Source organism: Siphateles boraxobius, unplaced genomic scaffold (genome assembly GCF_051911475.1).
Source record: "Siphateles boraxobius isolate OS27281-9 unplaced genomic scaffold, OSU_SipBor_1 24, whole genome shotgun sequence".
NCBI classification, from domain to species: Eukaryota; Metazoa; Chordata; class Actinopteri; order Cypriniformes; family Leuciscidae; genus Siphateles; species Siphateles boraxobius.
In genome coordinates this window covers 9,646,064-9,868,458 of record NW_027508855.1, presented here as the reverse complement: position 1 = coordinate 9,868,458, position 222,395 = coordinate 9,646,064, and the positions used below count along the sequence as shown (strand labels likewise).

Genomic DNA, 222,395 nt, shown 5'->3' with positions numbered 1-222,395 from the left:
CAAACATTGAATAATTGAACATCGTCATAGTTTAATACTGTATGTTTGTTTTGTACTGTATGACTTAACAATATTTTGTTTGCCTTGTACTTATGTACCATTGCCTGAAATAAATGAATAAATGAAACGTTGTTCATTCAGTAGCACTAATCATGTTGTGTCCAAAGATTCATGAAAATCAAACTGCTGTGATTCAAATAAATGGCTAAACCAGCGTTACTTATTCGTACAATACTGCTGCTCCATGCAAGTAAACAAAAAGTGAAATTTTGGTTTGAATGGCTAGGCGGCAGATAATGACTGGAAGAAGTCTCTCTGTTGAGTCCTGTGAAAAGACTTCCATATATTTCATTTGTATATACAGACATCTCACATTAAACAATTGTATTATAAAATATATTGAATTGATAAGAAAACAGAAATTATTAGCTCTTGTTTTTTTAATGGCTAGTCAAGTGAAAAAATGAACATATCCTAAAACAATTTTCTAAGTACTAAAATGTTTTTTTTTTCTTCTAAAATTATTATAAAATGGATGTTTTCTTAAATAATAAAACAAAGGCTTAACACAAACATAATTATTTTTTTTTAATGGCCCCTCCAAGAAATCCATCTGAATTTCCTCTAGACTCTAAAATAATCAATAAGTTATGTATAATACAATAAAAGCATTCATAGAAGAGTGTGAATCTCTTAAGCGTTTGCAGTAAAATCAGACCATCTGTTCCCCTGATGGTTACTGGGATACCCAGCTGCGCCCTAACACTGTCCTGTGACACGCAGGCGTGTTGCACAGCAACTAAGTACATATTCCAGACATGAATCATCAACTAGCCCTATGCTGAGGGCAGAAAATGGACACTTCACCTGGGAGACGAGCCTCTAATGTGGCATAAAGCAGGCACTATTCCCCAGCTAATATGGTGGGGCAACTCTGTTGCCACAAAAGCCATTACATCACTGTTTGATGCATTTACCCCTGCAGTGGAAACCTGAGTAGAAGTGGCTTACTCAAAGAGAAGATGAGGATGAGAAAGGAGGTACAGAGTGAGAAAGAAAGAAAGAAAGATGTAAAACAAAACAAAAACAGTGGGATAAATCTATAAAATATGTATTGGACAGAAAAGAAAGGATTACCGCAGGAGAAAAGTGAATAGTGCAGCTAAGTCTAAGTTCACACTGTCAGACCAAATCTAATTATTTGTGCATCCGATTGGAATCTGATCTAAATGATTGACTCTCCAGATCAGATTTTTGTCTCCCGTGGCACGCTTTTGTTTTTCAGAATATCTGCATTGGTTTCTATGGCAATGACGTTGTGTTGAAAGGTATACGCCAAAAAACAACAGCAGTTACATGGAGGGGTTTGAAAAACATATGTTGTCTTATTTGACTGGACTACTATGTCTTCTGAGACAGCAGCAGAAATGTAGCAGGCTGGTATGGGCATTTATTCCATGCTGTTGTTTCCAGTCTTCAAATTTCCATTATATTGTAATTTTCTGCTCGACCAGCACTTTGAACAACACAGCCTTGTTTCTGCAAAGACTTTCATATTACCGTGGCGTGGGAAAGTGACAAACCATGCGAAATATGATTAGAGCGGTCAGACAGAAACCGATTTACTGAAATGCGATTTGAATAGGATTTCAAACCACATATGAATGTAGCTCAAAACAAATAATTGAAATTTTTTTTTTTAAATCGCATTATTTCATGGGATTTTTTGCCATTCGCACTTGCTAAATATGATCGGATATGCACATAAGATATGGACTGACAGTCTATGTTCAGACTGTCAGAGCAAATCTGATTTTTGTGCATATTCGATTAAAATCCGATCAGATTTAACAAGTGTGAACGGCAACAACAAAATAAAATCACATGAAATACAGATCCGTTTTGAGCTACATTCACATGTGGTTTGAAATCTTATTTCGAGAAATCTGTTTCAGTCTGACTGCTCTGATTGGATTTAGCGTGGTTTATGTGACTTCCTCACACCATGTTAAATATAAACATGACAAACGTTGCTATAGGAAATATGCTAAAAGTCGCTGCAAAAACAAGGTTGTGTTGTTGCAAAGTGCCGTTCGAGCAGAAAATGACCCTGGACCACAAAACCAGTCACATGTCGTACGGGTATATTTGTGGCAATAGCCAAAAATACATTCATTGTATGGGTCAAAAATTATAATTTTTTCTTTTATTCCAAAAATCATTAGGATATTAAGTAAAGATCATGTTCAATGAAGATATTTTGTAAATTTCCTAGATTCCAATCGGATATGGCCTACAAATAATCGGATTTGGACTGACATTGTGAAAATTAGCCTAAAAAAAGTAGCCTTAAGGGCTGCTGTTTGTATGTCAGAAGAGGCTCTTAGGTTATATGAGCCATCTTAAACCATTTTGGGCTTTTGTGAAGTGTTATCACAGCTAACCATGCACCACCACTCCAAAGCGAATTGGTAGGCATAGGCAAGACTGGAAGGTTAGCAAAAAACAAAACGCTGTGATACGCAGGTAAAGAGACCAGAGGCTGTTTTTTTTTTTTTTTTAAATGGATGTCAATGGAGGAGAGACTTCACCACGCTGCTAATAAACTACTTTTGTGGGACAAAAATAAAAACAGTTTATTTAATGAATCGACAGCCGCCCATTTGCTAATCTTCAACATTCGTTTTGGATTTATCTATTTTAGAGTTACAATGAAAAAAATGGCTGTTTTATAAGAGAAGTCACTGACAATTGCGGTATGGTTGTTGCGGAACTGAGTTTACGGCACTTCTCATTCATTTCTATGATATTCGCAAACAGTGACTGACTGTTGCACAACTCTGAACGAAATTCAATGACGTCAATGCTGTAATGTGTTTGGTTATCAAAGCACACGTGATCCAAGTTAGCAGTTACGCTTTCTCCAATAGAAGAGCCACAGACCCTCGTATCTCCCAATAATAAGACCAACTCTGACTGTACTGCACATAAAACCAAGTCTCTGAGTTCACAGATATTGGCTATCAAAACATCAATCAGCAAAAAAAAAAAAAAAAAAAAAAAAAACAGCACTCGATTTTCTAAGGAGGACAGAGTATCAAATGTATGTTATTGTGGTCACAGAAAAATGTTATACAGGGTTCTAAATGACACCATTTTCTTTTAGAGCTGCTGTGCAATACAAGCGAAATGAACTCTGTTTGGATAATTGAATCATTTTCTGTTATCACTGTAAAGCTGCTTTGAAACAATCCATTTTGTATAAAACGCTATAGAAATAAAAGTGACTTAACTAAAAAACAATTCAATCTTTATTTATTAAATATATAAAGCACATCACTATACAAGCATAAATCACAGTTGATCAGGAATGGTTCAAAAGAGAGATTTGCCTAAATATACTGTCTATATATACCATCCTCAGGGTGTTATTTGGTTGCAGTGAACATGCACATGAACATGCATCCACAGAGACAAACACATGCTGGCTGATTCTTTGTGGCGCTGCTGTCTGTCCCCACTAACAGTGTGCTCGATTTCAGAAATCACCAGCCATCCAGAAACAATGGCGTCTTTCAGCCGTTTCAGATTTAGATGTGCTACACTTACAGAGCTACTGTCATCGAGAATTATCTGGAGTTGGTGTTTCATTTTGGCTGGTAAAGTAGACAAGCAAAGGTTTTCTTTATTGTCTCTCTTGTATTGCACAACAAAGGACTGTTATTCTTTTGAATTTGTTGGCACTCAACATGGCGATGAAGAGCCAGCTTTTCCGGATCAATAATGATTACTCAGTTTTTTTTGTGCTTAATTAAGCCTTTCACTGCAATAATGCAACCCTGATCTGTGAAGGCACTAGATTATTCTGTCCTTAGTGCATCAATGAAGACCTGAGGAAGAAAGACTCCATTTAAGACAAACCGTCTCTGAATATCCTGCAGGTCGGTAGATAAACTCAAAGGGTCAAGTAGGGGACGTATGGAATCACACTTCTTGAGCAGCTGGAGTAGTACAATCGCCCTACTGAACAGGCCATAAAGAGCTCCATGGAAACGGGGATCTATTAGCAAACTCAGCCAATCAGGATTCAGGACATTCCCTAGACAGCAAATGAGAGACATAATTAATGTGCATAAAAGCACAACGACTACATACAAACCCATAAATAAATATAACAGATCAAATCAATTGTAATTACAAGGTTTTGGATTCAATTATGAAAGAGCATCAGGAAGTTAAATATTGATAATTAATGGAAGAACAAGGAAAATAAACAATTATTATGGAGATCTGGTGAATCTTACATACCTAATTGAAGTCGCATACAAATTGTGAGATTCTCGTTGACTATGTCTGCAGTGTTTAGAGCCCAGTGCTCAAAGTTCTTGGTGAGAGTGGGGGATTCTGGGTAATGTTTAACTAGATGCAATAGGTACGGCAACAGGCACTCTGAGATCACAGATGGCTCTGCATACACATTTGCTTCATCGCGCTCATATAGACTGCGGCATCTGACCAACAGAAAACACAAAAAGAATGAGGAAAAAAGAATGACAGAGGAAAACAGGAAGTTTCTATGCGTTTCCTTTGTGAAAGCTATAGAAGATGTTAAAAGTTAAAAAGTATTTTTGTAAAAAAACGTAAAAACCGTAATGTTCTGATTTTTTTCTTCTATTTTAATATATTTTAAAATGTTGTTTATTCTTGTGATGGCAAAGATGAATTTTCAGTAGTCATTACATGACCTATCAGAAATCAATCTAATATGATGGATAGGTGCTCAAGAAACATGTCTTATTATTATTATTATTATTATTATCAATATTAAAAAGTTGTGCTACTTAATATTTTTGTGGAAGCCGTGATACTTTGATGATATTAGTTTATTGATGGAACATTCAAAATAATTTATTAGGAATAGAAATGTTATCTTGTAGTAATGAAAAACTCTTTACTTTACTTATCAATTAGATGCATCCTTGCTGAATAAAAGTATTAATTTCTGTCAAAAGGTGGTAGTGTATATTTAATAAAAACTCTCAAACTGAATGCTGTCTGAAAACAAGAAATAAAACAATGACGACAGTAAAAAAACATACAATAATATACACAAATAGTAATAATGATAATTTCTGTACGTGGGTTGACATACTGGGTCTCTTTGGTCTCCTTCAGCAAAACATTCAGATCACAGTCAGGTAAGTGGCACACTAAGGCCTCCAAAGCACCACTTGAATCCCAGAATTCCTCCAAGAGCAGGTCCAGCAGTGAGCGCAGAGCCTGGTTCACCTGCATGTAGAAGCATCTCCAGGGAGCTTCAGGCCGTCGAGAACAGCAGAGCAGAGAGGCGAAGACGGCTGCCTTTGCTCTTACCTGTGGACTCTCATCCTGAAGCAGGTAGATACCTGTGCTGATCAAGCTTTAAATACAGAGGGATGACAATTTCAGATATTAAACGGTAAACATATCTAAAACCAAAGCCTAATCTGTTTTGACTGTTAAATAAGCTTAGCAGCAACCAGATGCACAAAACTGAGTTGCAATAAATCTGCTAATCAATATCAATCTTACTTGCTCCCCAAACTTGATGAGTCATCAAAGCACACATCTTTGTTATACCTGGTACTGAGCTCTTTGAGCATGAGGCTGTCCATCAGGCTCCTGGTCACCACCGAGACGCCACACAGACACAGGGCCTGAGCACAGGATATTCTGAGGGCCTCAGGAGTTTGAGGACATCTGTGCTTCTCTAATAACTTACACCAGCGTAGGAGCAAAGACAAGTCCACACTGAGAGAGAGAGAGAGAGAGAGAGAGAGAGAGAGAGAGAGAGAGAGAGAGAGAGAGAGAGAGAGAGAGAGAGAGAGAGAGAGAGAGAGAGAGAGAGAGAGAGAGAGAGAGAGAGAGAGAGAGAGAGAGAGGCAGGCAAATAGAGTAAAGAGTGTGAGCTCCAGGAAATCCATGAGCCATCTGTACAGTCCCTTATGGCTTTCTCAGAAACATCAGTTAGTCGACATAAAATGCTGTTCCTCTGAACTTTCTATTCGTCAAAAAATCCTAAAAAAAAATTTTTAATCAAGAAATGTTTCTTGAGCACCAAATCAGCACATTACAATGATTTCTGATGGATCATGTGACATCATGGATCATTTACAGGCACAGAAATAAATTATGTTTTAAAATATATTAAAATAGAACAACATTTTAAATTGTAATAATATTTGATAGTATTAATGTTTGTAGTGTATTTGTAATTAAATAAATGCAGTCTTGGTGGAAATAAGCAACTCAAAAACACTGAAAAATATTACTGACCTAAACTTTTGAAGGGTAGTGTATACAAATGGTAAGGCTTCTTTTTCTATCTATTAAATATTGTTATTTGCTATTATTGCTTTAACGTTAATTAACACCCTTAATTACGGTGTTAACTTCAGACAGGACTTAAGAAAGATTACATTATTTTAGGCGACTCTTAGGTAATGTTTAAATAGCAATTTTTGTATTAGTCAACATTTTTTCCCCTGTCAAACAAGAAAGTAGTTTCAGAGGCTAAGCAAGTTATTACATTTTGATTAAAGATTACAAAGATAAACATTTATTTCTTTAGAATAACATGATGAATCATGCACAGTAAGTAAGTAAATTGGATCAATTTCGATGTAATGTTGATTTTGACAAGAAAAACTGAAAGGAAAACACATCAAGAATATCTAATAGCATCAAGCTAAACATATTAATGGATGACATGTGTGTACCTCTGATAGAGGAGCAAGCTGACTGCACACAGAGCTGTGGAGATCAGCACAGGTCCTCCTCTATCTGACTCCAGATCAGTAAACAGAATCTCCACACACTCCTGCAGCCATATCTCCTCAAGCTTTGGAGGACTGGGACAGAGCACGGCACAACTTTCTTCATCTGGGGCCATAACCTCAACAAACGCAGTCAAGAATGCTCCCCTGTACTCCACATTCTGGTCCAACAGCGCCTTCTTCAGGTTGGCCTGCAGGTGATGGACACTGTTATACAAGAGCACCCTTTCCTGACATTATAAAAAAAAAAAAACACACCTATCTACTACTCTTGCAATCATGATATTTTCTTTTCTTCATTTAAAAGGCGTTAAAAGATCATGGTATATTTCATCTCATGACATGTAGAGCAGCTCCATTGACCTCATATGAGGGCTGGGCGGAAATCCTGGCCAAGTCCAAACCCAGTCTGTTTTTAAAGATTACTGAATACAATGACTAATACACCCTCTTCACCCAAGGAAATGAACAGTCTAATAAGATCTACAACCTGATTTAAGGGCAGCGTTTTAAACAGCTCTTGATTGTTATAATTTCCTTCAGTTGTATCTAACTGACATTTTGTACTACTGGATACCAGCCAATGATAGAAAGTAACACTTTAGCAGTTGGTTCAGGAAAAAATCCTCTTTAAATAATATCAATAAATAAATACCAATGACCTGTATGGTACTACAAGCAATGCAACAAAACAACCCAAACTTACCAAAAGCAGGCAACATAGAATAAATCAAATGACTTTCATAAACTGTCAGAGCACAAATCAATTGAACTGATTGCAGGGGTTTTGATGTGTCTCTGAAAGGTTTTTAATTTGACATTTTAAATAGCGCTGTCATGAAAAGATCAGATACAGGTCGCACAGGGGTAAAAAATCGGAATTGGGTCGTTTCAGCCTGCAGTGTCACCAGGCTGCATTTATTTGATCAAAAATACAGTAAAAACAGCAATATTGCAAAATATTATTACAATTTAAAAAAACTGTCTCAATGACAATATATTTTAAAATTTAATTATTTTCCTGTGATGGCAAAGTTTAATTTTCAGCAGCCATTGTCTTTGGTGTGACATTATCCATCAGAAATCATTCTAATATGGTGATTTGGTGCTCAAGAAACATTTCTAATTATCAATGTTGAAAACTGTTGTGCTGCTTATTATTTTCGTGGAAACTGTCACGTGACAGATTTTTTCAGGAACTTTCATGAATAGAAAGTTCAAATTAACAGAATTTCTTTGAAATTGGAATCTTTTGTATGTCTTTGCGGTCACTTTTATCAATTTAATGGGTCCTTGCTGAGTTAATTTCCTTAATAAAAAATCTTACAGACCTCAAACTTCTGAACGGTAGTGTAAATGCAATTAATTCTCACAAGATAAAAAGGCTATATTGTATCTTTGCATTAGTGTCATTCTACAATAATAACATCAAAATCAACTGACCATATAGGCAGTGCAGTAGTAAAAGTGAAGTGCTAGTACTAACCTGCAGTGCTCTCTCAATAACCTGCTGCAGGTCTGTTCCTCTCCAGCCACGCCCCTCTATAGCAGACTTGACCAATGAGAGCCTTACTACTGCGTTGCCATTGGCCAGACTCTGCCACACCTGACATGCCCACTCAGGATCTCCACACAGGAAATTCACTGCATTTTGGTGGAATGTAGCAGAGCCAACCTAAAAACAACACGTTACATACACAATCAACACTACATTTCACTTGCTGTGTCGAACAGGACATGAAGGAGCACCTCTAGTATGTTTGGAGTCCTGTGGATCTCCTGCAGTAGTTGAGAGGACAGCTGAGTGAGGAAAGCACCGGAGCAGTGGCCTCTCATCAGCCTCACTATATCCACATATGCCAGCCGCACCAGCGGGCACCGTTGCCTCGAAGATGCCAACCACAGTCTGGACTCAATCCTGGTCACTACCTCACTGAGAGATGACTGACTGCTAAACAAAGAGACTCCGTTACAATTTAATAATCACTGATTATGACTACTGCTTTTAATATTTATGTTAAGATTTTTGTGCATTCAGTGAGACAAACTAATCACAAACAAATGACAAAAAGTGTCAAAATATTCAGCTTATGGTGGTGTTTCCTTCGTCAGATACACTCCTTTGCTCTTACGTGTTAGTTTTCAGTGCCCTGGTCAGTACGGCTTCTATCTGTAGGAGTTGACCATGCACTCTGTTGTGACAGCACACAACGTCTTGTGATTCTGGCAGCTTTTCGACCAACTGCAGGACAGTTGCCAGATATTCACTTAGCGGAACCATAGCAACTAGGGCTCTTGATGACATCGCTCGTACACCATAGACTGGGCTAGTTGCTAAGAGGAACAGCGGAGGCAGAAATTCTGACAGAGCCCTGAGGAAAACACAAAGACACTAGGCATATTAGAAAAACAAGGAGTGGATATGAATGATTACTTAAAGGAAAAGGCATTTGCCAGATTTGAATATCCAAACTTTTGGGAAATATAATACATCATACAAATCTCTAATAAAATATAATGTATTTGGGTGTACGGATTTTTTGCATGACTGTACACCATCGTACCGTGTCTGTTCTTCAGCACCAGGCTGTAGTTTGGCAAGCAGAGTGAGCACAGGGTAGAGGGAAGGATGTAGGAGAAGGGTAGAATCATGCAGGTCTTTAGCTGCACTTTCCAGCGCCCCCTGGAGGAAGGGCTGTAGGGCTGGGTAGAGGTTAAAGAAGGAAGGAGAAGACATGCCGGAATGAGTGGAGCCCTCTCCACCAGCTGGCTGTTGACCTAACATTCTGGTGCAGAGAGAACCTATGACGAGTCAAAAGGGAAGATGCGGTCAAAAATCGACATGTGACAACTTCACAATGGTTGAAATAAGAACAATAGTGAGTGTGATTGGCTCGTACTGTAGAGCTGCAGGGCTGCGTTCCTCATGGCCCAGCATGGTGAGCTGAGGAGTGTGAGCGACAGAATGGCCACCACAGGGGTGTACTGTAGAACAGCTACACCCAGACTGGAGCCCTTCACCAGCGCTTGAAGGGTGTGAACGGCACACACCTGTGAGAGACGCATATTTTAAGGACACTTTTTTCTTTAACATGTTTGATCCAGAATCATTTTAGATATACACTACCGTTTAAAAGTTTGGTATCATGTTTTTTTTTTTTTTTTACATTTTACTTTTATAAAGAAAAGATATATTAAATTGATCAAAAAGTGACAGTAAATATTTTTACATTTTTATGGCTCGACAATAATTACAAAAGGGCTCGACAATAAGGACTGCCTGGGGCCAGCGTGAACGATGCTTGGGACAGTTGACAGACATTTTGGGCCAGTGCTGCATCATCACGAAAGTTTATCATTCGCACATGTTTCTAAACCTTGCCAGTTTAAATATTCGAGCGTATGAAGAACTTAATTCGGTACTCGTGTGCTTTTTGAGAAGTTTTGTGTGCGCCCACACAAAGCACACGCCCAGAAAGCCACATCTCAGACAATGCACGAATACTGATTGGAGTTCTCTTTCATGTTTTCTTGCACTTGAATGGACAAATTCATACAACATTATGACAAAATACCCGTCTTGCAGTTATGTCTTAAGTGAACATAAACAGTTGAGAAATAAATGCATATGTAACACTGTATCCGATCCAGGCATTGTGTCTTAAAGGGTTAGTTCGCCCATTTAAGACATGAAGTTGTATGCAATCCTTACCAGCACTATAGTGTATACACACTGACCCACTCTGTTGTCACCCCCCTGGTCCGAGTTCTGACCGCTGGAAGTTTTTGAATGAAGTAATCCCGGCTACTTTACGGGGCCACAAAAACGTGTGCGTTTTTACGTGAAAAAAAGATTTGCGTTTCAAAGCTTGATTAATTTAACACAAAAAAAACACGCCGGGCAAAATTCATACCTCAGTTTTAATGCGGCACTATTTTCCTTCCGTTTCTATCAATCCGCGCTGCTGTCAATGTCAACAGTGCGCACGTGACGATTAGCTGTTGATAGCGCGAATCGACGACAACATGTCCGACCAGGAAACTTCAGATGATGAAACTAATTTTAGCACAGTGTCAGACGGATCAGATGAAGGCAGTAATTTTAACTCAACGACAAAGGGATATCTTTATGAACCGGAGTATACCGATGCCGAACTTGAGCAGATGGACAAAGAACGGGAAGAGAGAGAGCGAGAGCACAGAGAAGTTGTCCAATCTGATGCTGGGCCCACCACAGCTGTAGCAAGAGGCAGGATGAATGACAAATGGTGGTGCACTTGTTCCAATTGTGAAGTTATGCCAACAGAGGTTGAAAGCTATTACTGCCACGAATGGGAACTCATCATGCCACAGATGCAAAACCTTTCAATTGACGAGGACGCCAACGCACCGTCTGTCTGCATTACATCCAATGACGTGTTCCCTGCGATGCTAAATGCAGGTGTCCTGGAGACGTTCTTCTACATCCCTAAAATAAATTGGAAAAAGCGACCCAAACCAGCTGGACTTGACGGTCAGATGTCGGCAGAGTAAGTGTGATCGCTCATCTTGCTTTGTAGTTTTTTATTTATTAATTTAACGTTGTCTTGACTAGTGTTGGCTATATAATAGTCTATCTGACTGCATTATTATTATACTGAGTGGATAATACACGATAACACACGAAAATCCTTTATTCGAGATAATTTAGCTCCCGCTGAGTAGCCGATGGCAACCAGCCAAAGCTGTCTCATATTCATATTTGATACAGGAAAACGATGAAATTTGAACTTTGATCCCGGCACATCCTTGTTGTCACAGCCTGGGAATTTACAAGTTCGCACCATTGTTAATTTAATATTTTTTACCTTGTTGTCGATCGATTGTGTAAACACTATGGAAGAGCTGATCGTCACGTGCGCACTGTTGACATTGACAGCAGCGCGGATTGATAGAAACGGAAGGAAAATAGTGCCGCATTAAAACTGAGGTATGAATTTTGCCCGGCGTGTTTTTTTTGTGTTAAATTAATCAAGCTTTGAAACGCAAATCTTTTTTTCACGTAAAAACGCACAGTTTTGTGGCCCCGGAAAGTAGCCGGGATTACTTCATTCAAAAACTTCCAGCGGTCAGAACTCGGACCAGGGGGGTGACAACAGAGTGGGTCAGTGTGTATACACTATAGTGCTGGTAAGGATTGCATACAACTTCATGTCTTAAATGGGCGAACTAACCCTTTAAAGTGGCAGCAGCCTAATAAACCTGCTTCTGCGTTTTTAACGTTAATCAAACAACAAAGGACAAAGGGGAAAAAAAATAAAAATCACTCACTGCTCTTGACTGAATAACTTTTGTAACTTCAAAAACAATTAATCTATATTTAATTTGCATACAATAATTATTATTCAATAAGTATTTTAATTTATTCATTTATTATTTGTGGTGAGGCCAGTGAAAATTGTCATTGCAAGAAAATTTTGGTCCCATAGAAAAAAATCTTAAGTGTTGAGCCCTGGTAATGGCAGCTGAAAATTCATCTTTGACATCACAGGAATAGATTACATTTTAAATATATTAAAATAGAAGAAAGTTCCTTTAAATTGTAATTTTACATATATTTTTGATCAAATAAATGCAGCCTTGGTGAGCATAAGAGACTTTTGAAAACATTCAAAAATCTTACCATCGCCAAGCTTTTGAACTGTAGTGTAATGGGTAGATCACTAACTGTACCTGTGGTAAGTCGAGGGTTTGGTCCCAGTCCTTGGGCAGAGGTGCTTTGGCTGTGTTCAGAAGGGTGTTAATGGTGTAGGCCAAAAGAGGGCGAGATTTGCTAGAGTCCTCAGCAGCTAAGACACCCAAAATCAGCATGGGTAAACCGGCAGCACGGCGTGTCACTGACGTACTACGGGGCGACTGGAGAACAGAAAGGCCCTAGAGGGAGAGAGAAAGATACGTTTGTTTCTTTGACTTTTGTGTCCTTTTGGTCTACCTCTGATAAAGTAAAATCAAGTCAAATAAAATATTTCATGGTTACTTTAATAAATACAAGTATGCAATACTTTGACATTTGAGTTCTTTGGTCGACCTCTAATAAAATGAAAATAAAGAAATAAAAATAAATATTTCATGGCTACTTAACAAATAAACAAGTATGCAATATTATAGTCTTATAATGATTAATATAATTAACAATACAATATATACCACTGAATAATTAATGAATTACTAATTTTCACATGTAAAAATTACAACAAGTGTTGTAGTTTGATATTTATTATGGTATTAACATTTCAGAATCTCATGAATCCCTATTTGAGAATGAAGCCCTCACTCTATTCTACCTGTTGTAATATGAGGGGAGGGATCTCCTTGATCTCTGGATCAGAGCTGCATAGGAGAGCCCTGCAGAATTTAGTGAAGCCAATACAGCAGCCCTCTACTGCCCCCTAATGGAAGATGAGAGAAAAAGACAGAACAAGATCACAAACAGACATGACAATACTGTGAACCAAAGTGTAGAAAAAGGTGTTTTGGACATCAGCGTGAAAAGAGCAAATCTGACTTACTTATGCACGAACTGTGCTTACCCAGTGTCTACATTTCAGAATGATGTCTTTAAACACTTTGGAAGCCATTCTGAGTTCCGCCTCAGTCAATGCCAGTTCCTTACAGTGGAGTGACAGGATTCTCTCCACCAGAGAGCCCAGAAAAATACCAATTTCCTACCACGAAAGTAGAGGATCACACATTATATCTTAGTAACACATAATAATAATAATCTCTGTAAGCCACAGCTCAAAAAAAAAAAAAAAATTGAATGGTTACTTAAATAAATACACACAGTACAAACAGGACATGCAACCGTGTAATTTTAGTATAATTGAGAAACTATTAAATTATATAGTTTTATTAATTTTATTTTATTTTTTCTAGTAGATGACGTTAAATGTAAAGGGGAAATTTCTTGGCAACTATCTGAAATAAAATGTATTTAAACGTTTTTTTTATTTTATTTCAGTTAACATTCATTTTATTTCAAGTAAATTGCAAGTAATTTTTTTGTGTTTTTAATTTTAGTTATTATAATAACCCTGACACGCGATACTTTAACCTAACTTTTAGGTCTATCTCTAATAAAATAACGTAAATATATATATATATATATATATATATATATATATATATATATATATAACATATATATTTCATGGCTACTTTTGCTTCTTGTCTACCTACAACAAAATTAAATAATCTAAAATAAAATATTTAATGTTTACTTAAATTAATAAAAAGGGACACAATACTTTTCTTCCTTTTGCAGGGCTCGACATTAAGCCTTTTCATGTGCTTGTCCTTCGGACAAGTAAATCTGTCATTCACTTGTCCGAGTAAAAAAGTTGCTTGTCCGGATTTTTTTTATATATTTTTTTTTTTTTCTTCTGAAGCAATATTCTCATCAGTGTTCAATCAGCTTTGATATTTAAATCGGCATATTGTAATATCTGCACCTTTAAAGGGCATCTCCTCCCCCAATCTTATTAAATGTATGCTTCATCTTTCATTTTAAATTCCTAAATTTGATCAATAAATTAAATTATTTAGAATAATAAGACACTATAGAGCTGTTACCCTAGCTAGGGCTGATCAAATTAAATCATTTACACTGAAAAATTACAATTGCATAAATTAATGTTATGAAATTGATTTAAATATACAAATAAGAAACGTTGAACACTAAACTGCCAGTAGATGGTGGCAGGCGACCGTCATAATGAGTGAGTCATTGATTCATTCAATCAAACAATTCGTTCAAACGGCTGATTCATTCAAGTATGAGACAGATGTTTATGAATGGGTCATTGAATCTTTGACTCCACCGATTCGTTCAAAATGCTGAATCATTCAGTAATGAAAACAGGTTGAGTGTTCCTGTGAGATGCGCCGTGGTTCTGCTGTGAGTTTTGTTTGGAACTATTTTCGCTGCTGTAACAGAACAAAAACAGGCAATATTGCATCTAAAATGTAAATGACTTAATTTTAACTGTTTATTGAACTGTTGTAGGAAGTCAATGTCACATTTTCAATCGTGATGGTATTCAGGAAAAATAATTGAGGTTGCTTAACATATGTTAAAATTATAAAAACTCCACATTTAGATTTTTTTAAAGACAGTATGTTGTTAAGTGAGTGTGTGTGTGTGCTGCGCTCATTTGTGTTGATATCTCCTCGAGAGGCCTGTGCGAGCGTCAACAGCGCAACCTTACCGTCAGTAATACATAATCCACAATCGATCGCAACTTACAATAAATATAATAAAATCAGAATCATTCTCTCGGTTTAGTGATTCCCTAGTTATTTGTTTATTTTTGTTATTGATGTTCTAATCAGGCTACTTGTCCGGTCGGGCAAGTAAAATTCTCTTTTACTTGTCCCTTCAAAAAATCCGCTTGTCCCGGACAAGCGTTAATCTCGAGCCCTGCTTTTGGTCTATCTTTAATAAAATAATATGAAATAAAATAAAGGCTGATGTTTTTTTTATTCTTGTAGATCATAGTTGCCCAATCCTGCTCCTGCGATCGACTGTCCTGCACAGTTCATCTCCAACCCAAATCAAACACACAAGCAACCAATTAAGGTATTCAGGATCACTTGAAATTAAAGGCATGTGTGTTTGATTAGGGTTGGAGATGAACTGTCCAGGACAGTCGATCCGCAGGAGCAGGATTGGGCACCCCTGTTGTAGATGATCGAGCAGCTTTACCTTCAAGGAGACCCAGCAGCAGGTCAGCACCAGACTATGTTCCTCAGAGAGCAACACATTCTCCTCTCCATCCTCATCAAGTCCTGCCCCCTCAACCCCACCCTGACCAATTAGAGAACTGATTGCATTCCCCATGTCACAGAACGATGGAAGAACATCTGTGACAAAAAAAAAGTGTTGTCTGATGATAAAATCTCTTCAGGGATCTTGTTTCATAACTTGATAGATCACATCTGCAGTTTCAACATACCTTTCTCCTCAGTGTCCTGGTCTCCATACAGCACACCTAGCAGCAGTAGAGTGAGCTTTTCTAGTAAAGAAACAATGTCTCCTGCAATGCTGTGGGTTATTGACTCCACTAGGACCCCTGGCACCTCCAGCAAGCCCCTCTGCAGAGCACTTACAATGCCTGAAGAGATAAAATACACTGTATTATTCTTATTTGACCATTTATTTTAGATATATTGGTAATGAAACTTCTGCTTAGTGGTGATCAGAACTCTAAGTTCAACTGGGTTTATTTGCTTCTACCGTGAATAGGTGTTGTGCGAGCTGCAAGCAACATGTCATTCCTGGCAGTGAGGTAATGGTGCTGCAGTTTGGTCAGAAGGAACGTGATCAGTTTAACTGACTGTTTCTCCCCCTGTTCAAATGCTCCATCCACCCTATGATACAGAAATGCGCGCGCGCGCACGCACACACACACACACACACACACACACACACACACACACACACACACACACACACACACACACACACACACACACACACACACACACACACACACACACACACACACACACACACACACACACACACGCACACACACGCACACACACACACACACGCACACACACACACACACGCACACACACACACACACACACACACACACACACACACACACACACACACACACACACACACACACACACGCACACACACAAGAAATATTAAAAGTAAAGAAAATGTTTTCCTGGGAAAACAAGATTGACCCAATAAAATATAATATAGAGCAATAAAGAAAAATATAAAGCACAACTGCTTTCAGCTGTGATAATAATAAGAAATGTTTCTTGAGCAACAAATCAATTTCTGAAGGATCATGTGACACTGAAGCATGGAGTAATGATGCTGGAAAGTCAGCTTTGCCATCACAGGAATAAATCACATTTTAAAATGTATTAAAATAGAAAATAGTTATTTGAAAAAGTAATAATATTTCATTATATTAGTGTTTTTACCTTATTTTTGATCAAATAAATGCAGATTGGTGAGCATAAGAGAAAAAACATTGAAGGCACCAAACTTTTGAATAGCAGTATCTGTGTATGCTCTCATAATCAGATACAGAGATAAGAGATGTCTGCTCACTTGTGCAGTAGCAGTTTGATCATCAGTGCCCCCATCTGGGCCTCCTGGACCCGTGGGCTCTGGAGCAGCCGTTCTGCCCGGCTAAACAGCACAGCTGTGACATCATCAGGGAGAGATGGGGGGAAAAATCGGAGAAGTAGCTCCGCAGACAGCTCTCGGATCTACAGTACAGGGACAACATGTCAGGCAACTACATCATATTACAGAACAACTGGGGAAAGGGTTTCAACTCTGCATGGAGTACCATTCAAAAAGTTTGGGGTTATTAAGTTTTGGGGAATTTTCTGTCTCTCTTCAGTCAGGACCACTATCATCAAATACAATTAGCAAAGACAATTAGCCTACAGTTTGTATTGGCGGTATGGTTCTGTTCTGGGCGAGAACTAGCATGGATAAGAGCAGGGAGTGCAGCAATAACCCCCTTAGGGTAAACAGAACAGAACCAACTTGAATTTATTGCAGATATCATTAATTCAAGATTTTAAAGTACAACATTATTCGAGAATTTATTCTGATTCAAGGGGAATCAGAATGCCAAATCCTGACTGGATGAGAGGAGGAGCTGGGGATGGAGGAGGGCAATCAGCTCCTGAGAAACGCAATAGCTGCAGATAATACTGAAGGAGCTTATATATGTATACAGTGATAGGCGTCGTATTCTTATAGGTAGACGTTGATCAGCTGAAAGTATTTATGTGAAATAGAAAGTTTTTGTAACATTTCAAGTGTCTTTATTGTCACATTTGATCAGTTTCATGCACCCTACTGAATAAAAGTATTAATTTCTTTCAAATAAAATCTTACTGACCCCAAACTTTTGAACGGTAGTGTATATTTCATTTAGTTTTACCTCATTGGTTGAATCCTCCAAACATCCAATCAGGACCAGCAGGTTTGACTTTGAGAAGAAATCCCAGTTTCCCCTTACTTTAGCCCAGTTTATAAGAGTAGACATATTGGCTGAAAAAAAAGTCAATCCCTCATATCATATCATTGTATTTAGCAATGAACATGAAATATCAATTTGAAGTTAGTGATCAATAATATGTAAAATATCAAGAATTCCATACATTGTATACAAAGGCACTTGAATACAACCTGAAACATATTATTACAAAAAACACGATATTACCACGGCAAGTTTTTGTAAGTGTTGTTTTATTACCAGGTGGTTGTCCTTTCTTTCTGTCTGGACTCCAGGTGTCTGTGCATGTTTCCAGCACGGCAGACATCAGGAGCAAAACAGTCTTCTTCCTCTGGTAGCTGCTGTCAGGAGTCAAATAAACCAATGACAGCTGGGAGAGCCAGTCAACAAACTCTTAAGAGAAAACACAAACAATCCACACAATTTCACTTCTGTTCTATTGATTAAAAGGGCACCACATGTTAATTGCTAAAAACCTTTTGCTATACCTAAACAAAAGGAATGGTACTTCTGACAAATGTTTAAAATTTGTTTATTCTATGATGGTGGCCATTTTGAGATCAAGTGAATACAACTGACTTAAAGGGGTTGTGACATGAGAAATACAAATTTTCTTGATCTTTTGACATATAGTTATTTTTACCATTAAAACATCCTTAGAGTTTTAAAGCTTAAAACATCCTCCTCATTATAAACAGCATTTATTTAACCAAACTCCAAAAATAGTTTGTTTGGATATTGTAGGATCTGTGACATCACATGGGCAAAAACATTTTCATAAGAATACCTCTAGAGCAAGAGATTGATGAATAGTTTAATCTCACTAAAAGCCCCGGCACTTAACAGCTGACACCACTAAAACGGATCATTTCAGGAGAGGGTCAGAATGAGGGTTGAAAATAATAATTTTCTGCATATATATTTGCTTTTTTGTGCAAAAAGCTTTATTAGCATGACTCCTTTAAATATCAGTAACCCCCTTATTGTCTGACACTTTGGTTTATCATTAATCATTATGGGTGAAGAATACACAAACTTCTACAACGGCACCGGAAATGTTCATCCACACCAATAGGTGACAGTATGAAGTCAAAGACCATCATCATCTTGGGTATTTAGGAAGAAACGTTTGGCAGCAAAACATAAATAAAAAATGTACCTATAAAATATTGTTGAAATCAAATATAAAAATACATAACATTAACATTAAACAACAACATTTCTTACCAACTCCTTCTTTAAGCTTCGCATCCTCTGCCTCTGTGAGCCCTTTTTTACTTGTATGACCCTTAACGCTTGCCATGCAACTGTCTCTTATTCTCACCAAGAATTTCCTCAGTGCTGCCTGAAGATGCTGACGGAACGGTGACGATTCGCTGTTGAGATTGAGCGGGATGAAGTCTCTCAGAGAGGAATACTCCACTTGTGATGGGGCTTCTTTAGTCTTTGGACTGCAGCAGAGGAGGTTCAGAGCTGCAAGCCGAACACTGTCATCCAGAGAGGAGAGGGCAAGATGAAGAGTCTTGAGAGCATGGGGGCTGTCTGCACCCCAGAGGGAATGTCCACTTGTGACCCGCTGGGCGCCCATGACACAGGCCCATGCATGAAGGTGACCAGGAGCTGTGGGATCCAGAGCTGACAGTAGACTGTAAAAAGCACCTGGAAACACACGTAGTGTTGATGGCAGAAGATGGCAAGAGGCATTATTTTGAAGTAGAGATAATTCTGAAGTCAAAGCCTCCAGGATGACTGGTTGCCATCGCAGAGCCCATTGGTTGGCTAAGTCTTGGTCGGTGGGCGGGGGTTCTTGGGATGCATTTATGAAAAGCGCACGTTTCTGTTCCTGAAGGAGGATTTTGTAGACTTCTGAGGCACATGGTGAAAGGTGATTGTTGGAGAGGCATTTTAGGATGTGAGAGGGAAGGGCTGGATACAGCTCCAGAACCTTTTAAATAGAGAAATTGCATTTCAGTAACATTTATTTACATTTTATACTGAACTGAGGTTAATAAGACTCTCAGGCTTTTTAAAAAAAGCTTATTTTCCAAATCAAGTAGTATTTACCTAAAAAATACATTTCTTATATATATATATATATTTATAAAATATTTGAATATAATAATTTATAATGTATAATTTATATAATTTATTTTTTAAATGCATTTAGGCCTAAACATTTTTATTAAATATATAATGTGGCAGATAATTGCTGAAGTGAAAAAAAGTGAAACTAAAACAGTTGTAAAAGTTATAGAAGTTTATTATTATGAAAAGTGCATTAAAAAAACTATAATTTCCAAAACATGTTTTACTCTAAAACTGTGAGAAAATCAAAGCCATAACTCTAAACATGTTGTGTTCCATATTTTAGGTTGATATCTTATGAGTCAGTCTTATAAATGAGCTTTCAGTAAGATTGCGTCTGCTGCGCAGTACCAAACGTTTCCACAAGATGAAAATTGGCTTCCTATATATCCCATTGGCTGCCGTTTAAAAGTTTGCGGTCAGTCAATTTTGACTGTGAACAGTACAAGTATGACTATTTTTTCAGGAGCATTTAACCTTTTCGAATCATGTCTGTGTGTTCACATAGCAAGTGCCAAATCCTTGCATACCATTTCGATAAAGTAAATAATTCTAAAAAAACAAAATGTAAAAATTTTTGGTCAAAAGTGATCGAACAGCACCAGAGGTGGCAAGTTCTTCTTACCTTATCTGTTCCTGCGTATGGTATAACTGCTGTAAGTAGTAAATACTTTGCTTTGGATTCCCAAGGGAGTTCTGATATCCTGTTCAGTAACTCCACATAAAGTCTTTTCTCTGTGTTCCCAAAGTGCGAACAATCCTTCTCGTATATCTCCATAAGGAGACAGAAAGCACTGCGTGCCACCTCTGCAACACCATCCAACTACAATAAAAATAATAAATAAAATACCAGCTGTATGGATGTTTTTCTGTTATGGCTGATTGTATAATTTGTTTTGAAGAAAATATGAGTGTTTCTTGCCCGTGCTAAACTGCTAGGGTGTTCTGAGAGGTTTTAACACACGGCCCTAGTAAAAAAAAAAGCCCAACTAACCCAATACTTAGTGTTAGTGGTTTGTTCAAACCTATGTACCTTAAAACAAAGAATGTTCTGTTTCATAGTACACAAAAGGCTTACCGGGCTCTCTGCATTGCTCCAGATGATTTGTGTAAGATGCTGTTGAAGGTCTGAATCTAAAGGAGCACCAGTAACTTCCCAAACCTCACTGAGACACTCTTTAAGCCTCTTCAGCCAGATTGTAAACACTACAAGACACATATTCATACAACCAATGACCAATGTCACTGCAGCAATCTGCAGAATGACGCATGATGACAAAGAGCTTGTACCTTGAAATACATAGTAATGACAGTCAAGCTTTTCTTCACAAAGTGCTGAGATGAAGGGGAACAACCCATTCAAGAGAAGACAAGTCTGATAAAACAAAAGAAAAAGTAATTATGTGCTCCACTTTAGATCATTGTTGGAGAAAGCATTGTGTGAGAGATTTCATACCCCCTGGTTGCCATGGCGACTGACGAGAATGTCATTTCTGCAGCAAGTTAACAACCCCCTGCATACAGCCAGTCTGTCCACTCCGTCTTGACGTCTGGGACGGCAGTCCACCTGTAGCTCACCTACTGTCAATCTCCACGGTTCTGAGATGCACAAGATTCACATATTATGAGAAAAATATATATATAAGCTTTTATGTTAGATGTGATTAATCGATTTGACAGCTCTAATATACATACACAGTACCAATCAAAAGTTCGGAAACATTACTATTTTTAAAGTTTTTGAAAAGTCTCTTATCAAGCCTGCATTTTTTTGATCAAAAATACAAAAAACTGTAATATTGTGAAATATTATTACAGTTTAAATGAGTGGTTTTCTATTTTAATATGCTTTAAAATTATTTCTGTGAAGCAAAGCTGAATTTTTATCAGTCATAACTCCAGTCTTCAGTGTCACATGATCCTTAAGAAATCATTCTAATATGCTGATTTATTATCAATGTTGGAAACAGTTGTGCTGCTTGGTATTTTTATAACCTGTGATACTTTTTTCAAGATTCTTTGATGAATACAATTTTTTTTTTTTATCTTCTGTAACAATATACACTGCAGTTCATAGGTTTGGGGTCAGTAATTTTTTTCTTTGCTTTTTTTTGTTGAAATAAATGTATACTTTTATTCAGCAAGGATGTCTTAAATTGATAAAAAGTGATAGTAAAGACTTAAATTGTTAGAAAAGATTTCTGTTTTGAATAAAAGCTGTTCTTTTTACCTTTTTATTCATCAATAAGTCCTGAAAAAAGTATCACAGGTTCCAGAAAATATTAAGCAGCACACCTGTTTCCAACATTGATTTCTGAAGGATCATGTGACACTGAAGACTGGAGTAATGAATTAATTAAGCTTTGCATCACAGAAATACATTATATTTTAAAGTATATTAAAACAGAAAACCATTTTTTAAAATTGAAATATTTCACATTTGTTCTAGTATATTTTTCATCAAATTCAGGCCAGGACAAGCAGTCAGTCCGTGAACAAGACAAGAGCGCGCAAGTCGTTTTTCTGAATATACAGTTCTCCTGTTGTTTCAGTGTAGTATCTACCACAAGGTAAGTTTGTTTTCAATTCTCTGGATATTTTCTGTTTTTGCCTTCTCATAAATTTGTATTTTAATTAGACGCGTTCCCACTTTATATAACAGCCGCTCTGAATAGTATTGCAGTTTAAATTTTATAGCACTTAAGTGAGCGCTGTCCAACAGCTAGTTTCGGGTAATTTGCGTTTGCTGTGTTAATTGCTGGGCAGAAACAGCTGTCCTCACTCAGGCGTTAGTACACATTATATCTATGTAGTGTGCGCGCTGTCGCGGAAGCGCCAGCGGAATTGTCAGCCTCCCCGTGTGAAGACCGACTCGGGTAAAGACCATCGACTCTACCTGTGTCGGGGAGCAAGGACTCCGGCAAGAACCTGAGCAAGGACTCCGGCAAGGCACTTAAGTATCGTCTTCTCTCCTTTTCCTTTCCCACTTCTATCGTATTTCCCTTTCACAACATGTGCTTTCAATACATTACTGTTGTCTCTCGACAACGTGCACTTATCACGCACAGAACATCCCATTCTCTTATCCACACACACACACCTCTCTCTCTTTCTATGGGTCTATGGAATTGTCAGTCAGCAGTCAATAAGGCTGACTTCATTCCAGCCTTTGCATCTCATTCTACTCTTAATATATTGGGCTTGACTGAAACCTGGATCCGTCCAGAAGACTCAGCAACCCCTGCTGCTCTCTCTAACAACTTCTCTTTCTCCCACACCCCTCGCTAGTCTGGGAGGGGTGGGGGTACTGGTCTTCTCATTTCTAACAACTGGGTATACTCAACTCTCTCTTCTCTATGCAATAACAACTCGTTTGAATATCATGCAATTACACTTACAACTCCCATTAGGATCCATATTGTAGTTATTTATCGCCCCCCAGGTCAACTGGGAAGCTTTGTTGAGGAGCTGGATGTGCTGCTGTCCTCCTTCCCTGAGGATTGCACCCCACTCGTAGTCTTTGGTGATTTCAACATTAATCTAGAAAAGGCGTATGCAACAGACTTCATCTCTCTTCTAGCCTCATTTGATCTCAAACGGCTCATCACCACAGGTACTCACAAGTCAGGCAACCAACTGGACCTGGTTTACACACGCAACTGCATCACAGACAACATTTTGGTGAAACCTCTCCATGTTTCAGATCATTTCCTCATTACTTTCAATCTACAACTCACTACCCATGCTCCAACAACTCTCCTACCAGTTACTTTCAGACGTAAACTGCGCTCACTTTCTCCTTCCCATCTTTCCTCTGCTGTGTCATCTTCACTTCCCTCACCCTCACAATTCTCATCTCTAGATGTGAATACCGCAACAGATACCTTATGCAACACTTTATTTTCTTCTTTAGACAATATCTGCCCTCTCTCCTCCAGGCCAGCACGCGCTACTCCCTCTAACCCCTGGTTATCTGAGGTTCTTCGTGAACACCGGACCAAACTCAGAGCAATGGAGAGGAAATGGCGCAAATCAAAAGACACGTCTGACCTGAGTATGTATCAATCTCTGCTCTCTTCCTTTTCTGCTGATGTTCACGCTGCAAAATCTTCATATTTCCACAGCAAGATCAACAGCGCCTCTAACACACGAACACTTTTCAAGACATTTAACTCTCTCCTCTGTCCACCTCCACCATCACCCACCTTCTCTTTAACTGCTGACTTTGCTAACTTCTTCACCAACAAAACAACCTCTATCAGCAGTCAGTTCTCAACTCCACACACACAGGAACCCAAACCATCCTCTCCCACTACCAGAAACCTTCTCTTTACCTTCTCTCCGCTAACCGAGGAAGAAGTATCTAAACTTCTCCTCTCCAGTCATCCTACCACTTGCCCTCTAGACCCAATCCCCTCACACCTTCTACAAGCCATCTCTCCCACACTTCTACCAGCACTCACACACATCATCAACTCATCCCTCCACACTGGCATTTTCCCAACAGCATTCAAGCAGGCTCGGGTAATTCCACTGCTTAAAAAAACAACATTAGACACATCGCTTTTAGAGAATTACAGACCTGTCTCTCTCCTACCATTCATTGCGAAAACACTTGAACAAGTTGCTTTCAACCAAGTGTCATCTTTCCTGTCTCTGACCAACCAGCTAGATGTCAACCAATCTGGCTTCAAGAAAGGCCATTCAACCGAGACTGCACTACTGTTGGTCACAGAAGCCCTGCGGATCGCAAAAGCTGCTTCCAAATCTTCAGTTCTCATTCTGCTGGATCGACACTGTGAATCATCAGATCCTTCTGTCCACCCTCTCATCACTGGGCATCAAAGGAACTTCCCTCCACTGGTTTGAGTCCTATCTCACAGGTAGGTCCTTCAGGGTTACATGGAGAGGCGAAGTATCCAAAGCACATCAACTGAACACAGGGGTTCCTCAGGGTTCAGTTCTTGGACCGCTCCTCTTCTCCATCTACACCACATCATTGGGACCAATCATACAGGCACATGGTTTCTCTTACCATTGCTATGCTGATGACACCCAGCTCTACCTCTCATTTCAACCCAGATGATCCCACAATAGCTACACGTATCTCAAGCTGTCTGGCGGACATCTCGGCATGGATGAAGGAACATCACCTGCAGCTCAACCTGGCAAAGACCGAGCTTCTCGTCCTCCCTGCCAATCCCTCTCTACAGCACAACTTCATTATCTAGCTAGAGTCATCCTCAATCACCCCATCAAGGTCGGTCAGAAATCTTGGAGTAATATTTGATGACCAGCTGACCTTCACAGACCACATTGCAAATTCAGCTCGATCATGCAGGTTTTGTAATGTATAACATCCGGAAGATCAGGCCTTTCCTAACTGAGCATGCAACACAACTTCTCGTCCAGGCCCTGGTTATTTATAGGCTTGATTACTGCAATGCTCTTCTAGCTGGACTTCCATCATGTGTTACTAAACCTCTACAAATGATCCAGAATTCTGCAGCCCGCCTTGTCTTCAACGAGCCCAAAAGGGCTCACGTCACTCCTCTGTTCATCTCACTGCATTGGCTACCACTCGCTGCTCGTATCAAATTCAAAGCTTTGACGCTTACTTACAGATCTACCACAGACTCAGCTCCGTCCTACTTTCACTCCCTACTACAAGTCTACGTCCCTACCAGAAGCCTACGATAGGCCAAGGAGCGACGGCTCGTGGTGCCATCACAGCGACGCACTAAATCACTCTCCAGAACATTCTCATTCACGGTTCCATGCTGGTGGAATGATCTCCCCACCCTCGTCCGTAATGCAGAATCCCTGACAGCATTCAAAAGACAACTGAAAAGTCATCTCTTCCGTGAGTACTTAACATAAAAAAAAATAAAAAATCTTCTCTTTTAAATCTTTCCTTCCCTTTTAAATCTTCCCTTGTCTGGCTTTTGCTACTCTGAGCAATGCCTGAACTTTGTATTTTGAGCACTTCTTGCGTCGTTCTTCCCTCTTCACGATGACTCGCTTGCTTTAGTCCTCAGATGTAAGTCGCTTTGGATAAAAGCGTCTGCTAAATGACTAAATGTAAATTATATGATTTTTGTATTTCCATTTGCTCCAATAACAAATGTAAAAACCCATTAGCGTTTCCACGACTTTCCAAAAGAGGGAAGTCTTTGAAAAGGGTCCATTGCCTACATTTTTATTAACCGCTTTAATTAGCAAAGACTGGAAATAGGTCATCACAAATTCCAAAAGAAGATGGAGGTTGGCCATATAAATGCAAACAAATTAAAAGCCTGAAAGCACACAAATCTAGCAGAACCCCTAATGTTACATTAATGCATTAATTCAGGTCTGATGAGCATAAGAGATTTCTTTCAAAATTACTATTTTAACTATTTATTGATAAAATAACACTTCTTTCAAAAACCTTACCAAGCCCTTTTTTTTACAGTATTTTTGCAGAAAGTTATATGGCTTTAACTGCAAATAAAAACTATATTTTACCTGTGTTGTTGATTTGCATCAGACTCCAGCCAGCTGATCCTGCACACTGACTGTCTGACAGCGTGCCGAGCAGCATTGCAACCGCAGTGCCAGCCAACAGCCGCGAATCTCTGCTGGAAACCTGAGAGACACCATTAGATGACACAAAATTAGACGGCTAGACACAATAACTTTAGTATTTCCAAAAATGTAGTTGCGACCACAAACCTCTCCTAAGATAATGCTCATCAAGAACTCCAAAATCTCTCTCACACTCATTTTTACACTGTCCTTACTGTAGACCAACAGGGCCACCTGCCTTGGCAGCAGCTGAAACACCTGCAAACAAACCTGAGAACAACACAACGGGTCCTAGATCAACTGTTGTTTCATTAATGCAGTAAACCTTCAAAAAGGTGGGTGTTACATTCCACCTTGACAGTCTGGTAGCACAACGGTCCATTTTTGGCTTCTTCTTCTGACATAACAACAGGAATCAGCTCAGCGAATTTACTAAGCAGGGTGGTGCATTCTGTCTTCAGAACCGCTCTTCCCAAAGTGCTATCTTCCAAGAACATGCAGGCTGTAATGGTACACACACAACTATTACAACACAGCAGATATGACTAGATATAAAAAGCTCTGTAAAATTGAAGTGAACTAAAGTGTCACGCTACCTATCTGAAGATCTTTTAACGAAAACACCTGCAAAAAAGTATGTGTGTGTGTTTATATTTCAAAATGAATTCCTTTAATATTTGTTACATGTATATATTATTTCATACCTGTTTTTGATGCAAAAAGTTCTGCAGGTATTGTTTGACTTCTTTAAAGACAATGGAGTAGTTTATTTCAGCCAAGACCTGCAGAATCTGTAAAACAGAGTTATAAAGGTGTTGTTTTAAGGTAAAACAAACAAACAGGAATAAAAAAAATGATGTCCTATTAAAGTGAAGGTGGAAATTACTTGGTCTAATTTGCGGCAGGCAGATGAAATGGTCACTGCCTCTAACTGTAAGGCCAAAAGTAGCTGAGCAAATTGGTGAAGAGCAGCAGACTGTAAGGAATGAAGTGCTTCTTTTGGGATCTTCTGTAGGATCTGTAAAGCCTCCTCCAGTGAGCGCTCTCTGCTTCGTTTGCCTGTACTCCTGCTAATAAAAATACCATCTCTCATCATACACTGTGCAGTGCATTACAATAAATATATGGGCTCTTTTATTTGCATTGTGATTAATGGCATCTAGAACATTCTTGTCCTGCTAATGCTGATTTCATAATAGTGTTGCTTATAATTATATTGGTTGTAATATCAAATCAATCAAAGCACACACGCACACGCACACACACACACACACACACACACACACACACACACACACACACCCGGTCAAACGTTTGGAAACATTACTATTTTGTTTTATGTTTTTGAAAGAAGTCTTTTATGCTCATCAAGCCTGTATTTATTTGATCAAAAATACAGAAAAAAACAGTTACATTGTGAAATATTATTATAATTTAAAATAATGGTTTTCTATTTTAAAAAACATTAATATACTTAATTTCTCTGATGCAAAACTGAAATTTCTTTAGCCATTTCTCTAGTCTTCGGTGTCACATGATCCTTCAGAAATCATTCTAATACGGTGATTTGATGCTCAGTAATATCAATGTTGGAAATAGTTGTGCTGTTTAATATATTTTTTTGGAGCCTGTGATACATTGATATTCATTGATGAGTACAAAGTAAAAATAAGAACAGCATTTATTCAAAATAGAAATATTTTCTAATGATATAAATCTTTACTATCCCTTTTTTATCAATTTAATACATCCTTGCTGAATAAAAGTATTAATTTCTTTAAAAAAAAACCACAATACTGACCCCAAACTTTTGAACGGTAGTAGTGTATATTGTTCAGTAACGTAATATTTTACAACATTGCTATTTTTTCTGTATGTTTGATCAAATAAATGCAGACTTGATACGCGTAGAGACTTTAAAAATAATTATGTTTCCAAACATTTGACTGATACTGTAAGTTTTAAGTTTCCACATAATATGACAAAATTACAGCTTGGAATGAACTTAGTAGTCAATTGATATTCAAAGCAGATTTAAAGAGCCACTCATTCCAAATTAAATTAAATGTACTTTATCAAATCAAATAACAACAAAACAGCACGAAACAGTACTTATTAATTATTAAAACGTAATTAAATGTATCATCACTCTAACAATAGCTCCTTACCTGGCATTTTCTGTGAGCTTTTGCAAGAAAACCCTTAGCGTGTCTTTGACATCAGATGATATTTGATCCTCTAAAACGATGGATTTCATAACCGCATCAGCTTGCCCCAAAGAAAGGTTTATAATCGTCATAGTTGCGAGTGTCAGACTTGTCAACTCAAAACGGTTTTCACAGCTCCATGTGTGTAAACTCAATCTCATTCTACAGTGAGTGAGATACAGGGTCATCTACGTGATTAGCGCACGCTTGCGCCCCCTACCCTCACGACTGTATGGTAAATATAACGTGCGTAGCTAATGGCTACAGTATCAGACTGTGAACAACACAATTTCTGATGCCACCACAATACGTTTAAATAGGACAGTTTGTCTTATGCTGGTTTGGCTAACAGAGCATGTATCTGTTATATACTATAATATGCGCACTTTTGTGCTTTTTGATATTGAAATGGATGAAACGGAGGAGGTATTACATGGATGTGAAGAGGTTAGATGGAAAAACGGTTCTTATAACAGGTAACGTTAAGTGAGTACTTTTGGCTTCATATCTCTGGCAATGTAGCATCTCTGAGAGTTACGTGATTGACAGCAAGTTGAATAAATGTTGATATATGTCATACAAGTAATATTTAGTGTATGCCTTTGCTTTGCATATTCAAAGCCAAACCTTCATGTAAAGCTATATCACATTGGTTATGATATGAATCATGTGTCACTGCGTTATTCTGGAATCAGGATTGTCCTGTATGGGAAGGCCATTCATTCCTATTATGTATGTGAGGTTCGAGACTTGTATGTTTCAGGTGGAAACTGCGGTATTGGGAAGGAGACTGCCGTGGCACTGGCTTTACGAGGTGCTCGTGTGATCATCGCCTGCAGGGATGAGGAGAAAGCGAAAAAGGCCGTGCGAGAAATCAAAGGCAGGAGCCACAATATGAATGTGCTATATATGGAGGTCGACCTGGCCAACATGAGGTCCATACGAGAGTTCTGCAAAACCTTCCTACAAAAGGAGAAGCGGCTGGATATTTTGATCAATAATGCAGGTGATGATTGATGATTTTTATATTGGCCTATGATACAGTACTGTGCAAAAGTCTTAGACACATTAGTATTTTAACCCCAAATAAATGGTTTTAACTTTAAAACACAGTTATTTATATATTTTGTTGTAGTGTGTCAGTAGGAAATATCAGTTTACATTTCCAAACATTCCTTTTGCCATAAATTTTTCCAATCCAGTCAGATTTTTGTATGCCCAAGGAGTCTGACAACAGTCGGTGTTCCACACAGAGGTCCGAGTCCATCTCGTATTAGGCCTACATGTAGAAACAGAAAAAAACTGAGACTAAATCCAGAAGAACTGTCTTAACATCTCCAAAACACCTGAAGAAACATGTGCATACAAAAATCTCACTGGATTATTACAATTAATGGCAAAAGGAATGTTTGTAAATGAAAACTGATATTTTGTACTGAAATACTAAAGCAAAATATATAATAACTGGCTTAAAACCATTTTTTGTGGGGTGAAAATACTAATGTGCCTAAGACTTTTGCACAGAACTGTATATACATGTTCACAGTATAAATTAAGTATTTCTTTATGCATAAAAATATATATATAATTGTCCCTCGCACAAAGATGATCATATTTCGGGGATCTGTGGCATCTAAGAGTGTGTTCACACTTGGAGTTAGGTTCACTTGGTTTGTTTGGTCCGGACCAAAATAAAAAACCCTTTTAGTCCTAGGCTGTTTAGCGTTCACATTGGAATTCTTAACACCGGACCTAAAGGCACAGGGATATATTCACAGCCTGATTGGTCAGCTTTTATGACTATTATTTTGCGAGTGATTTAGTATTTTGCGTTTTTGGTTCGTTTACATGTATTTGGTCTGAATGACTGAAAATTGTTATTTCCCCTCAGGTATGCCCAGCGTTCTCGACTGGACCGATGACAACTTCTCCATGTGCTTTGGTGTGAACCACCTGGGCCACTTCTTACTGACGAACCTTCTTCTCCTGCGGCTGAAAGAGAGCTCCCCGAGCAGAGTGATCAATCTCACCTGCTCCAGCTACAAGTACCAGAGGCTGAACTTCCAAGATCTCAACTACAACCTGTTCCCGTTCTTCACTTACTGCCGCAGCAAGCTGGCCAACATTTACTTCACACAGGAGCTGGCTCGCATGACGGAGGGGAAAGGAGTGACTGTGTTTGCCGTTCACCCTGGTACGATATAAAATATTGCCTGACTTTCTCATTTTACAAACGGAAAAAGTTGCTTGAGTGTTCCTGGTGTCCCTGAGTATGAGCAGTGATAATAGTGATCTTTACCTTAGCAAGGACCTCTAATTATCTGAACTGATAATTGTGAAGGTCATTGTGTCTTTTGTCTCTTTCAGGTTATGTTCAGAGTAGCTGGACCTCTCATTACTCGATTCTGTACCGGATCCTTGTGCAGGTGGTGATGTTCATGTTTTTTGTCTCGTGTGAGGCTGGGGCGCAGACGGTGGTCTATTGCGCTGTATCCGACGAGGTGCTTTCGCACAGCGGAGGATATTTCACTGACTGTCAGCCGGCTCCTCTGCGAGCCTTCGCTAGAGATTCTGGAGTAGCAAAAAAACTCTGGGAGGCCAGTGAGAGACTAGTTAAACTGGCCTGATTACGATTTATAGATAAGATATAGAATGTCTTTTTTTGTTGTTGTTTTCTTGTTTTATAAGACAGATTCTTATGTTATTAATGGAACACAATGTTGTCAGAATGTGATTTTTATGACAGACTGGTTTGAGTTTTGACTTTGTGTTTTCTTTTTTTTTTTTTCAGCATAATTTATTTGGTTGTGACTGATGTGCTTATGAAACATGCAGTATTGAAAGGACCCTTTTCACATTTCCGGGTTCTCAGAAGCGGAAGTCGTCATAGTTGGGTAAACTTCAATAGCGGTGAATGGGAGAAAACAGCAGATATGATTTTTATATTTCCATTTGCTCCAATAGCAAATGTAAAAACCCATTAGCATTTCCACGACTTTCCAAAAGAGGGAAGTCTTTGAAAAGGGTCCATTGCCTACATTTTTATTAACCGCTTTAATTAGCGAAGAGACTGGAAATAGGTCATCACAAATTCCACTTAAGAAGATGGAGGTTGGCCATATAAATGCAAACAAATTAAAAGCCTGAAAGCACACAAATCTAGCAGAACCCCTAATGTTACATTAATGCATTTGGTGGACACTTTTTTACATTTTATCACTTTATTTCAGAGGTGAAATTTTGAAAAAAACAAACAAACAAACAATGTTCATTTTTCCCCAGGGTAGACCTTTTAATTAAAATGTGTAGTTACACAGATTGAAAATAAAGGTAAAAAAAAGTGATTGAAAATGCAGATTTTCATTTGCAATACAGTTTACTTAGTAGCTTACAAATGTCTTCCAAAATCTTCAATGGACAGACTGACGCTAACATGCTTGCTGGTATGTTGACTTCTACTCAAGCACAACTAAAATTTCTATGATTTCAAAGATTTTACTTTATCCAGGCCTGGAAATGAAACTCTATTATATAGAGTGCAACAGTCGGGGTCCGGAAATAATCATTTTTAAAAGTGGAATTCATTGTGAAAAACTACATTTCCCATGATTCTGCAAAGTAATCTAAAAGAACTGTATAATGCCCATACTCTCCCATGAAGCACTGCAAATATTGTCAGAGTCAGTCCCACTACGCTCTCAAACTATTTTAAATATTTGTATACGAGTCATTTTATAATTTAGGGTACATTTCACATCAGTGTAAAAACAATATGGTTTCAGTGTACATATCTAATCAGTGTAATTTATCTGCTTGTTGCAAAGCTTAATCATTAAACACCATTTTGATATTATAAAAAACTTTTTTTTCCCTTGTTTGTCAACTGTTACGGACAAACTATATCCCACTCATACACTCATTAAGTGCTACACTTTACGTGACTCAAATATTCACACACAAATTTTTATCATAAATCTACTTTAAAGATCATTATGATAGTTTTTGAGAATGTCATGCAAAACTCTGTGTGGATGTAAACTACACCCTAAAATAATATCAAAACCAGCAGTCTAGATATTTAAAATGTAAAAAAAAAAAAAAATTTCATTCAAAACATAGCTGACAATGACAGTTACTCAGTTGACGGATAACATAGTTGACAATTTCACCATTTTGCCTCATCATTTCAGTTACAGGTCTTGCCAGGGCAACCAAATGTAATTTTCTTCATCAGGTTAACATTTTAATATATATTTGAAATTGAAACATAAAAATATTGCAAACCATAAAAATGGACCCAACATAGTTGGCAATTAATACACCTTGACAATAGGTACTTGGAGATAAAATATAGAAAAAAACGAAGAGGATATTTGCCATAATGCATTTAAATATCTGCTGCAGAAGAAAATCACATGAGTCGCATGGTTTTGTGATAAAACATTTTTTAGTTTTTGTGTGTTTGTTTAGAAACTTAGTTGACAGAATTTTTGCTAAAAATTAATAAAATTTAATATTTTCTTATTTTAATGAAAATTAAATTTAAACTCAATTTATTAATTTAGGTTGTGGAAATAAATTTAATATAGATAATCCTGACTTTAACATTTATTATCCATTATTTTGAACTCAAGACCCATTTACTTCAAAATGCAGACATTGCAAAAACGTAATATTAGGGACACAAAGGCAATTTCAAGCAAACTGAAAAAATAGGGTGAATGAAATATTGGTGTGAGATTATTGTATGTGTCCTTTTAAATTGTTAAAATGTGGTTTTTCTGAAGAAAATCGTTTAAAAAATGTACCCTAAATTATAGAATGACAATATTGTTTCTATATTTATAAAATCTTTCTAAGAGTCGATAGATTTATATTTCCCCATCATCTGATTGTCATTCACAATGCTTCATGGGATAGTAGTTATTTCTCTCATAAAAGCCACACTCTCTTCTGTCTTTTTTTCAATACTTTTTTTGTTGCTTTATTTTAAAGTTGGTAATGTTGTGATTCCCCTTTGGTGTAACTCTTTAACAAAGACCTTTTTAAATCCCTATGGAAAAAAAGGTTTCCAAAACCAAGGTCGCTAAAAAAGTGGATCGGCGGCACAGTTGAATTTTTTTTCCCCCTGTTTTTCTTATGACGGGGAACACTTTAAGATATATATTACTTCATCAATATTCAAGAAACATGCACACGATTCTTCAGTATTTAAATCATCTCATTTATTTATATCCTTTGAACACATTTGCTTAAGTCAGGGAATACACAGAGCATGTTTGAGAACAGAGCAATAACAAGAGTAAGAATCATCAGAAATCAAAGAGAACATTATCTTATACAGAAAAACAAAACTAACAGAGGGTTACTGTGAGAAAACTCAACTTCAGAGAAACTATCCGGTACTGTTTCCAATCAGAGAAATGACGTGACGGGTGGAATGGAAGCAGTCCAGTGCTTAAAGACGGACAGTGTTGTTGGTGCAGGTGGAAATACTCTGAATAGCTCTGTATCTGAGCTTTAATTGTTAAGTTAGTCGTAAAAGACTGATAAAAGTCAGTAACAATTGGACATTCAGGTTTGGTAAGCATCCGCAAAGCACAAACAGCAGAACTATGTCACTGCCAATACAAATTTAGCTTAAAGTGATTTTGAAAAACCCATGCATATTTAGCTAATATTGCAAGTGCTTCTCTGAAGTCAAGCAGTCTCATACTAATGAGTAATCTTATAGTCGTTAATATAAATATCAGTCACCCTGCATTGACAACAATGAGCTTAATACAAAAGCATGCCGTAGAAATATCACCATTTCCATAATCTTAATATCATCGACATTTCGTAGCTATAGTATTCGTCATTTACACTGCCATTGTCAGTATCATTTTGGGACAAAAATATTAAATATATATATATATATATATATATATATATATATATATATATATATGCACTTAACAAAGCTGGTAAAACAGATAAGAGAAAGGTTTAGGTAAACCAGCATTCAATAGAAAAATGAAATTAAAAAGAGAAATAACACCAAACCTAGTGTTCAAGTGACTATCATGCAAAGAAATTCCAGCTGAAATGCAAGTAAATGCAGTTTCAATACTGTGTGTCCTGTTTTAATAGTGATGTGAACTTTCACTCGTTAACATCTTTATTTTCATTGCTTAACACACAGAGAACAGTACACTTTTTACATGCTGTTTTATTTATTTTTTTCGTCATTTTGTCACTTTTTTTTAAGGGAGTGGACAGGCGTGAAACTTATATAAACACATGTGAAGTCTTGCATGAGATAAAGCATCCAAGAATGAGACGCAACTGTAACAGAAGCAGAACACCGGAGCACAAACACACGTACACATGCCTCACGGGGGCCGCTTTGTTTGGGAGAAGCCTTTTGATTGGATTTTAAAAATTCCCTATTTCTATCCTTGTGAAAGGCGTTTCAGACAATTTCTTTCAAATAATAACAACAAAAAAAGATCAGTAGTCATCAACGATATGACATGTGGCTCAAACATAGTGAGTTTGAACATGAAACAATCTGCGACGCACAAACTTAAGAATCACGTAGAAAGTTGCCGTAATACAATCAAATAAATAAATACAACCTGAGGACACAATTAGTATACGATTCTATATAAGGTCAATAAAATAGTCACATGACCAGGTGATGATGTCACACTGACACGTCCGTTCACCATGATTACAAGCCTTAAAAAATAGACTGAAACCAGCGTAAAGTTGCACGAGGTGTGATGTACACTTCATAAACTATTTCTTACCATCTTCTGAAATATAAAACTATTGCTGCCGATTTTGACTACGAACCTTCGCATCATTTTTCAAAAGGTCTTCACACACCTTGTACTTTGCCCATCCAAAGGGTAAACAATCTTTAATAAGGTAACAAATTTCACTCTCCTTAAAAGTCTTGCACACTGACGACAAAATATATATAAACTCTCAAAAATAGAATGAGTAATATTGATAATAGTTAACACCATATGTTGCAAAAAATATAAATGATGAAACAAGAGCAAAAAAAACAACAACCTCAAAATAGCAAAAGTATGCAACTCTGTACGATTAAACCTTCCAACTTCTTCAGCTTTTACCAAATTTCATGAATTTATTGAACCGGCTGCTTTTTAATGGCCTCTAATAACTCTAAACCTACACTAAAACAAGCGTACTGATACAATAGCCACTTTGCGAACAAATTGAATGATGTCATTGGACGACCATATCTTTCCATGATCCTAGAAAACACATGAGTAAAGGGGTCATCTGGTTTCCCTATGATATTGGCATGTTCAGCTGAGGTATGGTTTTTATTCAGGTTTGATTCAGTCGGTCCAACTGTACAGGAGCTTTTCTAATACTGCTGGTTCAGCTGAAAAAAAATTATTATTAAAAAAAAATCGCAACACTAACATCTAATACTTATTTAACAGGTTACATATAAAGCATGATTGTGGCTTTCCAAAAACCAGGAATTGCTCTTTCAATATAAAGTAGGCCAACTGAAATCCGATGAATTATTTCAAATCTGTGCTAATGATGCGAGAAATAAAGCTGGAAGACCCCGAACGTCACGCCGTTCTCGATTAGGCTCTGGTGGGATCTGCCCCAAAACAGACACACGTACCAACATATGTCCACTTACGTTTCAACACACATGGACAGACGCATCAGTTGGATGTGAATCACATTGAGAAGCCTGTACTTAAACGCCGACCATTATTTCTGAAATGGCCGCTGTGGATATACTGAAAAAAATTCATGCTCTCTAAAAATGTTCAGAGAAAGAAAAGTCTTACATGAATTAAAAATCATTGGCATTCAGAACATGAATGTATAAGTGACAATTGTTTTTGTATTTAATACTAATAACAACAGTAAGAACAATAGTACTAATAATAATAACAATTATATCAAAAATCTACAGCGATTCAGTGTAACATTATTCACACTGGGAAGGTGCGACGGAAAGCGTGGTGTTTCACAGACGACTCGCTGAGGCCTTATTATCCGTACTAGTCAAAGACTGTCCAACTCCACACAGCACATGTGCACAACAGGGGGAGTCTCTGCACGGGTGTAAAGATACAGGGAGGGAGGGGGAAAAGTTGAAGGTAAGACAGAAGACGACGCACAAAAGTGATTGGCAGGTGAGGTGATTGACAGGTGAGGCGGCCGGACCCAGTGTGCAGACTCACAGACACCCAGCACTGGGCTCGCTTTCCCTCCTCCCTCTCTTCAACTTCCCCCCTCCCTCACTCTTGCACTCTCCATTTCTGGCTGGACACTCTTGTTAGATGTGGCTACAATGAGCTCAACCTGAGGAAAAAACTGTGTGTCTTTAGTTTGTACAACAACAAAATTGTATCCGATATATGCATACAAAAAAACAGAGGAGCTAGTTGTCATAAGGGCTATATCTCTCTCAGTAATGGAGAAAACCCAAACTGTGGTGAATAATAATGTTCAAGGGACAAGACAACTATATAATGAAGATTTTAAGTTTTGTTTCCCCTAATGGGGCAAGTTGTCACATGTGCTTAAAAATTAATTTTATGTTTGCAATCAATTTGAATTTATTATTTTAACTTTTTCATTTGTGCTGTTTCATGAATTCATTTGTTTCATAACTGTTATTATTGTTAAATGCAGAAAAGGCATTAAATAAAAATTAACACATTTTTACGATAGTTATGTATACTTTACATTTAAAATAAATGTGGCTAAAAATGGCTTATTTCATATGTAAAATAGCATTTCATACTTCAAAACTGTATATTTTTCTCAAATTAGTGTCAAAAACAGATGGTACCCACTATGACAACATGCCCTGCTAAAGGTCAATGTGTGTTAAATGTAGCAAATACTTTGAGATATGTGCCTTTATAGAAAATGACTTTCAAAAAAGAACCTGCCCAATGAAAATTTCACTGGAATAAAAAGTGAGACAACTAGCACCGGTCAGTCTATATACACTACTCTTTTTTAATGTTTTTGAAAGCAGACTTATGCTCACCAAGGCTGCACTTATTTGATCAAAAACAATTCAATTTCTTTTTGTTTTCTATTTATTATTCGTTTTCTATTTGAATACATTTTAAAAGAACATTTATTCCTGTGATGCAAAGCTGGATTTCCAGCAACATTACTCCAGTCTTCAGTGTCACATGATACTTCAGGAATTATTCTAATATGCTGATTTGGTGCTCAAGAAACATTTCTAATTATTAGCACAGCGGCTTTCAACTGTGTTAATTAATATTTTTGATGAATATTTTGTTTTCAAGATTCTTTGATGAACAGATTTTTTTTTGTAACAATGTTTGCTGTCGCTTCTTACTGACTCCAATTTGTTTAACAGTAGTGTAGGTTATTTTAAGGCACAAGGAGCATTTATTAAAGACTCACACTCTCCCATTAAACAACATAACATAAGTCTACACGTATATGTAGTCATTTTTGGATTTACATATATGCATATAAGATATTTATTTAGTAAAAATAATGTTTTGGTATTTGTTATATGAAGATCACATTAAACCTTATAAACCTTTTCCATGCAATGTATTTTTGCTTCTTTTAACATACACTATGTTACATACCCCAATAAGTGACGAACCCAGAATTCAAAAAAAAAATAAAAAATAAAAAGTAGAATTTGAGCTATAAGCACGTCCCAGCAGGGTTTGTCACTTCTTGTGGTCCCCTGGAAACATTTCCGTTGTGGTCTGTGCTATTTGCAGCGCGTTTCTGTATTTAGTTGTGTTGTGAGTATTTGGAGCATACGTGTTGTGAAACTGATGAAGATGTTTTATTAATTTGCGGGTGTTTTCCTCAGTTGCAGTGCGTTGAGCTCTCTCTTCCACCGTACATAAGACACTTCTTTCAAAAACATTGAAAAAATCTTACCAACCCCAAACTTCTGAACAGTAGGGTTTACGTATATACTATTTTCTATTAATCTGTAATTTTAATAAAATCAACCGCTCACCCCGATTGAGAAACTTTTTTTTTTGTCTTAGTTTGTGCTTTATCAACATGCAGTAACACTAGTGAGAGACTCTCCACTTCATAATACAAAAGTGCTCACTGCTGACGCATTTGAGACCCATGTTATTGCCCAGGTGTACCTTCACTGGAGAGGGGCGGCCGGTGCTCCCGAACAGTGGAAATGGACATTTTGCCATTTGGAGTCCCGGCGATGCCACACCCTCGTCTCTTCTGATTGGCTGCTGCGCGGCCGGCCCTGCCCGTCCACATATTGTGTGAGGCGGATATAGGCAATGCAGGCGGCCTCCTCTCCAATCAGGTGCACGTGAGGGTTCAGGATGGTGGTGTGTATGGGCTTACTGTTCTTAGACAGCACTGAGAGAGCAAAAACAGCCACACTTTAGAACATACTGTACATCATGACCAACAGGGTAAAAGTGAACAGCAATACGACTCAACTTACAGTTCTCGAAGTAAAATCTGTGGAAGTCCATCCCCTCCACCAGGTTTCCCAAGGCCTCAGGTTCAAAGCAGGTGAGTCCTGGGTCGCAGATTTTACTGAAAGGAATTAAAATAGTTTCAGTGCTATAACATTTTGTATTTATGGTCAATTGTGGCTAAATAAAATTAAAAATACACCTCACACACAAGCAACTTACGCATAGGCTTCAAAGTCGCCATTGTTGATGGCCTCAATAAGCTGTTCTGTGATTTTGATGATCTCCTGTTTGCGTGCTGTAGGAGGAAGTCAAGTGTCAGGAGCCAACTTCTCAAAGTTCTCTAGTACGAGCATTATTTGTAAGCATCTTTTAAAACACACAAACATATATTCCACACAGGTTTACTCTAATTCATTCAGCAGACTCGTTTCTAATCTGTCTTGTTGCATCAGTACACACAAGCTGCTGTGTTAAACAAGGCAGAAGCACACAAATAAAAAACAGGTTGTCTGAAAATCCACACGAACAGATTTCAGCCACCTACACTACATGATTTCACACACACCATTTCCTTTCCAGCTCTGTTAGTCACAGAACTAAAACAACTAAATACCACAGCTCAAATAACTGAAGGTTAAAATAACACTCAATCACTACAGGCACATTTAAAAGACTCTCTGTATAACTGTGTTTAGATCTGATATTAAGATCAGTCTCTGATGGTCCGATCACAATTTGTCAAGGGGTTTGTTTAAATTATTTAAATATGTAGTCATTTTTGTAAACAAATATTTGTTAAAACTGTCATTATGTCCTGAAAGTAGAATATGAGACAGATAATCTGTGAAAAAAATCAAGCTCCTCTGACTCCTCCCTGTGTTCCTACTGCCATTTGCAGAAATACACCGCTCCCGGTCAGAAACAACCAATCAGAGCCAGGAGGGATGTCTTAGCAGTGTCAATCACGCTCGTGTACAACCTGATCACCCCTCCCTTGCACAGCGCGGGCGCGTACCGTCGTTCGTGACTCTCCTGTTCGAACTCGTTCATCCAAATGAACGAATCTTTTTTCGAGTCATTTCGTTCATTCAACGAACGAAATAACTCGAAAAAAGATTCGCTCATTTGGATGAACGAGTTCGAACAGGATCACGAACGTGCATCACAGAACAGAGCAAGGCGAGCATTTGTGCTTATAAAACTTAAAGTTTTTTATTTATTTTTTAAATGACCCATCGTTTTGCTAGATAAGACCCTTATTCATCGTCTGGTATCGTTTAAAGCCCTTTGAAGCTGCACTGAAACTGTCATATGGTCCTTGAAACGTTTGTGTCCTATTGAAGTCCATTATATGGAGAAAAAGGCTGGAATGTTTTCATCAAAAACCGTAATTTCTTTTCGACTGAAGAAAGAAAGACATGGACATCTTGGATGACATGGGGGTGAGTAAATTATCAGCAAAAGTTTTTTTTTAAAGTGAACTAGTCCTTTAATGTTATCTTAGTAGCTTATAGAAAGAGTGCAACCTTATAAAGTTACATGTATTGCAAAATACATAATGATTTGAGGACCAAGTTTGTAGTCAAAGTATGGGCAGGCCATAGTCAATGCAAAGCATATTGTTGATGTTTCGTCCCTATTAGTGAATGTTCCATAACTGTTTATAATCCGCCGTCATCGGTGGTCCTGCTTACTAGCCAGCGCGTTCACGGCAGGCTGGGCTGTGGGGGAGGAGCTGTGGAGGGAGGGCTGTAGCGCAGCAGAGAGCAAGGGGGTGGGACCTGTAAGTTGTGCTTCTTCAAATTTTCAGGCTAAGTCAACACTTTCTCAAAACTCCCTACTGCAGCTTTAAATATGCACTACCGTTCACATTTTTTTAAATTAATAATTTTATTCAAAAAGGATGTGATAGGAAAGACAATTCAAATGTCACAGAAAATTATATTTCAAATAAATGTTGTTCTTTTGAAATTTCTATTGATCAAAGATTCCTGAAAAAAGTACCACAGTTTCCACGAAAATGTGAAGCAACACAATTGTTTTCAAAATTGATAACAACAAGAAATGTTTCTTGAGCAGAAAACCAAAATATTAAAATGATTTCTTGAGGATCATGTGACACTGAAGACTGGAGTAATGATGCTGAAAATTCAGCGTTGCCATCACAAGAACAAATTATATTTTAAAATATTTTAAAATGTAACTTTTTTTTACACTTTTACTGTATCAAATAAATACAGCTTTGGAAGTCATAAGAGACTTCTTTCAAATACATTTAAACAATCTTACCTTCTATTAATCAGTTAATTTAATAAAGCAACCCCAATTGAGAAACTTTTTTTCTTTTTTTTGTGCTTTATCATGCAGTAACATTAGTGAGAGACTCAAAAGTGCTCACTGATGACGCATTTAAGACACATGTTCTTTCCAAGGTGTGAGCGATGTGATCGAATGACCAGAGACATCCACACTGTGTGCATGTTAGTCCACTAGCATCATTGCTGCCTTTTTACACTCCCAGAAAAAAAAGAAAAGAAAAAAAACTCATGCTGCTGTGCCAGTAATGCCAGCACAGACACTGACACCACATACTCACAATGTGCTGACGGCAGGGGGCTCGAGCATGGCTGGGCAGGGCAAGGGGAGGGGTGTGATGGGACAGATACTGGGACAGTAAGGGCTCTGCTGGCTGCTGATGGCTCACTGTCTGTCTGGGGGGCTGTAGGTCTGCGCACACTGCTCACTAGATCAGTCAAACGTGACACTGGAGTTTGCCGATGCATTATTGCAAAAGGCAGATGACAGAAAAAAACAACATGCATAAAAAGCTAGTTGCTAAAAAACATGATGAATTAAATATACATTGAGTGACAAGTTTGCAATGAAGACAGACTCGGCAACTTTCTTTGTACAACCTATCTGCATACTGGCCCATCAGGGAGGGACTTACTCTGTGTGGGAATGTTGGGGGTCTGGGGAGTGGAGGGGGCAGAAACTACAGCTGGAGTGATAGTGTTTCCCCCCTCAACATCAGATGTGGGCACCGAGCCCCGACGTACCACACCCAGCAGATCAGTGAACTTAGTGGCAGCTGTGGGCCCAGACAGGCAGGACAGAAATAACAGTGGAGATGAGCTTAGAAGAGGAGCGGAACAAGAATAGGAGTCCTTTGTGCAGTGGCATAAAAAGCCCAAAATTTAAATATATTTCATCATTTACATACCTTTATGTCATTTCAAACATTCAATACTTTTTGGGTAAGATTTTCAGTGAATAATGATTTAAATATTAGTCTTTCCCTCACAAAAATCTACCACATAGCTTCATAAAACTTAAAACATACATTATTATATGGATTGCTTTTATGATACTTTTATCGTGCTTTTTAAAATCTTTTTTGGAGCAAGGATGACATAATTTTCTGTTTCTTTCTTTCTTTTTTTACGTTGAACTATCCCTTTGAATCAATCCAGAGAAACCATTTGAAATTGGTTAAACGATCAGAACACCGAAAACGGCAAGATTAGGTTTGATTAAAAACAATGAAGTATCACGTTTACCAATGAGAACAGAAAATAATAATCCTCACTGGTACTAATAGGTGAATATGACCATAATAGTCATTTAATGGCACTGATTTACTTTTTAGTGCTGATCTGTATCACACACATGCACAAGGAGATGATGGGAAAGTGATGTCACTGCAGTCAGAGGGCACTTACTGAAGACAGCGGGGGAGGGGCCTGGAGGTGTGTGGGCGGAGTCAGGCTGTGTGCTGGGGTTTGACTGAACTGAACTGTTATCTACAGCCTTTCCTGTGACACGCCCCCCCAACAATGCACAGGGATACATGAGACACAGAAAGCATGGGTCAAATTGATATCGATAAGGTTTTTGCAGCCATTCCCAAATCCATTGACAGAGGAGCCAGATACCTTCATGTCACGTGTGGCGATTTCAGCTAAGTGTTACTTCAATGTAGATGACAGACAAATGAAATGCAATACAAAGATCCTTTGATGCAAAAATGTATTTTTTTTCTGGCAAAAATCAAAAGATCCTTAAAGAAATAAGTCACCCAAAAATGAAAATTCTATGAAGTTCGGTTACGAGACACCTTGAGTATTCCAATTTACCTGATTATTATACCTGAGAAGCTAAACTGGACATAATATTAAGACCTGGTTTCAAATAATATATCTTGAATATGACTGTATTTTGTCTTGTTCCACTGGCAGAATTTTTCATTTGTTTTAAACAAATCTCTCTAAATGTATTATTATATTTCTTAAGTTCTAACATCTATTTTCTGTGCATGAAAACTGCTTGTATAACTATGAGTGGAAATAAAGCGAAAGAAAGACTGAGCAAAAGATGACAACCCAAAATGAATCAAGCAGTACAGTGAATTATATTGAAGCATACTAAATTAAAACACAACAAAATAGACCAAAGCTTTACAAAATCAAATCAATATACTGTATGATTAAAAGTAAACAGCATGAGGACCATAAAGAGCATGCTAGTAGGTAGCATGTGTAGCAGATGTTGCTTCAAAACGCTTATTCAGAGTTTGAACATTCTTATTTACAGTCATAATAAATCCACTTCTTTTCAAACAACTGTTATTCAAACAGATATTCCTTACAGTCAAGCTAGCATACATGTTATAAAGCAAACCTCTCACAGCTGCGCAATAATTCATCACTCAACTATTGCAGCCAGATATTTCCCAACACTACCAAGAAGTAACACACACACACACACACACACACACACACACACACACACACACACACACACACACACACACACACCCTTCTCACCGTTTCTTTTGTGTGATCTCGAAAACAAGACATCACGCTCCTGTCATGCACCGTCTGCCCAGAAATTTGGCGGCAAGTTTTCTCCTCATACGCACACTCACACACATGCTCTGAAATAGCCAGGGTCTCTGTTTCCCACTGAGGTTAATTATAACACAAGGTGCCCTTGTCTTGTTCTGGGGCAGAGAGAGCTGACACAGACACTAAAAGTAGGACCGACACCAAGCCAGAAGTGAGCATTGAGAGCTCAGCCTAAAACTGTTCACTAAATTTGTCAGTCGAACATTAATGAGCAATCAAGTGAATCTAAAATGTTTAGACTTTTGTTCATCCTCTACATACACTACCATTTAAAAGTTTGCGGTCAGTAAGATTTTTATTTTTTTGAGAAAAGTCTCTAATGCTCACCACGGCTGCATTTATTTGATCAAAAATACAGTAAAAGCAGTAATATTGTGAAATATTATTACAATTTAAAATAAATTTTTTTAATTTTTTTTACAAGATATACAAATTCTAAAAATGTGCATAAAAAACCTATGCACTCAATTGAGGCAGATACATTTTTTATCTGACAAACTACGATGGAAACACATTTACTGTATAAATCTCTCAATAAGCAACTAAAAACTCACGTGACTTGTGACTTTGATGTGATTGGATGGACTAGCCAGCGGACCAATGTCATTGCACAGCAACCAAATGCTGGTTTGGTTATTCTGAAATGTCATCTGATTTGGTTTAATTCCCTCCCAGAAGTGACTCATATGACTGCGCTCCCAAACACCGGGCATCCGATCACAAGATAACATGGCAGCGCATTTTCGTTTCATCTGACAGTTCAATCGAATGGAAAACGCTGCTTTATTCGCAAATGTTTTATGTGATATTCCAATTCTGCACATAAGTTAATTTCGTAACTTTGGATTCAAACATAGCTAGTGTCACATGATACTTCAGAAATCATTCTAATATGCTGATTTGCTTCTCAAGAAACATTTCCTATTATTATCATCAATGTGGTAATATTTGTTTCCAGAAATTAATATTTTTTCAGAGGTTTTTAAAGAATTGAAAGTTTTGAACCAGATTTGAAATATAATTCTAAATGCCTTTACTGTCACTTTAGGTTAATTTAATGAATCCTTATAGAATAAAAGTATTAATTTCTTTAAAAAAATCTTTCTGACCCAAAACATTTGTATGTTAGAGTAAATCTGATTTGTTACTCAAATCTGATCTTTAGGAATGACTGTTTGCACTGTAATTATGCCAAATCTGATTTTGAATTTGTCCAACCGTGTAGATAATATCCCTATCTACATTGGTTGCCAAAGCAACTATTTAAACAACAAAAAAAATTTAATTCAGAAATGATTTACTTACCCTCATATATTTTCAAACTATGACTTTGTTTCCTTTGCGTACCACAACAGAAGATATTCTAAAAAATGTTGAAGTGTTTTTTTGTCTATAATGTCAATGGGATCCAATGTTGTTTTGGTCCCCACTGACTTTCAAATGTATGGACAGAAACAGTTGGAACATTCTTCAAAATCTCTTCTTCGTGTGTGTGTTCTGCACAAGTAAGCAAGCCATACAGTTTTGGAACAGCATGAGGGTGAATAAATGATTACAGAATTTACATTTTTAAGTGAACTATCCCTTTCACATCAGCACAATGTTAGAAGACATAAGAAAGCAGATGTACTGAATGTACTGAACAAAAATCATATAATTTCTGCAGTTCAAATTACAAATAACTAATCAGAATTGTGCTGTCTGTCTGAATACAACCATAGAACTCTTTGCTGAAGAGTTGCGGTGTGTTGCTCCATACAAATGTTGATTGTTGTGTCTTACCTTTCATTTCCTCGTCCTCCACTGTGGCATTACTGCTGTCCGACGACTCCTGTGACATTCAGACACAGAGCACAAATCAGTTTGGCAATATATTAACATTTTTCAGAAAGAATACCAACTAGTGCCAAAGTCCTCACTCTCGTTGCCATACACACACCATAAATTAACATAAACTGCATAACTCTGGGGAATCACACGATTAACCAATCAATGATGCATGACAATGTCAGTACGACTGTTAGAAAAAGCTTGTTATTATAATTGTTATAATCCTTCTCACATACAGGGATATTAAACACAAGCCACACCTCCACTGGGAATAACATTACTCTTATACTCTTTCCTAATTTCATAACATCCTGTGCTGAAATCTGAAAGATGGGCTGCGCTAATGAGAAGAATACTGCAAACCTTTCCACGGTCAGCATGGGTATGAGGAAGAGACAGTAATACAAAACAACACATTCTTGTCCTCCAGCAGTCTTCTTTACTGCATACTGAATACACATTTATTCTGCATCATGTGAATTCATCTTCATTTGGGTAAATATGATTTGAAGGGTCTTACTAAGTAGCCTCAGAAGTGTGGATATGAAAAGGAAAGTTATGTCCAATCGAAGTATAAGCTACTTAGGAGTAAATGCATTATTACTAGAGGCAATTACCGAAAGGTTGCATGATGTTATAATGTTCTAAAAAATGTATAACTACAAAAGTAAAAGAAAATACGACTGAGACATTACATAATGCTTCACTTGCAGTGAGTATAAATCAGTGTTATTATTGTTCACTAAAACTATTAAAAATAATTTTTGGCAATTGAAATAAAATAAAATCTAAACCTTAAAAATTAGAAATGTTACCATGGGAACTAACTGAAGTACTAAAACTTCTTAAACTAAAATACCGTAAAACTTCAAATAATAGCCCGGGCTTTTATTTTCCCAAAACGTCGAAGTGCCCCGGCATGTATTTGAGGCAGGCGTCTATATGAGACAGGCCTTTATAATTTAGTGCTGAGATGTTGTTCATTGACATGTTGTTCCTAGAGTCGCTAATATCTAAAAATCTCCAAATGCTCCACGTGAAACTGCGGTCTTCCGACCTTTTACTATCGTGTCAATTGATTTTGATCAATATGCGCGAGGGAGAGAGAGCAAGACAGCGCGAGTGTTGTTTGAAGACGTGAGAGTGCGCGCGCGCGGCCAGGGCGCTCTCTCTCTCTGTTCGTTTGCAGAGTCATTCTATTACATCACTCACCGATCAAAAAAGGCTTTGGCGGGACACAAATTGGCTTTGGCGGCCGCCAAAAAGCTGACGATCTGACGGATTTTAGAAGAGTTAATACAACCCAAAACTAAAAAACATACCCGGTGTTGTGCCGAATTTCGACCCCCGCCAAATTACTACCCCCCCTAGCATTGCTAGGTTTAGGATTAGTTGTGGGGGAGGGGTTAGGATTAGGTGTGGGGTTAGGATTAGGCAATCAGGTACTTACTTCAACGAGGGGGGTAATAATTTAGCAAGGGGTCGAACATAGTTGGAAACATTTGTAATAATGTAATTACAAAAGCCAACAAAATGTATAACATTGTTATAGTGGTTCTTGGATATTTTAATCCTATAATCTTACATGTGCCTTTAAAACAACATAAAAATATTTAAAAAAACAAAAATTTCTAGATTTAGTCTGTCATGTAAATAATAATAATGCATACTGTTGGACTATGCAGTTTATTGTAAATATAAATAAATGACTGTTCACTAGATGACTGTATGATAAAAGTATGATTATGCTTTAGTGCTGTATTTGGTCCCACTTGAAGTCCTAATTCAAGGACTCTGTTCAAGTGGAAGGATCATAATAAAATTCTTATTAATTTTTTCTCCCCAAGTCCCCCTGTGGTGAAAAGCTTTTAATGTTAATGTAACCATATGTAAATCACAAGTCAACACCATTGCTGAGTATTTTTCTCCTTAAAATTGCAGTGAACCAAAGACAGTCTAAAAAACACAGTTTGAAATCGCTGGTGTTTCTGACGTCACAAACTAGCTTGTAACCAATACAATACGGGGCCTCCCACATATTCATAGAACTGCGTATACTAAATGAGGAAAGGGTGCAGAGTTACATTCAAGAATGAAAAAATGTCACGGAAAAAATCGTTTAAATATGAAAATCGTTTAAAATATGTCATTTTGTTGATCAAATATGAGTTTTATGGGATAAAATAAAAAAATTTGGTGTTAATTTTAATTAGCTTTACCAAAGAAAGAAGGCACTCAAGGTCATGAAGTCCCAGCTGAAAGCTGCAACAACACCTTCAAGCAGCAAGTGTTTACACACTACTGCACATTATCTCGTACCTTATTGCTCAATTGAATGCATCGACAGAATGATGTCTCAATAGGAAACAAGGAGGAAGGCATGGTCACCTGAGAAACGGGACCATGCACCTGTCACAGCGCAACCGTGGCGATCACCAAGGACACTAACTCCTGCTGTAAATAGGCCATCAGTATGTGGGGCGATATATTTAGGTGCTCCTGAAAAGACTTTTGTTCTCGCATTCCATCATCTAAACTGCACTACAGACCTTGTGAAACCTGTACAAAGAAAGTGGCAAAGGTAGAGAAGTGGACAGCTTCCCACGCACAGCTCAGATTAAGCCCAATTCAGAAAACACACAGAACACCAAGCAAGCACTGACAGAACAATCAGAGCAGCCCTGATCTAGACTTTACTAATGCCACCTGGGAAACTCAAAGTCCTGATATGGGCTATGGGGATATGTGACATCAAAGTTTTTAGCCCTATTTGATTCTACATCCACTTGCCTCTGAAAAATCTGTAAATTTGAATCTTTCTAAAAGTTTTTCACCAAATAACAGTGTAAATGGAATATTACCTCAGCATAATATTTTCTTTGCCTTCGAAATACAGGCACAAATCAACATTTACACTGTATTGATGGATAGTTAAACTGATTTATTATTATAAGGGATAGTTCACCAAAAATTCTGTTATCAATTACTCACCCTCAAGTTGTTACAAACCTGAATGAATTTCTCTTTTCTATTGAACACAAAAGAAGATATTTTGGAGAACATGGGTAACCAAACAGTCGATGGTCCTTGTCTTCCATCGACTGTTTGGTTACCCATATTCTTTAAAATATCTTCTTTTGTGTTTAACAGAAAGAGAAATTCATACAGGTTTGTAACAACTTGAGGGTGAGTAAATGATGACAGAATTTATATTTTTGGGTGATGCTTGCAAATAAAATTAATAATGTACAGTAATCAGAAGGCACAATTCCTAGTGAATTCACGAACCACTCACTAATATCCTATACAAAAGTATAACAATATTACAAAAATATATTTTATATATATATACATATATATATTTCCACGGATACATTAAACATGTTCCATTTGATATATTTTTTAAAATTAATTGTATAATTTCTCTACCACTTACAGTACAAAATGCATTTAAAAAATAATGACTTTTTGTCAAATATATATATTTTTTTAATGTTAAGGGGGTTTGTTTCACAACTTGCACTTTCAATGTCTACCACAAGAGGTCTCTACGTCACACAGTCCGAAGCACAGAGACCTGAGACAGCAGGTTTAATATTCTTATCATGACACAGATTTCCAACTGTTGCTCTTCAGATTCATACTGCAAACATCTGATATGTCAAGATTCATTTCCCATCATCACGATCATTAATAAAAAACATAATTAAACAGACCGTTCATTTATCTCAAAACTGGCACATACAGAAAGGAGCATCACACAAACAAATCTACAGTTCAACATGTCATGCGTATCATTAGAGGAACACGCATACTCATGTGCATATGTTTCGTTAAAACTTGTTAATAGTAATGTTATTGAAACGATTTCATAGAGTATAAGCGCAAGTACACATTAAACTTCAAAAGGGTCACGCATGCAGCCAACGGGCAAACACACGCTCGGATGATGTCATAGTCTGTAGACACATTAGCAGAAATGCATTGTGGGGATGCAGATCAAACAGAGGGCGGATGGTGGGAAGGAAAGATGGTGGCGGTGGGGTACCTTAATCCCATCCACTGCATTATGGATGACAGTGGTCTGTGCCTCCTACAGAGAGACAGGGGAGGTGGGGGTGGAAAAACATGAAGAGAAAAAAAGAACAAGAAGGAGAGAGAGAGAGAGAGAGAGAGAGAGAGAGAGAGAGAGAGAGAGAGAGAGAGAGAGAGAGAGAGAGAGAGAGAGAGAGAGAGAGAGAGAGAGAGAGAGAGAGAGAGAGAGAGAGAGTGTAGGTGGATGGGTGTTTGTGATTGCCAACCCAGTAAAAATTAACAAACAAAATATGCATGAAAACCACCAGAGGCTCAAAAACAGAGAGCTTCTGTCTTCATAAAACTAATGACTGCACATGTTAGGCTATGCTATTTCAAAAACACCAACTACGAACTCAAATTAGCAACGTAACCTATAGCTTTCTCACTGAAAGTGAAACAGCGTGATTTTGACAGAACTACTGCGGATGCTTTCACAGCTACTAAAAACATGTTTATTTCATGCCGTCTCTTTTTGCAACCCCTGGAAACTTGCTAGCTAGACACACATCAGACCGCATAAATCTGTAATGCACAACTCCCTCTTGTAGGAAGTAACATTCCCTCACTGTCCAATCAGCAGCCTGTGTTCCCCATCATTATGAGGTATTCATTGCCATGACAACCATTGCCCAGTGCCACAGGCAAAAGTTACATGCTAAGGTTATGAAGACAGAATTTATAAGAAGCTGCAAATGCTAACAAACAACTACTATAAAATTGTGCTCGTAAATATAATTCAAAATTCATATCCAGGTATATATAGCCTTATGACAAATGGTGTTTTAATGGTGTATATGATTCAAACAGTAATAGCAAAAACGGTGTTAGCGTTAGTACAGTCCTGTTCAAACTCTGATATTTTATCTTCAAACTCAATAGTTTATCTGTCGTCATTAAATATACATTTTTCAAAATATTAAAACATTTTAGTAAAATATAAAAAATATATAAAAAATCTTACTATACTTTTTATATTGAAACGTAAATAAAAATATTATAAATAATTCATCCTTCATTCAGTGAAATCTTTCATCTAAATTTTAAAAATTTTAGAATAAAATAATTATTATGATTATTATGATTAATAATCAATAATAATAATAATAATTATTATTATTATTATTCATTATAATAATAATTAATAATAACAATAACTATTATAATTATTATTAATGATGATCTCTTTTGATGATCTCACATTTAACATTGTCAATGTCCTTGGCTGTTTAGTTAAAATAATGGCTAAAAAATACAAATATCACCTAGCCCTGCATAACTGTACAGGTGATAGTAAAGCTAGAGGGGAAGCCATGAAACAAAGTACTAAGGCTAAAGTCTTTACAGACCATAAACACCTCCTCGCTTCACTTCAAGGTTGAGTAACTATATCTGCATCATAAAACACGACACACACACACAAACTCCACACTGGCAGTATTAAAGGGCAAGTATGAGGGATCCTAAAATATTTTGATGTATTAGGCCACGTGTTGCAATAGCTGTATATGTTGGAACGCATGCAATGTTTCCATTAGGAGCTTCCTTCTTCAATGCTCAGGGTTCACTCTGAAACCTATTTACTGAGCTTTTACAAACCACAAACATCTACTAAAGTCTCCTCAGAACATAGACTATCTATCTATTTCACTTAAGCATGTCATTAAACATTAAATAATCACATCACCCATTTACCCACAACCCTTGCATAATGACATACTGTTTTATTAAGTTTCCTGCCAGCTCCATGTAATAAACAACCTTCATCATCCACAGATCAAAGCAGACACTGAAAGGCAAAGTGGCATTATGCAATCAAATAAACAACCCCATAAATGCGTGCTTGGAGAGTATAGTAATATATCAGAGTGACAGAGCACAACTGGATAAACAGAGCTTAACCCTTAAACAGGCAAGAGTGGAAAATGCTAAGCAAAAAATAATTTCATGTCATTTTTTATATCATCTGAACTTAAATTAAACATATCAAAATTTTTTTTTGTAAATTTGATATATTTTGGATTTTATGAGTTGTGTCTCCTGAGACACGTTGCCTGATTAGGGTATAAAAAAAGGACCAATGTTAACTGTTACTGCTACTGCATGTTTAAAACAACTATATCCCATACTTTTACCTGATCTAATGTTGAGAAATGATATATCATACTTTACCTGATTTACCTGAGAAATGATATATCATTCAAAAGCTTACGAACTCAAGATTCAGCCTGTGGAACCTGTTTTGAAATTGGACGTTGCGTTACCATAGAAACGGTACTCTAAATTCTTTTATCGGGCTCCTCCCCTTTTGTGCATCGTCATGTCTCATAATTTGAGATCAAAACCTTTTCTAATCTTGACAAAACATATTGTCAGAAAGGTCTGAGTCTAAAGGTTCCATATTTTGTGACAGAAGTGATATTTGGACAGAAATGTATTAATTTGTTATGGCAGAATGCATACAATTAAATTCAATGGAATTGTCAGTCACCCGGTGGCTATTTTTAGTTTTATGCCTAAATAAAATCTCATGGGATCATCAACTTCAAATTTTTAACACAACTTGGTTAGATATATGCCTTTGATTTTATAGTAATTTTATAATTTTATAGTAAAACATATTTAGTAAAATACATATTTTATAAAAAAGAAAAAATATTAAGTACAGTATATTTGATTTAATATAAGTTTAAACTTCCATAACTTTTTCATACTTTCATTTATCTGAAGTGCTTTCACTTCAACAATAATCTGCTGACTGTTTTCTTTAAAACAAGACCAAACTTAGGTCTATATTCCAAAGCATTCTTGAATAACCATCATTTAAGTTTGAATAGTGCATTTTAAATAGAGCTAGTTTAATCCCTTTTTTATACCCTAAACAGGCAACGTGTCTCAGGAGTTACATACATTTCAAAACGTGCTAAATAACAACATGAACAACATATTACTTAATTTTCTCCTTCAGCACCTTAAGACAATGTTCATAATTAATGTTAGCAGTATTCTTTTTTTTTTCAGAAGAAAAGTAAGTTTAATATATATTTACTTATCTCAAAATCGGAATGTTCTGCACCACTGGCAGCCATGTTGGATTTAAGTCAGGCTGACTAATTGATCACAAAATATTTGAAGCAACTTATGTGACCAGCATATTAAAGACAGATCAGGCTGTCATAAGTGATAAAAGGATTTGATGAAAAAATCGTTCTTATGCCCAAAAAAAGACAATAAAAACGTTGTATCTCGTGAGTCACGTTGCCTGTTTTAGGGCTGGGTCCATGGACAGATCCATTAAACATACTATATAGGGCTGAATCTGGAATAGTGTGGCGCCTTTAAGTATTTAAAGGGGTCAGGAACTACATTTTGTTAAATTTTATAATGTTCTTTGAGGTCCACTTATGTTATCAAGACTTTTACATCAAAAAGCATCCTAATTTAGAAGAAACAAGCTATTTTCTATCCTGTTTTTGACCGTCTTCCAAACTCTTCATTTTGAGACGTACCACATTCAAGACTTGGAAGTAAACGGCCACTGCTATGATTAGGTAACAGATTTGCATATTCAAATATTTTCAATGTCCTCGCCATTACATGTGTGGAATTGTTTTGAAAAATTCAGATGAAAAATATCTCGTTACATAGTCCATATCAAATTGTAACAGACAAAGCAATAGTGACATTATACAATAGTTAAAAACACTGTTATTCACACTTGTGTTGCGACATTACTGTCGGATCCAATGTAGTTGGCACGGCACTGTCTTTTATTTCATGCTCTCTGAAAAAGCCTGCGTCGAACTGTCTTGATTGAAAACCAATCTGCATTCAAATTAAGCGAACAAACGAACAGTGTCTTGCTGACACTTTCTGAATGGAACTTGGAAGTTCATCCACGCTTAATGTTAAGATCACAAGGATGGCAATGCAAAGACACAACTTTTTCACAACTTGCCACTTCAAAACATCTTGTAATCCTCAGAAGCATCTCTATCGTTTTATTGCTGGAGTTATTCTGTGTTTGCATCAGTCTCGTATTTATTACATGACATGGGCAAATCAGTGGGCAGGGCTAAAGAGACAATGATGTAGAAGGCGGCGTTGGTCTTCTTTTGTCGCAATATAACAAAATCTGAAACAAGTAATTCTCTGAGCTTGGTTTCAATAAAAACTGGACTAACGAGGAAGATCTGAAATTTAAAGGATATTTGTATAGTATGACCTATTATATGTCAAAAGATAAAAGAAAATGCGATCCCTCAATTCATGACCCCTTTAAATAAAGTCGCTGTTATTCTTTTCAGTGTTAACACGCCTCCTTTCACTTGATTCAATTAGCATTGCGTACAAAAGAGTAGAGCCCGACCGATATGGATTTTTGGGGGCCGATGCCGATACCGATATTAGGGAGTAAAAAAAGCCCGATACCGATATATCGGCCGATATTATTTATGTGTATATTATAATACAGTAGCAATATTATTTATGTGTATTATAGTACAGTATACCAGTCAAAAGTTTGGACACTTTCCTATTGGTGTGTACAAACTTTTGATGGGTACTTTACACAGTAGCTATAAACAGAATAAATATATTTTATAAACACGTTTTGCAATGATCACTCAAATGTGGTAATCAAACACTTGTGTGACACAGATCTGTAATGGAGACAGGGGGAATGATAGAATGAGAATTATACAGCTGAGCTGTAACCAAACTAGTTTGCATTGCATGTTATATTATATTATATTCTAAATACTGTTGCATAATCTTCACTAACGACGACTTTGTCTTTTAATTTAGTCATAACTTGTATCAATAAATATATAAAAAGTGTCACTGACAAAACCTTATTATCTTCTATTTTTACTCTTAATTCCTCTAATCTCTACCAGTGGAGGAAGAACTCAGATCTTTTTACTAAAGTAAAATGAATAATATCATAATGAAAACGTTTTTAATTACATATGTACAGTACTTTTATACTATTTTAAATAATTAGTAAGCAAAATGTACTAAACGTGAAACTAGGCTACTCTTAATGCAAAATGGCCCTATATAAAGTGTTATAATTATATACATTTTTGGAATATTGCTTGATGTTGTAACGTAGCGTTATCAGGCAGAATGAGCTTTAACACTGTGTCTACACCGGACGCGGCCGTTACTGCTCGCGTCGCAACAGCTGTTTACCCTAGACAAAGCAGAATCAGTTTACTGTCGGAGATCGCCTCACCACGCATTTTAATCAATGTTTCATCAACCAATTGCCTTAATAAATAAGAAGAAGGCCTAAATATAGCAGACAATATAATCAGGACTTCTCAGCTGCGCGCTTGCAATAGTCACAAGCTCACACAATACGTGACAGAGGCTTGTAGCAGAGAAATCAATTCTGTGAATTACACTGCGCAAATCACAAGTAGGCTACTACCCACCGGATGAAGAAGGGTTGGCTCTCAGTCTCCACAGGCTACATAAAATATTCATTTTATTTTATTTTATTTTATTTTTCGTGTTTGCATTTATGAGGAAAAAACAATGTTACAGACGCGACAGTTCAGCACTACGGACGTGAGCGCTCTGAAAGCGGCACTAATGCTTTGAAACTTTCACATAGACATCAAACAGAAAGCACAAAACCTTTCGTTTCAAAGTGAATTTCGTTTTGTATTAATTGTATCTTAATTTTAATCAATGTTTCATCAGCCATTTGCCTGGATTTAATTTATAAGAAGTAAATTTAGCAGACGATAGATAATCTCGACACGGAAGCGCCTGCGGGTGAACTGGAGCTCGTCTCATGAACCGAAACTCAGCGTATAGACCTGAGAATTGAAATATATCTATATTGAAATGTCTACTTTTAAACAGAACAATTCAAAACGAAAGACAGACAGACTCATGTAATCGTATGAAATGTGCATTTCTCTCTGGCGCGCGCTCACTGAAGATCGCGAGTCAGCATCGTCAACTTCATCTTTGGCTGACACTGACTGAAAACACTTGTTTATTAATAAACAATTAAAATGTCTCCTTGCTATATTTGTTGTATTCATAATCATTATTTTTGCCAGTTCTTGTGACAGCTTTTAGGTGCTTTATTGGCAGCGCCACCCTTACATGAATCACCGTACCGCATTTTTTAAAATATTCATTTATCGGCCATTATAAATGCCGATACCGATAGTGAGGAAAATGCCTAAAATCGGCCGATAATATCGGCCCGCCGATATATCGGTCGGGCTCTACAAAAGAGTTTTATAAGAGATACTTGCCAATAAAATGAATGATGTAGTGTAATCAGGAGGCATTAGACATTTAGAATGTTACATTTAGAATTAAAACTTCTATTTCAAATAAATGCTGTTCTTCGAACTTTCTGAGATGCACATGTACACATGGGAACTGTACTGCTCAGGACTGTTAACATTCAACTCAACTGACATCAACACTAGGCCCAGTGGGTTTAAGCGAGGAACACGATTAAGGATCTCAGTGAACCAAACAAAATTCACTTCTCAGCACTGCGGCCAGGAAACTGTGAGAGCAGTTTAAAGGCTGATTCTAAGAGCCCCAGGAGGAGCTTCTATCCCCAAACCAATCCAGATCCTGATGATAATGCTGCAAAGGAGGTAGACATTTCGAAAAATCACAAAAAATAATATCACACTGTGATTTTTATCAGTGTTGTAGTGACTGACCCCATAAGTACAATTGATATGGAAGAATGTCATTGCATTAGATAACTAATCATCAAGCCATGAAGTGCCATGAAATTTCAGAAAAAAGGCATTGTTTTTCACAAATACTTTTGTTAGGTTTCAAATTGATATTCTGTTAAAAATGAATGCATATGGACATAACGTTCATCATTAATGTGAATGACATTCATTATTCTAATATATATAGACCAAGACAAAGTCCTATAAAGACCAAGTCCTATCGTATATATATAACACCAAATCATAACACTCCAATATAAACATATATATCATCATTTCCATATTAGATTATTCTAATCATATTCTTAATTAGTGTTTATATTATCATTTCTATCCATTCCATGTTATTAATAGCTTTAAATTTCACAAATTTTTTGTTGTTTTTTACATAAAGGCTTGCAAAGGCGAGTAGCAAAAAAAAATTAAAAAAACCTGACAAAACAACGTAAGAAAACTAAAATATATTCACAATGTACTAAAGAATGCAGGTACAGTCACAGACAGAGGGGGAAAAGGATGGAGTGGAAGAAAAGAAAAGGATTAGAGAGGTAAATACCAGAGCAGGAGAGGGGAGGTTTCCTTTGGGACTGGTGACTATGCTGTTTTTGGTGCTGTTTGTCTGGGGCTGTGCAGGAAAACACAACATACGTTCAGTTAAGAAAGGGTCAGGTTAAAAAGGAACGAGGGAGAGATCAGCATGCACATGTTCACAAATCACACTCACACAAACACAAGAGGTAGGGCATGGTCATTATCTATTTTCTAAGGCAACTGATTGATGTAGAGCCAACTACCTATTTACATGAAAACAGCATTATTCACTGAGACCCAATGTTCTCTAGCAGCGAGAGGGAAGGGAGGGTCATTATTAAAGTCCATGAAAAAGCTTTTCGCCAATTAGGCTTCCTAAACTAATCTATTATACCAATTAGCCACATTACATGCAGAGGCGGATTAAATATGGGGTCTCATGTCTATGGGCCTTCAGTGGTTTTAAGGTAGTTAACGGTCCTCTTTCCCTCACACAACTCAGGCACTCATGTGAGAAGTGTCATTAGTACAGTATGTGCCTATGTGCGGGAGGTATGTCAAGGGAGATGAATGAGCAGCAGCTCACAACTACTGGATCCTCACAAACACCAAATAAACCCACATAAACAAGCACAAACACGTCATCAAGTGACTTTGGCACTATGGGCACACATACACATTCAAATACATACTGTTCCTGATAAGTGGACCACTTGATGGCTAGCAAAATTCCTTAACAATTCCCAAAAACTTATTGCAGTAGGTCATGGATTTCCATGGAAGTCCAACTTTATCCAAGTAAACGGGATATCGCCAGGAGGGACAACAAGGAATGTTATCCTCTTATGGGACCCACTCATAAGACAAAAAACAATACTGAGCGACCAAAAAGATAAGCATCAATCCTGCAAATAAATATTAGGTGGGGAATCAAGCAGATACTGAATGAGGGTTTGGTGCAGTCAAACCCCTGGGATGTGCACAAATAGGATCTTCAGACATTTGTAAGCAGGAACTAGGAAAACAGAGGGTGTTATTCTGCATGTTTATTCCACTGCCTACCTGTGTATGAACAGAAAGGCCTGTCCTGCTTTGGAAAGCTTTCAGAGTGGTCAGTATTAATCAAAATATATCCGATTACCAACATGCAGAATGAGACCTAGGAGGAAAGTGGTGTCCATGGGAGTTGGCTAAAATCATTCAAAGTAAAGAACAGCAGAAAGAAAGAACAAAGTGTTGATCAGAAAATACTAAACAAGAAAGTGGGACACATTTACAGGGTCCAAGTGGTCTCACAAAGCCTAGCCTTTGACTAAACTGCAACAAGTCTTGTCCACAGTTTGTTCAGGCCAAGAACCGCCCACTTAGAAATTCGGAGACTGCCTGATTGAAATGTAAAGCAATCTCTGTTCATTTAGTTTTTATGTGCCAATCATGACTAGATGTGTGCCCATAACGCCCATTCACACCAAAGATGATAACTGTAACAATAACGATAAAGGCCTGGTATATGTTATTTCAGGCCAAAACAAAGTTTGTTTGCAGTTTGAAACAGATTGCCAAAGTAAACTTTCCAAAAAAAGTTATTTTCATATCTACTGCTGTAAAACTGCTTGCTTTAAAGAAATCTACTGTATGAAGTGCTATAAAAATAAACGTGACACCACTTAACCAAGTGCCAAATTGTAGAGCTAGAGCAAACATATCCACATCAAATGTTTTTTCTACTGCTGTTTGCATACTTCTTTTTAGCCCTAAGTGAAGAAAAAATGTTGCAGTGAGCATATCAGAGCCTTAACTATATAGCTTTGATAATCTTTCTAAATGTATGAAAATAGCAAAGTCCATATTACAGCTATTATGATAACAAAACAGAGGAACATTTTTGGAATCACTTTCAGAACAATTTTTTCCAGCAAAACATTGACAGCCAATCAGAATACACCCATCTTTAAAGATCTCTAGCATTTAAAGACATAACTGCATTGCACACTTATAATAAACAACATTATCGTCCGTTGGTGTGCACACTAATATAGTTATTGTTATAGTTATGGTCATTCTTGGTGTGAACTGACCTCTTCCCTTGAAAGTTGCTTAAAGGATTAGTTCACCTCAAAATGAAAATTTCCTAATAATTTACTCACTCCGATGCCATCCAAGATATCCATGTCTTTCTTTCCTCAGTGGAAGAGAAATTAAGTTTTTTGAGGAAAACATTTCTGGATTTTTCTTCAAATAATGGACTTCAATGACAACCAGCGTTTTGAAGTCCAAATCAATGCAGTTTCAAAGGTCTTTGAAGTGCTTTAACGGACTGTGCACGATCGCAGCTGAGGAGGGGGGTCTTATCAGAAAAACAAACAAAAAAACACTTTTTAACTACAATTGATCGGATTGAGCTGATCTGCAACACGCCGGGAACTACGTCATCACGTTGAAAGGTCTGGCTCGATATCGCCGGCGTCGGCAGAAGTACCGCCCCATTGTTTACAAATCGGTACTTCCGCTGACGTCGGCGATATCGAACCTGACTTTTCAACGTCATGACGTAGTTCCCGGCGAGTTGCAGATCAGCTCAATCCGAACAATTGTAGTTAAAAAGTATATATATATATATATATATATTTTTTTTTAAAGACCTATCGTTTCGTGAGATAAGACCCTATTCCTCAGCTGTGATCGTGCACAGTCCGTTAAAGCACTTCAAAGACCTTTGAAACTGCATTGATTTGGACTTCGAAACGCTGGCTGTCATTTAAGTCCATTATTCAAAGAAAAATCCAGAAATGTTTTCCTCAAAAAATGTATTTCTCTTCCACTAATGAAAGAAAGAAATGGATATCTTGGATGGCATTGGGATGAGTAAATTATTAGGACATTTTCATTTTGAGGTGAACTAATCCTTTAAGTCAGCTGATCAGATCATATGAATCAGGTGCTCAGCGGATGAAGTGTGGGCAGTCTGTAAGGCTAAGACTAAGATCCAAGATTTGTTGATCAGCAATAAACAAGCTAAAAATAAGCATTTGTTTAAAATAGAACCATAAAGTATCTGAAAACTGAGTATATTTTATACTGACCATCACTGTATTATGTCCCACAGAAATGCAGGATCTGAAGTACGAATTTAGAGGGAAGTGTTGCACATTATCAGGTAGGTGGAGGTACAAGTGGAGAGAAAGATGAAAGAAAAATAGGCAGGTGTAAATGAAACAAGATTCTCACCATGTACTGAATGGTAGAGCTCGACTTCCGCTTCTAGAGAGAGAATGAGAGGGAAAGAGGTGTGAAAAATGGAGAGAACTGTGAGACGATATATAAAAAAGTAGCCTGCTTGATAACTGTTTTCTGGGGTCCAGATAAAAGCATCAGATGCAGCCAGAGCCGAGTTTACCAGGCAAAGAAAACAATCTGAAGAATAATTTTGGGGTGTAGGTGAAGGTTTGGGTTTAGAGCAAGACAATATGTAGACTTCTGTACAACAGGACATTTGTAGAAAGAGGAATAAGGAAGGGGTGGGTTCAAGTGAAGGAAAAAGGAGAGAGAAACATGCAACTACCAGAAGAATAGTTGAAGTGCACTTGAGGAATGATCAGTGTAAGCAAAGTTAACTGATCCAGGGTCACTTGTTCGAGACATATTCGAGATAGTTTCAATTCTGAGATAATCTGGTCCTAAACCTGGAGCACACAAAGTAGGAATTGATGTTCAAGGACAGGCAGGGATGCTGAGAGAGGAAGCAAGCACAGTCTGTGCGGTTCAGTGATATTTGTTGTCCTAAAAAAAAAAAGGGCAGCCAAGAACGAGTTATATTAAGCACAGAATGTTCTCAGAAGCGCTTTGGTTGAAAATGCAGCAGTGCAACTTCCAATCGCTGCAACTGCCGTATATAAAAAAAAAAATGCCTCCAATTCTAAAGCAGAATTACATAACCAGCATTACTGCAAAGATTTAGACACAAAGTAAGGAAGTCAGCTTCAGTTAATTTGAAAAAATAGTGACAGAAACTAAATAAAGAGCAGCTCAACATGATCTTTGGAGACGGAGCATAAAGGTGAAGGAAGGTGAGATTAAAGTAATCATGAAAAGGAGAGAAGAAATATTTTAAAATGGCTGGAGACGTGGGGGAGCCTGTTGCTAGGCGATGAGAGGAGCAATGTGCTGCTATTTTCGTTTCAGAATCATGGCTATTCCTGGAACCAGTGTCACATTCCCTGCTGAACTATTTCTCCACTCACTCACTCACTCACTCACTCACTCACACACACACACAAACACACACACACACGCACACACATGGAGATAGCAGGTGTGAGTCACAGGGGTGACGATGAAGTAGAAACAGTAGAAAATGTGTGTGAGTGTGTGTCTACAATCACTCTCATAAGTGTTAAGTGCAGTTCATCTCTTAAAATCCTGTTTCATGAATCAAATTATTCTGGCTCTTGTGGAAGATTCCATAGATTCCTCAATGACATCACAGCTGTCTTCGTTATATCATTCCCGTAAACGTCTCCCACACATCCACAGGCGCTGACGGAAATAAAACATTCATTTCGTCTCATCTTTCAGTGGTATCACTGGCTCCATGACCGGATAGAGCTTGTTACGGTGTTTGGTAACAATCTTCTGACTACTAGAGAGCCCATCAAATTCACTACAATACTCATCATGAGGTTCATAATTTTTAAATTTTTGCACAAATTTGTAGAACCCTGTGGGATGAATTTAAATATGGGGAAATGTGTTAAAGGTAACTCTTATTGGTAGCTAAATAAATGTTTATTTTCATGTTCTAATGACTGCAAAAGGGTCCAGCGAATTAAGTGAAATACTCAATGCAAAAGCTCATTGCGTAATCCACATGCTATTTGCACACTTTCGCACTAATAAGCGGAACCCTGAGGGATGGATTGAAATATGGGGAAATGTGTTAAAGTTGGCTAATATATTCACACATTACCTTTAAATCAGGGATATTTACCTATTTACTCATCCTCATGTCAATCCAAACTTGTGTTTTGTTTTACTTTTTTTTTTTGGTGATGAGCTGCTCTTTTGCTCACAATGAATGTGGATGGTGACTATTGGCTGTCAAAGCTGAAAAGGACACAAAATTATCTGGAGTCCATAAATGAGCTAAATTACAAGTCTTCTGAAGAACTGGCAGACAGGCTCTGGAAGAGTAGTAATATAGTTTACAAGTCATATGCTTGACAGTCATTGGTCACCATCCGCTTTCATTATATAGAAAAGTGCAGTTTCAAGATAAGATATTTTAAATTCTTTTCGGCCTGGTTTCACAGACAGGGCTTAGATTAAGCCAGGATTAAGTCTTAGTTCAATTAGAACATTTAAGTAGATTATTACATTTTTCTTTAGAAAAAACATTACTGATGTGCATCTTGAGATAAAAGTAAAAATGGCACCTACATATTTTCTAAGATATGTTCGTGCAGGTTTCTTTCAGTTAAAACGGCTCAATAATGCATTTTAGTCTGGAACTAGGCTTACGCCTCGTCTGTGAAACCAGGGGTTAGTGTTTAATGGAAAAATAAAATAGAACATATGAAGTCCAACCCTAAATCCTACCCTTTAAGAACAGAAATCTCTGAATATTTGTGATATTTTGGAATCTCAGTAAGGTGAAATCAGTTTTGAGGAGAGGTTGACTAGATTTAATTTGAACAATATTTAAATACAGTTTATTGAGGTGATTTTAGGTGTCAGTGGTCATGTTTTCAGACATTCTTGTTCTAACACACACACACACTTCAAACACAATATATGAACTAACAACACTTATGTATGAAAACAACACAATCATGCAACAAAGAAGACACTCTAAACACACACAGAAAGCACTGATAGATTAAGCCAGCAAAATAGCAGAGCGGAGAGACTGAGTATAGTGAAAAGAGTGAAGGTACTAAGAAACCATATGGTCATGCCTGGGTCTTCTTACCTTAACGTCTGCTTTTTTGTTCAACAAGCTCTTGGCTGCTACAATGGGAGGAAATAAGAGAGAGAAGTTAAATCAGCAACACCATATTACATATTACAAAATGTCAATTAACCCGCCGGACAGGCAATTTACCCAGGGCTGTATTTCCTAAAACCAAACATAACACTGCAGATATTAATCATACTAATAATCTTGAACAGCATAACTAGGCCCAGACAGAATCTGCGTTTTTTTTCTCCTTTTATTTGGTTCTGCACTTATTTTTGAGGGGAAGAATTGTATGGAATGGCTTTAAACATGGTAAGCCATTATTAATAACTAAATAGCGAAATTAGCCCAAACTTTTAATAAACAAGCTCAAAAGAGCCTGGAGATTTTCAAAACTTTGTGAATAACAGGCATTCAAATTCTGCCGAAACACCAAGAACTTTCTGCAAGGCTAGATTCTGTGTTGGCCTACTCAGAACTCTGACTGATACAGCCAGATTTCTACCAATGACACTTTATAATAAACGTCATTAGTGAGTCTTTAACAACACATTATATAATTCTTACTAGATCAGCATATTTCATGTTCAATGTCTCATGATACCTAATTGATTGCCCAAAACTGATTTAGTAAGTATTATATAAAATTAATAAAGAGTTTTAAAGATTAAGATTTATTATAAAGCGTTACCCATGGCTGGTTTGAGTGAACTGTTCCTCATTGTCTAATTCATAATTTTTTTTATCACGTTTATGCTCTTTGTAAGTCTTTCAGAAAAGAATGTGGCGGAGAAATTCACTAAGCTATATTACATCCGCTTCCTTATCACAGAAGCAACTAACATTTTAAAATGAGCTTTTGTAGGTTCAGCCAAACCGTTTCCAAACAGAATAGTTGACCGAGGAACTTTTCAATCAAATTAATTATGAAAATTACAAAACAAATAATCTGTTTTTACAGCATCATGGTGAACAACACTTCAAATCAACATAAAAACACTGTAAAAGGAAGCATCTGACACAATCACTGTCATTATTGGTTCTTGTACCATTTTATATTAAAAATTAATTTGCATACAAATACACAGACCCTCTCGAGCAACTGCGCATGGTCCTTTAAAGCAGTTAATTCAAATAACTTCTGCTTTTTTAATAATAAACCACAGTAACACCATTACATTCGCATCAAACTCATTCGGCATGTCTGGTTCCTCAAAGACCCACAAAGCCAGAGTTGGTTAGACTATTAATAAAGTAGCACTGAAAAGATTCTAAGCTTTATTTCTCAAGTTAAACATGGGGATGGGCCTTTTTGATAATTTTCTATACTTGAGTACTCATACTGCAAAAATGATGCTAAAAAAACATGATGCCTTTGGTACATTTGTGTATAGCGGTCACTGGATTTCAATCACAGTGAAACGTCTTCAAATCGAAGTTCAATCAAATCGAGTAATGAGAAAAAAAATGTGTTTGATTTCTGAGTACTCGTGTACTTGCACCCATCCCTACAACACATTTTGAAGGGTGTCTTAGCACTTCTGAGGATAAGACTACTGATCTAGATAGTGTTCATCAGATCAGTTCAGCAAAAAGACTCTAATTCAGAATAATTCTGTATTTCTGTAAAAAAAGATCGAACAGATACAGCTTCGTCACCAATAAGACTGTTCAGTGGATGACATTATGGATTAAAAATTAAATAGGTATAACCAGAGTATTTATGACCAGAGTATTTCTGGTCATAAATCGAAGAACAGGGTCATTCGAGGTTGGAATTTGACACAGATCCTCCTAGGACTGTATCTGGGCCACCGATCCATCCATCTGGTGGCCCAAAGAGAGCAGTGAGAAGAAATGAGCATGCGTCCCTGTAGAAAGAGCAGGAGTGGTGAAGTTACATTTAATACTATAGAGTGAGCGGAACTCCTTACCTTGCCATTAACACAGAGAGCAAGAGAAAGATAGGAAGAGAGAATGGAGAGAAAAAGAGAGAGCAGTGGAGAAGAGGTCAAAAAACCAAAGTCTCGTGTTTCTATGAATGGTGAAGCTAAAAAAGTGGAGCTGTATATGGGGCTCAAGAAAAAAAAAAGAAGTATGCCAACTTATTTTCAGTACATTCATCATTTTTCTCAGAGTTTATCTACTTTGCAGGGTCAGAGTCAGCACAAACAAGGTAAAAAACAAAACAAAACAAAAACAAAAAAAGGCAGGCAAATACGTTTGTGCCAGGATGTTTTTGTATAAGCAGTTTCACTACTCTACTCTCTTTGAAAAATGTAACATTAAATAATCAAAATATTTTGATTAATATTTACATTAAACACATATTAATCATTACAGCAATAATATAATATTTATATTAAATAAAGAATATTATCTCAATACAACATACTTTAAATGCATCTTGTGTCATGTATAATGGATGCACAAAAAAATTGAGCATTACATAGTTTTTCACTATAAAACATTAAAAAAAAAAATTTTAAAAAGTATTGAAACATTAATATGCAGTTGACCCCCCCCCCCCCTTTGCTGTTAGAACAGCTTCCACTGACACAGTCAAGCAAGTTAATTAGAAGCGGGAGTTCACATACTTATATATAATACAAAATGCATTCTCTTATATGGACTGTTTTAAAGTCGAATCAGAGGATTCGGAATGATCCAAATATCTGTATATGTAGTGTAACTGCCTATAGCCCAGTAGTCTGTTTGCTCAGGCTGAGGGTAGTAGAAGGACAACAGAGAGAGGCAGCACTACATAAATATTTGATTGTAGGCATGTGGAGGGAGCATCAAATATGAATCACAGCCTTCACATTGAGCCACAGCACACGCTCAATGTACCAGCTCAACCCTTCTACCTCACTCATGATGCATTAAAAAAAACAGGAAAAGGAAAAGCTGAAAAACATTTAAACCTGAATCATTTACTGCACTCCCATGAAGGTAAATGGTAAAACAATGGCACTGGCTTCTCCTCCAGAACAGCTGTTTGGATAAATCAAGAAATTCTTTTTTTCCTCTAAGCTTAAATGTCAATGGCTGTTTGGTTGAAAAGATTATTCCACTGACACAAAAGCATTATTTGAAACCATTTCAGAGCAAATAAAAAATATCAAGATATATACTGAACATCAACAAAAAGCTAAAAAAAATATCTACAATTTTTTATTTTAGCTATGATATACAGGCCAGTTCTACTCATAACACATCCAGTAAAATGTCTGGACAAAATTCACACCAAAATAATGACTTAAAAAAAAAAAAAAACTATAACAATAACTTACATTAGCGTCCACACCAATTGAGTTTTCTGATTATTATAAGCAGTTTATTATTTTCTGTTTATTATATTTAAAGTAAAAATAAGACCTTAAAATGACTAAATTTGGCTGTTTGAGCAGATTGCTCAGAAACTGATTTTGTTTGGTTTTGTGATAGATTCTATCACAAATTGGTTTTGTGATAGATTAGCAATGACTGATATCCTAGCTATCAGTTCTGGAGGAGATGAAATGAACAAAGAACAGTTGAAATAAGGAGCAAGAAAAAGATTCAAAATTAAATGTTCTTGATCAAACTACAACTATAATGTTTAATTACAGGCATAGTAGTGTAGTGCCCTAGGTGCAGTGTAGTGTAGTGCCCTAGGCTAAACTCTAGGCTAAACCCTATAAAATAATCTACTGCAACTGTATACTCACTACAGCACCAATATGGATCAAAATGATATTGTTTTCATGTGTTTTCCCTCATATTGTGTATATATCCATATTCAGTATTTCTAATTAATGTTAATAGAAATTCGACATAATTCTACATCCCTTCGATACAAGTATATATGAAATGCTGGTTAAAAAAGGCTAAAGAGTGAAAATAAAAATATATAAAACATTTGATATAGTGAGTACAGTTGTCAAGAAGCTTTGACCATGCACAAGTGCACAAGATCCATTCAGCCCATCACACCCCCAAGTTAGTGAACATGCACTAGTCCAAACTCCCATGCAGCATTCAGCACAACAGCAGGCAGACTATCCCACCCCCGGAAACAGGGGTGAACTTCAACTTCACAGACCATATTAAAAGACAGAGTAAACGAAGGAAGGAGGAATACAGAGGATGGAAGTGAAGATGGCTTATGGGTGTCAGATAAAAATGGCAAAGAAAAGTGATGAGGAGGAGGAAGAGGATAAGAATAAACCAGAAAAAAGTAAAAGGCAGTGATTTATGGCACATATGAAAGGAAGAAATGATGGAGAGAACAGGACTCAAAAAGGAGAGTGGGAAGGAAAAATGCAGGGATCTTGGTGTAGCTCCTCTGTGAAATAAATAAAAGATGAATGGAATGATGATGACAGTGATGATGACAGACATCTTAGAAGACTAATAAGTGGCATCATGATATCAGACATGAACTGCAAGAAAAATGAAGTGAATAATGACACGGGAGTGTGGAGGACAAGAAAGAAAAATAAACAGCAGGAAAGACAGGTAGAGGGTGAGTCATCGTGCACACTTTAGCCCCATGCAGAGACAATCGTGGACTAGTGAGTGACAGAGGAAATAAGAGGATGATGGGGGGGAACAAAATATAATGATGTTTCGTTCATAAAAAATTGTGATAGAAATGGAAAAAAGGAAAAATTAAACAGGAAATTAATTCATCAAACTGAAAAAGAAAATGGAAAGGGAAACGCAATGACTAGAGTTACTACTAGAGGTAAGGAAATCATTAACTTAAAGGAAGCGGAAAGAAAGGAAAAGGAAAGGAAACTGAAAGGAGGCGGAAAGAAAGGAAAAAAGGAATGGAAAAAGGAAACAAAATTAAATTAGATGTGAAGTTAAAAAAAAAACAGGAAATAAAAAAGGAAAACAAAGTAAAAGTGAAAGAAAAAGGAAAATGGACCAGGAACGGGTAAGGGAAAAGAAAAGGGAAATTTAATTGAAAGGAAAGGGGAAATGGAAAGAAAGGTAATAAAAAGAAAAGAAAAATTGAAACAGAAAGGGAAATTATATGGGAAGAGAAAAGGAAATGGGAAATGAAAAAGGAAAAAGAAATAAAAAAGGAAACGTAAAAGAAAGAGAACAGGAAATTAAAAGGAAAATAAAGGAAAAGTGAAAGAAAAAGGAAAATGGAACTTGAAAGTGAAAGGAATTGGGAAAGAAAAATGGAAAGAAATGTGAAAGGAAACAAAAAAAAAGATATGGGAAATTAAAAGAGAAAAAAGAAAGAAATATGAAAAGATAAAAGACAAATAACAGGAAATGAAAAGGAAACTAAAAAGTATATGTTAAAGGAAAAGGAAAATGAAAGAAAAGGAAAAAAAGTGGTGTGCACTGCGTATAGAGAGAAAGGGGATGGGAGGAGCGTCTCAGACAGAGCGTGTCAGAGGAGTTAAGCCCAGTAGTGTGGCGCTACCTTGTTCCACCAGCCCTGCTGTGGTGCCTGCAGCCGCGGCTACAGCAGCCGCAGCCGCAGTGACCGAGGCGGGAGCCGTGGTCTGCCTGCTACCCACTAACACACACACACACATACCCACACACAATCACAAACAAATTCAGAGGGAGGAACAAAGAGAGAGAAGGGAAGAGGAAAGGGGGCAGAGTGAAAGAGAACCATTTATTAGTCTATGGGAGAAGAAACTGTCAAATATAAGAACACATCAAACCATTTTTTTTTGAGAGACAGGTGGCTCGTAACAAAATGATACCCACTTAAACAAGAGCCATATTGACATCTGACTCTGACTCAGAGGGAATCGTCCCTCCTAACATTCAAAATCACACATATTTATCAACGTCATCTGTTGGACCATCATCTGAAGTGGTTAAAAGCAGAGCACTGGCATCACAGATGAGATCAGAAGGCAGAATTTGCTACTATAACTACTTGAATTTCCATTAAGGAGATCAAATAAAAGAGAACTGACAGAGAGAGACAGAGAGATTATACGTTCAGTGAGGAACCTAGAAATGCATGCTATTTTTATTATGCATGATATCTGCGAGGTCAGAGCTACATGAAAACCGCAAGCTGCGAGATGAAGAGGAAAGGATAGTAAGTAGGTGGTGGGTCACTTAAAGTATGTGGACACTTAAACCACACTTAAAAATGTATGAATTTCTATACACTAGTTAATGGACTAAGTGGCACTTATTAATAATAAGTTGTAATTTGTAATATTTAAAATGATACCAGATAAACTAGTCAAAATTTGTTTCATTTGTATTATTTTTCTATCGTATTTGACCTATTGTAATTGTAATTTGTTTTTATTGTAACACTGTTTTTGAGGACTTATTTTTTTTACTTGTATTATTTAGCATCACAAACTCTGGTAGCAAAATTGGTAAATAGAATATGAAATTTCACTGGTATCTAAAATGTAGACGTCATAGCAACCTTATTTCCAGCAAATATATACTTGATATATATATATATATATATATATATATATATATATATATCAATATTGTTAAATGAATTACTCATATAAGGTTTTGGTCATATGGCTCACTCATAATCGTATTAAATAATCATGATTACAATACTGGCAAAATAATCGTGAATATTTTGGTAAACGTAATTTATCAAAAAATGTAAGTTAGTTCTGAGAAACACTCTAGCCATTCTTACAAGGATTTTACAACCAAAAAAAAAAATGTGTGATCAAAAATACTGATTTTGTGGTGGTAATTTCCAGAATCTTATGGAAACTAGCATGTATGCATGATAAATAATAGTCATACATGACAGATAAAAATGCAGAAGGCTTGTTTATTTTTGTTGTAAAAAATTCAGCCACACAATTTTTACACAAATTTGTGTGTATTTGGCCATTTAAGCATGTGTGACATATTTCTTTATCACACTAATATGGCAATAGCTTTAAGCAGTTCTACGCTTGTGATCGTTTTGTTGTTAAATGGCAAATAATGCAAGAATGCAAAAAAAATAGTTTAGTTGATTTTGAATTGTGTTCAACAATCACAATCAATCTGGAGGGACTGTCTATATCATTTGTTTTCAGGTGCCATTTAGTTTGATGTCTAATACAATGACATTCAAATATTTTAATTGAAATCTAAGTGTCAGAATAATTTTAAGGACCTTGTATAGCATATTGGCAGTCTTGCCCACAAGTCACTTTTATTGAGACCAAGAGACTTAGAACATTTCTTTGGCAGACAGCAGTCAACAAAGCACATCAAGACATGTGATCATACACAGAACAGACTAATCAGAAAACATGCAGATCCGTCAACTCGGCTATCCATCAAAACCGTTCAAATAGTTAATATCCAGCTTCATCATACCCGAGTAACTTACCAGAGAAGTTCCGTGACACAAGCATGGTGGTGAGGATGGCCCCCTGTGAGGAGAGGGAGGAAATTGAACCTCTTGTGTAAAAATAAAATTGAGTGAGTTTCTGTGTCACTATGAAACACACCTTGAGTTTCCTCCTGGCATTGAACTTCTTCAGGCATTCCACAGTCTCTTGTCTGTGCATCATGGAAGCCACAGTAGAGCGTTGCTATGGAAACAAATAGGGAAAAGATTTTGACTGTATCTAGACCTGCATTTTGCTGTACAGTATTTGTATAAGTGTTTTATATGTCTGCATGTGCATATTGGAGAATACATACGCAGACCCATGGGTGTTTGAGAGCTTCCTGTGCAGTGATTCTTTTGGCAGGGTTTATGGTCAGCATTTGATTGATGAGGTTTTTGGCTTCAGGAGTAACTGTGTCCCATTCTGGAGATGGAAACTACCAGAGAAATAAAAAGATATACTGTATATTATTCTATTATTCAGATGCATTCATAAGCTACAGCTGCAAATCTTTGTTGATCAAATAAACCACCTGTTGGAATATGCAGTTTCTATAACTTGTGCATCTCTAAGAAAATTTTACTTTACAGAAGTAAACCACCTGTTGAAGTCCCATTTTCTGATTTTAATGGATTGGTAATATGCAGATAGTATATGAGTCAATTTTGGCTCAGAAAAAATTGCCCTTTGAAAAACCCATATCGGCAAAAACAAGTATGAATCAATACTTCCAAATAAAAACGAATTAACATTCTTAATATGATATTCTGACTATGTGATGGTGATAAAGTGTTTTTGTAATGTGAAAATCAATACGCATTTCACACTTTTTCTTAAAGGTGCAGTAAGAGATTTCTGAGAAACGCTGTTGAAAGTGGAATGGACCGAGCACCAAAACACACTGCCAATCAGCAGTAAGGGGCATTTATACTCATTAGGGGGGAGGTGCCTGTATTGCAATTGTTCGTGAATTTGGGAGCGGAGTGGTGTGATCCTTTTGGGTAGGGGCGTGTTTGTTTGGGTGATTCCAAATACCAACATGGTTTCTCAGAAATCGCTTACTGCACCTTTAAATACAGTATTCTAAATAGAATTTCTGCATTCACATTTAAAAATGCTTTCATTGAATGATTAAATCAGAACAAATATCAATCTAGACAAACGAGTACAAGCAGCAGAGAGGTTGGGCTAAACTCCAGACACATGATTATAACACTTCTTTAACACCTAACATTGCTATAACTTCTTTTAAAGAAAACATCTCTTATGAACCCTCCTGTCTACATGAAACATTTATCAGACAAATATGTTGCACAAGCTAGATGGAGTGGGAACATCAAAATGTCACGATTACATCAGATGGGACACGTGTCAGAGAAGCTAAAACTGCACTGAGGACTGTATATTCATGAAGTGCATCCTTCAGTACATACTTGAAAAACAATGAGGGCAAATGGTCTTTATGATTCTCAATGATCTTCAATCAGAAGAATGTGAGGTTTTGATAAAGAAGGGAAAGAGAGGGGGGAGCAAGACACAGAACTGAAAAGATGTAAAACTTACATCATAAGCTCCAGCTTTGATCTGTTGGTAAAGTTTGTGCTGATCCTCGTCCCAGAAAGGTGGATATCCAACCAGCAGAATGTACAGAATCACACCTGAATAGAGAACAATTAAAAACTAAATAATGATTCAGTTTCAAGTGCATACATTACATAAGCAACATTTCAGGTAACATGTACAGTATATGTCAGGTAATATCATTTGTACTATACTCAAAAGTATTAAAAATTACAGGGGTTGGACAATGAAACTGGAACAACCTCTTTTTCGAACACAATTTATTAATATGATGTAGGGCCTCTTTTTGCAGCCAATAAAGCATTAGTTCGTCTAGGGAATGACAGATAAAAGTTGACACAGTTGGCACCAATGAAACTGACATTTGGCATTGGCACGAGTGAACAAAGGTTTGGGTATAGCAGCCTGACCATGAATATTAACTCTGTGGAGCTCCCGACGAACTGTTTTGGTAGAAAAAGGAGAGTTGAGGTACGCATTCAATTCTGCAGTGATTTGGGCAGCTGGGGTTTTTTTGGTTAGTACCTGGACATCCCTTTCAGACAGCTTCCTCTTGCGCTGACAATTACTTCTGTTGGATGTGGTTAGTCCTACGTAGTGGTATGTCGACATCACCCTGGATACCATAGCACTTGATACACCACAAAGACTTTCTGTCCTGGTCACAGATGAGCCAGAGGGATGGGCACCAACAATTTGTCATCTTTGGAACTCTGATATGTCTCCCATTATGTTTTGTGGAATTGCAATATTTGATGTACACCTGCGCTATTGCTCTGCTAATTCAACCTTCACACTCTGCTCTTACTGCTCTGATTGAATGTAAAAATCAGTGGAGATTGGCCACAAGGCTGCGTATATATAGGCGTGAAACCTCCAACACTATATTGGCCAGTGTTTCAGTTTCATTGTCCAACCGCTGTAGATGAGGATGCAGAGTCTCGGTGCTGTTGTTTGGTAGTAGGTTTTATTAGTGTTGTGTAGGTCGACTAGAAATCCCCAACTCCCGTTAAAAATGAATGACTTCCTGTCTCCGTCATTGAAAATCTCTGTATTTGTGAATATCCCTTTGGGACCCTGCTGAAAAATAAATAAATAAATAAGCAAACCAGCCTAGAACCGTTTTCCTAGTTTGCTTGATCACATATCCTGGCCAAGCTGGTTAAGCTGGCAGGCCAAAAACAGGATTGGATACCAGCTAAGAACAGAAAACTCTCTTGGGCTGGTTTAGGTTTTTCAGCAGGGAAGGTAGACAGCAAGGCAGCTCACTTAGTTTTGAAGCACAGCACAGAAAACCTCTTTGTCTCTTCATAATTAGCATGTGCTTGTCACTATATTTGAGTTTATTTACCACAGGCCCAGATGTCCACCGGTTTGCCATATGCCTCCTTCCTCAACACCTCAGGTGACAGGTAACCTGGTGTCCCTGCAAATCCTGTAAAACATAGTTAAGCACACACTCTTTCAGATACTCCTGCTGCACCAGTAAAATGTGACCGTAAAAGTAGTAACCACACGCAAGATAAAGTGTCCAAAAAGTGAGTCGTGTGGGCGTGTCTCAAAATCAAACTACATGTTTGCATTGCTATGGCAACGATTACATACCAAACCATGCCTGCTGGTCTCCCTGCACCTCGATGGCCAGTCCAAAGTCAGCCAGCTTCACAGCAGCGTTCTTGCACTTGCTGGCCAAGAGCAGATTCTCTGGCTGTGGGGAGAATAAAGACAACATTTCTCCTGCCTTAACGCACAACTTAAACACACACCATCACAATAAAAAACACTGTGCATGCGAACACACACTACACAATAATAGTCAGATATCCATAACATGTTCAAATTTAACATTGCAGATAAACAACCCTCAAAATCTGATTCTTTGAAATATTAGTTGAATGTTGAGTTTGGTTGACGAACTTTCTAATGAAGGATGCGGAAAATACGTTTGTCTTCACTGGCAATAAGAGTGTGTGCACGTATGTGTGTGTGTTTTTCTCCCGACTGACCCAGATTATCTAGCCTCATTATTCTTTGTCACTGATGGATGCTAATAATGTGATATCCCCTCTAGTGTCTCCTGATGCTTCTGCTAGCGCGCACACACACACACACACACACACACACACACACACACACACACACACACACACACACACACACACACACACACACACACACACACACACACACACACACACACACACACACACAAACACACACACACACACACACACACACACACACACAACTCTGAACAGTAAGGGCAGGCTAACAAACCAAATACACAGTCACACACACTTTCACAAGCACTGCACCAGATAGTCAAATTTCAAGCAGCTTTTCCTGCATTGCAGTATCTGGTGGATCTAGCATCCACTTCCCTCACTCTCTGATTCACAATAAAGACTGCAACTAAACTGCTCTAAACTGTGATAAATAAAAATATCCACCACCATTTAAAAGTTTGGGGTCAGAAAGATGATTTAAAAATAATAACAATACATTTACAGAAAAATACATTTATAATATGTTACAAAAGATTTTCATTCCAAATAACCGCTGCTGGAGCAATTAAAAAATGTAGCGTTGCCATCACAGGAATAAATTACATTTTAAAATAGATTAAAATAGAAAACAGTGATATTAAATTGTAGCAATATTTCACAATGTTAGCGTTTTTACTATATTTTACATCAGATAAAACATGCAGCTTTGGTAAACAGACTTCTTTCAATAATATAAATTTTTTTTAGCGAGACCCCCTTCTTTTAAGTAGAGATATATAACAGACTGATTCAAGCCAATAGCATATGCAGAATGATCTAACATTAATGGTAAACAAAATCCTATGAAAATCATCTGCTGAAGTCTATATAGATCTAGATATCAGCTATGGTGGCAGACGCGATCAACTTGTTCTCAAGTGCTCACAGACATTTTCCTGTTAAAGCTGCTTTGAAACAATCTGTATTGTGTAAAGCGCTATATAAATAAAGGTGACTTGACTTGACTATATATATCTATGGACGTTAAAGCTATTGAGCAAATGTGGCTCATAAATGTTTCATTTAGAGCCAGTGGATATCTACTTTTTTACACTGTTATCCTTGTTCCATAACGCTCATTATCACATCATTACCACCATCACCTTCATTAAAATTTCCTAGATTTTTTCTCCATCCTCAGAAGAACTCATATAGCATAGCTAATGCAGACTACTCCCCCCTAAAAAGAGGTTAAACATGCACACTGCTGAGAGCTGGAACACCAGGAAATAATCCCAGCCTTAAATCTCAGTAGTGGGAGGAATTTTGATGAACAGCACCCTCTGAGAACAAATCCAGCAAAGAAGATCTGCCAAAAATCGCTCTTCAACGCTCTTTCACGAACGTATAACCTCTGCAGAGAAATCCATGACTTGACTTCCTAGCAAAAATCTAATCAGCATGGGCACAGCTAAGAAAAAAAGTACATATATATATGCACACAAACACACAGCTGGGTGCAGTGGTTAAATTGGCTAGAGTTGGTTAAGTTTTCTTGTGTAGCCAAGTAAAATAAAATAAAAAAAGCATTGGTCTCGATATACTTGTCTTGTGCAAGATCGTTGCTCTTTTCTGCAGTGGCATTCCTGTCATGTTCACTCAGAGTCCCGCTGTGGAGGAGCGCGTGCCCCGGGATTCCATTCAAAAGGGCACTCCAGTGTGGGTAGACACAGATAGCGTAAAACCAGAGTGCTGGTACTGTAAGAGTAGAGTATGGAGCTGGCCGTTTTTAGCTTGTGCCTTGTTTCTTTTTCTGGATACTGCTATATTGAAACTGAAGCATGAATCTAAACCTACACAGATAAAATCAAGTGATGCACTGAAAATTTTGGCAACCCAAAATATTCAGCTGAAACAAACAAAAAAATAATTTTCAGTTTCAAATCATTGACACACGCAATACAGTAGCTGGGTTTCCATCCAAACGTGAAGCAAATCTTTTTAAAGTTCGCAAAAAAACAAAAAACAAATGAGAATTACACAATGAGTCCAAAATTTTCGCTGTTGTTTGACCGGATGACGTGGTATTGGTAACCTAGTAACCAACAGCAAATAAAACAAGGCATCCATAGAAAATGGAGATAGGACTGCAATTAGTTACAATTGGGCAAATTATAAATTTAGGTCTACTAGCAGTGCAGCTTGCAATTGCCAAATTGAATGCTACGCACAAAAGAAGAAATGTAGAATTTTTTGATGAAGACACTAGCAGCAAGAGCATTAAAACAACGTCGAGCCCCATACATATGGGAAAGACAACGTCAGCAGGATTTTTGGGAGGCATTTTACTCAGAGGCCCCATTTGAAAAGTTATGCAACATTATTGACACCATCCGTGGAAACAGGCGATTAGACACGTGGGTTTAATGTTTGCTACGTCAGTAGTTATTCGGCAAATGCGTTTACTTTGCATCTCCCATTATTCGCATTAACTCTTTTTCACACAAGTCAAAAACCACCTCAAGCAAGCGTAAAAACTTTTTTGAGAATTAAGGGATTCATTTATTTTTAATTTTGCTGTTTCCATCACACATTTCTGATGCGATACTTCAAAATGCGCATGACAACAGGGTGATGGAAACATAGCTAGTGATGTTTCCCGATGATGCGTTTTGACTGCTTCAGTATCTTAGATAAGATACAAAAGGGAAACATGTCAGCAGTGTGGGAGCACTTCATCATGACCAAATATGATGGCTGAGTAGCAATATGTAAAATTTGTTCATCTGTAATATTGTGAGGTGGCTTGTTGCGCACACAACACCCTGAAAAGCATACCGAGTTCAATTATCCAATTACCCAAATTTAATAACCAAAGCGTTATTTTCGGTTTTGGTTTTCAGCTAAATTAAAACATGAATTTATTGATATACATCGGTCAAAGCACAAAGTGCACCGTTTTGGTCTTTGTATTAAACTAAGTTTTATTTTTTTTAAGGATTTGTGCATTTTGAAGAAAACCTGCAGATAAATGGGCATTTATAAAATGACATCACAAATATACAGTAGTAACAAGTCACAATCAAACCACTTATACATGCATACGAGACATCCAAACAAGACAAACCACTGTAAGAACTATTTACGAGATTATAAACGACAGAAAACATGCAGCATGCATTCCGAAACAGTTTCTAAGCATCACCCTCTCCACAGACAAACCACAAAGCGTTAATTATGTGTTTACAGAAAGCATGGGAGCAATGTAATCCAACTGCAAAACATGCTAGATAGTGTGACACTAGTGGAATTATTTCTAAGAACAACGTCGTGAAGCACACTATGTTTTAGAGAAGGTCAAGGGTCACAAGGGAGCAGTCAAATGGCACTGCAGTGAACTCAAACCTGTACATGACGACCGGCCTGGGACCCTGATGTCTACACTGACTCTATGGGCAATAAGAGTAATCTAGAAGGTTCGAGTTACATTGTCGTGGTTCATTAAATTTGCTCTATTATTATTAGTACTACAGACGTATTAGTGGAAGCACTTTTGAAGTGCTTGATCGATACATAAAAATCAATGTCGCTCTTTAAGTCAGGCCAATTAGCGCAGTCTTACCTGAACATTCATGAAAATGAATTTATCACCAGCAACACACACACACACACACACACAAACACGTAGCGCGCTATCACTGTGTGAGATCAGACTGAGTTCTATTGCATTTCTGAGTCTTTTTAATCATTTTCACAGAGAGACCAAAAGCTGCTATTAGCAATTACGTCAGTCATCTTCAAATCAACACAGCGATAGGCACAGATTTCTACAGTACATACCATCTTTTATGAGCACATGCACAGTCACGTACTTGAAGGACAGCAATGACATCACAATCGGCACTTACCTTCAGGTCTCGGTGCACCACGCCCATTTGATGGCAGTGAAGCACCGCCTCCAGGATCTGCTGGATGCAGTGACTGCATGCAAACAGCAGGGGGCGGAGGTTAGTCTGAGCAGCGCTACAGTCCCGTGCACAGGCCAGGGGCGAGGGGGATTTGGGGCAGGTAAAAATGTAAATGGAAGGGGGCAGGGCATCTCCCTAGACTCAAGCCTTGCCTCCAGGTAGCTAAATACAAGCCAGAGGTGAAAACTTAAGTTATCTATGTTATATATATATAATACAATTGCGATATAACTACAATTAAGACATGGAAGCAATGCTTTGTGCCTTTTGAGAGTTCAAGAATATTTCTTTTGTCAACATATGTAGGACCTGTTCTATTAAATCACTGCAAAAAGTTCATGAAAGAAGTTTCCTATTGCTTTTCCAGCCAGCCAACTATATACCTTGAACATCTTTCATTTTTAGTTTAAAAAAGGGAAAAAATATATTCTCAAGAACGTTCATTCAAAAAAGCCAAAAATACAACAAAACGGCATTTTCATACACTATCATTCAAACGTTCGGAAACTTCTTTTAAAGAAATGAATAATTTTATTCAGCAAGGATGCATTTTTTTCAATTACAAGTCCATTTAATTACAACATTGCAGCAGATTTCTATACCCACTGGATTCTGCTAATTGGTGCGTGCAGCTCTACTCTTCTCTTTCTCCCTATAGGGCCGTAAAAGAGGCTCTTAGAAATTAAACCTTTGTAAGGTAAATCATACAGAGTAGCACAGCTGTATATCTATGCAGTCTTTGATAAAAAATATAGTGACATGAGAGTGTAATGTGTGTGTGTTAAGAAGTGTAGGATATCAGCAACACACACACACACACACACACACACACACACACACACACACACACACACACACACGTGTGCTGGTTGCCAAGAGACCCCTACATGTTTCTATGCACAGGTACAGCCTACGCCTGCCTGGGCGACACCTCAGGAATGATGGTTTTGGTATTTAACAGCCCAAACCCAGATCCGACAGGGTCACTGAGGTCGGGTGGTAGAGGAAAAGGCTAAATCAATTATGTATATTTTAAATGGCTCTCTAGGTCAAAGCTATTCCAATAAACAGCACATGCCTTGAGTCCAATCTTTCAATGCTGGAAGAAAAATCCCTAAGATGGGAGTGTTATAGCTGTTCTGGAATCACACAGCACATGGAGGGTGAACAGTAAGAGGGTTTGCAAGCTAAAGTGAGAGAAAGCAGTGCGTGTTTGAAGGTCATATGATATGGGGCAACTGTGAATGACATTAACTAAAGCTACAAATTTACTTACACTAGCATTTAAAAGATTAGAGTCAGTTATTTTTTAAAATAAATTAAAATACATAAATGTTTCAACAAGGACACATTAAATTGTTCGAAATTGACAGTAAAGTAATTTATAAGGTTACAAAATATTTGTATTTCAAATCATTTGTTTATACATCAAATAACCCTGACAAAAGTCATGGCTGCTGAAAATTCAGCTTTGTCATCACAGGAATAAATTACATTTAGAAATATAATAGGATTTAAAAACTTATTTTAAATGGCAATAATATTTCACAGTATTCATGTTTTCTGTATTTTTGATCAACTAAATGCAGCCTAGGTGAGCATAAAAGACTTCTTTCAAAAAAAAATCAAGAATCTGATCCCAAACTTTTGAAAGATTGTGTATTACCAAGCATCAATACACATCAATACAATTATTTCAATAGAATTTTTATTATTATTATTTTCTGAAAAATGTAATGCCTTTCAGCTAATTAATGTCAACGTTCGCATGAGAAGCAAATTTATATAGAGATTTTTCTTTTATCTTAAGAAATCTAAAGAAAAGGTCAAATCGCTATATTAAGATGTCAAATATTTTGCAGTCTGGCTTCAGAGTTTGTTCCACTTAAAAGTCATCAAAGCTCTAAGACTATTAGAAATATTTTTTTCTCTTGGATTCAAGCTTTCCAATGAGTATTAACTAGACCCTTTTATCTAAAATGATTAGCAAATTTACCATCAAACTTAAAAAGACTGCAATACATTAAAATTAAAAACACACTCGAAGATGATTTTGTCATTCTGTTCTGCCCTACAAAGGCAAAACAGTATAAATGATTAGAATTACATAAAACTATTTAAAGCAATCTATTCTTAATGACCACATTTAATCTTTAATACAGCACTTTGAGATGCATTTCTGATAGGGTCAGTGCTGCATAAATAAAGTTATAGCTGTGATTATTATTATCCATGCACTGCGTGAGTTTTCTGGCATGGCAGTAAAGTTCAGGGCTGTAAATTAAAGTGCTGCATTTGCTTTCTAAATGTCTCCCATTAAAAGACCACGGAGCATGACATATGGTCACGGCAAGTGTAAGACAGAATGTCTCTGAAAAATCATTTCTGAGAGTGAATCTGTCTGTTTACTCTGCCTTTAAACGTATGAGCGCATATATGGATATGTTAAATATCCATATATGTGTGCATTCATCATAGTGTGTATGTGTGTGTGTGTGTGTGTGTGTGTGTGTGTGTGTGTGTGTGTGTGTGTGTGTGTGTGTGTGTGTGTGTGTGTGTGTGTGTGTGTGTGTGTGTGTGTGTGTGTGTGTCTTAACACCACCCCCAGTGTCAGCTGCTGATCATAGCTGGTCTGCAAGAGAAGATGTGTGTGTGAGTGTGTGTGTGAAGGGGTGAGATAGGAAGTGTCACTGTATTTCAGCAAAAAATCTCCACTCGAAAGAACTGCTGTGGACATTAAAACGCCTAAAAATGTACTGAAACTCATTGTGCTGCCCTTTCTAATATTAGCTTTATTTCCTGTACTAACATCAACATTACAGTATTTGAGTCTCTTCTCCCACGCTTCATAAGCTAGAGAAGCAATTTAAACGGCTAACTTTTTTTTGCAAGAATCTACACTGAGAAGCAAAATAACAAATCTAAAAAAAAACGATATTTGCAAAAATTCATTAAAACCTAGCATTGTTTCAAGTAAGAGAATGACTGGTAGTTCATGATGCTGTTCATCATTCATGTACTAAAAAGACTACTGAAACTGAACTCTGGGATACTACTGTGACAATAAAACAAGATCAGCTGCTATAATATGACTAGGACCCTATGATTTCTGCGATGTGGAAAACGAGGATGGAATCACAAAATATGTCCAGTCATAAAAATGTAATTTAATGTATCACATGGAATGTCATGGAATTTGAAAAAAAAAAAAGAATAAATCAGAAGTAGGGCTGTACACTTAATCAAATCACAATGTTGACTAGTGTCTGTGAATATTAAATAGCAAAAAGCCATCCGAAATCTGCATGTTCTGCGTGTCTCTGTGAATAAACGGTATGGTGCAGTTTCGTCTAGTTCTTGTACACAGTTTTAAGGAATATCACACCATTTTCAATGTTTTAATTTAAACACTAAACCTCTGTTGTGCAGCGCTTATTTTGCCAAAAAATATGGAAGGAATTGTTCATTACATTCATTTGATTATAACCTTTTTTAATAAATTGGTATTAAATCATAAAACACAGAATCCAGAAAATTACAACAGACAAAAACATTTCATAGGACATTATCATTCTTAAAAATGTAATAAATTAATAAATTGTTAATTGTTTTATGAATTACGTTGATTACACTTATTTTTTTGTTTGTATAAAATGAAATCAAACCATTATAATGGAATACAGAAAAATGAAAACAAAAACACAGAAAAAATAAAATGAAATTTAGAAAAAAAATAAAACTGATTTCAAGACCTCAATCTTGACACAGAAAGCATGGTACATAACAAATATTATAACATACAGTGATTTAAGGATGTTTATACAAAGAACCACTATGAAACTTTAAATACACCATTTCAGAATTGAAACATAATTTAAGGGATAGTTCTGTTATCATTTACTCACCCTTATGTCCTTCCAAATTTGTTTGACTTACTTTCTTCTGTGGACATGCAAAGAAATGCATACAGGTTTGGACCAACATAAGGGCGAGTAAATGATGACAGAATTTGTATTTTTGGGCTATCCATTTAATAGTTGAGGAGCAAAGAAACAAAAACAAATAACTAAAAACTTCATAGGTAAAAAAAAAAAAAAACCATGACACCTTAAGAGTTCTGATCATCTAAACAACAGCATCAAGCTAAAGATCAAGCGCAAGAAGTAAGGACTGGGAGGTTTCGGAAGGCAGTCAATGGATTAGGGGAAGCCCATGATGCCATACACAGACAAACAGATAGACAGACAGACAGACAGACAGACAAGAGACAGGCTACAACTACAGACACACAGACAGGAGCAAGCAGGAACAAACACACGGGCCATATACAGGCAGTGTGTGAGCTACATACTGACCTTCAGGTCCCTGTGCACTATGTCATGTTGGTGAATATGATGGACACTGTCTAGAATCTGATGGATACAGTGACTGTGAAGACAAAACGGAAGAAAAGAAAAAGGAGAGTGGGGAGAGGGAGGGAATGAGAGGTGGGGGGGGGGGGGGGGGGTGTGAGGATGGATAGAGTGAAATCAAACGATTGATGAAGCGATGGCAGTGCATAGAACAAAAGGAGCAGAGATGATAGAAGAAAACAAGGTGACGGGTTGAATGATCGATATACAAGAGATGGGACGAGTGACGTAAACAGGAGTGGGAAGAGAGGGATTAAAAGGAGAGAGGGAAGTGAATGATGGAAGTGAAGAGACAAAACCATTTAGACATGAGACACATAACTGTCAACAACAAGAACAAGATCAGAGAGAGAAAGAAAGAGAGAGTAGGAGAAGGGAGGTGAGGAGAAACAGGTGTAGTGTGTGTGTGTGTGTGTGTGTGTGTGTGTGTGTGTGTGTGTGTGTGTGTGTGTGTGTGTGTGTGTGTGTGTGTGTGTGTGTGTGTGTGTGTGTGTGTGTTAAATCTGAAGGATGTGAGAATAAATGCTGGTGTGGGGATTTACAACAATATAGCGTCTTTGAAGAGCAATTACACAAACAAACACCATACACACAAATATATACATAGGTTTGTGATCAGTCAGATTTAAAAAATTCTTCTTTTTTAAAGAAGTCTCTTATGCTCACCATGGCTGCATTTATTTGATCAAAAATACAGTAAATATTTAAACAATTTTACTGTTTCAAAATATTATTTACTCCTGTGATGGCGAAACCATTCCTCTAGTCTTCAGTGTCACATGATCCTTCAGAAATCATTCTAATGATTTGGTGCTCAAGAAATATTTGCATTCAATCATTTAGCAGACGCTTTTATCCAAAGCAAAGTACAAATGAGAAGAATAGAAGCCAGCAAACCAACAACAGGGAAACTATATGCACGTGCAACGACAAGACCCAGTTAGTAAAAAAATAAATAGATAGAATAGAAATATAATAGAATAGTAAGTGGTAATATTAACAGGTCAAGTGTTGATGAAATATGTGTCTTTAGCCGTTTCATGAAAGTAGCTAAAGACTCTAAAAGCTGCTCGGGTTGAGATAGGCAGGTCATTCCACCAGCTGGGATCAGTCCAGGTGAAGGTTTGTTAGAGTGATGTTGTGAATCTTTGGGATGATGGCACCACGAGGCGTCATTCACTTGCAGAACTCAAGCTTCTGGAGGGCACATTAGTCTGAAGTATTAGCGCATTAGTCTGACTTTTGGTAAAGGGGTACAGAGCCAGTGGTCGTTCTGTAGGCATTATCATCAACAGTTCATATTTTTCCAGGATTCTTTGATAAATAGAAAGTTTTATTTGAAATACATTTATTTGAAAATGCAAATGCATTTATTTGAAATACAAATATTTTGTAACGTTCTAAATGTCTTTACTGTCATTTATGATCAATGTAATGGATTCTTGTTTAATAAATGTTTTAATTTTTTTAAAGAAAGAAATGTGCACTGCCCCCCAAACTGTAGTGTGTATGTATATGTGTATGTACAATTTAATAATTCATGTATGTGTTTATGTCCACCTGCTCAGGGGAGTAACTGAAGTACACGGATAGATTTAAAAAAAAAAAATCTGAAAAATTGTGTGTGGGCAAAATTCAACCAACAATGTATCCTTACTAGGCACAATGTGAAAAGTTTCCAGTGATTTTTTTTCTTTTCTGTCCACACTGAATGTGAAACTGCAACATGATTTAACACAATTACAGCCAATCAGAAAACATTTTATGTTTAATATACAGTTATGTATATAGGACTTTAGACTATTGAGATTTCACAGTGGGCTGAAAAAAACAGTGTGTGTGTGTGTGTGTGTGTGTGTGTGTGTGTGTGTGTGTGTGTGTGTGTGTGTGTGTGTGTGTGTGTGTGTGTGTGTGTGTGTGTGTGTGGTGTTTGTATATGAGACAGTTTGTATAAATTACCCCAAATTTCCAATTAATTCGCTTTAATTCCCATAACTCTAATTAAGTTTATAACATGGAATATTTCAAAAATTCTCCAGCTTAACTTCCCAAGGAAAGTTTCTGGAAAGTTTCCAAAAAAATTACCGGAAATTTTCCGCTCCTTTGCAACCCTAGTTATGACAAAAACATAGGATTTAAATGAAGAGCATCTTGTTACACAACTTAATCTCTGTATTCAGTTTTGCAAGGATATAATTCTTAAATCTAAATTCCAAAGACTGTGCGTGTGTGTATACTGTATATGCATATACTGTATATATGTAAGCAAAACTACAAATGTTTGAAAAGACTAGCTTGACCAATAATATGAATACTGAGATAAAAATGAGATAAGTAAAGTCCTTTTGCTGATTTAAATCACTAAAGCTTGGGCCCGTTTCCATTCACATTAGCATCATACTCACTTTCTGTCACACATCCAACAACAAGAGCCAAAACACAGTGGAGAAGGTGTCAGTGACACCATCACACACACAGAATGAAAGAGCTAGAATATCTGAATAAAAGAGAGAGAGAGAGAGAGAGAGAGAGAGAGAGAGAGAGAGAGAGAGAGAGGTGGAGAATGGGAGGAGGGGAGAAAAATGAGGCCCTAATTACGTGTGTTAATTGGAGCCCTAATTTTCTCCCTCTCTCTGAGGAGGCAGGGGGTAGCGCACGACTGCAGGGCTTCACCAGAAGAGGGGCGTTTAGAGTGAAAGAGAGAATAACAGAGATGGAAAGGATGGAAAGAATGGAAAGAGAGAAAGATAGCAAGAGGAGGGGCAGACAGAAGGTGTCTGGAAGCAGGTCAGCAGGAGATGAGCACTAGAGAAGAAGCTGAGATGTTTCCCTGCATACACTCCTACAAACATTTACTTCCTCTGTCAACTTTACAACTTTCAAATGTGGTCACTATAATGTGGTAAATGATAATTCACTTCTAACTGATATATCTAATAATCATTTTTGTAAAAAAATATTTGTATTATAATTTCCCAGACCAAATAATATTTAAATAAGAAACAGATAATAATGAATATTTATAAATAGATAGTGTAAATGTAATAATTATTTCATATAAAAACAATGCTGTTTATTTTATATAATAATAATAAAATAATAGCCTAATAATAATTATTGTTTATTATTATTATTATTATTGATGTATGTTGTCTAAAATGTAAGTTGTATAAAAGCAATATCACCCTCAAAACTGTGCTATGATAACCTGCACTTTGCTTGACAAGGATATCTAGGGAATGGAAGCTAGCACTTGATTCATACAGACAGTTATCGGCCTATAATTTCATCTCAAGAGGCCTCTCTGTGCATTATATAAACCTATTATAAGAGCCCCTGTGCAATATAGTACATGTAATTGCAGTAATTACAGTGTAAACACATCATACAAGTACACTTTAAAAGCGTAAACTGCCCTTTAGCTCAGCTAAAATGTAATGTGGTAACTAACAGCTGGGTCATGGGCTCAAATACACATTGCTCAACTTTAATAGTGGCGACAGATCATTTACAAAAAAAATTATTCGCTTTTACTTACACAGTCATTTAAGTATTAATGTTGTGCATTTTATATTTTTTATATTTTTATTATATACACAACTGTTCAAAATTTTGGGTTCATACTTTTAATACTTTTATTCAGCAAGGACACATTCAACTTATCAAAAATGACAGACTTTCACATTACAAAAACTATTTCATATGAATGCTGTTGTTGTTTTAACTTTCTATTCATCAAAAAAAAAGTTTTGAATGTATCACATTATCCACAAAATATTAAGCAGCACATCTATTTTCAACATTGATAATAATGAGAAAAGTTTCTTAAGCACCAAATCATCATATTAGAATGATTTCTGAAGGATCATGTGACACTGACGACTGGAGTAATGATGCTGAAAATGTAGCTTTGCCATCACAGGAATAAATTACACTTTAAAATATATATTTAAAAAAAGTTATTTTAAATTGTAATAACATTTCACAATATTACAGGTTTTACTGTATTTGAATCAAATAAAAGCAGACTTAAAACATGTCTTACATTTAGATGACTTTTTTTAATATATACTATGTTTACACACTCATCTATCTATCTATCTATCTATCTATCTATCTATCTATCTATCTATCTATCTTATGTAAGTTATGCTTTTGAAATGTTTATATATATATATATATATATATATACACACTCAACTATACATTTAGACAAATGTCACACATCTAAAAGAAACCTGAGGTTTGGTGTCAAGGGGAAAATAGTGGCAGTTTATGTATCCTCTCTTGCAGGGTTTAAACTTTTACCACTTTTACCAGTTACCAGTCTAGGCTTTAACTGCTATGCCACATCCACCACGCTAACAATACCATGGCACAAGCACTGGGTAAAAAAACAAACGAAAAAAAAACAAGAGACTGCCCAAATGAATGTGTTACACACACCTACAGGATGTACACAAGGAAGTCAGCATGAATTGGATACGGGCTCCACCACAGAGGTGATAATGCTCAGGACTAACACCTTTAACTACATACAGCAAACCCTGGTAAATAGCACACAACCACACACTCACACACTGTGGAAAGGGATCTGTAGAGGATAGCCAAAAAATGGCCAGCAGAAAGGCTGTGTCTGTGTTTGTTTGTGCAGGTGCGTGTGTATGAGAAGGAGAGAGACATAATGCATGATTAAAGGACAGAGATAGATCAGTGGAAAAAGACATATCTAGACAAAACACACAACAACAACACTCTTTCTAGAGTTCAACAACAACGGTTCTAGAGTGTTGAACAAAGGCACTTTATATAGTTCACATGTATGGAGAACCAAACCTGCAGAAATTAAAAATGAATAAATGAATAAATAAATAAACAAATAAATATATGCAAATAAATGTAAAAAATTTCCTATTTAAACTTTTGTTTCCTTATTTATGTATAATTATATTTTTTCCCACATTTATTTATTTTTTCATTTATTTATTTATGCATTTATTTATTTCCACTTTTATTTACTGTCACATTTATTTATGTATATATGTATTTATGTCTCCATCTATTTATATGCCATGCAATATATGCCATGCATTGTAGATCCGTACACAGATGCTAACTGCAAATTGAAATTGCGAATTGAAAATACGGGCAATGGAAACTTCACAAATTTCACAAAAATTCCCATTTATCGCAAAAAAGTTTTACGCTCGCATGAGGAGGTTAATTGGGCAATTCGAAAAATAAATATTTCGCAAAACTGCAATGGAAAGAGTTTGTGCACATTTACAGTAACCTGACGTAGCTGACGCGGTGTGTTTGGACAGAAGACGAGAGAGAGTTCTTTATTAAATTCATAAAAGGCAAAAGAATTACAGGAATACTGGATTCAAACCTCAAAGAAATCACAAGCTTGAAGCAGAAATGAGGGAGAAACACCAGAAACTCCTCATATGAGCCGCTCACAGTATCAGGGTCTTTCCTTATTAATGCAATGCTTGATAACACACATGTCTCCTTCCAGTGCAGTGGCTGATATATACGTAAACCTACCAACATCCGTCGCCATGATTTTTGTAATGAAGAAAATATTACGTTTTAGTCGCATAACATCGGTTAGGAAACGCCGTCATTTCGCAATAGTTTTTTATCGACATTTAGAAAAAATAGCAAAAGTTTTCCGCAAATCTGTAATGGAAACGCGGCTACTGTTGACGGCAACAAACTTTTCCATAAAGAGGTGATATTTCCACTATAAATTGATTTCCTGGGGCATTTTTTAAAACCTTATTAAATAGTAGGCTATATGCATCATCATGTAGCAGCCTATAAGTTCTTAAGTTTAACTGATCAATTCAGTTAATAAGGCACTACTATAGGGCTGTTACCAGTAAAATAAAATCAGTTTCAACAAAATCCATCTTCGCATGAGGAAGATGTGGGACGTGCAGACGCAGACTCTGAATGGCATTAGATATTATTTACACAGAATGTTAATGCAGAGGAGCCATGGATGCATTTAAACTGCAATTACAATTGCATAAATAATGTTATGAGATTAATTTAATATAACATTTTGAATATTGAAATATGAAATGATAGAATCGATGAAATTATCCGTTTCAATATGAAGCTAATACAGCCAGTAGGTGGTGCCAAGCCACCATCTTAACGAGTGAGTTCAATCATTAATTCAGACGATTCATTCAAATAGACTTAAAATGCAGTTAGCTTCTGTGTACGGATCTACAATGCATGGAATAAAATGTGGTTAATAGTGGATAATTTGACGCGCTTCCATGTCAAAGTGTCTGTTATCATCGGATTCTGTTCATGTGTGCCCAGATATTTTAGACATCCCGACCTGCTGATGTTTTACGGCCATGTCCGGAATAAAGAGTAGGCCTATGTATGGTAAACCTACATAGCTACATAGAGTTAGGGTGATATTAAAGGACATAAACCGTGATATAAGATTTTGGCCATATTGCCCATCTCTAAGTCATTTATTTCCTGTGTGACCTGTAAAGTCACGTATTGTTTGGTCACACCACAAGGTGTCCCTGTGGCCTCAATGCTTCAGCACTGCCACTCTGAGCTCGACTGCTATGTCTGAAGTAAAACACGCCCCCCTCATTAGCATACAGAGCAATAAATGTATAAATACATAAATGTAGACATAAATACACATATACATAAATAAATGTGAAAATAAATAAAAGTGGAAATAAATAAATGTGACCCGTCACAGAAACCAGGGACACAAGTCGGCAGCACAACTTTCGAGCAAAATGAGAAAGAAGAGTTTTTTTTCAAAATTGGTGATTTTCAATTTTTTGGAGAATCTGTTAATTGAAATCACGAAGAAGCCTCTCCATGTTTGAGATAGCAGTATTGGTATATTTAAAAGCTTACATTTTGAGGTTGAAATCGGCTTGTCTTCGGAGATTCTAGCATGCAGTAGGGGCGTGGCGTGTCATTGTCTGTGTGTATTTCCATACTGAATAACCCGGCGCTTTTGCCCCCGCCCTCCAAGTCAACCACATGGCTACTTATTATGCTGTGCTCTGGCCAGCTCTCTCTGATATCAAAATTCAATGAAGATGGATGCCGCAAAGATTGTCGCAGACGAGATGAACCGTCTGGCAGTTACACCGAAAATGTTTTCGCCGCACTTCGTGGGCTCGGGAAACTGAACCGGAGGTATGGGCGCAGCGCGCTCGCCCTCAGTGCTTCAATACGGCGGCTCGGCTCGCTGACAGCGGTGGCTGGCTGTTTCATATGTGACGGAGAATCGAAATAGAGGATGCAGTTAAGACCTTTGCTGCTGCGATGAAGGCCTGCCGTGCGTGTTTCTGAAATGTAAGTTAAGCTTCATTTGCTCTTTAGTCGTTATTTAAGATGCTGAACCTGCTGATGATATAATGTGCTTGCGGACATTTCATTTGTGTGTGTATACGCACATAAGAAAGTGGTGTAAAGAGATTTGCAACAGTAATTTGAGGAGGTGAAATGTGATTATTTGGAAAATTGCAGAAATGACTGCTTAAAGAAAAATGCCAGCAGGCATTTGCCTCCTACATAAACTTTAATATTGTTGACATTTTGGGCACACGAGCGTTGCGTACTATTTGCGCTATAGATATGTAGGCCTATGGCTTATTGGTCTTTGTTTGTTGTTGTTGGTTTTGCGTTATATGTATATGGCATATTGGTCTTTGTGTGTTGTTGCTGGTTTTGCGTTATACTGTATGTATATGGCATATTGGCCTTTGTGTGTTGTTGCTGGTTTTGCGTTATATGCAGGCTATATGGCATATTGGTCTTTGTGTGTTGTTGCTGGTTTTGCGTTATATGTATATGGCATATTGGTCTTTATGTGTTGTTGCTGGTTTCGCGTTATATGCAGGCTATATGGCATTATTGGTCTTTGTGTGTTGTTGCTGGTACGTTGCAAATAGAGGGGCAGCACAATTGTTTTTCGCCTAGTGCGGCAGAAGTGCACTCATTCGAAGTGTAAAAAAAGCTGTAAAGCACATGGAGGAGCTTTACAGGGGGTATGGCTTATCTAAATGAGATGTAAATGAGCCCTATTGTCACCCCCAGCAGCAGAGACAGGTGAGAACTGCACAATCTTTAGCTCGTTTTCTCCTCTTTGAGCTTTTTTAAGTGCCTACTTTAAAATGGCCACAACTTCTCCAAATATTATCAGATTTCCACATGTTACACATCGTTGGAAAGCTTGGATATTACACTCTCAGAATCTATGAATAACTCAAAATGCCCCAGAACCGACTTGTGTCCCTAGTTTCCGTGACTGGTCACAAATGCATAAATAAATAAATGAAAAAATTAAATAAATGTGGAAAAAAATATAATTATTCATTAATAAGGAAATAAAAGTATAAATAGTCATTTATTTTAGTTTTTTTTTTTTAATTTATTTGGTTATTTATTCATTTTTGGTCCTCTGCAGGTTTGGTCCTTGGTTCCATACACATGAAGCACCTACACACAACAGCATACCGTTAGGGTGCTTTCACACCTGCCTCATTTAGTTCGGTTGAATTGCACTAGAGTTTGTTGTCCCCCTTGATGCGGTTCGTTTGGGCAGGTGTGAATGCAGCAATAGCACTTGGGTGCGCACCAAAAGCGGACCACACAAGCGTACGGTGTGCTTTCAAATTAACTCTGGAGCGGTTCGTTTATGGTGAGAACGTGATCTGACCTCGAACAGACCCAACTGCTAAAGAACTGTGCATTTTTGGACTAAACCAGCTGCGCTGTGGATTATGGGATGAGGACTAATGTTTCTTGACAGTTTGCACTTTTAGCATGGCAGCTCGCGGACAAACTTGGAGTTGTGAGGAGGTGCGGAGCCTCATAGAAATTTGGTCAGATGACCATAGTAGGTCCCAACTTTCAAAAACTCACAAGAACAGCGAAATCTTCGCTTTGTTTAGTAAACAACTCTCCATAGTAAAAAGCAGCGTGTTGTCTGTCCACTTTGTTTACTTCCGGGAGTTCTGTTGGAATATTCCTGCACGTTAATTTTGACCATTCGAAGGGCAGTTATGGAAATACGTTAAAGACACATCTAGCCAAGGAGTGATGTGGATGTTGTCACGTGACTGCATTTCGGGCCAGAACAATCAGTTTGTTGTGGAAAGGAACCAAACCGCCTGAAAAATGCTACAATGCCCTTTGTCCGGACCAAATGAACTGAACTACAGATGTGAAAGCACCCTTAATTCCCTCAATGTTAGTGTGCAGTTCTGTCTTGCCACCTTTTTAGGCTAAAGGCCACATTTCACCCTAGATTGTGTGTGCTGTAAAAAGAGCAAGATCTGTGTGTTGCACTGTGGAAGATGGCATTTCAAATAGCATCTCCAAATGCAAAGCAAATTAACAGTGAACGTGTATGTGGTGGTGCCGGGTGCAACAAGCTAGGGCCAATGAGAGAGAAGAAATGGAAGAAGAGAGGAAAACATTAAGAAAAGCATTCTTACCTGGCATCTGCTTCACTGTAGTACTCTCTGGCTACAATGTCCTCAAACAGTTCACCTCCAGTCACCCTAAAACACAGGTAACAAGTTCACCCTGGCTATTTGCTAATTCAAACAGAATTCCTGTTCTAGTGCAAGTCTCCACCTCAAGCTCAGTTTCCATGGAGACGAGAATCCAATGCGAAAATTCTCAGGAAAGACGGCATGATTTTGGGGAGTTATGGAATGTTTTTGATTATAGCCCATCTGATATCACTACACGGTTAATATAAAGATTAAAGATTTAAAACTTTATAATGCATAATAATTAAAAATGCACCGATGTATTGGCCGAAACCGATTTTCACTATCGTCATTGGCCGACTGTATAACAACAGCCGAAGATCGTGGCCGATTATTGCATATTTATCAAAACTGTGCAACTGACTGCAACTCATAGTGTCAAAGTTAACAGGACAATAACTGTTAAAAAATATGTCAAAGTAGAATCTATTTGACCCTATAAATCCCCTATATAATTCAAGCCAAGATGCCAGGTCCGTGGTTTATCCCTACACCTAACATTTTTTGTAGCGCATCTCCTATCCAGTAATCAAAAGAGCTTTGTTACTTTGATAAGAAACAAAGCCTCAGCTTTCAAATTCTGTCCATTTTATCACAAAATTCAAACATTTCTTCATTCAAACAAAGTGTCTTTTTTCAACTTTAATACAATAATAGCATGAAAAAACATGCATGAACATCAAAAGGTATGTTGAAAGATAAATCACAACTTACCGAAATGAATCATGTCTCATAATCACTCAATCAGTGTTTCAACAGCGGAAAGACGTCGATTAAACGGTTTGTGAACAATATGTCACTTAACGTTGCATTTACCTCAGGAAAGCTAGCCAATTTTCACAGTTCTTCAGTTAGCTATAAAAACCCTAGAGAGGAGCTTATTTACACCAAGTATGCCAAAAGGCAAATGTTTATGAGTTTGTTGTATACAAACATTGCAGTTTTATTTGAGTGTAATTATATCTGAAAATAAATAGCTGTTGAATATAATAGCTCTGTTAATTTTAACCTGTAATATTATAGTAATGTACCTAATTAGAGGGTTCCCTTAAGAAAACCGAACTATCACTATAACGGTAGCGGCAGATATAATTCTGAATAATCGCCTATTGGTATCGGCAGAGAAATTTAGTATCGGTGCATCTCATAATAATATACAGTATTCTCCTTATTACGTGTATTATCAACATGTTTCAGTTTACTTGTTGCAAATTACAGCTCATGAAGCCCATGTACCGGTATTCTTAAATGGATAGTTCATGAAAAAATATGGCTTTTGAAGACTTGAGATACAGAACACAAGTGTTGCTATTGTTAACTAAAACAACTCAAAATATAAAAAGTTTTTGGTACCTGAAATAAAGCTGGAATAGTTTTTTTTAAAAAATATCAGAAAAGAAGCCTTGGTAACTAACTGAAACAAATAAAGGCACGTTTCCACCGCAGGAACTACTAGAGACTACTAGAGGGGTGGTACCCGATTTGTTTCGACCGCAGGGACCAGGGTCTACATTATCGAGGTAGTACTTTTTCAAAGTTCAGGAACTTTTGGGGGTTGGACTTGGGCGCTTAACATGCTGATTGGTTGAGTTCATGAAGCATTTTATTTCAAGCACCATTTTTAAAAGTCTGTTGCTGTGCGTGCAGTAAGAGTTGTTTGCTATTCAAATCAACAATGGAGTTGAAAAAATACGACCACTGGACCGACGATGAGGTTCAGGCTTAATTAAGCGGAGGACGAGATCCAGCAGGAACTGGAAAGTCGCGCACAGTCCTATGTCACTGGACTAATTTGCCTATTCTTCACGGTACTTTAGACCGTGATGGAAACGCAGACAGCAACAGGTCTGGGGTAAACAATTTCCAGGGACAAATTGCTCCGGGTAATTTGGGTGGAAACGCGGCTTAAATTTAAGATGAAAAGCTAAAATGAAATTAAATCAAACCTAAAGTAAAACTAACGCTGAAAATTAAAAGTAAACATATAAAAATGCAAAAGCTAATTCAAAATATTAGTAAATACTATACTACAGTATATACTGTAAATAATACTGAAATGAAACTGCAGAACATGTCATACTGAAGGTACAACTTTATGTTCCTTTTAGGAGTTTGACAGACACTAGTTACTATCCACTTTCATCAGAACAGCAGAAACTCCTCTTTGGAAGCTCCTACTTACGATTTTGAAAAATCATAATTACAACGTGATGTACATTCAAGCAATTCTGGTCATAAAATGAATGCGTTTGTCAATTTTAACAACTTACTATGATCAATAACAATTTGTGGGGTGCATGTGTGCTCATCTCATAAATATGATCCAATGTTCCAACGTGACGAAGGCAGAAGTACTCCTTTTGCATTCATAAAGTGTCGTGAGCGTGAGCAGATGATGACAGCATTTTTTTATTTTTGCGTGAATTATCCTTTTAACAGTGCAGAAAAACAGAATAAAAGGCTTCAGAGGCACATAGCATTTGAGGGATGACTCATTTTAAGATGCGCTGTTCCTCACGTCAAAGCTCATTTGATGACGGGAAACGGAGGAATATTCTGAAAGGAAGTATACTGACACTTACAAATCAAACAGTAGGTAGTGGAAGCCCTCCTCTGATATACTGTCATGCAGACGAACTAAAACAGAAAAAGAGAAGGGAAATTAGGTTTATGTGGCTTTAGGGAAATAAATCACACAACATCCACCTATATAATATACATTTTTTTGGTTATAATTGGAGAGGGTAAAAAGCTCACCGATATTGGAGTGTTTCAGCAGACGACAGATTCGAGCTTCTCGTTCGAGCTTCTGATGGTCTGAGGGTCAAAGACAGAAGCACACAGGAAGTGTTGAGCAGAAATGATAAAACACTGAACAGTGTGATATTAGCTGTAAAGAAACAGCCCAGTAAGGATGCACTAATAGTGAAATGCTGGCAGATACTGATAAGCCTTATTTTATACTTATTTATATGTCATAGCTGCATATACTAAAATATAAAAAAAGACAACAAATTTTTTTGTGTAAAAAAAAATATATATATACACAAATATTTTTTAATTCCTAAATTCACTTTTACATTTTTTATTTTGTTTTAAACAGATATTTATTTTGAGATCTGTAAAATCTAACCTAAATCTAAAAATAAGCAAAAATGAACACCCATTAATCCAATTTACAATATCTGTCGATAGATATCCGATAAAAACTACTACATTGTCCATAACTGACATGGTACCAATATACAGTGCATCCTTACCCAAGAACAATTCACATACTGTGAAATATTGGGAATTTGAATAAAACCATATTCAAAATAAACAAAACTTCAAAACCCTCACAGTGGTTATAGCTCCATAGATAAAGAATATAGTTCCAGGCCATGTTTCCATTGGAAATTACATCATCACATACATGATATGCCATCATGTTTTTTTTAATTACATCATTATTATTTCCTTTGTCGGGTGTTGAGCATTTGGTGCAAAAACATGAGACCTGGAAGCAATCACAAACAATAAGCTTGTCACGGTTGGGCTAAATCAATGTCCCAGATCTCATTCAGTCTTGATAAAAAGATAAGTGCGGCCCAGAAATGAGAATGGCTAGTTAGAGACTCAACACAATGTTTTACTTCAGAATGTCCAGATTAGATTTAAGGTTCAGACAGTGAAAGTGAAAGCCCTGAACTAATATCTAATCTATATTTCTCCTGATCAGTCACCTAAGCCTGAGGAGCTCTTGTACTTACTTGTGACATACTGCACACTTCATTCAACAGCATACATGGGTGCATTCTTCAGTTACCTTGTGGGTAACTCTAGCTTTCAGCAAGGAGCAGATGTCGTCAGGTGTTACTCAACCATCTATGCGTCTATATCTATGTAACTATATATATATATATATATATATATATATATATATACAAACCTCTCGATATAAGCCCTGGTTATTGAAGAGCGCCCAACTGGCCCATCTGGACACAGAACACGCTGCCTAGGATAATGGTTACAATAATGAGGACACTAATGATGATGATGTGCTACTGAAAAAGGGGGATAAATGCTCCATGCTTGAGAAATCAACAGAATCAACAGAAACAGGACTAAAACCCCATCAAGCCACAGATGGATAAGGGCAATGCAAAATCGTATGTCTTAAGTGTATGATTCATGATTTAATGTCTCACTAAACTGATAGCAGCATAAAATGCCTCAAGACTCAGTGAAATTAAACCCAACAGCAACACATGCAATTCAAAGTCAGCTTTCCTTACGGCTGAAGGTGACATCAACAATTTAAATCGTTAAATGTTAAATGTTTTTAACAGCAGTTTCTAGTACCTGTATATTGTGCAACACTAACTGGTGGATAATTTGGAACCTTGCAAAATTGCAACGCTGGGCATTAAGGTTTGCAAAATTTCAAAACTCATTTTTGACATAGTAAGTGAAAGTTATGAATTCACAACATAATGCAACCAGTAAGGATATAGTCATGAAAACTTGAAAAATTCCATTATTTTACCATTCAAACCTTCAAATACTATAATAAACATTCATATTAACGTATAGATTTTTAATATATGTTTAATTTTAATACCACTTAATTTAAAAATATACATTTAATATAACATTTACAGATTCACCGTAGTTCAGAAAATCTAGGTTGCATAAACGGTGATCCCAAACATTATCTGGACAATTATGAATTCCGTCTTATGAATGTCATTGCATGATTGCACAAAATATCAAACCAAGTGGCAAATAAATGATGGCAGACTTTTCTCAGAACTTATTTCAATTTATTGAAACATTTTTCTGGTGATTTCTCCACTGTTTGACAACCAATTGTCAAAATATATTTTTGCGGAGGCCACTGTATGATGTATAAACATATAATCTAACCTTTATCTGACATTCATTCCAACTGACACAGTTGAGTTCCATATGAAGAGCCAATTAGCCTGTAAGTTTTATTTTCCATTTGATCACGTTCCACCTTTATAAACTGTTCAATATTTTATTGTCCCTATTCTCAGCCTTGCCATATTTTAGGATTTAATGGCTTGGCACTACCTCGTCTTAACTCATACTAACCCCTATCACAGAGATGGGCTACGTATATTGGCTGGAATCCCACCCCCTTTGTCTGTCGCTGATGTGCGTTGACCTTAAGCTCAGCTGCTGGGCATTCTCGGAGTTATACACATACTCATGAAGCTGTCGCAACACTAGAACGCCAGCACCAAACACGGTCAACCCAGTTACGGAGATCCGCTCTAGCTAATGAGTTCCCTCCAACCAAAATGGTCTTCCTGTATCAAATTTAAATAAAAATTTCACATCACTACACACTTCATTTCCGAGACCAAGTATCTATACTTCAAGGTGAAAGTAATGTCTTGCTAGTTAAACATTTTGGTGGTTTGGCGGTTTAAGTATGTGGAAAACTAGATATTTTCAAAATGTAGTCACAGAAATTTGTCTTAAAGTTGGCATGAAATGGAAATTCATCTATTTTCTAAATTCATGTTATTGATCTTACTGTGAACAATTGATCTGCCTCAATCCAATCAACAACTGACGGATTGAACCAAATCACCGCCCAAGTCACCGCCCTAACCCATGCTAAAAATACAAAAACTACTCGTGGAAAAATCTAGATAAACTAATAGGCTAGGTCATCGCTGGACGACTAGACCATTATTATAACGCAAAGGGTCTTACTTCAAATCACATCTCATGAACATATTTGTGCATTACCTAAGGGTCATGACCATCTCTCTGGATCAGATGATTTTCTCGTGCTCCAGGCATGAATGCTTGTTCTCTCTCTCTCTTATGCATACACACACACACACACACACACACACACAGCTGCCAAGTGCCAAAGGTGCCTTCACTGTCAGCCCTCTCTTTATGTGTCTTTCTCTTCAAGTCATTCATGATGATTCCTTCACTCTCTCTCCCACTCATTCTCTTTCTGTATATCTAGGTCACTTTCCTCTCTCATGCCCATCCTCCTTCTAACCCCTTGACAGATCATATTGTTTCTCTCCTCAAAGTAACTCTCAGCCTAAATACAGTCACTCCTAATCTACTTGACCAACCGCAGCGCCATCTTTTGTCAAATACATGTCAAATCGAACACTGTGATTTATCATCCTTTACTTGCTTTTTGTGACAATATGCTACAATAAAACATTTCTACAATAAAAGAAAAGGGCTAGGTTGACCTGTCAAGAATGTCAACATTGAAAATAAGAAGAAATAAGAAGAAAAGCACATCAATCAGTATATTGGAATAGAATTAAAACAGTGATTTTAAATTATAATAATTTCAACCCAAATTTCAAATGTAAAAATCTTACCAACCCGAAAGTTTTTAAAGTTAGTGTATATAAAAAGACACACACACACACAAACACAAACACACAAACACACACACACACACACACACACACACACACACACACACACACACACACACACACACACACACACACACACACACACACACACACACACACACACACACACACACACACACACACACACACACACACACACAAATAATTAGGTTTGTTGTTTATTATTTTTATGATTTTGTGGTAAAATATGACCTGGTTTTATGATGTTTTTTAAGCGTTAACATCAAGAAAGATCACACTTAAAATACCAATCCTAAACCATATTAACCAAGATATTTTTTTTTTCTTTATAAAATAAAGAAATAAATTCTACATTCCCAACCTTGATTTAATTTCCTCTAACCACACAATGTGTTTCTTCACCCGAGTTGTATTTAGAAGGTTGTTGGGCCTATTTTTAAATTGTTTTCAGCGTCTGTGGAATCAAATACATGTCAAGTGCTTGTTCTCCACATTACACATTCTCACCACAATGACCACACAGCCAATGGAGGACCCGATGAGGATGACACTTTGGCAAAGCAACTGCTGGCTTCAAGTTTCAGAAGGGAGGACAGAAGGGCGTAAAAAGATTTACACCCCTCAGTCAACAGCGGGATGTCGTAAAAAATGAAAATCTCTTTCTGTCATTTCACTGGTGTAGTTTCTCTCTCATTGACATGGTGTTTGAATTTACCTTTGGCAATGACAGTAACCATGGAAGGAGATTTAAATATAGTTATCAGCCTGCTGTAGAATTTTAAATGTCCATTGAATGTACTAGGATTGTATTTCTGAGCGTTTACAATTTGGTACTGTCAAGGTTTTTTGGACATGGTACCTTGATATCTTTTGAAATATGTGCATGTCAATACTGCAGTACATTTTTAATTATTATTTAATTATTTAATTATTCAGTACAATAGTGTATATCATATCAAAGTACCATAATATTACCAAAAAATGTCATTACTGCATATGATCAAAGTCCCTTTAAGATGTTTAAGTGTTATTCTATAGTCTTTGATATGGTGCTGCCACAAGTTGGCATCAAAATTGGAAATACATCATCTATTTTCTAAATGTATCTCAATAATCATATTGTGCACAATTCATTCATGCACATTTTAATATTCCAAATTTTTTGTTGACCCCGTACTTTTTAATCAAAATGTCATGGATAGAAACTGATGGATAGAACCAAGACCCTGCCCTCATTTTTTTCCTTTTTCGATAATCTGTTTCTCTTGGATGTTTGCCACAATGACATTTTGCTACTTCCATTAAATTGTGACTTTAAATTACTATGTTTTACATGTTCACACTTAGGATTGCAAAAAACTTTCCATTGGAATTAACGTGAATATATGGAAATGAAAGGGAATTAATGGGAATCAATTGGAAATTTGCAAAATTGCAGGTTAGCCTATAACAGGAAACTTAAATGTAGTTGAAAAAAATATCTTGGACCATAATCTTGTTTAGAAAAAACGGATTTTATGCAAATTCAGTTGAATTTCAACCCTGCGCATTCCTCAATCACAAGCACACTGCATATTACTTACTCCATTGAGGCCACAGCCCTGAATCGGCTGTCATTTACATGTTGAATGGGACTTTTGGGGGGATATGTTTATCTTATTCAACATTCATACTTTTTTGTTTGTCAATGACAGAATCGAACTCACAAACCAATCAAAGTCAAAAAAAATTATTCATTTGCATGCATGTCTAATTACGACCAAACAAAATGTTTATATATATGTTTGTATCTGATACAGTTTGTATAAATTATCCCAAATTTCCAATTAATTCCTGTAAATTCCCATAATTCCCTTTAAGTTTCCAACTTGGAATATTTCCAAAATTCCCCCGCTTATCTTCCATGGAAGTTTCTGGAAAATTACAGGATATATTCTGTCACTTTGCAACCCTATTCACACTATATATTAGTTGTAAAATTGTTCCTAGAATTAAAACCCATCTGTTGCATTCACCCATCATACCCATCTATTAAAAAAACATTCAATATGTTTCGGAACATTTGTAGGAATTGACTCACCTCTCGCGGACAGTTTTTTGGTGTTGATGATTTTGGCGGCATATTCTTGGCCTGTGCTCAACTTCACACATCGTCTCACCACTGAAAAAGCTCCCCTGGGGGGGAAAAAATAATTGAAAATTTAAGTGTAAGGTTCTGACAGTACAATAGCAGAACTACCATAATAATGCTACGTGTTGCCAGTGAAGTTTCAGCTGTATAAAAATTCAAAAAGACTGCCTCAAATCCTGGCAGCTTGTTTGGTGTTTGTTTTTACCCTTTCAGGAGGGAATAAACAGAAGCAAATAGAGTAAAATAATGGTCCTCCATGTTAAACACAGCAGATTATTTATTCATAGCAAATGTCCTTGCATCACGCTGTCGAACTCTTTTGCAGTAGAGGCTGTTCGACTGTGAAAGCTGACGTCACTAAAACGAGAGCTAAGGAAGCCTGTATTAATAAAATATACTCGACTGGGTTTGTGTTATATGAATAAAATATAGTACAGTAGGTTTGTCTTGATAAGTTCTGACGACTTATGCAGAGTCAGAAAATCATAATGGTGAGGAAAAAAGTCTGGGCCTTGAAAAATCATCTACATTTACGCAATAACGCAAACACTGTGATGTAGCTGAGGTTTGAATGTCATCACACTCAACTTATGTTTATACATGGGTTGTGATGAAATACAAATAGTAGGTCTGAATTATTTGGGGAACAAAATCTAATTGCAATTCTTCTAAAAAAAATTGTGATTGCAATTTTAAATAACAATAATGACAACAATAATAATACCAATACTACTTATAATAATAAATAATACATTTTCAATATTTATATTACAATAGTAATATTTCTTATTTTGTTTAATATTTTCAGTCAGTAATAATAATAATATTATTATTAAAAATTAAAAATGTCTTAAATTAATATTAATGAAAAATATTAATGAAACTTATATTTCACTGTAAACAAAAACTCCAGCTCCTCCTCCACCTCAAGCGATTCTGAACTACAATGCGCAGTCAGAGTTCACGTTCAACGATCTGCATATTTCCGCTGGTTTGAGCAGAAAATTGCAATTTGTTTTCTGCTAAACCTCAGGCCTGAGGGGTGACAAGATCCTCATCAAATGCTCCTCGCCCTTCAGATCTGTGAAAGCATCACTACGTCTCATCATCCTTGCTGTTTATTTTCTCTTCCAGTCTCACCATTCACTCATTGTTCATGCAGTACCTCTCTAAATTCAATCCCATATCTGAAACTGTGAAATTCAAAAAGTCGACAAACGAGTAGTTTAAACTAAAGGGATGGTCAAAACTGGGGCTGCTATGCTCTTACACACACAACATTTAAGCACTCTCTGTACAAACTCAGATTAAAGCAACTATTTCTGCAAATAAACAATATGCGTCTCTTGCTAAACCAGCCTATTTTGACGACTCTTACGAAGAATGATTTTCTGAATACATTTTATATGCAGTAATAAATATGTGGATATGAAAGAGACCATCATAGAAGTGATGGAAAGTCTTTTTCCTTTTATTAGGCCTGAATCGTTATTTTAAACCGGTTCTTTGAAATTCCAGAGTGGATTAATTTATTACATGTGCAAAAACATTTCAACAAAGCCATATCTTACCACATATTGGTCTTTATTATGTTCTTCTATTTAAATGTTGTATTAATAACTGTATTACATTAATCAATTTAGTTGTTAGTTTGATGCAGCCCATTGACCTCATAAAATAGTGTATTTTAGCTCATTAAAGTTATTTTAAAAATCTCAAGCGATTTAGGCTTTTATTCACATATAAACATTGATCAGATTCAGAACATAAACAGAAGCTCAACCAAACCTGCGCGAAAATAAACTTCATTGGTTCTTGTGGAAGCTCTAACACGCGAGAATGAACCTCATTGGCTCTCACATGTCAAGCGAACAGCTTCCGTTTACCATAACTGATATGTATGATTGTAAATGTTTGTATGTAAATAAAAGCCTAAATTCAGTCTGTTAATCATATAAAGCGATCGTGTCTCTTTAGAATTTTCTTTTGACTTGCAGGTGACTTGACATCACTTGCAGGTGAGCTATCCATTTAATTACACATCTTGGCTAAAAATGCTTGAATAAAATGTCATTTTCGAATCTGTTTCTGCACGTATTGGTACACATGACATACAGCCAAGTCGTATTTCCAAGAACGTTTTATTTGGTGATATTTTTGCTATCCGGATACTGATGTAAATTCGTCCCAAAAACAAAAAAAATCTTCGATCGGTTCACTCGAATTGCCGATATTCGAGTTACTTTGAGAGCCTCTTGGATTCAATCAGATTACTAAACAAATAGGTGACTGGTTTTCTGAACCGACTCAACCGATTCCTTGAGAAGCAACGATTAGTTCACGGCATATAGTACAGAAAAAGCATCGTGTTAATTAAGTAACGTTAACTTAGACATGTCGAATACAACCCAGCGCAAACAGACATGTAAAGTTAGGCTACGTGCATTTTTACGTTTACATTTGAGCATAGAAAAATCTGATGTGAGCCACTGCACTAACTTAATCAACATTTCTTGCATCTGCGGTACGAGGGTTGTTTTGAACTCATATTAAAGGGTCTGAGTGGTGGTCAGGTCAGTGGATCTTGGCAGGACTTGCTTGTATCTATCTCCTCCCTCTGTGACAGCACGTTTATCGGGGCACCACCACGCCTCAAGTCTGCTGTCGGTTTGCTCTAACTTACAAGCCCCAAAAAATATCACCATGCAATATTCGTGCAGGACATTTCCACACATGCACAATCGTAAACCGCGGGATACTCACTTGCCCAGCTCCTCGTACAGCTGATATTCATCCGTGAAGCGCGTACATGTAGTCGTGGCCATGTCTTCCCGTCACGGACTCGGACACGCTTTAAGAATTAAAGATGTCCTAAATTCGGCGAGCTAGAGCGTCCGGGATATTCACCTCGATATTGCGCTCAAAAAAGCCTGATATGTCTTAAAATGACAGGTTAATGGTGTGTAGGGCAGCGTGTATGCTGACAGCGGGCGTCCTCACCCCCGCGCTGTGCTCCAATCACCTGCCTTCAAAATAGACTGCGAGAGCGCGCTGACAGCTGACTCACTCTCGCCACCTGTCGGCGGAGGGCAGAACTGGCGTGCGTGGGTGCGCTGCTGGTTTACTGTTATTGTATCTCCAAATAGGGACAAACCATGAGGGGGGCTATTTGTATTTCGATGAGCTCTTGCGTAATCGTGATAGTGTCCTGTAAATAAATAAAAAAAACACTGACTTAAATAATGCACCAAAGATAGACGAAAATAAAATTTTAAATACATACAAACAAATGTAGGCCTATTTAGCGTTTCGAAATAAATACGTAGACTATATATATATATATATATATATATATATATATATATATATATATATATATATATACTGTGTATTATTGTTTTATTTGTATTTTATTTATTCTGTAGTAATTTGTGAAGCTCTTTGAGCTTCATTATGTAAGGCACTATACAAATAAAATGTAATATTATTCATTTTATGTAAATGCTGTCTTTTGCATGCACACGGATAAATGTAAATGCTTTTTCCACAGGGTATTATTTTGAATGGGTGTTGGCTGACATGCTTTTTGTTGGCTTTCTCTGACCTTTCACATGTAAATGCAATACACACAGTCATCATCTTGTGCCTTCAACACTACTTGTTCTATCAAGATTTTTTTTCCAATTATTATTATTAAAATGGTCAGGTGCATTAAAAAGATTTTTTGGCTAATGTTCCATCATACCCATCACGTGTGTGTGTGTGTGTGTGTGTGTGTGTGTGTGTGTGTGTGTGTGTGTGTGTGTGTGTGTGTGTGTGTGTGTGTGTGTGTGTGTGTGTGTGTGTGTGTGTGTGTGTGTGTTTAACCATTAGATAACGAACATGGACGCCCACTCGATATTTTATATTCAGCTCAATGTCAACATCATTAACCCCAATTATACTAATTAGATTTGGTATCTGACTCATTATGAGTGTTTCTAGCTCTTTTTCAGCTCTCGGTGGAGGAGGAGCAGAAAATCGCAAGAACATACACTGGAAAGAAGATCAATTCTAAAGAGATTCAGCCGAGAATGATTCCGAGCCAAGCACAAATTTACACTTATTTATTCATTTTTGGAGAGAAAAGTATTTTCTTCATACAAAACAAATAAATGATTAAAACTGTAAAGGTAGGATGACATGCTGATGACCAATTGAAAAATATCAGTGACATTATCAAAAATTAAATATTGAGCTCAGCTGCAACGAAACCAAAAATTCAATGAATATATTATTGCTTAAAATATTAATATGTACACTCTAACTCACCACCAATTGGGCAAATTCATGAATTCAATTCAGAGTGCAAAATTCATGACTCAAGAGCAAATATTAAATTTATAAATAATAAATATAAATAATAAACCACATTTGAAATACAGAATAATGAATCACTGAGTCTTTGATAGGAGTTGAAACAGTATTCAGTCATTCTGAGCCCTTGAAAATTAACGGCCTAGTCTTAGTATTCTGCGTTTCTCCTGGTCACATTGAATGTGTTTAACTAAAGTTTACTAAACTCAAAAAAATGTAAGTATTTCAAATTCTTTGAAATCTTTGAAATTATTTAAATCTGAAATAATTTCAGAGGTAAATGTTTGAAGAAAGAATTCATGTTTCTCATTCATTTAAGAATGGGAGCAATGTCTACAAAGGTAGCAGTGGAGCTGAACTATCACAAAATGCTTTACAAATATTCCAAGACAGCCTTGGCTAAGTTGGCTATAAGAAGAGACGGTCAAACAATAAGACGCAATACATTGACATGAAGATGAAAAAGGAAATCGGCGTATGAAGCTCCACCATTAGGACTCTTGTCCTCCACCAGGAGGCGCTGCAGAGACTCCTCCTCACAGCTCTCGCGCACCAATTTCAGCTGAACAGAAAGAACACACACTTTATATAAATCAAACTATATAAAATATATATACACAACTATATACAACTATATAAAAACTATATACAAACTATATAAATTAACTATGAACACAATTAAAAATATTTCAATGCCACAGTTGAAAGTTGAAGGAAAAACTGTTTGACCTAATAGGCCTATGTGGTTTTAGCGGTGCCGATTTTTTGTCTAAATAAGTTAATTCTGTGTCCACATCCTGTCAGTTCCTGAACGAAACATTCTGCAAATGAGGGGTGCGAGTCATTCACCTGGAGAGTAACAGCTGCTGAGGACTGCAGAGAGCATATGAGAGCTCTGGTGCTGATGGAGAGGGAGTTCTCAAGCACTGGAAGATTGATCTACAGAGAACATACGACACACACATGTACAACACTAAAGTGAAGTAAGTCAGAGCACTCAAAATCACAAGTGTGTCCTGTGGCGAGACATGCTGTACTCCACATAAAACCACTTCAAACTTTTCACTAATAATTGTTAATTTATTACACAGATTGTTTGTAACACTTTATAATAAGGTCCATTAGTTAACATTAGTTAATGTATTAACTATAAAAATGAGCAATACATTTCTTACAGTATTTATTATCTTTATAAATGTTAGTTAATAAAAAATCCAGCTGATCATTGTTTGTTCATTTTAGTTGACCGTGCATTAATTAATGTTAACAAATAAAAACCTTTGATTTTAATATATTAGTAAATGTTAATATTAACTAAGATTAATAAATGCTGAAGAAGTATTGATCATTCTTAGGTCATGTTAACTAAGGTAGTTAACTAATGTTAACTAATTAACATTATTGTAAAGTGTTACTGATTTTTTTCTAATAACACAAATTAATAGAGATGATATATATTTTGACTTTAAAATCTGTCACACAAAGTGAACTATTTAAGTGAACTGATTTTCTCTTAAAATCAACATTACACACAACCGTGCAAAAGTTTAGGGTCAGTAAGATATATAATTTGTAAAAGTTAATTAACTCTTTTATTCAGCAAGGATGCATTTAATTGATCAAAATTGAAAATAAATACATTTATAATGCTTCAAAAGATTTATTTTTCAAATAAATGGTGTTCTTTTGAACTTTCTATTCATCAAAGAATTCTGAACAAAATGTATACCGTTTTCAAAACTGATAATAATAATAATAAGAAATGTTTCTTGAGCAGCAAATCAGCATATTAGAATGATTTCTGAAGGTTCCTGTCATACTGAAGACTGGAGTCATGATGCTGAAAATTCAGCTTTGCCATCACAGGAATAAATATAAATTTAAAATATAATAAAAACGATTATTTTACATTGAAATAATATTTCACAATATTACTGTTTTTAGATCAGACAAATGCACCCTTGGTGAGCAAGAAAGACTTGAATTGCAGATGCATTGCTTCATTTTTATCCATCAGTCAATTTGGACAAAGTCTGCTAAATGAATAAATGCAAATGTAAACGCCAACTCAACGTGTCCTTATCTCACCTCTCCAGATGTGAGGTAGGAGAAGGAGTTGGTGTTGAAAAGCTGTAGAAGAATATGAGGCGGCACACAGCTGCCCACCCAAATGAGCAGTGCCAGTGGGCAGTAGATCAGATACAGACCCCCTGGATCCAGACTAGAGACAGTGCAGCGCACAGCTTCTCCTAATGATGGCATGTTGGCATTATCAGCAGAGACAGACTGCAGGGGTAAGAAGAGAAAACACAGAGACTTTTGCGTCATCATCCTTCAGGAGTGAAAGCATCAATATTTTAGGTGGAAGTTTGTTTTGGATTTAAATGTGACATGGCTTTTCCTTGCTTTTTTAAAGTTTGGTGTACTTCAGTAGACCTTTGTAAATTGTAATGTTTCAAAACTTTTGACAGGTACTGTATGCAGACAAACTTTCATGGCAAGACGCTCCCATTCCAGCCCAACAAGACCATTTATTATAGAAGTGTTTAACAAAAAGTGCTCTTATAGGTACATTTTTCGTCATGTTAGATACTGAATATCAATCCTCTCTACTCTCTACGGACTCGCATATCTGCAGTGTTTGTAGTTTTTAAACACTTTGTAGTGCTAATCGAATTCTCGTCCAACGCACAATGGGTTGTGGGCAATATTAGCAGTTTGAGTGTGTCGGATCTCTTTCTCTTTTGTAATGTCTCTCAGCCATCTCTCTTTCTACAGTCTCTCTTCAAACCTCCCTCTTGCTCACTCTCTCTCCTCCCCCATCATAAGTGGACACACCCTCTACTGCTAATTGGCTACGAGTGTGTTGAGGTGTTCGGTCCGATCTACTTTCAAAAGCGTTTATCAGAAATTGCTTACTGCACCTTTAAGGTGATGATTAGATGACAGCAAAGGAAATCTAAAAGTAAAAATAGCAGAAATAAGCATGTACAATTAAATATTCAATATTGGCTGATATAAATCCAACGTTGATCATATATTGATAAGTTATACCGATAAATTACAAAAGAAATCTATAATATCAGTTAACATTACAAAAGGTACTAATATATTGTGCATAACCAATTAAAACTGTCTTTGGTGCCAGAAATCTTGACATAATAAGCATAAAACGCTATAAATAGAGAGAGAGGGAGAGTACAGTAGATGCATTATTGCTAGTGCCGTGAAGAATGTGACATCTCTAAATCCCACCATGTGCATAACAATCCAACTGAGAATCACAAATTCTTACAGACAAGGAAACAGTCTCATTCCACTGACTAATTGCGATGAACAGAATGTTCTAGATGTCTGTCTCTCACCAAAGGCAGAATAAGTGGGTAGAACTGAGAAGCAGTGCTCCGCGTGTCCATGGAGACAATGAGGCTACGCAGTTGTAGACGCTGATGTACAGAGCTACGCAGTCCAGGCAGCAGCACTTCACTCTTGCGCAGACTGTTAATGTAGGCAGGTACGGCTTTCAGAAACTGAGGAAGCACCAGCTGACAGAAAAAAGACACACAGAGAGATGAGAAGGACATTTAAGACTCCATTATCCAAATTAAAAAGGATTCACTTCGAATGGCTTCTCAGTGATATTATCTGTGCCTGCACCAGTAATAAGGCTAACGAATGGTAAAGTTAATTGAGATCAGAATATAACAGTATAGAAGACTGTCTGTCATCTCTTAAAACTGTATTAAACTTTTCCCCCCAAAAAAAACTCGAGAGAAGACTTCACAGGTCTAAAATATCTGATTAAGCTGTAATTACACAAATCACTAATAATTGTCTAGGGCTTTTTGCACAAACAAGACAATGTGACAAAAAGGTTACCATTCATTTAAGCAATTCAAAATTGGTATGAATTGGAATGAAAACAGCTGGAGCTAGTTTTGTTTTTTTAATTGGTATCACGTATCATGGTTTAATATTTGACAAAAATGATTGCTCAATCTGAAAGTGTATGATAAATCTCTAGAGTATATCAGAACGAAAGCGTGTGCTGGTCCAGAAACTTATGAAAGAGATAATATGTGAAATATGTGAATAGCTAACCTGTCCTGGGGACACAGAGGAAGTGCAGCTGTGTTTCCTAAAGCAAGCCAACATCTCAGTAACCTCCGTCTGTAACTCCTCCCGCAGGGACTGCAGTGGAATCTCCAGTGCTAACGAATACACTGACTCACACACACATTGACAAAATAAAATTGACAAAATTCAATTATAATCAAGAAGACTGGGCTCTGTGAAAAAAAAACCTGATTACACATGGCTAATTATTTATAAAGTAAATTTATATACAATATTCATGTATTATGTATTATTCATACACTACTGTTCAAGAGTTTTGGGTTGGTAAGATTTTTCAATGTTTCATTTGATTAAAAAAATACAGTAAAAATTATAATATTATGAAATATTATTACAATTTAAAATAACTATTGGATTTTAATATATTTTAAAATGTAATTTATTCCTGTGACGTCAAACCTGAATTTTAAGCATCATTACTCCAGTCTTCAGTGTCACATGATCCTTCGGAAATCATTCTAATATGCTGATTTGCTGCTCATTATTATCAATGTTGAAAACAGTTGTGCTGCTTAACATCTTTTGTGGAAACTGGGATATATGTTTTTCAGGATTTCTTTGATGAACAGAAAATGTAATGCTGTCAATTTAATGCATCCTTGCTGAATAAAAGTATTATTTCTTTAAAAAAACAAAATAATTTGACCCCCTGTTGTGAAAATCATGTTTTTAATGTTGTTTATATGTCTATGTGGTGTTTTTAATATGCTTTAAGACGAACCATGTGCAAATTCATAAGTCAGCACCATTGATGAGTATTTTCTCAATAAAATCTCTCAAGAACGAGGTTTGAAATTTTTAAATTTTCTGAAATGAAAAATCGAGTACTTTTAGCAATGTAGTTGGGAAATTATGTATACGATGTATATTACAGTGTAATGATGAACTATAGGCCTTTCTGGGTTTCTTGGTTTGTTTCTCTGTCACATGGTTTGTGAAACATTAGCAACAAATTATTAGCTAAAGGCTAATCATAATATTTACTGTCCAACATTGTGAAGAGCGATACCGTTGTGCAGCATTTACTACAGTAACTTGACTAAAGTTGACCAAGTGGATCTCTGAGCTGGTGTGAGTGAGTGGAGGCGGGGCTAATTTGCATATTCATTGATCCACGTATATTAAATGAACCAAGGGTGTAGAGTTACACTCAAGCTATTTTAAGGCATGAATAAAACATTTTCGCAGGAAAAAAACATTTAAATATATAATTTTGGTGATCAAAGATGAGTTTTAAGGGATAAAATTATCGACTACAGGGGAACTAAGAATTTTGTAGGCAGATTAGTCACAGCAAACACTGTTTTTATACTTTTCTTGCAGTAGAATGTGAGGAGCGTCTCAGCTTGGCTGCTTCTAAAGGTATCCAGCAGTTGATGGGAAGCGGATAGAATTACGGTGTGTATCCGAGTCCTGTTCTCTCCAGAGGAATTAATGTATGACAGCACAAACTACAACAGCAAAATGAGAAGGGAATCAAACAAATGAATAACAATAAATATAACAGTTGAACAACACTCGAAATTATTTATCATGTCCATTACTCTCAGATAAGCATAATATATTAAGGTGTAATATATTGTGAGATTTGTTTAAAGGGGGGGGGGATTTGTTGCCGGGGGAGGGGGGACGGGTAATGTATCACGTGCCATTTGAACTGATGCGCTACAGCGATCTGTCACATTTAAAAGCGCCAAAACGTTGGAAATATTGACAGAATCTGACAGCTGAGAATTTGTTCCATATCAAAGGTGTCAGTGTCCTCTTTGTCCGCGATTTTTCTCTGCATGAGAAAATGCAGTGGTCCAATCAGTAGTTAAGAGCCTGAACTTGCTTATTGTAATTCGGAAATTAGTGCACATGAGTGAAAAAAAAAAATACAGGACTAAACTGCACTAAAAATACAGCACTAAAAATACAGTCTAATCTAGCGTGAGATTTCTTTGCTGAGCGTGAGACCGTGAGATTGAGGCTGAAAGTGTGAGTGTCACGCCAGATGTGTGAGAGTTGGCAACCCTGAATTTGTAGGGAGGCATCTGATGATCATACTAGAAGCTACATTGGAATTCGCGAATTGAAAAATCAAGTGAGCCCAGACTGATTTGTTCACAATGGACATTTTTAGCAAACCATACCGTTATCTGAAAGCGAACTGTACTCAGACCACCTCCTGAGATGGTCTCGGTTTGGTTTGCTTTTAAGGGGTCTGAGATCGTTTGGAGTGTTTACATATGGGCCAAAAATCACACAAACTGCACTCAGACTAAAAATGGCCAAGTGTGAAAACAAAACACCATATGATTTATCCAATGACATTCCATCAATCCAACCTGTATTGCTACACCCCTTGTTTCATCCAAAGATTTGTTGTGAGTGAACTCAAATGCCAGAGCTGTTCGGTAATCAAACGCTGCTATGGAAACACAGCAGGAGTCGGGGCCGGCGATGATGGAGCCATAGCAACCAGATATGCGCATCTCTGTAGAGAAATATCGATTGAGATGTTAATAGACCCACCAGCTATTTATGAATAACATCTGGAATTCATGCAATGAATTCATGTTACAATCAAAGTGACTGTCAAGTATTCCAATGATTGGATACTATGTAACGTTTTATATAGACTACGACCCATATATATACAGTATGCTCTATGTCTAATATTATATTGATTACATTAAAAAGAAAAGATATACATAAAATTTATTTTGGAGTAAAACTACAGTCTAAATTACATTTAGTTGGTTAAAAGTTTAGTCCAATTAAGTCACAGTTCCTCTCTGTTTTGGAATCTGGGTATCTAGATTCTATTATATGCCCCTTTGATTACCTTTACTGACAAAAACTCTGAGTTGAACTTTGAAGGCCATCTGCATGTTCACACATCTGCTCAGATCAGTTCGGAAGCGTTCCTGTTCGATCTCTGACTGCAAAAGAAAAGTACACGGAAAGATTTATGAAATGACACCGTTTGGGCATGTTCACACTGCATTAAATACGGTTGTCACTACTCTTCTGATTGATTAATTGTGTTCTCTTCACACAGTTTAGTTATTTACAGGAGTGCCAACTGCATTTTGACCATGAAAACTTCACTCTAGAAAAATTCAGGTGGTGATAACTGTAAATACAATAAATCTGCATAGTGTACAGAACCAAACTGAATGACTAGTTGCTAGCACAGTGATACCACACTCTTTAAGTCACTGAAATAGAGGTACACTTACACAACCGTTAATAAGTTTAGGGTCTGTAAGATTCATTTTAAAAAGAAACTAATACTTATATTCAGCCAGGATACATTACATTGATCAGTGAAGAGATTTACGAACCTTCTAAGTGAAGAGATTTACGAACTTTCTACTCATCATAAAATCTTTAAAAAAAAATCATGGTATCATGATTTCCACAAAAAATATTAAGCAGCACAGCTGTTTCAACACTGATAATAAGAAGAAACGTTTCTTTCTAAAACAGAAAACAAATTTTTTTTAAATTCTGATAACATTTCAGTTTTTACTGTATTTTTTACTGTATAATACAGCATTTGGTTTGACCCCTTTATTCCATATACGCATAGAATTATAATTTGAAGGATTCATTCTCACATTTAAATGTGAAAGTAAAAAGTCGAAAGCACAAAATGTTTTAGAAAACCTAAACATGAATACTGAATTTGTTTATGAGAAAAAAAAAGTATAGAAACAAAGAGAGAAGAGAATATATAACAATGTAAAAATGTCACATTACACAAAAGATATCTGTAGGTCACTAATAGAATAGTCAAATAGGAACGATAATAAAACATTAGAGTATAATGTTGTATACTATACACTATACAGTATAAAAAAATACTATAATGAAAAATAACTAGGATTTCTGTAGCAAAGAGCTTGATGATTCTACACATTTCCAGTGAATCTTAAATCTGTATTATCTGGTTACTTTGCATTTGGCTGAGATTTTTCATTCAATACTACAGTACACTAATTGCACTAATTGTCCTCTTGGAGCAGTATACTATGGAGCCCAGAAACCCTAGCGGCACACCTTCTTCCAGTTAATTGGATGCCTCTACATAAACTTTGTATTAGCAGCAGAGGTTTTTAAAAAGAACCAACCATTATGACATTCCAGGCTAATTCTCGAGGCAGCCATTGGGTTGTTTCGAATTTTCAAATCTGTGCAGCAGTTTTAGAGTAATTGGGCTCTAAGGTTTCTTCTTCTGACATAATAGGTCACGAGGGTGTAGTTGGTGTCAACAAAGTGCACATGGCATTTATTACCTGTAGACTGTCATAGCAGATGAGCCCACCCCCTGTGAGAAAGGGGATGTGCCCTGGCCAAGCTCCGCCTACTTCTTGATGGGAGAACACAAACATGTGCACGCTGCAGCCTTGATTGACACACTCTTTAGCCAACGAATTTGAATAATCTGGTCCTTGGAAAATGGACTAATATGAAACCAAGAACAGGCAGAAAAAAAAACACAATTTGATAAACCTCAAAACTAATGATATGGACCAAAAAAAATTGCATGTTCTTTAATTCACCTTCACTTTACTAGAGCTGAAGAATCCAGAGGAGCTTTTCTGATTTGTGCCTTCAGAAAAAGGTGAGGAATGAAATATCAATAATTTGCCAGGAGACCCCGCAGCCTATTGAAATGAGACATCAGAGATTAATAAAATAACATTTGCTGCACAAACATTGAATTTTCCAGCAAGAGCATGTATTTAAGACTCATGTTCAGGCTCTTACCTGAAGAATCTTCAGTCCTGCAGAAACAGGAAGCTCTTGTGAGCTGGATCTGTTTTCCGATTCAGATTTGAAAAGCACAATTTCCTGTAGAACTCTGTCCAAGAAGAAGGTATTATTTTTAAACTTTTGTATTAACGTTACATTTTATTAGTAGAGCAACTGCTATGTGAAAACCTCTCGGCTGTGTGTATGCAGTCTTTCAGTGGCACCAGAAGACCCTCCACCACAGGAAGTTCCAGCTCCTCACAGTCAGTGATGACCATCATGTGGGGGCGGGACAGAGCTGGGCTCAGGTTATACAGATGGATGCGGCTGTCATAGGTCATCAACCCCACTCGAAGATCTGATTGGTCAGTTTCATCAGGCCTAAAACAATGAGAAAGCATTCACACGCCATTTTACTTGCATAATGAGTGAAATAGAATATTCAATTAGAAAAAAAAAATGTAGAGAGGGACTTGATTTTAAACTACTAGACTAGATGGTGAAAATTTTAAATGTTAATGTCCCTTACCCATTTAAAGCGTGCAATTGAGAACTAATCTGCTGACAAATGTGGTCTAGCTGCCCCGTTCTCATTGTACTGGCAGAAATATCTATCGCCACCAGCAACACAGCAGCTTTACCCTGTTTAGAAGTGAAAATAATAAACTAAGAACAAAATCTGTCAGGATCTGTCAGATAAAACTGGTAATTTTATGTACATTAGTGTTCAAAAGTCTGAGGTAAGATTTAAAAAAAAAAATTGCGTCTCTTATGCTCACGCAGGCTGTCTTCGTTTATTAAAAATTACAATAAAAACAGTAATATTGTGAAATATTATCACAATTTAAAATAACTGCTTTGATATATTTTTTAACTCCTGTTGCAAAACATCCTTTCCTTCACCACACAAGATTACGATATGAGATCACGGCAACATAGAAATACTGATGTGTAACAGAGCAAAAGCAGTAACATAATACAATAAATTACAATCAAAGTAGAACGTAACAGAGAAGAAATAACAAATCCATTCCTGACCGTCTGTTTCTCCAGGATCTCATATGAGCCAAGACTGAGCTCAGGTTTTTTTTCCCAGTCAACACGGCGGCCCTGATTAGTGGGCTGATAGGACCGCCATGACACTATGAGAAAAACACATGTTTGAGCCAAGATGGGAAGACATATGCCCACAGCTTTAACGGAAAACCGAAAACTATACCTTCGGTGAGTTTGTCACAGAAAGGACAATAGAATCTTTGCCCGCAGTCCTGCCAGCTCATAGCAGGGCTCATGAAGGCCCCGCAGTGCACACAGCCCTTAACACAATCTCCTGTCTCACACACTGGCACATCACACTGCAGAAAACATTCACAAAACACATGTAAAGGAGTAGTTCATATTTAAATGACTTAGGCAACACTGAGGACCATGTGAATGTGACAACATGAATCAAACCAACCCAACTCAACATTCTGCCAAATAAGACAAATAAAAGTGACATTTTCTTTAGAATGATCTTATTTATTTTGAACACCCCTAAATAAATGTTTTCGGCTTTTTTTTTTTTTCCATACATACTTCTCCTCTCTCAGGCCTGGCAAGCGGACACACGATTGCACCCAGCGGGAGATGACTCTTCAGAGCTGACTGAGCCTCCACAGGGAAGCTGTAGGACGTACAGCGGATATAACGAGATGTTGCATTACCTGTGAAGCAAAACAAAAAAGATGAGTATACATTGTGTTGTACAATATTAAAATCTTGTTTTCACTTATAAAAACCAAAGGTTTGGTTAATAAGTAGGTTTTAAAAAGTAACCATGTACAGTATTCTAACAATTTCTGCCTATTTTGCCATTTATGCCGTATAAAGGTGAAACTTTTTTCTTTAAATTGGTGCTTCATGACTAGAGAAAACAGTGAAAAAAAGGCTGTGGTGTTCCACTTAGACACCCATAATACATTGGGCTAAATCCGGCCGTCCATGAGTAAATGCTGTTTGCCCCATATAAATTCTAATACTATTTTCTAATACTACTTTCTCAACAAAAAAAAAGAAGATCTTTTTTTAACTATAAATGGACAGTGATGCTTTTTGGTGCAAGATGTTGTAGTTGGTCGAACATTGTCAAACAACACTAAATGTTTGGAATTTAAATGATTAATATTGGTATTAGTAATAGTAGTATTTAATAATAATTATTATTGTAATTATTACTATGCTTCAGTAACATAATAATGATTATACTAAACAGCTAATTAATACTTTTAGGATTTAATAATAGGAATAATTATTTCGCTCTTTCAAAAACGTTCAGAAAATAGCCTAATTAAAAAAAGAAAAGTAGAGCTGTGATGGAAATGGAAAGCATATTGTGTGTTTGTCCTAGTGTCATCAAGCAGCATTAATGTGCTGCTGTATTTATGAGATCGAAAAACAGCATCTGTGTTTGAGATTATAATGTCTGTTTATAGGAGCAACAGCTGTCAATATTTTTTTTACCTTTGTGTGTCTGGCTCCATCATTGTCTGAAAGTGAGTTAAAGTCAATATAATTTCGACAAAGGTACAACAAAAGCTGTTGTGATAAAAAGGGAAACCAGGTGCATCACATTTATTTTTTATGCGAATTTGGGAATGGAGTCAAAAGATGTGGATAAATTTGGCAGGAGTGACGGTACCTCTGTCCTCCAAGTTGCATTGTGTAGAGGAGAGAGGAGGAACTGAAGACTTGGACTCTGAAACAAACACTTTCCCTTCCCATTGGACCTTGTCCTCTTTAATCACCTGGACCTGTACATTTAGGAGACATAGGATACATACAGAGACAAAAAAACAGTGGTGTAATCAAACCTGAGCTGTCTTGATGAAAGCATCACAGAATAAGAAGGACAGTTCATTTACCACACTGGGTAGAAGCTGAGGATCCAGACCGTACCGAGACTCTGGCTTAGAATTTGACACTGGACTCGTCTGATAAAAGAAAGGAAAAGAAAGTGATCCTTCAGGAATTTCAGTAAAGATGCTTTATTTTGGTTTAAATGCATATTATTCTAAAAATATATATCTTGAAATGAATCCTGAAAAAGTATCACAGATTCCAAAAAAAATATTAAGCGGCTCAACTAACATTGATAATAACTAAGTATCAAATCAGCATATTAGAAATTTTTCTGAAGGATCACGTGACCCTGAATGGTTGATAAACTCATCTTTGCATCACAGAAATAAATAATATTTTAAAGCATATTAAAATAGAAAACCATTATTCTAAATTGTAAAAATATTTCACATTATTACATTTTTTTCTCTATTTTTAAGAGACTTCTTTCAAGAACATTAAAAATAGTTATGTTTCAAAACTTTTGACCGGTACTGTATAGTATAAAGTATGATGATGAGTATAATATTTGAATTACTTTGCGAGTAATGAATAAATTATAATAAAATAAATAAAGTGGTAGCCTACAATCTCCCCCAATCTCCCCTACATTGTCATGCTCTCACTGGTAATGACTCTGAGTAGCTTCTCTGTGGCATCCCTTGAGTCATCATATTTGTGATCTCAGGAACAGGCTTTAACGCATCTGTGACAAGAGAAGATCAAACATTGTTGAAATTTAAAAATATATATATATAAAAATATATATATATAAAAATTATGCTTACCCTGGTGGCTTTGCTGTGAGGGGTCCCAGTACAGAGACTGAGGCCGATGATGACCTGTGGTAACTGTTGTATTGGCCATCGGGGTCACACTCACTACACTCCTGTGATCTGGGTTAAGGTTTGGGTAGTGATATGGAGGAGGTGGACAGCTGGCTGGAGGCATGGTTGGGGTCCTGTGGCTCTGCCCAGCCCATGGCTGCGGTGGTGGATGGGTTAAGCTCTGGTTTACTGCAGGAACCTCCATTCCTTGACCAATTCAGTCAACCTTTATAATCAAAACCTACATTTAAGTCATTCGGAAAATCACAGATTAAGCCCTAAACTACAGTATGTAGCATTTCTGGCATGACGCAATTGCAGCCTGACAAAAAAAGCTTTATATACATATTCGGTCTATTTACATACTGTATAAGCCATGTCAGACAGTGATCAGCTGATCGTCCGCATCACACCAGTATGAATGTGTTCCTCCCCCGTCGCTCATATTCATGCATTTGCCTATAATTTGATTGCAGGGTACTGAGAAAATGAAAATTTACCGTGTTATGCGTCAGGTTACGATATTTCACCACGAGTCGCCCTGTAATTGAGGGACATAGCCAAAAACAATACGGAAATACGGGTATTGATGCAGAAGTCGGTCGCCTGGGTTACCTTCAGCTCACATCAATGTTTCAGTCTCAGTTCCGTCACTGCTTAGATGGTAGAAATCTCAAAACGCAAAGAAACACATTGCATTTCAGTAGTTTAAAAGGCCCTATGCTGTCATCCGTATTAAAAGCATACCATATTCAGTATGTCCTACGCGCAGTGAATACTACTGTACGTCTCTCATCCAAATTGTCGTTGCAATATCATCATTATCTCCTCAAGGTGGCAGCACTACGCCACCAATCATCAAAGTGGACTTCCCATTGATTTGTATATCCGCCCTATATGGGCCAGTGACATAAGGACTGAAAATACTTATGAAAACACAATTGAATTGACTGTACACTGTGTAAAATGTATTCGGAATTTTTACTAAAATGAATATGATCAACATCAATAGAATTTTTCAATGAATCTTCAAATCTACAAACGGTCTAACAGATGTATGCACTCTTAAAATTGGATCAAAACCAACCCATATTGTTTTTAATTCAGCTGCTGTTTAAATATATTACAGAAACCCAGCACAATGGCTTAATTATATCAGATCATTTTTTCAAATGACTATTTTTCAAATTACGATTAGGTAATTTACAAATTAGGCTACAAATTACTATTTTTCAAATTACAAAATGCTATTAGGTTTATCCTCCAGATTAACCTAAATTCTTCCAGATAAACTTAAATTTAAGTTTGTAAATACATAACACAACCACTGTATTTACATAATACTGGTGTTATATAGGATGAATAGGCCTACAGCTCCTTATACAGCGTATTTTATGCACACATACAGCATTAACCCTTTAATGACCCAGGAACTAATTCCACCCTATACTCTTTTTTTCTTTCTTTTTCTTTTTTGGCCATTCAATATTCCTTAACTTTTCTTTTATGAATTGTGTGAAAACAAGAAAAACTGAAAAAAATAAATAAAAGGTAACACTTTATTTTACAGTGTTCTTGTTACATATGTTACATGTAATTACCATAGTAATAAGAGTAAATGATGCATAATTACATGCAAATAACCCTCAACCAAATCCTAATCCTACCCTAACCCTATAGTATGTACATGTAGTTGCTTAATGTTACTCAGTACTTAATTATATAATTGCACTGTAACAATGACACCTTAAAATAAAGTGTAACCAAAATAAATTAATAAAACTTTTTGTTTACCTTTGGTTTATTATGCTGTATACTTAGTGTGCAAGCAATGGCTGTTGTTAGATAAGTACAATGTACAGTTTCCTATGAACAGTGTTCCTCTGAAAAACGCAGTATGTTTGACAGCCAGTTGTGTTTAAATATATATATTCAGTGCAGAGGTTATGAATCCTGTTCTTTAATTGGCAAGATCCATACGATAAGTAATGAAAAAAATACCAAAATATAACAAAATATATTCAATTGCATTATTTTATAATCGATCCTAATCAACATATTTTGGAAATCCAAGGTATGTATTAATAATTTGCTAAATGTACATGGATTTGAGGGTTAATTTGCACATACAGGCCAGCTATAGTGGTTCATCATTTGGAACAACACTTGTCTAAAACAAGAATGGAGGTGGAGGTGGAGGTGGGAGTAAATATTTCATCTGATCTTCTGCATGCCCTCAGTCCACTGATGTAATATTCATGAGGTCAAGAGGGCTGAAGGCTAAACTCCAGAATTCACCTGCTTTACATGTTCAATGCACGCATGCAAACACGCACACACACGCGCGCACACACACACACACACACACACACACACACACACACACACACACACACACACACACACACACACACACACACACACACACACACACACACACACACACACACACACACTTCCATGTTTTATGGGGACTTTGATGAATACTGTTCAAACTGTAGGCTATATTATATCCCCTAACCTTATCCCTAAACTTCCATGACAGAAACAATTCAGCATTTTTACATTTTCAGATAATAAAACTTAATTTTGTATGACCTAGAAGCTGTTTTTCTCATGGGGACCAAAATATTATTACTACATCCTTGTGGGGGCATTTGGTCCCCATAATGTAGGGAATACCATAATAGGGAATATCAGGTACACACACAGACACACACACACACAAATCACAACACCAAGCATAAATATACATTTTTAACAGTGAGCCTTATACTTATTTTAAACCTTTTGCTAATAAGAGTCTTGGCGGCACACACACACACGCACACGCACACACTATAGGTCCCAAGAAGAGTGACCGCCATGGTCCTTGTAGTTATATTACAGCACTTAACCTCCCACCTGCAATTAGAGGACGCATCTCTCAGAACGAAGCTATTGACTCTGTGCCGTCATCTTCACACACACACACACTTCAGAGAGAAGAGGAGGACTTAGACATAAATGCCGCATGATTTACTGCCATTATAAAAAATAAATGGTATACAGTACTGTGATTCTTTCAACAACAGTAAATCTATGTAGTGTATTACAGTAGGTCATTTTCTTAAAAGAAGCAAGAGTAATCGACTTGCATACTTCTAACTCTGTCGCTTCATAACCTAAATAATTTTATGTTGCCACTAAAATAACTGTCATTCTTGCAACCAAAAAGTCAGTTTCATATTCTACAAACCCCAGAGCTGTTTTATAACCTAGTGCTTGGTTACTAATAGACATCGACCTCTACTGATTTCAAATGCTCATGTGAAGTGAATGAAAGCACAACTAAAACACCGCTCTTCCGCAAAATGTATGCAGTTTTGTTTTTTTAACCACAAGAGGTACATAGTGTACCTTTAAAAAAATTACGAACACATAAAGTACACTTTTATTAATAATGCCTGATATTAATATGTAAGGATTATTCAATTTGATGGAATTTTACTAAAATTTGTAAATCTTTAAAAGGGCTTGCACATTTTTTTTTTGAGTGTATAACATAAATGTATTTTTACAATTACAAGAATTCTTACAAAAAAAAAAGGAAAAAGATGGATCGAGAACAATGGAAATCAGACCATTATGGTAAATCTCCTAAATGTAACTGAATAATTCAGTAGTGTGCGTTTAGGTACACTGGGAGTTCTAAACAAAGGCCACCACATATTTCCTTCAGTAACACAGGCAATAATGCTGCTTTTGGAATGATGCATGTTCTCAAAGCACTTTTGCAACATTTACTGTGATTTAAACTGATTAGGCTTTTATAAATTTTTTAAAGTGCTCTAGTCTACAAAACTTAAAGTGCACACTATGTGTCTAAGAACCCACTTCACAATTAGTGTCAAGGGTCTCTTCTTGTTTTAAAAGGTGGTTGTTAACAGTTGTGAGGGAGATGCATGGGTGGGTTATGAACTATACCGTTCAAAAGTTTGGGGTCGGTAGAATGTTTTTGAAAGAAGTCCCTTATGCTTACTAAGCCTGCATTTATTTGTCACAATTACTAGTGTCAAACTCAAGATTTTCATTAATTCAGACTATTTTCAGTGTTGGAGGCGCATCTATTAAAGAATGAGGCTGAAGGATATTCAAATATTAACTGGACATTGAGGGCCTATTTACACTTGTCACTTCATGCATTTTCTCTGATCAGACAATGTATTATACATCCCTACCACAAGTATTAAGGCAAGGACCATGTAAAGTTACGATGTCGGATGAAATAAAGATCTTTAACCGTATACAGGAGAAAGTCAAGTCAAGTCAAGTCATCCTCATTTATATAGCGCTTTTAACAATGTAGATTGTTTCAAAGCAGCTTTACAGAGATAAACATATAATTTAAGGTAACAGAGATTGGTTTAGTTTTATAGTGGTTCTTGAAAAAAAAAAAATTCCAGCTAAAGTTAGTTTTGATTGATTCACATCCGTCTAAATGATAGTTTGTTATTAAATTAGGGGCCGCTAAGACGACACCGTTCTCTCCAAACAGACTTTAAACGTGAACCTGTGATAGACGCTGATGGCGTTCACATGCGCATTAAGAATTGATTCTATAGTTATGTGCGTTTGAATACATGTGCGCAGGTTTGTAATTCCTTACAAACCATGCCTAAACAAACTACTTGTCTTGTCTATAAATTTTGATGCAGAATATTATTTTATCTTATCACTTCGGGTAGGTACGCAAACCAAACAAATCCACAACGCTTTATCTGTAGAGTGGTATAGCGATCCTCCATAGGGAGAGGCTAGTTGGCACTTCAGGACTGCATTGTCATCAGGTCCAGGCAAAAGTCCTTCGTCAGATCTGGAAACGGCCTGGATCCGGCCGGCTGCGGGAAAACCTCGGGATAAAAAAAAGACACTAAAATTAGCGTAGATGCCATTCTTCTTATGATGTAACGAATACATCAGGATTCAAGGGAAGTGTTCCCAGTTCCGGCTGACCTAATCTAAGCAGCCTAATATTGAATTATAGAAGTCTATTGAGCGTTATGTGAATGCTAGGTCAAAGAGATGTGTTTTTAGTCTAGCTTTGAACTGACAGACTGTGTCTGCTTCCCGGACAATGTTAGGAAGATTGTTCCAAAGTTTTGGTGCTAAATAGGAAAAGGATCTACCGCCAGCAGTCGATTTAGATATTCTAGGTATTATCAACTGGCCAGAACTTTGAGATCGCAATAGACGTGAAGGACTATAATGCGTTAAGAGCTCGCTCAAGTACTGGGGAGCTAAACCATTTAGTGCTTTGTAAGTAATCAGCAATATTTTAAAATGTATACGATGTTTAATAGGGAGCCAATGCAGTGTTGACAGAACCGGGCTAATATGGTCGTACTTCCTGGATGGAAAAATGTGGTTTTACAGACACCAGACACGTGACTTTAAAATGAAAGATTGGTATCAAAGAGCACACCCAGGTTCCTAACTGACGATGAAGACTTAACAGAGCAGCCATCAAGTGTTAAACAGTATTCTAGGTTATTACGTGTGGAAGTTTTATGTCCAATAATTAGAATCTCTGTTTTTTCAGAATTTAGTAGTAGGAAATTAATAGTCATCCAATTTTTTATATCAACTATGCATTCCGATAATTTTGTGAATTGGTAAGTTTCGTTAGGTTTGGAAGAAATATAGAGCTGAGTATCATCAGCATAACAGTGAAAGCTAATTCCATGTTTCCTAATGATATCTCCTAACGGTAGCATGTACAGAGTGAACAGCAGTGGTCCTAGTACTGAGCCTTGTGGTACGCCATACTGAACTTGTGATCGATAAGACATCTCTTCATTTACTGATACAAACTGATAGCAGTCAGATAAATATGATTTAAACCATGCTAATGCAATTCCACTAATGCCAACATAGTTTTTTAGTCTATTTAAGAGAATGTTGTGGTCAGTGGTGTCAAATGCAGCACTAAAATCAAGTAACACTAATTGAGAGATACAACCACGATCGGATGATAAGAGCAAATCATTTGTGACTCTAATGAGAGCTGTCTCAGTGCTATGGTACGGTCTAAATCCTGACTGGAAATCCTTGCAGATATCATTACCTTCAAGAAAGGAACACAGTTGTGAGGATACTGCTTTTTCTAATATCTTTGATAGAAAAGGTAGATTTGAGATCGGCCTGTAATTGACTAATTCTGTAGGATCAAGTTGCGTTTTTTTAACAAGTGGTTTAATCATAGCCAGCTTAAAGGTTTTTGGTACGTATCAAAGACGAATTAATGATGTTTAGAAGAGGATCTATGACTTCTGGAAGCATCTCTTTCAATAGTTTAGTCGGTATAGGGTCTAACATACATGTTGTCGATTTAGATGAATTAACGAGTTTGCAAAATTCTTCCTCTCCTATGGCAATGAATGAATCAAATTTTACCTCAAGGAGACTATAATGCACTCCCTGATGCAATGCTGTAGTAGACGGTTGCATAGTTATAATTTTGTCCCTAATATTATCAATCAATCAATTATCAAGTGAAGAAGTTCATAAAGTCATTACTGCTGTGTTTCTTGGAAACTTCTGGGCTTGAAGCTTTCTTTTTCGTTAGTGTAGCCACTTTTTCAAATAAATACCTAGGATTATGTTTATTTTCTTCTAATAGGGTTGAAAAATAAGCAGATCTAGCAGCTTTTAAAGCCTCTCTGTAAGCAATCGAGCTCTCCTTCCATGAAATCCGAAATACCTCTAGTTTCGTTTTCTTCCAGTTGCGCTCCATTTTTCTGGCTGCTCTCTTAAGGGCCCGGGTATGCTCGTTGTACCACGGCGTTGGACGGCGTTCTTTAATCTTCTTTAAGCGCAACGGAGCAAATGTGTCTAAAGTGCTGGAAAGGAGAGAGTTAAAAGTTTCTGTTGCAATATCAAGTTCTTCTAAGCTATCTGGGATGCCGAGATGATGAAACTGATTAGGAAGATTATTGATAAAGCAATCTTTAGTGGCAGAAGTGATAGGTCTAACATAATTGTAACACGGAGTTGGCTTTGCAGCCTTGGCTAAATGTAATTTACATGAGACTAGATAATGATCTGAGATGTCGTCGCTCTGCTGCAGAATTTCAACAGCATCAAGATTGATTCCATGTGATAATATTAGATCTAGAGTATGATTACGACAATGAGTAGGTCCTGACACGTGTTGTCTAACTCCAATAGAGTTAAGAATGTCTTTAAATGCCAATTTAAAGAAAGAAAGTGTGTTACTCTAAAGCTGTGCTGTTTGTGTGAAGCCGAGGTGAAAGTAACAGAGAGGTATCATGTTGTGAGAGTTGTCTGGAGTGATATACAGAACGACAGATGCACCAAGCAAACAACAGCTTTTACCACGAGGGACCACCGTCCAGGACCTGACAATTATGAAACGGAAAACAGACACAAACACACACTGAAAGCACAAAGACAAACACAATATGACATGCACTTTCAGTAAACTCACAATAAAGTTTTTTATAAGAAGCATCAGTCAAGAAGCAAATGCAAATGGAAACTTGAAACGCTCAGAGGTGCACACAAGTATAATCAAACACACACATGCAAATGCATTATCAAAAGGCTCATGCTTCACACATGCACATGTGATGACAGCGAACAGACTCCCTGCTGACTGTGGTGCCTGACAACGGCTCCAAGCTCAGTCCCAAAAGACTTCGGTCTGCATGCAACCTGGTGCTCTCTGAACCTACTCTGTACTCTACAGGAGCAGGGGACCCCACTGGTCTGATAGTTCAACCGAGAGCTTCTAATTAAACCCTAAAAAGAGTTTTAGGACAGTAAGCTGCTACATATGTTGGTTAGTTTTAGTCAACAAACCACGTCAGATTAGTTACATTGCAAGTATTTTAGTAATGTGCTAGTTCATTTGCCAAATATGATGACAGATTGTAATCAGAGAACTCATCAACACCTTTAATTTAATTAGAAAATGATCACTCTAATTATTCATTGCGTCAATACTGTATATAACAGTATAGGTGGGGTAAGCCCCTTAATTTAGTCTTTTGTTATGTGACTGAATATTTAGAAAAGGCACGTCATATACAGTACCAATGCCTGTGACAGAGATGTGCTTGAGAAATTACTTTTACTTAGCACTTTTATGCAAAAAATGTTACATTAATTATGTCAAGCCAATTTTTCAGGTCTAAAAATACATTTCACACATGTTGAATTTCTAAATTAACCATAAATTATTTGGCAGAAATAGTCTTAAATGTATTTTTTTTTATTAATAATTGTATTAATAAAAGGATGGAAAAATGTGTACTTGACTCTGGAGGATGCCATTGTAAAAAATATAAGTCGTAATACTACAGTATTCAAGTTAAGAACATTGTTGTACCCTAATGTAGTTTAATTGTTTTGATCATATTAAATAAAGTCAATTTTAAGCATCAGATCAGGCAGAAATATAGCTCCTTAAAATAAAAACGGCAAAGTTTCACTTTTTAGCTTTAAAATACACAAACCACAAAGATATTTTTCTATGTTTACATGCAGCCAATAACCGGTTCAAAACCGGAATATTTGCAATAACTCGGTCACGCACGGCCATGTAAACACCGGCAAAAACCCGAATATGCTCATATCCCGGATTTTAAAAACCCGGATATGATACCTGGGGTGCCCCTATTCTAACCCAAATATTTGGTCATTTAAACGCGTATCGGCATATCGGCATAGTGATTTGTGTTCTGCGCATGTTCTATCCGCAAGGAATCTTGGTCTTTTGTGTAGAGGAACTTCTCGGCGCATACACAAACCCGTGTGCAGTATACTGGAAGTAAACATGGCGAGACGCAGCACAGCATACTTTTGGAGCGAGGTCAGTACCAGCACCAAAGCGCAAACAAAGCGCAAACGATCGCACTATTCATTATCCACGTGCTGCTGCTGCTGTTGTTGTTGTCTTTGGATACAGGAAGAAGAATCAGAAATGACGCATATTGTGTCTTAAGGTTGTCCGTATGTCCAGACGCTAACCGTGCGTCGTCGTTTACATCGGGATATTGCAATTCCATGTATACAGGAGAAACTCTCTCTTTGCTCACGCATGTAAACGGGTTATTCCTATTGTTTCAGAAACCCGAATAGTGACCTTAACCCGACCATAACCCAAATATTGGCTGCATGTAAATGTAGAAAGTGCAATGCACAATAAGTTATACATTCTAAATAAAAAAGCCAGCTTTCGATATTTCCCCATTAAAGTAGAAAAGGGTTTGTCTTTCATGCCCCAAAATATGGCCGCCAAGTGAACTAACTTTCCTTGAAAGGGACTTTGGCGACCCAATAAACACTTTGATTTGTCTAAATCACTAGACTGTGACATGTGAGCGTTTTTCATTTAAAGGATGTATAGTTTTACCTGTAGGGAGATTTGAGCAATGACACACCTGGGCCAAGGACAAATCTATTGTTCTAAAAGTGAGCACTTACATTTGTTCCCTCTCTCACTTCCAGAGGACTTAGGCAACACTATACAGAGTGTTCTACAGTACACAATGCAATTCTTGGTTAGTTAATGCAAGACTCCATATGAGCCATGAAGGACAAGAAAGCAACATTTACTCAACAATCCTAGAGTGTTTGCTGAAGATTGCTATATGGCTGCTAGCATTCTAAGAGACTGTTAGCACATTGCTTTGTGTTTGTTAGCGTATACAATATCAGTGCTTTTCCAATCCCTTACCACTAGACATTTTGGATCTCTCTCTTAACAGACACACCCATTTTAGGATTTACAGTTAATGAGCTGATGAGTTTAACCAGGTCTAAAATGTGCAGTGGTGGGGGTCCAAAGGACAGGTTTGAGAAGCACTGTTCTAGATGGTTACTACGGCATTGCGAAGTTCTTTCATATTAGAGCCCATCTCAAAGTAACTGTTACTCTGGGGGTTATTTACAGAAACATATATCTTTAAAGGGATAGTTCACCCAAAAATGAAAATTCTGTCAGTATTTACTCACCCTCATGTTGTTCCTACCCCGTAAGACCTTCGTTCATCTTCGGAACACGAATTAAGATATTTTTGATGAAATCCGAGAGCTGGATCACTCCTCCATACTAGTCCATAGGCTTCTTCAGGGTCTGAAACTTGCCAGCCCCGAAAAGTCATTAAAGACATCGTTAAAATAGTCCAAGTGTCTACAGTGGCTCAATCTTAAGTTTATCAAACGACGAGAATACTTTTTGTGCGCAAAAACCCCCCAAAAATAACGACTTTATTTCAACTATTAATTTCCTTCTCTATGGGCCTCGAGTCAGTTCACTGGTGTAATGGCTATCTAGTGGACTTTATTTTCAAGCACTCAAGTCACTCACACATGCGCATACACAAACCTAGAAAAAGGGACGGTGCGCATACAAATGTGCATGTGAGAGTGACATGAGAGTGGCATAATTAGGATCGTGTCATTAATGAAGGGATTCTTAGGTCAGTAAAAATGTCTGTCTCATTCTGAATCTGGGACTCTCTCTTTCTCTCTCTTTCCATCCCTGTAAAGTCTCATGTTGGAAAATGATTGCATGGCATACTCCCACCCCCCTTCCCAAAAAAATTAATCTTCAAGGGAAGGATGGCACATGAGACACATGCTTATGTTCCCTTATCGAAACCAGACTCTCTCTCTCTCTCTCTTTCTCTCTTCATCTGTCTGTCTGTCTGGCTGGCTTTATTATACATATGCACAACCACACACATCCATACAAGCTGTGGGTTGTTTATGTGGTTGCCAGGGATTTCTGAAAACCTTTGATGGTTGGGAGAGAGAATTTATGATTCGGTGACTTGGGGATTGCATTAGCATTTTTTGCTACAACAACAGTTGTTTTAAACAGTTGTGTAGCTTCTTCTCAGAAAAAAAAACATCCAATACTACATAGAAAATGGACATTCAATGTGCTAAATGTGTAATATTTAAATGCCACATAAAATGCCACATAAAATATACTTGCACTGAAAACCTGCACCCTCTAACAGGATTGTAGCATGATGGATCTAATCCCGCCTTTTCCCTCTCACTCTCTCACTCACACACACACACACACGCCACACAGACCCACACACACACACACTCACCTTTCCCCAGTAGATTTGTTCCAGCGTGGGGCTGTGTCCTTGTAGGGGCTCCAAAATGACGTCCATGAGAGGTCTAGGGGCTTCAGTGTGAAGCTCTAAAGTAACCAGAGAAACAGAGGAAGACTGAGATGACTGATTTGAACACAAACACTCACAGTCTTCTAATCAAATCTCCTAAAAATGAAGCAATGAGTGAGATGATTGATGAAACCTCATTAGAAATTAGCTGTAAGGGGAATGAAGCCCATTAGCATTACACAATGATGCTCTTGACAATTCCCTCTCTTTCATTCTCGTGTGATCTTTCTTTTTCTTATTCATGCACAGACTCTTTTTTTTCTCCTAACAAAAGTACTGTAACAAAACTGTGATTATTATGATACAATTAAAACTATTTTGTTAATAAATCTGAAATAAATTGTTTGGATAATAAGTATAAATGTTCCATGAGCAGAAAATCAGCTTATTAGGTCGATTTCTGAAGGATCATATAACAATGAAGACTGGTGTAATAATGCTGATAGTTCAGCTTTGACATAACATGAATATATATATATATATATATATATATATATATATATATTTTTTTTTTTATATATTTATATATTTATATTTATATATTTATATTTAATATATTCAAATAGAAAACAGCTTTTTAAATTTTAAATTGTAATAATAGTTCACACTATTACTGTTTGCGTATTTTTGATCAAATAAATGTAGCCTTGGTGAGCATAAGAGACTTTTAAAAAACATTTAAAAAATCTGACCGATCCCAACCTTTTGAACAGCAGTGTATGTGAAATGTATTAAATATATTATTTAATATTATAATTAAAAAACTTCAAACCATTGCTTTGGCCAATAATGAACTGCAAAGAATTATAACATTTTAAAAAAATATGACAATCTCAAATTTATAAACAATTCCATTTAAAACTTAAAAAAAAAACACAGACATAATCCTTGTGACAACTTCCCCGTGTGACAACAAGCCTAGCTGTTTTATAAATTTATATTATAATTTAAAATATGACAAACTTCACTTCATTTGCGATGTTGATAACTCTGGAAATGCATCATCACAGTCTGTGAAAAGGGTCCATACCATGCTAAACGGGTATTTTACAATTGTAGGCAGTGGCTAAAGGCTGCAAAGAACCATAAATATGGAGAGAACACTGCAACGGAAAATCTAAAAACCTCTGTGTCTGTAGTCAACATTTCAATCTGGATGACCACGAACACAGTGTTTTAGACCAAACAAAGAGGAAAACGGAAAAAAATGCTGTTCTGTCAGTTCCGCCCAATTCCCTGAAGCAAAATGTTAGCGCATACAGGTAAGAAAGCTGTTGCCATAGTTTTCCGTATTTCCCTTGTTTAAAGAGTAGACAAAGTAGGGTACGATTTTTAGTTATAAAGATACTGTAACTGTTTTGTTAATAACCCTCTGACGATCTGACTGTCGGAAGTTTTCAGGAAAGCCCTGGTGCATTTTGCGTCATCCGGCGGACTTTTGCTGACAAATACAAATTAATTTCTTGGTAACACGGTGAATGATTAAACATTGTTCATTTACATATACTGCTGACATTGAAACAATACAAAGTGGGTTGAAATCTGCGAGTTACACTTTAAAACATACACATTCAATTGCATTTAAATTTAGCTACTTTATCATTGTACTACCGTGATAAGTCCAAATGACTTTGGCATGACCACGTAACCAAAAAACATGTCTAAAAACATAGTACTACCATGGTGCTTTTTAGAATTTTTTTGTTTATGCTTTTGCTTTCGGCAAATGTATCTGGCAGAAATTGTCATTGACAGGACATTGTATGTATCACCTTTTACTGCACCAACCCAGAAATAGAGCCACAGGAAAGCGCGCCGCTCCAGGCCACTTCTGATTGAAGTGATGCCGTGTGAGTTGCGGTAATTGTCCAGCGCCCCTGCAGTGCCCATGCTCTGGCCCCAGTGACAGACCAGCGGAACACACACTCCTCTCCGTCCAAATGACTTCTTTATCTTGAGAAATAAACCACACAGTCTCTCACATACATGGTAATTAGTCACATCTGCACACAGGTGTCCAAGTCTACCCCTTTCCCGGCTTAGCACAACCTGTTCATTTCTTTACTACTGTAGAGGTCTAGCACATGATAGCAGCATGTGTCTAGTGCAGAGGCGAGAAGCTACACTACAACAAAACATTCAGCTCAAGAAGTGAATATATTATGGTAGCTAAACCCTTGTTATCTGAAGTCTTCTGGAAGAAACTATTAGCCTAGCGCTATAAGCTTCCTATTAGCTTATTGTCCATTGATTGCCCTGGGCCCTGTTGATCTGAGGACCAGCCCTGGGTACCTGGCTGCAACTTGATGCAATAACAACCTCAGCATGACGTTCTCCAGAGAATAGATCACTTTAGGTTTACAAACACTTCCGCAGTATTCCTCACCATATATATATACACTGTTCATTTAAAACTCACTCAAATGGCATGAAACAGTTATAGGCTACTTGAATGTTAAAATGTAAAATGGAATGGAACAATAAATAAAATGTCAAGGTAGCTATAGATATAAACATCAAGATATCATTTATTGTTCCCACAGAGGAAATTATGCAACCAAACTACAGTATGTATATGCAAGAGAGAACATGGAGAATTCACAAAGAATTACATTTCACCAGTTGAAAAATTGGTGTTAAACACAATTTTTCATGGTTAAGATCCCGATCTTGTGGGTCGTGACTGTGGGGTTGTAAAGAATGCAACAGACTATCCTGATCTGGCATTGCTTGAATGGACTGCACAGCATCACTGAACCTCTGCAGCCCAGACACCTGAATCAGGGCTTTGATGTGCCAAACGTCCTCTTGTCTACACAGAGTGTCTGGATGTGTGCCCATGTTATGATGCTCTTCTCTCACTTTTGATGGATTACTGCTGCTATGATCAATAGAAAACATACACAGACACCTCTTTTAAATAAAATTAGGTTTACAGCATTTGGCTGGTTAATTGCATTAGGCAAATATGAAACATGAAAAATTACATTGACAATTATAAGATTACTTCAATGATAAATAAACTGAAAACAATTCTTGAAAAAGTCTGTTGGCTTTTTAGAGGCAACATAAATAAATAAATAAAATACTTAAAACAAAATGTGGGGTCCCATTTTTATTTTAACTACTATGTACTAACCTCACCTAAATTAATCGTGAAAAGTGGTCTGTTGACTTAACTTTTAAAAAAAATGAGGAAACCTGTTGCCTTAAAATTATTAAGTAATACAATTCATGTGTAATTGAAAAAAACTTAAGTTATGTGAACTTGAAAATTCCACATAACTTATTTTTTTCAATTATGCATGTAGTTTTTTTACTTAAAAATAACATGTTTCCTCACTTTAAGTTAAGTCAACTTTTTACAACAATTTGTGTGTGCATACATGATTTTAACATGGACTGTTGTGTTTTAAAAATACCTATGTAATTCAAGCTGTAATTAATTTCTGTAATTATATAGTAGTTAAAGATAGCAAATATAAATCGTGAACAAATGGGGTAAAACATTAATTCACTCAATATTTATTATAAAAAAACTAATTAATTGGATTCACTATAAAGAACCCACTCAGAGCAATTCGTTCGAGAATCGGATTACACTTATTGCACTGTGTTTCTGATTCATTAAAAAAAAAAAATATAGAGTCATTAGTTCAGGATTGGACGCGCTGACTGCTTTGCGCTGTATATTCAGTAGAGGTGTCAGAGTGAATAAAACTTATATCACAATAACTATAAATAACTGCTATTGTTAATGTTTGCAGTTTAAACCCTCTGAATGAATTGAAAATGAATGTAGTGTCCATTGACTTTTTCATTTTAAAACATTTTTAGCAAATTCTTTTAGAAATACTTTTTTTGTTAGTATGCGTCTATGTTAAGCTAATATACTGACATCCATTAGACCCTTCAGACCAATCAGAAGTCATCAGTGTAATGGGCAGAAAGGGTCCTTTCTGAGTCAGCGATCCAGACATCATTGTCCCATTTCTGATAGTGCCTTTGAAAAAGAAACTTTAGCACGTTTGCAAGTTTGTTCAGTCATATTTACGAGGCCCAATGTCTCGTAGGAAGTAAACTGTACCGCATTGAGTATTTTCTTATTGTTGCCCGGCACATTTGGCCAGCAGTGCAATGTAAGCAGAGATTTTACGACTAGCCAGCTAATGCACATACAGCAGGCAGTAAAAGAGCAGCACATCCTCTTTAAACCAAGCATATACTAGAAATCTCAAAGTGATTTGCTATGTATAATGTATGTATGGTGATCACTACAATGCCTGAGCAAAGAGATACCTTTTTTTACTGTTCCCTTTTGCAGTTCTCCTGCTTTTATTTTCATATGCCATAAATTGCTGTTGACACTGAAAACAACCATGCATCTCAAAGTGCTACTAGCACTACACCGCTCAACAACACATGAACCATTAATCATACAATCACAGAATTTCTTGCATGCCATCTCTTTAATAGATTTGAAAGATTATTCTCTCTTGAACATGTGCTTTTTTATCTTTACCCGCTCCTGAAAGCTTCAAAGCTACCAGCTGGATGTAAACATATTTCCATTTCAATTCCATTATGCATCTAAAGGGTGTTCATGACCGATGTATTCTTATACAAAAAAAGAGCAAATAAATGTAATGCTTTTAATAATCGAATTACTAGTGCAGATTTTAGGTCATTTTACGAGAATATGTGTTTGTGAGGTTTTATTTCTGTCTGGAACCTGGATGTCTGTACTTTTAGTACCTTTCTTGGTTATGTGGGCGTTGAAGAGGACATGTTTTCTCGAGGAGGTTGTTTCTTGACTTGCTTTTTTAATTCCATATTTTCAGTAAACCCGATGTTGACACTCCCACACGGTCTGGGACCCTGAAATTACATTCACGCATCTTTGATGACACGTCACATTTGACGTCATTTTTATAAAAAATGGGATTCTCATGTGCTTATAATGTGCCACAACACAGCGAAATTCAAATATGCACGTTTTAAAGTTGCAAAAAATTAAGATTTTATATATTGAACAACTTAAATCTTCAGTCCGTTCCTCACACAAAGACTTGAAATAACGAGTGCTCTTTTGTCATTTTTGAAGTCTTTGGTCACCATTCAGTTTCACTGAACACAAAAGAGTTAGGTAACATCTTTCTTACCTAACATCTCCTTTTGTGTTCGATGGAAGCAAGAAAATCATACACTTTTGCAAGGTCCTGAGGGTGAGTAAATGATTTTCATTCCGGGTTGAACAATCCCTCATTTTTAATGGAAAGCAAACTTGCAAAATAAAAACTCATTTATCTCAGAATTTTCTGCAAGCAACTTGACCTCAATGGCATCAAATCCTTGCACTCCACTGCTTTACTGGCGAAATAAAACATATTCTGATTTGAAAAATTAATATACTGTATGAATGTAAATGGATGATCAAGAGAACTGAATGAAAAGAATAAAACAGGGAGAATAGATTGAAAATTGAACTGACAGCCATGTAATGCTATTTTGAGATCTCAGGCCTGCCTTCTAATCTTCAGAGACCCAGGCCAAGATGGACGTGCAAAAGATTCATAAGTGGAACATTGTGGAGCGCCACAAACAATCGCTCTATTTGAAGGCTAAACCTGAAGAACGGCCACCCTCTGTGAGTATGTGGTCTGACCACCCTCAGCCTGCAGAGAAGAAACAAAAAGAAACTTTAATGAAGGAAGAGGAATGGAACTCAGAATCCATGGGAGATAAGCATCTCACTTAAAGGGAGAAACGGCAAGGATGAAGATTATGATGCCGGAGAGGTAGTACAGAATTCAGTGCAGTGTTCTCTATGTAGAACGACAGATAAAAAAGGTAGAAGGAATTGTGAAAAAATATGAGGGTCGACTATGATCACAGCTGACGGTAGGTTCTATGGAAAAAAAAAGAAAAAAAAAAAGTGTGAGACACACAGAGAAAGGGCCAAATCAGACATGCTCACTAACAAGGCTGGGGGTTAGAGACGCTTCTGGATGTCTCAAAGGAGGAAGAAGAGAACAGGAGGCAAACTCGCCCCCCTCGTGGTGCGACATCACAGGGTACCGCTTTTTTTCCCTAACTACCTCCCCTCCTCCAGGTCTGGAAGCAGAGATGCAGGAACACAAATGTGGAGAGTGAGGGAGGAGGGGGTGTGCGTTCTGAGATCTTAACCAGCGGGAGGTCTTCATTTAAACTCTCAACCCCTTCCCTTCACACTACATTACTGCTCATATGGGTGAGGGAGATAATAAGACTCCGTAGTAATCCATAATCCGACTGAGACCTCAGCGTAAGTGAAGGAAGGTGTAGCCAGAACCGGGCAGAGAGGTATTGCAGTAATTTCGGAGAAATTATTTTAAATTTAGCATTACTTAGTAAGTCACTTAATTCCTAACTGTCACTAACTAAGAAATTCTTAAAGGAAAAATTATATATACTACAAAAATATCAAGTGAGTGAAAAAACAGATTTGAATTTTGACGTATAGCCTAGTAAAAATAGTTGAAAAAGGTTGGAAATGTAAATGCATAAATGAAACTGTAAATGTAATATTACAGTTTCTGCTCACACTTTGATGTGATAAAGTTCAAAAGACCCAAACCAACAAGATAGTTTCCTGCTAGGGAAGCTTAAAATGATATTCCATCATACGTTATTGGATTGAAATGTATAATATTCATATTTTTCATTCATATTAAATTAATAATCAATAACACCTCATTTAAGTTTGGTAAATGATATGAATTTATGAATAATGTATTTAATAATTAATATGTTACAATTATTTGAAAGCAAAATATACTGTGTGTATATATATAAACACAACATAATATATAATTAGGCTACATAATGTTTAAATTATACTATTAAAATTCATTAAAAATGTTCTGAACAGAGTAGACTGTATATATGTGATGCGATCTGGGAAAACCTGTCAGATGTTGCGTTAGTACATTTTCAGTAAGGTCTGGTTCGGTTCGATTACGATTATCATGTCATCGATTCAGTTCGATTCGATATCTCGATGCATCGCGGTGCACTGCATCCAATTTTCAATTTTACTTCAAAAGTGATGTGTGAGTGCGCACGCGTGTGTGTGTGTGTGTGTGTTCGCCTGTTCGGGAAGTCGCAGTGACAGAAACAGTGACATTTCAGTTAAAGTTTCATGGGACTAAAGTCTGTTTATGCCATTAAGAAAATGAAATTCTGTCAAATCAATTTTGTTTTAAAGAAATGTTCATTTAAAAGCAGCGCTCATTCATCATTGTATAATGTTACCCTGAGACGCGCGCATCCGTCAACGAGTCCGTTGTTGAAGACGATCATCCATTTATAACCACGCGTAACAAAAACAGAATACTTGTAATTTGACCATCGGGTGCGGATACCTAAATCAGATAACATTAGGGCGGGTGGATGATTTGTTTTTGGCTGCGGATCCGGGTGATATTGGAGCTCATGCTTACTCTAAAGCAGTCAGACTCTGCAGGCGTTATAACAGCTCGAGTGAACACGGCTAATGTGGTATTTCAAGTTAGTGGTATTACCTCCTGCATATTCTATTTGTGCGTGATTTGTCTCTTCTCCATGTCGTGCTAACCAGGTTGTTCATAAAAGCCGAAATGTGCCCGGATGTAGGCTTTTAAAGTAGTTGGAGCATTTTTAATTACTCACACTCGCGTCAAATTAATTGCATGCTGTGTGGCCAAATGTTTCTGCATATTGGAAGTAGTTCCCTTTGATGAAATTGAAATTTTACAAGTGTTGCAAATGACCGTATTGTCGTCTTTTCGAGTGAAATATAACCAAAACAACGTAGCGCGTGTGTGACGTCATGACACATTTGCAACGAGCGGAACCGATAAGAGGAATCGTTAAGCAAGCATGCTAACGGTTCCAAGGAATCGGTTCACTGGGCACCGGTTCTGAAGAAGAACCGGTTCCCGATTCCCATCCCTACCCCAAAAATGAAAATTCTGTCAGTATCACCCTCATGTTTTTCAACCCCGTAAGACCTTCGTTCATCTTCGGAACACGAATTAAGATATTTTTGATTAAATCTGAGAGCTGGATCACTCCTCCATAGACTTCTAAGGCAGTGGTTCCCAACCTTTTTTTGTCTGAGACCCCCTTTTTCCCAATAAAATATTTTAGGGCCCCCCTTCACATTTAATGATATTATCGCTCTTGTAAGCTTGCCGCAAGGATGACAAAATATGTTGTTTTCAAACAAATTGTATGTTTACTATAACCAGATAGGTTTATGCACAAATAATAGCCTATAATATTGAAAATACAATAACAAAAACATCAGTAGGCCCTTTGTAATTTAAAAACGTAAGCCTAGGAGAAGCCTATATATTGGCCCTATTTGAAATGCAAAACCAAAAATATTCCCACTGGTGTGTAGGTAAAAAAAGAAAGAATATAGGCTATTACTAAATGACTGCTGTCTGGGGCCTCAATACTTGCACGTTATTTGTGAGGCTTTATCACTGTGAGGCTTTATTTTTTACGTTTTTGGCGCTTAAGCGAGCGATAGTAAACTTGCGTTTATTAACAGAATAATGCGTCTTTCGAAAGAACGTTGTAGCCGGAACTACCTCTCTGTGTACGTCTATGACGAGTCACGCCGGTTCTGGGCTACTCCGCAGCGGCAGCGATCCGAACCAGTGTAAAATAGTCCCAATGTAAACACTTATTATAGGTGTACCATAGTGGTTCAGGATAAGACAAAAACACGGATTGATGGATTCATGATGAACTCGCTCATTATATAAATTTTGAACAGGAAAAAGTTAAGGACTTTTGTTTAATGCTCATTGCTCCAAACTTTTCAAAATATGATGCGACCCCCCACAGAGCTTGCTGAGGCCCCCTTGTGGGCCGCGACCCCCCTGTTGGGAACCAATGTTCTAAGGGATTGAAACTTGCCAGCCCCGAAAAGTTATTAAAGACATCGTTAAAATAGTCCCAGTGACTACAGTGGCTCAATCTTAAATTTATCAAGCGACGAGAATACTTTTTGTGCGAAAAAAAAATAAAAAAATAACGACTTTATTTCAACTATTCATTTCCTTCTTTGTGGGCCTTGAGTCAGTTCACGTAGTATAATAGCGTAGTGCTTCTTGTACGTCACACGCATCACCCACATGACCAGCGTTGGCCAATAGTGAGCCTACGTGTGACATACAACACAGACTGGTGATTGCCAGTCTCAGAACCTAATATAAACAGTTTTCTTTATACATTCACATAACTTTAAACCTAAAATGTTGATGTTAAATAGTATCCATGCACTAACAAAATATTTTCTGTGGCTGAGGCTTATAGGAGAACAGTCAAAAAGTTATTTCATGATTTATTTACAACACATGAAGTACAGAGAAACATAAAAAATAAAATAAAAATATTCCAAACGTATTTCTGCATCACACACAATAATTATTCCTGAGTGGGTAATACCGTAATACAGTAAATGTGTGCAGCGCATTTGGAGATTTACAGACACACTGGAGCTACGTGCTACCCATTTATTTGTGCCCTGTGTGTTTGTGAGCCAGCACCCTGTAAGTTATTCATGATTTTGGGGAATTTCCGGGGCAAATACAATCCAAAGCTCTTGAACAGAAAAACAGACAGGCTGTTTAGCTGGTAAAACAACAGGCTGTTCTGGAAGTGGGATATGACGGGGTGGTGGGGGTACATTACATTTGGAGACAAAGTGAAGAAGAATGAGTTTATGTATTTGGATGAGAAAAGGCGATGAAACGCAAATCAAACGATATGAGGAAGAGAGAGAGAGAGAGATGCTGGGAGAAGAGGCAGAGCGATAGTACAGATGATAGGAAGGGGCTAGAAACAGAGAGAGAGAGAGAGAGAGAGAGAGAGAGAGAGAGAGAGAGAGAGAGAGAGAGAGAGAGAGAGAGAGAGAGAGAGAGAGATGGAGAGAGGAAGGGAGGGAGGAATTTCCCTCAGGGGCGACGTGTTTGTGCTCTCTCTCTCTCTCTCTCTCTCTCTCTCTCTGTTGTTCATTCACTCATACACACACTCCATCCACACATTGACAGACACACGCAGCATGTAGACACACTTTCTAATTCATTCACATTCCTCACTCCCGCACACAGTTTCTTCTTACAACCTTGAGTTTTATTTCACCTTTAGTCTGGAGAAGAAGCTACGCCACCGCAACTTCAAAACTGCCGTTAGAGAGAACAAGAGACAGAGAGAAGGAAAGAGACAGGGAGAACAGAACAAAACAAAAAAGAGGCTGGAGATGCACTGAAGGTCTCAGAAGGATGGAATAGAGAAGAATGAAAGTCTCCGAAACACACTTCAAGAGAGAAGCTGACTGAAGACGACAAAGTTCAGGTAAGCTCTCATCTGGTTTTCTTTCTCAGTTTCATTACCCCCCGGTTGACAGGCGTGTTGGGTCAGATAAACTCTGAAACATTTGTTTTTCTCAGCAATGCCTGAATTTACACCAGAACTTTGAACTGCACTTAAGATAAAATGAAAGAAATCCCATGTGTATGGTTGCCTACAGAATGTCGGAATTAAAATGTGCTTTAAAAAGGTGAATTTATCTTTAGTTAATACTAGGACTGTAGAAACGGTCTTCCTACAGACCTGATGTTTTCTATTGTACTTATGACTAAGAACAATATCTCAAATCTCCTGAAAAACACACTTTTATTCTTTTGGATTTTTCAACAATATAAATATTTGCAAATCATAAATTATAGTCATTTCTCAAATTTCTGATGATTTTATTCACTTTCCAGATGATTGAAGCACATGTTTCATATATAATATACACACATTTATGTTGTCTTTCATTAAAGTAGCAATTAAAGGCTTGTGAAATTACCAAATTTCAGGTGAATGCAAATCACCTGGTAAAGTGAAAACAAATGTTATACACAATAACTACTGTAGATATGACTACAAAAGCGGTTTGTGCACTTAAAAGGCAAAATATTCATTCAATACACACACTGTTTAATTAAGTAATACATATTTGGATTTGAAGTTTTGCTTAATGAGAAAGCTCATTTTCAGATGAGAGATTTAAATTCTCTTGTGGATGAGTATGCGAGTCAGTGGTTTCTAGAAGGTTGTGGGGTCGAGTAGGTTAACAGGGCTAATATGTTGTGTGCTTCACACATGACACAAAATTACTGTATCAAATCACACTAAATGCAGCATGTGACTTAACACTCGAGCTGACGTAAAATGAAAAGGGAAAATCTGATGGGCACTCAAAATGCAATAATATAAAACCCTCTGGAATGTATTCACCTCACTGACACTGACATGATACCGAATATTCAGATTGATCCAAAAATTCATAGTCTAAATCCCATCCCTAAAATCAGATAGATAATATGGATGTTGTTCAAGCCTTAGGTCTAACCCAAAAACTAAAATTGATTGGTTGAAAATAATGTTGTGCTAGGACCAACATGGATGTTGATCCAGAAACATGTCCTACTTGGCGAAATCACAGTAAGCTGCTTTCCTTTACATAAACATATTTGATTAAGATGTTCAGTGCAAGATGTTGACAATAGAATGAGAATAAAACAGATGGATCTGGATATAGTGTGCGCTATTCTCTTGACGCTGACTCTGAGATTTACGAATATTTGTCACCTCTGAGCTAGCAGGACTTCATGGGGGCATAAAATGTTGGAGCATTAGTGATAGAGGAAGATGTGAATAATAGATATCATATTTTATGAGTGCAGAACTGCTCTACTAAGTGCAATGAACCATACATAAAGAAAGAGAGAGATGAGAGGAAAAGATTTGCCTATATATCTCCGTTTAAAAGTTTTCAGAACAAGATCAAACAGGTTCACTACACGGCAAATACACCAGTACAATTACCTCAAACCAAATATGTGGGTTTACAGGCTGCTTTTATCATAACACGTACATCTAGAATATGGAATACAGATCCACATCATTTAAAAAAATATATATATATATATATGGCTGAATGAGATGTAGTTCATAGTGTTTGATAGTCAGTTTAACATCAAAATGCTTACACTATTTCAAATTCAGCCCCATTTATGCATTAAAAATAGAGATTATTAAACTATGTGCATATTACACAAGCAATAGAGGACAACATAACCTGAACATCTGACAGAAGCAGAAAATAAATATTAAGCAGTATAAAGCAGAAACTAAATCAAGTATTAAATGGGCCTACTGTAGTTGATGCAATATTTACTGAAATTTGACGTGAATGAAAAAGAACCTGTGAGATTAAAAAACTTGTACTGTCTAAACATCCTGTATTTGTCTAATTTGTAGTCAGAAGCACAGAATACAACAACGCCTATTCTAATATTGTGACCTATATTGTACATTTAGAGTATCAGAGATACTCTACTGTAGATTACAGACATAGCTTACACATAGTGGTCATCTGACTTAGTTTATGGATAACTAAATGACGTAGTGGGTCATTTATCTTTCAGTTGTGACTCACTTACATTATGCTATCGTATCTCACACAGAAACCATGTAGAACACCAAAACAAACACACTCACACACCAGGAATATATAGCTGAAAGGGCCAAGTCCAAACTGGACAGCTTGGAAACCCCATTGATTGACAGATGGTCAAATATGGTGTGGGGTTCCCTATTCAAACAGAAAGATGGACACCGTGTACATGTTAAATTAGTATGGAATCAGCATGGAACACGAACAGCAAGTGACATGTCTTTATTCTGTCACCTGTTGTAGGCCTGCCTAGCATTTTTTTGGTTTGTCTATCCTTTTTTATCTGACTTTAAGCACTAGTTTGTAGTTGAGACCCCGTGATATGCATTTAATGTCCTAACCCATCTTGTGATAAAGTGAGCAACCTCGGGCCATAAACGGATAAGAGTGAAGGTTACGCTGTGGTACAGAGGTCATTATGTACGTCAGAGGGACTTTACTACAGACAAAACTGCTCTGTTCTCGGGGAAAAAAATCCCTATAAAGTCACTGAAAACAAACCAGTTGATCCTTTTAATATTAGATTGGCGTATCCTTGGATAAGCAGACAGGGATTTATGTGTGCGTGTATGTTTATATGCATGTGAGTGTGTGAGCTGTCTTCTTGGTTTGTTTCTTGGGTCATTAGTGCTGACAGTTTTAGTCCATTAGGATGACAGGCTACTGCTCTTCTTCTGACCACCCTTCACGCAATGCTCTCCCCTGCAGTTTCACGGACCCGAACCACAACACAAGAAATAGAGCTAGGAAAAATGAAACCACACAACACAGCAACACGGATCCACAAAACAACACACAGTGCATTACCACAGGCCCGAGAACATACCTGAGAAAAATGTTATTGCTTAGAAGTTGCAATTTCATAGCTCAGGAGACATACAGCTAGGCTTCATTTAGTTATGAGTTCTCAGTAATGCTTCATTTGAGTATCAGCTTGGATACTTTGAATTGTGTTAAACTATAATGCAAATAACTTAAGACAATTCTTTACTTCGAGCCAAGACAACGCACAGCAGAAAAAGATAATGTTTCCCAGATGAGCCGTCAGTTATAAAGTACAGCATTGCTATAGTAACTAGCTATTATTCAGAAATGTTTTGCCTCTGAATGCTGACATGTCAAATAAATCAAATAAATCTCAGGTTAACTAGAAACAGCTAACATGTGTTAGCATTCTAAATGTACCTAACTGTTTTTGCCATGTATGAGATGAGAAAGAAACAAGACACTGGTCAGAGAACTTGCTTTTTTGCAGCAATCGCTCATGAAAATAACGTACATCTCAGCCTTTATGAACACATCCTTAAAGGGGATATATCTATACATTTCATGCATTAATCACTTTTTTATTGCCAATGTCTGAACAGCTTGTAACGAAACTTAAAAAACAAGACCTTCCCCGATTACCTAGGTTGTGAAAGCCTGTAGACTGATTTGAAAGTGAAGGACTCGGGACGTTTTTGCTGGTCAAAAATCAAAAGGATGCGACATTTAAAGGTGCAGTATGTGATTTTTAGCGACATCTAGCGGTTCGGCTGCGTGTTGCACTGAGGGCTCAGCCCACTGCTCACCCCTCCCTTTCGAAGAAGCTACGGTGCCTGAAACTGGACAAACATATCGTCGTCTGAGACAGCAGAGAATAGCCAGAGTAAGCCAAGAGTGTGTAACATTGTCACTGTTTCTGTACCACAGTCCATTATAAACCACATCATGGATAAAGTTTACAAAGCCATAGTCAGGTGAGGATCAAAGGTTTTAATATATAATATAATAATAGTAATCAGCTGATTGTCTCACAAACGTAACCAGCACATTTCCCCCCACATAGCAAACCCATAATACAGCGAGGGAGAAGAACCACATGAAACTATGCAACTATATATTGTTTCTAACAGGAAAGTAAAAGTTTAGCTGGCTCAATATGAGCTGTTACTGTGGCTGAGCTGGTTAAAGCGTAAAGCCTTGTTTAAACTCGACGTGTCCGCATGAGCCCAAAGGTTTGTAAGTAAGTGGTGGTAGTAAGTGGTGTCTAGGGGATGCGGAGGCGCGCGCGCTATACAATCATGCCATTTTTGCCGCGCGCGCCTCCGCATCCCCTAGACACCATTTACTACACACAATAGGCTTTTTTTCTCTGATTTGGAAAACTCTTCGCAATCGACTTAAAATGCTTCCAAGATCGACGGGTTGGTGATTCCTGTAACGTTACTGTTTTACGGTCGATGACAAGAGTACTAATCAGCTGTCTCACGAACGTGCAGCACATTTATCCCCACACAGCAAAGCCATAACACAGCGAGGGAGAAGAACTAAGTTACATGAAACAATCCAACTACATATTTTACACCACTGACAAAGGAAAAGTCACTACTCATGGTGTTTATGGCTAGCTTCTAGCTTTCTGCTGCTTCTCTTTCAAGGTAGTGACGAAACGCGCTCTGTAGCGCTGTTTGTTCGCTGTCGGCTACGGTAGAAACATGACGTCACAATATGTCGACCTTCATAGAAGGGGATTCCCGCGGTTATGTAGATATAAATGTCTCATTCTAAGGTAATAAAAACATTACGGTTTATTAAGTAAGTTCTTTATACACCACTGAAAACAGAATAGATACTCACATCTGTTAATCGATATTCGATACTCACATTTTTTACACATTGCACCTTTAAGAGCGCTCTCGAAAACCTCTCTTCCGTTCAATGACACATGAAACAAATGTCTATGCAATTTTCCAATAGAACCAATAGAACTGCTGTAATGCTAAGAAAATAGATTAATTCACACTATAGTCTCCCATAGCCAGAGATCTATAATCTATAGCCTGAAATATACTTTATAATCAAACTTTCAGTGTAATTTTAATTACCATGATGCCAGTGAATTGTAGAGTTTGTACAAACATATCCACATCGCTATGATCAGATGCTTTCTAAACTGCTGTTCTCACCGCTGTCATTTTGGTGTGTGTACAGTTTTCGTTATTGAGAAGAAATCACGCAATACATACATGTTCATCGAAACGTGGCCCTCAGCAGCGTGGACGGGGTTGGGATGTTCGTTAACAGTATATAGCTGCAAAGGTATTTCCAAATTCTTTTTAAGTGAAGAACAAAAAATAACTGAGTATGTCAGGGCATTGAATCAGCTAACCTACATTCTACATTGAATTCCCCTTTAACCTAAGCATCGATCCAGGACGTCTGTGGAAATTCCCAGCCCTAATTTACTCTCCTGATCCAGTTCCATTGCAAAGCATGCTGGGAACTACAAATCCTCTGCCCAGTTTCTGTTAAAATTATTTGCATTCTCTCTTTAAATAAAGGTCCTTTATTGGCATTGATGGTTCCATGAAAAACATTTGACATCCAACCTTTCCACTCCACAAATTGTTCTTTCAATTTTCAAAATGTTCTTCACACTAAGAACTTAAGAACTGTTTACACAAAGTTTCTGTGGGGGAAAAAAAAGGTTATTCTATGGCATCACTTCAAAAACCCTCTTTTGTAACCTTTTTAACAATCCCACCAAAAATGGAATGATATGGAATGGCTCAGATAATAGTCAGACGATAAAAAAATGAGAGAATCAGCAGACTTAAGAAGAAGACTTCATTCACATTCCATTTAATCTCATCACAGTCTAAGAAATAACTGAGGCATCAAATATATCTAATTTCTTTACTATGGTACAAAAGCATTGCTAAGCATATAAAAAAAAGCATTTCAAATTCGACTGCATCTTTGAGCACACCTGTATCCTGATACAGAATTATGCATTAGATGATCCCCTCACACCACAATATATGTGGACGTCTGTACTCCCCGTACATTTGAAAGCCAACACACTGCAAAACAAGAAAAATATCATCTTATACATTTCACTCCCAAATGTCCCACAAAGTGCAGAACTGCCTGGATAACACAGCAGGGCCCGACGGGACCCCCTTCTTGTACACAGAGACACACACAAATCATATCACTGCTCACAATATAGAAGAAAAACAAGCGCCAGTGATGCAGAAATCTCCCTTCACAACACATCCATTCACTACAAGCATATCCACAAGCAAAAGATATAGCTGGCGCTCAAGGCCCTTTCAATGTGTAAGCGGTTAAAGAATTACTAAGATGTTTTTCACTGTTCTTTGAATGTGAGGGGATTTAATGACGAATAAAAAGCAACAACCTGGCGTGTAAATGCGAGCACAAGAAAAGACAAAGAGCAGAACCAAAGACGTTACTTCTGAGATCTCAGAGCGGCTGAAAGACGGCAAGACGCACAACCACCTGCTCTGAGACTGACAGTTTCATTCAGCTGGCCTCTAAACAACTTTTTCCTTTCCAGGGATTAATTGCCAATTGCGAAGACAAATCTCGAAAAACACTTTTTTGGCACAAGTTCATTCTCACCCTCTTGCTGTTTGTTTATACTCTCTTATCTGTCTGCCCATTTTGGGATTCACTAGACAAATGTAATAAAACTAATGAGACTGAGAACCACCCCTAGTTACGGCATACTTTTAAACCTCACAGCCAACAGGACATAGCTGGTTAATACATTTTATACTTACTGTAAAAAGGTATACTCCCATAAAGTAATCACCATGAAATCAAAATGGACAAATCTTCTTTTTTTATGGAATATTCCAGTATATATTATTAATGATTTATCCGTACACATCATTATTTTTTTTCCTCATAATATTTATTCAGAATATCTTCCCCTCCCTATAGAGAGCCTAAGTCCCTCCCCTTCCGGTGGACCACCATGGGACCTTAATTCGGAAAAATATTGTATGGTAGTCAATGGCGAGAGACAACAAATATTTGGATACCGTTTGAATTGTGCCCTGAATTACACATATGATGTTTGCCAATTTAAAAGATCCATTTTAAAGTCAAGAAAGTCGCAGTTTGATGTAAAACTGTTGAGGTATAAGACTGTGAAAATACGTAATTACAAAGACTACAAACCCAAAAGGCGCGCATGTCACGTCTTACCTTTTCTCTCGATGGATGAAGCTAACTTTACTGAAGCTAACGTCCGTCATTTTTTCTATAGTCTAACGTTATAATCGTAACGTTACGCCGTCATGCCTGTGTGTTTTGTACCAGACTGCACGCACACGATCTTGGTGACGTACATAGTGCGAGACGAGAAATGTAGTTCATTGAGTGATTTGATTTTCACATAAAACTAAATGTTACTCTTCTGTTTTATGACAAACTGTGACTTTCTTGACTTTCATAATTATCTTTTAAATTGACAAACATCATATGTGTAATTCAGGGCACAGTTCAGACGGAATAAAAAGATAAGTTGTCTCTCGCCATTGACTACCATACAATTTTTTTCCGAAATAAGGTCCCATGAGCCGGAAGCAGAGGGGAGGGACTAAGGCTCTCTATTGCAATGACATCTCTGGTCTTCTCTGATGGAATATTTACTGCATTGAGGGAGACAACCTGTCACTCACATGACATCACAGCAATAGGAAACACAACTATTGCATTTTTGAATGAATTCCTATTGGACAAAATGTAGTCCTTCCATACATGTTTTCTTGTTCAAGAAGCTGTTTCACTCGGATGTATGTCACAATAAGGAAGAAAAGACTATTGTAACTTCCTTTTCATGCAGACTTTAAAGAATTAACAATTTCTGAAATGATTCGTTTACCCCGAAATTGTGTCATTTACTCAACATAACAGAAAAGGAGAAGTTTAGCACAATGTCCCAGGTGCTCTGTTCTATACAAAGAAATGGTGATTGGTGCTGTCAAACTAAACAAAAAGCACCAAATAGTACAATAAAAGTAGTCCATTCAACTTATGCGCTATATTTTTAAGTCTTCCGAAGACATGCAATAGTTTTACATAAGGAACAGGTGGATTACTTAGGATGATCTGCTAAACTTCTTTTAAGTTTCATAAGAGGAAAGCAAGTCATCATGTTTTGAATGGCAAGAGGCTGAGTAAATGATGACAGAATTACAATTTTTGGGTGAACTGTCCCTTTAAGAATCATAAGTTTTTTTTCTTTTTTAATAATAATTATCATATTGCATTATCTGCAGTCCGAAGTTCCATATCTCTCTCTTTCAGCTCTAGTTTAAACCCTATATTAATTCAGACATTTATCAAAAACTTGCAATAATGAAGTAAACTGGTGTAGATGCATTTTAACGGAGACGTTTAAACTCTTGAAATGATAAGACAATTTTGAATTATTGCATATTTTTTAGTCTGTACAGAAAACTCCCTTTTTTAGACTCCCTTTAGAAGTCACGTCAGCAAGATTTTTAGAAAAGAAATTATCATCAAGGATGCATTACATTTTTACATTGTTAAAATATATATATATACTTAAATAAATGCGGTTCTTTAGAACTTTCTGAAACAAAATCATGTAAAAATGCATCATGGTTTCCAAAAAAGAAACAAAAATTAAGCAACACAATTATTCTACTTAACTTAATGTTTCTTGAGCACCAAATCAGCATATTAGAATGATTTCTGAAGGATCATGTGACACTGAAGACTGCAGTTATTATGATGAAATTCAGCTTTCCCATCACCGGAAATGACATTTTAAAATATAATAACAAAAATATTATATCACAAAGTTCAATGTCACACAACATTACTGTTTTTACTGTATTTCTGATCAAATAAAAGCAGCCTTTGAGTATAAGAGACTCAAAAACATTTAAACAAATTTGAACAGCTTTTGCACTTGCCCTACAACACAGAACATGTTATGTAGCTGATTTCATCTGACCCTTTTCATTAGAATTTTTTCACTCTTCAACATGAAATCATTAAATGTGTCATTTCAGCCCTCATGCCTGGCGTGACGCTGCAGTAGCTGTCAGGTCCACATGCTCAGTTCAGTTGTGGTGGTTAGTTGTATTGAGCAGAACAGTCCAACCTCCATCTGTCCACCCACCCCTGCAGAGAGACAGATTACCCCTGACGTGACCACTGACTCTCAATGTTTACCCCTTCCTTCCAAATCTACAATATTGATATTGCCACACACACATGCACACACAGGAAATAGATAGATTATTTCCCCTGTTGTGAAAGGCAAACACAAATCACTTGACATGTACTACTAACCCGATCTCTGCCCCCTGTGGCTCAGTCCAGATTGCTAATCATTGAATTATTTGCTTGTCATACAGATTTGATAGTTGAAAGCAAACAATAATTTTAGTTAATGTATTTTAAATACATAATGATAATATATAATTCAGTCAAGAGCCTTTGAGCTATCAAAATGATAGGGCAGAAAGAAACATTTACTGGCTATAAATTGTCATAAGGGCATAGTATTGCTTACCCAAAAAGCTAATTTTCCACTAGAATTTCTAATGGGTTTTTAGAATAGTTTTGTAGAGTGTGCTTTTTGAATTCAAGTTACCACAAGTTGAAAGTTGTTACTTAAGATAAGTACTGTACTAGTGGTAATAACAATCCTCATGTAGAATTATGTTATCAACTTACATTTTAAACCACATAACTGTTTCAAAACTCACATTTGTGGTACGACCTTGTGCAATTTGATTTCTCAAATTCACCTCAGAAAATACTGTTCTGAAACACATTAGAAACTAGAACCTAAGCTAAAGAATTCTCAGGGCTTTATAAGAATATAGAAGAGCACACAATCTATGATTTCTTGACAAAAGCAAAGCCAAACATGACTATAGATGACTAAACCAAACTTCTCATCTCCATCATCCTTTTTTCAACTTTTGCTCTCTTAACTTTCATCAACATACTGTATCACACACGAAAAGATTACTAGTCACGAGGATCTGTAAAACCTGACCAGACTCAGACACATTTCCATGCCAATAATGTTGCCATGTTCTCCATGCCAACAACCTCTTTAATTAGAGTGAAGCCCCCCTCATACTTCCCCCTCCGCTTTGCTGGTGACAGACAGCACCCACCATCGCCTTTCCCCCTGTACACTTCACGAACACTGCATGACAAACAATGCACGACAAAGCTGAAAATCGTCCCGACCCAAAAAGAGTCGCACAAGTCAGAATTTGGCTCAAAATCGCAGGGTTTGCCCGCCTCACACTCCTCATTATCAATGCGAGGAACATGCAGACCAGAGGGGGCTGTAGAGTGTGTGATTCGATTGACCCAGATCTTTAAGTGCAAATGAGAGTGAGAACGAGGGAGAAGAGGGAGGGATGGAGAGATTGAAGAGTGAGAGGCTGGTGGGGTGCGGGGAGGTTTATGAAGAGACTAATTTGAGGCTTAGTGGGGTGTCCATGTGCTAAAAACTGAGCAGATTTGCTTAAGGACAGTGTCTATTGGACAGATTGAATGAGATCTTTCAGAACCATCCAAAGGGACAGTTTCTGCACATTTTTCCCTGTTTCTTTCAGTCCGAGGACAGAAACAATCGGATCCTTTCAGACGCCATTTAATCCTCTCGTTCATTCTCCATTTGCATTCACTTACGAGGAAGACTAGGAAATATAGGCGAAATCTTAAAAGTCATTCGGCTTTTTCCCATAGTAGGGTTGATTAATCTTTTTGCACGTACGTGTGTGAGATACAAATCAGCTGTCGTTTCACCTTTAACAGATGAATCTATTAATTTTAACAATACACATCCACATGTTTCACTCACATCTTCTAAAACTTTTTTTTTCTAAATGTCTAAAAAGAATGACACATCTGCCAAACACAACAAAAATGAAACCATTTGCACAAGCTAACATGCTCTGCTTCTGTAAACACAAAGCTGTGTAGATCTGTAAATGAAATATTTAACATTGCATTACATGTAATTTTACTGTAAAATCCTGTCATATTTTTGTTTTGTTTTTACGAGTAAAAAAATATCAATTACCATATAATTTACAATGGGAGAACATTCCCATAAGTCCCTGTATGTGTGACATTAAATATGAATATATTTTATATAAATAATTTAGTATCTCAATATTTTTGTAATCAGTAATGTTACATTTCCTGTTATTTATTTACTTAATTGTATTGCATTATTTTAGTGCCATGTGTGTTCCCTGTTAATTTTGTCTTTGTGTGTGTGACCCTGTGAACTCTTTTATATGCGACTATTTGCCTTCTATTGTACCACTTGTATTTTTACGGTGGTTGTCAGTACATTTTATGGTAAAAAACAGATTTTGGCCATTCAAGTAGAATGGTATGCTGTATACACAGAAATGATACAGTTGTACAATCATTGTAAAATATACAGGCATCAATATGTCATCCATAATACCTGAAACATTGTGACCGTTTTTTGCATTACGGTAAATTTCTGGCAACCCTATAGCTGCTGTTTTTATTAAACATACATTTTATAGTAAGAAAAAAAATTGAGGCAAGACCCTATTTGAATAGCTGAACATACACTAATTGTTTAGACTGTTGAACTTCCAACCTAATAATTTTCGTTTTTTTATTGTAAGATATATATAAGTAAGGTAAGATGATGTTAAAAAAGTGTGGTCCAAGTTAATTTCCCTCTACACGCTTCAACCCTTCAAAGCTCTCACAGTAATGGATAAAGCCTTTGGAGAGCAGATATGATCACTTCTGAAAACAACACAGCTTTAGTTTTGTTCACAAAAAAATATATATTTTCTAAGGCATCAAGAACAGGTGACTAATGTGCATTGGTCATGCATGAAGCCACTGAGCTCTAAACATTCAAGTCAGATCAGAAACTGAGATAAAATGGTAATATATGACAGAAAGTTCTTTGATCCTATTCCCCGAGGGTCCTCTTTTTGTCTTTTACGAGAGACCAACACTGTTGTAGTGCATGCATGTGTATGCGTGAGTGTGTGCGGTTGTCTTGTGTTCACGAGCGAGTCTGCTGGGTGCATATACGGCTGTGTGCAGGATTACTGGGCGCTGGAAACAGAAGAGAGACTAAGTTTGCACTAAGCTGAGGAGCCTAAATGCAAAAATGTGTAAGAAAATCAACAGAGGTTTGTGTGTGCGCGCGCGCATCACTGGGTTTTCTTTTAGTGTGCAATGGCATTCAGGAAAGAGGATTATATCGCACAGTATGAGGTGACAGTGGAGGGTGTTTATATTAGGGATGCATTTTTTTTGTTCTCAGCTACAGAGTTTGTCTGTGAGAGAGAAAGGGAGAGACAAGCTTTGCCTGCTTGAGAGTGAATGAACTGAAAGTCTTGCTCAATCGGTAGGTCTGCGAGTCCCTGATAAAGATGAAACACACACACACACACACGATTTGGGTGTCCATCAGGAGTGTTTTTTCCAACACAGTCTCATGACAGTTTTATTTCGATATAAATATTTTTTTTTTGATTTGATGAATTGTTTGCACATTGTGGACCATCATGGTGAAGCTTCACCAACAAACCATAATTTTTTGTACGACTCAGATTGTACGAATAACATCGAGTTGTTTTCTCCTATAGGGCAAGAGGCGCAGCAATCATGAAAAACCAAGTGTACGCCCTGCAAAAAATACTTGAGACAGTTGCAGTGCCTCCAAGTCACTGTGGTTATCCTGTCAATCTGATAAAGCCAGCATAACAATGTCACAAACAGTCCAAAAATCAACCTGAATAGGTAAAATAGTGAAAACAGAATAAACAACTCACTCATCACTTTTACATCATCATTACTAATCACCTTTGGTTACGTCTAAAATCAAAATGAACACGAAATAATACATGTGGTGCTGGTTGAGATGCGATTTGAGTCCAATCCATGACATCTAAATCCATTCATTCTTTCTCTCTCCAATAACTTAATGTCACTTCCATGCACCACATATTCAACAAAAGTGGAAACAGGCCAATTTAAAATAATTTACATCTGAGGAATCACAAGTTAATTGACCCTTTAGAGTTCACAACATAGTTCCGTCTTTATTTAACATTTGTAAAACATTTTCTCTCTCAATGTACTTGGCTTAATGTATATTTACACTATCATTACATTTTTACATTTTAGTACAAGATGGAAATATCCTTCGTTATTATTACTGACCCCAAACTTTTATTTTTTGACAGAAATCAATACTTTTATTTAGCAATAAAGCATTGAGTTGATCAAAAGTGACAGTAAATGCATTTATAACGTTACAAAAGAAATAATGTTCTTTTAAAAATTGTATCTCGTATCAGAAGCAGCACAACTTTTTTTAACCTCGATAATAATAACATTTTATTTTAAGGTGTCCGTGTTACAGTGTAATTATACATTTAAGTGCTGAGTGATAATTAACTACATGTACTTATAGGGTTAGGATTAGGTTTAGAGGTAGTTCCATGTAATTAAGCACAATTTAACTACTATAGTAACTATATATGCAATGTGTAACAATCACTGTAAAATAAAGTGTAAATGAAATCTTTCTTGAGCACCATATCATCATATTAGAATGATTTCTGAAGGATCATGTGACACTCATCTATACCATCACAAAAATAAATTACATTTAAAATATATTATATAATTATAATATATTAATATTCCTATATTAAAATAGAAAACATGATTTTAAATTTGAGTAATATTTCAAAATATTACTGTTTTTACGGTAACACTTTACAATAAGGTTCATTACTTAAAATGAGTTAACATGAACTAAGAATAAACAGCATCTGTTAATCTTAGTTAATATTAATTTCAACATTTACAAATAAATTATTAAAATCAAAGGTTGTATTTGTTAGCATTAGTTAATATACTGTGAACATGAACAGCTGTTTTTTTATTAAGTAACATTAACAATGATTAACTAATACAGTAACAAATGCATTGATCATTATTAATTAATGTTATTTAATACATTAACTAATGAACCTTATTGTAGAGTGTTACCGTTTTCACTATATTCATCAAATGAATGCAGCCTTGGTGACTTCTTTAAAAAAACATTTTCTTAGTCACTTAACACAATAATATCATAATATACACACTCAAAACAGACACACAGCTTTCCACTTAGTTTCTGAAAAACAAACACCCCATGGCTAAATGGCTTATTGTCAATACGTACAACACAATCCAGAATATAACACATATGCCAATATTGAAAATCTCCTGGTAAATGTATTATTTTCTCATGTTATTTGGCTAAATGTATCACCACCAACAGATAACATAACCTGAGGAACAGGAGCAGCACATTCTGAGGATTAAAGCTGCGAGATGAGGGAATAAAGTGCGATATTAGACAGACACTCAGGCCCGTAATGGTAGAGTTGATGAGGCTTAGCAGCAATGATGACGCTGATGCTGGAGCAGGAGAGGCAAGACCACAGGGCTCAACACTTACTCCCAACTGTGTAATTATACAGCGTACAGAGCAACACCACAGCTCGTTTACAAAGGCTGACTGCTCAAAACTAGATGAGAAGCAGATTAATAACCCGTGACTCCGGCAGCAGCAGGGTACAATAACATCACAACTGTGAGGTGTCTAAACATGGCAGGCAAGTCATTTTAAAGGAGTATAGAGGTCAGAAATAATGTCCTAATCAGCTTGTTATTGTACCATTTTAGATTTAGCAATTTTCACTTGCTTTCAAAAAAAGAAAATCCTGTCATTTTTTGTCACTTTCTTTCTTCCTTGGAACACAAAGAGTTTAACAGAATGTATGAGCTCAAATCTGCCATTTAGTGAAAGTGGATGGGGACCAGGGGCGTCGAACTCGAAAAGGACAAAGAAAAAAAAGCATCATAAAAGGATCATAAAAATAGTCTATAGAATTTGAACACTATATTCCGAGTCGTTTGAAGCCATGTGATAGCTTTGTGTGAGTAAAAGTGAAGTATTTCTTGATAGCCGTGGTCACCATTCACTTTCATTGTATGGAAAAGAGCAGATCGGAAGTTCTGCCAAAAATTACCACTTTTTAATTATGGTTAGATATGAAGGTCAGTATATTATGACAGAACTGTAACTGTATTTGTTATTCTTCATTTTGATAATTTTAAGAGATATTTAATAATTTTAAAGATTTTTCCTTATAAATTGCTTAAGTGCACAATGTACTAAAAAAGCAAAAAACATAACCATAGTATCAGTTTTTAATGCATGGCTATACAACAAAAAAACTGAATAGCTTTGTTCCATCAGAAGAAAACATTATCCCTGTTTCAGGCAAGGCTTAAACCTAGTTGCCGACTAAAATGCATGTTCGAGCTGTTTAACTGAAAGCAACTTAGTCAGTGCCATTGTTTTGTCTCAAGATGCACACCAGCAATGTTTTTTGTCTAAGGCAAGCTACTTAAATGTCCTATTTGAACTATAAGGCCTAATCCTGGCTTAATCTAAGCCCTGTATGTGAAACCAGGCTTATATCTTATACGAGATGTGAGATTTGCGCTACATAAATACATGTGAAATACATAAACAGTGCTCTTTGCATTTATACTTCTAAACTTTGGAACTCAACCGTAGTAGATTATCAGGATCATTCTCAAGGACATTAACCTTTCTATCTTTTACATTTTTGCTTACTGCAGCTTTATTAATCAGCTCTTTTAAAAAAATGAATGTATTTTTGTTATAAATAACTGGGCTATTAACTCCTGTGCATCTCATATAGCATAACTGGAATGACAGGAGAGATTTTTGAGGATTGTTCTGATAGTGACCACTAGAGAACAGCAGTGGGAATGCTAGGAGTAAATGTCTCCAGAGAGATTTCTGAGGCACTATTGTTCATGAATGTTTAATGCGTTCCTTCTCTCTGTGTTTTAATAATTCTGTTAATTAAATCACACTGAGGAAGTACATTCCTGCCCTGCTGTTGTTGTCTTTTAACATATGTTTTACATTTGTCGTCTTACTAACTCGAATTTGCCTGACAATGAATCGCTTGATGTCTTTTAGGATTTTCGACGTGCGATTATTGTTATGAATAATTAATACTTTCCTGTGGGTCTTACTACTTATTTTCTCGGAAAGATAATTAATTGCTGTGCATGTTCGTTTTCAGAAGTCGACTTCACCCAAATCAACAGCTGCTGTGCGTGTTTGTTTGTGTGCCGCCCTTGACCTGACTGGACTGACACCATGCTGTGGACGCTCCTCCTGGCTTTGATTCTACTCCTGTTGCTCCAGGCACAGCTGCTTGTTTGTCTACATGAACTCCGAGCCTCTTTGACCTCAGTGACATCTGAGACCCCTTCTGGAGCTTCCAACGCCTCGACTTTGCAACGTCTGCCAGGGGCCATCATCATCGGGGTGCGCAAGGGAGGCACCAGGGCCCTGCTGGAGATGCTCAACCTCCATCCAGATGTGGAAGTAGCCAAGACCGAGATCCACTACTTCAACCTGGACGAAAACTTTCGGAAGGGTCTGGACTGGTACCGTGCCCAGATGCCCATCACCCTTCCTGGGCAGCTGACGGTGGAAAAGACCCCTGGCTACTTCACAGCACCACCGGCCCCAAGGAGGATATGGGCCACGAATCCAGCGGTGAAACTGCTGCTGATTGTTCGTGACCCTGCAGAGAGACTCGTGTCAGACTATACACAAGTTCTCCACAACCGAATTCAGCAGAACAAGCCATACCAGCCACTGGAGGAGATGCTACTATCAAACGGACACATCAACACCAAATACAAGGCCCTTCAGAGGAGTTTTTACTACCAGCACCTGACCAGATGGTTGGAGCTTTTTCCCAGGAAGCAGATACACATTGTGGATGGAGAAGCACTGATTCAAAATCCGTTCCCTGAGCTGCAGAAGGCGGAGAAGTTCTTGGAACTTCCACCTCGGATAAAGACGGACAATTTCTATTTTAACGTCACTAAGGGCTTTTACTGTATGATGTCTGCGGGACACGACAAATGCCTGGATGAATCTAAAGGAAGACCACACGCACCACTTAGCAACGAGGCTTTCCAGAAGCTTTGCCGCTACCTGCGAGTACCCAATCAAATCTTTTTCAAAATGATGGGACAGAGGTTTGACTGGTGCTAAAGACAGCTCTCACAGAGACCGAGAAGTGCATTCAAAATACTATTGGCAACCCACTTTTGTGAAAATGTTGTAACGTTGTCAAAGAAATATGGTTAAAAATTCCTTGCTAACCAGTTTGCAAGAGGGCTAAGCATGGAAGCCAGCGCCAAAAACTGTTCTGAACACTAATACACCTACAGTTTGTCTTCTGTGGAAAATAGAATCTACAGGACTTCATGTGCTCTAAACATCTCTTTGGACCAGTCTTAACTTCAAAGTCTCAGTTTAAAAAAGACTGTTGATACGGAAATGAGGTTGAAAACATTGGCAATGCCCAGTTAGTGAAGAGACTGAACTTGAAAACTCGATTTTCTCTAATAATAAACAAAGACAGAATGTGAATAGGCATCAAGACATGCATATAATAAGAAAAATAAAACATAAAATGTTACTGCAGTGGTACTTAAAGCATTTATCAAAAATACTGATTTGTCATCTGTATAATTGTAGTCTAATCATTTAATTCTCATGTTTAATATACTAATTTGTACTTGAATATTTTATTTACTTTTTTAATAGAAAAAAATTGTCTATTTTTTAAAAACAATTGGTTCTTTAAATTGAGATATTTCATAATGTCATAAGTTAATGCACTGCAAAATTCTGTTTTCTTTTCAATAAATACATGTACACAAAACAACTCACGTCTATTCATCTAAAACGCTGAAAATATTTTACACATCTCAGTCAACAACAAATTGTCACATTGTCAAATGTCTGTATTAACTTAACCTGTTTTCTTTAAAAATGTCTAAACCTTAATTTCAGAGGGCCTTTTGACAATAAGACATCATAAGTGAAATGAAAAGAAGGTGCGCTCAGCTATTTTTGTTTATGTTTTGTTTGTTAGTCACATCATAATTGTATACAAGTGTATATGAAGGCCTGCCCTATCGGCCCAACAACAGTTTCCAATAATCAGGTGAAGGTTTCTGCGCATTACTGTCTTTTCAGCTTGGCAAAGTAATTTAATTACCTCTTTGTTTCATCTGACTCCAAAAATGAAAAAGGTTTAATTGATGTTTGTTAATCATTAAATTTAGGTGAATGTTTGATTATTCTATTTAACTCTTTATTGAAATTACACTGGTTCATCTGGATTCCAAAAACTTTGAGTCTTGCACCGGCCAGGTACACAATCTCATAACCACAAGCTTGTCAGTCTCGGTCATTAGACAAAGGCAATTGAATAATATCTTAGATGGCCGTAGTCCACTTTGCTCATTCCATAGTATTATTCCCCATAGATCTGAACACACTTAATTAAGGTAAGATTATATCTAACCAGAGCCCACCACCATTACCATAGAACCATGCTGACCAACTTAACTACTTCTCAAGGTAACTTTGTATTAGCAGGCTGTAGTTTCCCACGTACACTTAGAATAATGTTATACAATAATTAGAGGTTGAGGCTCACCCCCCTTTAGATTGGTCTAATAACACTCTGTTGTTCTAAACGGAGAACCCATTATTAGCCTACAGTTCTAAGTATACATTGACTATGCCGATGTGTTTTGGATCTCTGAAATTTCAGTCAGTGTGCTCTGCTCCACCTAAGCTGCGTTTACTAACCTGATCGTAGAATTGTGGCGTTATGGACTTAACGTAATCTACGAGTTAATAATTTCAGAGTAAATCAGAATAAATCCAAATGTAACAATTTATTATTAGTCAGGTAAATGTGTCATGCCAATTACATAATCAATTCAAAAATAATCAATACAATAACATCAAATGCTCAGACTCAGAGATAAAGAGAAAACCTGATATTAAAAAAAAATACATGATGCTGCTGAGTGTCTTGAGGACACTCAGCATCACGGGCAGGTTTGGACTACAAATTGCCCCGAGCCTCTGGAGGCATTTCTTTATATACTCAGACCAATGAATGAACTTACAATAGGAATTTGCATTGACTAGAGTTATAGACACAGGGAGTTCACACCTTGTCGAGGAACAGGAGGTAGTTTGGATGAAGGACCCTAGGAAAAAGTGCACACCCAATAAGCAAAGTATCTCTCAGGTTATTACCATTTGGTTTACTTCTGTGGAGATGATACCATTCTACTAGTCACACTGAGACCTTTTTGAATGATACCAAACATGACTGTTAATTCACTTATATTGACATAGAACATTCTAATCTTTATATAATCTTTCTAAGTGAAGAGAAGAATGTGTAAAGGGAAGGAAGTGGGAGGAGAAGGAACAAATGTTATGGAAGGACTGGAGGGAAAGAAGCCTTCCTGCAACTTCACTCTGGGGTGTGGAGACAAATGGCGGTATGTGTTTGTGGTGTCCATATCTCAGGAGATCAAAGTATGTGAGGTTCTGTTTGTCTTACAATATTTTTAAGCACTCGCTTCTTCAGGTGTAAAACAATCCAAAGAAAAAAAACAATTGAGTGCAGCTTTAAATGGGTAATTCACCCAAAATGAAAATTCTGTCATTACTTACTCACCCTCAAGTTGTTTCAAACCTGTAGACAATAACCTTCTTTTTTTCTGTTGAACACAAAAGAAGATATTTTAAACAATGTTGGTAACCAGACTGTTGACGACGGTAGCCAAAACAATACTAAGGATGTCAATGCGTGCCGTCAACGGTTTGATTAACGTTACCAACATTCTTTAAAATGTCTTCTTTTGTGCTCAACAGAAGATTGAAACTTACTGAGAACTATCATGTTAGAAATAGAAGATGCTCGTGGCATGATACTTACATCAGTAGTAGCCTACAGTACATCATAAAAGAAGTGTGACTTGAATCCCTCGCCACATGAACAAGCAGGTAAGGATCCTGTAGATCCGTCGTTTACACACCGGTCCTGTAGATGGCAGTGTATCTGTTAATGCAGAACTCAGGAGGGCAGTGAAAACAGCAGAGGAATACTTGCGTATTTGTCGAAACTTTAATGAAAACTAAAGGTAAATTAAGTAGTTTACTTCTCTTTGAATAGCTTCACATCTACAGCAATTAATAGTTTGAATGTTTAAAACTATTAGAAGCCTAGATAAATAAATTTGACTAGATAAGGTGGGACCCTTAGGCTACTGTGGTCATTATTTTGAGATCACATGTCCAAACGAAAATAATACTACGAAAGAATAAAAAGGCCATGCATCAAAGTTCTTCCCTTAGGAACAGTGAGCATTTAATGATACAATGTTTGTAACTTAAATTGCAAGATGTGCGTTTAGCTGGTTGATTATATGTTGTATATAATTTACATGTACATGTACAACATTAGATAAATAAATGGAAACAATGTTTTTGTAATAAATAAATAAATAATGAAAAGGAGACATCTTGCCCCACTACTTGGGTGAAAAAAAGAGATACTGTATACACAATACATCAGATCTCATTTTTTAAAATAAATTATTTCTTTTTTTCAAAAGCTTTGATTAATGTAAAATTCTAAATCAAACAGTATATGGAAATCAGTCTATGATGGAAATTAATGCATTTGGACAGTTTAGTTGAATAACTGAATAATGACAGACAAATGAGTTAACATAAAAAGAGATTGATCTGAAAGGCCAGCTTATTTAGGCTATATAAAAATCGGTCTATATTTATAATTGAAGTGAGGTCAATAGTAGACTATTGACTCCTAATTAGCATATTAACTTTTCACTTCGAAATAAAAACAAATAATTTACTCTACAAATCTAAATAAATTCATTACAATCCACAAATATGCCATTAATAAATAGATAAAAAGAATATCCATAAATGTGCATGATCCATATTCATTTATCTGCATGTTTTCCCAACTTTGCCGCTAGAGGGCGCTCCTCCAGGCTCTCCCTTTGGGCTCACGCATGCGCAGTCGCGCCCTCTCCAGTCCCAATAACAATCATTGAAAACGAACAGCAACCAGCAACCCCCGAAGATTGCTACTTCATCGGGCCTTTATTTTCAACAAACCGAGCCCACCATGACAGACTTACGACACCGAGGAGCGACGGAAAAAGAGCTGCAGCATCAACACTCGGAGGATAAGGTAACGTTACCAAATAAAAAGACAGATGTGGAGAGATGTATGTTGTTATGGCTATCATATGAGCTAAGTTACATGCTGTCATACATGGAGAGAAAAAAAACCGGTTACTCGTTATGTTTATGGATCCCCAGTGCAAGTGTCATGTCACAGCACGAAAACAACCTTTAACGCGCTGGTTTGATATATATATATATATATATATATATGTTTTCTTTTTTTTTTTTATAGCGTTCACGAGTCTGTGTAATATTGCAGATTAGAGCTCGTGTAGATAATCTAAGCATCTTCAGGGGTCTCGAGGTTTCCTGCTTGTGTCCCCAAACAAAACACATCACCTATCAGGCCCCAGTGTGTTTCTTGCAGTGCTATGTTGCTGAAATGAAGTTAAGTGGCATGAACAATCCCTGCACTGTTCAATTTAGGACAGGGAGGTTAAACTGTTCTGGATAAGCTTTTCTTTCAGCAGAGATAGAGGATATCTGGAGTGCATGCACTGATCTGTATACTGTGTGGACATTTTAAGGTAGAAAAGATGGAAAATGAGAGAGACGTGGGCATATGGGTGAGTCAACATTCATGTGTCAAAAGTTCTTGACCTGTAGCAGGCATGGGCTCAACCCTTACAGCAAGATCACAGTTTATAAAGAAGACTCATTTGAGTGACTATTACTAAGTTAATAGTAAATATTTGATACTTTGCTAATTTGTGCTCCTGTGTATTTGTATTTATTTTTTGTTTTGAAGGGCAGGTTTTGTCTGTAGAACTACAACTACAATCTAAGGAATTCTAGGGTAAACTAAACTGTCTTGTACTGGCTTTATCTGTATCCTTGGTCAATAGTTTCTTTGTCATTGGGTTTGTGTGGTTCACCATATAACTTCCTCCTGTTGTATTTCTCTAATACTTTTCTTTCAAAAGACGAAATGATCACAACAGTCCATTCTATCTTTAGGGCTGCCACACGGTGATGTTGGAGTTGAAAGAAAAACCTAAGCGTGTGTAATTATAACTTTGCTTGCTAGGTTAGTGACCGGGTCTCTATCATGCTAAAATTAAAATATTAATTTTTCATCTGGAGCACTGAGACTAAGATACTGGATCATGCAAATTTAACATGCTACCTGCATTCGTATATCAGCAGTCAGGCAAATCTATAACCATATATATTTTTTCTGTCTAGCCTATGTCTATTTGTTTTTTGAAGACAGCATGAAAGTTTGCAATCTATTTTGCTTCCATAATCTAGCATTACATAGAGTATTTTTGATAATTTTCCTGCTGCTCACATTTTGATTTCATTTCAGAAGGATATCTTCCCTAGAAATGAAAATGATTTTATCATTTACTCACCCACATTGTTCCAAACCTCTATGACTTACTTTCTTCTGTGGAACACAAATGAAAATATTTTAAAGAATGTTGGTCATGACCAAACAGTTGTATGGATAAAAACAACTATCCCTTTCTTGTATTATGACTAATCAATCATAATTGACCATATCATGATTTGATATTGGTCATATCAAAAATAATTATGATATGGCCAGTCACACACACCTGTGCATCCAATCAAAATGTTTCTTTTTTTGTTGTTGGATTGATTTTTTTAACACATTTCCCAGGATATTACACAGATATGTATTTGTGTTGCTGTGAGAGTTCAAGAATTTTAAGAATTCATTTGAGAGATGAGAGAGGCCTGCTGAGTTTATTACATTAGACTAAACTATGCCATTGTAATGAAATAGATAGAGAAAGCCACTGTTGAGTTCAGGATGAAGTATACTATACTACATGGTCAAAATGGGAGATATATCCAGCTGCAGACCCGCAGCACCACCAGTTTCAGAACCCCAGTGCCAGAACCCCAGCGCCAGAACCGGAAGTGAGGGAGGGGCGGAATTATTTACAATGACACAAGCATGGTTATTTTTGCAAGTATTTAAAAATATTAAAAATTGTTGCACCTTTTAAATAATATTTAGGGTATGTTTTTATTACACAGTGAGTCACTGCTCGTTGTATGAACTAAAACTGGTATTTGACAAATAAAGAGCAAGACAGTGCTCCTGTTGTTTGAAGACGTGAGAGTGCGCGCGCGCGGCCGGGGCTCTCTCTCTCTCTGCTCGTTAAGCGCCCTGTCATGCGCAGAAGTCATTCTATTCCGCCAAAAAGCGGACGATCTGACGGGTTTTAGAAGATTTAATACAACCTGAAACTAAAAAACAGACCCGACCTCTATTTGAGACCGGACTTATATTTACCCAGACCTGCAGCCACACCAGGCGTGTAAAGAGACAATCGTCTATTTGGGACTCGGCTATTATTTGAAGTACGGTACATTTTTATGGTTTCTTTTAAAACAATGCCGGATTTTCTCTCTCTTTTTAGATTTTTGACATTATTTTACATAAAGAAAAATGCATGCTGCACATGTTCTTGTGAAATAAAGTATATTTTATATAAAATGACCATAAGTTTCAAGCATTATTTTCACGATCAGGAAGTAACTCTCATAATACAATAAAACGGATAACTATATAGAATTATATTACACAAAATCAATGTTTTAAATGCTTATTGTACTATACCTTAATGTATCATTATAATAAGTATAAAGTATGACATTTCGTGTGTAATAATGACGTTTCGTGTCTAAGCAAATTACGCTCCAAAACGTTAGGTGGCGTTACTCGGTTTAGAACGTAAGCTCCGCCCCTCACTTCCGGTCCTGGCGCTGGTGTTAGAACCTAAGCTCCGCCCCTTACTTCCGGTTCTGGCGCTGGGGTTCTGAAACTGGTGGTGCTGCGGGTCTGCAGCTGGATACTATTGCAAAATGGGGACACCTCAACCATATATGCATGTCTTGATTAATATTTCATTTCAAAACCATGGTTGTTAATAGTTAATTTACTGCTGCAACAGCTTCTCTTTTGTCAGTTGCCATTCCAATTCATCTGTTGGGTTTAGATTTGTGCACAGTAGTCAAATTCTTCCACAGCAGACCGAATCATTTTACTAGTGGTTTACTATGAGAGTGTCACGTTAAAAATCACTGAGCTCTTTGGTACGGCCCATTCTAATGTAAATTGTTTGCTTAGGGAATGTGCTGTGGCTGTGCACCTGTTAAACAAGAATGTTCCTGAAATTAGAAGACGGATGTCCTTGTGTTAATATTGTACAAGGAAGTTAAGCTGCCTTTTTAAGCCCCGTTGACACCGCCAGCGACTTTGTCACTGTATGTCGCTAGGCTCTGTACTGTGAAGTCGCTTGTGGGCGTTCGTAGTGCTGTCGCTCTAATGTTATTGGTAGGCTGCACGTCTGGTCATACCTACAGTATACAAAATACCATCACATGTGAAATATAATTTTAATTTGACTAGGAATTAGGCTCAAAAGAAAAGTTCAGTGGATTAAATTAATTTACTAAATTAACGATCGATCAATCAACAAATTAAACTCACTCATACTGTCATAAATTACTAAAACATCATTCGAATTTGACAAATAATCAATTTTCTTGTCCCTAATAGTCAAAACAATGCAGGGGAAACTGTAAAATGAACTGCAGCAGTACTAAACTTGCATCATAAAATTACATCACTCGAACTATAAATGTATGAAGTAAACTCACTGAGATGTCGACAGTTTCTTTTCCATGCATCATTTTATTATATCCATTTATGTGGTTACAGTCAAATCATATAAAACGGGGAAATCGTCCTCGAACTCTTCTGTCTTGCCTGTACTCGAGACGATGACGTTAGGTCCACTGAAAGGCTTCTCTCCTATTGGTTGTTGCTCGTGAAAATCGCTTCTCATTTGCATAAAGTTGAAATTTCTCAACTTTTGTCACTTGTCTCTTGTCGCTTGACACGCCCACATTCTGTCGTCTACCGGTCAATGTCGCTCGTGTCGCCGGCGTTCCATTGAAATGAATAGGATCATGTCGCTGCGTGTCGCTGGCGGTGTGAACGGGGCTTTACTAGGGCTGCACTACATATCAAAATATCACAAATAAACATATCACAATATGCATATCTCAATGCCTTGCAATATCTGAATGATTTTAATAGGCTACTTCAAACCGTTGCTTGACGTTAAAAATAGTATTATTAAGCGCAATAAGCTGCAGAAAACAACTCGTTGCGCGACTCACGCTGTCTTATACACAGCTACATCCCAAACTGTAAGTAAATGTGTGGTTGTTATAAATAATTACTTTATATTGTAGTTATTTATGTTGATTATGTGATATTTGTTTTGCGTGGATGTATTCATACATTAATTTTACCATTGCGAATATGCAGAGGTTATCGGCTGCTTTGCGGACGATTTAAAAAGTTCAGTGCAGCTGCCACTAGGGGCAAAATGCAACAATCATATCCAATGTTGGAAATGGTGAAAAGCCGGTTTAATACCATCACACATTATGTTTTGAATGAATGTGACACATTTAACACACGCTTACATCATTCATCTCCTTTTAAGATTGTCATTGATGTTGTGTTTGTCAGGGAATTCCACATTTCCAGATGGCTAACACTGCTGTCTGCCAATTTCTTCGAAATGTTGCTAATACTCTGAGATGAGCAAAGGCCCAATCTGGCAGGAAGACTGAAATTGTCTCTCTTAGGAAGAGTGGGATGTCATCAGTTCCTGATGAGTTATTTGCAGACGGTGGGAGAGTTTAAGAGGAAGAGGTGGGCGGAAAGAGGCAGGGTATTTTTAACTCTGGCATCTTGAATATCAGGATGTAGCCCATCTCCATGGAAACCCTGGATCCTTCTGTAGCTCTTGCTGTCAGTTGTGTGTCAGCCGTATGTGAATGTGTCTGTTAGCTTTAGGGTGCTTGTTGCAACCAGATCCAAATGATTTATGTCAGACAGAAAAAAAGAGGTTTCTGGAACAATCGTAACAGCTCGAGCAACTGGTGCCGCCCCATCTGATGATGACACCCTGTTACTATGGTGATGAAGGCAGGTCATTTGTTATTGTGCACACTGGCCTGTTAGATACAGATGCTGCCTTATATAGCCTAAACATTAAATGGGGTCTGTGTTTATCTTTAATTCATGCTTTCAGACTACTTTTGTAATGGCCTCAGTTTTATTGGGTGAATGGCCCAATAAAACTGAGGCCATTACAAAAGTTGTTTGCTCATGAAAAAAAAAGCACCGCATGATCCATCGACGAGAGTATGAACGCATCCTGTGTGCTTCATAAACTACCGTTCAAACGTTTGGGGTTGGTCAATAGGTTTTTTAAATAATTTTGAAATAAGTATTTTATGCTCACAGAGGCTGCATTTATGTTAAAGGGTAACTAAACACTAAAACAACTTTTTTAAGTTAATGATCTGTAAAAATGGAGCTTCATAAATGCTGTTCATTGATTCCAGTAAATTTTTTGACATTTTGGTTTAAAGTGTTTTAATTCTACAATATATGGTGTAAAAACGTCTGAGTGCTGCCCTGTTCAGGTTGAACGGTGGCTACTGCAGTTGAATTTTCCTATTGGATGTTTGCAGTGGTTCGTGACGCAGCGGTTGTTGGTGACGTAGGCAAGTTCCATACAAAGAGATGCGTCTCAGGTGCACGCCCCCCTCCGCTGGGCTCTGCCCACTTTTCCAGCATTTTTCAAATATTGCCAGTGGGTGGAGTCAGGCTCTGACCAGGGGTTTAGTAACCCTTTAACAAAAATATAGTACAAACAGTAATATTGTGAAAATGTTTATATAGCATATTTCAAATGTATTCCTGTGATGGCAAAGCTGAATTTTCAGCATCATTACTCCGGTCTTCAGTGACACATGATCCTTCAGAAATCATTCTAATATGCTGATTTGCTGCTCAAGAAACATTTCTTCTTATTAAAACATTCTTATTGTTGCAAACGGACGTGCTGCATAATATTTTTTGTGAAGACAGTGATACATTTTGATTCTTTGATGAATACTAGAAAGTTCAAAAGAATATTTATTTGAAATGGAGATTTTAACAGTGTAAAAGCCTTTGCTGTCACTTTTGACCAGTTTAATGCATCCTTGCAAATAAAATTATTAAAATCTTACTGACCCCAAATTTTTGAATGGAACTGCGAGATTCTTTGCTAATGAACAAATAATGAATCCGTTCTTTATTTGTTTTGTTTTTTTCTCTCCAACCATTTCCAGGGCTCTGAGACTGAGGGCAAGGAGAGAGATGGAGCCTCAGACAATGAGACCAAATCAGATTCTGGGGTTCCTGAGGTTCCTGTTTCTGCCGATGACACACCAGAGGTTCTCAACAAAGCCCTCTCAGGCCTTTCCTCACGGTAAACGTCTCTAAATCAACAAATGAAATAAAATTAACATGACTCTTTAGTAAATTATAATGGATTTGCATGTCATCTAATATAAAAAGTGTCTTACTCTAGAGCGGATTATTGGTATGTTGTTTTAAACACCAGATGATTCATTCAACCAAAAGGCCACCAGAGCTTTTAGTCATTGCATTAGGAAGATTATATTTCCACCCAATATGCTTTGCGCTGATGTGTTTGTCTCGCATGCAGATGGAGGAACTGGTGGGTGAGGGGCATCCTTACTCTGGCTATGATCTCCTTCTTCTTTTTCATTATTTATTTGGGTCCGATAGTGCTGATGATGATTGTGAGTATCTTCTCTACCTGTTGTTGTAGATACCAAGGGACATGGCCACTTGAGACTTAACAAAAACAAGCTGATCAGATGCCATATTTTTAGAGAAAAAAACAGCTCAGTTTTGAATCTTCCAAATGCAGCATCAAAGTTTGGTGTTTATTTTCACATGGCTAATTTGGGTCTAGTCTCAACTGCCTCCTGTCTACAGTCAAATCTCTTTTGTGTATTGGTTGCATTTACACTTTCATTAGTCTGTTAACAAACCTGATAAGCATGACACTGACAAAGTGCTAAGAATAAATGAAGTCTATGGTGCATATGTAAACAGAGAAGAGATTTAAAATAGATTATTGGGAACATCTTAAGAAAATTGTGCTGGTAATTTCTAAAATCACCAACCAATTTTCTGGAGTCATGGTCTTCTAGAGTTGATGACACTTATGGGAGATAAAGGAGACTGATAGATTCCAGGTTATGGAAAAATCTAGTTACAACCGCTGATAATATTTCATAGGAGAGTCATAAATCAATTAATGTTGAGATATTGTCTCTTTAGTGTTTTTTTGCACATGACAGATGAGCATTGATGTTGATTATTTGGTTAACATTATTAAACATTAATACTCAGCTGAGCTGCTGATTCAGGCCTGCAGATGCGCTCTCTGTGAGGCCTCTCTGAATAATAAGTGTCCACTTTGATTCACGATCTGGCTGTTACAGATATTATATCCGATATGATTTTTTATGTTATAGCTGCTACCTATTCAAATCTATACTATCATGTACAGACTCAAATCAATAGTTCTTTTTCAATGACAGATCAATGTTGTGATGCTTAAGTGAATTTAGGCTTCACAACATTTTTATCAATAATATAAAATATGCATAATTATTCATTTTTAGGTGAGTACTTTACAAAGCATAATAGTTGGGACCTCTGTTTTAAGCAAGCAAGTACTCTTGAATAAATCTTTTCTTACCATTCAAATATATATTTATTGTTATTATTAAATACTATTTTTTTTTTATATTTATAAAATGAAATTAAATATTAGATGAAAAACTTTAAAACAAAAGCAAGTTAAAAAATATAAAATGTTAAATATAATAAACTAAATAAATGAATATTAATTATCCAAATTTAACAGACAATGCATATGCAGGATGATGTTTAATTTTTAATAATGGCTAATAAATTATATGGGCCTGTATATCATATTTACAATAAGCTTTATTTACTGCCAATTAAAGCCTTATATACACACACAGGATGCATTCTTGCTTTCAAAAACACCGAGACAGTAGACACTCGAGTATGTTGTCTGTTGGTTTTTTATTCTTGTCCTCTGTGTCTTCCACAGGTGATGTGCGTTCAGATTAAGTGCTTCCAGGAGATCATCACAATTGGTTACAGTGTGTATCACTCTTACCACCTGCCCTGGTTCAGAACACTAAGCTGGTGAGACCTGCGACACACACCTGCTACCTTCATTTTCACACTTCATTGTCTCTCCCTCTCTCCCTGTTCTCATTATCTGTCACTCCAGATCTCTCTCTCTCTCTCTCTCTCTCTCTCTCTCTCTCTCTCTCTCTCTCTCTCTCTCTCTCTCTCTCTCTCTCTCTATCTCTATCTCTATCTCTCTCTCTCTCTCTCTCTCTCCCTGCCTCTCCCACTGCGCACTGCCTATAATTAGAGGGCATCATCATCACTTTCTTCTTATCATATTATGGCTCTGTCTTGATGTCTTAACAAGTTCTTTCATTTTTTTTGTGTTGAATTAGTAACCACAGCGCTTGTTAATTCATCCAGCTATACATGCTATCACCAGCTGTATAGAGGTATGAGAAAGTCACTCTGGTGTAGGCCACATTTAAACTGTAGTCTAGTTTGTTTCAAATGTTGCAGGAAAGATTCACCATGTTTTATTAATGTGAAAATCCCACCGAACGCCTTTTAAAAGTTGCAAAATGCAGGGTTGTGTTGGGTTGAAACACTTTATAAATCTGGCAAAACTGTCATTCACTTGATGCAAAATGTCAGTTTTAAAGGGATAGTTCACCTGAAAATGAAAATTCTGTCGTAATTTACTCACCCTCAAGTTGTTACAAACTTGTATGAATTGCTTTATTCTGTTGTTCAGCAGAAGAAAGAAATTAATACAGATTTGGAACAACTTGAGGTTTAAACCAAGGATTTACTTTTACAGTTTAAATAGCTTTATATAATTAATTTTATTACATTGGATTGCTGAAAATTTAAGAAGGGATGCATGCTCAATATCTATTAAAAATGTTACAATGCAATGCAAAAAAACCCCACCTAAAACTAGTCTTTTATTCCATTTTGCAAAATATCTTTATTATTTCTATTTTGGGGTGTATGAAATTTGTGTGAACACTCAAAGACTGGTGAACTTTTCTTTGAACTTGTTTTAAGTTTTTGTAGATTAGTTATCTGACAAATCAGATATAAGTAGAACTATTTCTCTACATTAGTCCTGCTGTGTGTAGCCAAACACACTGTTCTTCCATGTGGTCACAATCCTAGTCAGCTGATGATCAGCTAAACTACCATTTCTTACATCTTCTATTGCTATCAAATGGGCACATTATAATTGCTTTCACAAGCATTAGAAACACTTTGATTAATGATTGCATGTAAAAGGCCTTTGTCATAATGATAATTATGCCTAACTGCAGATTGTAACGGTTTTTGTCAGGTACTTCCTGTTGTGTGTGAACTACTTCTTCTATGGGGAAACAGTGACAGATTATTTCTTCAGTCTGGTGCAGAGGGAGGAGCCTCTACGCATCCTCAGCAAATACCATCGCTTCATTTCCTTCGCCCTGTACCTGACAGGTTAGAACCTTCTCTGTTACACAAGCACGGTACTTCATTTCATCATTGGTGTTTCTGGAGGCTTAAAGGCCTTTGGAAACTTTTAGAACTAATAGTTATCACAGTTACTTCTCAACCTTTCCACACATACCCCTTTTCCACCAAAGCATTTTGAGAGCCGGTTCGGAGCCGGTGCCTACTCGCGAACCGGTTCTTTGTGTTTCGACAGCCAAAGAACCGGTTCTCGGCCAGGAAAACTGGTTCCAAAGCGGCACCAACTCTTTGCTGGACTAGAACCAGAGAACCGTTCTTTTACCACCGTGTCATGCTTACTGCGGGGCTGGAGGCGGGTTTAGATGTGTCCTAAACATATTTTATGACCGCAAAGCCAGGAGAAACATTTGCAGAAACACGATGTAGTCCACCATTGTAATTATTATGCTTGAAGTTGGCGCAAGCGTTTCTAGCTTTTTTTAAATTTTATTTTTTTTATTGAAAACATTATGTAAGCAAAGAAGAAAACAGTCAAAATATAGAACAAATAAACGGAAAGAAAAAAAGACACAAGACAGAGGTACATAACTAATCAGAAATGATTACATATCAAAGGAAAAGATTAAAAGACTTATTTTAATTGTTTTTAAAGCCTTCATGGTACACAAGTTAGAGATAATCCCAAAATAATGTACTTGCTAGCGTTTCTGTATAGCGACGTACACAGTGACGTAACGACGTCGTTCGCTGGGCACTCTAGTCAGTGGGAAAACAAACCGGTTCTGAGAAGGTTCGCAAGTTGAACCAACTCCGAACTAACTTTGAACAAGCACCAGTTCCGAACCAGTTCTTTTTTGGTGGAAAAGGGGTAACAGAGTGCTGAAGGCAAAGTCAGATGCAGACATGCTTTATATTACCATTTTGAATGCAGACGTGGTCAATTACTTGTGTTTTTTTTGTGTGTTTTTTTATACGTTCATGTCATCCAGGATGTGGTTAGGCTCTCTGCCTGTCTGTGCACCCCTCGCTCATTTTCTCTTACAAAAAAATGCAAGACACCATATTTCCTCCTGAGCTAAAAGCAAAATAATGCTATTTTTTCTGTTTTAAATAGAAAAACATTTTGTTAAAAATAACAATTTAAACAGACAATCAAACAATGCTTATTGAAGCAGGAAAAAAAGTACAAATTGTGTTTAATTAAATCAAATTCAGGCTAGAAAGAGATGGATTGAAAATCACCTTCTAAAACAGCTTATTCATAAATAGGCCTGATCTCCTTGTGGAACATCACTTCAGTTACTTTTATGTATTGCTTGTTTTCAGATGCTCTGTATATGGCATTTTATTGCATAATGTGCTGTATTCATTTTTAATAGCTGAACAGTGCTCACTCTTGCTTGAGACAAATCATGTCTTATCTTGCCATAAATGGTCCAAAAGTCAGACAAACAATCAAAGTTCCTTTTGTCAATTTGTACAGACTGCTAAAAACATATATAAACCTTCCATGTACTTCAGATTATTAATTTATTTAGTTTCAGATTGTCTTTTCAGCGTTGTCAGTTTTATACTAGATGCTTCCTTTGAAACAGGGCATAATTAGTGACAGCGTGACTGGCCAAAAATAGTTGCTTAGACATGTGGTGATGGCATCGGTGGAACTGTCTGTTTTAACAGATGTCTGTTTCTTTTCCAGGGTTCTGCATGTTTGTTCTGAGCCTGGTGAAAAAACACTATCGCCTGCAGTTTTACATGGTGAGTGAGTGTGTTGATGTTGCATTAAGTCTGTTCTACAGGTTCGACTCCTTAGACTTCCTTAGGGCGTTTTCACACCTATAGATCGTTTTTTTTTTGTTCCAAATAGGGCTGTGCGAGTAAACTTGCCAAAACAAATTTTTTTGTACGTAAATGCTGTTTACGTGAATATTGACATGAGTAAAGCACAAAGCTTTGTTTAGAAAATAAATAATAGGTTAGCAATTAAATGTTACATTACAGCCATGGAAACATTTGGATTTGTGCCTAATGAGAGAGATAGGCTACATCAACGTGAGCCCATAAATTGAAGCTTTGTCTGCTTTGTATTATGTTTGCGATCTGGTCACCCGAATATCAATGAATTGAACAGTATTCCATTGGACATTTTCCCAAATCTTCACTCAAGTCTCATCCGTTTTCGTGGGGGATTATAAACGTTTCTTCCTTTGGTTCGCTCCTACAGGGTTTTCTCTACTTTACCACAGTAAAAATGTGAATATAGGCTTAATAGGCCTGATACCTTTTTGCTTGCACATCAAATTCTATTTAACACAATTTGGGCTTGTTATTATGGTAAGACGCGTTAAGTTTATTTGTATAGCGCATTTCACATACCCTAGGAATTTTAGTTTCACCTTCTCTGGCAGCACAAAATCAAGCAGCCTAAATGTCTTGACACTGTGGAGGATAAAATTCGCTCTTTAGACCTTTTTCAACAAGTGTCAGTTGCTTTGAAGATCAGGAGAAAACATGAAGATATTAGAAAAGAGAATGAATGTCTCTTTCCTGCTCGTGTCCCACATCCCTCTCAAAGCGTAGAGCAGTAGGCTATATGACGCATCTTTGTCGGGAAATATAAAACAAATATGTAACTTTCTTATATTATTTAGTTTACCAATATTTACTGATATCTATTAAAACAAATGTACAGGCTGTAGTGTGGTCTTTCAATTCAATTCAATTCAATTCAAATTTATTTGTATAGCGCTTTTCACAATACACATTGTCTCAAAGCAGCTTTACAGAAATTGCATTTCGGAAATGTACATAGAAAAATACAGTTAGTTAATCAAGTATTAATTTATGGCATAACATATCGCCGGCTTTGAGTCGTCTCTTCACAGGCGTCGAGTCGTCTCTTCACAGGCGTTGGGGCATCTGAAGTCTCCGTGAGAGGCTGGATACAAACTGGAGCTGACGAACGCTATTTACCTCGGGACTAGCGTCCCGAGATAACAGCAGAAAGGCAGATGGGAAATAATTAGCATAGCTGATGTTCATAATGTTAATGCATTCAAACTGATTCAGCAGTAGTATCAAAGGTTAAGGATTAAGTGAATGCTTGGTTAAAGAGATGCGTCTTTAATCTAGTTTTAAACTGGGACAGCGAGTCTGAGTCTCGTACAATATCAGGAAGGCTATTCCAGAGTTTAGGAGCTAAATGCGAGAACGCCCTCCCTCCTTTAGTGGACTTAGATATCCTAGGAATGACCAGAAGCCTCGAATTTAGTGATCTTAAAGAGCGCGATGGATTGTATGGCGATAGAAGGTCTGTTAAATACACAGGAGCTAAACCATTTAGGGCTTTATAGGTCAGTAGGAATACTTTGTAATTGATACGTAACTTAATAGGTAACCAGTGTAGAGATGATAAAATAGGTGTTATATGATCATATTTTCTTGATCTAGTAAGAACTCTAGCAGCTGCATTTTGCACTAACTGTAGCTTGTTGATTGAGGATGCAGGACAACCAGCTAATAAAGCATTACAGTAATCTAGTCTCGAGGTCATGAATGCATGAACTAACTTTTCTGCATCAGAAACAGATAGCATGTTGCGTAGCTTAGCAATGTTTCTAAGGTGGAAAAAGGCTGTTCTTGTAATATATGAAATATGATTTTCGAAAGTCAAGTTGCGGTCTAGTATAACACCCAGGTCTTTTACTGTAGTGGATAAAGTAACAGGACATCCTTCTAAATTAAAGTTGTATTGTAAGGGATTTTGTGGGTAGTTTTTTGGACCAATAAGTAGTACCTCCGTTTTATCTGAATTTAATAGCAGGAAATTACACGTCATCCAGCATTTTATATCATTTAGACACTCTGTCAATTTAGATAAGTTAGTGTTTTCATCTGGTCGTGATGAGATATATAATTGAGTGTCATCAGCATAACAGTGGAAATTAATTCCATGTTTTCTTATAATATTACCAAGTGGCAGCATATATATTGAGAATAGCAGAGGGCCTAACACCGATCCTTGCGGCACTCCATAGTCTACTGACGTTATCTTTGATTTTTCCCCATTTAAACAGACAAAATGGTAACGGTCTGATAAGTACGATCTAAACCAGCTTAATGCCTGTCCCTGAACACCAGTGTAGTTTTGTAGTCGATCCAAGAGTATTTTATGATCGATAGTATCGAACGCAGCACTAAGATCGAGTAGAACTAGTATTGAGATACAGCCTTGGTCAGAAGCTAAAATTAAATCATTTGTAATTTTAACTAGCGCAGTTTCTGTGCTATGATGCGGTCTGAATCCCGACTGGAATTTATCATAGATATCATTTTCTTGTAAGAAAGAGCACAATTGAGCGGACACAATTTTTTCTAGTATTTTAGACATAAATGGAAGATTTGAGATGGGTCTGTAATTTGCTAAGTTATTTGGATCTAATTGCGGTTTCTTAATGAGAGGTTTTCACTTTCACTCACGTAAGTGCTAAAATAAACACGCGCGTCTGTTGTAATGTAGGTTTAAGCCTTTATTATTTATTTATATTTAAAAACCACCATGTCACTGCTGGTAGTTGGTCCATTTCCACCACAGTGTTAAAAAAAAAAGTGCCACCATCACAGCCCTAGTTCCAAAACAGGGACTTAATTTTTTACAATGTTGCATTTTCTTCTTGGTTGTGTTCGCTTTCATAAACCAACCTTTCAAAGCATACCAAAATGTGCTTGTGCAAGTCACATGCAAGTACAACTGTCCTCTTATTAGTCAGAGTTTCCTCTGCTTCATCTGTCAAGATAATTGACAAGCTCGCTCCATGAGCGATGTGGTTTTATCTGTAACTGTCGAGACAAACGCAAACACTATACGAATGTAGCCGTCAATCCCGCTGGTAAATGATATACTACATTCGTATTAATACCACAGCAAATTCAAACACGCTCTCTCTGGATCTCCCAGTGCTGTCTAGAGGTTAACCGTGTCAAGAAAGACGCACGCAAACACTATATGAATGTTATCATGCAACTAGAGCAGGAATCAAGGCTTTATCAGGACAGCATTCTTGCACGGAGAAGTGCAATTACACAATATGTTAAGATGAAGAGGTGCTCTTTTGGTTTTCAACTGTGACAACTAATGTGCTCACTCACAGAATCAGACACTACTGCTATTTATATAGCACATTTCCCGTTATGAATTATAATACCGTTTGGTCGGATTGCTTTCACACGTCAAGCAAACCGCCCCAGAGTTCATTTGCAATTGGTCCGAGACCACCTCGTTCAGGCAGTCTCGGAGCAATTGTTTTGGTGCAGATTTGAGTGCGATTGCCGTGTTCACATATGCCTAAACGAACCAAACCAAGGGAGAAAACGTACCAGATTCCGAAACAACTGCTCAGGTCTGAAAGCACCCTTATAGGAAATTCAGTGTACTTTTTTTTTTTGCATTCACCTGCTTACATATTTACATAGGCTACATAACAGTATGAATTTGTCATGCATGTCAGCCTGTATGATATGTTTGCTTATATAATCGTGGCCACAGACCCTACACGTTTCCTATCTTTTCCTTGTTATAGAACTGCCTTTTGTCCCAGATTTGAAGTGAATCGAGCTATTCATCCCGTCTTTCTCTCTCCTCAGTTCGGTTGGACTCATGTGACCCTGCTGATTGTGGTGACTCAGTCTCACTTAATCATTCATAACCTGTTTGAGGGGATGATCTGGTAAGATGATGCCTCCTGTTTACCACTATCAAACACCATTTAAAAAATGTAAACATTTAAACTTTACAATCCTATGACATCCTAGAATACTGTATTGGAAACAGTACAGTTGATTTTCTGGTGTAGATGATCTGTTTGTATAAAGTAATCTGTTTCTGTGTGCACAGGTTTATTGTTCCCATCTCCTGTGTTATCTGTAATGACATCATGGCTTATATGTTTGGCTTCTTTTTCGGTCGCACCCCTCTCATCAAGGTTTGTGTTTTTGACATCCCAAATTAATTATCCCATATTATATAAAAATCAAATATTCGTAACATCTTAATTATAATAAAATGGCTGTATAATATTTACACTACCTGGGTTTGGGGTTGGTAAGATTTTTTTGAAATGCTCAACAAGGCAGCATTTATTTGATTAAAAATACACTAAAACAGTTATAGTATGAAATATTATTACAATTTAAAATAACTTTTTATTTTAATATCCAGTCTTTAGTGTTGCATGATCCTTCAGAAATCATTCTTAGATTTTTATTTTGGTGCTCATTATTTTTTTTAATGCCTAATATTATTGTGGAAAATGTAATACATTTTTTTTTTAATAGAAAATGAAAATGTAAAAAGGGTTTATTTGAAATAATTTTTTTCATAAAAAAGAAGTCTACTGTCTCTCGATCAATTTAATGCACCATTGCTAAATAAAAGTATTAAAGAGTATTTTTATTTTTTTTAAAAATTAAAAAATATATCTTATTGACCCCAAACCTTTAAACAGCAGTGTATTAAAATTGTATTTAAACCCTTAACCCATACTCATAATTTTAGAAATTATTTTTAATCAACTGGTCTTTTTATTGGATGTTCACACACTGGTGTCCTAGCAGGTGTATTTTATCACATTAACTATAAATACCTAATAATGTCTGACAACCAGAGAGTGTCCAAATACTTAAGTTTGAAGAGCATATGTGCAGTTTTATTAACCAACAAACTTCTTCTTCTGAAATGTTTTGCTTGAAAATTGTTTTTATTTTTGTCTAATGCAGTAACATTCATGCATTTATGAGTGTGGCTTAAATACTTTCTGTGACTTCTGAGTAATGTACATTTATTGTTAGTACAGTTCTGATGTTTCTTTGCAGTTGTCTCCTAAGAAGACGTGGGAGGGGTTTATCGGTGGCTTCTTCTCCACTATTGTTTTTGGAATACTAGTGAGTATTAACCTTCTTCCTGTTCTTCTGGTCTTTACTGAATGTTTTATGTAGAATTGGAAACCTTGGTGATGAAAATTGCCTTTATTGATACCTTGGAATAGGCCGATGAAGTTCCTCCATTATCTTTATACTTAAAGGTGGGGTAAGCGGTATTTGAGAAACACTGTTTGAAAGTTGGTCGGACCGACACAACAACAAACATGTAGCCAATCAGCATTAGGGGGCGTATGACAGTGGAGGAGAGAGAATGGGCTGGAGGGAGATTTGAAGACTGTAGAAAGAGAGATGGCTGAGAGACATTGCAAAAGAGAAAAGCTCATAAGAATATCACTGGAAAATGAAGGGTTATTATCAGGAAAGAGCTTTAGGACCCACATTAACATTAGAAAAGCTTTCAGTGCTGAAGAGAGCTAAGCTGGAAGGCCTGAAAACAGACGGTTGCTTTGATTCTGCTCCACACGTGAGTAACACTGGGTTTGAGTTTCATTGTTTGTCTGGAAGTGCTGTACTGTTGGCAACTAACAATGAACTCTTGTTTGTATTGACTATTGTGTATGTTAATTTTTTTGTGCTTCCTTTTCGTTCGTTCATCATCTTCACTTTATTTTTCGTGAAGCATTATTTTGTTGCGCTTCTGCTACGATAAAAAGACATCCACTCTTGCATTGCGTGTGTAACAGAGGCCAGTTAGTGGAAGTTGTGCAGGCTGATGACTGCTAGAGAATGCAGTGTTTACTGTTTTGCATCCTTGGTAGTGCACTCGCCTTCGAGACCGACTCAGAGCAGGGTGATTAGGTTTGGAGGGGGAGCAATGAAGAAAGGGGTGTGTTTGTTTGGGTTGATTTCAAATATTAATAATGTTCAGAAACAACTTTGAGAAATAACATACTGCACCTTTAAGACGTTAATGAGATGCATCTGAAAAATAAGGAATACCTTTCTCCCCTTCTCCAGCTGTCGTATGTGATGGCAGGTTATAGCTACTTTGTATGCCCGGTTGAGTTTAACAACGACTCCAACAGATTCACAGTGGACTGTGAGCCATCTGAACTCTTCCAGCTTCAGAGCTACGGCCTGCCGTCTGTACTTCAGTCCATCACGGGATGGGTAAAACACACACTCACAAGTACACAATCTGTACACAATCTCTCTCTCTTATTTGGTCTGTCCTCTCCTTCTCTCTCTCTCTCTCTCTCTCTCTCTCTCTCTCATGCCTGTTTACACCAGTTGCTCAGACACAGCCATCTGCTGACTCTCCACTCACTGTGAATCTGTCACAGCTCTGCTTAACTATTCTTTCGACCACAAAAACACTATGTTTTAAACAAAAGCAACTCAAATCCTTTAAGTGTTACTTATTTTGAAAATGCATAGAAGTAAAGTCAGTGTCTAACACATTTTCATCTCTCCCATTTTCTTCTTAGACCACAGTAAAGCTGTACCCTTTCCAAATCCACAGCATCGCCCTGTCCAGCTTTGCCTCCATCATGGGACCTTTTGGAGGCTTTTTCGCCAGCGGTTTCAAAAGGGCCTTCAAAATCAAGGTAAGTGTAATTTGTCCACCCACAGATCATACAGATCTGAAACTGGTTCACTCTTAAAACTATTATCTACAGCTTTCTTGACTACATGGCATCTTAAATGGAAAGGCCCATTAAGATGTGATACAATGTAGATCAGACTATATGAACAGTTTCCTGTCCTGTGTTCAACACTCTGGTCTTACCTTCTCTGTGTTGTCCATCTCTGCAGGACTTTGCGAACACCATTCCTGGTCATGGAGGAATCATGGACCGATTCGACTGTCAGTACCTCATGGCCACATTTGTTAATGTTTACATCGCCAGCTTTATCAGGTAGGAACGTTATTATTATATACACTACCGGTCCAAATTTTGGGATCGAGAACATTTTTTTTTTTTTTTAAAGAAGTCTCTTATCCTCACCAATGCATAAAAACAGTAAAATTGTAAAATATGATTACAATTTCAATAATTGCTTTTTATTTTAATATATTTTAAAATGTAATTTATTGCTGTGATGGCAAAGCTGAATTTTCAGCGTCATTATTCCAGTCTTCAGTGACACAATCATGATCCTTCAGAAATTATTATATTATGCTGATTTGCTCCCCAAGAAACATTTCTTATTATTATTATTATCAGTGTTGAAAACAGTTGTGCTGCTTAATACTTTTGAGGAAAGTGAAAAACTACATTACCCATGATGCTATACAGAAAATTCCACCAGTCAGAGAGTTTAAGCAAACAAATCTCACCCAAAGAGCTTCCAGGGAAAACCCACTCCTATAAAGCACCACTAATGATATAATCAGTCTTGCTATGCTATCAAAATACAAGTCTTTTTTTAAATCCCTATGGGAAAAAAGAATAGGAAAAAATATTCTGGAACCAACACTGTTAAAAAAGTGGGCAGACATTAATGCACTCTATTGTTCTATCAAGCAAGTTCTTTGTTAGGTTTAAGTGTTTGTTTTTTAAAGACTAATATAATCATGCATTGTTATTTACAATCAGAGTAATCTTTAATCATGTCAGTGTTTCCAGAGCATAAAAACAGTCTGCTTTGAAATTTCCTCTCTTTTAGAGGGCCAAACCCCTCTAAAGTCATCCAACAGCTTCTCGCTTTGAGACTAGACCAACAGCTCCACATCTTTAACTCGCTCAAGGCTCATCTCACAGAGAAAGGCCTGCTTCCTGCCCTACAAGAAGCAGCCTAACTTTTTGGACCACCCTTGGGACATCCCACCGGAGGGAGCCATAGATAGAGGGAGGAGAGTGCAACTGAAACAGATCCAGGCATGAATGCAAGTGGGAGATGAGACGAGTAACATAGGAAGGGAAACAACGGAAAACTGAACTACAAACTTGGGTCATTCCATTTTCAGTGTATTTGCGAGAGTGAGTGAGTGAGTGCGTGTACAAATCAGTGTTTTTGCTTGTGTTTATTTGTGTTTGTCTATCTTTTATGCCACAAAAGAATATATTTATATATATATATATATATATATATATATATATATATATATATATATATGAGAAGACGTTGACTTTATTGTTGCAGTTGTACAATTCCACTTGTGTACAAATGTTCCGTACCTATAGATTGTCTGAATATTTTATAATGTTTGTTTTATTTGTTTTAATGCACTGTTCATCACACTGTCATTTCAACCTCAGGCTAGCCTTTGTTAATTTTGTTGTTGTTGTGCTAACGGGTGTTTCCATACGCCATCATAAATTTGTATTTCCACTGCAGAGTGCTGTAAATTCATGTTTCTTTCCCTGATCTTGGGTTTTGACATTCATGTAACATTATATTTAAAAGCAATATGGTCATTGATATCAAAGATGTGCTTCAGCCCAATGGGTGGTGACTGTTACAGTTCAAATGTGTGGGAATACATGTATACTGTACTTTCTGAATGTAAAGTACGGAGAAGAATCAGATTTCATTATTGGGTGTTTGACAGGAAGATATTGACAGACATTTCACACTGAATGTTCAATGTTCAAGAATTGTTGTTCATTTCTAGCTTCTCTCCCTAATGTCACTGAGCAGTGACTTACTAATCTTTGTCAAGCCTAAAAGATTTTTATGTGTTTGTTTGTTTGTGAACTGTTACATGCTAAAAGCTAAGGATCCTGTTGGGCCATCAAATCTCAATGACTGTTTTGGTTTTAAATTAATTTTATATGAACCATTTTGTACCATTTTCACTGCATGAGATAAAGTCTATTTCTGTTCCATCTGTTTTGTTTTTACCTTCACATACTGTGTAATCTCATGGATAAAGGGGTCAGAACTATTCTGTGTCTTCCTTAAAGTATTTTATTCTCTGCTAATACATGTTGATTATTAACATGTGCCATAAACAATATTTATTTACTTTTGAAAGGAAACCTTAATGGGTGTCATTGAGCAGCTTTAAAAAAGTAGTGCACAATAGTGCTACAATAACATACATGAGGTTGAAATGGGCTCAGGTTAGTCTGTATGTGTGGTCCACTGATATCATCAGTAAAGATACATTAGCACATACTTTCAGACCTTATAAGACGGATAAGCTATTTAAACTTTGCAAGTGATGGGCAAGTCATACGTGAGGTATTTTAATCTTATTTTTCAGTTTAAAAAACATTTCTATACCCACAGGTCTTGAGAGATAAATAGGCAGCTAATTGTCTGAGTTTGCTGTGATTGTTACTTTTTCAATTACTTTTTGCTTTTGTTTGATGGACAGCCCAAGCCATATACGAGTCTCAAGTAAGAGTCTTTTATAGCAGGTTTGAATTTGATGTTGCTTTTCACTGCTGACGTAACAACAAGCACAGCAGTCAATGTATAAATCAGTACATAGGCTACTACTTGAAACCCCTCCATATCCCCATCCACCATAAATGCATGTTTCGTTTAGTTTTTTCAATTCGGTACATAAAACACACTTAAGTTGTGATTTTCATCTGTATGTGGTGCAAATTTTTTAAAAGTTTTTTTTCTTTCATGTTGTACTTTATTAGGTCAGTTCGATGTCTTGATTTTATCAAATTATTAGATCTTGATTTTATTAGGATTGTATACGTTGTTGTTATATAAGATCATATAGTGTATATGTTTGATGTAGAGATGATTCTATTCTTATCTTTTACTGTGTAATAGTCCTATAAGCCAGTCTGTGTTCTGTATGTATAGGCCCCTTTGCTGAAACAGCGTACAAAGTCCAGACGTTAGAGCAATTTCAATGTTTTCTAGTCAACACAACAGAGAGAGTTTACAAGACCCGTGATGTTACCGTGCAACCACTGATGTCAGGAGTGCGTTTGTGTGCGGTGACCATAAACATTTATGTTTTAACAAGAGACACAATTATGAAAGTCTTAAATGCATGTTTTTTTTTAAAAGCTGGGGTTGCGTTTTGTTTCTGTGATCAGTATTTTCACGCGTGACATTCATAGCCAATAGAGGGCGCTACCCGTCGTTTTTTAAGTGTGGTTAACACTAGGGAAACGAGGCTTGCTTTTTTTTTATTTGAATACATTGATTCCGTTTCCGTAAACGCTACCGTGACATTTTTTACTTCTTAGAAATGATGCGAATGTAGCGGTCTCTTCTAGTGTCAAAGAGAAACTGACTGCAGTGCAGTTGTTTTATCTGTGTTTCTGGCGATGTATTAATTACCATTAGGCTACAATTACAACAAGGTTACATCTTAGTTAATGTTAATTTCAACATTTATGTATACATTATCGAATCAAAGCTTATATTTGTTAATATTATTTCATGGATCTGAGTGAAAGAGTGAACAATTATATATTTAGTAACTAACGTTAACAAACATTAATCAGCAGGAGCCTACTCTAAAAGATTAATTGCTCAGTCATGTGTTAGTTAATGCACTGAGACCTTATTGTAAAGTGTTAGCCATTACACTAAAAATAGAAACGCTAAACCCCATTCTTTCTTTTGCCTATGAGAAGAAAACAAAACTCCTCTCTGTTGAACAAATGAACAACAACAGGTTAAAATTATGTTGTTGTTATTATTTGTCATTGAGTATAATAATGGTCTGTAATTCTGATGTATTTTGTTTTGTAATTTTTGATAAAGCAGATAAATGTGCTTTCCCTGCCGCTTTGTGTACAGTGATGTGCTCATTGTAAATGGTTAATAAAGAGGAAAGCTCAGCATATATATAAATATACTATCTATCTCTTCCTCCTGTTGTTTGAACTTCCTTTTTATGTCAGATGCAGTTTTTTTTAATGATGACAGTTTTGTGTGTCCGTTTTAGATGTTAACATACTATCAGAAGATCTGCATGGTGCATCTCTTCAAGAGAATAATGAAAAATATCTGAGATGAAGTTGGCCTCATTGATTTAGGTACATGCATCCTGCACAGTTGTAGCCTGCATGTTCGCCTGTGTGAAAATTCATTCTTTATCTGTGGTTGTGTTGCATTTGCCACTCACTTCCTCAGCACAAGAAGATTGTGGGTATGATGACAGTGCTTCTCTTTTATTTCTGTACTGTCTGACAGACATGCTGGATGTAATAACTTCAAAATAATTTGGTTTGGTCACCCAAAATCTACAGGCAAGCAGAGGGGCAAGATTCAACGTGTTTGGAAGTTAAAAAGAAAAAAAAGAAGAAGCTTCAGATCAGCAGAGGAAGGAGGAAGTAAAGAGGAGAAGAGGGGCTGACTGGAAAGAATGTACTCTTAGAATTCACTGTGTGTTTTGTGTTTGTTTGTTTGTTTGTGTGTGCGTGTGAACGAGAGAATGTGTGCGCGTGTGTCTCTGTGTGTGTAACCTTTTGTCTGAAATTGAAGAAATGTCTCTGAGACTACCTCGCAACTGGGACTTCAGCACGTTCAGAGCTGAAACCGCCAAGATAGGTGAGTGACACTGTGCGTTTAGGTGTCTGGTCAAAGGTCAAAGTCTTTTCCGTGTTTTAGGAATTTCACTTGGCCAAGTGTGTAGATTTCTGTGTGTTCCTTTGAATTCATTGACACAGCAGGCCTCCTGTCACTAGGAACTAGAGGTTTGATCTACACTGGCTCATGTAATGTGTGACTTATTTTATGATAAATGTAATTGACTGGGCCATGATGGCCAGATGTGTTTAGTGTAACTTGGATTTTACAGTATCTGCAAATCACAGAAATAAGTGGCATAGTGATTGTTGAACGTTCACCCTGAGGCTATATAATTCTCTTGAGCACTTCTAATCTGCTACACGCATGTGTTTCCTTGTAATTCGGTTGAATCCCATAACCGCCTTTTGATTTGTTGGATATTTTGATGTGTTGTGACAAGATTGTTTCTAGTACTTGACTATACTTTACTACAAGTACTTTACTGTTTTGACTACATGTTTTCATTAATCTCCAGGCTGTTTAAAATATTGGTTATATACTTTATTTTAAGGTGACGCAGTTACATTGTAGCCTACTTACTATAATTATAAGTATGCTATAGAGTTAGGGTTAGTGTTTGTTTTAGGGTTAGTTACTTGTAATTTACTGTTATTACTATGTATTAACATGTAACTAATACGTCACCTTAAAATAAAGTGTAACTTAAATCTCTTGCTAAGAGTTAAAGCATGTCTTTCACCAGCTTTATGGAGCAATCGAGTATAAAACAAGGCAGTTTTACGGTTGTATGTGGTGGTGACTCATGGTGTTTCTGGTCTCAGTCTGCTCTGTCTGTTGGAGATGCAAAGCATTCGTGATTTCCTCTGTGTTTTGCAGGCAGGAAGACACTGCGACACTCACTTTTGTCTGAGAAACATGCTCATTCTCAGCTCAAAATGTCAGCATGTTATTAGATGCTAGGTAATTATCTATTATGCAGGTATACATTGCAAGGTATTTGGTTAATGTTCTGTAAATGTCTGTAATGAAGACACAGGCGTTGGATGATAATCTAGGCCAGTTTATTAGAGCGAGGGTTTGTTGCAGTGTGATAGTTTTCTTTACATTGGTGGCTTTACATTTTTGTTATACTGTATTGTTACTTGATATTTATTAGACATGTTTTAAGACATATTCATTTTAGGCAGGTATTCATTATTATTTTAGCATTTAATTTTTGTATCAGTCACTGTTTTATATCAGTTGTTGTTGGATATTTAAATGTGCATTATAGTTTCCCACATAATTTTCTCAAAATGAATATCTATCTTTCATAGTGAACATTCTAATGCTGTGATGTCTACATTCACTTGTAGCATTTGAAATTATTGATTTAAGTTATGAATTTAAATGACTGATTTATTTTATTTATTATTTAAACTACATAATTATTTTTTACTGTATTAATATTTAACTATTTCGATTTTTTTTAAAAACATTTAGACATTTTATATCAGCCATTTATCAGTAAACCAGCCATAAAATAAATAATTACAAAATGATCATCAACCTTTCATATTTTGTTATTGTGCATCTGAAATTTGCTACCCATTTTACTTCAGTAATATGATGTATTCGTGAAACAAGTATTTAATAAAAAAAAATTGGTATAGGGAAATACAAAAGCGGAGGATAGTGATGTCAGATGATTAGTTGAAAGTTGTTTCAGGAGTGGAGTAAGATCTTTTAATGAAAGATTATATTTTGTTTCTTTGAAATAACATGCACTGATGAATTATTATTTTAAAATGTGTATTTTAGTTGAATGTTTATTTTAGCTGCTAGACTGTCAAATTATGCATCTCAGCCAGAGACAATAGAACAGTATCTGAGCTGCTGAATGTAAATAATACACATTCCCTTTTCACTAATGTCATACACTTAATCCTGACGCAGAACAGATTGGCCTGACGCAAACAGCTTCTTGCATCTCTGCTATGATCTCCTTGGTAATTCATAGGGAGTTTCAACCTACTCTCTTCCCTTCCCCACCATAAAAGCTCCCCTGATCCCAGCGTGTGTCATAGACATGGGTGAGGTCAATGTGTGTGGGCCCGTGGTCCAGGAGAGAGAACAGTGGTCCGTGCTCTCCATCAGGCAAGATCTTCTCTAAATAGACCAAAGAAGCTGGTGTTAGGTGGGGATCTTTCAAAAACTCTACTTCCTGTAGCTGATGAGCTAGAAACTTCCTGTTTATCTTAGTTCTCTCTTCTGCCCTTTCCTCTGTTCTGAATGGGTTATAGCGAATTTGACTACAAAAGCTTCACCATCTCTTGTCAATTAGATAATGGCTGATTGTTTGCTATTTAGAGATGTATTTATTGTAGATGCTTTTATTATCAAAGAGACTCACATGAAGTCAAGTGTTTTGTGGCTTCACTAAGTAGCTTTCACTATGATGAATGCTGATTGCAATGCTTGTATGATTTTCTTATTTTCTACCACCCTGAACATCTCATTTTTTTCTTATCTCTCAATCACATCTCTCAATCACATGGGTCTCTACCTACCCCACCCTCTCTTTACTATAGACTATCCTGTCAGAAAGCAAAATTACAGATTAGATGTCTTTAGTCTCTTAGTTGTCTCTTCCAGACATCAATGGGCTTAAATGAAGCACAAATGCAGAATTTTCTGAGAAGAAATGTGAATTATTTTCACACTATTCTCAAGTGTACAAAGATACTTGCAATTAAGTCTGCAATCAAACTCCAGTAACTATTTCAATGAAAAAAAAAAAAACTATTACTGGATGAAAAAAATAAAAATATAATATAATATAATAATAATAATTCTCCTGCTTGGAAAAAAACATATTTTTTGCCGGTATTCACTGATTTAAGTTGGTTTGGCCTGGCAGCCATCGGATCTTTGAGCCTGACCAGTGGAAAAGTGTCCAAAACCACTCTAAAACCCAACAGACCAGTCTGACCTGTTTGGGAAACCTAATAAAACCAGCAAACCAGATATTTATTTCAATAGGGTTATTCAGTTTTTTTCAGAACCAAACCAAACAGTTTTCTGAGCTTTGTACTCTTATTGTATGTCGACCTGTGTGTGTGTGTGTTTATATATAGGGTGATATCAGGTAAAATGGGCCATTTAAGGTTTGGGGGTTCAAGCTCCTCTGGAATTTAGAGCCAATGACTGCAAATGATTTCAAACTGTTGTCATAACTGTGCTTAACAAGTAACAGGTGATTTGATTAGTTTATGGTTGATATGGTGGGCGGGGGACTCATTCAAAACAAAGACTACACCAGAAAGCTGCATGATAAGTAGCCTGCATGGGATACCAAATCTAACTTAATATTATAAGGATGATAAATCTATAAAAAAAACTAACATGCGCATAAAAAAATATGCATAATATCTGTCTTGATGGCATCAATCAGAAATAATGTTGTTAGTTTGGTATATGAACATATTTTTTGAAAAAGTGATGTTTTTCTTGGTGGCCCAATTTACCTTAACCCACTAAGGTAAAATGGGCACATGGTTTCAGCTAAAATGGGCCATCGTGTGTGTGTGTGTGTGTGTGTGTGTGTGTGTGTGTGTGTGTGTGTGTGTGTGTGTGTGTGTGTGTGTCTGCCTGTGTTTATATTACATTGCGGGGACCAAATGTCCCCACAAGGATAGTAAAACCTTAGATCACCTACATTGTGTGGACCAGCCAGCAGTCCCCACGAGGGAAATGGTTTAATAAATATACTTCTGTCAGGTTCATTTAAGTCAAGAACACACAAGATAATAGAAATGATTAGGAAATTGTATTGAATAAATTGCAATTCAGTTGATAATCGAAATTTGGCGGTATGGCTCTGTTCAGGGAGTCCTCTGACCTTTCATGAGCACCATGAAATAACAGAGAGTCGGGGGACAGCAGCAGCATTAGGGAACGCTCACAGTTTAGCACTGGGAGAGCAGAACTATTCCCCCATATGAACAGAGCAGCAACAATGACAGAATAGCAAATGCCACGTTATACACGACCAGGAGGAGCTGGGGAGGTGGTTGGTTGCAGAGAGCGAGCAGCAAGCAGTTAGGAGCGAACTGAATCTGTTTAAATAGGGCGCCCTGATTTGAGCGTAGCCATTAGCAGCGAAGGGAGATGAACAGCTGATGCGCTGATGCAGATCCGCTGAGCAGATCGCTGATGAGACCGTGATGGCCAATAGCGTTAGCAGCATCTTTACTACTTGGCCTGCCAGAACTGACGCTGACCCTCAATTAAACTTTGAATTTTGAAAATGTAAAAATGAATAAAGTTTTCTGTGATGGGCAGGTTTAGGGGTAGGATTAGTGTAAGGGGACAGAATATACAGTTTGCACAGTATAAAAACCATTATGCCTATGGAGAGTCCCCACAAAGATAGCGAACCAGACGTGTGTGTGTGTGTGTGTGTGTGTGTGTGTGTGTGTGTGTGTGTGTGCGCGCATACACACACATGTACACACACACACACACACACACACACACACACACATGTACACACACACACACACACACACACACACACACACACACACACACACACACACACACACACACACACACACACACACCACTGACATCAGTTTACTGATGCTGTTCCAAAATGGACTTTTTTAATTGCACATTTGAATATGTGGGTTTGCACCCAAAATGTTTTTTTTTAATGGCGCATATGAATATGTTTGTTTAATGCAGTTTAAATGTCATGTGGCTGTATAAGCAATTGTGTTTTGAAATTAAAATTGAGGATAAATTAGCCTACTATTTCCCTTTGCAGTTTGACTGGCCCATTTTACCTGAACAACTGACCCATTTTACCTGAAACTGCTCATGCAAAAGAAGTTGGCACAGCTGATGTTTCAAGAAATGTAGGGCCTAAATAATTATATTTTATTACATAATTTCAACACAAAATTATCAAAAACAGTCATTATTAATCATAAAAACACATGGAAAAGGCATATATGGTATTGTATTATTGTCCCAAACGATTTACCAAAAAGTGGCCCAATTTAGCTGATATCACCCTATATATATATATATATATATATATAAATTTAGCAGAAGGTCGATTCTTGAGTGAAACATAACTGAGAACTTCATTAGGTTTCTGAAGGTATAAAAGGGCAATCTTTGAACAATGAAATGTTCCACTTTGATGTTTCAGTTCTCAAAACCCATGTGGGAAAGAGTCAAAATCCAATAATACCCCTTTGACCTATAACAATCTATTGCACAGTAACATTGAAAGTGCATGGTAGGCTATTGTATTGTTCCAGGCAGATCTGTCCTTTTCATTTGTGATGGTCCTAAAGTTACAGCAGGCAATTTTCTTCAGCACTTGGATAATCACAGCCAGTCTGCAAATGTTTGTCATGCAGGAAGCTGCTGGGTTCAGAGAGTTACCACTGACATTCACCACACTAGATGGTGTTTTCATGATATAAAATTAGACTCACTAAATTATTTCAGTCAAAGGTGATTTCACTTTCTGCAAGTCTCGGACTCCTCTGCGAATCTGTTTCTTATTCTCTGCCTAATTGTTGTCGGTTTCCACTCAGCACGCTCCAAGAGTGTTATACCTGGGGAAGGGAGCCCTGGATCCACTCACACTGGTTTTAAGAAATCAATGGAGAAACCTCTGAAAACAGGCTGGCTGAAGAAGCAGAGATCCATCGTGAAGAACTGGCAGCTGCGCTACTTTGTGCTGAGAGGAAACGTTCTCACATACCATAAGGCCGACAAAGAGAGCGCTCTCCAGGTAGGAGGCATGCAAGCATAAGTGATTGAAACAGTGAGATTTTTGTATTATTATTATTTTGTAATGCATATTTTTATTTCTTCATTCCTGAGATTTTCATTTTATGCAATGTTTTTTTTTTTTCATGCAATGTCATTCTTGTCAGTCAAATAACTAAATTAAAACTAATTATTTAATCTGCTTTAAAAAAAATTTGAAATGAAAAGTTAAATTTAAACATTATGTTCAAATTATATCTTGATTTCTCGATTTAAATAAACTTTTGAGTCTCACTATATATGTCATCAAAATGTTGCCAAACTAATATTGATATTTGAAAAACAAATAAAAATGAAACTAAAGTTCTCTAAGAAAATAATATTTTTTCATTTAAAAAACTATTTCCTTTCGTCTCATTTTGTTCTCAGGGAACCATACCTTTGTTCTCATGCCAAGTTAATGAGCTGCCATCAAATGCAGATGATAAATTCCTGTTTGAGATTATCCCAGGTGAGTTATTTTTATACTTCTGTAGCACTGTGTCTCACAGGCCTGTTATATATGCTAGTTGTTTACAGTGTATACGATGATCTCATGGGCTACTATATGTGTTGGAAGGGAATATCATAGAGTTTTTTCTTGTGTCCCTGATGCCACAGCTAGCAGTACAGATCGGGAGCGAGATGCCTATGTTCTCATGGCGACCAGTCAGAGCGAGATGGAAGAGTGGGTGCGCTCCATCCGCAAGGCCATTGGATCACGGTCCAATGGAGGTATTTATTGTTCGTCATAAAAAAAATATACCATACATATTTGTCTATAAGGTTAACGATAGATTGAGGAGGTTCTAATATACACTAATTTTCTTATACACTGTAAGAAAAGATCTGTGGAAGAATGGAAAAGCTACCTTTTCATTTGCTGCCAGAAGATTGTTAAATTTTACAGACATTTCCTTTATCCCTAAAACATAACAATGTTTTTTTTTTAATGATTTCAGGTTAAAGGTTTAGTTCACCCAAAAATGAAAATTCTGTCATCATTTACTCACCCACATGTCATTCCAAACCTGTAAGACTTTCGTTCATCTTCAGAACACAATTGAAGATCTTTTTGATGAAATCTGAGAGCTTTCTATCTTTCCATCAACAGCTACGCAAGTACTACTTTGACGCGAAAAATTCATAAAGAGATCATAAAACTAATCCATATGAATTGAGTGGTTTAGTCCAAATTTTCCCAAAAGACTTGATCGCTTTATATGATGAACAGATTGAATTTAGTCTTTTATTCACATATTGATCCGCAAAGATAAACAGAAGCTCAACCGAACATGCCTGAGACGTGAGAACAAACCTCATTGGTTCTTGCAGAAGCTAAAACGTGCTGCGTATCGCACGAGAATGAACCTTCACAAGTCAAGTCACATTTATTTATATAGCGCTTTTTACAATACAGATTGTTTCAAAGCAGCTTTACAGAGATAACAGGAAAATAATGCAAAAAAATTTGTTTCCAGAGGAAAATAGCATCACAGTCCAGCTTAATAAGTTCAGTGATGTTTCATTTTTGTTTTAAAAAAGTTATTAATTTAGTTCATTATATATATTACCACTCTGGAGTAAACCATGATGTCATTGTCCAGCTCAGCTCAGTTCTTGTATAATAGTGTCAATGCAGGCAGATCAACATCATTGTTGAATATTAAATTAAATGTTAAATTTAATGTCCCCAACTAAGCAAGCCAGGCCAATGACAACAAAGGTGGAAAAAGGCGACAATGGCAAGGAACCAAAACTCCATCAGGTGGCCAGTTCTCCTCTGGCCAATGAACGAACAGTGTATGATTATGATTCAGGCAACATTATAGGTCAGAAGTCAGATTGCTTTGGAACAATCAGAACATTATCCATCTGGTTGAAGATCGGACTCACGCCGGTATGGAGACGAGTTTGTTGAGGATCAGTGCCGATGGCTGTTGTGTCGATGAGGCCTTCACAGGGGAGAGTCTAGTTGACACAATCTCTGTTGGCATTTCAGGGATGTGTTGGGGTCGTGTCTAGGCGCAGGTCCACCATCTCATCTGGATACGGTCTGGATCCAGCTGATTACAGTGAACCTCGGAATAAGTAGAAAGACTAACATTAGCGTAGATGCCATTCCTATGATGTAACGTGTACATCGTCCGTTTACCACAACTAATATGCGAGTTGATGAATCTTTATATGTGAATAAAAGCCTAAATTCAATCTGTTCATATAAAGCAGTCATCTCTTCAAAAAATGTGGACTAAACTGCTCAATTCATATGAATTAGTTTTACGATCTCTTTATGAACTTTTAGAAGCGTCAAAGTGGTAGTTGCATAGCTGTCAATGGAGGGACAGAAAGCTCTTCAGAGATTCATTTGTGTTCCAAAGATGAATCAAAAGTCTTATAGGTTTGGAACGACATGAGGGTGAGTAATTAATGACAGAATTGTTTGGGGTGAACTATCCCTTAAAGACGCACTATGTATAATAATTTGCCTCTTGTTTATGCTGAGTGTCTAATGTAAAATGTCCAAAGGGTGTTCTATTCATAACGATATGAATCCATGAACTGCCACTGCTATGCAATAAAAGAGTTATGTTTCTTTCTTCAAAGTATTTGGAAAGAGCCTTTCAGACATCATGGTGTATGAGAAGAAATTTGGGCATCGACTGGTGCCCATCCTGGTGGAGAAGTGTGCTGAATTCATCAGAGAGCATGGTTTGAATGAGGAGGGCATTTTTCGCCTGCCAGGACAGGACAACCAGGTCAAGCAGTTCAGAGAGGCCTTTGATGCTGGAGAAAGACCCTCTTTCCCCAGGTAAAGTTTCACATGTCTGGAATGGCTCAGGGATAGTCTAGAAGAGAACGGATTTGAATAAAGCAAATGTTTACAAAAAAAGTATTATGGTGGTACCATAGGCCAGTAATGGTATGCAATGGTAACACTAATATATGGGGTGCCTTAAGATAACCAGAGTCCCCTGGGCTACAAAAACAAATGTCACTTAGTCAACACATAGACTTTCCAATTTGTACGCTAATATGAACGAATTCAAATGACATGACTTTAGAAATGCTTCTTCCTTGTTTTTCTAGCTAAAAAATCCTTGATAACACCAGTAAAATCCTTTTTTTCTTTTACCATGGACAGTTTTGTGTATGATTTGAGTATTTGAGTGTCGAAATATCCCGTTCACACAGCAGCTTACAACACTGTATGTTTAAACTTACAATTGTATCTATCAACTGTTATCATAGTGACAGTGACTAAAGGAATTGCAAAGATGGCGACATAAATAAAACTGTAAAGTCTTATCACATTTGAAATGACAAAAAGTCGATGCGCACGTTCATCTGTCAAGTTAACTGACAGCGGCTTTAATAGAGTGAAAGAGGAGCATTTGCGTCATGCTCAGACCACAAAACTGACCAGGAATACTGGATCTAAAACCTTCAGATGACACACAGATTATATCCACATCTTTGTAAGTTATCAAACTCATGTTCAGCAAAGAAGGGCTCTCTTGCACTGTGTAACCTTAAAGAAAACTAGTTGTCCAGTCCGGTTTTGTTTACATAGCAGGGTTTTGCTGAGATGAGGTTGGGAGTCCGGAAAATTTACTGGAGCGAGTTCGGTTATAGAATGTCATTTTCAATGCTGTACACTCCCATATATATATATATATATATATATATATATATATATATATATATATATATATATATATATATATATATATATAATTATTTAAAGCTAATAGACAGTGAAGGCCTTTGGGTTTCACCTCATGGAAACCAGCTTCTATACCATTCTACTGAATAATTACAGGCTATTCGCATACCATGGCATTTTCAAGGTAATCCAAAGGATAGCATAATATTACCATAGTACACTACCTTTCAAACGTTTCTTTAATATATTTATTATTTTTTGAAGAAGTCTGTTATGTCTTTACCTAATTTAATGAATCCTTGTTGCAACCTCAACATAAAAAACAGACAGATTTTATATGAAATAAAAACATTTTGTAACATTATAAATGTCTTTACTGTCACCTTCGATCAATTATATGGGTCCTTGCTGAATAAATGAATTAATTTCTTTGTGAATGATAGTGTATATGTTAAAAACTTAATTTAATGTCTTTTTATTATTATTTTATTGATTTTGTTTGTAATAACATCAGAAGTTACTTTGAAGAGATAATTAAATAAATCAAATGATCATTAAATAAATGTTCAACAATAAAGAAATAATCATAAATCTGCTAAAATATTTCATTTTCATATGATTTTTGTACCTGTGTCAGATCACCATTGGTTTCCAGACTTCTATTTTTGCAGTGTTCTTCTAAGTATGCATGCGAATTGGGCTTTTATGTGGATAACCACACTCTGCATGACCATGTATGGTGAAACACAGCACTATAGTCTTCACAGGCTTTTTGAGGAAGTAGCATAGGTAAAGGGTTTGACCCAGAAAGTTTAAACTAGATCTGAACGAGAGAGAGAGAGAGAGAGAGAGAGAGAGAGAGAGAGAGAGAGAGAGAGAGAGAGAGAGAGAGAGAGCAAAAGCATGAGAGTAGACATGTGACAGTAGCACAGTATTTCAGAGGAACCTGGTACACATCGATGATCTGCGGCTGAGCCACATCCTGTCCTGACTAACAGAGATCTTGCCATTCAACACACGCACATATACATTCGACAAGTAACTTTTTTCACTTTCTAATGCACAAAAAAAAAAAGTTCTGTCTGAAAACAAGAATAGTAGACTGTAATAATGACTGAATGTCAAACTTTGTTTATACCTTCTCCCTGCAGTGACACTGATGTCCACACGGTGGGGTCCTTACTCAAGTTGTACCTCAGAGAGCTTCCTGAACCTGTTGTGCCATGGACTCAGTATCAGGACTTCCTTGACAGCACTCTGATGCTGGATGCCACCACTGCAGCTGTGAGAATCACATTCACAAAGACAGTATAGCAGACGAGTAAGGATTCTTTGACTAATTGCAATCTGATCAATTCCAGGGCAAAGAAAATCTGGAGAAACAAATCAGCCTTCTGCCAAAAGTTAACTACAACCTCCTTAGTTACATCTGCAGGTACTGTATGGATTACTAAGAGTGTAAAAACAGATCAGACATTGATAACAGCAAAATGTGTGAAATGCTGACATATATCCATATTTGTTAATGCAGATTCCTTTTTGAGGTCCAACAAAACTCAAAGGTGAATAAGATGAGTGTTGAGAATCTGGCCACAGTGATGGGGGTAAACCTGTTCAAACCGCAAGTGGAGGACGCCATCAGTATGATGAAGGGTCAGTTATCAACCTAAGACTCATAAAACATTGTTCTACATTGTTTTTAAAATAACCAATGAGGAAACCAAATATACAATATCTATTTACCAGATAGCCTTTAGATACAATGTTAATATACTGTATTAAACAATTACAAAATACTATACAATATATACAGTTTTAATATTGCAAAATAGGTATTTGTGTTCTGTGAAAAATCAACCCAAAATTTTGATCATTTCTTGCTCCAATTTGTAGTATTTTTATCCAATAAAAAGCTCTTTTAAATGAAATAGTCCCATTTCCTAAAGCCACCTGGTACTAACTAGCAAAAGAAGCACATCAAGCTGAATTCAGAATGGCATGATAACACTTCTTTTTTATGCTATATTTAGTTGTAGTTCAGTAGTTGGAGGATATGTTTTAAACTAAAGGCTATTGCCTAAAAAAACTGCTTTGTTTCAGCAAGAGATGTTTTAACACTGGAACTTCATGGGGTATTTAACCTGAACTGCAATGAGTAAGAATAGGATAACAAGTAGGGTGTTATTGGTTGACACATTGCAGTGGTAATGATCCGTGTTCTCACCTCTTGCTCACATACACAGGAACTCCCATGATACAGAAGGTAATGACGGTTATGATCAGACACCATGAGCGTCTTTTCCCACCCTCCAAAGATAAGCTGCCGTCTCCTCTTCCCAGCAAGAAAAACAAAAGCAAGAAGACCAATAACCCTCGCAGTTTTGTGGGCTGGGAGTCTGCAGAGGTACCGATCACATTATCCAACAACTTCCAGACACTACCGTTCACAAATTTAGAAAAATAGTAATATATATTTTTTTCTATTTTAAAATGTTATTTATTCCTGTGATGGCAAAGCTGAATTTTCAGCATCATTACTCCAGCCTTCCAATCCTTCAGAAATCATTCTAATATGCTGATTTGGTGCTCAAGTTTAATTTTGCAGAAACCTTTTTTTCTTCTCTCCAGAAGTTCTTGATGAATAGGAGGTTCAAAAGAACAGCATTTATTTGAAATAGAAATCTTTTGTAATATTATACATTTCTTTTAAAGTTCAATTTAATGTTCTTGCTGAGTAAAAATATTAATTTGTTACTCGTTGAACTAGTGTATAAAAGTTACAAGCATAAATACGCTGTCTTTTATGCTTGGAAATAACAGGCAATTTCAACATTTTTAAATATTTAATCAGTTCTAAAATATTCAGCTAGAAATTGCTCTTTGTAACAATTGTTTTCACATTTTCTGCATAAATTTTAAGCAGTTAGATGTCACATTATTTATAATGTAATTTATTAAAAAAATACAAATAAAATAAAATAAAACAAAAGCTGGAAAAAATTACAATTTAGTCATATTTAAGAAAATATCTACTGTTCTTTAAGGTTAAATTTTTCTTTGGGAGCTTTCACAGCAGTACTTTCACACCTGCACCTCTAAACTGATCGCACCACTCTTTTCTCAAAGTGTGAAGTGTCCTCCCTGTCTGAATCTCCGGAGGAAGAGGAAGTAGACACACCTGAGGACGAGAAGAGGGACGAGTTGTCATCTGAAGCAGGGTCAGAAGACACACCACTTTCTCCTTCCTCTGCATTTTCGCCCACAATGGACCCGTGGCCCGACAGCCCCAGAAAGAGGACGCAAACTCTACCCAGCTTGGGCTGTCCAGCAGCGGGAAGAACAGGCCGTGAGCCCACTTGGGATCGTTGGAGCAGGTTCCAGGAGAGCTTTAACGAGAATGACGAGAAAACATTCTCAGAGGACATCTTTAAGATACTCGACATGCAGAAAGTGACACTATTTTCTGGAGAGCAGAAAAGTGAAAAGGAAAAAGTGGTAGGACAAACGGACACAGAGGACACAGGTGTGTATAAGACAGGTAGCGATGTTGTAGTCAAGCAGATAGACGCTCCAAAAACACAGGCACAGAGCACAGCCCCAATGCCCAAACCTCAGCCGAGAAACAAGGAGAGTGTGGTGGCTTTGAGCAGAGAGAAACCAGCAACACCAGTAGACCCTGCTCTACAGAAAAGCAATGGAGCACAGCAAGAAAACACAGACTCAACAAACATCATCAGCAGGTATAGCACAGTACATACATGTGTTGATTATTTGCTTCACAGTAATTAGCAGTGTTTGCTAAGGGTCAGGGATTTGAACAAACATCCTCCAGACATAGATTTTTTTGCACGCAAGACAATAAAACAGACAAAAAAAAAATCCATTATAATGACATTTAAGGGCCAGAATGTCAGAGACTTGGGAATGAGCTCTTTTTATGTGACCAAATAAGTAACCACTACCTAGCAATCACTTATACACCCTAGAAACAATCTAGCAACCACCCAGAACACCCTTGTTGTGGCAGGGATCGAGGTGATTTGGTTGAATTTTGTAATAAATAAAATGTTATATTAAATACATATAATTATAATATACAAAAGATAAAATAAATAAAACTTATTGGAGAGCTAATTTATTCTTGTAAGAGAAAAGCTGAATTTTTAGCAGCCATTACTCCAGTCTTCAGTCGCATGATCCTTCAGGAATCATTCTAATATGCTGATTTGGAACAATTATTATTATTATTAATGTTGATAATATATAAATGTATATTGTGTGTGTGTGTTTGTACCTTTAGTCTCCAGCAGAAGAACAAAGAGCTGAGCGCTACAGTGGTAGAGTTACAGGCAGCACTAGAGGCAGAGAGACGCTGCAAAGCTGCATTAGAGATCTTACTGCGCAACACAGAGCGAAGCAGGGACGAAGCTCTCACGCGCAATGAGCAGCTCAACAGAGAGATTCAGGAGTTCCTCAACAGACCCACTGGTGGACCATCTTAGTGCCACCATCAAACAAACAAAGTTCAAGCTTACTCCTGTCTAGCTTCTCACAGGAGTACAAGATGAGCTATCTGGACAACTCCATTGTTTCACCTTGAACTGCTGTAAATAATGTCTTCGAAATAAGACCAGTGGTAATGTCCATCTCTCAGTTTCTGTCCATGATTTGACGGAAGTAAAACCTCTACAATATCTGACACCTTATGTACAGAAATTATAGATATGACCTAGTTATTTGGTTTCACATTGGGATTGGGATTTGTAACAAGACAAGATGTGAACTCTGAAATTATGCAGTGTTGGACTGAACAGTTTAGAGATTTATAAAGACTATTTAATTATTTCTGTTGAAATATTAGTATTTTCTAATGGATCTCAGTTTTTTTTTACGTTAATTCAAAGTTATCTGCTCTTTAATAACCTTATCAAAATATTAGCACAAAGGTGTTATTTATAGATCAATGTTTACTTTTTAACATTCACATAACCAACATATATATATATATATATATATATATATATATATATATATATATATATATATATATATATATTTGAAAAACTGGACGTTTTGAACGTTCTGAGAACATTCAGAAATAAAGTTTTCATAATCTAATTTGAACATTAGTTCTTAGAACAAAAGTTCTTAGAACATATTTTAGCTGCATGGGTAAGGCCAGAAAAGTATCTTAGGTTTAAGCCATTTTTTTCAACAGAAAGAAATTATTTTCCACCTTTAATTATAAATAATAAATGAAAGAACTATTGTGTGCTGAGTTTTAAAACTGTTATTATTTATGTGATCACTAGACTGCATTAGACTCCGTTAGAGTCTATGAACAATTTGGTGAAAAGGAAACAAAAAATTGTGGATTACTGTCAGTAAGTAAACAGTTTTATCTGGCTTTTCTTTCCTCCACCTTCACTTCTGTTGTCTGGTTGCAGTCAGAAAGAGATAATGTGTCAGTGGAGATAAAATGTGACAGTGTGAGAGAGCAATGAGAAGAATGCTTTTTTAGATTCGAATTCACACAAGAGACCACATCTGTGTTTTCAAGGAAGGGGTAAAAAGACATTAGGCATTACGTAAGGAAGAGACCAGATAGCATTGTGTCTGTCAGCTGTCATAATTAAATGATAGGGAGGGAATTTCCTATTGGATTATACGGACAATGTGCTGCTAAAAATCAACAAAATGCGGATTATATGAATATATGTTGTTCAGAGTCGTTCATGTGGTAGATTCCAATTTGTTCTGTGAGGGTTTTCAATGGACATTTCTTCAGTTGTTTTTCTTGTACACTTAGGTAAATTGATCTCATCAAAGCAGAACAATAGTTTCAAAGATAAACAACACTGTGATCAAATGTATCTCCTACATAAGAAAGATTATCTTGATAGGAAGAAAGTGAGGGTGACCATTACAGCATGTGACAACTGGTTACTGGGTCAACATTTCATACACATAGGTTAACCCTAATTTAGGTACGCTAACTTTTTTTTGTTCAAAATGTAGGCTATGTAATGAGCGAGGACATCATGAACCCATCTTCCAAACTGTGTTTTGTCTTATCCTGCATTACTACGGTTATGGTACGCCTATAATAAGTGTTTATATTCAGACTACGGAGTAGCCTCTGCGGAGTAGCCCAGTATCTACGTGACTCAAGAGAAGTTGTGCAGCTACAATGTTCTTCCGCAAGACGCATTCAGTTTTTGTTTATTCACCACTAGAGCAGTTACATACACAGTTACAGAAAGTTACATGCATGTCCCATAATAGTATAGCTTATAGTAGGTGAAAAACAATGGCGAAAAACAGTCACTCATCAACAGCAGCTGTAATAATGGTAAAAACTAGTAGTAGTATTAGTAATTACTAATAGTAATGACTTCACAACCGCTAAAAAGTTTTTTTTTTAAATTACATTTATCTCACCTAAATGATTGTTCAGCCTGGGTATTTCTGTTGTGCATGAGTTTACAAGTTTAATTTCAACCTTGAATTAAAGCGACGAAAAAGACAAGTAAACAAGAACAAATAAACAAATTACAAGCAGAAGCAAAAGTGAAATAAAAAAATACAAATGCAAGTGCTTTAAGTTTTTCATGTAAGTAAAAGTATTCAGGTACAGGGATACTACAGAAATTGAATAAATTGAATAGATTAATTCTTCTCGCTCTCTTTTGTTGTTTGATTAACATTAATGACACAGACAGCAGCAGGAATTTTAGGCTGTGTTACTTTAAGAGCTGATGCACGGATTAATATACTGATACACTCAACTGTTTACATTGATACGTTCACATCAAGAACGTATCAATGTGTTAATACGTTCTGTGTTTCAACACAGTGTTTATGTACTCGCCAAGATGGGCATTTTGACAATTTTGTCAGTTTCTGACCGTTCAAGTGCAATAATCTAAAAAAGGACACAGTTTTGGTAATTCACCCTTTCATCCCTTTCCTTCTGAAAAAGCATGGTTCCTAGAGTCTAAGTTTAATAAGCTAAAACAACTAATTATCAAGATATTTCTTATTTTAATTCAACCTCTCAATAACTCTTTGGGGGCCTTGGGAGTGAAAAAGGGGCCAGTTTAGAGGAAATAAAGCTTGGATCAAATAGGCTGAAAATGATCTTTGGGAAGTATTTGAAGTAGTTACTCTGACTGAAGCATTCCTCTGATAATAACCTCATCAATACAGTTTTGTCGGGTAGGGAAATGCCCCAGTATGAAGTCACTCTATTGGGTAGGCTACTTGACATCCTGAGCCTCTGGAGACGTGTTCCAATGGCTACAGAGCTGTGTCAGCCCCAGAGGACGAGTGATAAGGGCTTCCCTCCACTTCCGAGTGAGTGGTTTGTTTTTGCCCGTGAGCGCAGAAGCTCTTCACCAGGCACCCTGCTGCACACCCTACAGAAGATAAAATGCTCCAGAAGTCAGTGGAAATACAAACAAAAAATATTCACATGCACAGAATCCTAAGTAGTATGTGTTGTTTTTAGTGTTAAAGTGTTATAGTCGTCTGTCCAGAGTTTGAACACCTTTTTTTATTTTCCATAAGGAAAAATTTCATTTTCAAGCACTGCAAACTCATTTCATCGTAATTGATGCTAGTCAAATGCTTAAAAACCGCTTTGAGAGACATTCTCTGATAACAGAATTGTAATGGCAAAAAGTGGTTGTTTTCAGTCTCCTGCAACCTCTTACACCTCATTTCATTTCAATTTCCGTCACCACCGATATATATCCTCTCTTGTTCAAAGATACGGAGGCAGTCTTCAGATGTTTGTCAAAAAGAAATGGTCAATGAACATGGGTCCCAACACTCATAGGAAATCATAGGAAAAACAAATAAACACTAGGCCCAAAATCTGGCCTGGCTCACCCACCCAAACAAAGGAAGGGCCTTCTGCACGTATCAGAGCAATGTTTACAAAATCCTCATTAAGGAAACGAAAGCAGATAACGGTTCACACACACACACACACACACACACACACACACTAGAAATGCAGAGCTTCCTAGTTTGTAGATAAGGGATAGAGAGAGAAAGTAGGCAGAGCAAGAGTCAGACAGAGAGAGAGAGAGAGAGAGAGAGAGAGGAAAAAACATTTGAAAAGAGATGCCACAGAGGGACATCTATTTCACGTAGTGAAACCACCCTCAAGCCCAAACTTTTCAGACATCAAAAGGTGAGAAGAAGAATAAATGCTCAGAGTTCAGGAATAGAGGCATTTTAATGCAGTTAACAGTGTGCAGCTACGTGTAAAAACCAAAACTGCACAGGACGGCTCTACTTTCCTACATTCTGCAGTGCAGCGACAACTTCTATCCAGAAGCAAGAGTTGAGCACTTCAAATTAAGGCTATTTGTCTCTGGATCTGTAGATCCAGATTTCCCTCCTGTGAAACTCTGCACCTATTGCTGATACACAAACCATTTGCCTTACATCATGGCTGGCAGCAGGAATTACTTCTGGATTATGTGTTCATCCACCAAATCTGTTTCATTGGCCTTTTTCCTGCTTTTCTGGGGGCCTTTAAGTGCACAAAGTAACCCTATTGGCTCTCCGGAGAGGCTTCGGATCGTTCCAGGGTTGGATGACGGACATGGAGGGGTTCTGGATCCTTCACTCCTGGAGCAGGACAGTGAGGTGGACATGCAGAGCTTGCTGGAAACCCTAAAGGGACAGTTTCTACGAACCTTTAACTTGACACGTCCCGCTTCCCATGTGCAGCCAGGGGCCACTCGCGTAGAGCCCCCTGAGTACATGCTGGAGCTCTACAACCGCTTTGCCAATGACCGAACAGCAATGCCTTCTGCAAACATAGTACGCAGCTTTAAAAATGAAGGTAAATGTTTATTTACTTTTCCACCGAGGGCTGTTAAAGTGTTTTTATTTTTATTTTTATTTTTTTATTTTTTGTAAAAGCTTGTGATAGCAGTAAAATATTTTTCTACTGTGGGTACAAATATACAATAATGATACCTAAATATTTTCATAATATTACTTATTTTACTTTTTTTTTTGTGCACTTTTTAAAATAAACACACATTAATTCAAATTGAACACTTATGATGTTGAATTATGAAGAAATATTATAGAAATATTGTGTTTTTGATGTGCACCATTTTATTTTGAATGTTTATTCATCTACATGTTTATAAATGAATGCAAAAAGTGTAATTTTGACCTTAATTTCACCCAGTTACTTTCATATTAGCTAGACGGCCTTTCCTAAATACACACATACAAATATATATATATATATATATATATATATATATATATATATATAAAATTCATTAATGAAAACGAGAATTTGAATCCCTAAATTTTAGTGTTGTTCTTTTCAGACTCCTCCCCTTGCAGCATGGGACCTGGTGGAGTGAGACTACACCCACTTCTCTTCAACGTGTCAATTCCACATCACGAGAGAGTCACTACAGCTGAGCTCCGACTGTACACTCTGGTCCAAACGGACCGCAACAAATACGCTGGTGTTGACAGAAAAGTGACCATATATGAGGTCAAACAGCATGAAATAAACAGCAGTCAGCAAATAAGAGGTGACAATATTGAGGAAGGAAATCAAACCAGGCAAGAGGGAGAAACAGAAATAGTGGAGTTGGCGTCTCGGCAGGTTTATGGTACAGATAATGGGTGGGAATCCTTTGACATGACCGATGCGGTGCACCTTTGGCGGAAATCAGACTATGGCACCACCCACAGGCTGGAGGTTCACATAGCCAGTTTGAACTCTCAGAGTGTGGTGGGATCTGAGGGTGGGAATGAAGGCAATGCCATAAGAGGGGACATGGACATTGACACAAGCCCTGAGGACAAACACAAACCCTTAATGATCGTGTTCTCTGATGACCAGAGCGGAGACCACCGTGGAGACAAACGAGAGCTGAATGAGCTGATCCAGCATGAGACGGCTGGGCCAGGCATTCAGGACAACTTTGATCTGGGGTTGACAGGCCTTTGGGATGACCTAGGAATTATGGGACAAAAAAATGAGAATGAGGAAGAGGAGCAGAGCGAGGAAGCTCTACTACAGATGCGCTCCAACCTCATCTATGACACAGCGTCTAGAATTCGGCGCAATGCCAAAGGCAACCAGTGTAAAAAGAGCTCCCTCTATGTAGACTTCAAAGACATTGGCTGGGACAGCTGGATCCTGGCACCCACCGGGTATGAAGCCTTCGAGTGTACAGGGATATGCACATACCCTTTGACCAAACATGTGACACCTACTAAACATGCCATTGTACAAACTTTGGTCAGTCTGAAAAGTCCACAAAAAGTGTCCAGGGCTTGTTGCGTACCCACTGAACTAGAACCCATCTCCTTACTCTACCTAGATGATGCAGGTGTGGTGACATATCAGTATAAATTCGAAGGTATGGTGGTAGCAAAGTGTGGATGCAGATAGTATTTAATACACAGGGAAGAGGGGTGAAACTGGGCCAAAAGCTTAGAGATTGGATTGAAAGGAGACTAAAAGACATTCACTGTCTACGGCCTTAATGTCAAGTTTCTTCCAAACATCAGTGGTTGAGCTCCTACTACCAACCTTAACAACGTTAGCAGGACTCATGATATCAGTTGTGGAATCAGACAGTTCTGAAGCCATGTGACAAGGGGCCACAATGCAAGACTTAGTGGGAACGGTGACCATTTCATCCCCACTGAATAAGAATTGGGTGGAACATAAGACAATAATTGAACCACTGACACGCCTCAAGATCAGCCGTGATATATCAGATGCTCTTATCAGTAAAGACTGAAGTTTAAGTCAGAGATTATATCACCTCCAACTCGTTACATACTTGCCCATATCATTTGCGTCAGCAGAGTCCTCGCTAAGTGGGTGTTTTGTAGAGATGGCAGTAAACTCAAGCACCACAGGGTCAGTCCAGTGACCCTACCAGAGACAAGAAGCCTGTGAAACCGTCTGTTTCCAGTTTCCACAAAGCTCAGTATCGTATCTGTCACGACAACGCCGAGTCAATACACAGTTTCCTGCCTAACAGAATGCATTTGATATGAACTGTCCAAGTTAAAGTGAAATTGTTATCAGAAGAGTCGTAGAGAACGGGATGGGGTAAAACAGACCAGAGCGGACCAGTCTGGACTTCAGAGGGTGTCTGAGAACAACTCCTAATCTGGATATTCACAGTTAGCAGTCAGTATTGCAAAAACACAATCAGGACAATGGCTCTCATTCAATAAGCGTGCATAGACTGCGTACCCGCAAATTAATGAGTGAAATCTGGATACAATCTGCATAAACGCACAAATCACGATTTTCCAATAACTTTTGTACTAAAATACATTTAAAATTTACAACTGAAACCACACACATGCAGAAATCACATTCCGGGTGGAAAATGAAATTTTATACATTGATATTCCTTATTAAATATATTTCATCATATACAGTGAAAGAGTAGGTCAAGGTAGTTTTAAGGTAGCAATTACTTGTATAGCGCTTTTCACAATAACTTTACAGAAAATGCTTGTTTTTAATTTTACAATTTATGATATTATGATTCTATCAGTCAGAGATGAGCGGGTCAAAGTAATGTCCATTAGAATACTTCAATTTCATTAATATTAGAAGGGGGTTAAGAACAAATGTGCATACACACGTGTGGTGAATTAGGCTGAAAATTTTTTGCAAGAAGTTTTCCTGTGAGTATAAATATGAAATAATCCACACAGTTATAAGTGAATGAGACCCAATATTTCACTGCAAAAATTAAGCTATAAACAGAAGATCATAAAAGAGAGAAATTGAAAAAGGACGATATGACTTTCTGGAATGTCTCAAACCATCTAGAAATAAGCTGTTATGAAATAACATTTCCTTGGGCCACTTAATCCTGACTTTTTCCTTTCTTCAGTACCATTTTTTAGACTGAAATCTTGTCTGCATTTGATCATGGAATTACCTCACAAATCAGCATGTCACTGCTTAGATATGAGAATGGGATGGTTGACAAAGGATGCACAGGTCGTACAGCTTGGTCCGCCCGCTTTTTCGATTAGGGACAGAGTCCATCATCACCCATGCTCCAAATGCCGTGCAAGCTGTGCTCCCACCTCTAAGCATGGCTGTGATAAGAAGGCGTCAGGACTGAATAACTTATGTGAGGACCAAAGACAATTCCAAGCTGCACAGAGGGTGGGAGACAGCTGTTAGGATTCCTGGGAATGAGAGGACAGTTGCCCGTTTTTATATCATATCAACTTTTTGACCCCAATCTACCCTAAAGCGAAAACACATCGTTTACTCCCCATCACTCTTCTTAGTGTCATCCTTCTCCTCTTTTTTGACCCTTATCACCATTAGGACAGGAGGATGAATGGAAACTGTCTTGTCGCAAGGTCATGCCACCCACAGATATCCTTCACAAGACATTTCAGTCTGATAATATTGGCCAGGATTATTCCCATGCCTGACGCATACTTTGCATTTCTGACTTTATATTGTTAACTTCATGTTGTTGAAATACAAGTTATGTTCTGCTGCTTTGATTTATTATAAAGCTTATTTATTGATTAATTTATTTGTTTTTATTATTATTTTGGTGACTTTGTATAGCAATACTGTCCATGACTGCATACACTATACAGAGTACATGATATGATGTTGTGCAAAGAATTTGGGTATATAAGCATATAAATTAATTTAAAATAAAATTATTAGTTGTAATAACTTATCCTTTTTATCATGTATGTGTTAAAATACTCAATGATGTTGTACATGCTTTAATCAATCACTTTTCAAGCACTGACGTCTTGTTAAGATTTGTATATATCTTTAAATAGTTTGTTGATCCTCTTGCCCCATGCACCCAGATACTCCATAAATTCTTAATAAGATATATTTAGCCACAATCAGTCCAGAGCTCGCTGTTTAGACACTGGGTGTGGGAGCGATTCATAAATCTAACTTTCCATTGAAGATCAGCAGCTCAAAGGTCCATAGTTTACATGTGTCAAACAAATCCACGTCCATGGGAAGCTGACTGGAAACCAATGACCACACAGGCTCATCTGCTCTGCGGCTTGAGACTGTGCAATATATATTTGTTTCTTTTCTTTGTGGGGGGGGGATGGTGATTAAGGGGGCTTAAGAAGTGTTTAACTTTGTTCATTATGTATTTGATATGGTATTTAAAATTGGTAATTGCCAGTTGCCATCGTAAAACAATGTATTTTGCCATGTACAAACGCACAGTGTGTAAATAAAATGATATTTTGAAGAAACTGCCTGTGTGACCTAAATATTTAATATGTAAACATTTTCAGTGTTTTTCTGTTTTTTACTTAAATTTGTGGTAATTGGTAAAAAAGTATTTATTAACAAATTTTACTTTGACCAAACGTAATGTAGTCCTTGACCTTTGATGCTCAACAAGCTGTTAATCTCTAATTGAAAACTTGATGGTCATTGTCTCCCATTTATCTTGCCACAAAAGCCATGACAGGAAAGTTAGACCAGGATGGGAAACAATGTGTTTATTGAGCTAGAATGATGACCGTTCAGGACCTTCCGACCAATTACTGAAGCATTTGTGTCTGGATATTGTCATCTAATTCCGGGTATTCATTTGTTGTGTTGACAGAGGAAGTTATTAGCATGTGCTTATAATAACAGACATGCCAATGTTAATAAAAACCACAAAAAAGAAATTCTTCAGACATTCTAAGGGTATGCAAATCTTTTAAGGAATTGTATTGTTTCATGTGATTAGTAATGTCAGTCAGAATTCCGAAAGACAAAAATGTATAAAACAATATAAAGATGGCATAAAAACACATTACTAAACAGATTACTACCTATAAGATTTTTAGCTTCTTGATCTATTCATAGCTGATTAGCTGCATCAAAAGCAATGAATTAACTTTGATTGCAAATTGTAAGCAGGCAATTTCACTCTCCACTTGGGTTAGAATCAGACCAAAACATTTGTACAGGTATCAAAATATAAATCACATCATCTTTGATATAAAAAAAAAAAAAAACATTTGCAAATTTTTATCATTTCATGAGAACAATAATAAAATCATATGTGAGAAAATATGTATATTTTACTACAGCCTTCACTTAAAGGTATAGTTCACCCAAAAAATTGTATTCTGTTATAATTTACTAACCATCATGTCATTCCAAATCTGTATGACTAAAATTCTTCTGCGGAACACAAAATATTTTTTTTTGAAGAACTATGTTAACTAAAACCCACGACCATGAAGAGGATAAGATGTTTGATGGTAACCAAACTAATGTGGCTATCATTGTCTTCCATTGTATGGACACACACTCACACAAAAAAAACATTTCTAAAATTTCTCAAAATATCTTCTTAAATTTTCCATATAAGAAAGAAAGTCATGCAGTTTTTTCAAATTTCATACAGAAATTTCATGGATGACAGGATTAAAATTTTTGGGTGAAAATCTCGATTACTGTTGTAACCTTCGTTCCCTTTTTTTTTTTTTTTTTTTTTTTTTTTTTTTTTTTTTTTTTTTTTTTATTTAACAATCAGGCATACATACAAACAAACCAACATAGTGCAGTAGTGAGCAATCTTGTAAATCCATACTTCCAGCAGTGACAAGAGTGATTTAAGTGTTTAAGTGTGTATGTGTGCGGGTGTGAGTGTGGTTATGTGTATGTGTGTGTATGCGTAAACAAAGTAACCGTTTATTATGTATTACCATTGTTATTACCATCACCATCCCACTTCCCACTACCACCATATTGCCAATATTGTGTTGGTAGATTTTTTACTTCCATCCTTCCTCCTATGTAATAATTGCCATTGTCAATCCTGCATAAAATACGACATAATAAGATAATATAATATAAGATAATATAATATAACCTTCCCCCTCATCTCATCAGTCCATATCTTTTCCTATTTTTTTTTTAATTTTTAATTTTTTTTTTTTTGTGTTATGTGTGTTATGTGCAATGTCTAAGGTGCATTAAAATAGGGAGTACAGTGCGAGAGTGTCTCAAATTGGGACAGAGATGCTGTCCCGTTGAAACCACTTCTCGCCTGTCTAGCCTGCCTTGGTGTTTGTGAGGTTTTTCCATATATCCTTAATCCTTCTTTTTTTTTTTTTTTTTTTTTATTCTATGTTGTGGTGCATTAAAAACCCATGAAGAGATAAGGGGGAAGTTATTGCACTAGTGATGACAATGATATCTAATTCTAAAACAGCATTGACAATGGCAATATTGATGATGATAATAATAATAATAATATTAATAATAATAATAAATGACAATGATGATGGCAGTGGTGATCATAACGGTAAGAGCAAAAGACAGCAACAACAGTAGTTACAACAATGAAAAAAAAAAAAAAAAAAAAAAGTGAAATTAGTAATCATAACAGTAACAGTAAAGATAGCAATAACAATGATGACAGAAACAAGTTTAAACAACTAATATGAATATTCGTGGGTTGAGTAAGAAGGTGAGAGAAGTCAGAGTTGAAAACAGAGAAAGGATTCATAGCTGTAAGAGGTCAGAAAGTGTTGGACGGCAGGGATCAGTTTCAGATGTGTTATTATGAAGGGGAGATGCGAGTTCCATTGCCATGAAGTCTGTTATAAGATTTTTCCAGATGTTAATGTGTAATTTATTTCTGGTTTTCCAGTTCATGAGGATAGTTTTCTTGGCGATGGCTAGAGCTGTGAGGAGTATTTTAGAGTTTATGGTTTTATCAGTTATTATTGTGAGGTCCCCCAGCAAGCAAAGGGAAGGCGACATTGGGATGTGGCAGCCAACTATAGTTGATAGTGCCTGTGTGACCTCTTCCCAAAAGTGTTTGATTGGAGTGCAGTGCCAGGTTGCATGAATGTATGTATCTGTAGAATTTTGATTGCAATGTGTGCAAATTTCTGATGTGAATCCCATTTTAGCTAATCTATTGCCCGTGTAATGCGTTCTGTGAAGTATTGATGGAGGGAACGAGACGTGGTGTTGAATACTTGACACTAGGGGTTGCACCAAAGAGAATTGGTGAGTGGAATTTGCATGCACCACTCCCCCAGAGAGAGCGTGTCCCAGCCATCCAGTGTGTAGTCCAGTGTTGTGGCAGGAGGGACACCAGGGAACGGAGGTTACAACAGTAACCAAGACATTCTTTATCTGTCAGTCACTTTGACGTTGTATCGAGGACTGACACTAGGAGTCCCTATGGAAAGCACCACACACCGCTTAACTGAATTACGAGGTTTTGGCGATGCAGATGTCGGCAAGCCACTGTTTGACAAACGCTTGATGAGATGGAGGTTGTTTCTACAGTCATATCCTCTACAAATTCATCACATTAAAGGAAAGGAACATTTTTTAGCTGACGCACTGTCTCGTGTGTAATGTAATGCTATGTTCCTGCCTGGTAAACTCCCATTAATGAGTAGGTACCTTTCTATTTTGGTTTAAGTTGATTGGAGACTTATTTATTTTTCCCCAAAATTTTGGGGGTTATGTTTATTTATTTTGTATTAAATAATCCAGATTATTTAATATTTTGTGGGTGGAGGTGTTACAGCCCTGCCCCTGTTTTCCTTAATTTATTTTTCTTGGTGAGAATTCCAGGACTAACTCCTCCTTGGAGGGCGGGATTGCCCTAATGAAGATCAACTGCACCTGTGGCAACCTATTTAAGGAGCTCCTGGATTTTGTCAGGAGTGAAGAAGTGCTCTTTCTCCCTCTATTTTCGAGGCAGCGCTTGCAAGTTCACCATTTAGGCCCTAAACAAGGTAGTGGGAACATTAGGCACAGGATTACGTGAGAATATGCCAGATCGAACTCAAGGCATGTTCCGCTGACAGAGAACACCTGCAGGTCCTCAACCCTCTTGATGGAAATGAGCATGGACGGAAACGCCGTCTTCAATGAGAGGGCCCTAAGCTCGACTGACTCCAGAGCATATTTGTGCAGGCTCCGGGGCCAGCTGTGTGCCAAGTGTGTCCGTACAGAGAGGGGCCTTAGTTAGGGAATACCACAGCGGCGTTGTGAGGATTCTTGGGAAATGAACAGGTCTATCTGTGCCTGTGCAGCTCCAACCGTCGTCACATTGTCTGTCCGGAACAACACGTGCTTGTTTTGGATCAACGGCCGAAACCTCCACAGGGCCAACACCACTGCCAACAACTCTAGGCAATTGGTATGCCAGCACAGTCGATGTCCTGTCCAGGAGCCTAAGACTGCATGCCCTTTGCACACTGCCCTCCAGACTGAATTGGACGCATATGTTGTGACAACATCGTGCTTGGACACTTGTTCTCGGGACTTAAGTGTGAAGCCAGTGCTGAAGCGGTCTCATATGCGTTACCCGAGCAGTGTTCCAGCTGCTGAGGATGCCCCAAGAGCCTCTGAAATTGTTTTATTGGGACCACTGTTTTTCTCCTGAATGACTTCAGGTAATTCAGTACCAACTGGGCACGCTTGTTCGTGAGACGTGCCGTTTGGTGTCTGAGCACCAGGGGCCTCATTTATAAAACTTTGTGTAGGTTTTGCGTCAGAAGTGGCATTCGGAGGAAAAATAGGACGTGCGTACGCACAGAAATATTCAGATTTATAAAACCGTGCGCAAGCACATCCTACGCATTTTTGCCTTAATTAATCAAAATCAATTCTAAATGTAGCGCAGCTTTTGCGGCCTCATGTCACTCCCATAGTTGCCCATAAATAGTCCATGAAACTCCCACAAGTTAATATTCATCGATTGCGAAATCATGGCAAACACAGAGAGGAAATAAAAAAAACATAACTTCACTCAGTGTGAAGTAGAAGTTATCGTTGGCGAGGTGGAAAAGAGGAGAAAAATGTTGTTTGGAGGGCACAGTGTGGGCTTTACTAATGCCAAAAAGGCACTTGAGTGCCAAAAGGTTGCAGACGCCGTAAATGCTGTAGCCTCACAACCTCGGACTGTGGCCAAAATAAAAAAGAAATGGTCGGACATCAAAGTCGAGGCAAAAAAGCGTCTTGCACTCCATCGGCAGAGTGTGTTTTCCACGGGTGGGGGAAAGGGGACACCAGAGCTGACCCCTCTTGATGAGAGACTGGCGGCAATTATTGGGGAATCCCAATACTGCTGGCGCACAGCAGCAGCATTTGGCTCAAATGCCTGGGGATGGGGGTCAGGGTCGGGGTCGGGGCCAACACAGCAATCGGCGTCAGGGGGTAGAGGCACGTTTTTAAGCTGTGCCACATTGTGTAGCACAGCACATGCCAGCACGATTTGGCACAACTTTTCAGGAGTGTACAATAACCTCCCTCCAGTGCAGTCGAGGCAGCGCCATCTGCCCTTAAACAGGCCGATGGTGCGCTCCACTATAGCACGAGCTCGGCTGTGGCACATGTTGTAGTGCCTTTCCTCTGCACTATGTGGGTTGAGGAAAGGCGTAAGCAGCCACTGTTTGAGGGGATATCCACTGTCCCCTGCAAGGATAGTGAAAGGGTTAAGACATTGAAGTACAGTAAAATGTGAAATGTCTATCAATCAAACATACCTAGAAGCCAGCCATCACGCACAGCACCAGCCTCGAGTCTGTGTCTAACACTGCTGTGTCTTAAAATGAATGAGTCATGGGTTGACCCAGGCCACCGAGCTACTACATTAGTGAGCAACATGTCTGCATCACAGATAATTTGGGCATTGATTGAATGGAAATGCTTTCGATTAATGAAAGCATTTTCATTAACATTCGGTGCCCTTATGGCAACATGAGTGCAGTCAATAGCACGGATTACATTTGGGAAACCGTACGTAGCTGTAAATTGAGCTTTCTTGTTTCCCTGTTCACCCGCCATGTATGGAAACTTTATGGAATCATGGGACAAAGCTATTATGCATTTTAACACGTCTGGCATTACCTGGCTAAGGGTCGGCTGAGATATACCTGAACTGTCAGCCAATTCCCTATGAAAAGTGCCAGTCGCCAGGAATCCTTGTGTTGTTAGGACTTGAAGTGGGACTGGCACGGCGTGGTTCCTCCGAGTGCTCCTTTGTAACGCTGGGCCAAAAAGACCACAGAGGTCCAACAGGACGTTTCGATGAAGTCGGAACCGGCTCATAAGCCACTCGTCCTCATTTGCCAGCAAGTCTTCTTGCTGTCTGAAGATGCGTTCACTCCAAATCCTTCCATTTTCCACATCTTCTAAGAGCGCAAGATCAGCCATTGTGCGTCATTACGCATTGTGATGGGGCATTTTATTTCCATCCATTTAATTTCATCTGACAAGCTACAGATGTCGTTTATAATCTACTTGGAAATGGGAAATAGTTCAGTGCAAATGTAATTTCTAGCATCTTTCTGAATGGTTGAGACATACGTCATACGTTATTTTATCTAAAATAAAACAAACTAAAGGAATATGCATGAATACCATGATTCCGTAGCTGATGAAGACATTTTTACCCATTGGACAAATAATCTATCTATCTATCTATCTATCTATCTATCTATCTATCTATCTATCTATCTATCTATCTATCTATCTATCTATCTATCTATCTATCTATCTAATTGCATCTATATCTGCTCCGCCAGACGGACACATTGGCGAGAATATCAGTTTTGTACATTATTTCGTTCTGTTAACCATCTTATTTATGAGGATGAATTGTATAACATGCCAATATTATTGCAGAACATATTTCACTTTTCTTTTTGCAAATATGTGTTAATTTGCATTTCTGTTGCAGATCAAACTGGTGTTCGTGTAGGCTGTTAATTGTAAGACTTGCTTTGTGAAGTCTTCATGTTATTTATGAGAGGCAGTATTGCCATTTATTTTACACAAGGTTCTACAGTTTCACACATTTTCACGCGTTTCTTCCATCTGCCGACGGTGTCGCCATTTCTCATTTCACACGTTTTTGTGCATACGCCTGGGTCAGAGCTTGCGCGAAGGACCGCACATTTTATCGTCAAGTTTGCTTTTTATAAATACCAATTATTGCGTAGAGAGCGGCGTACGCCTTCTTTTGTGCGTACGCAACGTTTATAAATGAGGCCCCAGGTCCCTGTGCCCACTCAATATATCTTGAGAGTTAGTAAGAATTAGCCAGTCATTGAGATAATTGAGAATGCAGATGTCCACTTCCCTTAGCGGGGCAAGGGCAGCCCTTTGCGACTTTTGTGAAGACACAAGGAGATGGGGCAGACCGAAAGATAGGACCTTGTACTGATATGCCTGACACTTGAAGGCATACTGAAGAAATGGTCTGTGTCAAGGCAAGAACGAGTCATGAATCTACGGATGTCAGAATGCGCTTTTGCGTCAACATCTTGAATGGGATCCTGTGGAGGGCCCAGATTTGGAACTCACAGATCTAGGATTGGTCGTAACCCACCGCCTTTCTTCGATATGATGAACCAAGAGCTGTAGAAACTTCTTCATCTTGGCTGGAGGGATAGGCTCTATTGCCTCTGTCACCAATAGGACCACAATTTCTTCACGCAGGACAGGGGCGAACAGAAATGTGTAGCCGAGTCTGACTGTCCTGATACGCCAGTGCAAAGAGTTGGGAAGCGCTAGCCAGGTTCCCAAATTCCACATGAGTGGCACCAGAGGAGCCATCATATTTGACAAGACGTATATGACGCAGAAGAGAGTTGGCCGCCATGTTGGAAGCTAAACTCCCGACCCCGTTGTTGTGGTGGGTGAAGAAGCTTTGCATCCTCTGAACACACCACGCTGACCTGTGTGGGGATTGTGTGTGCTGTGGCCGGACATGAAGGGGCTTGCATCAATTATGTCCAGGCTGCAGACTGTGTCCCAGGGAATGCAGCAGCAGGCGGACACCCTGGGTGACAAGCAGACAACCTGCGTGACCATGGCGGCCTGGTGGCATTGCGCTGAGGCGAGATGTTTAATTTCCTTGGTCTGCTTCTTTACTGCTGAGAACTGCAGGACACAGTTCTCGACACTATTGCAGAAGAGGCCACCTTGTGAGATGGGGCGTCGAGAAAGCCCACTTCCCTTATCTCGGCAAGGCTTAGACAGTGGGCATCACTAACATGGACATCACCTGGCTGAGAGCCAAGTCAGTCGCAGAGCACAGTTCTTGCATTAATGGCAGCTCAGATCTACCCTCATGCAGATCTCCAGTGCCTGGATGGACCTGCAGGATAGCTATGACAGGCAGGGCAGAGGAGGTCTGTCTAGTGGCACTGTGAGCCTTTGCCATGAGAGACAAAGTGAACTTACAGGCACTGGAGAGGAGAAATCCTCCAAAGGAGCAATTGCATGCTCCACCTAGGGAATGTCTTTGTATCCGCTGGTCGCCCCCCTTCGTCGAGGGTAGTGAGGGCTGAAGAGCTTGTGAAGCGGTACTGGGCAGTAAAAAGTGCCCTCCACGACTTTGTGAGGTATACTCAGACTGGTGGGAGACTTCTGCATCAGAAGGCACTAGCAGCACTAGCCCACCCTCCAATGCTGCCATCGACAGATTATCCCCATCCTGAGCCTCTAACGAGCAGCCTAACTTGTCCGAGAACTCCACCAGGTGCAATGTGCGTGATGAGGAACGGGAGGCCTGTGGGGATTGACTCGGCGGAAACACACCCGTTGTTGCCCTCACATTACCCTCAGTGGAAGCCGTCGAGGCCTTGTGCATTGTTTGGCTGTGCATGGCTGAGGTGACTCTTCTCTAACCCGAAAAGAGAGTCGTGACCGCAATGTTACCATGCTCATGCTCTTGCAGTGTGGAAATGAGCTATCCACGAAAGCTTTTTCAGCACGGGTACCACCCAAACACGCAAGGCAGAGATTTTGGCCATCCGAGGATGATAGATATCGACTGCATCCAGAAAGGTTTCTCTGTCTGTGCTTTGCTCTTTTAGAGGGGAAACTGCTATTTTACGCTGAAGTGCCCAGGAAAACTCTGCACCTATCTGTGTCTGCTGTGGGAGAGACTGCTGTGATGCACTGTATATTCAGAAACTAGCTTCTTCTCTTTCTTTTTGAGGTGAATGACTGAAAATTAACATACACCACTTGGCTCAGAGAACAAATCCGAATGAGTGGATGCATTCCATCTCCTTTTTTATTCGTATGTCCGGGGGGATGGCACATGCAAATGCCACTCACCAATTCTTATTGACCTTTTCTGAACCATTAGAGGTGTCAGGGGCTCCCAAGTGTCAGTTCTCAACACCACGTTAAAGTAACAAACAGATAGGCAACTATCCCTTTAACTACTGCTAAGATCACATTGATCAAATGAGCCACTGGAAGTAAGCAACAAAGATTTGGAGCCACCTTGTGGCCATCAATCCACAATCTTAAAACAATTAAATTGTAGACACTCTAAAACTGTATGACCGTCTTCTGTGCAACACAAAAGGTGAATTTATGAAAAATATACTGAACACTCCTTTCTGTAATGCAAGTGAATAAGGGCAGGGACTGTCAAGCTCTAAAAATACCATAAAAGAATCATAAAAGTAGTCAATATGACTTGTGTGCTATATTCCAAGTATTATGGTGTCACGTGATAGCTTTATGTGTGAAAAAGACTGAAATGGTAGATATTTGTTACTAACTTAAAAGCTAGTGTGCAAAGATTCCTTAAAGGTAAGCATTGTAGTCATCATACTGTATTTATTGTCCGTTGCTCAGTCCTTGCCTTAAAAGAAGTGATGTATTATCTGTATACTCTGATGTTCTCTCTCTCACTGTCTGAAGAAGAAATCTGTCCTTTTATGGCTACTTTATGTTTTTGTAGTACTGGATTATTAGCTAATGAGAACTTTGAACTGAACTTTTATGACAGTAATACAGCTATGACAGTAATATCTATTAACAGGTTTGTACTTGCCATATCCTCCTCAATCCAAAGTCCAATATATATGTGACAACTTTGTTTTAGGTTATATTCCCAAATGGGTTTGATAGAAAAATCACTTCATGTGATGGTACATGTTTAGACAGACACCATATTCACCAAAACTATTTCATTTCCATTTTGTGGTGGAAATAGTTTGGGAATGAAATTGTTGACAGACACAGACACACACACACACGGTTATCATATAAATCACTTATGTAAAAATAATCAATTGCATTTGGTTATCCATATAAGGAATTGCAAACAAGTTATATAAACTATATCTATCTATAAAATCTGAAGATGTACCAAATCATTCACTGATCAGTTAAGATCAGCTGGATTAAATAATAGACAAATGTATTAAAATGTATTAAATAGATGCATATGAAAAGTTTAGTAAGAGCTTTATGCAAGGCAGTTACTGTGAATGAAATGTTTATATAGATGAAACACTTATTGTGTTTAGTGAAAAGTATATTTTGTGTATTGTGTATTGAAAATATGCTGAAATGTTTGAAAAAAGTGCACTTGTTGATCTGTTATGAAAAATTTGTTCTAAGTTTTGAAAATTTAGCCTACCACTTCTTTGGAAAATTGAACCAAAGCAATTAAAAAAAACTGAACGGTAGGAAGCAACAACTCTGATGTCATATGAAAATGTAACAGATTGTATTAATATTACATGAATGCATACTTAAAAAATGGGATGCACAACAATCTCTTTACAATGTCCTTTCTCTGTGAGGCAGAAGAGTTCCTCACAGTGTTCTTATAAACCTGATCCATTCAATTAATTATGAGATTCTTTACTTTCTTTGTCCATCGCTCCAGATATTTGTTTCTTCTCCTCCATCTATCTGCTAAACTATTCCTGTATCTTTAATTTTGAAATGAAAGATACAGGAAGAGTATCCCCCCCCCCCCCCCTCTCTTTTCTACTGCTAAATTGGTGTTTTGGAGTCTGCAATGCAATGTTAAAGGTCATGACATGTAGCTAGAGGCTTCTAAAGTGTAAAGCCATTTTAACGGACTGTCAAACCGAAAGTGTCAAGTTAGATACCCAGCAAACACAGAACAGTGGGCACAACGTACCCAACCTTCAAACAACATTTTAACAACATGGCCAAAAGATTGCTATAACTACGTTGTGTGGTGTAGGTTGTTACATCGTTGTCTCAATGTTGACATTAAACCACCGTTTCGGGCCATTGCTCGAGCAAGGATACGAGAGAACAGTTGGGGTTCAATCTTCAGCTGGCTGGCAGGAGTCGCCACTAGCATGTCACGGGACCTGTCAGTTGCTGGCTGGCAGCTGGCAGTCTGTTTTGAATTATGGGTGGCACTTCCGGTTTGGGGAACTTCCATTCAAAAAGATTGAAACGATCATTTCAAATCATAAGGTTGCCTTACAAATAAAGCTTATCCGTCAGTTTGACATAATGAGCTATCAGTTTTCTTTCATGTTTTATTTAAGAATAACATGAGAATAACGTAACACTTGGTATTTTAACGTAGCATGTTAGCCTATAGAGCTCGGGATCGTTTCGACACGTCGCGATGCATTGTGGGAATCACGGTACTGAAGTAGATGTACTGTATAGTAGGCAGTACGTAATTACGTTGGTCATTAGATAATATTAGGTTTAATTTAGGTTATTTTTAGGAAAATGGTTCAGTATTGATGTATTGTGAACTGCTGTAATCGTTCTCACGATCGACAGGGCAAACGCCTCATAAATCATATAGGTGGTGGTCTTTTTGCTTTGTAGTCAACTCCATTAGCGCTAACGATAACTGATATTTTTATCACATGGTCAATAGATTTTCAGCTGCCAGAGTTAACTAGCTAGCTACATTTACATTGAATGTATTCATTTAACATTAAACTAAAAGTTCTGCTGTTCAGATTAATGTTAAAGCAGTAAGTTAAGTACGTTGCTGTGTTTTGGGAGCAAGCTGTTATAGCTACTGATGTAGCTGCTGTTAGCCAAATCAGCATATCAATTCTCGATTAGCAATGTCACCTCGTTTATTCATCTAGATTTTGGTTGATAGACTAGGTTAGTGTAATACTGACAAGCAATGGCATAATTTGTACCTTACACTTCTAGAAAGCATCAGCCAATACACAAATGTAGTGGTAATTTCTAGCTATAGTCTCCTCTGTACTGGACCTTATTCTGTTGCTGAAGCTGTAGCTCTGTAGCTTAAATGTTAAAATGCTTTCTTATTACTAATAGCTTACATATTATTCTATTGCTGGAGCTCTGTAGTTTAATTGTTATTATTACATGGCTTGGTTGAATACTAATGTTGAATGCAGTCTGTTTCTTGATAACAGACCATTGCTAAGTATAACACCGTTGCCATGAAAAACAGAGCATTGCCATGGACACAATCTGGAGTAATACAATAGTTTATAAATCAATAAACTCCTTTATTTATCTTGAGATCAGCAGGTTACGCTATTACCTTATTCCAAACCGGCCTATGCGTTACCCATAGACTGTAAAGGCGTTACCTCTAAAATGGCCGCCATTACCCACAATGCACCGTTCCTTGATGTCTACGCACAAGCTCTATAACAAGAATGGCAAGAGCTCTTCAGTCACTGCATTATTTTCCTCATGATTATTTTTTCCCCCCTTTTGCATTCCGCTGTAATAGTATGAAAGAGGTCAACATATACTGCACATTTGTGGTATGTTGTCAACAATTTAATTTATGACATATCCCATTAATAATTCACTGGAATATGCACGAATAATCTCTTTTTTTTCTCCCCAAATCCTCACGTCTCTTTCCAGGTTTGTTTTCTAACTTAAAGACAAACCGGTCTTTACAGGAAAATACAATTTGTTATCCGTCAAAATGACTGAAATCCCTTTGAACTAGTATCACGCAATGCTGAAGAAGCTAAAAATAAATAAATAAATAAAGACAAAGTTACATAATACAGATTACCACAGTGATATTTAACGGTCCGATTTTGCTATGGAAAAATTCTCCCTTTTGGGGTTATTCATGGTCTGTTGAAAGTACCTTGATGTTTTTACACTTTTAAATGTCCTTTTAATGTTCCACGGTTGAAGGGTGAGTAGAATGATATAATGCCATTGTACATATTATTGCGTCCATAGAGCTCTTTCACTGATTGTTTACAATTTAATGGAAGTTACACCCATAATTCACGCAAAGCGTCATGGGGCGTAGTAATGTGGATAAGGAAAATGCGCAGTCAGGACTTTTATTTTGAACGGCTCTGAAGATATTTAGTGGTGTTTAACTGTGCTGTATTTACGTACTTTGTTTTCACGGAGTTTGACCAGACATTCTCTGGTTTGACATTCGTTACTTATTATGGAGGAAGAAGAATCCATTCCGCCAAAGCCAAGTGTTTATCTTGAGAGAGAGGAAGGGAGTGCTATCTTTAAAATTGGTTTTTATGATGAGAGAAAAGAAGAGAGTGAAGTTAATCATCCGTTGCAGAGAGCAGCATCTCCAGTTCTAAGCTATGTGTCTTTGAAGAGTGACAGATCCATGGCTGAGTCTCCTAAATCCAGTGATGAAGCAGAACACTTTCAACCCTGGTCAGCTGAATATACACTTGTAAAAAAATAAAATTGTAATCGTGTGATCAAAAAGTTTTTAAAGATCATGGCCTGGTTTAACAGACAGGGCTTAACATGGTTCGCCTTGAGCATGAAATTAATTTCAGCATTTTCAGTCTTTCAGGGGAAAAGGAGGATTGTACTGTTCACTACCAGTTTCAGGGAGCAGCGTCTCTATCAAGCTATATGTCTTTGAATAGATCCATGGCTGAACCTCCTAAATTCAGTGATAATGTAGGACACTTGCCGGCCAGGTGAGTTTATACATGAATATAGTCATTAGGGCTGCAACTAACGATTATTTTAATAATCGATTAATCTGTCGATTATTTTTTCGATTAATAGATGAATCAGATAAAAAATAAAATGTAAAAAAGCATTAATTTCCAACCCTTTATTCAAAAACAGAACTGACTGTGCAAATTCTCAGTGCAAAAAATCTTCAGAAAGTGTACAAACAGGTGGCTCCTTGAACATCCCTGAGCCGTTAAATCATAAAAAAGGGACTAACATACGCATGTATGCTTTACATCTGTCAAATATATAGGCTTTTTAAAAATAAAGTGCACAAAAAGATGTATATTTTTGTTTAAAGGGACCTGAGCTGTCAGAACAATAAATAATTTATAAAAAATAATGAAAAATACAAATCAGAAAACTTAACAGGATTTGTTTGAACGTCAGAACTTGTTCTCTACACTACACTCGCACACACTCACAAACTCTCACACTCACAGATGCACATGCTCACAAACTTTTTTTTTTGTGTCAAAGATGTTCTAAAAATGTTTGACATTATTTGACAAGCAAATGCACAAAAAAGACAAGACTTTTTTGGACTTTCGCATGGATAATAGGTAATAATAATAGCAATAATAATAATTATAACAGAAGATAATATCTCTAGTCTATCCTAATATTAATTATAAATACAATGTATATAAAATATAAATACAATATAAAAACAAAACAAACAAAAAAATACAATGGATTGACTACCTCTTATGGCCTGTAAGGTATTTTGCAGCTCATCCTTTCCAAGCATATAAGTTTCTCTGAGTCATTTAGAGTAAAGATTGAAAATTCAGTGCTGCAAATTGTGGAAAAAATATTCCCCTTGTAGTGGTACTTGGGACAGACAAGAAAGTGTTTTCATCTTCTGTCTATCTGATTCAAATCACAGTCTGCTAATTCAGTGGTAAGAATTTAATTTTGTTTTTATTTATACTGTTGTCCATTTATCGAACTTCCATGCCTGTTGTATAGTAATCATATATTACTATGTAGTATGTACCAATTTACTAATGCTCAGACACACTCAGTCTCTCTCGCGCGCAGACACACACGGTCTCTTTCGCACACTGTTGCTCGTGCGCAGACTTCAGTCCGTTCACACCACAAGCGACTTTGTCACTGCATGTCGCCAGTGGCTGTCGATGAGGTCGCTAGTGGGCGTTCCCACTGCTGGTTGCCTTTATGAATGACATCCAATGACAGCGAATCAGTTTTCTTGCCGCTCCACTCCTATTGGTTGTCGCTCCTGAAAGTCGCTCTTCATTTGCATAAAGTTAAACTGATCTCAAATTTGTCGCTTGTAGTGTGAACGGGGCTACACTCGGTATCTTTAGCACACTGTCGCTCGCGCGCAGACACACGTGGTACTTCTCGCGCAATCTCGGACACACTCGACCTCTCTCGCGCTCGTGGAGTTCGCTTCGCTTTTGTCCAGTCCGGCACCTCATATATCTGCTCCGCACCGCTCTCAACTTTTTTTTATTTATACTCAAACATCTCTGCGAATTATTGACTGGCGTAATAATCGCGTGACACAACGAATCGATAATGAAATTTTTTGCCAACTATTTTAATAATCAATTTTAATCGATTCGTTGTTTTAGCCTCTTGATTCTTCATGGTGATGCACTGATCATGATTTTTCATGGCTGATTCCAATTTCGATGTTTTTTTTTTACAAGCAATTTGTAATTACGTATTTTCACAGTCTTATGGTGCGTTCAGATCAGATGCGAATAGAGTGTGTGGCCCGAGTGATTTCAATGTTAAGTCAATGCAAAGACGCGTTACGGCATAAAAAATTCCTGCGGCGCGAATGAGGCGTAGAGCGCGGGGCGGTAGACGCGAATATGCCTCATTCACGTGCCAAGTTTGCGTGAATGGCTCGATTTAAGCGTCTGGCGCGTTACGTGCTAATGATTTTATTTAGTGCTTTTTGTGCATTCATGCATTTGACACGAATTCGCGTCTGCCGCCCGAGTTGAAAAATCTGAACTTCTGTGTCAGTCCGCGCCACGTTAACCAATCAGGACCCTGCTTGCTGCTGTCACGTGAAGTAAATATTTTATCACATAAAAACTTGATTTTAATATATGAGACATTATTTTTTGTATTGAATGCTATTTATTACATATCTAATCTAGATTATATGAAACAATATTATTATTCTAATGTAAAGACAACCATACTTTAGTGCAAGAACATAGGTCGTGTCTGGACAGTGTTGTGTGAGAAAAAAAATAAAATTCACAGGACAGTATGATAAATGGAGCCAGCCTACTACAAAAGTGATTATAATCCACTTTCTGTAAAGCTGCTTTGAGACAATGTGTATTGTGAAAAGCGCTATACAAATAAATTTGAATTGAATTGAATTATCATCAAAACAAAAATAAATTACAGTTAGGTGGGTGAGGGCGAGGGTGATCCTCGCTCCGATGAGGGACAACAGGTCATCAAATTGGGCACGGGACAGGCGGAAGTACCGCTGAAAGCGGCCGTCATACAGGCGCAGCTCCTGGAGCAAATGGTGAAACTCTCCAAACTGGGTTCGCCTCCAAAGGGTCTGGTGGACCCAAATACGGCAACGATATCCCTACGTCGCTGTTCTGCTCTCCAGAGCAAATACAGAGCGGTGACTCTTTCGATGAATGCTCGATCAACATTAGCCGTCTTGTAAAAAGATGGCCACCAGCGGGTTTCACCTCCGGATTTCAATGGATTTCGCCTCTGACGCGCGTAAATTTCGCTTCAAACTTTTGTTTTTTTACACACGTCAATTTCGCTCTAGACACGTGAATGGATTCAAAGTGTTCAAGCGTATAACTACCGGTAGACGCGGCAGGCACTAATTTAATGCTCTATTCACGTCTGGTGTGAAGAAACAGTTATACCTCAACAGTTTTACATCAAACTGCGACTTTCTTGACTTTAAAATGTATGTGTAATTCAGGGCACAGTTCAGACGAAATAAAAAGATAAGTTGTCTCT

The 222,395-nt window shown here is 37.2% G+C and overlaps 9 protein-coding genes across 66 annotated transcripts in view; 6 read left to right on the top strand and 3 right to left on the bottom strand.

The window, feature by feature from the left end:
• Positions 1-3,288: 3,288 nt before the first annotated feature.
• Positions 3,289-28,902, bottom strand: LOC143748984 (tRNA (32-2'-O)-methyltransferase regulator THADA). Of its 8 annotated transcripts, none has more exons than XM_077241315.1 (31): positions 28,681-28,902; positions 27,399-27,582; positions 27,217-27,303; positions 27,109-27,136; positions 26,866-27,014; positions 26,660-26,782; positions 26,453-26,573; positions 21,402-21,544; positions 21,236-21,320; positions 21,024-21,151; positions 20,571-20,768; positions 19,088-19,805; positions 18,101-18,253; positions 17,786-17,895; positions 16,936-17,096; positions 16,090-16,223; positions 15,809-15,967; positions 15,559-15,716; positions 13,385-13,519; positions 13,139-13,243; positions 12,528-12,728; positions 9,716-9,866; positions 9,380-9,617; positions 8,948-9,187; positions 8,565-8,766; positions 8,302-8,490; positions 6,759-7,006; positions 5,620-5,790; positions 5,153-5,419; positions 4,309-4,511; positions 3,289-4,099 (listed from the first exon to the last, which is right to left on the bottom strand). In XM_077241315.1, the coding sequence occupies exons 1-31, from the start codon at positions 28,878-28,880 to the stop codon at positions 3,861-3,863; spliced, it is 5,628 nt and encodes a 1,875-aa protein (XP_077097430.1). In that variant the 5' UTR covers positions 28,881-28,902; the 3' UTR covers positions 3,289-3,860. The 8 variants fall into 8 exon arrangements, with proteins under 8 accessions (XP_077097430.1, XP_077097435.1, XP_077097434.1 ...); XM_077241320.1 differs by having other exon boundaries at positions 8,565-8,763; XM_077241319.1 differs by having other exon boundaries at positions 6,759-7,012; positions 8,308-8,490; positions 8,565-8,763.
• A 41-nt stretch (positions 28,903-28,943) lies between these two features.
• LOC143748990 (retinol dehydrogenase 14) lies at positions 28,944-32,579 on the top strand. The gene is made up of 4 exons (XM_077241330.1): positions 28,944-29,195; positions 29,483-29,725; positions 30,611-30,913; positions 31,087-32,579. Exons 1-4 carry the CDS (start codon positions 29,075-29,077, stop codon positions 31,344-31,346), a joined length of 927 nt encoding a protein of 308 aa, XP_077097445.1. The 5' UTR covers positions 28,944-29,074; the 3' UTR covers positions 31,347-32,579.
• Positions 32,580-34,861: 2,282 nt separating this feature from the next.
• camk2b1 (calcium/calmodulin-dependent protein kinase (CaM kinase) II beta 1) lies at positions 34,862-103,639 on the bottom strand. 45 transcript variants are annotated; one of them, XM_077241271.1, is made up of 25 exons: positions 103,353-103,619; positions 100,539-100,633; positions 94,821-94,880; positions 94,646-94,700; positions 92,004-92,069; positions 82,441-82,513; positions 73,738-73,840; positions 73,484-73,567; positions 72,115-72,209; positions 70,865-70,987; positions 70,669-70,752; positions 70,548-70,590; positions 68,637-68,732; positions 63,221-63,255; positions 60,481-60,513; positions 57,278-57,346; positions 49,968-50,012; positions 45,872-45,920; positions 42,905-42,997; positions 42,133-42,273; positions 41,779-41,946; positions 39,402-39,477; positions 39,206-39,300; positions 38,883-39,117; positions 34,862-37,071 (listed from the first exon to the last, which is right to left on the bottom strand). In XM_077241271.1, exons 1-24 carry the CDS (start codon positions 103,412-103,414, stop codon positions 38,885-38,887), a joined length of 2,076 nt encoding a protein of 691 aa, XP_077097386.1. In that variant the 5' UTR covers positions 103,415-103,619; the 3' UTR covers positions 34,862-37,071; positions 38,883-38,884. The 45 variants fall into 45 exon arrangements, with proteins under 45 accessions (XP_077097386.1, XP_077097385.1, XP_077097387.1 ...); XM_077241270.1 differs by lacking the exon at positions 82,441-82,513 and adding an exon at positions 78,026-78,098 and having other exon boundaries at positions 63,221-63,258; positions 103,353-103,613; XM_077241272.1 differs by lacking the exon at positions 82,441-82,513 and adding an exon at positions 78,026-78,098 and having other exon boundaries at positions 103,353-103,613.
• A 1,027-nt stretch (positions 103,640-104,666) lies between these two features.
• LOC143748986 (protein transport protein Sec24C) lies at positions 104,667-133,618 on the bottom strand. 5 transcript variants are annotated; one of them, XM_077241325.1, is made up of 23 exons: positions 133,501-133,618; positions 130,518-130,698; positions 128,668-128,762; positions 117,497-117,761; positions 117,335-117,414; positions 116,732-116,800; positions 116,509-116,620; positions 115,407-115,534; positions 115,048-115,183; positions 114,867-114,970; positions 114,358-114,470; positions 114,018-114,209; positions 113,844-113,937; positions 113,636-113,740; positions 113,369-113,536; positions 111,913-112,009; positions 111,413-111,561; positions 110,395-110,533; positions 109,047-109,168; positions 108,311-108,490; positions 107,034-107,231; positions 105,795-105,884; positions 105,219-105,507 (listed from the first exon to the last, which is right to left on the bottom strand). In XM_077241325.1, exons 4-23 carry the CDS (start codon positions 117,738-117,740, stop codon positions 105,370-105,372), a joined length of 2,658 nt encoding a protein of 885 aa, XP_077097440.1. In that variant the 5' UTR covers positions 117,741-117,761; positions 128,668-128,762; positions 130,518-130,698; positions 133,501-133,618; the 3' UTR covers positions 105,219-105,369. The 5 variants fall into 5 exon arrangements, 4 of the variants coding, with proteins under 4 accessions (XP_077097438.1, XP_077097440.1, XP_077097439.1 ...); XR_013206859.1 differs by lacking the exons at positions 128,668-128,762; positions 130,518-130,698; positions 133,501-133,618 and adding exons at positions 107,870-107,904; positions 118,036-118,349 and having other exon boundaries at positions 104,667-105,507; XM_077241324.1 differs by lacking the exons at positions 128,668-128,762; positions 130,518-130,698; positions 133,501-133,618 and adding exons at positions 118,036-118,076; positions 118,151-118,331.
• A 5,187-nt stretch (positions 133,619-138,805) lies between these two features.
• On the top strand, positions 138,806-156,942 carry hs3st1l2 (heparan sulfate (glucosamine) 3-O-sulfotransferase 1-like 2). Its single transcript, XM_077240550.1, has 2 exons — positions 138,806-139,134; positions 155,278-156,942. The coding sequence occupies exon 2, from the start codon at positions 155,355-155,357 to the stop codon at positions 156,264-156,266; it is 912 nt and encodes a 303-aa protein (XP_077096665.1). The 5' UTR covers positions 138,806-139,134; positions 155,278-155,354; the 3' UTR covers positions 156,267-156,942.
• A 2,267-nt stretch (positions 156,943-159,209) lies between these two features.
• cds2 (CDP-diacylglycerol synthase (phosphatidate cytidylyltransferase) 2) lies at positions 159,210-182,469 on the top strand. Of its 2 annotated transcripts, XM_077241328.1 has the most exons (14): positions 159,210-159,235; positions 160,100-160,317; positions 166,494-166,633; positions 166,874-166,970; positions 168,323-168,420; positions 169,682-169,821; positions 171,494-171,552; positions 175,438-175,520; positions 175,688-175,775; positions 176,665-176,733; positions 177,691-177,843; positions 178,161-178,280; positions 178,489-178,592; positions 179,344-182,469. In XM_077241328.1, the coding sequence occupies exons 2-14, from the start codon at positions 160,252-160,254 to the stop codon at positions 179,474-179,476; spliced, it is 1,350 nt and encodes a 449-aa protein (XP_077097443.1). In that variant the 5' UTR covers positions 159,210-159,235; positions 160,100-160,251; the 3' UTR covers positions 179,477-182,469. The 2 variants fall into 2 exon arrangements, with proteins under 2 accessions (XP_077097443.1, XP_077097444.1); XM_077241329.1 differs by lacking the exon at positions 159,210-159,235 and having other exon boundaries at positions 160,057-160,317.
• A 253-nt stretch (positions 182,470-182,722) lies between these two features.
• Positions 182,723-198,020, top strand: arhgap25 (Rho GTPase activating protein 25). The gene is made up of 11 exons (XM_077241327.1): positions 182,723-183,153; positions 188,730-188,929; positions 189,337-189,418; positions 189,568-189,681; positions 191,554-191,758; positions 193,765-193,897; positions 193,975-194,048; positions 194,145-194,266; positions 194,857-195,017; positions 195,740-196,353; positions 196,914-198,020. The coding sequence occupies exons 1-11, from the start codon at positions 183,090-183,092 to the stop codon at positions 197,113-197,115; spliced, it is 1,971 nt and encodes a 656-aa protein (XP_077097442.1). The 5' UTR covers positions 182,723-183,089; the 3' UTR covers positions 197,116-198,020.
• Positions 198,021-200,697: 2,677 nt separating this feature from the next.
• bmp10 (bone morphogenetic protein 10) lies at positions 200,698-205,903 on the top strand. Its single transcript, XM_077241269.1, has 2 exons — positions 200,698-201,473; positions 201,979-205,903. Exons 1-2 carry the CDS (start codon positions 201,074-201,076, stop codon positions 203,058-203,060), a joined length of 1,482 nt encoding a protein of 493 aa, XP_077097384.1. The 5' UTR covers positions 200,698-201,073; the 3' UTR covers positions 203,061-205,903.
• Positions 205,904-218,766: 12,863 nt separating this feature from the next.
• Positions 218,767-222,395, top strand: part of LOC143748976 (uncharacterized) — a 40,108-nt gene continuing 36,479 nt past the window's right edge. Inside the window, exons 1-2 of one of the 2 annotated variants that reach the window (XM_077241268.1) lie at positions 218,767-219,089; positions 219,227-219,364. In XM_077241268.1, coding sequence (XP_077097383.1) covers positions 218,860-219,089; positions 219,227-219,364 — 368 coding nt within the window. In that variant the 5' untranslated portion in view covers positions 218,767-218,859. The remainder of the gene's footprint in view (positions 219,090-219,226; positions 219,365-222,395) is intronic. The other variant, XM_077241267.1, reaches the window with a different exon arrangement.

Excerpts from the sequence above, each read along its gene's own strand:
- camk2b1 (XM_077241270.1), bottom strand. The coding sequence starts at position 103,414 with ATGGCCACGACTACATGTACGCGCTTCACGGATGAATATCAGCTGTAC. Across the intron at positions 94,701-94,820 it reads GCTGAAACACTCCAATATCG|TTCGTCTGCATGACAGTATA; the intron begins GTGAGCTTTTTA and ends TTTCTGTTTTAG. Across the intron at positions 45,921-49,967 it reads ATGCAGTGGATGGGATTAAG|GAGTCGTCGGACAGCAGTAA; the intron begins GTACCCCACCGC and ends TGAATGTCACAG.
- arhgap25 (XM_077241327.1), top strand. The coding sequence starts at position 183,090 with ATGTCTCTGAGACTACCTCGCAACTGGGACTTCAGCACGTTCAGAGCT. Across the intron at positions 193,898-193,974 it reads TGGATGCCACCACTGCAGCT|GGCAAAGAAAATCTGGAGAA; the intron begins GTGAGAATCACA and ends GATCAATTCCAG. Across the intron at positions 194,267-194,856 it reads CGCCATCAGTATGATGAAGG|GAACTCCCATGATACAGAAG; the intron begins GTCAGTTATCAA and ends TCACATACACAG.
- LOC143748984 (XM_077241315.1), bottom strand. The coding sequence starts at position 28,880 with ATGAGATTGAGTTTACACACATGGAGCTGTGAAAACCGTTTTGAGTTG. Across the intron at positions 21,321-21,401 it reads GTCGCCATGGCAACCAGGGG|ACTTGTCTTCTCTTGAATGG; the intron begins GTATGAAATCTC and ends TTGTTTTATCAG. Across the intron at positions 17,097-17,785 it reads TGGAGGATTCAACCAATGAG|ATCCGAGAGCTGTCTGCGGA; the intron begins GTAAAACTAAAT and ends CCTGTACTGTAG.
- hs3st1l2 (XM_077240550.1), top strand. The coding sequence starts at position 155,355 with ATGCTGTGGACGCTCCTCCTGGCTTTGATTCTACTCCTGTTGCTCCAG.
- bmp10 (XM_077241269.1), top strand. The coding sequence starts at position 201,074 with ATGGCTGGCAGCAGGAATTACTTCTGGATTATGTGTTCATCCACCAAA. Across the intron at positions 201,474-201,978 it reads ACGCAGCTTTAAAAATGAAG|ACTCCTCCCCTTGCAGCATG; the intron begins GTAAATGTTTAT and ends TGTTCTTTTCAG.
- cds2 (XM_077241328.1), top strand. The coding sequence starts at position 160,252 with ATGACAGACTTACGACACCGAGGAGCGACGGAAAAAGAGCTGCAGCAT. Across the intron at positions 176,734-177,690 it reads CTATTGTTTTTGGAATACTA|CTGTCGTATGTGATGGCAGG; the intron begins GTGAGTATTAAC and ends CCCCTTCTCCAG. Across the intron at positions 178,281-178,488 it reads AAAGGGCCTTCAAAATCAAG|GACTTTGCGAACACCATTCC; the intron begins GTAAGTGTAATT and ends CCATCTCTGCAG.
- LOC143748986 (XM_077241325.1), bottom strand. The coding sequence starts at position 117,740 with ATGGAGGTTCCTGCAGTAAACCAGAGCTTAACCCATCCACCACCGCAG. Across the intron at positions 114,471-114,866 it reads AGATCCTGGAGAAACAGACG|GGTAAAGCTGCTGTGTTGCT; the intron begins GTCAGGAATGGA and ends ACTTCTAAACAG. Across the intron at positions 111,562-111,912 it reads CAGAGTTTTTGTCAGTAAAG|AGATGCGCATATCTGGTTGC; the intron begins GTAATCAAAGGG and ends ATTTCTCTACAG.
- LOC143748990 (XM_077241330.1), top strand. The coding sequence starts at position 29,075 with ATGTATCTGTTATATACTATAATATGCGCACTTTTGTGCTTTTTGATA. Across the intron at positions 29,196-29,482 it reads AAAAACGGTTCTTATAACAG|GTGGAAACTGCGGTATTGGG; the intron begins GTAACGTTAAGT and ends TGTATGTTTCAG. Across the intron at positions 30,914-31,086 it reads TGTGTTTGCCGTTCACCCTG|GTTATGTTCAGAGTAGCTGG; the intron begins GTACGATATAAA and ends TGTCTCTTTCAG.